Here is a 288,358-nt window from a genome sequence, read left to right on the forward strand (position 1 = left end):
TATTTTTAATATTTTAATTATTAATTATTTATAGCATATAGAGGTAAAATTGACTTTATCATATTGGCACTGTATCTTGCAAAATTGTTATTTCAGTTTTTAACTTGAGTAGATTATTAGTTTCTGGGGGTCACTGTTTATTAGACAATCATGACATCTCCGAAGAGAGTCATTTTTTCTTTCCAGTTCGTCTGTATGCGACTTCCTTGCCTTGCCTTCCTGTACTCTCCAGGAGGACCCCCAGTGCAGTGCTGAAGGGAGGTGTTCAGAAGGGGACATACTCGCCTTATTTTTCATCTTAGGAGGAAATTAGTCTTTCACCATTAAGAAGGATGGTAGCTGTGTGTGTAGGTCATTGTGGTGAACACTCCACGTGTACCTGGCCAAAATGTGCCCTTTGTGCTGGGTGGAATAGTCCCTAAGTGTCAGTTGGGTCAAGTAGGCGAAGATGCCCTTCTATTTGTGGTCCTCTGAGAATTTGTAATAAAAATCCATGTTGGTCTTTGTCAAATGCTTCCACTGCATCCGTTGAAAGGAACTGGTATATTTTCTTTTCTAATCTGTTGCTATGGTGAATGAGGATTGACCCATGCCCTATGATGGGCCAGCCTTGCATTTCTGTACTACACCCAGATGGTCTTATATATCATCTTGATAGTCCTGGAGTCTACTTGCTAGTACTCTGTTGAAGAGGTGAATGTGCCCAGGCAAACTGGGCTGTGGGAATATGGGTTTAGATTTTTCTTATAACATTGACTGGTTTGTGTGTCAAGATAATACCAATATTATAATATGAACAGGACATGTGTCCTCCTCTTATATTTTCTGGAACACATTGTATAGAAGTAGTCTTATTTTTTCTTTTAGTATTTGGTTGAACTCACCAGGGTAGCCAGCTACACCCAGAGTTACTCTGTGGGAGGTTTTGTAACCATGAATTCAATTTCTTTAACAGTTACCAGGCTGTTCAAATCACCATTGCATATTGGTTGAGTCGTGGTATTCTTGAAGTTTTCTTTGTTTTTGCTTTTCAGGGAACTGGTCCATTTAAGTTGTCTGACTTCTGAGTGTGGAGTGTCCATGTGTTCACTGAATGTATACTGATATATATTGATGGCCTTACTTTATTTATTTACATGTGATGCTAAGACTTGGACCCAGTGCCTCACACGTGCTGGGCAAGCACTGTACCACTGAGCCCCAGCCTCAGCCCCTGGCTGTGCTTTCATTGCCTGAAGGATTTGTACTGAGGTCCTTGATCTTGGCAATATGCCTCCTCTCTTTTTTCTTAGTCTTGCTGGAGACTTGTCCATTATATTGACTTTTTTTGAAGAATTCGTTTTTTGCTTCATTAATTTTCTCCATTGCTCTACCATTTTAAATTTTATCAATTTCTGTTTTTTTCATTTTCTTCTTTCTACTTGCTTTGGATTTAATTTGCTCTTATTTCTCAGATTGAAAGGTGAAATTTCTTCTTTCCTAATATTGGTCTTTAATGCTATGAAATTTCTCTCTATGCACTATTTTAGCTGATATGTGTGTTTTCTTTTTTATTCAACTGAAACTATTTTCTAATTTGCCTTATAAGATTTCCTCTTTGATCTACAGTTATTTATTATTGTATAATTTGATTTTGAAATATTTGGAGATTTCCAGATATCTTTTTACTATTGAGTTGTGGTTTAATTGATTTACAAAAAAAGATCACAAATATTGTCTTTGTGATCACAAATATTGTCTACATAAGTCTTTCATGTATACCTGACAAGAATGTGTATTCTGCTGTTGAGTGGAAAGTTCTAGAAATATCAGTTAGGTCAAATTTGTTGATAATGTCATTCAGACCTTCTATATACTTTCCTTTAAAAAAAAACTTAAATTGAAATCCAAATACCATAAGATGTACCCTCTCAATGCATACAATCCAGTAGCTATTAGCACATTGCCAGGTTGTGCGCAATGACTGACTGTAACACCCTGTGGCCTCAGCATGTGTTTTGAGTACAGAAGCAGAACTTGGTTACCCTTGACACAGTTTCCAGTTCTCTGCCTCTTCCCAGTTCTTAACTAGAATGAAGATACCTACCTCCTACAAGTCTCCCTCTGTCTTCCTCCGGCTGGTTGATCACAAATGTCCCAGGGAGCTCCACCCTTCCCATTGGCTCTGCTGGGGTGTGCGGCCCTCCTCTCTCTCTGAGATGTAACAAACTCCTTCTCCTTCTCCTTCTCTTTATCCCCCTGTAGCTCAAATTGACTTAATTCATTTTTTTCTTTTTTTTTTAACTAATTCTGTCATTATAACTACATAAAATAGATACAATGTTAGGCTACAAAAATATTTTTCCAATATTTCACTTTATTCTTTTTTTCCATTTTCCACATTTTTTGTGGGTGTTATATAACAGTTGTGCGTATGGTGGGATTTGGTACATATTGGTACATGCACACAACATGACAATGTAATTTGGCCAATATCATTTCCCAGTATTTCCCCTTTCCCTCTGTTCTTCCCTCTGCCAGTCCCTTTCCATGAGATCCCCAACCCATCCACCTTTTCCTTTTCCCTCTCTAGCTTGTACGTGTGACAGAAAACATATGACCCTTGACCTTCTGAATTTGGTTTATTTCGCTTAACATAATGTTCTGAAGTTTCATCTATTTTCCTATGAATTACATAATTTCATTTTTCACAACTCCATTGTGTATATACACCACATTATCTTTACCCATTCATCCATTGATAGACACCTAGGCTGGTTCCATAGCTTGGCTATTGTGAATTGTGCTGCTATAAACAGGGGTATGAATGTATCACTGTAGCATGGATTTAATTCTTCAGGATAGAGACCAAGGAATGGTATAGCTGGGTCATATGGGGTTCCATGTCTACTTGTTTGAGGAACCTCCATGGTGATTTCCATAGTGGTTGTACTAATTTACAGTCCTCCAACAATGTATAGGTCTAGTTTTTTCTCCACATCCTCTCCAACATTTATTATTGTTTGTATTCTTAATGGCTGCCATTCTGACTGGTGTGAGATGAAATCTCAGTGTAGTTTTTTGATTTGCATTTCCAAAATTGCTAATGATATTGAACATTTTTTTTCATATATTTGTTGGCTATTTGTATATCTTCTTTTGAGAAATGTTTATTTTGATTCATTTGCCCATTCATTAATTGGGTTATTTGGGTTTTTTTGTGTAAAGATTTTTGAGTTCTTTGTATATTGTAGATAGTAATCCTCTGCCAGAAGAGTTAACTAGCAAAGATTTTTCTCCCATTCTGTAGGTTCTTCTTCACATTCTTAATTGTTACCTTTGTTGTGCAGAAGTTTTAAAATTTGATATCATCCCATTTGTTAACTCTTGGCATTATTTCCTGAGCTTTAGGGATCCTATTGAGAAAGTCATTACCTGTACTATATGTTGGAGTGTTAACCCTATGTTTTCCTCCAAGAGTTGCATAGTATCTGGTTTAATTCCGATGTCTTTGATCCATTTTGAGTTGATTTTTGTGCAGGATAAGAGATAAGGATCAAGTCTCATTCTTCTACATATGGATAACCAGTTGTCCCAGCACCATTTGTTAAAAAGTCTATCTTTTCTCCATTGTATGTTTTGGGCACTTTGTCAAGGATCAGATTACTGCATCTGTGAGGGTTTGTCTCTGTGTCTTTCTACTCTGTGCCATTGGTCTGTGCGTCTGTTTTTATGCCACTACCATGCAGTTCTTGTCACTGTAGTTCTCCAGTATAATTTGAAGTCAGGTATTGTGGTGCCTCCAGCATTGCTTTTTTGGCTTAGAGTTGCTTTCACTATTCTGCATCTTTCATTCTTCCAAATGAATTTTAGGACTGTTTTTTTTTTCTAGGTCTGTGAAGAACATCATTGGTATTTTATGGGAATTTCATTGAATCTGTATACTGCTTTTTGTAGTATGTCATTCTAACAATATTAATTCTACCTATCCAAGAACATGGGGGCGTCTTTTCATCTTCTTATATCTTCTTCAGTTTTTTCTTCAATGTTCTATAGTTTTCATTTTAGAGGTCTTTCACCTCCTTGGTTAGATTTATTCCTAGGTTTTTTGTTTGTTTATTTTTTTTTTGAGGCTATTGTGAATGGAATAGTTTTCCTGAGTTCTTTCTCAGCATATTCATTGTTGGTATATAGGAAAGCTATTGATTTTTTTTCCAATTTTGCAAACTGATACTTTACCAGATTTGTTTATTAGGTCTAACAGTCTTATGGTGCTGCTTTTTGGATCTTCTAAGTATAGGATCAAATCATCTGCAAATGATAATTTGACTTCCTCTTTTCCTATTTTTGTCCCTTTTATTTCCTTCTCATGCCTAGTTACTCTGGCTAGAATTTATAGTACTATATTAAACAGGAGGGGTGAGACTGGACCTTTAAACTCTTATTCCAGATTTTAAAGGAAATGCTTTCTGCTTTTCCCCATTTACTACAGGTCTGGCTTTGGATATTTCCATATGTAGCCTTTATGACGTTGAGGTAGGTTTCTTCTAGCCCTAGTTTATTCAATGTTTTCACCATTAATGGGGTCTGAATTTTGTCAAAGGCTTTCTCTTCGACTATTGAGATAACTAAGTGATTTTTGCCCTTAATTCTATTTATGTAATGAATTAAATTTATTGATATATTTATTTTAAACCATATTGGCACCCCTGGGATAAACCCAACTTGGCCATGATATACAATTTTTTAATATGTTGTTGAATGTAATTCCTAACATTTTATTAAGGATTCTTGCATCTAAGTTCATCGGGGATATTGGTCTGTAGTTTTATTTCCTTGATGTGTCCTTATCTGGTGTTGACATAAGTGTGATACTGATTTCATGGAATGAATTAGGAAGTGTTCCATCACTTTCTATTTCAGGAATACTCTGAGGAACATTTGCATTAGTTATTCTTTAAAGTTCTGGTAGAATTCAGCTGAGAATCCATCTGGTCTTGAGCTTTTCTTTGTTGGAAGATTTTTTTTTTACCTTTATTTTATTTGTTTTTATATGGTGCTGAGGATCAAACCCAGCACTTCGCATGTGCTAGGTGAGCACTCTGCTGCTGAGCCACAGCCCCAGTCTCTGTTGGAAGAATTTTATTACTGCTTCTTCCTTGTTGGTTACTGGTCTCTTTAGGTTCTCTGTGTACTCTTCATTCCATTTTGGTGGTCGTATGTATCTAGAAAGGTATCTGTTCCTTCTAGGTTTTCCCATTTACTGAAGTATAAGTTTTCAAAATAATCCCTAACAATTCTCTGGATTTCTGTAACATCTGAGGTGATTTCTCCTTTTTCATCTCTAATTCTATTAATATGGGTGTTCTCTGTTTTACTTTTGGTTAGTTTGGCTTGTTAATCATTCCAAAGAACCAAATCTTCATTGATTCTTTGTGAGGTTTTTTAAATTCTCAATTTCATTAACGTTTGCTCCGATCTTAATTATTTCCTTGTTTCTACTGGTTTTGGAATTGGCTTTTTCTTCTTTTTCAAGGGCCTTGAGATACATGATTAGGTGGCTTATTTGGCATCTTTCTGATTTCCTTTTGCAGGCACTCATAACTGTAAACTTTCTTCTTAGAACTGCCTTCGTAGAGTCCCAGAGGTTCTGGTATCTTATGTCACTATTCTTATTTGATTCTAAGAATTTTAAAATTTATCTCCTGATTTCTTCTATCACCTGCTCCTCATTTGAAAGTGTTAATATAATTATTTATCCTTGACTTGTCTTCTGAGAATTAGGGTTTGCGGTTTGTCTATTTTTTTTCTTCTTGTTTCTTTCTCTCCTTTCACTAACAGCCAAATTCTCTTGTTCTCTCTCTCTCCTTTTACTTTGTTTTTCCTTTTTTCCTCTTCTTTTTATGAAGCCATAAGTTGCTACATCTCTTCTGAATTTTCTCTGTTCACATTTGAACATTCTGAACTCACTTCTACATTCTTATCACACTACCTTTCTCTTAATGAATTATATTTTTATCATCTTTTAGGACCATTTGAACTACTGATCCCACCATTCATGTTGCTGTAATTATTACTGCTGTGGATGACATTGTTGACATCTGCTGTTTATTTCAATACCAGATCTAGGTGACGGCTATTGTTTTTGCTGTTGGGAACTGCTCACACCACCATTCCTACTTTTGTGTTAGTTAGTGTTGTGGATGTCATTGTAGGCACCAGTAATTTATTCTAATGTTGTGTATTATTTGCATCAGTTGTTGGTATTGTATATTCTCCCCTTTTCTGTGAGGTGCTGGGAATCTACAGGGATATTACAGGTTCACAAGGAGATTCTACTGCCAAACTAAAAAGACATTGTACCTTGTTCTGTGCACTAACTAATGTCACTCAAACTTCAGCTATACTTTAATACAAAGGATAGAAGAGATATAAACTAAAACCAGGCCCCAAGGAGGAAGGGCTGGGGTGGGCCCTCAAGTTCACTCACAGACATCCACCCCTACAGCCAAAACAGAGAGAATTAACACAAAGGCTGTGGATGCCATGCCTTTCAGTGGGTCTCAATCTAGATCACTCTAGGACACTTTGACAAAGGAAGACTATGCCTCAAAAAGTCCCCCACACAACAGTGAAAGAGAAATCCAATTAAAATGTCTCATGTATGGGGCTGGGGTTGTGGCTCAGCAGTAGAGTGCTCACCTGGCGCCTGTAAGACCCAGGGTTCCATCCTTAGCACCACATAAAAATAAATAAATAAAACAAAGGTATTGTGTCCAACTACAACTAAAAAATAAATATCTTTTTAAAAAACTGTCTAATGTGGGCTGGGGATGTGGCTCAAGCAGTAGTGCACTCACCTGGCATGTGTGCGGCCCGGGTTCGATCCTCAGCACCACATACAAACATATTGTGTCTGCCAAAACTGAAAAATAAATATTAAAAAATTATCTCTCTCTCTCTCTCTCTCTCTCTCTCTCTCTCTTAAAAAAATGTCTAATGTACAGAACAAGGACAAAATTCTAAAAGCCTCAAGAAAAAATTTCAGGTCACATTTAGAGGCAATCCAATCAGAATTACTTCCAATTTCTAAGCACAAACTCTAAAACCAGGAGAGCTTGGAATTGTGTTTCCAAGTCCTGAAAAAAAAATATAACTATACCCAGCAAAGCTATCCTTCAAAATTGAAGATGAAATGAAATCCTCCCAAGATAAACAAACCAAAAAGAATTCAGGATGACTAAGATGGCATTACAGAACTTATTTAAAGAAATACTACACACAGAAAAAATTTAAAAAAAAACTCAGAGCTAACAAATGAACAAATCTCATCTGAATAGTAGCTAATCAAATGAGAAGGCTAAATTAAACATTAGAAACATATTAAAACGGCAGGAATTAGGGCTGGGGTTATGGCTCAGTGGTAGAGCACTCGCCTAACACATGCGAGGTGCTGGGTTCAATCCTCAGCACCATATTAAAAAAATAAATAAATAAAATAAAGGTATTGTGTCCAACTACAACTAAAAAATAAATATTGTTTTAATTACAGGCATTAATAAACATCTCTCTACAGTAACATTAAATATAAATGAACTTAACTCTCCAATTAAAAGGCATAGACTGGCAGAAGGGTTAAAAACAAGACTGAACTATATGTTGTTGGCAAGAGACTCACCTTACAGGCAATGGCAGGCACAGGCTGAAATTGAAAGGATGAAAATTGCTATACTATGTGAATGGATCCTGAAAACAAGCAGGAGTAGCTACTCTCTTATCCCACAAAGCAGACTTCAAGCCAAAATTAGAAGAGACAAAGAAGGTCACTGTGTACTGGCAAAGGGGACAATCCAACAAAAAGACATAATAGTATATATTTATGCCCCAAACATTGGTTCATCTAATTATATAAAAGAGACACTATTCAAAGCCTCAAAGTACAATATTATTGGGTGATTTCAACACAACTCTCTCACCAATAGGTAGATCATCTGGACATGCACTCAGTAAAGAATCTTTGTATCTAAAAAATATTATAAATCAAATGGACTTAACAGATATCTATAGAATACTTCATCTAACATCTGAATATATACTCTTCTCCGAGGTTTTGGGTGGCACCTCATATCCAAACCATAACACCACTAAATCTGAGAATCTCTTTCATTTTATGGCCTAGTGGGTTAGCACAGAACCCAACTTGAACACAGAATCTCAGTTTCTTCATCTGTAAAATGAACTTTGATATTAAGATTACATGAAATGATGTTTTTAAAAGCAGAATGGAACAAACAACACTCCATAATCCCAGTGTCCCAGAGTTCCTCTGCCAGGATCCACAGATAAATCTAAAATGATATCTCACTCTGGCTATCCCAACTACTTAGCTTCAAGTCCTGCTTTCTGTACATCCTTCATCCCATGGATTCCACTCAAGTATAGCAGCCATGGAAATTATTTTGACTATTATGCTAGTTTATTTGGGAGAGTTCTCTGAAAGAACTAGAAAACTAAACTGGAAGTAGATTTTTTTTTTTTGCCTCCAAGATTGAAAACTGGGAAGATGAAAAAACAGACAATACTTGATTAAAAAGAACTCAATTAATTGGTAAAATGTTTGACAGATGGGTAAGTTCTCAGCCTGTCTGAGGACCAAGTAGGTTATGGAAGGGACCCCTTAAGAGATAAGCCATCTTCTGCTTCTGAATGTGTCTTGGGTTGGATCTAGATGGTTAAGCCTAATAAGAGGAGGGGAAGTGCCCCCTTTGGTGCCTTATCCTTCAACTGTCTATCTCCATGAAAGCACGACAGCGAGTCCTAATCTTTTCAACTCTATCTTGAGATCTGAGCAGCCTTGGATAACTGCAAGGAAACTGGCTAAGGCAAGAAGGACACCAACTCTCACCGAGAACTACTATCTGAGGTTCTTTTCCAGAGCCTTAAAGACCTCATTTCATGTAATCTTGATAGCAAATTTCATTTTACAGATGAAGAAACTGAGACTTAGCTATGTTACCCATATGTGTTCAAGTTAGGTTCTGTGCCAGCCCACTAGGTCATAAAATGAAAGAGATTCTCAGATTTAGTGGTGTTATGATTTGGATATAAGGTGTCCCCCAAAAGTTCCTGTTATACAGAGGTGAAATGATTGGATTATAACATCTGTACCCTAATCAATCCATCCTGGTTTGATGGACTGACTGGGTGGGAACTGTAGGCATATGGGGCTGGCTGGAGGAGCTGGGTCACTGTGAGCTGTCCTGGAACAGTACATCTAGTGTCCTCTTCTCTCCACCCCCATCTCTTTTTGTCTGTAGCTCTCCTCCCCTGAGCTCTTCCCCCATAAAGTTCTGCCTCATCTTGGGCCCAGAGCAAAAGAGTCAGCCACCTGCGGACTGAGACCTTTGAAACTAAACAGCTCCAAATAAGTTTTCCTCCTCCAGGTTGTTCTTGTGGGGTATCTTGGACACAACGACTTAAAAGCTGACAAAAACAAGTGATAAGGCTGAAGCCAAGTAAGAATCCTGCCCCACACAACCATGCAGAGTGATGTATACTATACTGATGCAGTAGATAAATATAAGGACTTTCTCTGGAGTATTAAATATATAGTCAAGTACAATTTTCCAAAAGTTGAAGGCATAGCAAATGTGTAAATCCAGAATGAACACAGGTCAAACGTGATTCAATTCATTAATGAATAAACAAGTGAAGTGGTAAATCTGGACACAAATAACATGGGAGGAACTGGGTATTTGTTGGCAACAAAGGGAGAATGAGATTGCTTGATTGGGTGCAAGACTGGTTAATGTCTTACAGGCAATAAAACCAAAATATTTGAGGTTATCTTTTCTATCATACAGAAATCATTTGTATCTATACCAAACAAAAAATAAAACCCACAGGTTAATATGTAATTTCACATGGTCTGGGACCTTCAAACATTAGAGGGAAAAAAAAAAGAGTCAAGTGAAGACATATTTCCCTAGATAATTAAACACTCAACATTGGGTTTGCTGAGCACACCTTCATTGATAGCAAAGGGATATGGCTTCTCCTTTAATCTTGGTTCCACATTTTGCTTGTTTATTTTTCTTATCAGTATGGTAGGAAACCTACTGAAATAGTGTAGAGGCCCTAATGGGAGAGAAGGGCTTCCAGGTTTCATGGGCCTTGGGACATGGAGCTTATACATGTTAGGGTCTCACATTAAAAAAAGGAAGACAAAAATATTTTACTTCTGAAAATTTTGCAGAAATACATGAGTATGAGAACGCATGCTTCTGTCCTTCAAGGACGTTGCAAGGGGCCCTGCCTGAAAGGGTCCCTGATTATTTTTCAAAATATTCTGAAACCAAGCACCTTTAACTCCAAGATAAATAATGTATAGAAACCTAAATACTTATGAGTTGCTTGAATCATCTAATGTTTTGTATCACATTAGGATCATTCTGTTCTCCTTTCCATGTCATTCACCCGAGTGATTCGGTTGGATGAATTCTAATAGCCTCGCAAATTGTCTTTAAAATCTTATACCAGGACACATATGCAGGAGTTTTATTTTCACTAGCCAGGAGGCCTTTAAGGTCTGGCATAGGAGCATCATGCTCTGGTTTGCCAGGTCCAGCTTTGTCAGTGAGTGTGTCCTTGGCAGACTCTCCTAACCCGCTCACTAAAGAGGCATCTGTTCTATCTCCTGCCCCCACCCTGCACGGCAAGCTTTGCCTTAACCAAACTAGTTCTTCTGCCTTCTTTGATCCAAAGGTGGGACAGGGAAGTAAAAAAGGAAAAGAGAAAGGAGATTTCAGGGAAGTATTAAAGAATTTGTATAGTGAGAGCACTTCCTATGTAATGTGTGCACAGAGCTCTTAGAAGGGTCCCTGCACCATTAACATAGACCCACCTACCTGAGGCAGAAAACAAATGATCAAGTAACTCACCCACGTAGAACCAAGACCTGTATATTTCCATCCAGAGCAAAGTTATATTCAAAGGAACATAAAAGACTTTGTGTTTTTCTGTGTAGTTCCTATGAAAAACAGAAGAGTTTATATCTATTCTTACTAAAATCCTTTGGCCTCTTTTATTTGTTAATTCCCTTTGCATTTGGTCTCAAATGACAAAAATCCAACTCAGACACTTTCAAGCCAAAAAGGGTTCTACTGAAGTTATTGCAATAAGGGGTGTTTTACCTTCAGGCAAGACTGGATCCAGGGCCTTTAGTGATGGCATCTGATCTTTGAATGTGCTTCTCTCTCTACCTATTGGCTCTGCTTTCTCTGTGAGAGGCTTTGTTCTTTTGGCTATTTCTTCCATGCTCCTGGGAAAATTGCTTCTATTAGCTCTAGGCTTACTTGGTCTATACAATCAGAAATCCCAGAGTAAAGTAGATATCATTCTCTCCAAGAGTCCATATAGCATGTTTTAGGGAAGGCCAGTGCCCCCAGTGGTGGAGACCTCTTCCATGGCTGGGGAAGGTCATGCGGGAACTTAGTCTTTTCAGAAGTAAGAAGCATGCCACTGCCTGATGAAGGGGAAAGAGTGTCCATCAGAGTCCCTGCCCCCTGAACACTGCTGTCTCCCTCTGTAACCCATAACCTATCATTTGTGCCATTCAGAAACCACCACTTATGCCCTAGCCCCTCTGCCTCTGTTCCACCCAGAGCTCTCCCCTCTTCTTTGCTGATTCCCTCTTCCATGGCCTCCTTCTGATATAAATTTGCATGTCAATCATTTATATTATAATTTTATTTATTTATTTATTTGCTGATGCACTATGTTTTCCAATAATATTTTAATTTAAAGCCTAAGTGAGCAATTAAAGCATTCATTCCCAGCTTAAATTAATTTTAGCCTGGGCAAACAGAGAGAGGGCCTTCCCTGCAAACCACTGCCAGGGAATGTGTACTTTGCCCTCCCAATGCAGGCTCTTGTCACAAAGTCACTGAGGCCAAGACCTTCTGGTGCCACACAGTGATCATAAAGGCAGGAGAACAGCATCTGACTGCAGGTCGTACCAGAGAATTCCTTCCACCAACAGTCATAGGTTTCTTTTAGGCCTGAGACACACTGGCAGCTACTTCTCAAGGGGATTTATGAGGGCTCAGAATGATCTTTCCTTCTCTGATCACCCAAACCACATTACCAACCCACATTTCCACCGACGTCACCATATCTGAGCAATCCTCTTAAATGTTCTCGCACAAATTCTCTCTTTCTTAATATTTCCTCTGTCAGTCTCAGCTAAACAGTAGCCCCTCACCCTTGGTCATCCTTGACCACTTAGGGCCTCTTTTTACCTACTAAGTAAGTCTTCTGGACCGGGCTGCCCAACCAAAGAGGGGAGTTGTACTAGGTGGAGCAGCATCCCAGCGTTATGACAGAGGGATCAAGTGGCAGGGGACACTTGTCACCAGCACTAGGTCGAGGCTGAGCTCTGGCTTGGAACAGCAACCTTGAAATCACACTGCTGTGCCGACCTCTGGCTTTTAAATGCAATCTTCCCACAGGACATTTTCCTCAAGTTGTTTCTCGTCAACAAATGAGCTCACCCTCCCACACCTGCTCCTCACTCCAAAGCCCTGAAGTCTCCGGGTGAACACAACAGAAATGCACAGGTCTGGGGGGAGGAAGGCGTGGCGTGGTGAGGGAGGAGGGCGTGGCGGGGGGGAGGGCGTGGCATACCACTCCATTTCTCTCACCGTCTTTGGGAGTTGGTTGATGAGGTCGTGGACCTTATTCCTGGGAGGATGCCTTGCTAGTTCAGGATGCTGAACAGCACACAGCCCCAGGGCCCACGGTCCTCCTGTTGGTGACATGGTCCCCGTGGGCCGCTCCTCAGTGACAGCGTGCTGTTTCTTGGCTGAGAAGCACTTTGCTGTGGAACACTGCCTCCCTCTTGGTCCTCCTTTGGCACCAGGACCCTGTAGCTGGCGTCTAGGGGTGAGACTCGCCAATCTTCCAGTGAAAACCAGGCTTCTCTGATGCCTTAGAAACACTGTAGACCATAAGAGGAGCCCATTTGGAGGCCTGTTTGATGAGGGTCCGAAGTTTATGAGAGGAAACTTCTAGAATATCTTTCACCGTGTGCTCACGGAGATGTGAGGGCTGATTTGGGTGGGGCTGCAGGGCTGCTGATGGGCCTGCCTGCTGTGCCAAACTGCTGGCTTTTCTTGGCACCCTCTGCTTATAGGTCCCTGGGAGTAAGTTGGACTAAGGAGGAAAAGCCATGGATAACCTATCTGTGAGGCTATAGAGTAGGAGGTGTGCTCCCAGGGTCATGGTAGAGGTCAGCTCACAAGGAAAACAGCACGTGGTCTCCATGGCTGTGGGGACACCTGCAAGCCCACCATCTATCGGCAGAGAAGCACAGTGCCAAAGCCATGGGGTCGGGGGGGGGTGGGAGGTCATGGCCATATGGATTATGAGAAGACGTCCCAGGGCCGTAGAAGCCGTGGACACCGGCAGAGTCACCTGGCCAAGCTGCCTTCCGCCTAACCCTTTGGAAATGATTCAGAATGGGCAGTTCCTGGAATTCTATGACTGCAGCTGAGTCAAAGAGAGATCACTTCATTACTATTTTTGTGGCCCTGTTTTCCTGCATGTGTGATGTGGGAAAATATGAGAGTCACAGATAGGATAGAAATTAATTTATTCAATTGTCTGCAGGTTCCCCCCCCCCAGAAAAAAAAACCAACATAATTTTAAGCCTAAGAAACTCCTTGTTTGTAAACTTATTGTTTGTGAATGAGCCGAGCTTTGGACTCAGTGGTTGGTCCTATGATAGGGCCCTGGAAGTGGGGAAGCCAAGGCAGGCCTAGAAATGACACTATTGATTCCAAATTGCAAATACACTTTCAGTGGGAAAAAAGGCCCACCTTCTTCCTTCCCTGGGTGGCCCTTTTTTAAGCTGCTGTTCAGATGCCCAGTGAAATGCACAATTATGTGTATTTTGTGACTAATTGCTCCTGCCACTGGTGCAACAGCCACTTTTGGAAGCAGCTACTCCCTCCTGGGAGCAATTACACATGAAAACAGTTCTGCACGTGCAGCTAATTGTGGAAACAAAAGGAGGCTAGGGAGAAGAACTGGCTTATCAAGTCACAGTTCCAACTCCATGGCAAGTGCCAGCCCCAGGAGGCGGCGCAGAGGGATGGGGAGGGACGGGGAGGGACACCCTCTTGCATATAGGACAGCAGCACCCTGCCACAGGTAGTGCCTATTTAGAGGATTAAACTTTGGTTTTACTTAATTCAAAAAGAGCAACTCATCTCACTGCTCGTGTGCCTTTGGTTAAAGGGCATGGAGCCCCCTACTTAAGCAGTCCAACTTTCAGAAAATGCCGGATTCTAATAAAATTCTGCTTTGTTTTGGTTCTCATGCAGAACACGGATGCATCCATCTCTCTGGACCGGAACATGCTCAGGACAGAAGGTCTGCTGCAAATGACCTGGAGCCTGGCAACCAGGCGGATCCCCCCAAGCACCTGGAAGTGACAGGAGAATCATTTCATGAGAGCTGGGCACTAATAAGATTCACACTTAATGGATAAAATGGGCAACAAATACATTGTAAACATGTGATTTTTGAAGTTTTCTTAGTTTTTTTATAAATAAAATACTTTCATTACTGAAATGATAAAATATTTCTCAAAGTAAAAAAAATTACTTTAAAAAAAGTTTCATAAGAATAAAATCTCATGGCCACACCTTCTCCTCTTCCCTGTCACTCTCCCCTGCGGTGCCCAGCTCTGTACATCTCAAGGGGGTCACTCCTGAGGCTAGGGGCTGTCCTCCAGCCAGCTCTCTTCCATGCACCTGCAAGTGTGAGTCCATTCCTGGGTTGGTTTCTAGCTCTTTTCCTTTTCTACATGTTGCTTCAGGTCTCCCCGCCATCCTGAGTCAGGCTCTCTCCACGCGGCTTCAGACAGCCTCTGCAGAGCTCCCCCGATGGTCACCCCATGGCAGGTCTCAGTGGTCATCTTCCTTGCCTCAAGCTGTCACAGCCGCTCATTCTGTAGACACCATGCTCTTGGTCCCCAGCCTCTGTGACTCTCCTCTCATCTGCTGACCTCTTTACATCTGGATGCTGCTGGCCTGGTCTCTGGCTCCTTCCCTGCCTACTTCTAAGCACTCCCTTTGTGGTTTCTCTCAGTCTCTCCACTAAATGTCATGCATTTGCTGATGATGCTCAAATTTATCTTTCCAGAAATGTATATTTCCAGTCTGGGCTCATCATAACTTTTGTTTGGTGTGTTTTGGGGTTTTTTTGGTCATGTTTAACCTGAGTGGTGTTATGTGTGTATCTTTGCATAAGTGTTTCTGAGTGGTGAGCTCTTGGAGGTGGGAGTAAGAATGAGAAAGTTTTAGAATACCTAATACTGTAATCAAAGTGTTCTCAATTTAATTTGGGGGAGGCAGCACTGAGAAGTCATTTAACTTAGTAAATACAAATCTAAGCCCAGGATGGTAACCATGAAGTGCAGAAAAGGAGAATCTGGTTGGCAGAAGGTCTGCACCGTTGGTGGGGCCTCTCCCTCAGGCCAGACTACTGAGTACCACCGAGCAGACGCAGGCAAGGAGTGAGACACGGACTCTGACAATTGGGAACGTGGCCCTAGAAAGCTCCTCTCTGGAGGCAATGCGCATCTGCTGATCCTTTCCTGGGCTCCTTGTTCTCCGTCAGAATCAGTCTCTACTGAGTAATTTGGGATCTGTGTCCTGATGCGTACACATCATGCACGAGTCTTGCAGTCATTTCCAAGAATGTCTTCCCACAGCAATATTTCAGAAGGTAACATCAGCAACATCAGGGTTCTCTGAGCCTGACAGTCACTCAGCGCTTCAGGCTGTCTGTTTGCTCTTCAGTTATTCTCCAAGATAAGTGTATTCTACCCATGATGAGACCAAGGCTCAGCAGAGGCACCTTCCAAGCACCTGGAAGTGACAGGAGAGATCACAGTGCTCCAGAGTCAGGATGAGAAAGCAGCCTGAGTGAGGCTGAGTGCTGGGCCACAGCCCTGAGCCACCTCATGAATCAGATTCTGGTTCAATCCTTCAGCGAGTCAGTCCTTAGATGCCAATCAGTTGAGCCTCTGCGTTTTCTGTTGTTGTCTTTGCCTTTCTTCCTGTCCCCAGCCCCTGCAGCCCCGGCTACACTTTCTGCCACTCTTCTCTTGCCTGTCCCAGGAGCCGCATGTACGTGCTCTCAGACGACAGTCGCCTGCTGTGTCTCACTTCACTGGCTCATAAACAATGAGCGTCCTGACGTGGCCAGCTGTGGCCCAGCAGTGCTGGACACCAGTGTGGGAGCCAGGGGACATCCAGAAGGACCTCTGTCTCATCTCTGCCTTCCCAACTCCAAAGACAGACAGCAAGGAGGACCACGGTGCCCCCTGTGAAAGGCCTGGCTCCTCCTGCCCCGAGGTTTCTTCCCTTTCACCGCCTCTCATCCCTCACCAGGAAACCCCCATCCTAGAGAAAGAGGACGCCTTGGGGCTACTTCCATCTGTGTCTGCCCCAAACAAGGGAGAGCGCACAGAGATGAGACTATGGAAAATGTCATTAAATACCAACAAAAATAATGTCAAACACATGCCCCTCTTTGGAGGAAGACAAGTAACAGAAGAACTAAAATAGACTAGCATCAGCCAGCAGTGACGACCAGTGGTGGCCACATGTGTCGGTAAAGGAGCAAGTTTGGATCATTCTCAGAAGAGCCCAAGGAGCTGGGTGCTGTGATCCATAGCTCTCAGGTAAGTGGCTGGCGAATCAGGATCTTTCCTCACATGACCAACTTTAGATCATTTCCTTTTTGATGCCAGGGAGGTGAGGGGGGCACCAATTGCTGGGTGCTGCTGGGGATGGGTGGGCCCTGACCACCTCATGGAGAGGTGTCCCGAGAAAAAAAGAACCAGTGAGTCCAGGGAAACTGCCAGGCCAGGAACACACACCCTGGACAGTGAGTGACAAGGAATCAATTTTGGTCCCTTTATTCATTCTTTGTTCACTAGCCATTCATTTAGATAACTTTCCTAAGAGCTTTGTAAATATTGACCAACTTCATACACCAGACAACACTATGGGGCACATACCAATATTAGCCCCATTTTACAGGTAAGGGGTTGATAAACCAAAAGGTTAAATCCCAAGGGCACCAATATCCTGCAAAGCCCCTGCATAGGAGTTTGGTTATGGGGTGAGGTTACCCTAACTGATATAGTATCCCTATGTAGATATTTTCTATTCAGGTTCAAAGGACTAATTTTGCCAAGAAGTCTGCAAAGCCTAGAATAGAGACTTCAAAGACATTGGAAGTGAGGTTCAAAAGATGTCTCACGTTTTGATGTGGCTTACTTCAAGACATTTGTGACAAGGATGAGTCCATTTGGGTGTGTGGGGGGTAATATGTTGACTGCTAAGGGATTTCTTAAGATATCTGTGCAATTTTATCTACAAGATCTCTTATGAAATCACAGTCTTTTAAATAAAAGAGATGAGATGCTCTTCTCTCGGTCTTGGTGCCTGAGTGTTCTCTCCTGCTGCAGAGGGCAGGACTGAGCATCGAGCGGTGTCTGTCTCCAACATCAGCACCTTCAGCCGGCTCAGTGTGGGGGATTTAACTTGAACTTGGCATAATTGCTTTTCATAACAGTTCACAGACTGGGGCTGACCCCAAGCCTCTGACCCCAGCCTTAACTCTGGGCTTGGCACACAAAGCATGAGTGTCTGGGTAAGAACACGAGTGTATTTGCAGCTGCTGGCTAGAGTAAAAGGACTCTCAGTACACTTTAATTTGGCTACCATTTTCTAAAACTCACACACAGAGGAAATGATCCTGTAAATAATGTGATAAGTGATGTGTTTTTCTTTGATGCCATGATAGAATACTGCTAGATCCTGGAAAGTCCTAAGAGCAAGCACAGATCAGTGGACATTGGGCTTCCTCTCCTCCATTCATTTCTGTTCCCTTTGTTCCGTCCTGTGAGCGCCTCCTCATTAGAGTCTGGCTTTCCAATTCTGCAGTTCCACGTCTGACATTGACTTCACCTTTCCTTTGACAGGATCTGCTGCTTTATCTTTTCCCTTTTGGACTCTGCAAAGATCAAAATCTCATTTCTCAATGAAACGAAGACTCAGATACAAAGTAGAATTAGGATTAGCTTACATTGGCAAAGAAGAAAGAATATTACTGCATGAGCCAGAAAACTTAGTCCAGTACAAATCTGACTTTAAATCGTCATTTTGCATGCTCAAAACTACACCAAAGTCACTATGTTTTGAAGACTTAGTGACACAGGACCATGAACGGCATCGGGGCAGGCGAATGGAAGTAGTTACCAGGAGAATCTGTTATACTAACCAACAGGCTTGAACTCCTCCAGGGTAACTAGAGACTAAGCCCAGGCAGAAAGACTTAAGGTTCCATTTCATGTGGGCCTAACCCTGCAATTGCAATCAATTTTTTTTTAAGTAAACTTAGTAGTCTCTAAAAATAAACAGATTTGAGGAATTTTTTTTAACCCTTCAGATAGGTGAAACAAAAGTTTGCTAAAATATTATGAACACTCCTTCTTTGATATTTTCTGTTCTACATCTGTCATTTTCAAATGGTACTAAGTATCTTTTAGTGGTACCTACAAAGTATTTACACATGATATGATAAGAGATCTATAACTTGCTTAAAAATAGAGGGGCCAGAGGACTGGCGGGTAGGTGAAATGAGATCAGTCACAAACTGACCGTTGTTGAAGCTGGGCGGTAGATGTTTGGGAAGTTGTTATATGTATCTTTCATAAAAATTCTAAAACAAAACAAAGACATTGATCATACCCTACTAAATTTATTTCATAAATCCATTAATAGGCCAAGATCTAGTTTATAAAGTACCTTCTAGAAAATCTAGGAGTTGAGAAACTTGAAACTAGGTGAGGAGTACACATCAAACATCGAAGCTTAATATCTCCCTACTCCAAGCAAGGTCTGTTTCTTCTTTAAGGGTGGAGAAATGGGATGTTTGTTGAGTGTTTCTTCCCCCTCGAAGCACCATTGTATATCAGAAGTCCCTCTGACAAACTGAAATGGAAACAGGGTGATGGCACCGACTGAGGCTTGGGTCAGTTTCTCATTAACTGTGATTTCAGGCACTTGAGTTTGGGGCCCCAATAAGCCATCTGTGACCAACCCAGTCATGTGTGAAGCAAATTAGGAGGCCCTGTATGTGACCAAAGCCCCGAGGAGCCTAGCACAATCCTAGGTAGGACACGAGAGTTGCCTGGCTGCTGCAGGAGCCTGCCCTGGCTTATGAGGACCTCCAAGGTCACCCCTTCCTCTTCCTCTTTTCTACTAAGTTTTACTGATGTGGAAGTTCAGAGAGCCGTTTGGTGTACGGCCAGGTGTTAGATTGTTCCGCATCTCTGGTCACGAGTGCTGGGCCACTCCTGACTCAGCTGCTCCAAACTCTCCACCAGCTGCATCAAGGGATAGCTGAATACCGTGGGGGACCCTGGCATCTAAAAGCACACCCAGCCCATTTCTCACCCCCTTTGGTGTGTAGCTATGACCTCCACAAACAAACCCACTTGGTGAGAGTCTCCCTCGGAGCTGAAGCAGCTCTACCTCTAAAACAGAGGTTACTGGAGTCTCAGGCCCACGGTACTGACCAACTGGCCCACGCTTCTCCCTACCCAAGCGGGGCCATCCTCCCCACGACTCTTGCCCCCTTTGCCCACCCTGCCCACGAGTTCTCTAGTTTCCAAAAGCCAAAATTGCCTACTAGTGACCTTCGCTCCTCATCCCTGAGCCACACCACTGTCCAGTGCTCCGAGGCCCAAGGCTGTTTGCATTTGCAGAGCCTCTCACCTCGATGCAGACGTCTTACCTATCACCTCGATGCAGATGTCTTACCTCTCACCTCGGACTACTCTGGGGAGAGAATGCAAGGAAAAGATGGTGACACCATCCCAAGGAAGAGGTGTCTGGTGTCCATTTGAGTGGGCAAAAGGGAGGTGACCCCTGCATCCATCTAGACATGATTGAAATTTGGTGGACAGAGTGTCAGTTGTGCTCATCAGGCATGAGAAGCAAGGCAGGGATGTTTTAGAAAGCTGTATTTGATGGCAAGTAGCAGCCCCCTGGGATGTGACCTCCACATCAAGGTCACTGTTAAGAAGATAGGAAAGCTTCTAGGTGCAGGGATGGGTGGCCTGTTGCCTGTGACACAAGGTCCGGTCACATGTGCTCTCCAGCCCACAGTCAGTGGATTCATCCATTTGACTGGATTAACTGGGTGGGGATTGTGGGCTGTCAGGGTGTGGCTGAGGAGGGTCCCTGTGGGCATGTGTTTGGGGTTTATATTTTGTACCTGATGAGGAGAGTCCCTCTGCTTCCTGGTGGCCACAGCCTGAGCAGGTCCATCCACTGCACTCTCCCATCACCATGTGATGCCTTACCCCTCACCTCAGACGCAGAGCAATGGAGACAGACCAGGGACTGAGACCTCTGAAGCATGAGTGCCAAATAAACTTTTTCTTCCTCTAAAATTGTTTTTGTCGGGTCTTTTGGTCACAGCAGGAAAACGCTGATGGAAACAATGTCCAAGCCCAAGTCCTCCGAATCTCAAACAGACACACCGTGAAGCAGGACCAAAAGGCGCTCTCAGATCACGGTATGGCTTAGGATTGCAGGAGGGTACTCCTGGCCTATACAAATATAGACCACTTCCCGGGAGAAATGGAGACCCATCGTCATTGCTGTGGACTTTTCCACGGCTGCTGACAAGCTCGCTGCCAGTGACTTAAGGCAAAGACCGCTGGTGCCCGTCCTGACTCTTCAGTGTGCAGCAGGATGGCGGGAGTTCTCTTAGCCTACCATCCTGCCATTGGCCACCAGTTCCCCAAGACTCCTCTGTGGCAGATCCTCATGGAGCCTCACTTGCTGCAGAGGCTAAGAGAAGAACTGATTCTCTCACAGTGACTCAGCTTCAAGACTAGGAAACTTAGTCACACACACACACACAAAAAAAAAAAAAAAAAAAAATAGAAAAAAAATCAGCACTCAAGAAGCCGCTTCTCTGGCTTGGCCATGGCTGCTGCCACTGCTTCTCACAGAATGTACCCTCCCTGGGCTCTTTGGGGGTCAGGCCCTGTATCTGGGATCTCTAGCTACCAGAGGCAGCTGTCGGGGGGCCTCAGCTGGTCATGGCCATGCCCTTGGCTTCCCAAGCCCTGCTGTCAGTCTCCCATCACTACGGTGGACACTTGCTGAGCAGTGTTTCCAGGTGACCCCCGAGTCAGGGGTGCAGCTCTGCAGGGTTGGCATGGGGACTCCCTGCACAGCACAGACTTACACTACCTACTTCCGACGTCTGCCTCTGACTTCTTCTTTTCTGGAATGGGTTCACATTCCTGGAGAAACTGTACCCATGGAGGCTTAGAGTCAATATTTTTTAAAATTTAAAAAATTTCACACAGCTTCTAAACCAGGGAGGAAGTGGACCTTCTCAATAGAAAGCCATCTTGGCCGCCTGAGCAGTCTGACTTCATCAATGCACCCGGCCTGGCTCAGACATTCCCCCCAAGATTGGATCTCCAGTTTCACAGGGGCTCCCCCAAGTCCTTGTAGTTCTCGGGAGCTAGCTGCTCTGTAAGGGAGGCTGCTAGACCTCGCCCTCCACTGGGCACCACAGGCCTCTTGGCAGGAACTCTTGGTGAAGCTGTCCTGGAAGCTCAGTCCTGGGGGATATAGCCCAGTGGGTTGCTGGCACCTCAGAGCCAAGGCCCAGGACCCTCTCTCCCTGTTGCTAGGGTGGACACTCAGAGGGTGGAAAGCTAGCAAGAGCCTGTGATTTCAATGTGTCTCGAAAGTCCAACTTGTTGGGAACTTAACCCCCAGTTCACATGTTGATGGTATTTGGAGGCAGGGCCTTCGGGAGGTGCTTGGGATTGGATGAGATCATGAGGCTCCCCCCATGGCTTAGCAGTCTGTAAGAAGAGACCTGAGCTAGACGCTTGTTCTGTCTCCTTGGGGGATGCCCTCCACATGTCGTGATGGAGCAAGAAGGCCTCGCCAGGTGCTGAGCAGACATCAGCACAGTGCCTTTGGACTTGCAAGCCTGCAGAACTGGGAGCCAAACAAAATTCTATTATTTGCAAATTATCCACTTCTCAGGTGTTTTGTTATAGCAACAGGAAACAGACTAAAACAGAAGGACAAGAGGTTGGAACTTGTATTTTTGGGTTTCCTTTGCAGCTCATGACAGAGTTGAGACTTAAGAATCAGAGTCACATTATAACTTCTGAAGGCCTAGGTACTTATATTTTCATGAATTCCTTCTTCCATAGAAAAATACAGAAAATTATATTTTGCTATTGTATTGTATGGTTATCAAGACAAATAATGTTTCTTCAAACTAAAAGTTAATTGTTTTTCTTCTGATTTTAAAAGAAATCAAAACATTTTCAGACTCCTAAAAATAGGTTGGCTCCTAGCTGCTGTGTCTCCTGTGCTTAATGGCTGTTGACTCTATCAAGAAACGCCAGTCAGGACCTGCCCATGGGGGTGGAGGATGAGCATTATGAGAAGTGAATTCCAAGGGTGAGAGGATATTGAGGGGCTGAGGTGGAGAAGGTCTCTCACAGCGTTTTCTCCTGTCTGCTCGCTCACTGCCCAGCACTTTCTACTCACAGCCATGGTGACGTCTGGAGAGACGGGAACATGCGTGGGAAAGGAAGCTTCAGCCCCCACAAGTCACCGTGACGCTGTAGTAATAGAGGATCCTGGTTTCCAGTTTTAAGGGAAATTTATTTAAACACCCAATGAAAACACCGAGAATAGATTTTGTCCTCTACTACCAACCTTCCTACAGACGTCCCAGTGTTAGTCATCAGAAAGACCATTTTAAAAGATGCTCGCCAAGCTACCTTCAGAGTCCTGGGCTTCATCTGCATGATACGTTTTAGCTGTTGATCAACTGAGTGTCCAGCCCTAGGATCCACCAGGTCACAAACAGAAACCTGCCAGATGGAGGATGGCCCCCACGGCATTTTGCATTTGTCATTTTCGGATCTCACTGATAAGAGATGACTTATTCCAATATTCTTTGTCAGTGTGGCTCCAATCCACTTTCCCCCACCTTGTTCTACAGATGGTCAGAAGCTAAGATGGAATCCTGACATGCTTTCCAAAATGTTTTTAGCTCACTTTAACGTAACATGGAGACACCAAGCCCCACATTTAGTGTAGACTGTGTGTCCTCAAAAGAGGAAGGAGCATGGCAAAGCTAGAGGAAAGCTGCTCTCTGTACTATCAGAATGAAGTGCTCTGAGCTGGCATCCTGCGTCGCTGGTGGGCAAACTGTGACTATGAGCCCTCGTGGCCACCACCTTTTTTTGCTAGGAGGTGAGAATGGAGGTACCACAGACTTCACCTTTTTAAGTGGTTGCAGGGAACAGATGAATAATATTTGGAGAGGTAAAGGGTATGTGATCATGTGAGATTCATATTCTGCTGCAGGGGTATTTTGGGACCTGCACCAATTGTGTGGAATTCAAATTCCAGTTCACATAAATGAAGTTTAATTTGGAACACAACCCTGTCGATTCATTCATGGATTATCTGTGGATGCCTTCATGCTAAAAGGCAGAGTTGAGTTTTGCAATAGAGATGATATGGCACAAATAGCCTGAGATATTTACTGCCTGGTGTTTGACAGACAATGTTTGACCCCTGCCTTAGAACACAGGCATTCCTCCACAGGACCAGAGCCCTGAGTTTCTTTCAGCAATCCTGTTACAGGAACATTCATGACGATGTTGCCAGGTTACCTCTGTAGATCTTGGGCTATGTGCTAGATGCCTCCACCCAGTATCTCATTTAGTCCCCGTAACCAGATGAGGTAGACAATGCGGTCATTTTATAGACAGACAAATGAAGCTCAGGGAGGTCAACTAACTTGCACACAGAGTCACTCTTGACACATGCCCTCGCTGAGCTCCCAGCCCAGGACAGCCAGTGTCAAGGCTTGTCCCCTGCCCCATGGTGTCGTCAGACCCCCAAGCCTTCCTGGCATCTCGATGTGCCACCAGATCTTCCTTAGTCAGCTTGGGCTGCCACCACTTGTTGGGTGGCTCTAGCAATAGAACCGCATTTCTTCAGTTCTGGAGACTGTGAGCTCTCCTCCGCCCCTTCTTCCAAGGGCACTGATCCCATCCTAAGCTCCCCATGATCTACTTACAGCTTATGGCCCATCCTCAAATGCCATCACTGTAGGGGGTCCAGACGTCAACATTTGAATTTTACAGAAACACATTCAGTCCATTACATTACTATGCAAAACCAGGGATTCCTTTATTTGCCAAAATGTCCACCTTCTCCAGCTCACGCACAGTCGTTGGTCGCCCTCTCCAGCTCACGTGCACTTCTGGGCCACCCTCTCCAGCTCACACGGAGTTGTGAGCCACCCTCTTCAGCACAGGTGGACTTGTGAACCACCTTCTCCAGCTCACATGGACTTGTGGGCCGCCCTCTCCAGCTCATGTGGACCCGTGGGTCGCCCTCTCCAGCTCACGCAGAGTCATGGGCCACCTTCTCTAGCTCATATGGAGTTGTGGGCCACCCTCTCCAGCTCATGCAGAGTTGTGGGTCGCCTTCTCTAGCTCATGTGGAGTTGCGGGCCACCCTCTCCAGCTCACATGGAGTTGTGGATCGCTTTCTCTAGCTCATGTGGAGTTGTGGGCCACCCTCTCCAGCTCATGTGGAGTTGTGGGTCTGGTGTGCTTCTGCCTGCCCTGCTGTGTGTTGGGCCTGCCCTCTCTCAGGCTTTGGTGAGGTGGCTGGGGTGACTCTGCTCTCTGTGAAAATCTACTCTGCACTCTCTCAGGCCTGGTATACTTGGTTCTGTTTGATTTGGTTTCCTTAAATGCGATGACCTGAGCCACTCACGATGGCCCCAGGTTTTTGTTTTTTGTTTTTTAAAGAGAGAGAGAGAGGGCTGGGGATGTGGCTCAAGCGGTAGCGCGCTTGCCTAGCATGCGTGCGGCCCGGGTTCGATCCTCAGCACCACATACCAACAAAGATGTTGTGTCCGCCGAGAACTAAGAAAAAAATAAAATAAAAAAACGTTAAAATTCTCTCTCTCTCTCTCTCTGTCCCCCTCTCTCTCTCTTTAAAAAAAAAAAAAAAGAGAGAGAGAGAGAGAGAGAATTTTTTTTTAATATTTATTTTTTAGTTCTTGGCAGACACAACATCTTTGTTTGTATGTGGTGCTGAGGATCGAACCCAGGCAGCACGCATGCCAGGCGAGCGCACTACCGCTTGAGCCACATCCCCAGCCCCCCAGGTTTTTATTTTCACTTCCCAGTATCTGTTAGTGACTCACAGTTTCAAAGTTGTATCCCATCTTCTTGGGGCCCCAGAAGTAAAGCAGATCAATGCTTCCAGCTTCCAGTGACGTCCCAGCCTCATGCCTGGAGCATCATTGGCTCTAGCCAACCATCCACACAGGGCTCATGATGGTTTTCTGTGACATGTTTGAATAGGATTATAGAGTTCCAAATTTTCAGTTGTCATTCTGGGAAGAAGGGAACAGCACATGGTGTGTGTGTGTGTGTGTGTGTGTGTGTGTGTGTGTGTCCCTGCACCAGTGCATGTGTGTGTGTGTGTGTGTGTTTGTGTGTGTTCACGAGCGCCCCTGCATCAGGAAGAACTGCCCCGGGAGGCAGGGAAGACCAACATTCCTTTACAGGAACCAGAACTTCTAAACTTACCCCCAATGTGATCTCTCTGAACTGGAGTCGGCAGGATTTTTCGGCGACCTGACTCTACATCTATCTTTATGGTCAGGCCTTTACTTCCTGGGCATGAGGGCCATCTGAGTACTGTGAACCAAGCACACATCCTTAAAGGCCTCGTTTCTTTCAAAGGAATGGAAACAATATTTTGATTTAGATTCTGTGTCTGTCTTCTTAAGTATGTTTTCCCCAAACATATTTCTGCCACCCACATCGAGGAACCCATGTGATAACTGGTAACACATGTTCCTTAGTCCTCATTGGATAAAAAAAGAGAAAAATAATAAACGGGTACTAATGTGCATGGTTCTCACACAGAAGTCACCTGGGCTAGATTATTTTACAATTAATCTCTGGATTCATTGAGAACCATTTCTCACATTCCTTAGGAGACTGGAATTCCACAACAAAAGGGGATTTGCAGGTTGGGGTGTGGCTCAGGGTAGAGCACTTGCCTAGCAAGTATGAGGCACTGGGTTCAATTCTCAGCACCACATATAAATGAATAAAATAAAAATAAAAATAAAGCTCCATCAACATCTAAAAAATATTTTAAAAGGGGGGGTGACTAGGGTTACTTAGCTTATTAGAAACAATACAATTTTATCACAAAATGTCTCACAACAAAACCAACCCAGTCAAACTTGGTGCTGAGGTGCTCGGGGGCAAGCCAACAGCCCCAGAGAGCTCCAGGGCATCTCTGGACCTAGTCCAGGGACAGTGGGTGTAGGTGTCAGCAAGACCAGGTGACAACAAGCCCACAGATCTGACTAGGAGGTCAACCATTCTCAGCTCCAAGCAGGTCTTCCTAGGACACAGCCGGAGACCCAGCCACGCCTGGGTTACACGAGAGCCCCCATGCCACCTGGGCTGCGTCAGGGCAAAGCGGAACAAGAGAGATGGAAAGCTTTCCATCCACAGCAAAGGCACTGAGCAATGTGAGTCACTTCTTGTTACCTATAGTGACTAAAATTTTCTAGGATGAATAATATTGTCTGGTCTTGAACTTTCCATGCCTGCAGGATGTGTCCTGAGACATCTATGAGGGGAGAGAGCATGGAGGGCCATGGAGTGCAGGTTGTTCTTCTAAAGAACCCCTTCTGTCCTTTTGAGAACCACAGGACATTAGCAGGTGCAGTGCCCAGGTAGCCACTCAGGAGGCTGAGGCAGGAGGGTCACAAGGCAGGCCAGCCTGCACAATTTAGCAAAGCCCGGTCTCAAAATAATAAATAAAAAGGGTCAGGGGTATAGCTAAATGGTAGTGCATCCCTGGGTCCAATCTCCAGTGCCAAAATAATAATAATGATAAAAGAGCACAGAGGTGGTACAATATGAACTATAAGAAGACTCTGATGAGTTAAGGTGTGGATCGTAGCCCTTAGAGCAACCAGTTGTCAAATACAAACAGCTGTCTCTAAACAGTGGAGGAATCTAAATGTGATATTCAAACATGTGGTTAACTCAAGGCCGAAGGTGCAGAGAGGGAGGCAGTGCAAACAGGCAGGGAGATGATGGACATGCTAGAGAAGGGAGCAGGTGGGGGGACATCTGGGTGGGGGAGGACCCCCGCTCTCCAGGACTTGGTCAGCAGCACCTGCTGGGAACCTGTTAGAAATGCAGACTGTTCCTCCCCCCCCCCCCATCAGAGTCCAAAAGTAAGTTCCCCAGCTGATTCTTGCACAAAATTTGGGAAGCATTGTTGCAGAATATTCTCATTTTCCATGTTTTCTTTTTCCTGTAGTTTGTTGTGGATATGTCATATTAATAATACTGAGATCTGGGCAGAATTAGATCTTTTTAGTGTGATACATGTTTCTCTGAAAATGTGACTGAATGCGGTCCACACAGGATTTTCACTGGATCCAAGGGACAAAGTTTTCTAATCAAAAGTCACCCTGGGTTTGTAATGTTAATGAGGGTGATGGGAATGGGTCTCACAGTGAACCTCATTGGCGTTTCTGTTTCCCAACGGGAGGATGTCTTAAAAAATCTCTTCTGAATCCCTGGCTTTCACTTTCCACCGTTCACAACAACTTGCCTGTGACTACAAATGAAAAAGGGTCTCTGATTTATGCTTCTTCTGTTATAATGAAGCCACAGTTCACTGACTTTTACAATAGAATGTTTTAAGACCAAATATTTTATTTGGATGTATCTGGAAAGCTAAAATATTTCTATTGCAACTGTCTGTGAGAAAACATTCTAGGTATGAAACATCTGCTTTGGGTCATTTCTAGTGAAGACTAATATTTGCTCAGGACAGAGAGGCCAAGGCAGCACTGTGCAGCTCTTTGGTTTGTTATTATTATTTTTTGTTTGTTTTTGGTTGTGGGGACAGAACCCAGGGGTACTTTACCACTCAACTACTTTCCCAGCCCATTTTCTATGTTTTCATTTTGAGTCAGGGTCTTGCTGTGCTGAGACTGGCCTTAAACTTGGATCCTCCTGCCTCGGCCGCCTGAGTTGCTGGGATTACAGGCATGTACCCTGTACCCAACAGTGCTGTGCTGTTCCAGGTCAAGCTCCTGGTGGGCTGGGAGGAAGAATGTGCCCGTTAACTTGCCTCAAACATTTGGGAATATGCGTATCTGCAAATACATACAACTGACCTTGTCACTGTTTCCTCCTCCTTATTTTTGGAGACAGAGGGTGGGGAGAGTGTGGGTGAAGGTGGCTATAGTCATAGAAGCACCCTGTGAGCCCGGATCAAGTCTAGAGCCTGGGAAGAGGGAGGGAAAACAAGAGGAGCAGACCTCGAGTCTCGAGGGAGGGGCCTTACCACCAGTGCTGCTTCCAGAGGCTCCTCTGGCTCCAAGTGCCGGATGACCAAGATACGTGTCACACCTCCAGTCCCCACCTTTTGCATACCAAAGGATCAAAAAGTTAGTCTGTCTAACTTTCCTTCTATAAGATACTGAGTTCAAGGCCTCCTGACCCAACTCCTGGTCTCCAGCCTCAGCTGCAGGATGGGGAGCCCCTGGGGGCTCTAGAAGCTACTATGGCGTATCCCGTGTCTAGGCCTTCTGATTGAATTTTCCTTGGGTACGACTGGCACTAAGATGACTTGCATGCCCCCAGTGACCTGTGTTCAGTCAGGGGTCTCTGCCACAACCCTCAGGATGCCCCCCGCCCCTGATTCCTCCTCCCTCTCCCCAACGTTCCTGCCTCTGCTCCTTTGCAACTTGGATCCTTGTGCCCACAGCAAATGAACCTCCAGTGTCTTGGGTCTTAAAAATCTTTATGGGACACATTGTGCTCGCCAAAGTCTACAGGCGTAACTCAGAATGTGTACAGAGATACACGCAGCAGCATGAAGTCATGTGGGTGACCCTGACAGGTTCTCCCAGGGGGACCTCGAGGCTCCGAGCTCTGTCAGACGGGAGCAGGAGCTCTGAGTGACAGAGATCTGAGGTGCTGCCGCACAGGGGTGGCCTTCCAGAACTAGCAGAAAGGCTGCGCGGTGTCCTCACCACGAGGAGATGGCACACGTGGTGACACTCAACCTGAAGAGACCTCACGTGACATGTGAACTGTCACACGGTGCTCCGCTGACCCGTACAATGCTCATGTTCTTATGTACCAGCTGAAATTTATAAAATGTCTTTCAGAAGAGAGAGGAGACAGGACCAGACAGGCCCAGGAACAGCCACGTACAAACAGCTACAAGCCAAGGGGGAGGCCTCAGAGGAGTCCTTCCTCCAACTCCTTGACCTGAGACTCCTCACTCCACAACTCCGAGAAGGCACCCTGCTGTTGCTCAGGCTTGGTCCTTGACTTGGCGGTCCCAGCAGACCAGGACCCAGACACTGAGGCACGGCGCTCTCCCAGGGTGAGGCTGTTGCTGTGGGTTGTCTTTTGTACCTGAGAGGGCACTTGCATGGGCGGTAACACGCACAGCAGCACCAAGTTTAATGCCAGCGGGTCAAATGTTTAGACATTGATGTAAAATTTGATTAAATTCCTTTCATTTAAATTATAAACTCAGTATGGCTGAACCTTTGAAGCCACCTTAAGTAATAGACAAAAAATGATTTTAAAATATGATTTTAGACCAAGGAATGAGATAAGTGGGTCAAATGGTTATTCTAATTCCTCAATCTAGATGCAAAGAACCTAAAAACAGCATGCTACAATTACACAGCCACATCAATGGTTATAGCAGCTCAACTCACAATAGGCCAAGCTATGGAACCAACCTAGGTGCCCTTAACAGATGAATGGATAAAGAAAATGTGGTACATGTACACAGTGGAATATTATGGCATTTGCCAGTAAATGGATGGAGCTGGAGACTATCATGCTAACTGAAATAAGCCAATCCCAAAAAACCAAAGGCCAAATATTCTCTCTGATTTGTGGTTGCTAAGCCAAAATAGGAGAGGTTGGGGATGGGAATAATAGAAATAGATTGGACTGGAAAGGGGATAATGGAGGGAAGGGAGGGAGGAGAGGATTAGGAAAGACAGTAGAATTAACTGGTCATAACTTTCCAGCCTTGTGTTTGTATATGTGACCAGGGTAACTCCACATCATGTACGACCATAAGAGTGGGAACCTAACAGAATAAGTTATACTTTACGTATATTCTGCCAAAATACATTCTCCTGTCATGTGTAACTAAAAATAAAAAATATGATTTTATAAATATGATTATAATAGTTAACCATAAAGTATTCTAAATTTTAAATGTCATATATTGGGGCTGGAGATGTTGCTCTAGCGGTAGCGCGCTCGCCTGGCGTGTGTGCGGCCCGGGTTCGATCCTCAGCACCACCTACAAACAAAGATGTTGTGTCCGCCAAAAACCAAAAACTAAATATTTAAAAAATTCTCTCTCTCTCTCTCTCTCTCTCTCTCTTTAAAAAAATGTCATATATTGAATTTGCTTTATTCATCAAGGTTATTTTATACATTCCTAAAGAGCATGAATGAACTTATCTTTATTTCTTCCTGATGTTTCAGTCATATTAGTTTGATACCCCCTAGATAATAATTCTCACAAGATCTAAATTCACCACGTTCTGGATTCATGACCATTTTTAGTTGAAATGCAAATCCAGTTTTTTTCTTCTCAGGTACCTCAAGCAGAGGCCAAGGGGTACAGCACTGAGACCCTTCTCCGATTGTCCTATCTGTTGCTAGGATCCTTCGACTGTCCACATTCATTCCTCTCTGTGGATTTTTGTGTGCCTCCAGAACTCAGTATCTGCCTCCAGAAGTGAGGATTTTTAAGTCTCCAAGAGCCCAACTATATTACGCATGGTCCTTCACTGTGACAGTATCCTGGCCTGCCAGGCCCACAGACACATTGCTGTCCCTGTCCCTCTCCCTCTCTAGGCACAGACACACATATACACATATACATACATTCACACACATACACACACACACACACACACACAGAGTTATAAATTCTCCATAAGGAAGGTCTTTGTTTCTCCCACTTTGTATTTATTGGTCTTGTCTATTTTACAATTGTATTTATTCAGTTATTCACTTATTATCAGCAGAGACCCTTGACATTGTTTAAACAGGGTTTGCTGTGTATATCTGAGGTCCCCAACATGACACTATCGGACACACGTGGGTTCCACAGTGAAATAGATCAACACACATTCGCTCACTCTGGGACCCGAGCAGTGAAGTCCACTTGACCAAGCTCCCCAACACAGCCGTACCGACTGCCTTCATGTGAGCATGTGCATGTCCTTCCTGGTGCTTCTGACCGGTGGTGGGCCTCCAGGCTTTCATAACTGGGAGTGGAGTTCGTGTGCTCCACAGCCCCCTGTAGGGCATAGAGATCATCACTTTACAACACACTGATGAGCCCTCTTTATTGAATACTGCTATCACCCCCAGGACTGCCTCACCGTTCAGCCACTCCACACTCCATAAGCCAGGAGGACACACAGCCTTGCTCCTTTAATTAAGCTTCCTGTTATATACTGAGAGTCTTGGCCACACCTGCACAGGATCTTGTGTGGAGCAGATGACCAGAGAGGGACACTATGGCTACTCTGAACACCTCTGCAGAAGCCACCAGCAGACACAGGCCAGGCTCTGTGAGAGCAGCGTGAGCTGTGCTGTCCTGGGATGCATGCAGCAGAGCCACGCCCAGAGTTGGGGGGACCCCTCCTGCCAGTCCTAAGGATGACAATGACCTCCTTTGCTTATCTCACACCAGCCCCTGTGCCTTACTTTGTATTATATGTGCTATCTCATTTAATTTAACCCTCAAAACAACCTTTTGAAATAGGTATGATTATTTATCCTGCCGTAGCGAGATTAGATAATATCCAGCAAACAGCATGGCAGGCATTTTAACCCAAGAGCATCTAACTAAACGCTGAAGCACCGTTTTGTTTTGCTTACATAAATGTCGTCATCAGTAAAACATACCTTCTGACAGGTTCACTTACCATACAAGCCCGCTCTGGTTATCAAGAGGCAAATCACCAGCTTTCCAAAAGCCTTCCTTGTGCCTGGCCTTTCTTTGAACACCATCTTTGTGTCCTGAAGGATTACATGGCCATGGTTCATGTATTCCCACCACTGTGGGCCACTCCACTGTTTGAACTTAACCCAACTCCCTGCTGGTCTACTGCTGATGTGCACTCTGTAGATGATATGTCACCTGTGGACAGCACTGAAGGTCAGGAGGCCTTAGAGGCTCAGCCTGGGACACTGCAAACTCACGTCATCCTGATAGGTTCTTGGTATCGACCTGGCTATGGTGGTGCTCACGCAGACTGTAGCCTCCGTCCTGTGAGCATGGACTCTTTCCTTTTTCTTTCTTGGATGGGGGGTTTAGGGTGTGTCTGGCTTCTTTCATGTATCACAATGATTTTGAGATGCATTGTTGTCAAAGGTATCAAAATGTGTTTTCTTTTATTGCTGAATGCTATCACATTATATGGATATTCCATATCTACTAGTGGACATTTACTAATTTTACCAGTTTTTTGCTATTATAGATAAAGCTCCAAGAATATTTTTTTTCAAGTTTGTGTAGACATATGATTTTAAGACTCCTTGGTAAACACCTAGAACACCACCTGGGTCACATGCTAGGGATATGCTTAAATTTTTAAGAAACTTCCAAGTTGTTTCCCAAAAGATTGTACTATTTTGCATTTCCATTTTCAGTGTATGAGAGTTCCAGTTATAAAAAACAGAAATTCTAAAAATTTGATAAGGTTTAATTTTTAAAGTCAATTTCTTCCTTGTTGGCTCATAATTGTCGTGTACTGTTTAAGAATTATTTGCCTAATTCAAAGTCAACCATGATTCTTCTCCTGAGAGCTTCACACTGTTGGTACTTATACACAGAATAGGATCGATTCTGAGACAACTTTTTCAGAAACAGACATAAGGGTAGAGGTTCACTTTTTGCATAGATGTTAAAATTTCCCATCAATTAAAAAAAATAACTTTCTCCCATACCTGCACCCACCCTCACTACCTTGACCTCTGTACTGAAGAAGCTCAGGCCATGTCTGCAGGATCTATTCTGCTCCAGGGCCCTGCAGACCCATCCTTGCACCAATGTCAGGCACTGTGCTCTGACAGCCCACAGGCTCCAATTTTGTTGTTCTCCTAGATTGTCTTGATTATTTTTGGTCCTTTGCATTTGTATACAAATCTTGGAATGAGTTTTTCAGTCAGTGCTCTCTCTCACACAGAAGTGCTGTGTTTAAATTGTTTTCTTTTGAAAGAAAAGTACACCAATTGTGAGTCTGGAACTTGACGAATTTCCAGAGAAATCCCTGCAGTCAGCACCTGGATCAAGACTGGACTAATAGCAGCATCACAGGGCACCCTTAAAACAATCCATCCAAAAGATTGAGCCCTTTGGGCTTAAATGTGTGGGGATTGACCATACTATTGGAAATACCCACGGCTGTGTGCATCCTCATTGCTGGCCAAGAGCCCATCATGTGGACACAGCGTAATTCATTCATCCATTCCACTGCTGATGGGCATCTGGAAGGTTTCCAGGTTGGGGCCATTATGAATTGTGCAGCGAACGTTCTGTGGTCTTTGGGGGAAGGCGTGTTTTTTTTTACTTGGATGTACATTTAGGAGTGGAATTATGCGATCTTTAGGTTTGCATACAGGTAACTTTTAGTAGATACTGCTAACAGCAATCCAAAATAATCACATCATCTTATTTTTTTATGATTATACTATTTTACACTCCTAATAGCAGCGCTGAGTGTGGTGTTCTGGTTTTAACAAGATCTTATTTTTAGTTTTTGCTGTTCTGACAAATATGTGTGACACCTCATTGTATTGTACCTTTAAGTTTTACTTGTGGTGAGATACACATAAAATTTACTCTCTTAATTATTTTTAAGTGGACAGTTTGGAGAGTCCAGCCCATTAAGTCACATTATTTCGGTTCTTCACCACCACTCCTCATCTTTTCAAACGGAAACTGTGTGCATTAAGCAGTAACAGTTTCCCCTTGTTCCTGACCCCAGGTGCCACTTTGTTTCTATAGTGTCGACCACTCTGGGTACCTGGTGCAAGCAGAATCTCAAGGTTTCTGTCCATCTGTGACTGGCCATGTCACTCAGCACAAAATCCTCCAAGGTGATCAAGTCTCTGCATGAGTCAGAGCCTCCTTCCAGGACCAACTCACTTTCCAGGGCACGTATGCGCTGCGGCCGGGGTACCTGGGTTACTCTACCTATGGTGACCGTGAACAGTGCTGCTGTGGACATGGATGTACAATATTTGAGTTCTTGCCCTTGGTTCTTTCTCATATATGCCCAGAATAGGAATTTATGAATGGATATGGTAATTCTATTCTTAATTTTTTTCAGGAACCACCCTATTGGAAAGCAAGGGTTCCAATTTTCCCACATCATCAATAACACTTATTATCTTTTAAATAAGTCATTCTAATGGGTACAAGATTGATTGTCCTTTCCTTCACTGGCCTTGTAATCTCTTCTATAAAGAGAGTCTACTCAAGTCTTTGCCCACTTTACTTACAAGTGACTACTCTTTCATATTGGATTTTATTCGACACATTTTGCATTCTGAATGAATAGTTTATCAGATTTCTGTTTTGTGAAGATATTCCCTATTCTATGGGCTGTTTTTGTTTGGAAGAGTGAGTCTGTAGCTTATCTTCTCTTCATGATTTTGAAAATCAAAATTCAGTCCTTGCATTTCTTAGGGTTTAACAGTTTGATCTTTTCTGTCAGCCTCCTTTCTTTATGGTGCTGTACCCTCAACCTCCGACCCTGAGTGCTTACTGGCCGCGATGGTGACCTCGTGGTTATGCAATTAGACTCCACCTAGTGCCCATAGGTCACATCTGATAGCCAGGCTACGCTGCCTGAGAAGTCGTGGGCATTATTTCCCTGCCTATACTTTAAATCAGATGCACAATCTTCTTTTGTTATCCTTAGTGCACAGGGACAGGTACAGCTGGATGGAGCAACAGCCCAACCTTGCTATGTGGTTTGAAATATGCTGATACCATAAGGAATATCTTAGTAGATATAAGGAATATCTGCTATCCATGAAGAAGAATGGATTTTTTCAATAAGAATTAGGATACTGCAGTGGGTGGTGGTGTTGACCTTCTTCCAAGTATCAAAGTACGCTTTAAAACACCTAAACTACACTCTGAAAGTCATTTTTAAATGCAACACATCCATCAGTCAATTTATCCTCCGGGTTCTCTGCTCATCCATATATTTGAGGACCTAGAGACAATTTTCCCTAGAAGTGACAGCTGAGCATTTTGGAGAAAAGCAAAACATTTTAAAAGCTTTAATTTTAATACACTTTAAGGGCAACAGCTACTTAATTAAATGTTATTGTTTGTCTTCCTGGATGAAATGAAGAGAATTGAGATGCACTCTCTCTTTGGGAGTTTGAGGGAGGGCCTGCATTTCTCTCAGACATCAGATAACAGGCAGACCCATGTCTGCACAGGCTTTCCGCCCTTCCCCCTCACATTCCACAAAGATTTCTCAAATTCAAGTGTGACTTTCTTGATTGAAATGCTCCATATGTGATCCCCAAATCTCCTTTCTGCATGTGGTAAATCAGAGAAAATGAGTCAGACTTCTTGGGGGATTCTCTATCAGTCAGTATGACATTTAAGAAAGTACAAAAACCCTCAATGCCTCTGGGGGCACTATTTAATGTATTACTGTCACGGAATTAATGGAGCAATTTTCTCTGACGTGATCAATTTGGTCAATTAAAATAGCAATGCAATAAATAAAAAGAATTTCCTCAAGTGCTTAGGGACTTGTACTAGATAATTCAGAATTCTCAGGTTCTGAGCTGGGTGGACAGTTGGTGTTCTGGTGAGGGCAGGACCTGGTGACACTTGTAGGCTGATGATGGTAGCTTAACTGAACACGGGGTTTACTTCTCCAGTGCAGAGTCTGGGTGGGCATTGTAAGGCCAGCAAAGCCCCTGGAGCTAATGGGCCCTCTCTACCCTCCTGCTCCACACCACTCAGGACAGTTCCAAACTGCTGTCCTTCCCCAGTGCTGCAGCACATCCAGACAAGGGGGAGGACAGGTCAAGGGCAGGAGGCCTATACCTGAACCGTCCTTCACATCTGTATCTATCTAGATGTTAGGGGAAATATATCTTTCCACCAAGAAATTTCTGTTCTAGCTCACTAGACATCTAAGATGAGCACCCGAGCTGGAAGGGCATTTGCAGAATATTTTGAAGCAGATTTGTTATTCCCCCCAAAACTTATGATTGTGTTAGCAAAGAAGAAAAGTGCATGCCAGATAAGCTAACCAATGATGCCTATCACATTAGAAAAATTAAGTGCCATCTTTGATATTTTAAATCTTGCTTTTAGAAAAATGTTTAAGGGATAACTAAGTTTTCTTTTGATTATTTCTTAACTGATATTTCAATCAGGGCAACATATCCATTCAGTGGACTACTGCAGTCCTAAACATGACAAACAGGGGAAAAGGTTTTTACAAGCACTTCATAAAAAAATGTATCTACATGAGCAACAAACATGACACAGATGTTCCCTTTGTCACTGGGAGCATGTGAATTAAAGCCAAATGAAACACTGTCATATACCCAGCTAAATGTTTAAAATTAAAAGAGATGTGAGGGTTGGGGATGTGGCTCAAGCGGTAACGCGCTTGCCTGGCATGCGCAGGGCGCTGAGTTCGATCCTCAGCACCACATAAAAAATAAAGATGTTGTGTCCACTGAAAACTGAAAAATAAATATTTAAAAATTCTCTCTTTCTCTCTGAAAAAAAAAAGAGAGAGACGTGATACTGTTATGATTTGAATGTGAAGTATCCCCTGAAAGCTTATGCATGAGACAATGTAGGAATGTTCAGAGGTTAAATGAGTACATTCTAAGAGCTGAGACCTAATGGGTGGATTCAGTGTAAAATCGAAAAATCCAGAATTCTGGGTATTCCTTGTTCTTTATGGTAAAAATCGTAAACAAAACGATGAGTGAAAATGTACAAAAGATGACATTTATATTAGCTTGTGGGATTAAGGTGATTTTTCTCTGCATCCTAATTTTTCTTTCTCTTCTGCTTCTCCCCTCCCTCTTCCCTTCCTTCCACAGGGTCTCATGCTGTTGGCCAGGCTGGCCTCAAACTCATCTCTTTCCTCAGCCTCCTGGCTGGTTGGGATTACATGCATAAGCCACAGCACACCATTTCTAATTTTTTTTGATCATTGTGATACTACTTTCATGGTAAATCTGCTTTTCCAAAAATAAAGTGTGGAGGTGAAAATTTTAGGTAACCATGGCTTTACTTAGTTATGGTTTTTATAATTGAGTCATTACTCTGTATAGCTTTACACTCCAATATTTACCAAGTTGAGTACGTATGAACGACAACTTAACTTCTGGTTGGTGTTTTGCTAAGACATCAAATGATTTGTTTATGGGCTGAGATGGCTCAGTCACTGCTTGACTTGTACATTCAAGAATGAAGTTTTCCACAGATTGTTTAATCCAATAAGAATAAAGGAATTTTGGAAAGAATGCATAGTAGCTTACTCCAAATTTAAAATGCACATCATGGCACATCATTCTGGATATCTGTACCACCAACAGAGCCACAGCTTTTCTAGATTTCTGTCCAGACACTGCTATTATTGCTCTAGGGACCAGTTACCCAGAAAAAAAAGTAGAGAAAGATACAAGTTGGTAATTCCTCCCCTCCTTGCCATATCAGTATTCCTTTGGATTTAACCTACAGCATTACTCCTAAAAGTCAGTATTCTACCTCTTTTTGTATAAACTGAAGTCTTAATACTTTTTTGAAATGTATATGATAAGCAATAGGTAAATAGGACAGTAACAGATCATTTTATACAAATGAAAAATAAGGTGACATGCTAGTTCTAAAGAAAATAAGCACAGAATGAATGAGTTTACCATAGTCCGAAAAAAGACAGTAAATGGACTCTTAGAATATATAACCTAAGAATCTGAACTGTGAAATCCAGCTAATCTGTTACCTAGAATATATATTTCTATAGCTACTCAATTTCTATAGCTACTCAATTCTGGAAAAATAACACTATGTAGGAAAAGAAAGCTAATTAAAATGCATTTCTGTATCTTGAAATATATAAAAAAATGACAGGAATTCTAAATTTTTAAGGATGCTTTCCTCAATAGATGTGTTTTAGGATCTTTTGAGATAGGAATTTCCCAAAATTCAGTTAATCTAATCCTTTTACTATTTAAAGCCAATAATGTAATTATGAAATGCAATTATTTCCAACTCTGTGATAACAAAGTCTAGAAATAAAATCTTAACTTCTGAGTATATCAAAGAATAAAACTCAACTTCCACAAACTTCTTTAAGTCATCATCAGGTCTTCTTTTCTATCATTTTATCTTTTTTTTTTTTACTGTTTACATTTATTGGATTAGAACATACATAAATGAAGAGCATAAATCCTAAAGACACAGCCTGATGAGCAGATCCATGTTATTAGCACAGTGATGCCAACATTAACTTTCAGGCTAAGAAACAAGAATCAAAGCCATCAACAACCACCACAAAAGGCAAACACGAATGAATAAGTGTAACTAAGTCAGGTGGAAGCACCGGCGAAGAGGAAACACTTTTGACTCACATTTTACACCAAGCAGGTGTTCTGTATCTTCAGGATAACAGCAAATACACTGTCTCAATCTGACAGGTGCCTAACCTGGAATGTCTCTTACTGGACTGTTTTCCTCCCTGCAGTAGAACATTTCAAAGGATGCAGAAAATATTCAAAACCTCAGAACAAATTAGATTGTTTAGCAACGTTCTTTCCTTTCCAGAACTGCATCCCTATGATTCTACAAATTGTGGCCCTCCACAATGACTTTAAAGTCGAGAATCAACGCTTATGTCTCTTCTTCTTTCCCTTACTTGGCAGGTCGTTTTTGTACAAACTGAAGTCCGAGTAGTGGGACATCTAATTGTGGGACGTCAAGTCCTAAGTTACTAACGGCGGCAGGAGGGCGCACGCGGGGAGTCTAAGCCTAGTAAATACAGAGTTGGATGCTCTGACTCCTTTGCCCTTCTAACACAGAAGTCACGCAAGGCTGCCTCGCGGGCCCTTTCCTGGATAGCCTTCTTTCTATCTTCGTCACGTCGTCGACCACCAGTAACTTTCCCGGTTGCCAACCGTCTGCACGTTGACCACACCGTGCTTAGCAACAGTAAGTGGGCACCTGGGGCCAAGAATCCGCGGAACGCGAGGCCGCTGGTACCCAGAGGCCACGGCGCAGGCTCTGCACAGCTCAGCCAGGTTCCTGGGAGCCGCGCGCCACCGGGGACGCCTTAAGGCCACGGGGCAAAGGGTCCAGGCAAAGTGCGGCTCCTCGGGGACGCCTCGGGTGCGCGCGGACGACCAGCCACCAGCCGCTCCCACCACAAAGAGCGAGCGAGCGCCCCCCCCTCCGCCCACCGCATCCCGTCACCAGGGCAACGCCGCCACCCGACGCCGAGTCTCGGGGCTCCGCATCAGAGCCACCGCGCGCCCAGACCGGCGGGGACTCCGCCGCGTCCCCGGGGTGCGACGCCGTAGAAGCCACGGAGCCCCGGCGCCCCCGCCGCACGTGAGGCTCCGTGGCCCGCGATATCCCTCCGCGCCCCCGGCCCTCGCCCTCCGTGCCCGCTCCCCCTCCGGCCCCACCGCCCGCGCCCGGGGTCGCGCCGCGGAAGGATCGCACGCACGCGCGCCGCCGCGGCCGAAGCCGGAGCCGGAGCCGGGGACCCGGGGAGCCAGCGCCGCCGCCAGCGCCACGCAGCTCCGCCGCCGGTCGCGCAGCCGGGCCGGGCGGGTGGCCGGGCGCGCCGCGGGCCGCCCCTCGCCGCCGCGCCCGCGTCCCCGCCGCCCGGGAGGGGGCGGGCGGTCCTGCGCAGAGCCGCCTCCTCCCCGCCCCCGCCCCGCCTCCCGCGTCGCCGCCGCCGCCGCCGCTGCGCCTGCTGCCGCCGTCCCCGCTGCAGTGCGAAGGGCTGAAGATGGCCGGGTGGCAGAGCTACGTGGACAACCTGATGTGCGATGGCTGCTGCCAGGAGGCCGCCATTGTCGGCTACTGCGACGCCAAATACGTCTGGGCGGCCACGGCCGGGGGCGTCTTCCAGAGCATCACGGTGAGCCCCGCGGCGGGCCGGCGCGCTCCGGCCGAGCTGGCCGCGGGCGCGCGGGGCCGGGCCGGCAGGTGTGCGGCGCGCCCCGTGCAGGGCTCGGCCGAGGAGGCCGAGGCCGGGGACGCCCCGCGCCCCCCGCGCTGTCGGCGCCGGGATGGATGGGGGAGGGGGCACGGGCGGGGGCGGGAGCGCTATCCCCGGCCGGTGCCCAGGGCCCGGCGGCCTCGAGGTGGCCTCGCCTTCGCGGGCGCAGCGGGGGCGGGGGCCAGCCGGGGCGCGCGGGCCTGGGCAGGGGTCCCCGCGGGCCGCCCCTCGCTTGGCGCCCGGGCCCCGGTTCTCCAGGCGACTTGGCGTAGGCTCCCGGTGCCCAGGCCTCGGCGGCTGGCAACAAATGCCGCAGACCACGTAGGTGGGTCCGTGAATCTCGACTCGGCTCTGGCCCCGGGTTCCCTTTAATTCTCCAAGATGGCGAACTGCCATCGACTCTCCTCCCGAGCAGACCGTCGCTGCACCGTTATCCCGGTTACGCAACTGAGCCCTGGTGGCAGCGGCCGGGGGTTTCGGTGGCCGGAGGGGACGGGGCGGGGGCTGGTCTCCCGCGGGCCTCCCTCCCCAGCGGTGCGGCAGGGCTGACGCACAGCCCCGCCGCTGCTCGCCTGTCTCCCTGGACCTGCAGGTTCCGACTGGTGCCGCGGGTTCGGGATGCCTGCCCAGCCTCCCGCACCGCTCATTGTCTGCTGTTTCCGCCGAAGGCTCAGCATCGGGTCCGGCACGGGACATGCCCTTGATTTCTCAGCCCCACACTTGCCATCTAGGGCCAGAACCCAGGTCCCTTATTGGGGGTGCTAATTATTCTTTTGCTAAACGTGGCTTAAGAGCTGGCTGCAGCACTCAGTTCTCGGTACTGGCACTTTGGGAGTCTCCTGGGCCCGCACTGGACCGGGATCCTCGCGGGAATCGGCCTCTGGTAGCCAACTTTGCCTGCAGCCCGCTGGTCTTTGTGTGCGAGTTCCCGCTGCCTGGCGCGGGTTGCGGAGCTGCTGGGGTATGGCTGGGCCTGCTATGACTCTGCAGTTCTAGGGGGCGACGCCTCCCCGAGCCTGGAACGTTGGAGTGCACGTTTCTGCTTTCTGAGTCTGGTGGCTACCTCAGTTTCTCTCCCAGTCTCCCTCCATCTTTTCTTTTCTTCTGCCATCGCCTAATGCGGTGTTCTGGACAGAATCCTCTTTGCGTTTGCCCAGAAGGAAAACTGATTGCTGAGATGGGAGGGGAACGGAAGTTGGAGAGAAAAAGGAGTAGTGGCTAGAAAAATAGGAGGGAAATATGAATTTGGGAATGCACTGAGGTCTAGAGATGGAAGTTCTTACCATCAGGGGTATTTCAAGCTATTCCATGCAGGGAAGTGAACAGGTCTGCTAAGCTCAGGGTTTATTTCCGGAGATTTTCCAAGGAACTTGATGCAACATGACCGGAGTAACTGATCGAATGTGAGAGAGAAGCTGTTGTTCAAAGAGTTTGAAACTGAATTTTTACCATTATTACATAAGCACCTTAAAGCACCACCTGACTTGATACAGTTTATAAATAACTCTTTAAGATTGCAGTTTGTTTCATGTCAACTACCCATTATTTAAATTCTTCGCATAGATTGGTTTTTATTAGCAGACCACACTGAACTGCAAAAGAGAGCCAACTGATATAAAACATGTAATCCTGTGAGGCATTGTCTTGATTTTTACTTAGTGAAATGTGGCTGATTTGTAGTGGCAGTATAAACTAGCAGTCTTTCCTGTTAGATCAAGCCCTGACAGGAATTCACTACAACTTAATGTTTCTCCTTTTCTTTTTCTCTTTTGGGGGGACAGCCAGTAGAAATAGATATGATTGTAGGAAAAGACCGGGAAGGCTTCTTTACCAACGGTTTGACTCTTGGTGCAAAGAAGTGTTCAGTGATCAGAGATAGTCTATATGTCGATGGTGACTGCACAATGGACATCCGGACAAAGAGTCAAGGTGGCGAGCCAACATACAACGTCGCTGTCGGTAGAGCTGGTAGAGGTAAGCAAGGTGTTTTTGTGGTTAAAGATTGCATGCCTTATTACAACTTCATAAGCAGTTTCTTTAGCATTTTGAATGACAGTTAGTCCATAATGGCTGTTAAGGTGGTTTCTTGGACTGCCCAGCACTGAAGGGAATCACTGCTGTAGGTCTGCCCATGTCACAGCAGTGGCCCTTGCAGCGGAGCCACTGTCATCCTGACTTCCTTCTGAAAGGTAGTTTAGTATCAGCTCTTCATAAACTCAAAATGAAGAGTTTTCTCCAGCCGCTGGACAAATCAGATGATGGTCCTGTGCTGCGTGCAGTTGTTGAGCAGTTTCCATTGTTTGGCTTATTTTCGTCCCTGTGAGGCTTTACCTCTGAGTCATTTGTCCTTTTTTCGCTTGCTCATCATAAAGCAGCATGATTGACATTGGTTCTTTTTTTTTTTTTCCTTCTTTTTTTTTAAGGAACATTGCTTAGGAAGTGAGAAATAATTAGATGAGTTTTTTAGAATGAGTTGTCCTTTTCATTAAAATATATCCAGAGACTAAAGTGTGTCTGAGATTTACTGAAGAGTAGGAAACTACGTTTAGTTTATACTTGTCCAAAAATTCTGATATCTGCAGATAACTGCACTTAAAAAAAAAATCTTTCTTTTTCAAAAAAAGATTTTGAAATTGAGGTTTATTATGCCATATAATTGATTTGCAAGGACATTTAGATATTAACTTGTAGAAATATTTAAATAAACAGGACTCCCACAGCCTCAGTTGGCAGACTTAGCATGTCAGCATGTCACAGGTCAGAGCAACTCTTCCGTGCGAAGAGACTGGCACTGCACTGTAGTGTAATGCCCTGGTCCTGCCAGCTGCCTGTGATTGCCCTACAAGCTTCTCTTATTTTGGTGTGAGTTGATGTTTGAGTATTTATTTATAGGGAAATGAGATGACTTTGAAATAGTAGACATCTCTCAACATTAGCTGTCAATCAACCACGTGATTAGGAAACCCTAGATTTTCATACCACAGAACCACACTGACATCTAGTGGCAATGAGTGTGAACTGTGACATATACCTGCACACTATGGCATCATAAAAGAAGCTGGTATTAGTTAGAAATAGTCTATTTCAGGATTTAGACTCATTTAAAAACAAGACTAGCAGAGTGAGGATATCAGTATGCATAAAACTTAACTTCTGTTAATTTGGCCTCTTCTGAATGAAACTAAAAAGCTGTTTAAAATTTGTTTTTCATTTTCCTCTGGAAGTGATATGTCTATTCATATTTACAGTGTCACTTGTATGACTTAGTAGTTTCTACTTAGGAAACCTTAAATATGGGGAGAATTTGTGAATACATACCAAAGTTTTTTAAGTTTATATTTTTGGGGCATACATGTTTGTCATATCAACCAGAATTTTTGTCCTGAAGTGAAAGATAAATGGTCACTTTTTTTCCTTAACCAGTGTAAAGATAACTGTGTAGAATCAGGCTGCTGCAGATGGGGTTCCGTATTGCAGTACTAGTTACCATGTTCTGTTCTTGGTGTATCACTGATTGGAAAGTCCCCATCTGGAGACCTACTTGCCCTCAGTGCTTGACAGCTCATGGGAAACTAACTTAATGTCAACTTATTAATCAGGGATCTGTCTGCTAAAACTTATGTGACTTTCTTGATTAACACTTCTTTTGAAACACTTTTCTTCTTTCTCTTTCAGTCTTGGTCTTTGTAATGGGAAAAGAAGGGGTCCATGGAGGCGGATTGAATAAGAAGGCATACTCAATGGCAAAATACTTGAGAGACTCTGGGTTCTAGCTGCTAGGCAGACTGTTAAGTATTAGGGGAAATTGCTCTTAAACTTTCCTAGCGGTAAGCTTAAGTCTTAATTCTGGAAATTTTATTAGCAATGCAGGGTGATGGGGTATGAACCTGTGTCTCCTGTGTATCCCTCTGTTGGTGGGGAAAGGTGTCTTTCTTTCTGCCCGCCCCTCCTTAAGTAATGCTGTTCACTTTTGTTTTGTTTCCCTGTGTACTCCAGCCTTGGTTATAGTCATGGGAAAGGAAGGTGTCCACGGAGGCACACTTAACAAGAAAGCCTATGAGCTCGCTTTCTACCTGAGGAGGTCTGATATGTAAGCAGCCTCTCCCCATCTACCTAGCAGCTGTCTGCATCGCCACCCCAATTGTGGTCATCTGCTACCAGACTAGATAGATGGTAGCTAGTTTTCTTTACCTACTTTCTAATGTCATGGTTCCTGTTTGCCCAATGATCATTTGTCAGTTAACCACTGTATGTAACCAACCCCTACTGGCAACATAATTGCAGCACAATAATGATTTGCATGATACCTTGAAATTGGGGGGAGGGGCATGCCAAGTTGGGCATCACTTTGTCTCAGCAATTAATGGGATATTGATTACTAAAATAAGTTAATATTAAGCAAGGTGCCGGTTGTACAATCTCTAATTTGATCAATGTCTTTTCAGCACTTTGAGCTTTACTTGGCTCACTTAGTCTTCCTTTTGTAGCGCATGGTTGGGAGGAGAAAGTGCATGCATCTCTCCTTCACTCCTCTTTTCTCTTGCCCTCCCTTTGCACATAAGGGATTTGGTTTGCTTCCATCCTCTTTTATGCAGTGCCTGGTTTATTTAACCAATTAATATCCCCTTTGTTGACGAGCTGTTGAGAGCTGCAGTAGTTTGCTTTTAGTATTGTGGTTGCACTTGAGTAGACAAATCTCTTCACAGTGTCTGCAGGACATGTGCAGAGTGCAACTGCAAAACAAGAGCAAAAGGCACTCCTCCCACGACCTCACAGTAACCACACTGACATACCCCCAGGGACATTCCATCACCGCAATAGCTCACATTGTTGTTCCTGTCTTTTTCTTTGCACACCAGCTCTACTTGTTTTAGTAAAACTGTAAAAGGCTGCCATTATGGACATTAGGTCTCCCAACATAACCATCTGGAGTGTGTCCAGTTTGTTCTTCATAGGACCAATTTTTATTTGCAGCTTGAGTTTTTATATGAAGTTGCATTATTGTGGACTTGGCTGTCTTGTGATGAATTTTTTCATATGTATTCTGTGCCATACTATTGTTAAAATGAACTGTTGCTATTGTGAGATGGATTTTAACTGACCTATTAAGGGTTTCTTTCGAATGGCACTACTTTAGGGACATTCTAGTATTTGCTTCTATTGTTTGGGCCTTGTGGATAATGTACAGATTTAAAACAAATCTTGTTGCTGATTTGTCCATTTCTTTCCCTGCACTTTGTTACATCTGGGATACAGTCTAACTCATCTGATTTAATATGCATTTAAAAAAATGCCATAACTATTAAACACCTTGTTTACAGACAGATGAAATAAATTTATTCCAACCAAATACTCTAGACTCCTGTTATTTATGTAAATTGTCGGCTTACTGTTACAGTTGATTTTCAACATGATGGGAATAAAGAGAATAAGCCAGAGTCTGCTGCAAACATTAAATTAAGTACCTAGGCATTTCGTTGTAATAAGCTTCGATCTATTAAAAAATGGCTTTAGTCATTTTGGGCTGATGTCCTCATGCTGTGTGAGGAAAACTGACTTATCTGCTGGAAAACATTTTCCTCTATAGGTCTCCAGATGTGAAATCTAATAAGCAGTAAGAGGCTTCAGTACTGAAAAGGGTTGCAATATTGTGGACTCTGTTGAAATGTCATGTGACTTCACATGACATGTGCTGGCAGGATGGAAAATCTGCCAGCTGGGACTCTCCATCCTATGAGCAGAAGATGTTACTTTGACAGCATTTAAGAGAATTGGGATGCTTTTGCATTCTCTAGCTTTGGAGCAACATGTCTGACGACCATGGCAAAACAGTCTAAGCCTGGAGATTGTAAATTCCCTAAAATGTACTAAAGTTTAATGAAGATGTAAATTTTGGACTTTTTAGATAAATCACTACTACCATGTAATGTCAAGCAGAAACTTACAATGGTAGATGTTCAAAAGTTAGAGGATCTAAGTGAAACTGGGGAGCTTGTTACAGGGTCAGTTCTGGCTTCTAGGGATCTACCCTGGGAGATTCCATGCATCCACGAAGTAGTCACCAGATATCAAAGTCAGATCTGCATGCTGTCCTTGAGAGAGAAAGTATATTGGGAGAGGATAATCTCTTCTTTACTTAAAATAAAATACTGTACATAGGAAAGCTTTTTCTCTGACAAGTTGTCAGGCTTTAGTTCTAAATCTGTACATATGGGGTGTCAGGACTTGACTAGTTTGGTAATTAAACACACCCTAGTAGTTGTGAAATGATAAAAACCTGGTATCAGCTTATTGTTCTGTTAAGATTCCTGTTAAGAATAAAAGATGGTTGGGCAGATGAAAAATTGTGACTAGGTGTGGTGATTACATGGCCTGCAGTTTCAAAAGAAGAACACTTTTGGAAATATATACATGCAGACTTTGCTTCACACTTAGTGAGTTCAGCATGAGGAAATAGAGCTGTACACCTTAGTGTATCAGATGTCTCATCACATGGCATTACTTAGGACAAGTACACTTGGCAGCACCAGAGGTATGGGTTGGACACAGAATTTTGTGTCCCCAGGACAGAATGGTCATTGAGGAATGACACAAGAACATGGTCACCAGTGGATGCTGGGGGACAGGGAGCATAAAGTGTAATGTATAGCATCTGCTGACATAGTACTTATACTTATGAAGGTGGTAGATGCACACACGTTTCTGCCTGGGCTCAGTTTCCAGGTGACTATTTTGATTGCAATGTTTTCAATAACATTACTTTTATAATCAGAAAAAAATTAAATTTTATTTGCTCTCCTATTCAAAAAACTTAATCCATACACTGAAATTATAGAAGATTTCAAATAGATATTAAAAGAACAAGTAACAGTCCTAGCCAATGCTGTTAAGACACTGCACACATTTTTTTTTTTTTTACAACTAAAGTTAATTTGAAATTTCAAAAAAAAAATTGATCCAGAAAAACTTAAACCATGTCCTTCATCTGAATTTTGGGTTAATAACTAATAAAAGAATACCATATCTAATACAGAGTTACACACTATAGAACAGGTTTAAAAAGACCAGGGTCATACAGTTACGCCACATTCCAACCTCTGCTTAACCACCCTGGTAAATCTGTAGATGTCCTCCTTCTCAGGATAAGGTAATATCCAGACAGTACATACTGAATTCAACCTTTTACTTTTGAAAGTGAACACTTGGAGGTTATGGGTTTTGCGGATTATGAAAATTTCTTTAAATAAAAATAATTCAGAAAGTGAAATTTCTCCCTAGTGTTAAATTTGCTTAAAAATGCATATTTTTTAATAAAAGGCTTGTTATTTATATTGTATTTATTATTCTACAACATGATTTTATGTAGTTTCCCATGTTGGTAGGTATGTCTATTGCAAAGATGCACATAGTTTATATCATTGCCATAATATACACTTAATTTTTGGAATGATTTTTGGCTGTGGTTTTAGTGTTTTCATGGATTAACCTAAATGCTGGTAGCATCACACTATACAACGTTCTAAGTGATGTGTGTTGATTGGATCTCAGTCATTATCCCTTTAGTTTTACAGTACTGGGCATGTAAATAAGGCTAATGTGGTAAGTAGTAGCACAGCAGAACAAACATCTACTTATTCTTAAAGTGGAAAACATGTTTATTAACATTCAAATACCTCTCATACAAGGCTGTATAAAAATTCTTAGCGTCTTGATTATACAGAAGTCTATATTTTCTACATATAGTTACAGTGATATATAATATAATTTACTTTTTCATAATACATTGTTTCAATACATTAGTTCTGTTAAACATAAGCACTTATTTTCGAATTCAATACTTGAACAATCTCTCTGTACATAGTTTCGCAGGGCTAGTTAGCATAAGATGCTCTTTATTAAGAGGTATATGATCTGAGTTAATAGTTGCTTAAGTTTGGTATTTTTATGCAGCGTTTTCTTTTGCTTTGATCACAAAACCCTTAAGGATACTGAAATCCAGTAAGTAAAGTCCAGAGACATTACCTTCACTGTTGATTCAAATTTGTACATAACACTATAGTATTAAACCCTTAAAAAAAAAAACTTAAAATCTGCACTAGTTATAGACTTTCCTATCAGGATCAGACTACTTGGGAATAGGAAAGCAAAAAACAGCTTCAGAGTTTGTGGTGACAGAAGGAAAAATACTAAGTTACTTTGTTGCATCTCACTAATGATGGCGATCTGAAGGAACACCAAAATACACATTCCAACTCAACCTACTTGTAACTGTTTGTGGAGGTGAGAGTTGGCTTAGCTTGAGCTAGATGGCTGCAGGACTGACTTCATGTGTAAAGCACAAAACATTTGCATACTGTGATCTATGTCTTAACTGCAAGCTATATTGAGATTTTTTTTTAATGTTTTGGCTAAATTTCATCCCCAAAGAGCTCATTTGATGCCTGAGTGACAGCACCAGTCTGTTATTAGTGAAAGGAAGCACACTCCTGCAGATAAGTACCGATCAAAAGCCTGTTTCAGTAATCTGATTAAACTAGAACGCTAGAAAATAAGTTAATTCTACAGAAACCTCTAAAGGGAGCAAAAAATCAAATTACATACCTAAGTAAACATTTCAAGGGAAATAAATCAACCAGTCACCTCCAAAAGTCAGACCGTGTTGGCTATGTTGTAATCCCGGTCCCCATTGGCCTGCAGCTGGACCACAACACTGTGCTCGTTGATCTCGTTCTCTGCATCACTGCTGTCAGTATCTTCGTTGTCCTCGTCCTCATAGTCTGAAGACTCTGTCATGTTCTGATGAGAGTGGGATTCCGACAAAGCCCCAAATGACTGAGCACTGACAGAAGCCAAAGGTCTCAGCAAGGGCGTGTGCTCTGACACCTCGTTTTCCTCTTGACTGCTGTCTGTGTCAGAGTCTGAGTCACCTTGAGAAGGAACAACTTTCTGCTTGCAGACGGGACAGGTTTTTTTGGTTTTAGTGAGCCAAGGGTCTACACATTTGCAGTGGTAAGCTGTTGAAACAAAATGCATGTTTTCAGTTAGCATGCTGTGGCTGGGAACACTACTCCGTCCCCCGTCAGGTGTATTCAATGTTGTGATCTGTGCTCTTGTCTAGGGACAAGAAAAAGAGAATACCTTCAGGTGGACGAATAACTAGTGCAGAGCCTGCCTCGGGGTGCACTAACAACTGCGTCCCCGCCCTGCAACACTGAACCCAGCTATAAAACCCCTCTGTGTGCCAAGTTAAAGCAGTAATTACCCCTACCATGGGAACAGGGAAGGACTCTGAGCTTGTCTCCGTCTTCATAGTCATCCAAACAAATGGCACAGACGTCATACTCATCTCCTGGAACATAAATAGCATCAATTAAAATATGTAGAGAACTCTCAGCTCATCAGACTTTTCGAATGTTTAGTGTTCCTTAGTTATGTGCCCCCTGATTGATCTATCTTGGACGGCTTTTGCTTGGGTTTTTGTTTTGTTTTGTCAAAACTTGAAGGAGCTACTTAGCTATTCAATACTTCAAGGATCTGAAGTTTTAATATAAGCAGTTAACCTTGTACCTGAAATATGCAATTGAAAATGATGTCACATTTGTTTACCCTAATTATCTTCACAGAAACATCTTAATAAAAGTCATAATTATATTAGAAATTTAGATTCAAATGTCATTTTGAAATACTGTATGTTGAAGAACAAAATTTCATTGCTTAAATTTCTCAAAGTCTCTGGGGTCATTTATTTTTTTTGGCAGTGCAGGCACTAAACTCAGGGTCTCATGCATACTAGGCAAGAATCTTACCATTGAGCTACATACACACCTAGCTCTGGGTCATTTTTTCCCCCCAAATTCAAAAGAAAACATTAAAATGTATTCACATTAGTGAGTAAGAACAGTGAAGAGATACAAAACTTCAGACCCCCAGCATTCACCAGTTCTATGGTGTCTGGCACACGCTCAGCCCTGGATGTCCTGTCTTAAGCTGTAAAAAGACCTGAGCTGTCTTTCAGGGCTGTGAGGATGGAATGAGCAAAGGGTCAGCATGCAGTTGTTCAACAAGTGAGTTTTATTACTAATATCATTGCTATTTAATTGTCATACTGTTGAATTTATCACCTTTACATTCAGAAGTTTATTAATTCATAGCTCTTTTTAAAGTTCAAATTATAAATGTTTATAGAAAGTGGCAGTTTTTAACTTGGCTTTTCCAGTTAATACAGATTTAGACACCTCAGTGACTGATTTTAATTCAAGGTTCTCTGTTAAATGTACATAAAAACTTACAAATATCATCGGGAACAAGACACGGTCCAATTCTCTGCCTGTCTACACAGGGAAACAACCCGAGAGAATCTGGACAGCCTGGATGAATAAGATTCATAAAGGGGGTGATTGGTTCTTCCATGTCCTCTAGTCATTTAAAATGCCTCCGGGAGTAGTCCTAAGTGGAAAGCTTTAATGGACATCATTAATTCCTGTCTAGAATCCTGAGGTCAGTTACTATTGCATCACCTATCAAATACATCGCTGGCAAGCACTAGAGTGCCTCAGAACCTCACTAGAGCTGGTGAGGGCGCCTGTCTTCACCACCCACTCTGAGGGCCCCCAAGGGTCCCTGTGGTGGGTGCAGGCGTTTCGCTGACTCAGACTGGAATGCGGTAAGAATGAAGTCATGATTAATGTGCTCTTCACCTTGTGAAAAGGTCCTAAGAGGCTGAGGTAGGGAATCCCGGGAGGCCCACGTCAGAGGGAAAGGTTGGGCATCAGCCTGGATGCTGTGAGTGGTCAGTGAGAGGCAGTGGCACTGACTTTGCAGGTGGCTGTGGGGAGAGTCACAGCCAGGAAACGTGGGGGGCCTCAGGAGCTGGGAAGGGCGAGGAAATGGACATGCCCCAGGTCCCAGAGGAGGAGCTCCCTGAGGCCCCTAACAGCCTAAAGATGACAAACCTGTGTTGTTTGTACTGAGTCTATCATCTGTAACTGTGGGATATGCGCTGTAGTCACTGAACTTTCCTATCAGTCCTCTGAACCGCTCCAAGTGATGGAGTTACACTCATGGTCTATGTTTCTGGCCAAAGCAGGTGCTTTGAAGATGACAGGTGAAGACCAAAAGGTGTGGTTTGTGACCAAGGACCTGAATGTAGCCTAGTGCTCTGTAGAAAATCCACTGGTGGCCGCAGCTAGGGGCGCGGTGGCTGGTGCTCCCATCCTGGTCCTCCCATCCCGGTCCTGTTACTTATTAGTTACACATGACCTACTGAAAGACACTTATCTTTGTTTCAGTTTTGTCAGAGGCAAAGCAAAAATGCCATCACACTATGTCTCAGGGTAGCAGTGCAGCTGGAGAGAGATGCAGCACTCTGCCCCTGTCCCCAGGGATCAGCTAGCAATAAGCCGGTGGCAGTGGGCTGGGATCCTTTGTTGTACTACGGAGATTACATAAATTAGACATTCAGTAGCTCCTGAACCGGGCATGTGAAAGACTTCTAGTTGCACTAAAAGCTGGGTCAAGCGCCTTACGGACACTAGGCTGGTCACTCCTCCCACCCCTCGCCCTTAGCCACTTGTGATTAAATCAGAGATGGTGAGAGAACTAAAAGAATGGAAACAGGCATGTATCAATAAAACCCAAGAATGATGACAAAATCCAATTTTTGTTCCATTTAAAAGTCCTGGAAATGGAGAAGGGTTGCACGATTCAGAGATCTAGTTAGTGGGTTCACAAGAGGCTGCGGTCCAGCATCAAGTGATGGCTACATGGCTTTGTTGACATTTAAGTCAGACATGAATTCAGAACGCTTGTCTGTTCTATCAGAAACAGGCAGCAGACATTTAGAATTTCCTACCTGTCCTGGGAGTACAAGATAAAGAACTCGAGTGCACGGCTGAGTGCCATCCTGCCACCCCTGGCCTCACGGAGAGAGTTCTGTTGCTTAGCGCAAGCTTGTGGTCCAACTGGGAATGATCTTGTCCCCAAGGCTCTCTGGGCTGTCGTGAGGTTTGTGGTTTCCACAGCTGTCATCTCGTGGACTAGGGATGCTGCTAAACATCCTATAGGGTACTGAGCACCCTCCCCACTGCCCAGGCATAAAACAAACAAACCACCCAGGATCACCCCATCCAAATGTCATAGTACTGAGCTGACAGACCCTGATATCATCCCCTCTGGGCTAAGAAAATGTTGCTGATTCACCACTGGATGCAGGACATACAAGTCGGGAAGATCTGTGTCTCCTTATGTGAAGCAATAAGGAAATGTTTCTATCTGGAATGTCTCTGGCATCACTGTTATTTGACTAAAGTTCCTAAAAAATTTCCTGAAGGTACTTCTAGAGTGTCATCAATCTGGGATATCACATTATAACATACGGTGGACAGAACTTTGATTTCCCCTCCAATCTGTTTCTCCCTGGCTTTTCCTCTACATTTCAAGCCTCAAACTTTGGCTCCTCGGGTGCAGCAAAAGCCCGGGAGCATCAGAGCAGGGGGCACACAAAGACCTAGCAGCCAGGGGTGGCAGTGGGGGTAGGGGTGGAGTATCGGCTGGCATGCCCTTGAGGCCTGTCTCCCAGGGGCATGCATAGTCTGTTATGGAGTCCTGTGACCTGCAAAGTGCATCGGGAGTCTGTCCCCTTCTGTTTGGCTTACTCTAAGAGCCCCCTCCCTGTCTCCCCAGGTCGTTTTCTGCTGTTATGTCATTCTACAAACAGCCCCTCCTGTCACCACAGAGCTGTCCCTCCCACCTTGTTCCCACCAGTCTTTCTCTTCAGGCACAGGCACGGACTGTGACAAAAACATTTGCACTTAAAATCAGATGCAGAAAGAGGAATCACCATTTCTAAAGAGGACTCAAAACTCAGCAAGTCTGAAATGATCTAGTCACAGTGCAGATAAACTGATGCAGAACTTAACTGTTTAATTTTACAACAAGGGAGACCAGGCATTGAATCTACCAAGAGGAGGTTTCCCCAAATTAAACGATAAGAGAGACTGAATATTCAGGACTGAATAGCTGAGGTTTCATGAGAGAGACAGTTTAACACTTATTATCAACAGTATGGCCATGGATGGTGTGTCATTGGATTTATGAGCTTCAAAACAAAAATTATTGTCATTGAGAAAGGGCCTTGCTACTTGTTCATGCATCTGCCAGTGGAAAACAGCAGCTTTTTCTAGCAAATAAAAATAAATCGGTTTTATAGTCCCTTCTCCTCTGTACTACTTCCCAAGTAATCTGAACAAAATACAACAGGATAAAATATTTTTAAAGCCAAATTTTTTTTGAGAATTATTCCTGATTGTTTTCAAGCTCAGGAAAAAACAAAAACAAAACAAACAAAAATAAAACAAAAGAACAAATACTTACTTTTAAGCTTAGAATATAAAGGTAGTTAAATGTAGTTACAAAAAATTGTGTTAATTAGAATAAAGAAGTTTAAAAAAATCATAAAAATAAAGCACTTTCCCACTTTTACACCTTCTACTATAAAATGCTATGTTGACTTTTGCCAACCTCTGAAGTAAAAATCTTTCTATATTGTTGTCTTGAAAAATTTCAATATGTAAACTATCAAGAAAAATATCTAATTAACTTAAAATGTCAGGTAAATGAGATCTATATTTTATCATTTGTATTTCAGGGATCCACAGCTTCACAGGGGCTGGGGGAGGGGAACAGTTTCCAGAGAGTATGCCTCACATTCAGGAGAGGGACTTCGGGGAGCAGGGCTCCAGGTGCTAGGTAGCAGTGCAGCCACCAGCCCTAGGGGCACAGGTGGGGCAGTGCAGGCAGTGAGATCGGGAAACCACAGTTTCAATTAAAGAGCTTTTTTGAGAACAAAAATGAGTAATGAAGAGATTTATAAAGAAGCTGTTTCATAACAAAACATCTAAAAGCCTGTGTTATGTCACACGTGCTAGACACAGTAAGGCAGTGCACAGACAGTCTGAGTATCAATCAGCACAGACATTTCTGTATGAGCTGCACAATAAGATCACTAGGACAGGAGGCTGAGATGACCATGTCCCCAATGGGCACTGAGTCTTACAGACTGAATGACCGGGGAAACAGTTGAAAGTTGCTAGTTCTGAAGTTGTTGAGGATGAGATCACAGCTTACACCTAAGGAAGGTATAAATGTCAAAATCTTTTTAGTTCACTGGCAAATATTTCTAAAATATACCTAAAATAGAAATGTTTTAAGACAATGAAGCAGATGATCATTGGAAGAGTGTCTTTTATTCCTTCTTTCTTTTTTTTTTAAGTGGGGGGAGCATAGGATTTGATTATAATACAAATATCATAAATGTCCTAAAATTTATTCTAAGCCTAGAAGAGTTTTTTGAGGCTCTATGGTATGGTACCACATCTTCCCGGAGTGATAAATCCACAGAGGTGTTTTCTTCATGTTTTCAATTAGATGCAACAATAAGAGCACTGCAAGTGAAGGGGAGTGTTTTGTTTCTGGCACCTGTGTGTGCTCCAGACCATCAGCGTGCACTGGAGTATGTGTAACAATCACAGCTCTTTCATTTTACATGACAAGCATTATAACAACCCAAAACATCATAAAACAAAAATATAGGTACCTCAAACTTACTGTTGAAATTTCAAGTGTCGTGTTTACAGTTACATATTTTCCAAGTGCAATCTTTTGTATCATAAAAACGTGATGATTGGATTTCTATGACATTCACATTTTACAAGGGTCACTTTATTTGCATAGCACGGGCTGCTGCTGTCTCTGAGCTCCGTACACGGCAGCACTGTAGTGAGTGTTCTTCATGTTCTGATGTGAAGCCCCACATAGATGCACCTCATACAGATGCACCTCATACAGCAGTAATGCCATGTCTCCACAGAGATGGGACCGCCCGCGGAGAGGCCAGAACGCCTGTTGGGAAACCGTCAGACAGTCATCTTACTAACTGGGGAACAGGAATAAGACCGACAGCCTTGCAGGCCCTAAATAAGTCCATATGTCTGAAATCCAGGTCTACTTATAGATGAGCTTTGGTCAAATTTTATTTTGGGTAGTCTTTTTTAAAAAAAGCTTTTCACTGTATTTTAAACAGTCATTCCAGGGGCTGAGGCTATGGCTCAGGGCAGAGTGCAAACTTGCCTAGCATGTGTGAGGCACTGGGTTCGATCCTCAGCACCACATAAAAATAAATAAAGTATTGTGTTCATCTACAACTAAAGTAGTTTTAAAAAATAATCACTTTTTATTATTTTAATTGGTTCTAACTTGGTTTCATGGTTTATGCAGGAAAAAATACAGCTATAGCCAAAGTGTTTCTGAATAAAGGATCAAATAAATTCAAAGATCTGTCACCACCCTGAAGAGACAAAGTACATGAGATTTGAGAAAGGCAGAAAATGTACCAGAAGCACGGTGTGTGCAAGGACTGAGGGTTCACTCTTCTTGTTCCACTGCTGTTCCTCAGGTCACTGAGAAAGGGTTGGCATACTTCTAGAGCACACCTCAAGACACGCAGACTTGTATGTGCCCTGACATATTAGTGTGCTAGGATGCAGTATTTCTTTGCTTTTGCTTCACATAAAGGAGGTTAAATAAGAACTCTGCTCAGCTTCAGATACACCTAGGGCAAGGGACCTGCATTATTTTTGCATAAAGACAATTGCTTCTAGATGGTTCTGCCTGCTTGACTAGATCGGCCTAATATTCAGTACAAATGTCTATGTAGCAAAGGTGATTATAAGAAAAATCAAACAAATTTTTCTTTTAAAACAGTGTATACAAATTGATAAGAAAATACTAAGATCCTAATAAAAATGTGATCAAAGGGTGTTCAGTGTTTGGACCTTGAATGTTCCCAATGTTTAAGCCTTGTCCTCAGAGTGGCACCATCTGGAGGTGGTGAAACTTTTAAGAAGTGGGTAGGGTCTGCTGGGAGGTCTGAAGTGCTTAGGGGGCATACACTCAAGGGCCATTACAGGATACCAGTCAGTGTCTCTCTGTCTCTCTCTCTCTCTCTCTCTCTGGTTCCTGGCCACCACAAGGTGAGCAGTTTAGTCCATCACACTATGATGTGCTGCCGTGTTTCAAAGCCCAAACAATGTGACCAACTGACCATGGACTATAACCTCTGAAGCTGTGAGCCAAAATAAACCTTTCATCTTTTTAAATTGATTATCTGAGGCATTTTGTTATAGTAACAGAAAGCTAACAGAAGTTCTGACAGGTAATAAAAGCAGAAATATGAATGTTAAAGTAAAATGATTCTTAGATACTGCTAGAAGACTTGAACTTTCAGGAAATTAGTTTATCTAAAACATGTTATTTCCTTTTGACACAGTGAGTTGAGGAGGAGGAGGAGGATAAGCAGGGGTGGGAATGGGGGAAGGGTAAGAAAAGAGGAAACTGGAAGGATGAAAGCCAGGAGGCAGCTTATTTTACTTTGAAATGGTTGTTGCTGAAGGCGGAAAATGGGTAGGGCTGTATTTACAAGTCTAGTGTTTGGAATCAGGAATCTGAATTGCAGTCCTGCAATGTACCTTTACCTGACAGTGTACCCAAATCACAAATACTTTGACCTCGAGTCTCATTTTGTGACCTACAAAATGGTCACAGAAGTACTTTCCTACTTGTGTCACTAAGAACCGAGATCTCGAACGCTGAGTAGGCTGTTGATTTTTGCACTGTGTTGTTGATTTTACAAGACTCACAATGGAAAAGTGTTGAATTTGATTAAGTGCAATGTCCACCAGTCCACGTGAATCCCAGTTAACCCACTGGTACAAATTCCACTAACTTCTTGGGCTAGAGAAGGGCTGACCTGTGGCAAGGCCTGGTTCTGCTCAGCAGTACAGCCTCAGGCAGATGGTGAAGGTCGGAGTAGGCTATAGGTGTCCCAACCCCCTTTAGTCCATTACAGAGTGGACCTGGGATGGCCACTTGGAACCTGAAGTGACAACCAGTTCATCTTCAAGAAACTCAGGAGCATACTTGTCTCTAGGGATCCACAGTGGTGGGTCCTCCTTGTACAACCTGGATTCTCATGAAGTCATTCCTATGCAGCCATCTTGAAAGGCATTTCTTTAGAGAAATGGAGAATCACTCCTGTTCCTGACTTGCTTTATTAAGAGTAAACTGAGAACATTCTTCCCTTGAAACAGTTCCACAAAGCACCAGCTAGTGCTGGTTGGTCTGAACTCTGGTTTTCAATTCTTTGCTCTCTGAGGAAGGGGTCCATCTTTTCTCATTGTACCCTCATGCTCTGAATGGAGTGGGCTGACGTTAGTCCATCTGTTCCAGAGGGACAGGTGACGAAAAAGCAAGCTGCTCACTAGAACCCTGGGCACCTACTCTCCCGGCTTGTCTGTGGACCCCTGGCAGGGGGGACCCTTCCCACAGCAATCTGATGGCCAGGCCATGCAGCATAGTCTTTACCATGGCATCCTCTGGCCCCGTGCACCTCTGCCCTCACATCTTCCTACTCTCCTCCAGGCCAGATCCCTGTCACATGCCCGTAAGCTACTCCCTGACATGTCAAGCACACAGCCGCCACACACTGCCACAAGGCCTCTATAGGTGCCTCCTCTGCTACAATGTCCTGCCATGCTCCCTGTCCCCAGGCCCAGAGACTGTTCCCTCAAATCCTCAGATCTCTGTTCAGAGTGCCTCATGTCCGACCCAAGACAGGCCCCTCTCACCCACCACTCATCTTTTTTTTTTTTTTGTAACACTCACTACTATGTGACTTTGTTGTTATTTGTCTGCCCGCCCCCAATACGCTCTACAAAGGCTGGCATTTTCCTGTTTTATTTACTGCTGTTTCCCTAGCACCCAGAACAGTACCTGGCACACATTAAAATATTTGGTAAAAATATATTGAAGGAACACAATTACTAAACAGACTATTCCCAGAAAATCCTGATTCTGACTTCCAACCAGTAATCCATAGCAGAGGAGCTGATCATACAGATGTAGGTAAAGAAAGCCAAACTTTTTTTTATGAAGTGGATAAATTCCACATAGACCCTGCCTGATGGGCTGAGTTTGGCCTCACATTTCACCCCTAACTCCGTGTTGACGATGGAACTGCAGGCAGCAGATGCCAACTGGACACTTTGAAGCCAAGGAGCGGCCAGTATATGAAGGCATCCTGAAGAGGGTGGAGAGAGGAGATCGGACTGTCGTCCTCTGAGAGAACAATCCACCAGCCCCGTCCACAGGCACAGGGAGAGTAAGGGGCATAACAGAAGTAGTGGTCATTCCTAAGCTGTTTTATTGACATTAGTAAGATGCAACATGAAAAAAGGAGCAGGAAAGAAAGGGGAGAAGTTAAATATACAAGCAAACTGGCCTGCTATTTTTAACCAAAGCTGGTCAGTTAATTCTAAATATTAAAGAGTTGGCCAGTATTTTATGAGTGCCTGCCACACAGTGAGCCTCAAAAGTGTGCTGTTAGCCTAAGCAGTTAGGATCAAGCCTGGCAGAGGGATGATCAGGATGGTCAGGATGCTCCGCCCCAGACCCAGGTGGGAGATGGCCTCCAAGCAGGAAGCTTGGGTTGAGCTGCACAAGGAAATAATTCCACTGAAGCAGAAAAAGACTGATAATCTCTGGACCACAACCTACCTTTTTTATTTATTTTTGAATTTCGTAATTTGTTCTGATGAGTTCTCCATGACAACAGAGTACATTCTGATACAGCACACATGGAGCATAGCTTTCATGTCTTTTGACTGTATGCAACGCAGAGTTGCACCAGTAGCACCACAGTACAGAGGTACGTGACCTTGGGTAACGATGCCCACCCCATTCCCCTCTACCTTCTTCCTCTCTGGAAAGCAGAAGCTGTAGCGTGACTTTATACATACTTCATTGTTTCTTTCAGTGTGGCCGGCACAGGACATCTAACCAACGCTGACCATGTGGTCACTAACAGGAGTTACAAGATGGCCAGCCTATGAAAGTGACTGGTGATGATGCCAACTGGGGAGATGTCTTTATATAAAATGTAAAACAGACAAAGCAGCCAGCTGAGGCGCCTGTGGGGAACTAAGGCAGAAGGCAAAGCAAGGTCAGCAGTCAGAAGAGTCAATTCCAGTGGCCAGAACATGTGGGGACCTACACAACAACCTCAGATGTCCTTTTCTATAGAAGACAAGACATCCTGAAAATGCACCCTGGCCTGTGGGATTTCAAAGATCCTGTGGCTCCCAAGGTACAGGCCTTGGTTTTGTTCTACAATAATTTGCATTTAAAAAGCTATTTGCAGAGCTTTCTTCTCAGACCTAAGAGAGATGCTTATGGCAGGGATTATCAGAGGCAGATTAGATAGTTTGCACAAAGCCACATCTAATCAGTAGCAGAACAAGGTCCTGTGGTTCTGAATCCTGTGTCCATTCCACTCCACCACCCTCCAAGAACAGCTTGCCTTGTGAAAGTCAGCTGCTAATTCTGTGCTGTGGGGTCCACAGGGATTGCTCACATGCCTCTCTCCCTGCCCCCATAGACACATCTGTGACAGTGTGGTGATGTTGGAGGGGATCTAGGGACTGGTCACAGGAAAGAAGACGACTTGTGTCTGCAGTGGAGTTTTGGAGCTGGCTAGGTTGGGAGCAATATTTGCTCTCTTTAGTGTCTCTCCCCTCGCCCTTTCCCCCTCTCCCTCTCTCTCCCCCTCCTCTCTTTTTTAAATTAGAGAACATTTCAAACATACACAAAAATATAATCTACTATAAAACCATTTCATGTGCCATCACCAGGCTTAATTTCAATATCCCCTTGTTCTCAATAAATCTGCCTTCCTCCACTTTGTTTCCCTGAAGAAATTAAAAGCCAATGTATCTCTGAAACATAAAGACTTTAAAAAGCATAATCACCATGCTATTACCACACCTAACTAAATGAATGATAATTTCCTAACATCTAGTGTCCAAAGCAAACTAAAATCTCCCCAATGTCTCAATAATGTCTTAAGGGTTTGTTCCAGCCAGTGTCTAAGCAAGGCCTACGCACCGCACTGGACGGTGACTTGTCATTCTTTCTTGGTCTCGACAGTCCTGCCCCTTGCTGCCACTTCCTTGCTGAAGAAGTGGGGGCACCTATCCAGTCACTTGGCTGGTTCCAGAGACAGGGGCCTTTCAGTTGGCTGTGGTGCCACCTCAGTCACCCTGTTTAGACCTACGTCCTGCTGCCTCAAAGGGCACCACCAGGCAAGTCCACAGAAATCCAATGCCACTTTCCCAAGGCACTGTATTGCCATCTCCCCCAAATAACTGGTACCACAAATGGGAGAATGAAAAGTTGACACTGAGACTGATGCTGACTCCCTGGGGCGGTGTAGCATCTACACTGCAGGACTGCAGGGTGTCGCCTAGGCTCAAAACTCTGAGTCAGGGACCTTCCTGAAAGTGAGGGCTTTAAACAGGATGGAGGAGAGGAGTACCAGTTCAGGACTATCGCTGTCCTTGCATATGCAGAGCCTCTCAGACTTTCATCCTCCCAGTGTAGCCCCAAGTGGGGAGGGGTAAGAAACCAATCAACTTGAAAGTTTTTGGCAAAGAAATAACTGAAAATATTTTAAGTTCAAATGTGGAAATCATTTTTATTTATCCTTTTCATGTTATGAAACAGCAGTATCTTTTTCACAAATACAGCAGTGTTCATAATGTGTCTAGACTGCCATGTCTAAGGAAATCCACCCATTCAGTGACTGTTCTAGATTCTCCTGATCAGCCTGCAGTGGGACAGTCACAGGCCTGTGGGATCGGGGCTGTATACAGTTGAATCATGTGTGCAAATTAAAAATTATGTACCATCAGTGAGCACATCAGAAGGTCTGTGATTCTCTCAAAGTGTTAGTGAGGCTTAGTAATATTTTAGGATTAATGTAACTGAATTTAAATGAATTGTGACTGAGTCTAATTTGGAGCAATTCAGCAAATATTTGAGTTCCTGCTATGTGCCATACTAGGTATAAATGTTTTTTAGGAATTACAAATGATCCTATGGAAAGAAAAATATCTTCAATATGTAGAGTACTATTAAGAATTCACAGAAGGTACACTAGAGGAAGATGTTTTCTAAGCTATCAATTCAATATTCACAGAAACTTGGTCATGGTGTCTTTTGGTAAATTTTATACAACACTTGAAATATGGCAGTTACTTCTTGATTTATATCCACTCCTGCATCTCTACCATCTAGATAGAACAGTGCATCTAGACTCTGGTGTGGGTATATTATTTTGAAAATAATTTACCAGATCATAATCTACTGAGGTTTTGATCTGGAGAAAGAGAAAACCCAACTCCTGCCAACACCCCCCTCCCCTGTAAGCTATCTGTTCCACCTAAGGTTGGGGAAACAAAAAATCAGGAACTGGATACAGGTACCAGGAGAAGAACCTGCTCCATACCAGTCTTTAGTACCACAGGTGAACACTAGGTGAAGTTACCACAATTTATAGTGCCCAAGTAGAAACTGACAAACCCTTTCAAACAGGTTACATGTACCACCCCAAGGAAGATGCATACCTATCAGAGGTTTGAGAGGTTTCCAGACTCTTTAGCAGGGCTGACTGGAGAAAGTCCTCCTTATATGAAACTAGGTCACAAAGTCTGGGTGAGATGGCTGATTCTTCAAATGACCAAATCCCAATGATGAAAAAACAAGACTCACAAAGAAATAGCCATGATACATTAAAGGAACAAAAATGTGCAGAAACCGATCCTAATGAAACAGAGACATATGACTTTCCAGATAAAGAATTCAAAATTACAGTTGTAAGGAAACACAGTGAATTAAAAGAACACAAAAAACTAAAATTAGAAAAGGATGCATTAACAAAAAGGAAGATCAACAAGAGCCAGAACTATGAAGAAGGATCAAACAAATTCTAGAACTAAAGAATATAATAACTGAATTGAAAAATTAATGGAGGGATTGACAGAAGACGTGACCAGGAGAGTGTGTCAGTGCACCTGGACAAACAGTCAGAATCACTGAGGCAGAGGGGCACAAAGAACAGAGGAGAGGTAAGAGGATATGAGGGGTTTATGGGACACCATCAAACAGAAAAGCATATCAATTGGGACACACAGAAGGAGAAAAAGTAAAGTTGGGTGCAGAGAACCTATTTGAATAAATAATAACTGAAAAGTTCCCACATTGAAGGAGAGATATGGACATCCAAATGCAATACTCACAGAGAGCTCCAAAACAGGGGGGGAAAAAATCTAGAGATCTATGGCAAGACACATCATAATTAACTGTTAAAAAATGACAGAGAATCTTCAAAAAGCAAAAAGTAACAGCACATTCCTAACAGCTCCTATGAGAATTATCAGATGACTTTATCAGCAGAAACCTTTTAGGCTAGAAGAGAACAGGATGATATATTCAAAGTAACAATGGGGTGGGGACCCCAAGCAACCAAGAATACTATACCTGGCAAAACTGTCCTTCAAAAATAAGAAGAAATTAAGACTTTCATGGATAAGCAAAAGCTGAGGGAGTTTATCAGTACCAGACCTACCCTATAAGAAATACTGAAAAAATATTCCAGGTTGAATTGGAAGGATGATACATAGGAACAAAAAACCATAAGAAAATATAAAGATCCTTGGTAAAGATAAAACATACAATCAATTCTGTAACATCATAATGTAGGTGAGTAAAACACTTATAAATCTGGTATAAAAATACTTAAAAGCATAAAAATAATTGTGAATCTATTTTAATGAATACAAAATAAAAACAATTTGTGTCATCAATAACAAAATAGAAGGCAAACAGTGATATGAAATAGAATTTTTACCATTATTTAATTTATCAGTTTAACACAGATCAATAGAACTTTAAGATATTCTATGTAATTTATAAAGATAACCACAAAGAAATTCTGTGTAAAATACACATGAAAGGAAATGAGAGGGAACCAAAAACATGTCACTACAAAAAAAATAAAATTACGAACAACAAAAAGAAATATATCAGGAGAAGAAAAGTGAGAGAAAAATGCTTTTAGACAGGAAAAAAATTAATAGAATAATAAGCCTATATCAGAAATTACTTTAAATATAATTGTAGTAGATTGAAGGGATTAAAGTACAAGACTTGCTATGTATTAAAACTATGTCTAAGCATATGCATAACTTAAAACCAACAAGATATTCCATGCAAATGGCAAACTAAAGATACCACAAGTTCTTATATCAGACAAAATAGATTTTAAGGCAAAAACTGTAAAAATGGACAAAGGACATTATGTAATTATAAAATGATCAATTCACTAGTAAGATATAATAATGATAAATTCATACACACCTAACATGAGACACCCAAAAACATGAAGCAGATGCTGAAAGAACTGAAGGGGGAAATGGGCAATGACACAACAGTGGGAAGCTATGGCACCTCACTTTCAGTAAGAACAGAACAAGCAAAACATGGTGGAAACAGTGGATCTGAACACTAGAGACCAACTGAAAGTAACAAACATACAGAGCATTCCGCCCAATAGCAGCAAAAAAACCCACACAGTTTTCAAGTGCATATGGAACATTCTCCAAGATAAGAACACAAGTTAGTCCACAAAATAATCTTAACAAATTTAAGAAGACTGAATTCATACAAGTATATTCTCCTACAACCAAGGAGACACATTAAAAAAGAATTAACACCAATCCTTCCCAAACTCTTTGAAAGACTAAAAAGAGGAGATAACATTCCCAAACTCATTCTATAAAGTCAGTATTACCCTGACACAACAATACAAAAGAACTGCAGCCAGTATTCCTTATAAATATTGATGTAAAAATTCTCAACAAGATACTAGAAAATTGAATTCAACAGCACATCAAAAGGATTATACACCATGACCAAGTGGGACTTATTCCTGGAATTCAGAATGGTTCAACATACAAAAATCAATCTATGTAATACTCCATGGTAAGAAGATGAAGGGCAAACCCCACATAATCACCTCACTTGATGCAAATAAAATTCAACTCTATTTCATAATATAGGCTCCATAATCTAGGAAGAGAAGGAAACTACCTCAATATAATAAAAGCCCCAGATAAAAAGACCATACTTAGGGCTGGTCTGCTTCATGTTTTTGGGTGTGCTCAGTTGTAGAGCACTTGCCTAGCATGTCTGGGGCACTGGGTTTGATTCTTAGCACCACATATAAATAAATGAATAAAATTAAGGTCCATCAACAACTAAAAAATCTATAAATAAAAAAAGACTATAGTTAACATCATACTTAACAAAGACTGAACTCTATTCTTGTAAGATCATGAACAGGGGAAGAATGTCCATTGTCACCATTGCTCAACACAGCATTGGAAGGTCTAGCTAGAGCAATCAGACAAGAAAAATTAGAAGGACTCCAGATAGGAAAAGAAGTAATTCAACACAATCTCTATCAAAATTCCAAGAGGCTTTTTGTTTGTTTTCTGAAATAGAAAGGTCCATCCTAAAATTATTGTGGAGCTGAAAGGGATCCTAAATAGCTAAAAGAATAATGAAAGAGGACCACAAATTTATAGGATTCACAATTCTCAATTTCAAATATTATTACAAAGCTGGAATAATTAAAATGGAGTGACACTGACAAAAGGATAATCAGGTAGACCACAGGCATAAAGCTGACAGTCCAGAAATGGCCCATTCATCTAAGGCCAATTTGTTTTTGACAAGGTTGCTAAGCATGGTGGTACACACCTGTGATACCAGCTCCTTGGGAGGCTGAGGCAGGAGGATTGCCAGTCCAAGGCCTGCCAAATAGCCAGTCAACACAGGAAAAAATGTTCAGCATTAATCACAAGGGAATTGCAAAGAGAGTCATAAGGTACCTCTTCGCATCCACTATCAGCTGTGATGAAAACAAAAGCAACACTAAAGGTGTGGAGAAATCTGAGCCCTCGTGCACTGCTGCTGGGAATGTAACACAGTACAGTGACTGCAGGGACACCACGGAAGTTCCCCACAAAGTTCCACCACCACTCCTTGCACTATACCCAAAAGGATAGAAACCAGGATATAAACTGTTCACTGTACCATTATTAAAAATAGTCAAAAGGTAGAAACAGCCCAAGTGTCCACTAACAAATGGGTATAGAAATGAAATGTGGCAAAAACATACAATGGAATATTACTCAGCAGAAAAGGAAAGAAATTCTGATAGGTGACACAACATACATGATCCCTGAGAACATAAAGCTAAGTGAAGTAAGTCAGAAAAAAATGGCAAACCATTGTGGCTGGACTTATGTGAGTAAGTTCACAGACAGCAGAATGGGGGCTGCCATGGCTGGAGGAAACGGAGAGCTGCTGTTCAGTGGGTGTGGTGTTTCAACTTGGGAAGATAAAAAATTCTGGAGACAAATATGGCGATGGCTTCATAACAATGAGAATGTGTTTGCTAATACAACTGTAAACTTTAAATGGTTAAAATTACAAATGTATTTTACTACATTTAAAAATGAATACAATAGCCAGGCACAATACTGTACACCTTTAATCCCAGTAGCTCAGGAGGCTGAGGCAGGAAGATCTCGAGTTCAAAGCCAGCCTCAGCAAAAGTGAGGTGCTAAGCAACCAGTAAGACCCTGTCTCTAAATAAAATACAAAATAGGGCTGAGGATGTGGCTCAGTGGTCAAGTACCCCTGGGTTAAATTCCTGGTACCCAGAAAAAAAAAATGAATACAATAGCTTATATAGATGTTTGGAAGTAGGGTAGTTTTAACCTTACATGGAAATGCAGTGTCAAACATAGCTAAAAATTACTGTAGAGGTACAAGATGGGACCAGCTTTTAACTATACCTGCTGGAGTCGAGACAATGTGATACTGATGTCTGGATAAACAGTAAGACCAAGGGAAGTCCAGAAACAAAAAACAGTGTATTTTAAACAATTAGTTCTGGGACAATTAGATCTCTTTAAGTGAAAATAAAAAATTGGAGGGGAAAAAATGTAAATTGAACTCCAATTTTATACAATCAATTCCAGTGGATTAAAGACCCAACCATGAAAGGTAAAAGTACAAAGTTTTGAGCTGGGATTGTAGCACAGTGGAACAGTGCTTGCCTAGAGGGGCACTGGGTTCAACCCTCAGCATCACATAAAATAAAATAAAGGTCCATCAGCAACTTAAAAAAAAAAAAAAAAGGACGAAGCTTTCAGGAGATAGTACAAAATAATATGTAAATAATCTTGGGGTGGGAGAACAGTGCTTTTAAAAAGTGCAATGACACTACCAAAAAAGTCAAGAACTTGAAGCCTTGGAAAGCTGCAAGTCAGAAAAAGACAGTTAAAACACACAGGACAGTGGAAGGCTGATTCACCACGCATGCAACTCCAGAGTGGGTTCGAGCACGGGGACAGGGCGGGGCGGGAGGGGACAGAGGAGTCAAACAGATAGCACGAAAGGTATTCTATGGAGTGAAATGTCCAATCGGTAAATAATGTTAGCAGGCACCTACCTTGATGGCAAGTAGGGAGATGTAAATTAAAGCCACATGAGATCTCTTTATCAACCCACCAGAATGACTAAAATTTAAGTTGATCAGTACAGTAAACACAGGAAAAGATGTTCAGCATTAATCACTAGGGAATTGCTGGTAAACATGTGAGCAACAGGAACTTCTGAACAGTGTTGGTGGGAATATAAACCAGCACCATTCACCACCTTGGAAATGATTTGGCAATACCAAATGAAGTTGGAGATGGCACCCAACTAAGACCTACCTAATGTGCTTCTACATGCCCTAAAGAAATCCAAATGCTTATGGATCAGGATATATGGACAAGAATGTTCTCAAAATCACAGTCTATGATGGCTTTACACAGAGAGAAACTCAAGCGTCTATTAAGTGAAGGAGCGACACCTACATGCAATAAGTAGATTAATTTGACCAAAAACGTTAATAAATGAGATAATAAAAAATACAATTCAGAAATGGGCAAAAATTAAAGTGTTTGTTGGTTATATACACATATATGATAAAACTTGAGAGAAGCAAGGCAATGGACGTCATGAGACAGGACAGTGACTGCCTGCAGAGGGGAGGAAGGAATACCACCCAGAGCAGAACAGGAGAGATTCCACGGGCTGCACATGCTCTGTTTCTTGAAGTACATGTTTCCAGAAATACACTCTTATATCCCCTTCTGTCTACATACCATACTTCACATTTTAATAAGGAAGGAATGGTAAGAATGAACACTATTCAACAAACGCTGCTGGAGAAAAACTCAGCTATGCTGACTGGTTCATAGTCATAAACACTAAAACAAGGTCTGGCCTGGCCACTCTGGTCAAACTGCTCAGGCTCTCACTGACCTCTCTGTCAGGAGCACTGACACAGGTTTTCATTCTTTGCTCCCTGATAGATGTGTATCACTTGGTTTCTAATAAACCACACTCTTTTGATTTTTCTCCTAACTGTTCACTCCTCATCGCCACTGCTGATTTCTCCTCTTAAAGTTGGAGTTTCCCAGAATCTTCAATGTCATTCTCTCTGTACTCATGCTCTTGGTAATTGTAAGCAGCCTCATAATTAAATTCATCTCTATGCCAATACTTTCAGCTCAGTCCCCTCTCTTGAGCTCCACAATGACTCATACTGTCTAGGTGACATCAGAAATGCCACATATCCAAAAACCCATGTTCCCAACATCCCCAAGCCTGCTCTACCACATGTTAACCATCCCTATTTCTATTTAAGGGCCTTCCTCACTTGGAAGGTGCATTCTGCCTATTGCTCAGACCAAAAACCACAGGGTCATCCCAGTCTTCTCTCCAGCCAGTCCATTAACACACCCACTGGGCTGCATCTCCCGACACATCCAATAGCTGAAGGTTTCTTCTCCTCCCTTAGGTCTACCACTCTGATTCAAGCCACATGTATGTCAGACATGGGTTACTGCCCTAACTTCCCATCTGGTCTCTCTGCTTGTACCTTTGACCCTCTAAAAGTCTGTTCTTAACAAGCAGCAGAAAATCCTTTTAACATTTAATGTAGTTTCTATCTCTCTTGTTCAACATTCTACAATGGCTCCACATTTTACTCAGGAAAAGCCAACTCTGCCTATCTTTTTAACCCAGAGCAATCTTAACAACATCGTCTTCTTAAAAAAAAACCAAAAAAACAAAAAAACAATTTTTGTTTCTGGGTTTAAGAAATACAAAAATAAACAAATAAAATCAAGCTTTAAAAATTGATTCCTAAAACGAGTCTTTATTATATTCTGGCCTGAATAAATTTTAACTAATGCATCCTCTAAAATGATAGTTCACTACAGTTGCATACATGTATTTGTCAATATGTTTAACATGGTGTTCTTTTTTTTAATTAAATTCTTTATTTTTAAATAACATAATGGTAATTGTAAATATTAAAAAGAAATAATTTTTTTTTTACTTGGAAAAAAAAACTTTTGCAGAAATGTTTTAATGTCACCATCTGTTTTTTACCTTCATTCCCTACACTCTCACTGCTGAATAAAAAAAACAGAACATTTTTACTTGTTTAAGAAATTGAAAAGTCTAGGAAGTACTAGCCAAAAGGTTTAACAAGCATGTGCTTGTATCACGAAAGCAGAGAGAAGGGACACTACATTGGCCACAGAACAGAGCCACAACACCCTCCGCAGCTCTCAACACTGGCTATGTGTCACTAAAGTTCTACGCCTCCCAGACCTTCTGTTCCATCTACAGGGAAGGAATAATTAGATGAGATGATACTGATATAAAATATATAATGTAAAATGTAGAGCCCTAACAGCTACCTGTGTTTTTAGTTAATACCACACTACATAAACAGCACGTGGTGGAAAAGAGACAAAGAAGAGGAGCCAGCCACCCTGGTGCAGAGAAGTGCTCTATTCCCAACATGCTAAGAACTGGTAACACAAGGGTGATGAAAAGCACTATGCTCAGTTCACCACTGCTGTACATTCCCCATAGATGGTGCACCCTACCTATGTCACCAGGGTGCCACAGCAGAATCCATGTCCCACAAATGCCCCCCGGTTCTTACCTGTCTGCTCAGGGTCAGGTAGAGGCAGCAGGGACTCAGAAGGTGATAGCAGGGTGTGGTCATCATGTACTGTGCTGTGATTTAGAAGACAACAGGTTCACTCACCTTTCCTGAATTTGTGTACAGGAAGTTTCTTAAGTTGATCTTTACGTAGTCTATTTCTTCTAGCTCTATGTCTGTCCTGGACAAATTTTGTGATCTAAAGATAAAAGGGGGGAAAAATGAGTCAAATATTAAACATGCAATTAGAAAGGCTATTAAAATAACAATTTTTTAAGTTTCTGGATAGCTGCTACAAACCACTCAATTTATTTAAATCCTAATTACAATAATATTATAAAGCATTAAATTATAAGTGATTAGTTAATTTATATATTATCCTTTGAATTTTTTTATTTATTAAAACCATTTACAAAAATATAAATAACAGACTACATATTACAAAGACTTCAATGGGTCAAAAAGAATGAGAAGTTGAGATTCCTTTAAAGATACAAACTAATAAAATTTTCAAACACATACCTATTAGTTATCACACTTTTAGTTCTAGCAACATAATGGACATGATATTAAATACTTCTACTACACATTTTCAGAAATCTAAGACAAAATATACAAAACACTGTTAGGGTTTCAAGAATGAAAGGGAAGTCCACAGGACCAGAACCAAGTACAAAACACCACCCTATAAAGGAAAAAGGTGACAAGTCTGACTATATCAAAGTTAAGAACTTCTGTCCTCCAAAGAGAGTTAAAAGATAAAAGACTCCACAGACTGGGAAAAAAATGTTTCCTAATTTCACACATGATAAGGAATTTGTACCCAGTATATATAAAAAACTTTCAATACTCAATTTTTTAAGTCACCCACCTGAAAAAAAAATTGTAATTGCTACTGAACCACAGAAGGACACACACATGGCAAATGAGCACTTAAAGAGATCCCCAACATCATTAGTCAACAGGAAAATAAAAACCAGAAATGACAATTCAGTACTACTAACAGGCACACATACCACCCTCTAGCAGGTACGCTAGCAGGATAACCATACTCTAAAAGACCGACTATGCAAGTGTTGATATAAGGGGGAAAAACTGAACTCATTTATGTTGTGTAAATTATATCTTAATAAAGCTGTTAGAATTCTTTTAAAAATTAAACAAATCCACAAATTTGAACCAATGAACATATAACTCTGCATTCCAATGATATTTTTGTACATGGGTAGTATTTTGAAATTTAACCACAAAACTATGGTACAAAGCAGGTGTCTGAAAATAACCAAAGAATCTATAATATACAATGTTTTCTGAAGACAATTCAATTGAAGTAGAAATTAACAGGAAAAGAAGATAATAAAATATATGTATTTTAGAAGTTTAGAATTTTACTAAATAATTCAGAGTCCTAGAACAGATCATAACAGATAACTAAGTCTCTCGTGGGGCCTGTATCTTTGGTGTGCTCATTTACCACCTATATTATAAACATGAGAAATAAGACCACATACTATTAGACAGGGGGAGGTGAAGTAATTAACTCTCTGGAGAGAGAAACAACTTTCAACTGAGCCACAGAATTGAGCTGTCCTAAGCACTCAGATGGCCTTGCCAACATCCTGCTCCAGAACTGCAGAACAACCCTGGAGGATCTGAATGAGCACCTGCACCCCAATGAAAGGCTAGTCCCCAAGGAAGAAGGTGGAGCTGAGCAAAGTCTGTCCAATTTACTCTTCCCAGGTTCCACACAGATAGGGGACACTTCCTCTCCCCCAAGACAGAATGGGTAAAAGGGCAGAGGAAGACTAGAAGTTGTAGTAATTGAGCTCTGCCTCACATGGATGCAAATATCAAGAGAGGTAAAAAAATATAACAATAAACCTTTAAAATTTAAATCAAATGAGAATAAAATATTCCTTATCAAAAGTTATGGGATGCAACTAAAGCTATTATTAAATATAAAGTTATAACACATGCACATATTAGAAAGAAAATGTTAATAAGCATTCAGATGAATAGGCTAGAAAATGAATATAACTAAATTAAGTGGAAGAAAGAAGAGACTAATGATAAGAGCAGAATTGCAAGACAAAGATAAAAAATAAAGTAAATAATTTAGAATTTAAGTTCTACTAAAATTTTAGTTGCTTGATATCAGGGATTTTTAAGTATTTTGTTCACTACTGAATCGTAGATCCTAGAGCAGTGCCTAATTAAGTTTGGGTAAACACTTACTTAGTGATATCTACCTCTCTGAAAGACTACTAAAACAATAAACTTCTGTCAACACAGTGCCATGCACAGAGGCTCTGAAACAGAACTCATGCCACACAAGGTAGAATCTCTCTTAAAATTATGAGTCTATGAATATTATAAAGCATACTGTCCCACTGTATTTAAAAACAATTTCTTAGAAATGCAATTTGGTAAGGAGCAGAAAAATATCTGAACATCCATGTAACTAGATTTAGATGATTTTATAGGCAACCTTCACCAAAAAGCCAACCTCCACAAAAAAAGATGATCCAAATTATATATTTTTTAAAAACTTTCAGAAAAGAGAATAAAGAGAGCCTTAGTTTTACAGAGCTAGAATAATTCTGTTTATTTTTGTGTTTTTTTGAAATTATGGTGAAATACACATACTGCAGTGTCTTACCCACTTTTGTTGTTCACACTGCTGCTTTACCATCACCACCACCCACCCACACAACTCTCCACCCTGCAAAATGGAACCTCTGCCCATTGTGCGGTAACTTCCCATTCTTTCCTACCCCTGGTGCCCAGTACCTACTGCTTTCTGCTTCTATCAACTAGACCACCTCATTCAAGGGGAATCATGCAGTCCTTGTCTTCTTGTGACCCACTAACTAATAAGCATAATGCCTTCAAGTTTCACACACACTACTGCATGTGTCAGAATTCCCGTCCGTCATTGCTAATAGTTCACTGTATCCTTGCACTACATTTTGTTTATCTATTCATCTGTTAACAGACACTTAGGTTGCTTCCACCCTGGCTACTAACAAAGATGCTGCAATGAACATGGATGTACAAATCTATGCTCAAGTCCTTGCTCTCAATTCTTTTTGGATAACATACGCAGAAGTGTAATTCCAGATCATATGATCATTTTATGTTTAATTTCTGAAGAACTGCTATACCGTTTTCTTTAGGTATATGTTCCATCTTATAGTCCCACCAATACTACTTACAAGATTGTTTAAGTTTTGATTGTCTGCCTCCATAAAACTAAAGATTTTTCTTACCTGGATATTCAGATTGCCAATATTATGAAATTTTTGCATCTATGTCCAAATATAAGATTGATCTGTATCAGAAATCTACATAATCCAAGAATATAAAGAAAAACTTAACAACATAATCAAATAGAATTTATCCTCAGAATACCCAGATGTTTAAATTTTAAAAGTAGAATCACAACAGCCAACAAATGAACAGAGTAAAAGAGAAAAACAATGATCTCGTGATAGAGGAAAGATATATAATCCAATACCTGTTAAATAAGCAAATAAAAATCTGGTTTCTTTATTTTTAACACACTGTTTTTTTCCTGGTTTTACCAAAATAATATAGCAAAATGTTAAGTAGCAAACATTTATCCATTTCCTATTCCTGACTTTCCAGGGAAGTCTTCTAATGTAACTATTTCATAATGCTTATTTTAAGTTTTTAGTCTATAATCCTACTTCTACACCTAATTTACCAGTGGCATTTTTGTTTATTGTTTGATTTTCTAATTTTCTATACATCCTTGCTTTTACATTGAAAACCCAAGAAAATCAGCAAATTACCCAAACAGGAGAATCCAGCAAGTTTGTAAATATAAGACTAATATATAAAAATCAAAGATGTACAATGTTGAAATCTTGGTTTCTCATTACAGCACTCTGATAAAAGGAATTTTTCTTCTAGGAAAAAATGCTGATTTTAGGACTAGGACAAGAAAAACATAAGATGAGCCCAATACGTAGAAGGGAGAAGACCGGAGTAGAAGAAGGGAGGAAATGTGTGGCAGCAGGGACAAGAAAGGGGAGGACCACCATGCTATACAGTGCAGGTGTGAACATATCACAAGAGATTCAACCGCTATACATAACTATCATGTACCAATTAAAAATAAATTAATAAGCCAGGCGCAGTGGCACATGCCTGTAATGCCAGCAACTGAGAAGGCAGACGCCAGGAGAATCCTAAGTTCAAATCCAGCCTCAGCAACTTAGCAAAGCCCTGAGGAACTCAGGGATAAACTATTAAAAAGGCCTGGGGAGTGGCTTGGTGATTAAGCATTCCTGAGTTCAATCCCTGGTACAAATATTTTTTTTTTTTAATTAATGAAAGTAAGACCAATAGGTCAGGGGAAGGGAGAAGGAGAGGGAAGAGGGCAGTTCTGGGGACTGACATGGAATAACTTATGTCATGGGCATTCATGATAATGTTAAAGTGAACCCCACTGTCATATATGACTATGATGCACTAATAAAAAAAGAAGGTTTAAAAAACAAAAGGATGGGAGTCAAGTCAAAGGAATATAGAACTCAAACACATTTAACAAGAAAATAAGGTAGTACTAGATTATAACAAAGCATAAAATAAATATGTCTGGATGTATACTAATATAAATGATGGAATGAATGAACGAATGCTAAAAGGAAAAAAGTCTTCCTTACAGAAGTATGTCAAATAACATATCAGATACTTCCTCCTCCAAGAGGTGGTGCTCAATTCCTGCTCCCACCCTTACAGTAGGCTAGATGTGGTGCCTCATTTCTAAAGAAAGGGAGAGCAGAAGAAAAATATTGACTTTACAATGGAGAAACTTGGCAAATGCTACCTTATCCAACATAAAGGGTCACACTGTCAGGACTGTTACCTGGATATCGTGAACCCACTGACCCAGGGTTAAGATAACACCTGTGCTGAGACTCCTTTTGAAAAACTTAACCCAGTCTAATCACAGTCTTCAAAGACAATCAAGTACATGAAAAACAAGGACAAACTGAGAACTGCCAGTCAGAGGACACAGGGAGATGTGACAAACACTGTGTGGAACACCAGGCCGGGTCCTGGAACAGAAGCAGCACATTAGTGAAAACGCTGGTGGAATCCAAATAAAGGACAGAGCTGGTTAATAGAAATGTACCAACGTGAGTTTCTTAGTTTTGACAAATAATATAGAATATCAACAATGAGGGAAGCTAGATGAGCAATGTATAGAATTCTCTTGTTTGAAACTTTCTATAAACCTAACATTTCAAAATCAAAAGTTTATTTTAAAAACCTAATAATGTTCTTATATCCTAGTAATAACTAATTAGAAATGCAAATTCAAAAATATCTTTTGTAATAAGCAAAAAACCGTTTATGTAATAAGTCTAACAAAAGACAAAAGATTTACAGGAAAAAATGACTAAACTGATGGATGTGAAGGACCTAAATAAATGAAAAAATACCCCAATATCATAGGGAAATTAGACATTTCAAAGATGGCATTTGATCTCTAACTTAATCTATAACTTCAATATGATAATAAACTCACTGGATGTTAATATAAATATTCTTTATGAAAAATAAAAAAAATTAGAAGGGTAGTATTGCTTTATATTTTTGCGAATTTCTTTGACCATGTAGGAAGAGAATACAGAGAGATTTTCATCTGCTGTCTTCCTGTGCTGTGTCACCCCCTTGGCCTCTCAGAAGTTCCACTGCACACCCAGGGGGTGAGGAGGACACAGGCAGGGCATCCTGTGCAGCCCCCGGTGTGGGAGGATAGTGTGCAGACATACTTTTGGAGAAGCAATGTGCCCCCCCCCCCCCCCCCGCTTTCCTCCAGCCTCAGGCTTCCTTTACTTTTTAACACAACAGTTCTCAAATGTATGGAAGTGAAGAATCTGATCACGAACACCCGACACCCACTACCTAGGACATCTTGCTACACTTTACCACATCTGTTCCTCTATTGCCCCATCGGTATGTCCTAACTTAGTCCTCTTAATTTTTTACAATACATTTCAAAGTAAGTTGCAGACAACAGTATACTTCCCCCAGTACTACAGCATATACATCATTACTTAAGCGTTAAGTACTTTTTTTTTTTTACAGTTCCGTCATTTTCTTTTGAAAATTTACATACAATGAAATGCACAAGCTAAGGATTCAAGTGGGTGGATCCAGTCAAATGCCACCCATCTGTGCCACCCAAATCTCTATCAAGACACAGAACATGACCCTCCCCCTCTGAAAGTCCCTGGCACTCTCCTCAGCACACCCTCGCCCCATCCCTGCAGGCAGGTGCTGTTCTGATGTCTCCACTGGGTTCTCTCTGTTTTCCAGAACTGTGTACACAGGGTCTCATGTAGTAGGAGTTACTCTTTAGTGTAAGGCTTCTCTCATCCAACGCTATGTGCTTTAGATGTATTCATACCACATTTTACAATTATTAAGTTAGTTCACCTACCATGAATATGACTATCAAGATGAGACAAATGCCTACTATGATGAGGAAAGGGATTAAATAGTATTCCAGAGGAAGGCTGAATTCTGGAACCAGGATAATGTGGCCCCTGGAAGAAAGCAAAGAACAATCACTGATTATGAGGAAGCACTGTCAAATTATGAGGTTAAACAAAATCAAGTAAGAATATTTTTTAAAAGACACATAGAGATTATAATTTAATCCACTACACACATCTTCTATTTTCTTCTAGGACTGAACCCAGGGTGCTTTATCACTGGGCTACATCCCCCATCCTTATTATTTTTGAGACACAGTCTCACTGAGTTGCTGATAGTGGCCTCAAATTTGCAATCTCCTGCCTCAGCCTCCCAAATTGGTGATAAGCGTGTGCCATGGCACCTGGCTACATATCTCATTTTCTTTCTTCCTTTTGGTTAATTTTTTTTTTTAGTTGTAGATGGACACAATATCTTTATTTATTTTTTATGTGGTGCTGAGAATCGAAGTCAGTGCCTCATACATGAGAGGCTCTACCACTACTACAGTCCCACATCTCATTTTCTAATAAAGAATTCCCAATAATTTAAGAGATGTTTTTTATATCTACTTTCCATATTTTTCAAAATAATTTGCCTATATATTTAAAAGAAGGTTCTGGACTGGGTAAATAAAATCAGTCAATCAATGCTTCTATATCTGTCCTGGAGAGATATTAGAGATGTTACTTACTCAATCTCATTGCCCACGCAAAAGTAATATTTTATATGCATCATCAGCATAAAAATCAATGGTAGTACCTTAGGTAAGTCAACAAGAACCCCCACCTCAACCAAACTACTGCTTATCACTTCCTTCTGTAGAAAACAGAGACATTACTGCTTCCTCCAGACACATTTCCTTTGCACCTGTTGCCCTGGGTCCCACAGATACCGCCACTGTGTCTGTCATCTGTGAGAAAAGGAACTGACAAGAATCGCCATCTCCACTCTATTCTCCACTACTTAACTGAAAAAAAAAAAAAAAACATAGAAATGTGTATGCCATGGAAGTGGAAGGTAAGGGCTACTATGTACCTTACTCCCTTTGGTTATCAACCATGTTAATAGCTATTGTGACATTACTATTAGAAAAATGGGAGTTCATAACCCACTTGAATCAAATGTATGAAATATGATATATCAAGAGCTATGTAATGTTTTGAACAACTAATAAAAAAAAAAAGAAAAACTGTCAGGGACCCATGGAATAAAAATTGTGATGAGAATAACCACACTATTTGTTACATGAGCAATTTTTACATGGCATCAAACTTTGCATAAAAATCTCTTAGTCTAGGGAAGGGTCTGTGTGATGTCCAGCAACGCGACTAGTAGCTACTGCATGGGTCCACTGGCACCAGGCTAGGATGGTGCAAGCAATGCTACTGCACTACTCACTGCTGGGTGTTTTGTTTTTTAAGGTAATAAAGCCAGGTACTTATAATACAAGGGTTCAGGGTAAAATAATTCATGGTATAAAGGTAGATAAAAGCAGGTGGATTCCTTCCCCCATGATGGAAGAGGTACTTAGGATTCTACTGTTCTTAAGAAACAAATCATGAAAGCAAACTACTTCCATTTATGCTATTATTTATTACACTTACACTCAAGGAGTTCCATTGAACTTCATCAGAAACAAACAAATACCAAGAATTTTCCTCAAAAATTTAAGCACCTTCCCCAAATTGCCAAGATTGCTTGAATACAAGTGGGGTTTTGTTTTCTTTTTTCCTTTGTTTTTTTAACTTCAGTCACTTTCCACCAGAATGAGGATAACAAAGGATTTCACATGCTTTTTTTTTTTTTTTTTTGGTGGTAGCTTTAATCAGTCAGTGTTAAAGAGGTACACTGTAGCACGCCTGAGCTTATCTATTTGATAGTATCTCTTCCATCAGGAGGCCAGCTCTGTAAATAATGTCCCTGTTCTTGGTACAAACTCTCTGAGACTGCCATGAGCCAATGGTACCACTTCTAAGTACAAAGGGCCTTTCTATGACATGCTAATCCTCTGTAGCCTCCTCACTTCACCCTGCCTACATGCTATAAATTAACATCGCTGGGAATTGGAAACTAGTCTGCTGCCCAGCCTCAATTTAAGTGACTGTAGCTTCTTCATATTTTAGCAGTAGAACACTTACACCTCTTATATTCTGTTTTTTTTTCTTCTTTGTTTTTTACCTCCTAAGACACATGAGGTTTATACAAGATAAATAAACACTGTCCCATAAAACAAGCCCCAGGGTTGCTCAGAAATAAACGAGCTGCTAGGTATGAAATAAACTGAAAGAACAGTCCCAGTGAAAGAGAAATCAAACCACTTCAGTAGAGACTTCCTGTGTGCTTGTAACTATAAAAATGAAATCAAATGAAACCTGACATTCTACATACTTTATTAATGCTTGCCTGCTCTATTTCAAGTCATTTTAGTTTGCTGCAAAGGTACATCGTGATGATTTTAAATGGCCCATGATGATAAAGGGGGACTCCTTGAATCAAGAGCTGAATACACGTGCAGGACACTGCTTTTTTATCCCTTGAGGATGGCTAATGGTGGCGGTGAGGACACAGGGCAGAGGGCAACAACAGCACGTCCGTGCCCTGGCCCTGTTTGTTTCCTCCTGTACTCAGGTCACCCACAGTGGACCCTGCAGAGTCACCCTGTCCTGGTCCCAGACTAATCTGTGTTTGAAAAAGGAGGTATTAAAATAACTTTAGTAAGTACCTTAGCACCCGCCTCCACCCACTCCTGAGGATAGCATACCCCATGAGCTCTGCAGCTGATAGTCATTACTGAAGCTGAGTCCCAGGAGGCCCAGGAAATAAGGCCTTATTTTCCTCTCCATGTGTTCCCAGGCTCATTTCAAACCAGTGCTGCAGCCTAAGCTTCTTTTTTTTTTTTTTTTTAAAGAGAGAGTGAGAGAGGAGGGAGGGACAGAGAGAGAGAGAGAGAGAGAGAGAGAGAGAGAGAGAGAGAGAGAGAGAGAGAGAGAGAGAGAGAGAGAATTTTTAATATTTATTTTTTAGTTCTCGGCGGACACAACATCTTTGTTGGTATGTGGTGCTGAGGATCGAACCCGGGCCGCACGCATGCCAGGCGAGCGCGCTACCGCTTGAGCCACATCCCCAGCCCCAGCCTAAGCTTCTTAACAGTATCTCCCCACCGGGCTGTTCACAGGAGGCCTTGCCTTGTCTGTTCTGACACCCAAACACCTGCCACCCAAAACACCAAGCTGCAGTGGATTTACAAGTGCAACCCAGCTTAGGGCCTACAGACCAACATTCTAGGCAACAAGCCGTGCTCAGGTCGCACACCACCACTGCCTCAGCTGACTGCCATCTCTGCCATCAACCTGCTGCCCCTTTCAGACAAAGCCTGCGGCTGCCTCGCCCAACATCCTATATTCCCTACAGTTTAATTTCACCCACATTTACTGAATACTGACGATGACACAGTCTCTATGTCCAGGGATAGGGATGGGACAGAAAAAAAAGCACAATCTTGAAAAGACAGAAAGCTGAAGGCGGAGGGAAGTGCAAGTTCTTTCCTCCCACGCCACATTTTCAGAAGAGAAAGCGAGTCCATTAAGACTGCATGACCAATATGATTCTGCAACCTGTATACTCAGAAAAATGAGAAATTATATCCCATCTGATTCAAATGTATGATATGTCAAGGTAATTGTACTGTCATGTGTAACTAATTAAAACAAATTAAAAAAAAAAAGACTGTGACCTTCTGAGAGCCACCAAGTGACCCCCCATATCCTACAACTATGAACAATGACACTCCTTCCCCACCTGCAACACTGAAAACTGTATACCACCTAGTTATTTACCTTTGTAGGTACAAATTTACAAAATGCTTGTAGAGTTAAAGTTTTAAAAGACCAAAGTACACAAAGGACACCAGTTTGCAAAAATGTTCCCTATGAATAAATAAGTATTAATGTCATCAATTCGTTTTCTTATCAGATTGACAGTTAACTAAAAAGACCAATAACTATCTTTTGGGGAGGGCCATGTGACAGTTGTTACAGTGAAATTTTCAACAATTTATCCTTAGTAATGTGCAGGTACTTTTGCTAAAGAAGCACCTGTACAACTACACATAATGTATGGTCAAAAATCTCCCAGTACTCTGTTTAGTGCACGTTATTTACTTGTAGAAGGAACACCTATGAAGAATTTACTACATACTAGATTCTTCAAAGAATTTAAATGCTGTATATATAAATTCTATTATTGTTGTTCCCATGTTTAAAGAGGAGGGAAGCTAAGGCCAGAGATGATAAATTTTTGTTGAAGGCAACAGGTTAAGAAGTGATGGAAGTCAGGATGATAAGCCAGGCTTATCTCGTGGCTTTACAGGGTAAGTGAATTAATATTGATCTGAATAAAGGACTATTGGGCTGCTGTGGTTTTTTTAGCATAGTATTTATTTTTCAGTTATAGGTGTCCACCTATAACAATATCGTTATTTTATTTTATGTGGGGCTGAGGATAAACCTAGTGCCTCAGGCATGCTAGGTGAGTGATTTGCCTCTGGAACTCAAACCCAGTCCTGGACTGCTGTTTTTTTAACAGTAGTTAAAAGGCTGGAAAACTGCTAAAAAGAATAAAATGCAACACAACAGGAACTGATACATGCTTTCTTAATATGATAAAAAGAATCTTAAAGAATAAACAAGAATTCTCACAAAAGTGAGACACAAGAGGAAGATGGCCACTATCTCCACTATTATTTATGTGGTGCTGAAGTCATTACCAAGGCAATTGGATAAGAGAGAACAATCAGAAGTATAAAAATTACAAAGCAAAAGATAAAACTATTTCTATTTGTAATGGGAAACTTCACAACAATAAGAGAATCCAGTCCAATTGCATATAATTAAATCAACACATAAAAAGAGCTTTCATACGTACAAATAAAAAAACAAGTGCCAGATGTAAACAAAGAGAAGACCCTACTTATGATAGCAAACAATACAATACCTAGCCATAAATTTCACAAGAAATATGTTTCTCATATAGATTTTGGACTAAAAAAAAAAAAAACACCAAAAACAAACTCAGGATTACTAATTGAATAAATAGAAGGAAAGATATATCACATCCTTGAAAAAGGAAACTTAGCATCCTAAAAATGTCAATTTTCCCTAAATTAATTTATAAGTATAGTAATAATGATGAAAATATCAGTTTTTTCTAGATCTAGAAAAGTTGATTATTAAATTTCTTTGGGAGAAATTAGAACCTCCACATTTGGCTGGTGGGGTTATAAAATGGTGCAGGCCCTTTGGAAGAGTCTAGCAATTGCCCAAAATATCAGACATAAAGTTACTATGTAAACAGCAATTCCACTCTAAATATACACCCAAGAGAAATGGAAACACACATACATGTTATATGTAAATGCTCACATTATTCATAATAGCCAAAATATTTTGGAAACAAGCTAAATGTCCATCAACTAATAAATATAATGTGGCATATCCATATAAGGGAATATCATTCAGAAACAAACAAAAAAAGAAATAAAATACCAATTCATACAATGAAATGATGAACCTTGAAAACATCATGCTAAGTGATTACATTTTTAAAAACCAACTCATAAATAAAATGAAAATGTCAAAACAAAAAGTTTTTGAAGCGTATCACAAATTTCTAACATACTTAAACAAAGAAAATGACCAACAACCTAACAGGGAAAAAAATGGGTTAAAGAGTTAATAGAAAGAAAATGCAAATAGCTAAGCATAAGAAAAATATGCTTGAATTTGTTCATAATAAGAGAAATACACATTAACACTACAGCAAGATGCCATTTACTCTCCTATCAGATTAGCAAAAATTGAAAAATCTGACAACAAAATTTGTTGGTGAGGCTGTGGGAAAGCAGGTACTATCACACATTAACTGACACAACCCTTGTGAAAGGAATTAAGACAATAGCCAGGAAAGAGTACATACATTTAACCTCTGAACCGCAACACCACTTACAGGAATCTATTCCAGAAATATACCGACAAAAACAATAAAGGTCTTCTCTACAAGATTACTCACTAAAGTACCAGTACAACAGCAAAAGATGTGAACAATTCAAATGTCCAACAGCAGGGGACTGGTTAAGTGAACCAACACGGTCAAAGAATAGAGTTCTATGCAGCTGTAAGAAGGTGTGATGAGTATATGTCTACTCTGGTGTGATCTCCTGGGTACACTGTTAAGCCAAAAGCAGGAAGAGAAATTCAGTTCATCACTCAGAGCTGAAGATAAGGGAGAAAAGGTATATAATTTGCCTATGATTCTTTAATTTAGTGAATTAAATAATAAATGATTTTTTGGAAAAAAAATATGTTACAAATACAAGGCAAGAATCAGATCAAGATGACAAGAATAGAATACAACCTGGACTTCTTTGAATATACTTTATTTTTATTGTTTTGACTTTATACTTAACAATAAAAAATCGTGATTTGCAAGAGGAGGAGCACTCTCCATAATCTGAAAGGAATGAATCAAACAGACTTGTATTTCCAATTATAAACAACAACATAGAGAAGAGTACTCCACATCTTTACAGCAAATAATTTAACTTTAATATCTACTATGATATAATCTAAGCAGGGGAAGAATTGCTTTTAAAAATGTTGGCAATAAACTGGGCACAAAGGCGCACGCCTATAATCCCAGCAGCCTGGGAGGAATTAGGCAGGAGGATCGAGAGTTCAAAGCCATCCTCAGCAAAAGCAAGGTCCTAAGCAACTCGATGAGACCCTGTCTCTGAATAAAGTACAAAATAGGGCTGGGGATGTGGCTCAGTGGTCGAGTGCTCTTCAGTTCAATCCCTGGTACCCACACCAGGCAATAGTTGTTGGCAATAGTACTGATACTATTTTCCTAATTCTGTCTATATTGTATAATTAAAACTAATAATAATAATTATTGTTTGTGTCTTTAAACTTAGAAAAATAAAACAGATTTAAAATAAATGAAGTAAATTTTGAAGTCCTAAATTTAAATTAGAAGCAATAGTATCCCTTCAGGATTTATTGTATCTTTCAGAAACACATATATTCAGCACTGCAAAAAAGTACATCAATACATATAATTACATCTATGTATTAAATATTAAATATATTAATATATTTTCCCCTAGCTTTGTTGCAGGAAAACAAGAGAATGGATAAAAGGTTAGAAACACAGGTGGACAGACAGTTGGAAAGGGCACACAGGTATGTACAAGTCTAAAAAGCATTAAAATATAATATTTGCTTACGTTCAATACCCTGTATTTATCTAGATGTTTATTTAGATGTTTGCAATTTTCTAGTCAACTTGCAATGAACTGACAGGAAAAGATAAATCCACTGCAGTTACATTAACTTGTTCAATTACAGGTGTTGCCTCAAGTCCTATTTGGAATATTAAACTTTTAAAAATCCAAAAATTTTCCAATCCCTCAATATATTCCCTCCAAGAGATGGGATAAAAGGTCTTGTGGACTTGTCTCAACATAAAAAGAATATCAACTAAATAAAGCACAAATATTATGTATTGTATGGTTCCATTTTATGAGACATTATCATTAATTAACATGAGTAATCAAACAGAGGAAAACTAAAAAGCTTGTAATAGCTGTTGTTGAATAGCATCATGGGGAACTTTATTTCAAATATTTTCCACTTCTGAAGTTTTGCAGATTTTACCAGCATGTATGTATTACTTTTTAATGTAAAAGGTATGATTTTATAATCAGAAACAAAAAGACTCTTTAAGATACATGTGATGGCTAATCTGCATTTTCAACTTGATTGGATTAAGATATGCTGGAGATTAAGAGGCTTCTGGTGGTCTCAATGAGGGTGTTCCTAGGAATGAACTGGAGACCCTTCCTAAGTGTGGACATAACCATGCAATAGGTTGAGGCTTGGATGGAATACAAGTTGGAAGAATAAGGAAGCAGCAGCAGATGCAAGCTCTGTTCTTCTTGAGCAGGTTCTTGATTGCTGCTGCCATTGCCTAAGAACATCAGACACCAGCTCCTTCACTCTTCCAAAGAAGACTCTCCCAGTGACTCTCCAGGAAGATTCCGGGCCTTCAGGCCTGCACTGGGTTGGCATCAAGGATACCTGGTGTTCTGAGGCTCCAGCTTCTTGGACTGAGTAGCTAGCTACTTGTTCCCTCAGCTCTGCAGCTCACAAATGGCCACCTTAGAACCATCCAGCTTCTGGTGATCTAAGCCAATCTAATAAATCCCCTTTTATAATCATATAACATACATACATACACACACACACACACACACACACACACACATACATATATCTTGTTAGCAACACTGGTGCCAACATTACCAACTCTCTAGCATGAATATACTTTAATATATAATCATACACAGAACAGTACAAGTCAGTCTTAAAATCATGACTTAAAGAGAGAAAATTCAGCCAACAGAGTTCATACTAAAACATAATCTTGATTACAATGAACATTATATAATTCCACCCTAACATAAGGAAGAATTTAGCCAGGTGTGGTGGCACAGTCTATAATCCCAGAGACTTGGGAGGTTGGGGAAGGAGGATTGCAAGTTCAAGGCCAGCCTGTCACAAAATAAATAAAGCGCTGGGGGTATAGCTCAGTGGTAAAGTATCCCAGGTTCAATCACCAGCACCAGGAAAAATACACAGAGAAAGAGAGAGAAGAAAAAGAAGGAAGAGAAGAATTTGAAGTTTTATGATTATAATTATTTTTGATATTCACTACTTACCCTTTTTCATATGTGAATTCATCTTTCAGGGAATTGGCTGATGATTCACCAATAAATACAGATGGAATGTCAATTTTCTTTAACACATCAACTGTATATAAGAACAATAAAATGATTGGTAAAAACCCATTCTTAGTACACAATCAACTTAACTTTCCTCATAATAGCAGCAAATGAAACTGGAAACAATTATAACCAACTTAACTGTCTATATTTGATTTTCCACTCTGTAAATTTCTCCTCATTATCCAAGTGGTTTAGAAATATGGTACATTTACAATTAAAAAACAAGTATTTTGCTTCCTCACTTAATTCTATTAATAGCCCCAGAAGACTGACACATAATTTTTTGCGGGGAGGGGCATATCTGGGATTGAACTCAGGGGCTCTCCACCACTGAGCCACATCCTCAGCCCTATTCTGTATTTTATTTAGAGACAGGGTCTCACTGAGTTGCTTAGCGCCTCACTTTGAACTCATGATCCTCCTGCCTCAGCCTCCCAAGCTGCTGGGAGACACAATGTTTTATCTTTAATATTTCTATTTGATTTATTCCACTTTAGATATAACTCGAACTGATAGAGAAGAAACATGAGGAAGAAATAATTTAATTCCTAAGTAAAGAAGAGAAAAGTCTTCTTTTACATACCCATTTCCAGGAGAGGTACAAGGTGAGAGTAGGAATGCTCCACCACAGCCCCCAGCACCATACACCCTGGCTGTTCAGAGCCAAAGGCTGGCAGGCTGGACACAGAGTGAGGGATGCAAGGGCTGGGTGAGCCTCTACTTCCTCCTAAGTCGGGAGTTCACAGTAAATCTCTGTTTAGACTGGAATCTCAAGACATTTGATTCTTACAACTATGTTCAAAACCAAATGCCACCAAAAAAAAAAAAAAAAAAAAAAAAACCCAACAAGAATTTTGTCCAAAATTACCCATTACTCAGGAACAGAAAGAAAAACAATCTTACTGTTACCAACAGAAGAGACTGACTATTATTAGCTGTGAGTTAATTTAATGGACTTGGCCTTAGAGAAAGGCCATTTGTTTTCTTTTGCTATTCATTTTCAAAATAACTTTCTTCTAATTTTAAAAAACAATGCATATTCATTATCCACTTAAAAAGTGTGGGAGAAAACAAGAAAAACACAACCACAGCACTTCCCTCTTTGGTGCATATTTTACCAGAAGTAACCAACAGTTCTGAGTTATGACAAAAACATTTAATTATTTAACCACAACTAAGGTACAGAACGATCATCAGCTCCCCAAATTCCCTCAGCCCATTTTATAGTCAATTCTTTCCCCTGACTTCAGCAACCACTGACCTGTTTGTGTGTGTGTGTGTGTGTGTGTGTGTGTGTATGTGCTCATTATAAATTTTTAAAATCTTGGTATCCATCAGAGTACTTTTTCACTTCCCTATTATTTTACTCACACATACATATTCACTCCCACACACTCTTACCCTCCCCCACACACATACACACATACACATACACACACACACACAAGCACACTCAAGCATGTAATTCCAAGGAAGGCAGGAATCCAAATGGCTATCAAGGAATACTTAATCACTATTTTTATATCAACAGAAGAAATAAATTGCTTTATTAATGGTATATTTACAATTAAAAAACAAGTAGAAAAAAGTAAGAGCTTTCTTCCCACTCAGTGATACTCATCAGATAACCTGTCATATGTGAACATGCACCTACCTCATGGTTTTAAATAGCAGCAGAGGTACTATCCCAGGACCATCTATATTTTAGGAAAACATTTTCTATCTTGCTAGGAAATTTTTCTCTATCATATATCATTTATAAAGGTATATAGTTCCAAGTTTCAATTGTCAAGTAAAATAAATTTTACTCTACCATATATCAGTTCAAAATTTATTTTATTTGACAATTAAAACTTGGAATTATGTACCTTTATAAATGTTTTGTTCTTTCATGAAGATACTTTGACAAACTCAAATAGAAACTTTGGGCTTGTAAGTATCAACCTATAATGACTGAAAATAACACAACTTCTGAATTATGGTATCTAAAGAGATGTAGAGACTGTCATGTTAGGAGAAGACGAAGATGAAGAAAAAGAAAAGCGCCTTGGAGACCATAGCATTATTTATTCATTGATTCACTGAACATAGAAAATGTTCTAGTTCATCAAAAAAAAATTAAAAATCACTGATATTTTTCATATATAAAACAACTCTGTGAAACACATACTGCCAAAAGTGCTATCATATCATAGATCAACTGTAACCTGAATGGCCAGCTCCAACCCCTCCAGACTCCTGTATCTAGCTGTCTGTCTGGTGTCTCCACCTGATCAACTAACAGGTGTCTCAGACAAGAGCCCTGAGTGTCCCTTTTCCCTCAGTCACCTCTGTAAACAGCATGGCCTGTGTTTCTCAGGCTATCCTTGACCCTTCCCTGTCCTTGGCTCCAGACATCAAATTCTGTCAACTTCAAAACAGACCCAGAATTCTCCTGCTTCTCACAGTCTGACTGCCAGACACCTGCACTCTTCACCCGGCTGCTGCACGGGCTACCCCAAGGCTCTGCCTCTTGTGCTCCTGCCACCTGTCACTTCCAGTTTACTCTCCACAGCACAGCCAAAGCAATCCTTCTAAGTATGTTTAAACTCTGTTTAAAACCTACTGAGGGGCTGAGGATGTGGCTCAAGCGGTAGCACACTCGCCTGGCATACATGGGGCGCTGGGTTCGATCCTCAGCACAACATAAAAATAAAGATGTTATGTTCACCGAAAACTAAAAAATAAATATTAAAAAATTCTCTCTTTCTCTCTCTCTTTAAAAAAAAAAAAAAACAACCTACTGAGCATTGAGCATGACTACAAGTTTCAGCATGACACAACCTCTGGTTCCCATGTCACTGAAGGCCTCCGTCCCCCTTTCCCACTCTGCCACTGGAAACGCCTTGGGAAGCTCCAAGCATGTCTTGTTTCAGAGCCTTGCACAGGGGGCTCCCTCTTCCTAGAACACTCCTTAGAGATCTACAGGATGCAACCTCCCACTTTAGACTTATGCTCAAATCTCAGTGTCTTGTAAGAAGCCTCTGACACCCTGTCTAAAATAACCACCCTTCCTTCTCCCTGCCACTCATATCCCCTTACCTGAGAGATTTTTCTTCACAGAACTTATTACTACTTGACATAATAGCACTTCTATTTCATCACAATTTCATTTCTTCTATCCCACTCTAGAAGGCAATGATAATGATAACTAAATAAGCACTAAATGATGACTAAACCAGGTAACCTCACAGCAGATCAACAAGGTAACTATCATCACCATCCCCACTTCACAAATGAGAAAACCGAGACACAGAGATGTGGGATAATGTGTACACAAATACTAGGTCACAGAGCCATAGGTGGCTAAGCTGGATTCAACCCTGGCAGGCAGTTTCCCAAAGTACTCATAACATCTGCACTCTGCTGCCTCAATGAAAGGTACAAAGCAGAGCCTTGTATCTTTTGCTGCAGTTATAGTACGTAAAACAGTGCTTGATGCAAAGCAAACTATCAAAAAATATTTGTGGAAGGAAGAAAGCAAGATAAAAAGGAGAAAGAGCAAACCTAGAGCTACTGATAACCTGCCCTGGTTTCATAGCTGGGAACCCGCACAGCCTGCACTTGGACAGCTCCTCCTGGCTCTTCCCTCTCTGCATACCTTCTCTCACATGGTCTCCACAACCCAGGTCAGACAGAAACTACGAGGATCTGCACTTTTACAGATGGCAGTAATGGGTTCAGGAAGGCTGAGTGACTTTCCCAAGGGCACAGGCTGTCCAGCTACTGACTCCCCTGGAACAAATCCACGTCCTGGTCCTGAAGTTGATGTTCTTCCCACACATGCTGCCTCCTGAAGATAAAGAATGCTACCAGCTCATTGACTCAACCCATTTGCATGTGGATGATATAAAAGTGAGTGTATTTTTTGCATGATATGTAGCAAAAGGAGCTTTTACTAAAAACTTCCTTTTGTTTCCAGACATTAGAATCTTAACTCAGAAAAACACCAATACTCCTTGTAGGTAGGGACTAAGTCCTGAAAAGGAGTACAGTCGGGTTCCTTCTAATACATCCATGCTTTCTTTCCTCTACCAAGAAACAGCAAAGTTGAAAATGGTAACAATCTTCATAACACTTGTCTTTGGATATATGAAATGTTTAAACACCCCCCCCACACACACACATACAAACATAGAGAGAGTGAACAAAAAAAATCACAAAAAAGCAACCCAAGCAACAAAGAACCAAAATCCAGAGCAATTTTTGAAATACATTTGTTTGAAATAAATTAGTTGGAACATTTCCATGGCAACAGCAGGATGATATAGTTACCTGCTACTTTTAATATTTAGCACATCCTCCTTAGGAAATGACGATTGTAACCAAAAGGTTTTATGGTATTACAAACACAAAACAGTTTCTAAAGGGAACTGACACTTGCAGCTTGCACAATTTTTATTGAATATACGCCAAAAGAGCAAACAGGCCACAAATAATCAGTTGTTCAACCTAGAAAATATTGAGCCCTTGAGAAGATCTAGAGGGCTAACAAAAGCTGGGCTCAGGCCTTTAGCAAATACACAAAGAGTAGGTAACATGCTTAGAGTTATACAGCTAATTTGATCGAAGCTGGAATTTTAATCTGGCCAGAATATGTGTGTCACTTTTCCATAATGTACATAGATGGCAAAGTTACTGACCTATGATGTATCAACTGAGATGATATTTTTAAGGGAGGCGTCTAAAGGAGTGTGTCAAGTCTGCAGTACATTCTGTATAGTGAAGGAAACTCAACAGAGTGAAGATACAACCTACAGAATGGGAGAAAATATTTGCAAACTATACAACTGACAAATAGTTGATATCCCAAATATATAAAGAATATCAAAAATTTAACAACAAAACACATCCTAATTCTGAAAAATGGAAAATAGATCTAAATGCACATTTTTCAAAAGAAGACATAAAAATGGCCAACTCACACATGAAAAAGGCTCAACATGACTAATTACTGGGGAAAGGCAAATCAAAGTCACACGAGATATCAACTCACCCTAGTAACAGAGGCAAACACCAAACAAACTAAAGACAGCCCGTGCAGGCGAAGATGTGGAGAACAGGCACCTTGCACACTGCTGGAGGGAATGTACATTAGCACTGTCACTGTGGAAAACAGCATGGAGCTTCCTCGAAAAGTTAAGACAGGACTACCATCTGACCCAGCAGTCCCACTACTGGGCATCGGCCCAAAGGAAAAGAAATCGGCACCTTGAAGAGACATCTGCACCCCACATTCACTGCAGCTCTATTTGCAATAGGTACAACCTAAGCATCCATTAACTGAGGAATGGACAACATGGCACAAATGAAACCCTACCGTTTGTGGCAACATGGATGGAAGTGGAGTCACTGTGCTAAGTGACGCAACCCAGGCACAGAAGGATGGTATCCCGTGATCCCACTCACACGTACAATCCACAAAGTTCATCTCAGAACAGCTGGGCTATCAGAGAATGGGACAGTGTATGGGGAAAATGTGATCAAAGTACTGAGTTACTCAGGAGCAAGAAGCTCTGTGGTGCTCTTGTACAGAAAGGTGGCTGATTTTGAAAGTTTTCACTACAAAGAATGAATAAATGTTTGAGAAGACAAATGTTTAACCTATTAAATATATGCAACATACCTGTATTGGACATTATAAGGTATTCCATTGATATATACAAATTTTATGGTTTTGTGTATCAGTTAAAATAAATTTTATTTAGTAGAATCTGCAGTAGCAACAGTAGTCATTTGATAAGTAAACTCCCTTCATCTAGTAAGTCCTGTAACACAGTGGTTATTGATCTGTTCCTAAATGCTAGAAAAGCTTAGGATTCTTCATTTATTCTACAATCATAAAGATTAATTACCTAGAAGATTAAAATGATAATTTAAAATATAAAGAAATCAACTAAGGAGCTCATTAAATTTTAGATATTATAATTTTACCTCACCATGTTAGGGGTAAGAAGGACAATGACCAATGACACAACTAAAAAAAGCACTACATAAGAGATAAAAAGATGTGTGAGTCAAAAGAATATAAAACATGTACTGCTGAGAACACGGTTATTTAGAATCCTAAATGTTCTGATGCACCACCAGGTCATGGCTTTGTGGCCACACTTTGCTCCAAGTTCTACCTTGCACAGACAAATTGATGGAATTTAGTAGCAAGAGATATGAGAGCTATGTACTAAAAAGGGGAAAACAAAGATCTTCTAATCATGAATGTTGGCAGTGACATCTTAGTAGCAATTAGGTTTTGATAAAACCTACAGTGTTCTGTTTTACAGAAACTGTACTAAGTGAAGCCTGCAGCTTAAAAATCACCATCTGAATAAAGCCATTGTAACTAAAGTTGGCTCATTTTCCCTATAAGCCAAGGTCCACCAAGACTAAGAAAAGATATTCCCATTTCAAATGAAAAACATAAACATACAATGTAAAGTCAAGAATGACAACTAATAAGAAAGTACATTTATGGGGCTTTGAACTTCCACCAAATTAGGAGATACTTATAGTATCTGTGTATTCTAAAATTTAATGTTGTGAATCTACAAATAAATCACAAAAAATTTCCTATAGCATTCTTAATTCAGCATTTTAATCTCTATTTAAGGCTTCAGTTTTCATTCGGTTTTCAACAAAACACCAATAGATAAAAACTCAGGCTTAAAAAATTTTAACACATTTCAACAAGAACAAGTGAATTCCACTTCAATTGTGAATAAGATTATCTGAAGAGGGCCAGAACTGGGAATTATGATAGAGAAGAAACTTTGATGTTTAAACAAAAAATTAGAGAAGGAAAATCCAGTTACTTTTTAGCTTTGAATGCTCTGTCAAACAGGAGAGAAGAAAAGTGATACCTGTACTTACTGTCGTTGGATCCCATGCTAATGAGGTCATCAGAATCAACATTGTGGACTATCGCTGCTTTGTATCCTGCTCTTTGTGCATTTAACACCTGCAAATCAGAAAACACTGGTGTGATGAGGTGGAATGTCCCTCAACTTCAATAAATATTAATAAATCTATTATATATCTAGAATTAAATTATGTACATGTGTAGGAATAAATCTCAGGTGTTCTTGAAGATAACAGATGCTCCAATTGATATCCAAGGACTTCTTAAGGTATATTCCTGATGGTTGTAAGTGAAATCAGAAGCAAATAAAGGATAGGGATATAAGCTCAATTGCTAAATGGATCTGAAGCAATAAACATGTAGTTCTGAAAAAGAGACTGATGCTAGGGCCTTAGGTATCATCAGACTGTGGGCTTTCAAATCCTGTCTCCTCCACTTATTAGTAGAATAAACTCAGGGAAATTATGTTTGATTTCTTTTTTAATCTTCAGTTTACTAATCTTTAAGATTGGAATGGGGCTGGGGATGTGGCTCAAGCGGTACCACGCTTGCCTGGCATGCGTGGGTCACTGGGTTTGATCCTCAGTACCACATAAAAATAAAATAAAGATGTTGTGTCCACCGAAAACTAAAAATAAATATTAAAAAATTCTCTCTCTCACTCTCTATCTCTCTTTAGAAAAAAAAAAAGAAGAAAAAAATTGGAATGGCAATGTCTTTTTCATTCATAAAATAATACTTTAAAAATGCTTAATTACTACCACGCCTAACACATAGAAATGAGTCAAATAAAATCAATTTCTTACCATTAGCTTAATCATCAACAATATTACTTCAAATTCCTTTTGAAAGCATTGAAAAATTAACATTACCTCCAGTCTGAAGTTACTTACTGCTTCTATATAGCTATTAAATCTTTCTTAAAGCTATCTTCCAAAATAGTAACCTTTGCCCCTTAAGAATATCACTGCAGAATCTTCTTCTTCTTCTTCTTCTTCTTCTTCTTTGGATAAAGTATCCAAACATACTGTTACATTTCACTTGTAAAACAATAATCTGTTGCAAATAAAAATGAATCCACAGCTAAACTACTATTGTATGACCCTTAGGCTAGTGGTAAAAATTAAGGATCAGATCATTATGTCCATATTGGTTAAATAAACACTCATAAACACAAATGTATATATCTTAAGTACTTGAAATGCTTTTGGAGATTTTTTGAATACATGTTTTAAAACATAGTTGTATATAAAACTAGAACAAAACCATAAACACTTATGTATAATATAAAACTTAATGTATAGTTATTAAACACTTAATAGGAACTCTTGAAATATATCACTTTAAATGGTTGTTAGAGTAATGTGTCTCTCAAAATGTTTTCTGTGTACTTGTTTTTAAGAAACAGGCAAATTAATTTTTAAAAAGAACTTCCATGTCTAATATTAGTTCCACTTTAGTTATCAACATTAAAATTATTCAAAATTCTATTACGATTGAATAAAAACAAAATCTAAATCAAGTTCCAAGGAGTCAAGTTCCCAAGAGTAATAGGATGTGTCATTATTCTGACAGACCCGGGTTCTGAAGCATAGGCAAGAAATGAGGTCCTGTTCTCCGGCCCGCAGGCAAGTGGACTTCACAGAGGTAAAACTCTCTCCTGCAGTACCCTTGCCTTCTCTGGAACGACCCCACCAGTGCAAGTTGGATTTTTGAAAGAGAGCAGTGTGGACAAATCAGAATAATTTTATCCTATTCCTGAAAATAACTGAATCTCTATGAAATATGAATATCTCACGAAATTAATATTTTGCTCAGCTTTACAGCCTCCACAGCACCTATGAAGTAGCCTACAGAGGAGGAACTCACTATATAAATACCAGTTGAATAAGTCAATGAATAAATTTTTTGTTCAAATTGACAGCTCGCAATATAACATCACAAACCTAAGTGATAAAATTGGGCATAAAAAGATCTTTAAAAACTAAAATAATTAGTTTGTTGATGCAGGACTTACTCCTGTTAGGAATAACAGTCAGAAGACAATAAAACTGTCACAAGGAGTGTTGTATAGTCATGCAAGAGAATGTCAATAATCAAGAGCATAAGTTTACTATTTTCTGCAGATAAGTGCATGTTTTTTTAAGATGGATTTTATTATTCAATATAAATTGATAAAATGTCACTCCCCATAGCCTCTTCATTACCATATTCTAAAAAGAGAAAATTAAATCTCTTACAGATATTCTAATTGTTAACCCCTACTTATCATATATATTAACTTTACCATAGCAGTGAAGACTTCACTTAGCTTTTACTTGTGCCTGGTTGGGGTTCCTATGAGCTTTTCTGATGTTTTAATGACCGTTTTAACAATTTCCAAAAATCTAACCATGTAATTGAGGAGAAATGTTTCTTCCCACATTCAAAAGGGCCTTTTGCCACAAATAACAATTTGAGAAATAATTAGAACAATATCAAAAGCTAAAGTTTTAAATCTCCTTTTAGAGCCAACACATATAATAACTGAAATCACACAATTTAACTTTCTTTCCTCTGCCGAAGTACATACATGAGAGCAAAGGTGTACCATGTAAAGACACAGTGTGTGGTCTCAGGAACGACAGTAAAGAGCAACCCTGCAGTGCAATTCTGGAGTGTCCACTGAGTGTCCATACCAAGCAGGCAGAGCGTGTGCCAGGCAGAGCACAGGACCAGGTCAACAGACGGTGCGCTCTAGTTTCTAAGGGTTTGCTCAGACTTCTGTCTCTGCTTGGAGCAGCCTTTGTCTTCTGGACGCCTATCGGGCCTTCAGGGACCGGCACTTCTATGAAACCGCTGTCCCATTCCATGTGCCACATGCTGTGTCACCCACATTCATGGTCCCCCCACCCAGGAGTACTTATGCTCTGTTTTCAAGACCTCACACAGGGTCATGCATTGTATTTATGCATACCTGTACCATCCCCTATCCAAAACAGGTCTGCAGAAGGTCCTGCGAGTCTCCTGCAGAGGTCAGAGTATGAAGTCTCTGGTGAGAAGAGACAAAGCATCATCAATTCTGTACGATGCTTTCTCACTCCCAAATTATCAAGATCCACCAGGGCACGAGAATGGATGCCTAACATGCTGAATGTGTGACCAAGTCTCACCACGAGGTTCTTAAAACTATGCCAAGCAACCAAGGAGGAATGTCCCTTCTCACTCCAAAATGTAACTGTTTACATAAATACAATATAAAATCATATCACTAATGGAAAGAATTTTGTAAGCTTTAAATGTAAACTCCAAAATAAGAGAAGCATGTTCCAAAAATTTAACAAGCATGATTTTCCCAAGGTTTTTGTTGTTGTTGTTATTGATTTTTTAAAATAAAGAAATAAAACTAAATCAAGGAACACATTAACATATGGACCAACAGGCTTATGAATACAAACAAGGAAAATATATTCATGTTTAGGAACTATAAACTCATGTGTCACTCAAATTAAATTACATTTTCAACTAAGCAGCAGCTGGTATTTTTAAGAACACATGAAGCAGAAGTAAAACCTAAATCATTTAGTAATCATGTGCAAGGATTCACATTCATAAAATGCAATCTCAAACACATGGTGTCAGATGGAAGCAAAGAGCTCAAAGATTCATGAATAAAAAGCATGCATGGTGAACAAAAACCTAAGTCCAGAAGAGCCATCAAAACTGCACTAGAAAGCTCTCTGAACTGTACTGCCAATCTGCCTTTTAAAAGAGACTGATCAGAGTTATTAGTTCAACTGCAGTAAATTCACTGAATATTTTACATTTAATCAACAAATTAGATACAAATAAATTTTGAGGACCAGGTGGCCCCTAACCAAGAGCTTGACAGAAATAAGGGACTGTTGGCTTGTTATTACAAATAGCTAATATGTCAGAAGATAGCAGATTGCTAAAGGAAAAGTTGTCAATAAGACAGGTTCTAAAATAAAACCTGGAAATGTCATAAGAGTTCCTTTTATCTTTCGTTTGGACAAATTAATACTATTGACTCTAGTAGAAACATCTTATAAAAAAGAAAGAAATGACTGTGCTGTCACAATGATCATGAGCAGAGATCTTTTCAGGACACACAGGAATGAGGAGTTGGGGAAACCACTGACAGAACATATATACAGGCTCCAGAACAACTACCACAGGAGACCTGTATTTACTTACTGTCTCCAGTATTCAACACAAGCCTACAAGGCAGACAGTCTTTTCTGTATTTTAGAAACAAGGACAGACAGGTAAACAGAGCTACCCGAGGTCACACAGAGCTCAGATCTGAAGTACAGGTGCTTTGTTTTGGATCTTGAAGGTACTTCTAAGGTCCACGTTTTAAGGCTCTGATCTTTAGCTTGGCTGTATTAGTCATCTTTTCGTCACTGTGACCACAATATCCAACAAGAACAACTCAGAGGAGTGCCTGGTCAGACAACTCCACTGCAGAAACATCACAGCAGAAGGGTATGGTGGAGGAGAGCTGCTCAGCTCATGGTAACTGAGAAGCAGAGGAAGAGAAAAGATAAGCCCTTCCAGGGCTTGCACCCAGAGAGCTACTTCCTCCAACCAGGACCCACCTCCTCACAGTGTATTTACCTGTTAATGAATTAATCCATCAAATGGATCAACCCACTGATGAGGTCAGAGTCCTCAGGATCCAATCACTGCCTAAAAGCCCCACCTCTGAACCATGCTGCATTGGGGACCATTCTTTCAACACACAAGCTTGGGAATGGGGGTGGGGGGGACATTCCAGGTCCAACCACATATTGGCACTACTAGAAGAAAGCCTAAGGGCTGGGGCCTAAGAAGAGTTCTCAGGTCATTGGGGTAGGAGGTGTGCCCTCACAGAGAACGGTGGGTCTCTTTGTCCTCCTCTGCTCCCAGCCCCTGTGAGGGGAGCAGCTTGCTCTACTATGTGCTCCCACTACCCTCCACCTCCCCATCACAGGACCAAAGGTGGTGGGTCCAAGACGCTATGGCCACTCCCTGAAATCAGTGTTACTGTTGCTAATGAGGTGACACAGGAACAAAGGGACAGACTGGGAAGTTCCTTGAAGTCCACTCAGAAACTAGACTTGGGGTTTTCTCAAGGGAGACCCTTGAGTAAGGGGCTGAGGCGGCTAGAAGGATGTTGCTGGACACTCTGGTGGTGCTCAGCCTGCGGGAAAAGGGGGCTGAACCTGTGGGAACAGATGCGATAGGTGGGGTGACAGTGATGTGTGAAGAGTACCTATTTAGCCAACTGCTGACCCAGGGCTCAAGAATGCCCGTGGCCAAAGAGGAAAGCCAGAAAGAGCTTGTTTGGACAGGGAGGCACCAGAGACTGGCTGTAAACACACTCAATTTGAGTTTCCTGGGCAGAAAACTAAGAATGATCGGGATGTGAGAAAAAAATGTAGAGATATTCAGCAAAGTCATTCATTTATTCACTCAATAAATACTTAGAATGAATCTACTACCAGTTGATGAAAACAAAAAGTTATAAAACACAGTCCGTTCACATTTTCACCTTTCTTATAGTCTTCAGTCCCGCTACAAACTATGCACAAACTGAGCTGAGCATCCTTTATCGTTACCCTGGGAAGAGGCACTACAAATACACAGATCTGTCCACACATCAGGGCTATCAATCTGCAAGAATAGTAAAAATGCAACAGAAGTTGACTCCTTGATAGAAAAGAGCCCAATTACTATATCACATGGCACTCTGGATGTCTGTGTAAAGTAAGACACACAGAGAACATTTATTATTTGAAATGCAACTCTGTACTTCCAAGTTCTAAAACTTTTGATTACAGAAGCTCTTCTCTTGCATGGAAAAAAATTTCTAATGTTTGAACACTGAAAAAACAAGCTCAAAGGTATCATCTCAGACAGGCAGACCGAAAGGTGACTGCCCTTAACACTGCTCATGCATCTCCCATGGATACCCAGTGTTTCAGAGAACAACTGGCTTCAGGTGGTGGCAGAAGGTGTTTTTGATAAAAGAACAGTTGTGGGGCTGGACTTATAGCTCAGTGGCAGAGCACTTGCCTAGCATGTGAGAGGCACTGGGTTCTATCCTCAGCACCATATAAAATAAATAAATAAAATAAAGGTATTAGATCCATCTACAATTTAAAAATAATTTTAAAAAATCTTTAAAAAAAAGAATTGTTGCTTTAAATGTGATCTATTTGTGTGTGTGTGTGTGTGTGTGTGTGTGTGTGTGTGTGAGAGAGAGAGAGAGAGAGAGAGAGAGATGCTGGGGATTGAACCCATGACCTTGTGCATGTGAGGCAAGCACTCTACCAACTGAGCTATATCCCCAGCCCAAATGTGATCTAATTTTAATAACACTAACTTAAGTTATTTTAACTGGGAAGTGAGAAGAGAATATACTGAAATATGTCAGATTATGAGTAATTCATGAAATAAAAATATACATGGCATATGTATGTATAAATTTCAATCACAAGTCATTATTTTTTTAGTAAAAAAGTAATAAAGTGAAGTACAGAGAATAAGTAAATATTGAGGAAATTCAACTCCCCTGGCTTAAGTATAAATATAAAAATACATCTGTCTTACAATGTATTCTAAGTGCTTAACCACTAGCAAGATAAAGATTATTTTAGTGTTGCTCCCAATCTACTTTCCTGGCCAAATATGAACTTGAATTCATATTTTAAATTGTTATTTAAATTTTTTTTTTTTTTGTTAGCAGTGTCATCTACAAAAAAACCCTATAGATAATGCTATTTGCTGGTAAGAGACCAAACACTTTCTCCTTAGCAATGGCACCAAGATGAGGTTCACTCTGGCCACCACTCTTCAACATGGTCCTTAAGCTCCAAACCCACCCAGTAAGATGTGAGGAGGACGGACGAGGAGATGGGGAGAGCAAAGGGTGGGGAGGAAGGAAGGGAGAAAGGTGGGGAAGGGAGTGCCCAGTGTGGATGAAGAGACAAGGAAGAAGAAATATTTGCAAACTGACATACTTGTCTATTTAGATGACTCTACAAAAAGGTTACTAGAAGAAATAACTCAATTTGGAATTCTATATCCAGTAAAACTCTCCTTCAAGAATGAAGGTTAAAATGGGCCAAGGAGCTAAACAGATACTTCTCAGAAGAAGACCTACATTCAATCAACAAATACATGAAAAAAATGTTCAACATCTCTAGCAAATAGAAAAATGTAAATCAAAACTAAGATTTCATCTCACTCCAGTCAGAATGGCAGTTGTCAAGACAATAAATGTTGGCAAGGATGTGGGGGGGGGGGGAGGCACACTCATTCATTGCTGGTGGGAATGCAAATTGGTACAACTACTCTGGAAAGTAGTATGGGGAGGGGGATATGGGGGCAGGAAAGATGGCGGAATGTGATAGACATCATTACCTTAGGTATGTATGACTATACATATGGTGCGACACTACATCGTGTATAACCATAGAAATGTAAAGCTGTGCAGCAATTGTGTGCAATGAATCAAAATGCATCCTTCTGTCATATATATGTAACTAAAATTTAAAAAATAATAATAATGAGGGTAAAATTTGCCTGTAATCCCAATGACTCAGGAAGCTGAGGCAAGAAGATCTCAAGTTCCAAGCCAGCCTAGCAACTTAGCAAGACCCTGTCTCAACATAAAAAACAAAAAGGGATGGGGATGCGGCTCAGTGTAGAGCAAGCATCCTAGTTTCAGTCCCTGGTACCACAACCAACAAACACACAATGACAAAAAAAAAAAAAAAAAATAGAAGGTAAAACTAAAACACTGACAGATAACAAAACAAACTGAGGCAATCTGTCAATAACCCCGTAACAGCTGAAATAGATAGTGAGAAAACAATAACTTGAATCTACACAGAACAAAGCATTATTAAATGTGAAAATAGAATAAAGACAATTTGATTTGTAACTCTTCTTTTCCTGTTTTATTTACTTATTCATTCATCCAGCCTTTTTCATTATCATCCTAATCAAATGCCAGAGATTAGCAGAATGGACTGATCCATATCCATATCCATACACTAGCAAAGAACAATCCAAAGTAAAATTAGGGGAAAAGATCCCATAGCAGCAAAAGGAATATAAAACATCTAAGAATAAATCTAATGAAAGAAGGATACAGCTTGTATATTGAAAATTGCATAACACTGTAATAAATTGAAAATTAAAAAGTGATACTGAAATTTGCATGAAAATTCTAGAGACCAATCTTGAGAAAGAACAAAGTTAGATGATTCACACTTCCCAATTTCAAAACCTACTAAACAAAGCTAGGATAATTAAGACAGTGTGACAAAGTATAACAACAGACATATAATATAGCTCAGTGGAATACAACTGAAATTAAGAAAAACATAATATTTCACATGCAAGATTCCAACAAAAAAAAAATGTTTAACTTGCATCTACCATGACAAAACAATCAGATAAACCCAATTGGTCATTATACAATACAGCTGTCCTGGATTATCCCAAAATATCAATGTCACAAAAGACAAACAGAGAATGGGGAAACGCTTGCTTCTAGGCATGAGCACAGTCGCTGATGTGGATTTTCTTTTTCTTTATAAACAACTAGAAAACTAGACAAAATTTATGAAACAACTGCTTTCAAACACTGAGCCACCAGTACTGTGCTCCTGTGCTGATGGTGCTCTCTGAGGCCATGAAACAAGGTGATTTCCACAATGGTCCTGGCTTTCTGCCTGGATCAGAACATTGCAGTCTCACTGAGTTTTTGAGCACAAAGACCCGAGTTCAAGGAAGTTCACATGGATTAAATATGAATTTTCAGCCTAGAGTACCACTGAAGGATCTTATGCAGAGAAATTACTTTAAATATTTGCATGGGGTCCTGTTGGGTCTTTGGCTGAATACAAAGATGGGCATGAGACTATGAGCCCGGACAAATAATCCCACCAGGGAAAGAACAATTACTGGGGATTTTAGGATGAATAATTCCTAGGGCTCTGTCATGAGAAATTCAAGTTCTGACTAACCAGAGTAGACAGACCTCCCTGGACATCCAGAACATTCAGAGGACACACGGAAGAATCACACCTATTAGTAGAGAACAGTAGCTAAAATAGTAGTCCCAGAATAAAGGCTACTCTGGATCAACTTAATAAATATTTAAAACAAGCCTCAGAAGGACCAACTTCATCTGGAATAAAATGCCAACCAAAATAAAAATAAATGATCTTTAAAGAAAGTCAACAAAACCCACACAAACAACGTAACACAATGTCCAGCAAACAATCAAAATTACTGGACATACAAAGAAGTAGGACAACATCGTGACCCATAAACAGGAGAAAAATTGTCGTTAGAAACAAATCCAAAAATGACTTGGAAATGGAATTAGACGACAATGACTTTTAAATAGCTATTATAATTTATAACTTACAAACTAAAAAATTATATTCAAAGATCTGAAGGAAATATGGACAATGCTCAGAGAAATGGAAGATACACCCAAATAATTTAAAAGACTCAAATGAAACTTCCAGAGAAAAAATATTACAATATGAAAATTTACTTGGTGGATTTAACAGAAGATTAGCTGTTATAGAAGAAAAGCTCAGTTAATCTGAAGATAAAGCAACAGAAATTACTAAACTGAAACACAAAATAGAAGAGGGAAGAAAAAATATCAAGAGAGTTGCAGATTAAAAGATGATAGCTAAACTCCTGATTGGGTACTAAAATGATTTAAAAAAAAAAAAAGAGCTACATGAAATATTTTCAAGACGGAAAGTTTAGATTTGTGCTACTAAAATTACCAGATAACAATATTTGTCGGTAGTAAGTTTCCTCAGTGTATTCACTATGGTGGGTAAGTAGGAGAATGCTGCATTAGCATACAGCAAGACACAATATATGGGGATTAATTTAAAATAGTTTAGAACGAAAAGCACTTGGGAGTTGTTAACCATGGCTTGTTTTCAGCAGGATACCTATGTCTTCACCTTTTTTTTATAAACCACAAGTTTTGTCTTAGGGCATTATTTTTTTAACACCCAGCCTAGTGCTTTGACAACCTGAATCACTTTAATCAGGCTAGTTTCAAAAAATAAACTTTAAATAGAATAATTTGCATCTATCATGATTCATTGATAAAATGACATAATTATTAAGTAATTTCATGATGACTCAAAAAGATCAGACACACACCAAAAAAATGCTGCTGTACTTAAAGATAAATGAAAACCACAATATGAAAAAACTCAATTGTGATTTACATTTTTAGAGTATTACTTTAAAAATTAATAGATGATTTCTTTCATATTTCTTGATAAAATATTAATTACTAAAAAACCAAGCTTGTTTCTACTCTGAAAAGCAGAGATCTAATAAAATTAAAAGCATTTTGAATGTCAAACTTGATGTTCCCTAAAGAAAGGAACAATCTTGCTTATTGTATCTATCTCAATTCTAGAAGAGTATTGCTCACAAATAGTGTTTAAAATAAACTGTAACTAACATAACTGTTTATGCTGCCCTATCCAACAAGATAAAACTCACAAAAAAGTTTTTTTTAATCTGTTTTTTAGTTCCCCTTAAAAAAAAAAAATCACAAAAATTTTTACTTTAGTCATTGTGAAAAAAAAAAAATATTCCTAATATATGCTGCAATTTTCCCAGCTTTCTCAAGTTAAAGGGCACCAAGTCTGATCTGACCTTTTCCAGTAACTCAAGGTCATCGTGAATAGGTGTAAATGTACTGTAGTTGCCTTTTGTCCTCAATGCTAAGTGTCAAACATTACTTCCTCTTTCTCTTTGGGTTTACAATCAGTAACAGTCAGATATCACTGCCTCTGTCCACACTTAAAAGTATTTTCTGCAGTAGAGAAATAACTAAACCTAACAAGAATTTCTTTTCTTCTTAAGACATTAAGTGCACAAAAATTCTGAGAAACAGTATCAGAGTACATGGTTTTGATGCTGCAGCTTTGTGACATTTACCATGGAGACACACAGGCATGTTCCCTTTTTTACCTGAGGTTCTGTTCTGGAGAACTGACCTTTGGTAAGTGGCATATTGCTCCCATACAAGTTTGTTCAAGCTAAGTTGAATTTATTTAAAGCATTAGAAAATATTTTTGGTTGGGTCAGCAAAATCTTCTGTGTTATATGAAAAGCTACATTTATTTGTTTCAAGAACACCAGAAAACAGAAGCCAGAATGCTTGGAACTTCAAAAATCAAAGATTTTACATGTTCCAGTGGTATCATTTAAAAAAATCAATCTGTACTATTTTTAATGTTGTTTTTTTGTTTGTTTATTTCCTGTACTAGGGATTGAACCTAGGGGTGCTCTACATCTGAGTTGCATCCCCAACCCTTTTTCATCTTTTATTTTGAGGCAGGGCCTTGCTAAATTGCCCAGGATGGCCTCAAACTTGCAATCCTCCTTTCTCAGCCTCCTAGGTAGCTGGGATCACAGGCGTGTACCACCACACCCAGCTCCAATTTGTACTGAGAGATAAGATTTCATACTAATTATAAATAAAAGCAATTTTGAATTTATAACTGCTTGGGCAAAAGCATACTTTGATGTCCTGGCCAGCTTTCACTACTACAAAGAAAAAACTTAGTCCAAATCACTACAGTAAAATCATTTAGTGGACCCACATGAAATTTATCTTTTAAATAAAAAGGAATTTAATATACTAAAGTATTTTAGGTAGTATAGGTAAGTTTCTTAAAGCTATTGTAGGGCTGTGGCTATGTGCTGTATACATACCCATGCATGGATAAAAATAAACTTCTAACCATGGGTTGTAGTAAAAAAGTTTGGCACCCAACCATACAGACAGTCCCCAGTGTTCCGTAGGTTGACTGCAATCAGAAGAGAATGGTCTTCCACATACTGCAACAATCATATTACATAACACCCTTACCAAATCAAAGCCATTATCTTATGGTCTTTGAATGTGACTGTTTCCAATGAAGTTTAATATTGTGTCTGGCACACACACTTAGTAGTTAAGATAATAAAATTAGTTAATTTAGTAAAGTTAAATTAAAATAAAACAATCCTTTTTTTCCTGGTGATATTAAGCAAACGCTGAATAACCCTTATATGCATCTACTTCTACTGTTTGCTATTAGCTTGCAATAAAAAGAAAACCTTTACTTTGTAAGTGAAAAACTTTAAAATGAATCTCTAACCTGCTTAAATATTTCATTGTTTTTATTGCAATTTAAGCCTTAAAAGGGTGTTCAAAAAATATTTTCTAGTTCCTAAGTATACTAAAGTATATATTAAAAAGAAGAATACCATCTGAGTTTTGGATACTGACAGGATTCATATTCCAATCAAATCTTAATTATTTCACAATCTAACACAGCAGAAGCTCCATTTCAACCCACTTACTATTGAAAATAAAAGCAATTTTTAATTTATAACTGCTTGGGCAAAAGCATACTTTAATGATAACTAGGCAACCAAAGGATAACTCTGCACTTAACTCTCTGCCTACTTGGAACTGATAATAGGACTCACCCTCCACTTGGAGAATTACAACAGGATCCTGATGCCCAGCGCCACCCAGTGCCAAGCCTGTGCACTCCCTCCCCTACCTGTGCACCGGATTGGTGCCTCCTGCAAGCACTATAAAAACAGGAGCTCTGCTCCCAGGAGGCCCCAGTGAGAAAACACAACCAGGGGATTCCAGGCCAGAATCACGAGTGGGAGGAAAATAGTATTACAGAGCAAAAGGAAAGAATCTACAGTAGAGAAGAAGAAAATACAGAGGACTGCTGGGTTTTCTCTGGACTTTTTAAAGAATCTTTGCCATCAGGAACTTTTCCAAACACAAGACGAAAAATGAGTAGCTATAATAAGCAATCACTGTGTGGTAAATTTAGTATTGCTTAATTTAAAATGCTTGACGTCAATGTTAAAATAGTTTGAATAGAAAGTTCTCTTATTATTTTGAAAAATGGTAAGTCTGTTGGTTTCAAAATCTAGTATTCAGCCTTAATTGGATCCAGTTGTAGCCCTTCCTTTTTGCCGCCCTAATTCTACAAGGAGCCACTTGAACAGACTATAAGCCCAGACTCCTCCAACCAGAGTGTAGGGCAACAGCACAGGCTGCCCTGTCCTCCCACCTTCCAACTCAAGTTTAATTTCTTGTGGCACCTTGCTACATTATGAAAATCAAATAGTGATACTGCTTTAACATGGTCTGTGTGTGTGTGTGTGTGTGTATAATAAAACCTAAAAATAATCACTTGATAATAATGTCCAATGAAGATTAAATTGATACATTAGAAGGTAACAGTTTCTCTTAAGCTCATTATGCAGATATTCATTTTATTATTATTTAAACTGCACATACTTTATGATACTTTTATTGTGCAGACTACTTTACAAAACTCAAAAAGGTAATAAGTCAAAACAAAAAAAGGAACATGGTATAATACTGGGTGGTTCGGAAGTCTGGCTCCTCTGACCGCATGTTGGCCTTGGCCAGTGGCAGCAAGGTGGCAGTGTTGGCCATGCCCTTTACTGCCTATTTTACACCTAAGGACAAGCTCTGGGAGTGCAGGGCTGGCATCCAGGCCTTTGAACCCTAATGGGCAGGCACCTTTCCAACAGCACTCCTCAGGCACACACCTTCACTACGTTTTTAAAAACATTCTGAAGTAAATCAACAAAAAAGGTTAAAAATCACTTTGTAGGAATATTTAGAAACTACTTATTACATAACTGCAGTTTGATTTCTATTCAAAACAATAATCCAGAAAATGCATATGATAATTTTTTAATTCTCATGAAACACCTGGACCTTGAGAAAAATGGTGTAAATGGATACACAGATTTAGAAATATTTCCAAGGGCACTTCAAGAAATGAACACAAAACCAACAGAGAATTCCAATAATGCTGTTTTTTTCCCTATTCTGTTTAACTTACATTTAAAGCCCTGATGGTGGATCAAAATACTTCATTTTGCACATATTAAATGCCAGTGTATTAGACACTGGAACCACAGATCTCACCATGATCTTTTCCTTCAGAGAGCTGACAGAGACTAACATGGGATTAAGCAAAATGCAGAAGTAATCAATTCTACCTTGGAAGGAATCAGGAAGGATTTCAGACAGAAGATAATTCCTCTTAGATTTCTTCTTCAGAATGATTCAAGTCACTTTCCTAATTGAGACTTAATATACCTTTAATTTATTTATCAAAGAGCCAATAATGTTTCTAACCTCAAATGCCCACTCTTACCAAAAACTAACATTTCCAAACAATTATATTTTGTAACAGCAAAGAACAGCACTGTACAAAACAACAACAACAACAAAAAGCATTGCTTTGCCTGTCCTCTAAAAAGCTGAACTTTTTAGAGGACACAGTTTTTGTCAGTGAATGTGTTTTCAGAATCAATGGTTGACATGTCATCAGGAGTTCTCTTACTGCCCTTTTGAATATTTCACATATCCAAACACTAAATCTGAGTTCTACTGCACCTCATCTCTTCTCAGGGCACAAGAGACTGAAAGATTCAGATTGCTTCTCTCAATAGAAGCAGAGGTTTAGGCAGTGCTCTTTATCTGGAATGTGATTTCCACCCTCCAGAAATTGTTCACTGCTCCTCTGCAGTCTCAGTGGCTGCCTCTGCATCACAACATTTGGACTGATCTGTATGAAGAAAATGAGCCATTGCCTTTATTAAAGCACATAAATTCTACTTCATCATTAACTTTTAAAGAAGAAAAAATAAAGTATAACTTTCTTTAATGCCAGCACAACATTCACCTTAAAAGCAAAACAACCCAGTGGCTTGGGAGGCTGAGGCAGAAGGATCACGAGTTCAAGGGCAATGTCAGCAACTTAACAAGGCTCTAAGCAACTCAGTGTGACCCTGTCTCTAAATAAAATACAAAAAAGGGGGCTAAGGATGTGGCTCAGTAGTTAAGTGTCCCTGGGTTCAATCCTGAGACCCCCCCAAAAAAAGAAAAAAAACATGTAAAGAGCTGTAGAAAATAGTTCCGGAGTGTCCAATACCACTGATCAGCAGGACTGTCTCCATCTACTTTCACCCCTGCTTCTTTCTTCTTCTCTGTCTGCAATGTAAGGGGTTCCCTTCTCCTAGGAAAACTCTGGAAGATAGAGCCAATTCCCATTCATCTGAGGTAATTTAGATATCACTTTGGATAGGAGAAAGACCACAAAATAATCTTGCAACTACCATCCACTGCAGTACTGCAGACAGTGCTGCATCAAGCTTTCCCGCAGCTCAGTCTACTGAGCTACCTACAGAACAAGCAAAGAAGTAATTTTCTATTTGCTTCAGCCAGGACATCCATACAGAAGTGTAGATGGACATGCATGAACCGCTACTGATCATCAACAAAGAGAAATTTATTGGCAGTTCTGAAGAAGTCCTACACATTCTCATAAGTGATTAGATTTCATAACATACCTAATATAAAACTATAAATATAATAATCAATTTGGAAGCTCAGAAAATGCAATCAGAGATTTCTGATCAAGGAGTATGGCCAAAAAAGCTAATACTTATTCATCACTAACCACACTAGAAAGGAAACTGTCTTTGGGATGAGAGTACAGTTGCTTCTCCAGGGACCAAGGTGACTATATCCTTACCAACCCAGAACACCTTGAGAAGAGATCCATAATTACTCTTGCAAATTTATAAAACTTATACCTTGACTGATCACTATGCACTGTGATACAAAATGTATATATAAGTATAATTAAAACATGAACTCTAATCACCTTAAGCTCACAAAATAAGAAAATATATAAAATAACATGAAGATAAGATCAACAAAGGAGGCATCTGCAAAGTGGAAGCTGGCAATCTCAGCTGGAATAATGCTCAGCCAGTGATAGGACAGACAGCCAAGAAGGCATCCAAACATGTAAGCAACCTGACAGTCAAATATGAGGGTGGCAACAGTTGCCCTAGACAGAGAAACAACCTGTGTGAAGGCACAGGGGTGAGGTCAGCACAGCACAGCAGTGGACAGACCTCAGGCAGGCAGTGTAAAGAGAGGAGCTAGAATAAGGCTCAGGTTGTGAAAGTCCACCAGATTCCTGATTAGGAATGCACTAGAGGAACAGGAGAGCTAACCAGCCTACCTCTTCACTCTGGACTTGTGCTTTCACCTCAAAAATGAGTATCTGTGACTTTATTCCCCTAACTTTCAAAGGGAAACACAACCATCTCACCTAAAAAGGAAAGTCACAATAGCAACAAAGTAGCCTAGCTTCTTGTCACAAAAGACTCCAGAGTCAGAAAATACACAGCACAATGGAGAGAGAGAGAGAGAGAGAGAGAGAGAGAGAGAGAGAAACCTCAGACTCATGAGAATTAGTATTAAAATACATTTTAAAATACATTTAATTTTCTATGAGCAAAAAGTTAACAGAATGTTACAATAATATTTCATTTGGCTGGAAGAAATGTGCAATTAATAGTTTGGTTCTGAATCAAATCTCATAATGATTTAAAATCAAACTACACAAACAACTTTGAAGGCAGGAAAATCTAGACTTGATTTCAAACACTATTTTTCATTTAAAGGCAATCGAGAGTCCAGATCTGGAATTAATGTACAATAGATACAATACTTGTCATTTACAAACTGATGTACATTTCAAACCCCTTTTCAGTCATTATTTGACTCCTCTAGTGAGTTTCTTATGGAGGCACCACTTCTTGATGAGAGAGACAAACACCATGCACATCAGGGCTCGGGCAGCCTTCCCTTCTGAACAGAGCATTGTCTATGCCAAGCTATGGAATGTGTGAGGTTGACAGGAGCTCTGAGCAGGCTAGTACAGTCACATCAGGACCTGTTCTATACAGGCCTCTAAGTGGCTTCTGCCCAGGCCAAACCAAAAATACAGCTCCACACACTACCACCTTCAGAGCAGCCCTGGTGGCACTGAGGGTACATACTACTGTGAGAGGCCAAGAATTTGGACTGAGCTCCCACACAAGCCCAGCAGACAAAAACAACTCAGAGGTAATTACAATACTGAGCGCTGGGGCTGCAGGAGGCTTGCAGATGATGAACTAAGCTACGACCAATTGGCCTTCTGTCTTCCACAAATGCTGAGGGATTGTGCTGGTGGAGTTCTAAGATCAGCTCTGGTTCTGGGGGAGTCTGGTTCACAAATGTATTTTGTGTTGCTTTTTTTTTTTTCACTTCACACTGATTTGTTTTTCTTTGCTCAGAAAACTCTACTCGACATAATCAATGGCCTAAGGAATTCCTTCTGTCATGAAGGAAGTTCTATAGAGAACTTAGTTTCCCTATCTGAAACCCAGCTTTACCTACTTCAGGGAGACAAAACATGGTACAAGGACAGCATTGACTTGTTACAAGAGAAACCTCACTGTCAGGGTCACCAAAGAAGAAAACAGGTGCTAGACTGATACTGGAAGGGCAAGGCCCAAAACTGCAGGAAGAAGTTCCATTCCTACATTAGATGAAGTTAGACTCACTACTAGATGCCCAACAAACACCTAAAAATTCTTAGAAGCACTAGGAGTGATTTATGTCTAGTCAGCTTGCTCCTAAATCTGTGAGTTACAAAACTTAAGGTGCCTCTCTTTCTGCACTCATTTCTATAACACTGGAGGGTGAGCTGTGCAGAAAGTATGGAAGACTGAGGAGAGCCTGCCCCAACTCTCTGCCTTTACCACCTCCTTCTCATTTTCCTTATAGGCCTTGTTTCTTTTTTAATCTGGACAACTTTGTGTACTACCTTAAATCTTTTCTGAAACAAGGAATACTTAAATTAGCTAAACAAACAAATTTTTAAAAGAAAATAGTACCTTTATATCAAAATTACAATCAAGTCTTCTAATTAGCACGATGAAAGCGCCAGATGAATTGTCCTTTAGTGGTGGAGGTGCTATGGGCTCACAAGCATTCTCTGGTTTTGAGTTGATCAGAAAACCCTGAAAGAGAATTGCAACAGAGTCATCTTTCTTGTCCCACTCAAGGATGCAAGCACTCACCTCTGCAGACTCCACTGCTTATGGGCCTGCTCTGCACAGGGTGGATATTACTGGCAGTTATGACTGCTCCCAGTCCCAGAACATTTAAAGGAGTATTTGTTTTTGTAAACATGGAGTGTTTTAAAATAAACTGTCTTAGTACGAGAGTTAAAAACAAACAAACAAAAAAAAATTACACATAAGAAAATCACCCAGGGGCTGGGGTTGTGGCTCAGCAGTAGAGCGCTCGCCTAGCATGTGCGAGGCCCTGGATTCAATCCTCAGCACCACATAAATATGAATAAAATAAAGGTATTGTGTCCAACTACAACTAAAAAAATTAAAATATTAAAGAAAAAAAATGAAAATCACCCAGCAACAACCACTATTTTCCAACATATGACATTTCTAAATCAAACAAATCCTTTTTTAAAGTTAGCTTCCAATTTCCATTAATGATATCAAACAAGGAAAATGCACAATAAAATTTCTAGAAACGTATTCTATAGAAACACTAGCCTGAGTCTATAAAGGTATATGTAGGAAGATGTTCATTCCAAATTGTTTTAGTAGAAAAAGCTGGAAATCATGCACATCACAATGCAGCTATCTAAAAAATTATAGTATACTCATCTAATAGAAAAATAATATAGCCATTGAAAACTGAGGAAAATCTATACATAATAAACTGAAAAGATGTCTGCAAGATAATTATGAATTTAAAAAGAAAACAGCAGGTTGCTTTCCTAGAAATGCAGGATGATCTGACATCACAAAATGGAATATAAAATGTTATAAATTAATAGATTAAAATAGAAAAACCAAATGATTATCTCAACAGGTATAAAAATGAGTAAACACATAAAAAGATGATCAAATTCATTAAATTCATTTATAAGAATAAATTAGCAATGACAGCTATGACATGATGACTTAACCCTAGTTCTTCATGGTCAGGGCGCAGTGACCATGCCTGTAATCCAGCGGCTCAGGAGGCTGAGGCTGGAGGATCGTGAGTTCAAAGCCAGCCTCAGTAACTAAGCAAGGCCCGAAGCAACTTAGTGAGACACTGCCTGTAAATAAAATATTTTAATATTTTCAAAAGGGCTGGGGATGTGACTCAGTGGTTAAGAGCCCCTGGTTCAATCCCCAATACCAAAAAAAAAAAAAAGTTCTACATGGTGTTTGAGCTGATCATATCAACTAATTCTCTGGATTTGTCAATTTCTCCTGCCCTAAGTTGCACTGTTTGGCTTGTCACAGGCAAAGCTTCTGTACATATTTCAGGAACAAAATGCATATGTCAGCCAGGCCAGGTGGCACACACCTGTAATCCCAGCAACTCAAGAGGCTGAGACAAGACGGTCACGAGTTCAAAGCCAGCCTCAGCAATGGCGAGGCACTATGCAACTTAGTGAGACCTTGTCTCTAAATAAAATACAAAATAGGGTTGGGGATGTGGCTCAGTAGTTGAGTGCCCCCAACCCCTGGTACCAAAAAAAAAGCATATGTCCTCCATTTATTCATAGAATAGCTCCTCTTCTTGATCCCATCAAGCACTTGATTTTGCTTCTTCAGGAAACAGAACTGCAGACATCCTTCTAACAATGAATATTTGTTTTACTTTTGTTATACTTATTTTCTGCTTTCTTTTCTGTCTTTCTGCACACACTAACTCAAATTACATAATATAGTAAATCTTTTTCAACATACCTATAATAGCAACTGAACTCAATCTATATATAACTTAGAAGCCATGAAGCCAGATGTGGTACCATGTACCTATAATACCAGATACTCAGGGGGTGGAGGCAGAACCACTTGAGCCCAGGAATTCAAGGCCAGCCTGAGCAACACAGCAAAACCCTTTCCCCCTGACACTGCAAAAAGGAAAAAAAAAAAAAAAAAGGACTATGGCCAAATTTCCCATGGTAGGTGATAATAACACCTTCATAAATGCCACCTAGCAACAGCAAAGTGAAAGATATCCCAGTTTCACAGCTGGTGAACTGTAGGGTACTAAAATGCACCTTAGAACCAGTGAAATAGGATACAGACACATGAGAAGATTCTGAGAGTAGAAATGGAAAAGAATGTTTACTTTTCAATCATTTTGAATCTATTGTTAAATCTATTTTGACAAGCATGTATTATCTTAAAACTAAAGAACATTAATAAAAACAAACACACGAGCTAAAAATTCTGAAAATAATGATTTTACCTTAAATTGACTTAAGTCTTGAAAAAAACAGGTCTTAGAGTATTAAATATTATCTTTCTTATTGATTATACTAAAATAAATAACTTCCTAAAATATTCCTATCCTCCCCTCGGATGTAAGTCATTAAAATCAAGTTTACATTTACTTTCTTTCATCCACAAAGTCTATCAGGCAGCATGAGAAACTTGGCCAATTAGAATATTGCAGCTGTAGCCAGGTGCACATGCTGTGTCACCCAGAGCCAAGCCCCATCATCATCGTTAAGAGGACTTTGCTCTGCAGTAAGAGTCCTTGTCACCTCTAGCATCAGCAGAGCACATTATGCTAATATGTAATCACCCTAAGAAAAATTGTCAGTGCCCAGGAGACTCCATGCCCAGCTTTCTTCTCTTGGCTGCTATGACCCTCTGGTGACACACAGGTGCTGGATGGCAGCAGTGTGTGCATACAAAAAGTGGAATCACAGACTTTGAAACTCGATCACAGGGTACCAATCTTTATAAAAACACTGCCAAGCAGTTATCCAAAGTGGTTTGGGTTACCAAGTTTTAACTGCAATAGTCAAATAACTTAAACATAAAAATCATACTAACGTAATCTTGTTTTAATGCTTCAGAATATATTTAGTTTAGGGTAAATGTAATGTAAATAATTACTTTTGTTGACAAGTTAAAATGGTTAAGAAGTCATAAAGAGATAAGTCAAGAGATTTTCTAAAAGATGTTTCAGGCTGAACAGAGCCTCTGGATTCAGCACCAGTGAAGATGTTGGGAATGCCAAGAAGGAAACTGGCAGCAGGCCCCTGAGTGTACCTCTTGCAGTAAGAGTGTAAAGCACAAATGGGAGGAGGCAAGAAAGGTGGTAAGGTGTCTGTGGGTACCTGAGAGAGAGCACAGTGACGGCCAATAGCAGGGGGCTGTGGATCACCTCACGCTGGCTGAGTCAGGGCCCTCCGCTCCGTATCAACACCTCGCTCTAGAGTACACCTGTGCAGCAACTATGAGGTGACTGCTACTATCATCCTTCCATGCACAGACAAGGAGACTTCTCAAAACAGTGATGGAATAAGCCAAAGTCTTATAAAGTAGCCATGCAACCTCAGAGCTCAAGCCCCAGACCTACGCTCTTGGCCACTCTGGGACACAGTCTCAAGGCCCTCCCCCACCAAAAAAAGAAAAAGCACACACTGAATGAAGAACAAAATGGGCAACAAGGAATGGCTTTTATAAAGATAAACCAAGAGGTTATGAACCTTGATTCCAAAATTTTATATAAATACTTTAAGTCACAGTGATGTCAGTGGAACCTGTCATATATGTTTTATATTCAAACAGAGACCAAAAAGTTTCAAGTGATCAATCACACTTTGTAATCAGCTGTCTTTCCTAATGTGAGACAAATGAATTTATTTATATCAGCTTTCTGGAATGTTAAAAGTCCCCACTGTCTTTTTACTAATTCTTCATTTATTTTTTAGATCATTCTTCCAAAATCTACAGGTAACTTTCATATATGCAGAACATTTAACTTTTTTTCCCTAGGCAGCTGGAGATCCATTTTTTTCTTATGCATTAAAACGTCCCTTCAGGGCTAGGTGTATCATTCAGTGGTAGAGCACATGCTTTGAATGCAGGGTTTGATTCCTTAAAGAAAAGGAAAAGATTTAAAAAAAAAAAATTTACTCAGATAATATTAAATTCCTTTAAATAAACTCCTTTTCTTCTGAACACACTAGTCTCATTTTATGAGGTTAATGGATAAGAAAGAGTTCCTGACCAAGAAATTTAGGTGTTGGAAGCCATGTATAAACTACGAGTTTGTTTGAGCCAACATAAGACAGGCAGGCTACGTTATGGGAACTACTGGGTGAAATCCCCCAGCTCGAGAAAGCCAGAATGTGCTGGTGCCTAGGTTCAAACGCAGATGCCTGGAGATAGGCGTAACCTGCCCCAAACAACATGTTTGCCCCATCTTTACCCTGTCTTCCTCAAGAAGCCTGCCACACTGAAACCTTTTAATGTATTTCCCCTTAAATAAAGGATTGGGGCCTTTTTTCCTTGTTCAGTTCCAGTTCCTAACAGGGCTGGAAGACCCACCAGGCGAGCCACTTTTAAAACTATAATCTGCCTATTGTCTTTTGTTCTTTATTATTTTTCTGATCTTTTTATCTTCCCAGTCAGTTCACACCTCCAAAAAAGAATCTGCTCTACCAGGGTGCTGGTAACACTGGCATTTAAGGGTTAACAGATTATTAGTTTTTAATTATTTTTATTAGATTTTTAAAAAGCACAAACTGCGTGTGATACAACGGCAGAGAATGAGGCAATTCTAACTACAAAGGCAATCATCGAAAAAGTGGCACAGGACTTGTTCCTAACACTTCATATTTCAGTTTGGTAACAAAAACTATTTAAGAGATAATACTCAGTTGATCTGGCCAATGCAAGTGACAGGAACCTCACACTTAAACCTGCTCTAGACGTTCTGTGTCAGTGCATGCATGCATCACAAAACTGACTTCAGTTTCTGGCAAACAATCACAGTTGTTTCAACAAATTTGACCAATGTTTCTACTATGCTACAATTCTCCCATCTTTTAGGACTGAAGGGAAAAACATTAGTGTATTATTTATTCCAAGCTCCATGCCCACTTGCAAATTTGATAGCCATATCTCCCATGTCTTTCTGCACATCACCGAGGAAAGCACTAAATAAGATGGAAATTTGAAGGTATACAATAATTTTAAAATTAAATTTTAACTGAATTAAAAGAAAAGATTTAGAAAAATCCTTTCACAAATACGACATTACATTTATGCTGTCTCAATATTACATCTCACTTTTTACACTCAGCTAGGATTCTCCCCAATAACTTCTTTGGGTTATATGTTCTACTTAATGAATTATAGTTTAAATTTTAATGAAAACGATTATAAAATATCATTTTTAAAAGCCATTAATAAACCAAGCATGGTGGTACATGCCTATAGTCCCAGCTACTCGGGAGGCTGAAGTAGGAGGATTGCAAGATCAAGACCAGCCTCAGCAATTTAGAGAGGCCCTGAGCAAGTTAGCAAAACCCTGGCACACAATAAAAAACAGAAAGGGCTGGAGGTTTTAGTTCAGTGGTAAAAAGCCCATGGGTTCAACCCCCAGTGCCCTCCCGTCGAAAAAACAGCTCATTAATACTACAAAAGTATTAAAAGAAGCAGGCCTCATCAGCCTGAAACAACAAAAGAAAATAAAACACAACCTAGCAAAATCTGCAGGACACAACTAAAATGTTACCTTGGGGAAACTTTTAGCAAGACTTCAAATCAGACTTCATTAACTTTTGTCTAAAGAAACCAGGAAAAAAAAGGTCAAATTAAGCCTAAAATTAAAGTGAAGTGATAAATGACAGCCACTCTCTTCACACCAGTCCTTTGGATGTACATTATTGTGGACAAGTAGATGGCTTTAAAGGGTTGGGGAACTCGCCAGAGACAGAATGGGCATGGGAAGCCCAGCTGCTCCAGCCCAGGAGGAGCGCCTCACCTTGGCAAGGCAGCGCAACACCAGGGCCAGCCCAGATCCCACCCTCCCAGCCCATCCCTAACTCTGGCACTGTGCTCACAGTCACTGCTCCTCAGTAAAAGCACACATCTCATTTAAATTATTAGCATTCTCTTCTACCTTCCTATCACCTCCCATGATATCTGCATGTGACAGCAAGTGGTGTGAAAGTCTGAGTAGGACTTACAGGAAATTCAGGTGACCTAAGAAAGCTGGCTAGCAAACACACTCGAGGTGCAGAACACACAACAGCTGCACACTCCCAACTCAGGCTCAGCAAACACCTCCAGCCTGACTTTAGAAAAGAAGTTTAGGCTCTGAGATGATAACTCTCCCAAGAACACTCAGCTGGTGAATGGTGATACTGTCAAACCCTGAGCAAAACAGAATGATGTTCCTCTTGTCCAAAACTTGTCTTTCAAATTTAACTTAAATAAAAAAAAGAAAATGAAGTAAGATCAGTGAGACTGAAGATTTTCCTTTAATATTAGTTGCTACATGAAGCCAATGATGAAGATGATATCTGGGCTAAACAAACCCATTTGGAAAAGAAAAAAGTTCAAGCCACTTAAAATAAATTGCAAAGTACCAGTGGAAATTTGTAGCATAAAATTAAAGATAGTTTTATATGTACAGAACCAGTGAATATAATTTTTACTTTATTTCAATACTTTTACCCAATCAACAGATAGTACTATAATTATTTATTAACTTTAGGAAAAAAATTCCTTGTTTTATAAAGGATTCATTTTCAGATTTCATGACAAAGAAAATTCTCTTAGAATCTACTGTATGCCAAAGACCACAAGTAACATGTCTGTTGCAAAAGTTCAACTTGGCAGAGAAAAGAGCAGTCGGATGAAAGCTGTGCATTGAGTGAAGCAGTGACCCACAGTCCTTAGCCGCTCAGTTTCTCTCCCTGCATGCCACCTCACTCCTGGCAGCCCTGCTGCTCAAGGCTGCTGACCTGCTCAGCTCTCACAAGACATAAAATAAGATGAGCAAGGAGAACAAAGGAAGCTGCTTTATCTCCAACCTACCTCTTACTGTCAGAAAACAAAATATAACCTGAAGATTTGGGGTTTTATCCTCAACTTTCTCCACAGAGGCCGTGAAGTCCAGCAGAAAACAGACAACATAACAGAGACTAAACACAGCAGAGGCCAAGCTCTCAGGCCCTAAATGTGATTTTCATGCTTATCAAATAACACTAATGAATACATTAGATAGCAAATATATATTTAGAGATTTGGGTCATTTCCTACTTCATAACTTACTCCAAACAGGACAACCTGTTTGGATTAATTTCAGTTTTATTTCCTCTTTTTACTTAAATATTCACTTATTAAAGTATTTATTAATCTTCTACTATAAGACAGGCAGTGCAGGACGCAGCCTAATGGCGTGAGGTAAAGACAGAGATCATGTTCTCAAAAAATCTGCAATTCATGCCAGACACTGTCCAGTCATCCCTTTGGATCATGAGGAGTTGGTTCCAGGACCCCCTAAAGGTACTAAAATCTACAGACGGTCCAGTTTCTTATATAAATGGCATGGTATTTGCACAGAACCCATATGGCTTCCTGGTACTTTAAACCATCCCTAAATGTCTTGTAGCATCTAAGACAATGTGCTTACTCTGTAAATAGTTGTCATTTGTATCATTTAGGGAATAACAACAAGAAAAAAGTACATGCATGTTCAATATGGATGCAATTTTTAAAAAATGGTTTTGACCCGCAGTTCCTTGAAACCATAAATGCTGAGCCCACTGGTACCGAGGGCCAACAGCAGCAGGCATATGCAACATAAAGAACCTGCTTTTGTGAGAACCCCCAGGGTAACCTTTCCCTTCCTGGCTCTCCATTCACCAACTTACTAATTTGTAAATATTGAATATTGGTAAAATTGTTCTAATAGGAACATGAGAAAATGACCCAAGTTGGTGATCATTTTGAATGCACATCCTTCCAGTGTTTGATACAGTTGAAATTCAATTTTTTTAGATGAATCAGATTTAAAGACAGAAATCTCCTTTGTATTGAAGCAGTATCACTACAACAGCGGAGGTTTATAAAAGAATATCTTGTTTCAAAGGATTAGGGGAGCCCATTCATTTGAAGCATTTTCATCATTAGGTAAACCATGACATGCAGATTACTGGAAAGAAGAGGAATTTATGCTACAGCTTCATGATGCTTGGGCAGCAGGTACACCTAGCCAGACACCAAGAGCCTACGTGCTTATATGAAACTCAGGTGCAATGCATAGGGTTCTCTATAACATGTCTCAATATTTGATAGGTCAATTTAAAAAAACCATGTAAGATGTTATAATTTGGCCAGAGTGAGCTTTTAATTAATGATTTAAAAATCATGAAGAGATATTCTACTTTCACAACTTCCATAACTAATTTTCGCCATAACTGGTCGAAATTGTTTTAAAAATAACCATTTATGGTCTCTGAAAGTTGTCCTAGGGCATACAGCAAATAAAGAAACATTTAATCATAAAATAATAGGAAACCTTCATGACACTGAGTTTGACAATGATCTTGGTAATTATAATAAAATTATAAGCAACAAAAACAAAAAATAGAGAAGATGGACTTCATGAAAATTAAAAGATTTAGAGAACTAAAGGACACTTTAACAGAGTAAAAAGGAAACCCACAGACTAGGAGTAATAATTTGCAATCACATCTTTGATAAGGGATTGCTACTCTTAAAATGGAAAGAACTCCTATAAATCAACAACAAAAAGCCTGATTAAAAAGTGAACATAGGACTTGAACAGATATTTCTCCAAAGACATACAAATGGCCAAAAAGCACATGAAAAGGTACTCAACATCACTAATCTCTGGGAAATACAAATCAAAACCACGATGAGATACCACTCTATACCCATTAAGATGGATGCATTAAAAAACAGAGAAAAATAACAAATGTTAGCAAGGATATAAAGAAATAGGAACCCATGAATATTGTTGGTAGGAAGGTTAAATGGTGTAGCCTCCACGCAAAACAGTATAGGACTAACTCAAAAAAAAAAAAAAAAAAAAAGCAGCAGCTGTGTTTAGAGATCTCGTGAGCATGGAATAGGGTGAGAGCAAGGAAATTTTTCTTCTTGATTTTTCAAGGAAACAGAGAAAATACTTTAAGACCTCAGAGTGGAGAAGGATTATTAAAAACACAGAAAATGAAGACTATCAAAAAGGTGTCTGCATCAAAATTCCAGTTTGGGCATAACAAAAGGCAATCTAAGCACAGAGTGGAAAACTCCTGAAACTCACAGCCAAAGGACCGAAGGGCTCTAGTCTGGATTTCTATAAATCAGTATTTTAACAACTGACAAGCCAATCCAAAAGTAAGTTAAAAAGAAGAATTTGAACAAGAAGAAACTGCTTGATCAATAATCCTATAGAAAGATGCTTCATCTCACTGGTAATCCTGGAAATACCAAGTCAGAACAAGCTGCCATCTCACATCCACCATGTTAGGAAAAAGTCACTTCTGACAACACCAAGTCTTGGCAAGGACATAGCAAAACAGCAATACTTGAATTCAGTTTCCTTCAGTGAAGGAAGGAAGGGGGAAGCCACAACTCCAAACTCCAAGACCTCCTAGAATGTTTGATGTGGACTCTTGGCGATGAGCTCCCTGTGAGGGTCTCACTCAAAAAGGGGACCACACCATACAATTTCTCTTCGTCAGCTCTCTTCTCATTTCTGAGACTTTGGGGAAAATACTGATGCCCTTTTGATCTGAGGCACAACCACAGGTGGCAGCAAAAAAAAAAAAAAAAATCACAGAAATAGAAATGCTCCACAGTCCCAGCTGCTGTTCTGAAAGAGAGCTACTGTCTTCAGAAACACCAGCTCAGGAGCAGTTTGTTCCTACACTGTGAAAGGCTTCACACAGGCCCAAAGGGTTTCGGAGGCTGGTAGAAGCCCTGGGCCAGACTAATTTGGCCCAATGAGAGGGGGAGCTGGAACAGCACCTAGGAGTGTCTGCATAGGATGCTGACACAGTTCTATGTACACCTGCTGTGATTTGTAAGATGTCAAGTCCCTGGCAAAAGGAATTGGAGAAGAGAATGAAGATGAAGGGTTTTCAAACACGGCTCTAATACAAGAAAGTACGAGCCTCCAAAACAGAATTCTCAAAAATGTAAGATTCTCCCAGAGACTTATTTTTATCCATATACCAAAACCTGCTGCCTCTCTGCAGCTCCTTTATATTCACATGGATTAAAGCACTTCAGCCTGGAAATAGAAAACACAGTTTTCTGACAATTTTTTTAAAGAGTAGCAGTCACGTCCTCATATGGGCCTTAACCAAATAGACCAGTAATATTATAAACTAGTTAAGAATCCGATTCACTTGCTTTTTAAAAATTCTAACCTAGCCTACTAAAAAATAGAATTCTAAAAATCTAGAAGGTAAAGGGTAAGAATAAAACTAATAACCGCCTTCTTACTAATCTGACTACTAGAGAGAGAACTAATAAGAATTGAGGGTAGTTAGGGGGAAATTAAAATTTTATACTTATACTAGTGACACTATTTAATATATTTAAAATATTATTTTACCAAGAAAAAGAACTAGTATTTTCCAAAAATAACTATTTTATAGCTCAGAATAAGCTGTCCAAATAAATTATAAACTGATTGATTTCATTAATGACATACGTTGCAAAGTCTAATAAAAAGTTATCTAGAAAAGATATTTTTATATAAGAAACTAAAATATAAAACTGAAAACAGCCCTTTTCTAACTAAAAATATAAAATATTTTTTTAAACTAAAGGTCTATAACACTGGCATGCCATATCTTAATCCATGAAAAGATTCACATTTTTGCATTGAAGCTCAAATTAGCTAAAAATGTCCTTGGCTTTCTGATTCTCTTGCATCATTTTTTAAAAAAAATACAGGGTAGAAAAAAAGAGAAAATATGGGGGAAGACAGAGAGGGTCTCTGAATATTATTAGCTTAATGTTGGAACATGTACGAATGAATTGCAAACACAGAAATCAATTGATATGAGCTATTATGACCAATGCTTATGTCTTCTAGATTATTCTGATGGAATCCAGTGACATAAAGACCTACAGAACATGGAATACTAAGACCAACAGTAATTACCCCATCTAAACTCTCTGGGAAAAGTTTAAAAGGTCTCTCTCTCTCTCTCTCTCTCTCTCTTTTTTTTTTTTTTTTTTTTTTTTAGAGAAATGTGGTTTAATGGTACAGGTCAGCGCACTCCAGCACCAGTGGAGTTGAAGCAGCAGGGACCTGTGGGTGATCCCACAGAGCCTCACACAGCAAAGAGGATGAGGAAGGTGACCATCAAACAGAAGAGCCCCATGGCCTCAGACAGGGCAAAGCCAGAATGGCATAGGAGAAGAGCTGTTGCTTGAGAGACGGGTTCCTGGCATAGCCAATGATCAAGCTGCCAAACACAGTTCCAATGCCAGCCCCTGATCCGGCTACACCAACTGTGGCAGCCCCGGCACCAATGAACTTGGCTGCTGTGTCAATGTCCCGGGAGACAACACTGGTCTGGAACTCCCGTCTGGCCACCTGGAGTGGGGAGCTGCTGCTGCAGGAAGGCTGTTTAGATGAGTTCTCTAGTCTACTCAGGAAGGATGCAGACACAGGCCTGATCATACCCCTGGTACTAAAGCGCATCAGAGCCAGAGAAATGAGCAGTGCCCTGGTGGTCTGCATTTTTTTAGTCTCTCTGCTTTAGCCCTTGGTCCCAGTGCTCAGCACCCTACCCACGTGTCCTGGGGACTCACCTGTCTCTTAATAACCTCAATGCATTTTTAAATTAACTTGGTTATGTTTTTAACTTATTGGTTTTACAGACATTATGCCATAGTGAGCCACCCCACTTTGGTATCATCAAGTGCTCCTTGTAAACAATGAGTAGGTTGGTGTTTTTCATCCTGATTCTGAGCAATGGCAAAGCCAATCGTGCAACCACAGATGCTTTCCATAAGAATTCAATGATTTGGGCTGGAGTTAAGGCTCAGAAGTAGAGTGCTCGCCTGGCATGTGGAAGGCCATATAAAAATAAAAAATTAAATAAAGATATTGTGTCCAACAAAAAAAATAAATATTTTTTAAAAAAGAATTCAATGATTTATTTGAACATCATCTCTTTACTGTTCCCATATTTCACTTCTGGGTTTACCCTACATTGTCACAGTGCAAAAAATCAGATACTTAATGTTCTTTTTTCTTAGGCAATAAATAAACAAAATTATTTGTTTACATTTCAAACTATTTCTGAAATGTAAACTGACTTGACAGTAACACAGAAATAGAGGAGCACCAAGAAGACTATGGTTATCAAGAATTAATGAAACTCTTTTAAAACAAATTCACTAAGCAAAAAGGCTTTTCAGTGAGAAGGACAGTCCGAAATAAAGGCTGCCAGCTCACATCGTTAGTAATCAGAGAAATGCAAATTGAGACAAGTTTATACTTTTTGCCCATCAGATTGGCAAAAGTCAAGACACCGATAATTATCAGTGATGGCAAGAGTACAGAGATGGATGTTCTCAGACACTGTTAATTGAAAAGAATCAGAACAGCCTTTAGAAAAGTAGTTTGATAGTATCTATGAAAACTTTAAATGTATGTGCCCATTCTTCTTTCAGACCTCTATTCTACAGAAATAACTGGACTTCAGACAAGGAACCAATGTATCTGTTAATAGGAAACGACTAATAAACCACAATCATTCATAAGATAGAATACCATACAGTGCTTAACAGGAACTTGCCAGATTTACAGGTGCTGCTTGATAAGCTAAGAGGTACAAGGATTAAATTGCAGTGCAATGAAGCCGGCCATAAATTACTTGAGTGTCTTCTCTCAGTATGGCAGCCAGGAAGATTTTAGGTTTAACCTTGGGAACTATCTGTGGCTCTCCCATGCCATATATTGCCCAAGGCTCATGACCTTTACCTCCACTCTACTAGGAAGATCCCTCAAATTAACTCCGGAGATGAGCATAACCCATTGGGAACTGGACAGTTGACCTTCGACCTTTTTTGGTGAAGAACATTCTAAGGAAGGCCTTTGATGTTCCCCAATAGAAATAAAGTAAGCTCAGGCTCCATTTTGTCTTTTTAGTATATAAGCTCAATCCCATATGATTAGCTTGCCCGTCCTTGCCCCCGCTTTTTGAAATTATTTTCTGTGTCCTGTGGATTCTTTCTCCACCTATTTTTCTTAGCTTTTATTTCACAGCCAGCCCATTCCACCAGGGGAAACCTCATTCCCATCACCTGCTTAGGACACAGGCAGGATTGCAGAATAGCTATTATAATAAATATCTGTCATTAATGGTTCCCCAAATATTCTGAACCCCTCTCCTGACACCCTGATTCTCACCTTCCCTAAGTAGTATAAACAAACATAAACAAACCAAAAAAGAATACCATATTTCTCAGCCTTCCCCAAAGGTAGGTATTTCTCCAAAGTATGTGGCTAGTAATTACATGGCCTAGAGTTTGTCAATTAGAAAAATCCAGGTATTACATTTGGAAGTGATCATGTGAGAAAACAGTCAGGCAAAGGTTATTTTTTTTTTGGTTAGCTTAATGACAGCAGAGGCATAATGTTTGGGGATAAAATTGAAGAAGTTTTCTGATGAGAGAAAAGGTGGTAGGATAGTCCAGTGGCTACAGGATCCTTTGTGAAGCCAGTTCTACAAGGTGGTTGTCAGAGTATTCCTGAAACTGTCTGGAAACTGTTTTCCAGGCTGTGATTCTCTAAACATCATTACCCTTTATAAATCATTTTCTGGATAAAACTAGCTAAAATGGATTATATTACAAGAATTAAGAAAGCTTTTATATACACAAAGGATAACCATTTTTTTATCTTTATATGTTCAAAAAATTATGAACAAAAAATACCTGAAAAGCATCACATATTCAGAGAGATCTGAAGGTCCATAAGTCACTGATAAAATCTACTGCCAACAGGGAAATGCAACTGGTGTACACAGGTGGAAAGCATAACAGAAGGCTCTTCCATTTCTTTTGTATACTTTTTTTTACAATAAGATATCATTATATAATGTCAGGTATCTCTTCTTAATTTAAAATCTTAAAAAAAAAAAAAAAAGCTAGAAGCCAATATGCCCAGCAAGGCACTGGGTTTGATCCTCAGCTCCACATAAAAATAAATAAATAAAATAAAAGTATTGTGTCCAACTACAACTAAAAACAACAAAAAAAATTTTTAGACATGCATGCCATAAATGAAGCAATTCTATATTTTAAAATGTACACTATAGAAATTAGTGAATGAATACACAAGGATGAAAACATTCGTTGTCAGTAACAAATGAATAACCCAAATATCTACTATGAAAAATTAAACAAAGTTCAAATCCACTGTATTTAATGATAAAACCATTAAGCCATTAATAATAATAATAATAAATAATATAATGGAATACCTTTACTTGTCAGAATAAAAAAAAAATGACCTCGGCATACAAATTAAGGGAAGAAAGCAGGTTATAAAGTAGCAAGTTTCTAGTGGTGTTGGATAATATTGTGCAAGCATTGATGTAAATACATGAACACACACATACATCTACATATACATATACACAGAAAATATCCTAGAAAACAGATCTGAGATATTATATACTAAATGGTAACAGTGGTAGTGCTGACTACTACAACCACAGGAGAGCTTCACTTTCTTCCTCATGCCTTTCTTGATGTGTGTGCACTGGGACTGAATGCCAGGCCTCTCGCATACCTTGTGAACAGCTTTTTCTCTTTACAAACAACCACTCACGGTTTTTATGACGTTTTGATTCTTTAATGAAAGAACAACAGAAATATCCTTATTAGATACCTTGTGCCTTTATGACATTACTGTTTTCTTACCTTTAAGCCTTCAGCTGGAAGTCTATAACCAAATCTTGCTGGAAGATCATCAAATGTCTGAGATGCATTTTCCAAATTATACTAAATATAAAATTAAAAATAATGAGGTTAAAGCCAATTTATACGTAACATTAAAAAGTTTATGATAAAGTGTAATTTCCACAATTCTCATTATTGCTGCTTATCACAATAAAATCAAATGTGACAATGTGCATCTACTAAAACAGCAAAGAATATATACAACTTAAATACGACTGTTAAAATCTGATTCTGACTTCATACATTATTATCAAACAGCAACAATGACCCTGTCACATTAAACAAGCTACAGTTTTCTGAGCTTTTCTCATTGATAATTCCCTAGCAAGGAATTTTCTAGACAGAACACTTTTCAGCAAGAGAGCTCCATTTTATTTTTCTGTTATAAGGGTCTGATTGAACAAAAGACTCTATCTATGAAAGATGACTCTTCCCCAGTGAAAGAAGGGGAAATTATACTTTTAAGGACTTGTTGATTTTGATGTAAACTGAACATTTTTATCCAATGAGTGGAACAGTGGAAGGATGGAACGCAATGAAATGTACACACTGAAAAGCTGAAAGTACTCAGGCTTCTTCAAAACTTGCCCCTTCCATACAGATATTCAGTACTGTACAATATATACCAATATAATAAATATTATCGGTAAACGCAATATTTATCGATCATCCACTAACAAACAAAACTGTTCTTTTAGAAGACCATAGTAATGATACAATTGTGAGATGAAATACTCATAGTAAAGGTTTGCTTGGTCCTCCCATCCTTCTGTTATGGTCAGAGTTATGAAACACTCTTGCTTTATTTCAAGAAATTTTGTTTTGAAACTTTGTTTCAAAAGTTGCTTATTCACTCTGCATATTTAGTTTCCTCTTCCTTATTTCTGCTATTCTCAGTATTTACTGTAGAGTGAACATCACTGAAGGAGGAAGCAGACTCATCTCACAATGACATCACTCCTGCTGTCTTCTGAAAGCATTATTATTTCACCAGCATCTCTCTCCTTCCCCAGTACTAAAAGTAAAGCACCTTTTGTTTTACTAGCCTTGTTCCCGGTAAGAACACTTCTTTAAAACAATGTGATCTTGTTACCACCCACTGGGTGCACTCTGCTGTTCAGCATACTGACCTCACAACCATCAAGGAGCCAACCCTCTGACAAATGGAACCACAAGGCAGACTGGGGTGGACCAAAATCCAGTAGTTGGACTCCATGAAACAAAGAGTAAAATGCGATGGATACAACTTCTCAGTAAGAACATGGACGAAACTCAAAGGTAACAAGCCACTTGTGGCCTCTGGGCCTCAAGATATTTGGTGTCGATCTGGTCATCGCTAGACTCGGCTAGCTCTGCCAAGTCTAAACTTCCATTTTCCTATATGGAAATTCACATAATCAATAACATCACATTTCTTCAGGGGTCAAAGGAAAGAGAAACAATGAGATTAGAGACAAAACAGTCATCTAAAAGAAGCAAGGAGCAAATGCTATTAAAAGAAAATACAATAGCAGTAAATCCCCAAGGCTCTTAATCAGTTCAGACATTTACTCAAGCCCTCTTGTGTAATGAGCAGGCACCAGGAGCACAGAGCTTACTTAGTGAGCCACAGTCTGCCTCCCAGGTACTCAGATCTCGGGGCTTATGCAATAGTCAGCAAAGCACCAGAGAGGCATTTCCATTGCCCCTCAGAACTTTCAACTAGTTCACAAGCATGTTGACAGCCAAGAGGGAAACTTCAATGGACAAAAAGAAAAGGAAAATCAAGGAACTGGGCAGACAAACAGCACAAATCAACTGACACCTCTACAAAAGCAGCACCCAGTTCTGGTCCAGATGGAACTAGAATCAACATGCAGTTCAACTACTCAGCTAGGTACTGGTCAACTAAGACTTCAGGGATGCTCAGACTCAGCTGAAAGGAAGACCTAGCATCTCTACCTCCTACCTCACTCCTCGCCTTGCCTCTCAGTGCCTGCTATTCTAGCCAGCTCTCTTTCCAGTGATCTCTGCAGCATGCCCCTCAGTGCCAGCAGAGACAGATGCTCGAGGTGCCCCTGCTGGATGACATCACATAGCATATCCCACGCCTGCATGCCTGAGGCACGGGAAACAAGCCAGCAAGGAGGACTGATGCCCCTCTGTACTGTGCCTTTTTTTTCTGTCTCTATATGAATACCCACAGCTCCAGTAGTCTCATACCTTCTTGAGGATGAGAGTGAAGGACAATCAGAATAATTACAATGAAGATAATAAATGACATACAAGACATTTACCAGGTGTGGATACCACTCTAGTAGTTAACGCATTTAATTATCATTAACACTCCAGTTTTTTAAAAAGAAAATGGAGGCATCTACATTGGCAAAGTAATTCGATCAAAGTCACACAGCTGGTTGGAGTCATGGAGCAGTCCACTAAAAATCATTTAACTACCAGAGAGCTGGAGCACAAGATAAGAACCCATCTCAGACACAAAGAAAGAAAGGAAGGAGTGACAGGCACCAAACGCAACAGACGGACAAAAAGGAAGACCTCAAAGATGAGAAGGGAGACAAGAAAAACTCCATTCCCTGATCAGTCCATAAATCCCCTAACTCATTTCAAAAAGCATTCCAACAATATTCCAAGGCCTTTGGGGACCAGTTTAGAGGAGAGATTTGAATAACAATGGACTCAGTCCTTAAAGATTCTATTTCTACTCGACCTACACAAGCCACCTACACTCCACCTCTACTCCACCTACTCCAGACTACACCAGCAGAAGGAAAAAAAACTAATCCACCAGTTCTCTGGTAAAGAAAGTGACAGGGACTGAGGATCTCACATGGTCCACACTAAAGCTGCTCTGCCTTCGAAAACCAGCCTGGCTCACCCAAGTTCTACAAAGATCCTGGAATTTTCCGGAAGTGCTTTTTATATGCAGAAGCACAGCTGAGGACCACACCAAGCTTTAGTCAGCAACAATTCTGGTCCTTCTATCCCTTATCCAGTATCATTACAGTATCAAGAAAGTAAAAACAATAAATCCTTAGCAAAGACCTGGTGTATAGGACCATCTACCCACCACCCCCAACCCCACAGAGTTAATTCTTCTTTCCCTACCTTCACAAAATGAGAAATAGGAAATACAAGTACTTCCCATACAGAAGAGAGTAAGACGTGGCTGAGAGAACGACCAAGGTCTAGAGAGCAATCACTCTTTTTCTCTAAACACTTCTCCATTCACCATCAAAGAAAGGAGCCCTCTGCTGCTCTTCTGACTCGTTAAGGCTAACCTTAAATTGAAATTTTCTGTGTCTTGTAGTATTTCTTAAAATATCATTATCGCTACAGATGCTATTGACACCTCACAGTCATTAAATATGCTAGGTACCAAGAAAAACAGCAAGATTCTACCTGAATACACAAGCACGCAGGCAGGTATGCACAGGCACCTACCACACACACACATCAGGAGCGGTAGCACCTATCAGGTGATGTGCATGAGGTCTCACATCAGGTGTTAAACAATACAAAATGAAGACATGCCCCATTTTCAAGTACCTGTCCTTTGGGCAAGTCTGTAGGTACATATCTTCATAATATTCTGTCATTCAAGACTTTCATAAAGCCTTTCTTTAAGGAATGCTCAGACATGAATAAATTTTCCTGTACTTACAGCTAAAATGTCCGCCTCTACAGGCAGCAGGTTTAAGAAGGCAAAGAGCTGGACGGTCAAGAGGGTGTAGACTTGTGTAGCCGACAGCATGAGCATCCCTATGGAGAGCAGCATCGTGTCAAATCACCTGGAAGACAAGGACACAAACAACCATCAGAGTTGGTGCCTGTTCCATGAGAACAGTCATATGCCACTGAATTCCTAATGTTCAAAAATATCCACTCTAGTTACAAACGTGTTAGCTGACATTAAAATGAAAACACATTCCAGAAGCATAAGAATCCATATCATAAGCTTATCCATAAGCATAACCAGCACCTGCATGACTCACGGTGTGTCATACACAAAGCAAACTTCCTCCCACAGTGCAGGGTCTACTAACCCAATTTTAAGAAAAACTAAATTTCAATCCAAATTATGGTTTAAAACACACATAAGAAAAATTCTAGCCAGTGCAATCAGGCAAGAGAATAAAATAAAAGTGTAAAAAATAGGAAAGAAAGAAGTCAAAATTATCACTGCTTGCAGAAAATATGATCCTATACTTAGAAGATGCAAAAGCAATCCACCAAAAGACTGCTAATGCTAATAAACAAATTTGGTGAAGTAGCAGGTTAGGAAATCAACATACAAAAAGCTTTCCTACATACCAACAATGAATCTGCTAAGGAAGAAATCAGGAAAACTATTCCACTAACAATAGCCTTGAAAGAAAGAAAGAAAAAACTAGGAATAAATCTAACCAAGGAGGTGAAAGACCATTACAATGATAACTATAGAACACTGAAAAAAGAAACTGAAGACACAGAAGAAGGAAACCCTACCCCCACCCCATGTTCATGGATAGGCAGAATTAATATTATTAAAATGGCCATGCTACCAAAAACAATATAGAGATTCAATGCAACATCCATCAAAGTACCGAAGACATTCTTCACAGTACTAGAAAAAAACAGTCCTAAAATTCACTTGGAAGAATAAAAGACCCAGAAAAGCCAAAGCAATTCTAAGTCAAAAAAGAATGCTAGAGATACCACAATTCCTGCCTTTAAATTATACTGCAAAGCATTAGTAACAAAACTGCATGGTACTGGCATAAAAACAGTAAAAACAGACCAATGGCACAGAATAGAAAGACACAGAGACAAAACCACACAGATGCAATAATCTGATCCTTGACAAAGTGCCCAAAACATACAATGGAGAAAAGATAAGACCTTTTAACAAATGGTGCTGGGACAACTGGTTATCCATATGTAGAAGAATGAGACTTAATCCTTATCTCTTACCCTGCACAAAAATCAACTCAAAATGGATCAAAGACATCGGAATCAGACCAGAAATTATGCAACTCCTAGAAGTAAATGTATGAGCAACACTCCGATATATAGGCACATGCAATGACTTTCTCAATAGGCCCCACAAAGCTCAGGAAATAATACTAAGAATTAATAAGGAGGATGGCATCAAATTAAAAAGCTTCTGCACAGCAAAAGAAATTATTAGAAATATGAAGACAGAACCCACAGAATGGGAGAAAATCTTCACTACCCACTCTTCTGACAGAAAATTAATATCTAAAATATACAAAGAACTAAAAAAATCTTATCACCAAAAACCCCAATTAATAAATGGGCAGATGAATTAAGTAGGCACTTCTCAAAAGAAGAAATACAAATGGTCAACAGTCAGAATGGCAGTCATCAGATATACAAACAATAATAAATGCTGGAAAGGATGTAGAGGAAAAGGACGAGCTTTATACTCTTGGTAGGATTATAAATTAGTACAACCACTATGTAAATCAGCATGGAGTTTCCTCAAAAGATTAGGCATGGAACCCCCATATGACCCAGCCATAGCACTTCTCAATTTTTATCTTAATGAATTAAAGTCATCACACTACAGAGACATGTATACCCTCATTTATAGCAGCACAATTGACAACAGCCAAACTATGGAACCAGGCTAGGTGTCCATCAATGGATGAATGGATCAAGAAAAGGTGGTATATATACACAATGAAGTCTTATTCAACCATAAAGAAAAATAAAATTATGTCATTAGCAGGAAAATAGATGGAACTTAAAACCAATATGTTAAGAAAAATAAGCCAAACTCAGAAGGTCAAGTATGCTATGTTTTCTCTCATATGTGGAATCTAGAGAGGAAAAAGGAAAAGAAAGATGGGGCAGATCTCATGAAAATCAAAGGGAGATCAGTAAGGGAAGGGGAGTGGGGGGAGTGATACTGGCCAAATTATATTTTATGCATGTATAAAATATATTTGTAATAACAAATTCCGTCACTATGTACAATTATAATGCACCAATTTAAAAATGTGTAAAGAGAGGGAAAAAACAGAGAACATTTGTCTTTATTTTTTTAATTTGGGGGGCTGGGGATGCAGCTCAGTGGTAGAGCATTTGCCTATAATGTGTGACTGATCCCCAGTACCACAGAGAAATAAATAAATAAACTAGATTAAACTTTTTTTAGAAAACAACTGATGAAATTTTAAATGTTCTACAATTTTTAGGAATTTTAGTCTCGGCTCAAGGCAAATTTACTTTTTATTTACTCCTGTATGTTGTAACCACATTAAAGAATACAAAAAAAATCTGCTTATTATAAAGTATATATTGAATATCTCAAATCCAATATCCAATATCTTCAAAACTGGAAACTTTGAACAGCAACATGCTCAGAGTGTTTCAGATTTTGGAGCATTTCCAATTTCTGATTTTCAACTGGTAAAGTCGATGCAAATACTCTAAAATCCAAAAACTCCTAAGTCTGAAACACCTCTGGGTTCCAGCACTTTGGATCAGGGGTACCCAACCGTAACAGCCTCTGTTCTTTCCCTCCTAACACTCTGCCCCACAAATCCAAATGGCAACAGTGCAGCTACATTCTCCCCCTCCCCCCACCCCGCCCAATCACACCCAGGTCCCCACCTGGGTCCCTTTCTATCCTACAGCAAAAAGATAAGGTGAAAGGGCTACATGCTGGCCAAGTGAATGTCAAACCCTCACTGGCCTCAATTGATGCACAGCATACTTTCAAAAAAGTGAGGTAAAAACCTGTAAAAATGAGAGGCTTTCTCATGGATTATTTCATTAAATGCCCCCAACTCATGACATCAATACTGATGATGATTATTGTTGACAACTGCTGTGGGTTTAGCAGCAACCAGACAGACTCAATTTCTAAAGTTTTACTCACATACTGGAAGGGAAATACCTGAGAATGATTTTCAAGCTATCATCTTACAAAGCCATTAAAATCACAGATGAAAAAAAGATGAAAACATATTCAAGTATTGTTCCACAGAGACAGAAAAGAGATTCGTGGCTGACGGGGGAAGAGGAGAGGGGTTTGAGGGAGGTGGGAACAGAAACTAGTTACCACTATAGGCCTGAGAGTCCAGCCTTAGAAACACCTATTTGCAAGATTTTCCTTTGGCTGGCATTTATGAATTTAGGTTTTTAGATGGTTCCCACCATTTTCAATTAATAAGAGTTTAATGTAATTAAATTTTGCAGACAATGTGTTTCAGGCTGAACACCTGCTTTCCTTCTGGAGTCTGGACTCCTGGCACTCATTAGGCAGAGGGTATACACATCCACAGTCCACAGGATAAACCCCAGCACTAAGATCCTAACCAGCTGCCTCGGTGGACACCTCACATGTGTGCCACACTTAGTGCTAAGGACTGGTCACCCCTTGGTTCTTCTAGACCTTGCCCCCTGTGTCTTCTCCCTTTACTGATTCTGCTGTAATAAATTACAGCCAGGAGGACACATGGGCTAGTCCTATAGATCCCTGGAGTGAAGCACTGATATGGGCAATTTCTGGCCAGAAATCATAGAAACAGACAAATCCTCACAAAACAAGGAATGATTGCCATTAAATTTTACTAAGAAGAAAAAACATGTACCCTGTTGACTGGTGCCCTATTTGGGAAAATGAATCTGAATAAGAACTATGACTTTCCTTCTAAAGTTCCAGAATTTCCAGGAACCTCTGAGGTTAAGAGAGGGAGCAGAATCTGGAGAGAAAATAATTCTAAAGACAACAGACACAGGACCAATAACTACCAAAGCAGCAAACACCTGTCACTCCCCATGTGGCACGTGAGGCATGTCTTAAGTTGGCTGATACCCACAACTCCAAAGGCTCCATCTCAGATGAGGAAAATGCATACACTGATTTTGCCCAAGATAAACAACAAACAGTCGCAGAGCCAGAATTCACACCTCACAGTTGTCTCTCAAGTGCACATCCTAGGCCCACCTAACAGCAAAACACCAGGGCCAATGCCCCAGCCTGCAGCCACTCAAGACTCTTCCAGCAAGGGCCACAGCACAACAGTCACAGGATGTCTCCTTCCTCGACACTGCACATACATGAGTGTGAGAGAGAGAATGTGTGTGTGTAACAATATGCAGTGTGCTTTGGTTATACTTTTTGGCTTACTATCTTCTTAAAATTAATATTCTGGAATTTGGATTTTACAGTCTACTTACAAAACTAATTCTTGTTTATTGTAGGAAATGTGGAAAAAGTAAAAACACCAGTCTTCATATAAGGAAGAACCAACGACTACACTTTGATGCATGTGTGATTCTCCAGACTTCAGCTGTGAGTACATTCAGATATATATTTAGCTGAACATATTCTCTTGCTGGGGAGACATGGTACATATTCTCTTGCTAACTACATTCTCTTCACTTACTGCATTGTATTTTCCTAATTCATTAACCAAATTTGAAGAAGCTTTAAATTTTAAACCTTGTACCACAACATCCCGTCAAGGACCACTCCAGACAGCTGTCCATGAGACCCTCTGAGCTTCCATTCCTTTTGAACACTATATTTTCCTTACCTTATTTCATATATTGGGTTTCCATATGTGATGAGTTGATACAAAATGAGAATTACGGATTGGAAACAGGATGCATGATAGCTACATTCCTTATGAATGTTCCATAGTGGACAGAATGGGGAACCCTGTTGTTGGATGTTTCATTTAACTATTATAAATTCCATAATAAATATTCTTTTAGTAAATACAACAACAAATATTCAATCAACAAAGATATGTTCAACATCTCTAGCAATTAGAGAAATGTAAATTAAAACTACGCTAACATTTCATCTCACTCTAGTCAGAATGGAAATTATGAAGAATTCAAGCAAGGGTGGGGATTGTGGCTCAGTAGACCATATGTCTAGCATGTATGAAGCACTAGGTTTGATCCTCAGCACCACATAAAAATAAATACATAGAGGTATTGTGTCCATCTACAACTAAAAAGATACTTTTTTAAAAAAGAATGAAATTAGGGCATTTACAGATAAATGGATGGAGCTGGAGATATCATGCTAAGCAAAATAAGCCAATTCCAAAGAACCAAAGACCGAAAGTTTCTCTGATATGCAGATGCTAATTCACAATAAAGAGGGTGGGACTAGGGAAGAATAGAGATACTCTGGATTAGACAAAAGGAAGTGAAGGGAGGGGAAGGGGAATAGAGATAGGAAGGATAGTAGAACGAATCAGGTATTATTATCCTATGTGTATATGTGATAACAAACGGTGTGATTCTATATCATATACAACCAGAAGAATCAGAAGTTATACTCAATTTATTTATGATGTGTCAAAATGCATTCTACATTCTAATTAGAACAAATTTTAAAAATTCTTCTAGTTAAAGAACCTATGGGTACACCCTTAGGTTTTGTTTAGTTGTTTGTTTTTATTAAAGCCATAGAATCGGCTGATACTATAATAAATGCACTAAGAAATATGGGATCTAGGGGCTGGGGTTGTGGCTCAGTGGTATAACACTCGTCTAGCACAGGTGAGGCACTGGGTTTGATCCTCACCACCACATAAAGATAAATAAAGATATTGTGTCCATCTACAACTAAAAAATATTTTACAAAAAATAGAAAAAAAAAAAGAAAAAGAAATACAGGATCTAGTCAGACACAGTGGCACACACCTGTAATCCCAGAAACTTGGGAGGCTGAGGCAAGAGGATCACAAGTACAAGGCCAGCCTGGGCAACTTAGTGAGACCCTATCACAAAAATACATAAAAAGAAATAATATCAGATAGATCAGGGTCTATGTACCAGCATTGTTACATACAATAGTAATACAGTATAATTTGAAGGCAAAATGTTTTAATTACATAAACTGTTTCATCTTTAAAAGGAGAATAGGGCCTAAAAGATGCTCTGTAGAATAAATACAGTTATACACAGAAAGGGCTTACCGTGACAGTGAAGTATAGAAGGGAAAGACTTTAGATAGCAGATGACCCAGGAAATCCAGGAGAAGAACTAGAGCTGACAGGCAGACACGCTGCAGGAACATGGAGCTCAAGAGGGTGCTTCCAAAGACCAAGCCTACCTGTTAACTCTCAGCATGCCTTTCTTAGGAACAGCTCACACAAGGCCGTTACCTGCTCTGGACTAACAACTTGTTATTCTCAGTGTTACTCTTCATTTTCAGGGCTGAAGAATGTGTGCTCAGACTCCTCCACCATTAAAAACACACACACACACACACACATTACCCTGATCCAGACATGCACAATAGAGGCTCAAAAATCTTACACAATCCAACTGTCAATCAAAAGCTAAGAATGAGCAAAATTCTCCAAAAATATCCCTCCCACCTTAATAAAATTGGGCTTACAAAGACAGCAGCTGTCATTCTCCTTTCTCTGAGAGTGTTTTCTTATCTTCTTTCTCTTCCAATAAACATTGGTATACTTTTACCAAGTTCTGTGTCTTGGTTGAAATTCTCTTTTGAGAGAACACAATGCAATCTCCAGAAACACAGTGAGTGGGATGAATATAATTTGGGGAATTTTTGCTTAATATTTGTGGAACTTTGGTGTACATGTAAACAGGCAGTGATAAACAGTCTCATGCTCCACATCAGGCAGAGATTTAGGATCATCAAAAAATAGATAACTGAAGAATATAATTTTCACTTTAAGATAAAAGTGAACATCAAAAAGAAAAAAGAATATGTAAATGTAAGAGGCGGAGAGAGAAAGCAGAACAAAAAGAAATATTAATTTCACAAAAGTCAAGAGAAAAAAGAAACTTTGTAATAAATACAGGGAGAAGGAGGCAACTGGTCAACAGGCCAATGTCAGAGAAGAGGCGGGCAGGGCTAAGGTGTCCTCAAGAGCCTGAGACATGTAAGGAGTCTGTCTGTGCGTTCTACCAGTCCCCATTGCTCAATCCAACCTCTGTCCCCAGGATGCAGCCTGGTGGCTCTGTATCTTCATTCATGTGTCATCCAGAAACTAAATACTTTGGGGGGAGGTGGCAGGGGGGCCTGCAAATCCTATGAAATTATATGCTCAATTCTACGTATGTATAAATATATGTGGTTTCCATGAAAAATGTCTGTGGTGGTTAGCACATTCTTTTTTTTTTTTTTTTTTTAGAGAGAGAGAGAATCTTTTTTTTAGATGAACACAACACAATGCCTTTATTTTTATGTGGAGCTCAGAATCAAACCCGGGTCCCGCCTGCGCTAAGCCAGCGCTCTACCGCTGAACCACAATCTCAGACCCAGCACATTCTTCTAAAAAAAAAAAAAAAAACAACTCTTATTGTTGCTTTCTTTTTGGATTTTAGCTTAATTTTTTCCTTCTCCAAGAAACTTTCTGAGGATAAAGTTGAACAAGCTAAAATCTTTGACACCTTTCCCAGCACTCAGCCTACCAATTTAGTACAAACGCAGATCTACACACTTATCTGGCCTGTCATAATCCCACACCTCTGGCGAGTATGAAAGCTTTACTGGGATGAAGGTAAGAGTTCTCAAAAAAGATGCCTTTGATGTTGGTATGCTACTACCAGGCAACATTAATTACTGGAAAATGATTTCCTGATTGGTGAAAAGCATTTAAACTGGGAAGACCAGGGGTAAACCGTAATAGCTTACTACAAATCAAAGCACCTCTGAGCCCTGTGTGGTGTGTCCTTGAAACTGAGCAAGACCTGCAGGAAGTGGAAGCTGCTCTGAGCTATCAAGAAGCAGCTCCTTTCAGCACCTGTGAGTGTTCCTCTGGGGAGGTGATGCTGCCTACAGCCTGAGATCATGGTTTGCCATCCTGCACACACTGGGTGGGCAAGAAAGCACTCCTTGGAGGATGTAAGGCTTCCCGATGCAGATGTACTTCAGGTTGGCATGCTATGCTCCCATCTATACGGTCCAAAAGCGCTCAGGCATCTGGTGCCAGGGCATGGTGTACCTGTCACCGAGATCTGAGTGTCACTCAGAGTACGGGTTACCTCCACTGACACAGAGTGTGTGCTGTGCCCTTCTTCTCCAATACAAGTCTTCCTGGTCTCTCCTCATTGAATTATTTAACTGTTGCAATCTATACAATAAAAAATATTTATGTATTTTTGGTTGTGACTCTCATCATTCCCAAACAGAACATACTTACCCTGAGGATATTCTTTAAAATAAACTTAGGACACACAGAAAACCTAGCAAAATACCGCTGGTTACAAATGCCTACTTCTTTCTTCCCTCCCTCCTTCTCCTTTCCCTTCGCTCTGTCCTTGCCCTCCCTTCTCTACCTCCCCCTCTCACATTACCAAGGACAGAACATAGCTCTATATTCATCCTGAGTATTGAATAAGCCTACAATGAGAAAAAAAAATTATGCTTCTTCAAAGAAATGAAATTAAAAGAATATGCAAGAAATCTTCCAGAACTACCAACAGATTTCTAGATTCACTCATCACCACTATCCTTAATCACATTTTACATATTATTTGATAAAATTACATTAACTTTTTAAAATTTTTTCTTTTTAGTTACTACATGACAGTATTTTTTGACATATCATACATACATGGAGTATAACTTTCCATTCTTGTGGTTGTACATGATGTGGAGTTTCACTGGTCATGTATTTGTGTATTCATATATGAACATAGTAAAGTTATGTCTGATTCATTCAATGTCTTTCCTACTCCCATCCTCCTTCCCTTCCCTTCATTCCCCTTTGTCTAATCAATGAACTTCTATTGTGCCTTCCAGCACACCCCGCTTGTTGGTTGTTAGCATCTGCATATCAGAGAGAACATTCGACCTTTAATTTTTTGAGATATGCTTATCTCACTTAGCACGATAGTCTCCAGATCCATCCATTTACCAGCAAAAGTCATAAAGTCATTCTATTTTATGGCTGAATAGTATTCCATTGTGTATATATGCCACAATTTCTTTATCCATTCATCTGTTGAAGGGCACCTAGGTTGGTTCCATAGCTTAGCTATTGTGAATTGAGCTGCTACAAACATTGATGTGGCTGCATCACTGTAGTATGATATTAAATCTTTTGAATATAGAACAAGGAGTGGGACAGCTGGGTCAAATGGTGGTTCCATTCCAAGTTTTCTAAGACTCTCATACTGCTTTCCAAAGTGGTTGCACCAATTTGCAGTCCCACCAGCAATGTATGAGAGTGCCTTTTTCCCCACATCCTTGCCAATATTTATTGTTACTTCTACTCTTAATAATCGCCATTCTGATTGGAATAAAATGGAATCTTAGTGTAGTTTTAATCTCCATTTCTCTAATTGCTTGAGATTTGACCAACTGTACTTCTTTGGTGAAGTATTTGTTCACTTCCTTTGCCCATTTATTGATGGGTTATGGGGGGGGGGTGTTTGTTTTTGAGGGTTTTTTGGTGTTAAGCCCTTTGAGTTCTTTATATATCCCGGAAATTAATACGATGAGGTACAAGTGGCAAAGATTTTCTCCCATTCTGTAGGCTCTTTCTTCATGTTCTTGATTATTTCATTTACTGTGAAGAAGCTTTTTAGTTTGATTCCATCCCAGTTATGGATTCTTGATTTTACTTCTTATGCTTTAGTAATCTTGTTGAGGAAGTCTGTTCCTAAGCTGACATGATGGAAAGTTGGGCCTACATTTTCTTCAAGTTAGGCACAGTGTGATGCCTAGGTCCTTGATCTATATTTGAGTTGAATTTTGTACAGGGTGAGATAAGGGCTAAATTCATTCTGCTACATATGAATTTCCACTTTTTCCAGCATCATTTGGTGAAGTAGCTATCTTTTCTCCAGTGTACATTTTTGGCCCCTTTGTCTAATATGAGATAACTGTATTTATTTGGATTTATCTCTGTGTCTTCTATTCTGTTCCACTGGCCTTCATGTCTGTTTTGGTGCTATGCCATTTCTGTTGCTATAACTCTAAGACATAATTTAAAGTCTGGCAATTGTGATGCCTCCTATTTCACTTTTCTCACTAAAGATTGCTTTGGCTATTCTGGGCCTCTTATTTTTCCAAATGAATTTCATGACTGCTTTTCTATTTCTATGAAGAACGTCATTCAAACTTTATAGGAATTGCATTAAACCTGTATAGTGCTTTTGATGATATAGTCATTCTAACAATATTAATTTTGCCTATCCAGGAGCATGGGAGGTCTTTCCATTTTCTAACATCTTCTTTAATTTCTTTTTTTAATATTTGGTAGTCTTTATTGAAGAGGTCTTTCATCTCTTTTGTTAGATTGGTTCCCAAATATTTATTTTTGAGGTTGTTATAAATGGGACAGTTTTCCTACTTCTTCCTTCAACTGATTAATCATTGATGTATAGGAACACAATTGATTTATGGTTGTTAATTATATATCCTGCTACTTTGCCGAATTCATATATGAGTTCTAGAAGCTTTCTGGTGAAATTTTTTGAGTCTTCTAAATATAGAATCATGTTGGGGCTGAGGTTATGGTTCAGTGGTAGAGCGTTTGCCTAGCATGTGTGAGGCACTGGGTTCAATTCTCAGCACCACATGTAAATTAATAAAATAAAGACACACTGACCACTAAAAAATATAAAATAATTAAAAATACAAAAATTAAAAATCATGTTGTCGCCAAATAGGGATAGTTTGAGTTCTTCTTTTCCTATTTGTTTACCTTTAATTTATTTCTTTTGCCTAACTGCTCTGGTTAGTTTCAAGAACTATGTTGAATAGAAATGGTGAGAGAGGGTATCCCTCTCTTGTTCCAGTTTTTAGAGGGAATGCTTTAAATTTTTCTCCATTTAGAATGATGATGGCCTTAGATTTAGCATAGATAGCTTTTACAATGTTGAGGTGTGTTAGTAGGAACATAGTTTTTCTAATGTTTTGAACATGAATGGATGCTATATTTTGTCAATGCTTTTTCTATATCTACTAACATAATTGCATCACCACCATCCTTAATCACATATAATTCTATATACTTTTGATAGGATTACACAAATTTTTAACAGACATTTAATCTGAAATTATCTTTCTGATCAAGAATTTCCTGAATAAGTCTCCTGTGAATCAGGAAATAAGAAAAAGAATCAAAAAATGAGATAGCATCAAATTAAAAAGCTTCTGCACAGCAAAAGAAACATGGAGGGTAGAGACAATCTACAAAAGGTAAGAAAACTTTTGCTAGCTGCTCTTCCAACAGAGAATTAACAACCAGAATATACAAAGAACTCAGAAAACTCAACATTAAAAAAAAAATCAAGGGGCCAGGGTTGTAACTCAGTGGTAGAGCACTTGCCTAGCAAGCGTGAGGCATTGGGTTTGATCCCCAGCACTACATGAAAATAAATAAATAAAATAAAGGTGTTGTGTCCATCAACAACTTAAAAAAAAATCAAATAACCCAATCAATAAATGTACAAATGAAATGGATATTTCCCCCAAAGAAGTAGTACAAATGGCCAAACACAATATAAAAATAAGTGTTCAACATCTTTAACTATCAAGGAAAAGCAAATCAAAACTACACCAAAATTTCATCTCACTCAGATTAGAATGACTACTATCAAGAATACATAAAAAATATTGGTGGGGAGGCAGAAGGAGGAGGAACTCTTACACACTGTTGGTGTAAATGTAAACTAGTAGTCACTATGGAAATCACAGGTGACTGCACATCCTTATTAACACGTTCTTAGCTTTTTTTTAAAATATGTATATTTAGTTGTCAATGGACTTTTACTTTATTTATTTATTTATTTGTTTGTTTATTTATTTATTTATATGCAGTGCTGAGAATCAAACCCAGTGTCTTACACATGCTAGGCAAGTGCTCTATAATTGAACTACAACCCCAGCCCTCTTTGCTATATCTGAAAGAGCCATCCTAGTGGGAGTAACATAATATCGCACTGGGGTTCCGATTTGTATTTTCCTAATGATTACTGATAATAAGCATCATTGCATGTGCCTTCTGGCCATGGGTAAGTCTTCTCCGGTGAAAGTCTATTCGGGTCCTCTGCTCATGTTTTATCCAGATTGTTTCTGTTACTGTTGTTGAATCACAGGTCTTCTTGATATATTCTGCATATCAATCCCTTATCTAACATGTGACTGCAAGATATCTCCTCCATTCTGTGGACTGTCTTTTCCCTCTGTAGATTCTGTCTTTTAATATACAAGAGTTTTAATTTTCATAAAATCAAATTTATCTATTTCTCTTTTTGTTACCTTTGATGACATATCCAAGAAATTACTGCCAAATCTAATGTCGTAAAGCTCTCTCTGTTTTCTTTAAGAATTTTATATATTACTTCTTACATTTAGGTCTTTAATACATCTTGAATTAATTTCGTATATGGTGTAAGAAGGTAGAGGTCCAATGTTATTCTCTTTGCATGTGGATATCCTGACTTCTCAATGCCACTCATCAAAAGGGCTGTATAAAACTCCACCCAATGACTGGTCTTGGCACCTTTGCCAAAAATCATTTAACCATATATGTAGGACTTAACTTCTGTGATCGCTTTTCCATTCCATTGGTCTACAGTGTCTGTCTTTATGTCAGTCTCACAATATTTTAATTACTATATATCTTTGCAGTAAGTTTTTAAAACAGGAATTATGAGAAGACCACCTTTGTTCTTTTCAATATTGTCTTGCCTATTTGGGAATTCTTGGGATTCAGCATGAAAATTAAGTTAGATTTTTCTATTTCTTTTTTAAAAATCATTGGGATTTTGATAGGAATTGCTACAATGAATCCATAAATAACATCAATGTTTCGGGTAGCACTGAAATCTTAACTTTACTGTCTACCAATCCATGAACATGGGATGTCTACCCATTTATTTGTCTATTTTAATTTCTTTCTGAAAAGATTTTTTTATTTTCACTGTAAGGGTCTTGTCCCTCCTTTGTTGAATTCATCACTAAGTATTTCATTCTTTTTTGTTATTATTGGAAATGGAGTTGTTTTCTTAATTTCTTTCTTTAATTCTTCATTGTTACTATGTAAGGAGGCAGGTGATTTTTGTATGTTGCTTGTATTCTGCAACTTCACTAAGTTATTTTCTTTGTTCTAACAGTTTTCTTTTTTCTTTTGTGGAATCTTAAAGGTTTTCAACATATAAGATCATATCATCTGCTAATTTTACTAATTAGAAAGCTAATTTTACTTCTTCTTTCCAATGTGGATGTCTTTATTTCTTTTTTTTTTTTTTAAGAGAGAGTGAGAGAGGGGAGAGAGAGAGAGAGAGAGAGAGAGAGAGAGAGAGAGAGAGAGAGAGAATTTTTAATATAGTTCTCGGTGGACACAACATCTTTTGTTGGTATGTGGTGCTGAGGATCGAACCTGGGCCGCACGCATGCCAGGGAGCGCGCTACCGCTTGAGCCACATCCCCAGCCCGGATGTCTTTATTTCTTACCTACTTGCTCTGCATATGATTTCAGTACAATGACAAACAGAAGCAGCAAAAGTGGGCATCTTGCCTTGTTCTTAATCCTGGAAGACATGCTTTCAGTCCTTCACCAACAATTATGTTACACGTGGGACTTTCCATATACCCTTTATTATGCTGAGGTAGTTTCCTTCTACTTTCAGTTTGCTGACTGTTTTTTTTTTTTTTTTTTTTTTTAATCATGAAAAGGGGTTAAATTTTGTCAATGTTTTTCTGCATCAATTGAAATGATCATGTTTTCCCCATTCATTCTGTTAATATGGTATATTACATTAATTACTTTTCTCATTTTGAATCATCCCTTAGACATTCCAGGAATAAGTCGTACTTGGTCAGGATGCACCATCATTTAATGTGCTACTGAATTCAGTCTGCTTGTATTTTGTTGAGGATTTCTGCATCAATAGTCATAAGATACTGATCAATAAGTGTGGAGTTGTTGTTTTTTTTTTTTCTTGTTGTTTTTGTTTGTAGTATCCATCTGATTTAGTATCCCGGTAATTTGTGCTCTTTGGAATGAGTTAGAAAATATTCTCTCCTCTTCAATTTTTAGAAAAGTTTGAAAAGGATTGGTACTGTTAAAATATTTGGTAAAATTCATGCCTGAAGCTATATGAACCTGAACATTTCTTTCTTGAAAAGTTTTTGACTACTGATTGAATCTCCTTACTATAGGTCTGTTTAGATTTTCTATTTCTCCATGACTCAGTCTTAGCAGATTGCATGTTTCTATGACTCTGTCCACTTCGTTAAGATTATTCAGTTTCTTGGCATACAACTGTGCATCATGTTCTTTCAATCTTTAAAATCAGTAATTATGTCTCCTCTTTCACTTCTGATTTTAGTTAAGTCATATTAAATTTAGCCTAGGGCTTTCTCTGTACACATTTTAAGTTTGGTCTAAGGTTTCTCTGTTCATAGTACAAAGTTACTTAACTTGACATGCAAACAGACCGTAACCCACTGTTGTAACAAGTCTTGGCCGACCACAAGCAGCCAACTATTCAAACCATCTTCAAATAAGGCAGATACGAGCTACAACCAACTGGCCTGTTTCTGTACCTCACTTCTGTTTTCTGTATGTCGCTCTCTTTCTCCACTGTAAACAACCTGCTCATGTGTTGGTGTGGGGACACTGAACCATTTGGGGTCGACAGCTATCTCATTCTACAATCACAAATAAGCCCAGTAAGATTTGCAAAACTAGATGTGTTGTAATTGTCTAGTAACAGTCTTATCTCTTTTTTTCTCAATCAATGCAGCTAAAGATTTGTTAATTTTGTTGTTCCTTTCACCAGAAACCAACTCTTAGCTTCATTTTTGAGAACCTGGGCTTCCTGCCTGGCACATGCGATTATCTGCATGGCTTTGGAGCACAAATGATGGTTACTCATCTAATTCTGGACTGGTAACTGTAAAACTTCAAAACTGCTTTAGTAAAAATTTACCAAGCCTCACAATAAATCCTAACTTCACTTTTAAATCTGGAGGGATAGTACAAGATTCATCTATATAAAATTACATTTTAAAACTTCATTTTAAGAATGGGAGAGCCATTTATAAGTGTTTAGTTAGGATGAACATTCCTCTCAGAAAATCCTTTCATAAATAACATTTAGCCCTGGTGATGCAACAGTCTGATTTCGACTGCCTTAGGGCCAGTGAACACTCATGGAACAGCCACCCAGTCCATGAGAAAGCCTCCCACCAGGCGGCAGCCCACTGGCTCTCAAGCTACGTGCCTGAGCAGCATAAGCTGCAAAAACTGGGTCAAAACATCCCACTACTGAATAACTGTGATCTTTTCTTAATTTACAAAAAATGTTAATGATAATGGATTCTACTTGTCTCTCTCAGACAAATAAGAACCAAAAGAATGTATATTGTACCAAGCATTGCCAAAATTTAAAAAGTGAACAGTTAACTACTTTTGTGAAAAATCCAAATGTTGACAAAATATTATGTACCACAAAATTTTCTCCAGAATAATGTTTTTAATTCACACAAAATCTGAACATATATCAATAACTTCATAGCATCCCTTATAAAGCTCTGTGATTTCCAGGAGTTCTGACAACTAGAACTACTAACATATACTATAGTTTAATTCCCATAATAATAAAGCTTTTAAGGAGAATGGTTCAGATTTTCATGAGTAAAAATATTAAATTAGAAAACAAAATAAAAAATAAAACTAGGTTTAACTTTTTTTTTTTTTTTGGTACTGGGGATTGAACTCAGGGGCACTTGACCACCAAGCCACATCTCAGCCCTATTTTGTGTTTTATTTAGAGACAGGGTCTCACTGAATTGTTTAGTGCCTCACTAAATTGCTGAGGCTGGCTTTGAACTCTCGCTATCCTCCTGCCTCAGCCCCCACCCACAGCTGCTGGGATTACAGGTGTGCACTACTGCGCCCAGCCACAAGTTTAACCTTTTTAAGAAAATAATAAATGCCAATTTTTTTTTTGCAAGAAAACAAAAGGTTGTCCACTTACTTCCTCTAACATGAAATCATCCAAACTAAAACCAAGCTTCAGCTAAGTTTTTACGATTCCCATCAACCAAACAAAAACTTTCTGTGATGACTGTTTTTACAATTTGATTTTTTTAATAAGTCAGCAAGAACAAAATTTTAACTTTTAAAGATTAAGAAATAAGTTTCCTCAAAAAACCTAATTCTTTCCAACCTCAGGGTCTTTAATACTAACTGTTCCCAAGTATAATGTGTACTCAAATTGCCTTTTCCCCCATGGAAACAATACTTTACTATACCAAAATACCAATCATAATAGAATCAGAGGTATTTTTACTGCTGTTAGACACTCATGTCCTGTTTTTCCCAAAAATGCACCTTTGTCCTTACGCAGGCACAAGCAAAAGTTATCTTTTTAATATTAAAAATCACTATATTACTAAGCATCATCCATGACAGTGGCATTAACAAACTGTGGCACATGCATGTAATGGACTTCTCTACAGAAATGAAAATGAGTAAGAGCTACATCACCAACACGGATTCATTTCACAAAAATAAAGCTGAGCAAAGAAGCCAGCAACAAAGATGTTAACATTCAGATCCTACTCAAAGTTCTTTAAAAGTCAAAACAAATTATTTGCAGTTAAGAGGTAAAAACATGGAAGGAAGGAAGCAATCCTAGAAATCAAGCAGCCGCCAGAAGGGTCAGCAAGGAGTATGGTGGGAAGAGGTGCTGGAGATGCAGGCAGGACTCTGTATCTCCCCTGGACTGTGGTGAGGTGTGCGCTGGCCTTGCTGCTGTTCTTCAAACCACACACACATCTTAGGCACACTCTTCATCTTGATATCTAGCCATTTTAAAAAAGAAAAAATAAGCATGCTCCAACTTGACACTCAAAATGGGGTTTTGTTGCTTTGTTTTTCTCACTGCACAACAATAGCCTGAAAAACTGCTGGACATCACACACATTAAGAGTATCAAATACTAAAAACCAGACAGCCAGCCACCCCAGAGTTACCGCTTCTTCTCACCTAGGCATATGAGATGGGACTTGACCATTTCTTCTTCATATTGCCAACATGTACTCCAGGTAATTCTAATCACCAAGGAAGTTTGGAAAATATATATTTCACTCCAGTGAATCACACACTACCAGAGGCCTGAGATGAAAATATTCCCAGCCACTCCCTGGGAGATTTAGACAGAAAGTCTATAATCTGATTTTGTGAAGTGTCACCTAGTGATCCTTATGATTAAGTCAAATCTGGAAAACACTCTTCACCACCACAGACAGGCAAGTGGCTCGATCACACCATTGTGCTTAAACCTCTTGCCAACCAATGCACAATGGTAGAGGGTCAAATCTGAGCAGAAAGGAAAAAAAGAAATAGGAATGCTAACAAAAAAACACTTCATGATCCTCTCTAATTTCCCTGCTGTCACCAGAGCCAAAGGCTGCCAATCCCGGCAATAAGCCACATGCAAACAAGAAAGAGACAATTAACAATGAAACTACTTTCTCGGATATCCTAAGCACCATTTAGGGAAACACGGTAAAAATTCTGGTTGTCTTGGTCATCAGAATTCATGCCCCGTGTACTTGAAAGCATCAATCTCCTAAAGCAGAACGCTTTATTTTTATTTATTTATTTTTTAGTTATAGATGGACACAATACCTTTATTTTGTTTCTATATGGTGCTGAGGATTGAACCCTGTGCCTCAAGCATGCTAGGTGAGCACTCTACCACTGAGCCATAAGCACACTAAAGGGATCATTAAAATCAAAACCCCTGCCCCTTTATTTTTATTTTTATGATGCCTCACATGAATGTCACCCACACCATTGCAGCCAATACTGATAGAACACTTAATTTTATGCCAGCCACTCATATAACATGAGTGTTTTTCCTTCTAATCCTTGGGGGAAAAAAAGCTTTAAAATAAAAAAGAAACAATGTAGGAAGAAAGTAACTTGTACTGTTGTTCCCTCTTCCCTCTTCCCTCTTCCAGGGACTCAAAGTTCTCTGCACAAATACCACAGTCATACTGAACAAGTTAACCTCTTCCCTTGCTTCCCATCTCCATTCCCACTCTTTTTTCTTTAATTTATATACAAAAAGCTGAGCATGTGATGACCCACAGACAGTCTGGGTGTATAAGTGTAAAATCTGCCCTGTGTTAATGGCGGAGGGCATAGGGCACCATCACCTCTGATTACAACCACCGTGTCTTCACACATCAGCACACAGCTCTGTCCCTGACCTCCTTCTGTATGTACTCCACTCTCCCCTGGCACCTAGTGCAGCCCGTCCACATGCCTGCCACACCTCACTCCTCACAGAACCTCCTCTGCTTTTTTAACCTTTCATAATACTTACCACTTTCTATCATTTTTTTATTATTTTATTATTTAATGTCCCCCTTTACCACAAAAGAATATATTCCTCAGAGAGACAAATCTTTATTTTATGTGTATACAAACAGTGGCAAGCATGTGTTATGTACTTAATGTTTGTAGGATGAATTTATACTCAGACTCTCTTGATATATCAGCTTCTACATAACCTCTGAATGTAGCCATATGTTAACTAAGCTAAAATAAAATTTAAGACTGTAACATTAAAAATGTTTTATACAGGATTAGGGATAGAGCTCAGAGACAGAGCATTTGTCTAGCTTGTACAAGGCTCTGGGTTGGTCCCATTATGGCCAAAGAAATCAAAAACTGTTGCCATTAAAGATAGGTACAGTGGTATACGCATGTAGTCCCAGCTACTAAGGACGCTAAGGCAGGAGGACCATTTGAGTCCAGGAGTTGGAGGCCAGCCTAGACACCAACATAGTAAGATATCAACTCAAAAAGAAAAAAAACCTACTGTAAAACAAAATAATCTGTTAATACATGTAAACTCTGAATGGTGGGATTCTATGTAAACTCTGCATGGGGGACTCTATGCTTTTTATTATCTTCTTTATACTTATTTGTGTGCTTCAGAATTTAAAAAAAACTTTCTTTTTTTTTTTTTAAGCTTAGAAGTATTATTGTTGTAGCATTACCATCAATTGCAGCCACTGTAGCAGCAATAGTTCGAACAATTGTAATCAGAAGAATGTAAGGCAAACATTATAAAACTATTTTTCTCGGGGCTCCTAGTTAAGGCTTTTCATTTGCATGATAGGCATTCTATAAAATATATTATTAAAAATTGATTAACACTTTTGATACAATACTTTTAAGAGATCTGTTAACATTTAAAAAAAATTTTAGTTACAGATGGACACAACACCTTTATTTTATTTATATGTTTTCATGTAGTGCTAAGGATTGAACCCAGTGCCTCACACACGCTAGGCAAGTGCTGTACGGCTGAGCCATACCCCCGCCCATACATATTTTTTTAAAAGATGATTTTGGCTCATTTCTTATTATTTTCTTAATAACAGATTTTATTTGATAGCCTTCTCTAAGTTTGAGTATCAATATCCTGACCAAACCAAAATCTTCATGAATGGGTACTCTGTTTAATGTTAATCTTTTTCTCATGCTCTTCCTCCCTGCTCTGTTTTCACTTGCTCTCCTTATATCAAAGAAGACATTTGGCATTTGTTTTTTAGGGATTGGCTAGCTTCACTTAGCATAATCTGCTCTAATGCCATCCATTTCCCTGCAAATTCCATGATTTTATCATTTTGTAGTGCTGAGTAATACTCCATTGTGTATAAATGCCACATTTTTAATCCATTCATCTATTGAAGGGCATCTAAGATGGTTCCACAGTCTAGCTAAAAAAAAAAAAAAAAAAAAAAAAAAAAAAAAAAAAACTTTCTAAAGTCTAGTTCATTTTACATAACATACACTAAACAAAATACAAAATAAAATACACAGAAATCTTAACTCCATTGCACCTATTCAAATTTATAAATATGCACTGCTTTTACACAATATAGAAAACCATTTACTAAAATGAACACGTAACAAAGCTCTTAACTCCCAAGTCTATTCACAATTTAGAAGAGATGAAATTATTTCTTCTGAAGAGCAATACGCAATCAAAAAAGAATGAAAAGGGGACAGATCTTGGGGAAAGAATAAACAAATCTAAGCCGAGGCTTTCTCTCTATAAGCATTCAGCTACATCAAAATACCCTCACCTCACACTGCAGGCCCCATGGTTACCATTATGGCCATAAAGGCCACACGTGCAGCTACCTGGGGTCAAGGCATGTGCATCTGGTGGAACTACACCAAAGAGAGGTGACAGCTTAAGTAACTGTGACACTCCCCACAACAAGGAGCACTCTGCTGAGGCCACAAGGAGCAACCAAATCAATACCAGAATCTAAGGTTTTACATCTCTCTCCTGGGACCTCTCCAGATATCAATTCTGTTCCACAAAGAGTTTGATCATGAGACAAACCATAAGCACACTAAAGGGATCATTAATATCAATAATTATTAAACTGTGACAGGATAGTGAAACATAAAGATAAGAAGAAATGTAGAGGGGGCAGGAGAGAGGGATTCCAGAAGGGCATGTGGAAACCTCTGTGAGTGATGGTCATGTCATCAGCTTAATAACTATAATGGTTTCATAGCTATGTAAATGTCAGAGCTCATCAAGTTATATACTGCAAATATGCAAAGCTTATTGGGTGTCTATCACAATCAATATAGCTGTTCCTAATTTTTTTAAGAAAAAGAATTATTAAACTATGATTGAGGGCAATACCAAACAGGGCACACCTGGAAGAGAGGTCCTCCCTGAGGCTGGAATTAGTCCTGGAGCAAGTGCGTTTCAGCACACTGGATAACAGAGACTATCCCTTAGTGGGCTGGATGGGAGCTAGTCCAAGGTTGCCAGGCCTGCAGAACAACCCTGTGGGGTGCAGGCAAGCTGAAGCTAGAGGCGGGGCATACAGAAGTGGTCAGGGAATTGTTGTGGGAGCAGGCCTGAAACATGCAGTGTTCCTGGCTATAGGTAAGCCAGGCTGGGGTGTGCACCAAGAGGCAGTCAAGGCGCTGCAGTCATGAGGCTCGGAGTCCAAAGGGTTCACATCTAAAGGGCTATGGCAAAGCGGCCACCAGGACTGAGCTGTGAGGTTGCTAGGGCCTGTGCATTCTGAGCACATGACTAAGACACAGCACCACCAAAGACTCCATCTGCCAAAAGACCAGGTAGCAGGAGCAAGAAAAAGCCAGACCCACCTTCCTCCTGTGGCATCTGATAAAGTTGAGCATCATGTTCTTTGTGAAGAAAAAATGTTTAAAGTCTATCATCAAAGCGCAGGTACTGAAGGGTGAGTTTGGAGCAGAAAAACAATGAATAACTGGCTCGACTGTCATTCTCACAGTTAGGTGAGCAGGCAGCCTCTCGCCTAACAACAGGGAAGAAGGGAAGGTAAGTCCACGGCCATTAGGGTGTCATCAAAGAGTAGCGTCTAAAACAGCAACTATGGTCTCCTGGTAGGGTCATTTAGTCTTAAATCACACAAAGTTCTGTTCTAGTCTAGGCTATTATCCATGCAGTTTTTAAAATAAAAATATCTTCAATTACACAACAATTGATTGTTAGCCTGCTATTTTCTAGAAGATATCCAAAGTCCACAGCCCTTTCCTGCATTTCGAAGCTAACAATGACACACTGATTCCTTCCCACATCACATTTTCCCAAATCCTCTTCTGCCTCCCTCTTCCATTTTTAAGGATCCCTGTGATTATACTGGGACCACTGGTAATACAGGATAATCACCCCTCCCCTCAAGGTACTTAGCTTAATCATCTTTGCGAAGTTCTTTCTGCCATAGAAGGTAACTATTCACAAGTTTCAGGTATTATGTGATAGGCATCTTTGGAAAGAATCATTATTCTGTCTACCGTAGTCATTGTCCCCTTTCTCATAAAAATTTCTATTTATTTATATCATTTGAAATCAAGGACTACTGTTTTAGTCAATGGGTTATCACCTACTCTAGGAATTGTTATTCTGATGCCCAGTGGTCTCCAAATTGTCCTGCAGAGGTGCATTCAAGCTGCCTTCTATATTCCCATCACTCTTGAACACTTTGTTTTCTGTCACAAGATTTTCCAGTCCCATCTTGTACATATCCTGCCCCAGACCTGAAAATCACCCAAGGAAAAAACTCTTTTGTTTGTAGGAACCTTCCAATAAAGTACTTGGGCTTACAGAGCAAAAGGCAACAATTTAGTAACTCCAGGAGACAGAAGTGAAGGGTGGGTCTTTATACTGTTTTGTACTGCTTTTGCTTTTCTACAACTTTGTAGTTATTTTTTAAAAAACATTATTTTAATTATAAAATGTTTTCAGAAGTTTAAAATAACATATTCAAGCCTTGCCTAAATATCAGTACTACAGGTGAATGAAAATGTAGCAGATACAAAATGCACTGTGGTTTCTCTCAGAATCTGACAAACTGAATTTAGCTTTTAAATTTAATTGCTAAGACTAAGGAGAACTGGAAAGGAAGAGGCAAACACTGATTACTCATTATTTTACATTCATGGACAGCCCACACATGTTCATCCTTGCATGCTGCAGCTCAGCCCTGCCTCACTTCCAGCTCCCCTTCCCAGGTACCATCCAGCTAACCCATGACGGTCAGTTCACCAACACACTGGGCATGTGACCCTGTGCAGGTGCCTTATTGGGCTGGCGATTTCCTGAAGTCTGACCCTTTCTCTCTGTCACTCACATCATTCACCGCAGCTCCACTTGCCCAGCCTAACCACAGCAGCATTTGTTCTTGCATATTGACACCATCTGTATCTCACTATATCATGATTTACACACTATTTTGCTTCAAGTTATGTCAAACATTTTCTCGTTATTAAAATTCTTCACAAACAATGTGTTAAGAGCTACTTCACATTGCATTACATGGCTGAATCATGATTGTGTCAAACTAGTCCCTTATTAAGCAATATTAAATTGACTCCAACTAATACAGTTACAAAAAGTTCTAGGATAAATATGAATCTCTTGGGCTGGGATTGTGGCTCAGTGGTAGAGCGCTCACCTAGCACGGGCAGGACCTGGGTTCGATCCTCAGCACCACATAAAAATAAAGGCACTGTGTTGTGTCCATCTACACCTAAAAAAAATAAATATTTTTTTAAAAAATATGAATCTCTTTTCACATTTCTAATTATCTTCTTAGGAGAGATTCCAAGAGGTGAGATTGCTACAAAGTAATGTGAGGACTTTGATCTTACCCAATTGCTTTCCAGAAGGAATATTCCCATTTAGACTTCCAGATAAATGTGCTGCTCATCCCATTATCCTTTTCTCATTCCTGTTATTGTTAGTAAAATTATAAATAAAGACAGCTAATATTTACTGCATATCTACTTAATATACACTATTTCTTTTACTCTTCACAATTTTATGAAGTAGGTCCCACTGTCCTTCCATAAAGATGGGAAACCAAGACCTACATCAGAAACATCTAGGACTTCAACAATATCTGACATGTTAAGCTCAACTAGTATTTGCTCTTACTCTTAAATAACCTGCCTTACAATACTTACCTCTTACTTACTTACACTGGAGACAGGATTCCAAAAACGACCTGTATCATGAGATCCCATCCTTCCCAGGTCATCCAAGTATAATATAAATCTGCATTTTTTTAAAATATTTTTTTTAGTTGTAGTTGGAAACAATACTTTTATTTCACTTATTTATTCTTATGTGGTGCTAAAGATCGAACCCAGAGTCTCACAAGTACGAGGCGAGCGCTCTACCACTGAGCCACAACCCCAGCCCCTTTTTTTAAATTTTTTTAAATATTTATAAATCTGCATTTCTTATTTATGAGGTTGAAATTGTTTGCCTGTCTATCAATAATGATATTTTAGGGTTAAACAGCTGAAAACTTATTTCAAGGAAAACTAAAAACAGTAAATTAATGTATATTAATGTTCATTTATATGTTCAAATCAGCTTCCATTCCAATTTTATCTTTTTTATTCATGGATCTCTGAACCAGACTGTGATAAAAATGGTTTATCCCTAAGGCTTTCACCACAACATCAGAATTAAATCACAAAAAGTAAGAAGTTTTTAAATGAAGTACGTGCTAACACTTCCTCCAAGTTTAAGAAAACGGCAAGTCCCTCTTCTTTTATAATGGCCAAGCATATGGAACAAGATGCCAAAAATGAAACAGTGCAAGATCTAAAATCACCTCCAGCCCTGTCCTAGAATCACCTCAAGCCTTCGTCTAGGATTGCTTCCAGCCGTTCTATGACCCCCTTCCAGCCCTGGTCTAGGACCACCTCCAGCCCTGTTCTAGGATTCCCTCCAGCTCTGGTCTAGGATTCCCTCCAGCCCTGTTCTAGGATCACCACCACCACCACCACCCAGCCTTGTTCTGGGACTACCTCCAGCCCTGGTCTAGGATCCACCTCCAGCCCTGTTCTGGGACTACCTCCAGCCTTAGTCCAGGATCCACTTCCAGCCCTGTCTAGGATAATCTCCAGCCCTGTTCTAGGATCCCCTCCAACCCGGGTCTAGGATAATCTCCAGCCCTATTCTACGACCAAATCCAGCCCTGGTCTAGGATCCCCTCCATCCCTGTTCTAGGACCCTGTCCAGCCCTGTCTAGGATCCATCTCCAGCCCTGTTCTAGGACCACTTCCAGCCCTGGTCTAGGATCCCCTCCAGTCCTGGTCTAGAATCCACCTCCAGCCCTGGTCTACAATCCACCTCCAGCCTTGTTCTGAAAGGATGTCCCACAACTCTTCACACTATATATTTCAATCAACCTAGTGATCCACTTTTCATTGTCTCAATACCTACATGACCTTGTTTGCATAGTAAAAAAAGTAGAAGACCACTACAAGCAATTAATATTATACACAAAATCACCTGTGCCCTTATACATCACTGACAAACAATTCAAACATTAAACTAATAAAAATTCCTCGTGTAACAGCATTCAAAAGAATAAACACAGGAATAAAGTTAACAAAAAGACTTGTACACAGAAAACTACAATGCACAAAAACATGAAAAACTTAGTATTGTTAAGATAGCAGTAGTGCCCAAAAATTGCCTATCAAAATTCCAATGATCTTTACTGCAGAAAGAGAAAAGTCAATCCTCAAATTCATATGGAAATACAAAGAACTGTAAATAAACACAAACAATATTTAAAATAAAGAACACTGCCAGAGGACTCATGTTTCTGAATTTCAAAATTTCATTACTGCAAAGCTACAATATTCTAAACAGAATAGGACTGTTTAGACTATTTAGAACTGAGGGTCTAGAAATAAACTCAGATTATCTATGGACACCTGATTTTCAATAAAGGTGACAAGACCAGTGAAAGTCTCTTCAATAGTAGCACCAGGACAACTGGATATTCACATGCAAGAAATGAAGACACTGCCCTAACTCACACCACATGCAAAAATCAGCATAAAATGGATCAGGGACCAAACCTACAGACAAAAGAACACTCCTGGAATAAAACACAAGGGTAAAACTTCATGACCTTGGATTTAGGAAAGGATTCTTAGCTATAACTCCAAAACCACAAGCAAAAAAGAAAGAAACAAACAAACAAACAAACAAACAGAATAGACTTCATCAAAATTTAAAACTTCTGGGCTGGGGCTGGGGCTCAGCCACTAGTGCACTTGCCTGGCATGTGTGAGGCACTGGGTTCGGTTCTCAGTATCTCATATAAATAAAGAAAATAAAGGTCTATCAACAACTAAAAAAAAAAAAATTAAATTTAAAACTTTTATGCACCAAGAGCCATTACCAAGACATCAAAAAGGCAATTTACAAAATGAAATGAAAACCTTACATCACACATCTGTTCTAGTATCCAAAGTACATAAAACAATGATAACTCAAAAAGGACAAGCCATACAATGTTAACAAGGGGCAAAGAACTTGAATAGACTTTTCTCCAAAGAAAATGCACAAAAGGCCAACAAGTCCTTGAAAAGACAGACAACATGGTTAGTCCTCAGGGAAATGAAAATCAAAACCACAGAGAGGCCTCTTCAAGAATACCACTAATAATAACCTTTAAAAAAACAGAAAGTAACAAGTGTTGGCAAAGATGTGGAGAAACTGGAACCCTCAGAAACTGCCAGTGAGAATATAAAGGGGTTTCTAGCCACCATGAAAGGCAGTGTGGCAGGTTCTCAAAACCTTGAGCAACACTACTAAAAACCCAGCAATCCCACTCTTGGTGGAGTCCCAACAGAAGTGAAAAGAGGTACTGAAACAAATCCTTATACTCAGAGGCTCACAGCCACACCATTCATAACAGCCAGAGATGGAACAACCCCCGGTGTCCATCCCAACAGAAGGGAAAACTGACTGTGGTATCCAAACACAATGGAATAGTGCTCGGGTGATGGAAAGAACTGAGCGAGTTATGACCCTGAGACATGCCAGGGAGGACCCACGTGAGCTGAGACATGGGTGACCCTGAGACAAGCTGGTGAGTAAAAGAAACTAGGCATTAAAAGTCATGTATCAGCCAGTGTGGTGGCACACACCTATAATCCCAGCAGCTCGGGAGGCTGAGATAGGAGCATTGAGAGTTCAAAGCCGGCCTCAGCAAAAGCAAGGTGCTAAGCAACTCAGTGAGACCCTGTCTCTAAATAAAATACAAAATAGGGCTGGGAATGTGGCTCAGTGGCCAAGTGCCCAAGTTCAACCCATGGTACCCATGTGTGTGTATATAGATAGATAGATAGATAGATAGACAGACAGACATATAATTTCCTCTTTACTAGGTAGAGGAAAAAACAAGCCATAGTATGTGTATATATATATATATATATATATCATGCATCATAGGCATCCATTTAAATGAACTGCCCAGGAAAAGGAAACCCACAGAAACACAAAGCAGATGGGTGGCTCTGGCTAAGGCATCAGAGAAAGAAGAGTAACTACCTAACTGGTGACAGGCTTCATTTTGGAGTGATAAAAATGTGTTGAAAGTACACAGAAGTGGTGCTTTAAAATGGTAAATTTATGTTACATGAATTTCAATTCAAAAAAATCCACATACACACACAAAAAAAACAATCCACATTCATAATCATGTTGGACAAAAGTATAAATTACAAACAGTTCTTACTTTTGGAGGTCAAACATGTAAATCACAAGAAGAGTAATTAGAATATTCCTCAACATTTACTGAAGTGTTTTATATCTAAGCAAAGAAGTTCAGTCCCTACGCTGTGTCTCATGGCCTCATTCGGAAATACTCATGAACCAGTCCCTCAGTGGGATTATTTCAATCCCTCTACAAAGTTTAACTGGGCATCTTCACCATTAGAAACTGAACACAAACAGTCTTCAACAAAACTCTAACTCCTTAGAAATTACTCAAAACCAAATTCTTATATCTGAGCAGAAGTTCTCTTATATCAACAAGCAAAATACCATAAAAGTTCAGTTGTCTTTTTAGTTTACACTAATATAACTATAACACTTACATGTTTTAATGTCTGAATGTTTCACGAATATTGATACCCTAAAGCCACAAAATAACAATGTTCCTCAGTCTTTAGTTAAAAGATTGATTTGGGGGCTGGGGTTGTGGCTCAGTGGTAGAGCACTTACCTAGCATGCACGAGGCCCTGGATTCGATCCTCAATACCACATAAAAATAAATAAATAAACAAAATAAAGGTATTGTGTCTAACCAAAATAAATATTAAAAAAAAAAGATTTGCTCAAGAGAGTCAACCTTGTTGAAAGAACCAGCAATAACATAAATTTCTTCACAGATCACCTAAGTGATAGATAAATGCCTGATCTCATTAATCCCTGAATAAAAATCCTCAAGAGACTAAAGAGCTTTCAGAATAGCTCAGGAGCTCACAATAAACTGGATCCTGTCTGTCCCTGGCCATCCACTCCTCCAGTCCATCCTACCCCAAACCCCACGGACTCTCTCTTCTCCCAGTTTCTCCTTCTGTGCCTTCTCTTTGCCACCACTAGGTAACAAAACTAATTTAAACCGTTCATCACTCCACTGTTCCTTAAGCTCCTTGAAGTTAGAGACTACACATTTTGATTCTGTCTACCTAGCACATAGCACAGTAACCAGAGGCAAGTGACTACTGTACTAAGTAAAGATGAAACCATGATCATAACTAATAAGATCCACTATTAAGGTCTAAAATACTATGGCTTGTTTTTTCCTCTACCTAGTAAAGAGGAAATTATATGTCTATTTATATCTATCTATCTATCTATACACACCCACACACATATACACACATATACATGTATACATAGATGGATAGATACACATATATAGACAGATGCTCACACACACACTACATATATATATATAGTAGGCTGTAATCTAAAAACTACAGTCTTATAAACAAATAGAATCAAACATAACAAGTTTTGTGGGCACCTTTTAAACAACTAGTTCATTAACTAAAAAGTATAAATTTAGCTTTACCCTTACTCAGCAGAAGGCCGTAACTGGCTCTATTTTATCCCTATTAGTGAAGTGAAACATAATACAACATGCATTTCATAAGAAATCTTAAAAGCAGATTTTTTAAAAACTGGAAAATTCCAATCACCTCATTTACAGATGAGGAAATGAACTGAGAGGTGAAGTTATTTGAGCAAAGTCACCCAGTTTATTAGTGGGCAAGCTGATTAACACCCAGATCCCCTACTGTTGATGCTTCTGGCTATGCTATTATAACTTTATTTCCATTCCAAGCTCAAAGACAAGCTAGTAAAGCAATCCATAGCACCTTCTCTCTGCCCCAACCCCTCAACCCAGTGAGTACGCTGGCTGGTGAGAACTGCTGCAGTTAGAGGCTCCTTCCAGACCCAGCCCCTGCCTGAGCATAGCCACCTCCCCCGTTATAAACCTACAATGTGTACCTTCATCTGCTGAGCACTAAAGGCTCTCTAAATTCAAAGGCTTTGCTATTAATCAGTTCAGGGGGACAAAGAGGAGATAACAAAAATAAACCAGGAGACAGCAGAACAATTCAATGTATTTATGCCTGGCAGTATACAAAATCAGCCCTTCCACTGGGAAGAAGGGCAAGGGGAAACAAGCATGAGTGAGGAAGACATGGCCCTTCCTTCACAGTGCTCTACAAGAGTAGTTTCAATTTGGTATCAAACTCATCATCTGCTTGAAAAGTTTGATTTATAAATACATAATACAAGACAAATCTAACTATGAAGATGCACTGTATTCCTCCCACTAGAAGATAAATATCACTAGGGCAACAATTTTTGTCTCCTCAGTTCACTGATGTACTCTAAGTGCCTAGAACAGTGCTTGACATGGAAGTACTTAATAAATATTTGCTGGATGAAAGAATGCTATAGAAAAGCTCAAATGTTAGGATCCAAGAACTGCTTCCAACTGTGGTGTCACAGAACACAGAAACCTTTCCTTGTCCCCTTGTACTCAAAACCATAACTTTTCATTTGCCAGCTATTAAGGCCTAACATGACAGAAAGTTAAAAATAATTCAGAGATGCATAGAATTTACTGCTTAATTTAACATCTCGCCCTATCCAACTTCACCAAACCCCAGAAAATCTGTCAAGAAAAGAAGCATACAGGCCCTTATACTAGTTGGTCCTGAGTCTGTTTTCAAGTATAAAAGGCCCTCCAGATGTTTTGCTTTCTTTCTTAGAACAGGTCCTAGGATTCTGTTTTTCCCCTTTCTTAATATAAAGATGATAGGGGTGCAGTGGGGCACACCTGTAATTCCAGAGATTCAGAGGCTGAGGCAGGAGGATCCAAGTTCCAGGACAGCCTTAGGAAATCAGCAGGGCCCTCAGCAACTTATCGAGACCCTGTCTCAAAATAAAAAGGGCTGGGGATGTGGCTCAGTAGTTAAGCACCCTGGGTTCAATCCCTTGTACCAAAAAGAAAATAGTGATGATAACAGTAACATCTCAATTACTCTCTACCATTTTTCATTTATTAATCTAGTTTTCAAAACAACTTTCAAAATTGGTATCATCATCATCATCATCATCATTTTATAGAATGACTGACACAAGGGTCTATTCACAGAATCTTTCTTCTTCCCAAAAGTAAATCTGGACATGTTAAAACAAGAGAACATTCAACACAGATTTATAAATGCCTGGCAGTATACAAAAATCACAGTACCTTTCCAAATTTTTAGTGTGGGGGCTGGGGGTGTAGCTCAGTGGTAGAGCACTCAGCCAGCTCAAGGCCCTGGGCTCCATCCTCAGCTCCGCAACATAAAAAAAATAAAAAAATTTATTGGTGTGAGAACCACTAGCCTCCAATTTACTGTTTCTCTTGTGAAACAATAAGTGGGAGCTTTACAGTTTTACAGTTTCTCCTTCCCCAATACTTCCCCTCGTATTCCCCCAAGACACAAAACAAAATATGGTACAGGGGAAACAATGTGTGTCCTCACTAAGTGAGGAATTGCAGCTCAAAAGAAATCCAGGCACACCAGTGACCCCAAGGGAATGGCTTCACCAGGGCATTGCCTCCCAGGGTCAGCACAGGGTTTCTTCCCTTCAATGAACAATCAGAGCTTCTAGTTTTCACCTTCCCTTTCCAAATGTCTGAACAACTCCTCAGCTCCAAAACAACATTCCCTGTCATTTTCTCTCCTCCCAAATGCCCTTCCACCAAAACCTGTTCTTCATCACAATAGCCTTATTTCTGTTATCAGCAGTACTATTTTTCCAAAAGTTTATCTGAGGCCCATACTTGTGTCGGTTCCTAAGGTCACTGTCAAGTGTTTTTGAATCTTCTGCTCTTCATTACAATCATCACATTTTGCCTACACTGCTGTAACTAGACTCCATGGAATTCCTACCTAAAAATTATATATTAAAAAAAAATCACATACAAAGTCTTCAGTCTGACACTTGAGGAGCTCCAGGATCTGCATCCCTCTCTTGACCACCCAGGTCCCTAAACACACAATCATGGACTCTCCCTTCCAACCTCCACAGCTCTGCTGGGGCAGTGTCCTAGTGTGGAACTACAATTCTTCTCCCATCCTCTTCCAATCACCAGCCATCTTTCAAATGGCCACATCCTCAACAAAAGGAAAGGCTGAGGCATCTCATTTACTGAAGGCAGACTGTCTACTGCTTTGCAAACTCTCCCACTTCCCAGACACTGGACCAGGAGTTATGGAAAATGGGTTTACCCAAAGTCATCTAAGTTAAAAACCTATAGCAGCCCAAAAGCATCCTGTATTTTTTAAATGAAATATGAGAGGGGCAGGCTTTAGATAGTCAGGATACCTAAGTTCAACTTCCAGCTCTTCCACCAACTACCTATATGAGCTCAGCAAGTTATGTATCTGAGATGCCTTAGTTTCCCCATATAAAAAGGGGATAATCCTAATATCTACCACAGTGAAGACTGTGAGAATTATGCTGAATAACACAAAGTACTAAGAAATGTACTTGGCCAGAAGCAAACAATCTTATTATTCTGTTGTTACTTATATGCTGACATATAAACTTTGACAATATCAGTCTTATGCTCTCATTGTTCGCAAATCAATGAAATGTAAAAACTTACATATGCTCAATAAATATCTGCACAATATATGATTTTTTACCCATGATTCACCACCATGCTTTTTTAAAAGGAATTCACTTTTCTACTAATTCTGTTTCCTCTTCTGAGAAACTAACAATGCTTACCAACTTTCTTCCCCTTTCTATGTCATGTGAAACTACCATATGTAATGCCATATGGCAGTAACATGTCAAAGAGTGCAAAACACTATTCTTCTTCAAACTCATTTTGTCTTCTGCTAAAAATTAATTCAGAGATCTTTAAGTGCCCAAAATCATACCTTTTATTTAAAAGCCAACCATTTTTAGGTACACCAACATGAAGTAAGCATACTAAATATTTGACTAAGCCACTTCATTTTATAAAAATTTATGGCAGCAACCACAAAACATAAAATGCCTTGCTATCCAACTCAACTGAGATTTAAACCTCTCCCTTCAGTCTTAAGTTCTACCCTCACTTTACTAAAATCTGTGTCTGAAAAACTGATATGTTACTCTGGGATATAGAGTAGAAAACATCAAGGGAAGAGAGCTGAATGTTAGCATCAATTCAGGCCCCACTAAAATGCTGAGAGAAATAACAAGGACAAATAAGAACCTGACTTGAAGCCTTCAGAATTAAATTTCCCAAGCCAAAGTTTTACCCACCTTATTTACATTATACATGGAGACAAGACACCAAACTAGCTAACTTCAGAGAAAAAGGTTTAAAATATATTTAAATATTATACACACACACACACACACACACACACACAACAGTTGTTGTTCCTTACATAGAGAAATAACTGTACTTCTATCCAAAAAAAAAAAAAAACTTAGAGGCGTAACTATGCAACAGACACATTTTATTTCATTTAATCCTCACAACAACTCTTTCCTTGTTTATTGATGTCACAGAATTAGTAAGTGGTAGAGCTGTACCCTGCCTGACTCACAAATTGTAAATCCTTTATTATGAAATATTTGTTTTTGCCATAATATGATAATATGCCTTATATTTACACCTTCATCTTGACACAAGCGTTTTTTAAAAGTCTGAAACAAAAGCTTCATTAATTAATATTTACTCTTACTCCCTAAAATGTCCTCTGGCAGTTGGCAGTTTTTCTTTTTCTTTTTTTTTAGTGCCCACATTAATGCACTAAGTTGACTCCAAAATCCATTAATAAATCCCTACTGACCAGAATTCAGCGCTGCACACTTAACTTCTGCTTAACCTATCAAAATCCAGTTGCATTACTTTGAAAAGGCGCTATCTCCTCAACCCATTAAAACCTGTTCTTAAAACAGATAAGACCCTGAAAGCCCTTCCTTAAATTTTGAATCGACCTGCTTCTCTTTGGAGGCACACCACCTTACTCATCTGCACTGAATAAAATTAAAAAAAAAATGCGGATGTTCCTCTTGGAGAATAACACAGCACTGTTGAAAAGGAATGCATTAGCTTCACTGTTCCTGCTACATCACTGACGAAAGGGACAGCCAGGCAGGTTTGGGGCAACCGTAGGATTTCAGCAGCTGCCCACGGTGCTGAAACTGAGGATGACACCATAGTTTTGGAAATGTACCACTGCTAGATGAGGACAAAATAGAGGAATCTACCAAAAGCAGCCAGAGAACATGTCGCGTCTGCTCCCAAAGTTGCACGACTGCCTCTGCTACACCTCGTCCGGCTGCCCGTCGGGGGCAGAGCTCTCGCCTGAGCAGGTCAACTCAGCAGCGTCCTGGCGGCCGTGCAGCCTGGCTCCAGCGGGGTCACCTCCGGCCCGCAGGCTGGGCACTTAAGGAAGGAACAGGGGGGTGAGTGAGAAAGGAAGGAAGTGACTGCCTTTTTTCTTTTTTAATTTTTTTCCAAAGACTAAAGAGGCCTCGCAACTAAAGTCCGGAGATTCGCCGAGGACTTTGCGGCAAAGTGCTGGACCAGAGACGCTTCCGAGCACCGGCCAGGCTCTGCCGCCCCCGAAGGCCACCTAAAAACCGCGGAGGACGCCGACGCTTCGGACGCCGGCGGGGTGCGGCTCCGAGGGCGTGGCGCGGCTGCTCCGCTGCGGAGAGCCGGTGCCTCCGCGGCCGGCCGCGAGCGGCGGCGCAGACCCAGCAGCCGCCGCTGAGCCCGCGCGGGGCGCGACCCGCGAGGCCCTGGGGACAGCGCAGCGCGGCGCCCCGAGCTCCACGGTCTTACCTGGAAGCCGGGCCGCGGGACAGCTCGCGAGCCGCGTCGCTGAGGAAGAAGTCCTACCCAGACTTCATAACTGAACGCCGCCCGGCCCCTCAGCCCCGCGGAGGCGCGGGCACGGCACCACCCGGCGAGGCGGAAGTCCCGCCCCGCGTGCCCCATTGGCCCGCGCCCGGGGGCGTGGAGCCGCCATTGGGCAGCAGCGCTGCCTTTTGAGGCTCCTCCCCACCCTCGCGCCATCCAGTCGCGCTGCTAGTCCCGGCCGCGCTGGGAGGATGCCCAGTTCGCGAGTCTCGTTCTCCGCCGCGTGATTGCTGTCCCTGGAAGGGAAGGCAGGGAAGAGCAGGGTGCGGTGGCCTTCTGGGCAACCCGAGTGCAGCTGCAGGAGCCTCTCCTGACCGCGGGGTGCTGACCTGCAGGGGACCGGCCGCGGTGGGCGGGCCTGGGCGCTCCCGCTGACGGACCGCCAGGCGGACCTGGTCTGGCGCCGACCCGCCTTCCCTGCGGCCCGGGAGGCCAGGGCGAGGTCGCGTCCCTGCACCGCGCCCGGGCCGGGGGCGGACGGGCGAGACCCAAGGCCTGCTGGTAGGGGCGACCCGCCAGTCCTAGCGCTAGCCGGCGGACTGGCCCCGAGCTGCGTGACCTCGGCATCTGGTAGCCACGCGCCGTCGAGCTCTGCGACCCGGCTGCCGCTGGGTTCGCCGTTCCGAACCTGGCGGCCTCTTGCTGAGCCGGAAGGCCCGGCCCGCTGCTTTTGAGTGAGCCTCGGCGGGTCCGGGCTGCACTGTTAGAGCGTGGGTGCTGCATCCGCTTGGCCTCGAAGCACTCAGTCGCCTTTAGCAGGCTCTGCAGATCCTCAGCACGGGGGTTTTAAAAGGAGACAAGGGTGGAGGTCAGTGCATACCACTGGGTGCAGCTGACCGCTTCAGGATGCCTGCGAAGGTAGGACACTGGAATCGGGAAAGCCCAGCTGTTCTCTAAAATTGCAAAATAAAGACCACCAAAATGACTTTGATCTTCTGCGTCACCTATGTATCCTTAAACCTTCATCGATTTAAGAAGATAATCAACACCTAAATTTATGTAATTCTCTCTTTTAAAAAGACGTAAATAAAAGTCAGCATCAGAAATATTACTGCGAAAGCTACTGTAATTCGTATAAAATGCCTAAAATATCTCCAAAACATTTTTCATTAAATCATCTAAAATTGGATTCTATATTAAATCACAGATTTCTTGCATGACATTGAAAAACAGTTAACATGGGTTAAAAAGCACAGAGAAGAGCTCTGTTAATTTCTTAGACACCTTGAATACAGAACATTTTATTGTGGCTTCAATCTTTTCTTCAAATTATAATTGGCATAGTTGTTTCAGTTGTAAACAAGATCCTGTTTTGTTTGTACTGCATTTAGGCAGACTTAATTTTGAGACACCTTGTAGAAACAGATATTCTCCCATTTGTGTTGAGTAGAAGCAGATTGGAAGAAGATAGACTGGGAAAATGCACTAATTTTTAAAAATGTGGATGAGGCAATATGAGTGACCTAAATGTGGACTAGGCAGTTAAGATTGGCATAGATCTTGATTATGGCTTTCAAAACATGAAGAGTTGATAGGGCACATGATTCAAACACACCATTAATTATCTCCTTATGAAAACAAATAAAAGGAAATAAGCTTTCAAGCTTTGTGACTGACAGTCTTTTGTTAGTTTGTTTTTGGCAATGCTGGGTTGAACCCAGGGCCTCCCATCAGCTAGACAAGTACTCAAGCACTGAATTACACCTTCCACCCCAACAGTTTGTGTTTTCTTGTCTCTTCCTATAAAGTACAGATAGCACGTAAACAGTTGTAGAACTGCCTACTTTCAAAATATTGTAAGATAGCAACCACAAAAAAAAAAACTAAATGTCAATTATTTGTCTAAAATAACTTAGAAGTATTGAACCCTGTGACAAAGAAAAGACCACGGACTCCAATTTTAAATCAAATTAAAGTAAGCTTGTATTTGTGTACACAAAAGGGGGCCAGTGACTGTCTCACCTCAAATCCCAGGCCAGAGAACAGCACCCATCTCTCAGGAACAAGGTTTTATAGCACAAAAAGTTGCAAAGGGGAGTGTTTTGAGAACTTACAGATAACAGGATTTTGACAAGCACAATATAAAGGCTTATAGTAGGTTAATGATCTACATGGCTTAACAGTTAAAGGTAGGGAATAAATTTAGATCCCAACATCAGAATTTATGAGACACCACTGAGGTTTCAGAGAGGGTTGTTCTCTGCTCAGGAGGAGCCAGGCATGGGTGAGTTCAAAGCACAGGCAGGAATTCCAAACAAGTTTAGAAATCGAAGTAATTTATAGTAGAACAGAAATTAACTTCTCATGACTTTGTGATGAGATGGATCCCAATCTTAAAATGGATTTAGACTGGGTTCATCAAGAAGTAGTTTTCCCTAAATACTGAAAAGAATGTGGACAGTCTTTTTAAGTTCTGAAAACAATCAGAAACATTAAATGGTTATACAAAAAATAAAATTATTGCAGTGATAGTGGGGACAGTGATGTCCTCTCGGGGGATACCACATCCACACACATTCATATGGGTGCCATGCTTCCACCTTCCAGGTCAGCTCCTGCCCCATCAGCATCTCCCAGGTAGTCAAGCAGACAGATTGGATCTCACTGTATCTGGTGGGTGCTGTTCCTGCTGCTCAATTGATTTTTGTCCCAGAGGTACTGACTACAGATTGGCTATTTCCTGTACCTATGGCCTCTGAAACCTACTAGGAGGTATTCTTTGTAAAAACTGTGAAGTGATTTCTGGGTTATTGAATTTGAAAGGGATCTTTGTAGTACCACCCATGTGCTGGGGAAGGTGCTGAACATGGGTTGTAAGAAGACTTCTTTGGTTTAGGGAAAATGGTTGGGCTCAGTCCTACACTGCTTGCTCAGGGAAGAAGAGTGAACTAGGAAGGAGAATTCAATGCATAAAATTAAATATTGCCCCAATAGTTTTAAAGGTAAGGGCTAAGGAATTTAGAGAAAGGGTAGCTGCATGAAATAATTGAGAAAGGTTGCCTGGGAAAAAATAGTCTTGGTACTGGGTGAGAAGAGCAGATGAAACGTAGCAACAAAAGCTCAGAGCAGCTGAGTGGTCCAGGCATGAGGTCAGGCCACAGGCATGCAGCCAAATGAGGGACTGAGGGCTGAGGGCAGAGCACTGACAGGACAGTGTGGGGTCGGGCCTCCCTGCCTGACCAGGCTCTTCTTGGTTTGGTGGACTTTAGAAAGACAGTGAAGATATCACTTGGTAGTTAAGAACACAGTAGCTAATTTGAGACAAGTCTAGTCACCCCACTGTGGGCGAGGTAGGAAATCTGGATGACAGATTGCCTCAGAAAGACTGGAGTGAAATAAATGCGGAAGTTCTGTCCAGATGAGGGAAGGACAGTCATTAGGTCCCTATCTTCACAGGAGACTCTCCATCAAGTCATGCCTAAGGAATGGCAGGGATACAGTGAGGAACAAAATAGTCTCCTCATCCTGATGGAACCTCTCAGGAACACCACATTCACACACAATCACAAGCCCTAATGGCACTGTTGCCACCACGAGTCTTAGCAAGGCTGCCCAGATTGAGGTGTAAGGGCACTAAGGCACAGGCCAGGCAGGAATGCTGGACGGACCTTTCCTGCAGAGGGAACCATGTGGGAAGGCCCTCCAGCAGGAAGCTCCTAGATGAGCTAACACATGAAACACACTTGAAGCTCATGGACTGTGTGGGTTGGGATTTGACTGTGGTCATCCTGGGAAACAACAGACACAGTTGTACATGTTTTATGTGTCTTATGGCTCATTAAATTCTTAAACCACACAAAAAAAATATTACTATGATAAAGAATAGAGTCCATCTGTGTTTGAAGTACACAAATTTGAGAAAGTACCAAATAGAACTTCTAAAAATGGCTTCAGGAAATTTTCATCTAAAGATTAGAAAAGACTCCCATTTCTTGCCAATTCCAAATGAATGGACAGATTCATTTTTTTAGTATGTTAAGTGAAAAGTTCAGAACAATGAAATAAGTTTGTTTTCAACAAAGTTTATCTTCGAAGAGTTGATAAATATCAAACAAAGTTTGTTAAAGTTTGTTAAAAATTAAAAAACTAAATAAACTCATAGTTTTACATGACATGAGATGATTCCCTCACATCTAAGGTGACTGACATAGGAGTTCAACCTTTTCTTTCTTATTTGTGGTATGGAGAGGCAGTCTTCCTTGATTTGCTGACAAGAATTTTCTAAAATAAGCAGACGTAAATTTAGGTGACACAGGCTGGGGATGTGGCTCAAGCGGTAGTGCGCTCACCTGGCATGAGTGCGGCCCGGGTTCGATCCTCAGCACCACATACAAAGATGTTGTGTCTACCGAAAACTAAAAAAATAAATAAATAAATATTAAAAAATTCTCTCTCTCAAAAACAGTTAAAAAAAATTCAGGTGATACAATGTAGTGTAAGGAGTGGAAAATGCATAGGAAGGTGAACTGATAAAATCATTTGGGGAAACAGTTCAGCCTTGCATAGAAAAGCTGAAAGGAAAATTTTCTATATACAGCAAGTCACTCCAGGATAGATACCCTAAGGAAATACAAAACAAATTCAACTGTACACACATACTTAAATGTAAAGACAATAAAAAAAAAACAGAAAGTCTTAAACAGAAAGAAAAAGATAAAATATAACAGAATGACAGTTTGTTTATTAATAACAAAAAAAGAAACTAGAATTCAATGAGATCATATCTTAAAATACTAAAATAAAAATGATTGCAATTGTCAATTTAGAATTGTATGCCTAGTAAAACATTTAAAAGTGAGGGCAAAATAAAGATTTTCAGAGGAAATCAGCATTTACCACTAACAGACTTGTACTGAAAGAATTTACAAAGGCTGTCTTCAAGAAAATGAAAGTCAAACCCAGAAGGAAAAGAGTGGGGTAGAGGGGGTGAGATGCAAAAAAAGTATAGAGAGCATAGAAACAGTACAATTTCCAAACCAAGAGACATGAAAAAAGAGAGCCAAGAAAATATAATTACTTACCCATCATTATGTACAACTATAATACACAAATTTTTTAAATGTGGAAAAATGTAATTAAGAAAAATCAGGGAATGAATGATGGAAAGGAGCAAATAGAAGGCATTATAAGTGGAAAATTCAAAATATGACGGGAAGAGGTGACATCAGCAAGATGGCAGAAGAGGAGCTTCCTGCTGTGGTCCCTCTAGCCAAGCACCCATTCTGAAAACCCCACACACAATACCTCGTGTGAGAGTCCAAGAGTCTAGCAGGAAGTCCTAATATGCTGCTAGAGCAAAACAATCCTGGGAAAGATGCACTGACCAGGGTGAGAACAGCTTCCTTTCGCCCAGCTCATCCCTCCTCATATCAGGCTTAGCTCAGGGCCAAAACAAACTCCTGGGTCTGCAGTTTCTCCCACAGGGAAGAGGAGAGCTCAGAGAGTGAGCACCTGACTCCCCTAGCCATGTGAGACACTGCCTAAGAAGCCCACAGCCTTTAGAAACCAAGTAACAAAATAATAATAGTAAACCTTTACCTGTCAATAATGACCTGGAACGGAAATGGATTTAATTCTTCAATCAGAAGACATAGAGCAACTGAATGGGTTTTTTAAAAAGCCAGCTATATGCTACCTAGAAGAGACTAGTTACCAAGTGTGATGGCTCATGCCTATAATCCCAGCTATTGAGGAGATTGAGACAGTAGAATTGCAAGTTCAGAGCCAGCCTGGGCAACTTAGTGAAACCATGTCACAAAATAAAATAGGTCTGGGGATATGGCTCAGTAGTAGAAAGTTGCCTAGCATGTGCAAGACCCTGAGTTCGATCCCCAAGTAGCACACGAGCACACACACACACAAATACACACACACAACACACACACACACAAAAGAGCCTCTAGTGAGCTTTCAGGACATATTCAAATTGAAAATATTCCACACAAAAGAAGAGCAAACATTAACTATCATACTATATCAAATAGTAAGAGACAAGTAAAATCATTAGGTGATTCTAAAAAGAGTCAATAACAATTGTGAATTTATTTAAACCCCACACTGGAGCACCTAAATATATGAGGCAAATATTAATTGATCTAAAGGGAGGAAAAAGGTGGCAATACAATAATAGTAGGAGACTCCAACACGCCGACACCAACAGTAAATGCAAGGATAGCTCATTACTTGCAGATTAATAAATGTGATACAACACACAGAGCAAAGGAAGAAAATTACATGATCGGCTCAACAAATGCAGTAAAAAAATGTGTGATAAAATTCAACATCATTTTGTGATTAAAAACTCTCAACAAATTAGGTAGGTCGGTGCAATAAAAACCACACACACACCCACTCTCACCTCTTCTATCAACACACAGTATAAAATCCTAGTCAGAAAAACAAGGGAAGAAAAAAATAATACAAGGAGTCTGTTATAGCTTGAGTCTGAAATGTTCCCCAAGGGGTGCTCAAGGGTCTATGGTTTGGTTCCCCATCAAGCCTGTTCAGAGGTGGATCTTTTGAAAGGTAATTGGATCACATGGTTCTGATATTACGCATGGATTAGTCCATTGCTGGGTTCGAGATTGAATGGACCACTGGAAGTGGGGGAAACTGTCAGAAGGAGGGTCTAGGGGGAGGAGGCGGGTCACTGGGAGTGAGCCCACAGTTCTGAAACTAAAAACCAATTAAATGAAAAGGCAACTAGAAGAATAGGAAAAAATATTGGCAAATCATATATCTGATAAGGAATTAATATCCAAATATACAAGGAATAAATGTCAATACAAAGAAATAATGAATTTAATGAATAAACCCACACAAATAACTTGATTAAAATGGGCAAAAAATCTGAAGAGACATTTTTCTAAAGAAGGCTTAGAAATGGGCAACAGAATAATGCAAAATTATTCAGCATCAATAATCATCAAGGAAATGATAATCAAAACCACAATTAGGTATCACCTCATACCTATTAGAATGGCTATAATCAAAAATTCTAAAAATTCTGTAAAGGTTGTGGGGGAAAGGAAACCCTTTTGTTAGTGGGAAAACAGTGTAGAGATTCCTCAAAAAGTTAAAAAGAGAAATGCCCTGCAATCTGGCACTTTCACTCTGGGTCTCGATATGTATTGAAAAGGAAAAAAAAAAAAAAAACACAACTTTTTTTTGAGGTGGGTTCCTGACCATGTTGCCCAGGCTGGTCTTGAACTTCCAAATCTCCACCTCGGCCTCTCAAGTAGCTGAGATTATAGGTGCCACCACACCTAGCACACGCAAGGGAAATGGAATTGGTCTCTTAAGACACATGCACACTCCCACTCCCACGGCAGCATTATCACAGTAGCCAAGATATGGAATCAACCTAAGTGTCCCTGGACACATGAACGGATGAAAAAAAGGTAGTTGAATACTGAACAATAACGTATTACATCCTTGAAATCTGCTAAGAAAGTAGGTCTTAAGTTCATTTTTACCATACAATAAAGGTCACTTTGGGAGGTGACATATGTTAATTAGCTCAACTGTGGTAATCATTTCACAATGTACACATATATCAAACATCGTGTTGTGTACCTTAAATGCATACAACTTTAAATTCATACTTGTCATTTGTATTTCAGTAAGACTGAAATAAAGAGATGAAAGAAATACATCAATAATCTCTAAAAAGGTTCATGTGTATTAATCTGTTTGTGCTGGTATAACAAAAACTGGAGATGGGGAGGAATGAAAAGAGAGGTTTCCTTCGCTCACAGCTGGGAGGTCCAGGAACATCATCACATGCTTCTGCCTGGCTCTAGTGAGGACCTTGCATCCGATGGCATCACTGTGGTGGGACCGCAAGTGAGAGTGGTCAAGGGGCAAGACAGGACACCAGAAACCTGGAAGAGTCAACTCTAAATCTCCCAGAACCAATGTGGCCCCACCAGAACATTAGTGCCCCTCACCACTCAACCATCTCCCAAGAAGCCTCTTCTCCAAGTGTCTACCATTGCTCACATTACCACACAGAGGACCCAGCCTCCAACACAGGACCTTAGGGGACAAACCACAGCAATGGAGCAGGCCTGCCAGTGAAAGGGCAGATGGCCTTCTATGACATTTTTAAGAGACACAGTACCACAATGTAAAGGCCACCCAAAGGCTATTGGTAAAAAGAGAGGGAAATGTATTCAAAGGAGGTAACCACAAGCACGCTGGTATTTCCATGGGGTGAGGGGGAAACAGACCTGAGGCCAGAGCATTATTACCAGTATACACCACTATTAAATGATGATGAGGCTGGGGCTGGGGCTCAATGGCAGAGCACTTGCCTAGCATGTGCGAGGCACTGGGTTCTATCCTCGGCACCACATAAAAATGAACAAATAAAAAATAAAGGTACAAAAATATGTTATATCTGTTTAAAAAAATGATGATGAAAGGAAAACTTTGCAAATAGGTTACGACAATCTTGAACCAATGTGCATGCAGAAATGGAGCTGCCATCTATTTAAAACAAAAATGGACAATCTTATAAGGAAACCTCAGCAAACCTACACTCATAATAGAATTCTATATACAAGTTTCAGCAACTGATAAATCTAGCATACAACATTGTAATATAGTGTTTGGACAGCACACAGAGTACATAGGAAGCTCTGCATTCTTTTTCAGTCATATATGGAATTTTTCCCAAAATGGCATTCTATCATATCATACGGCAAGCCTCCCCACCCCTTTCACCTTCTTACTTGGAGTATTCCAGATTGGACCCAGGACCTTGTGCATGTGAGGTAAAGTGCTCTGCTACTGACCTACATCCTCAGTCCAAAAAGGCAAACTGTAACATATGCCAAAGAACTGGTTGCATATATCCCATGTTCTATGACCAGAATAGGATATTAAGTTTTGGCTATGGAAAGTATATGTTTTAAAAAATTAAGATAATACTATGATCAACTTTAGATAATAAATATGAATAAATATCAAATGGACAATTTTCTAAAGAAAGAAAATTATTTTTCCAGTCCCAGAGACTGAAAGTCCAGGGGTACTTTACCACTGAGTTACATCCCAACGGCCCTCCCCCTTTAGTTAAGACAGTGTTGCACTCAGTTGCTCAGTCTGGTCTCAACCTTGCCATCATCTAGGAAGTACAGACCTGCACCACTGTGTCTGGCTAGAAAAATGTTTTGTTTTGTTTTGTTTTGGGGTACCAGGAATTGAACCCAGGGGTGCTTAACCACTGGGCCACATCCCCAGACCTTTTTATTTTTCATTTTGAGACAAAATCTCACTAAGTTGCAGAGGGCCTTGTTGAGTTGGTGAGGCTGAACTTGAACTAGTGATTCTTCTATCTCAGCCTCCTGAGTCACTGGGGATTACAGGCTTGGACTAATGCACCCCACTAAAAAAAGTGGGTTTTTCCCCCATAGCTTTATTGAGGTAAAATTGAAGTACAATAAAATGCACATATTTGAAGTATGTAATTTGATCAGTTTTGACATGTATGTAACCAATACGATCAACATAAAAAGCATTTCCATTACTATTTTAAAATTTGAAATGATGCAGACTGTGTTCCTTGAATGATTATTACATTAGAAATCAATCACCTTATTGTGCTCTATATGTATAATATGAAATGAATTGCATTTCTGACATCATGTATAACAAATTAGAATAAATGAATAATTTAATTTAAAAAAAAGAAATTTATCACCTTAAGATATAGAACCAGACCCCCACATATCAATTACTTCAAAATTAAATGGCACACTTAGAAATATCTCATAGGTCAAGGAAGAAGGCAAAAGAAAAGTAAATAAAAGTGCTTCGAACTAAATAATAATAAAAGCTTAAAATATCAGGATCTCTGGGATGAAACAGTACTCAGATGAACAATTATAACTTGTATTAGAAAGAGGTCAGTTTTTCTTTTCCTTGCCAATAACGCTTTCACAAACATAGTGAACATTCCTAAGACCTGCCAGACGTTCTGTAAGAAATGTGGAGAACACCAACCCCATAAAGTGACACAGTACACGAAGGGCAAGGATTCTCTGTATGCACAGGGAAAGTGGGAGTATGACAGGAAATAGAGTGGCTATGGTGGACAGACTAAGCCAATTTTCAGGAAAAAGGCTAAAACTAGAAAGAAGATTGTGCTGAGGCTTGAGTGTGTTGAGCCAAACTGCAGATCTAAGAGAATGCTGGCTATTAAGAGACGCAAGCATTTTGAACTGGGAGGAGATAAGAAGAGAAAGGGCCAAGTGATCCAGTTCTTAACTTCATTGTTTGTTTTGTTATGAAGATAATAAAATGTTGAGGTTATCTTTGCTTTAAAAAAAAAAGAAAGAGACCAGAATTGCAACAAAATTCTTTTCTTTTATTTTTAAAATATTTTTTAGTTGTAGTTGGACACCATACCTTTATTTTATTTATTTATTTTTATATGGAGCTGAGGTAGAACTCAGCACCTCGAACATGGTAGGAGAGCGCTCTACTGCTGAGCCACAGCCATAGCCCCATAAAATTATTTGCAAATATATAGTTTCCTACTGCCTATGAAATAGAGAAGAAATAATACAGCTAAGATTTGATTAAAAAAAACAAGTCTAATCAAGAAAAAAGCAAGAACACAAAAATTAATATCAATGGAAAGGGAGCTATCAAAATAACCCTATAGAAGCTAAAAGTATATTAAGGTACTATTACAGTTCCATGTCAACATATGTGATAACTTACATAACATGGTCTATATTAGAGAAAGATCTATGTGCTGCTGTGAAGTGTGTTCAGTCATTGATGGATGAAATATTCTATATATGTCAGTTAAGTCTAAATTATCAATTGTATCTTTTACTTCTACAGCTTCTTTATTTAGTTTTTGTTCCGAGGATCTATCCAGTGCTGACAGAGTCATGTTAAATTTACCCAGTATTATTGTGTTGTTGTCTATTTGATTCTTGAAATTGATAAGGGTTTGTTTGATGTACATAGATGCTCCATTGTTTGGGTATAAATATTTATGATTTTATGTCTTGTTGATGTATAATTCCATTAAGCTGTATGAAATCTCCTTCTTTGTCCCTTCTGACTAACTTTGGCTTGAAGTCCACTTTATCTGGTATGAGGATAGAAACCCCTGCTTGTTTATGCAATCCATGTGAGTGATGCTTTTTTCCCATTCTTTCACCTTCAGTCTGTGGATGTCTTTGCCTATGAGGTGAGTATCTTGGAGACAGCGTATTATTGGGTCTTGTTTTTTAATCCAATCTGCTAGTTGGTGTCTTTTAATTGATGAGTTTAGGCCATTAACATTCAAGGTTATTTTTGAGATATGATTTATATTCCCGGTCATCTTGGTTTATTTCTGGTTTTTAATTTGAATTAGTTCCTCCTTTTATTGACTAATCCTTTAGTGTAGTTCCTCCCTTTGCTGGTTTTCACTTTTTTTTTTTTTTCCTGGGTTGAGAAATCAGCTGAGATCCACATTTGTTCCCCTCTATACATAATCTGATATTTTTCTCTTACTGCCTGTAAAATTCTATCCTTATTATAATGTGCCTTGGTGTGGATCTGTTGTAATTTTGTACATTGGGGTCTTGTATTTGATTTTCCATTTCATTCTTTAGATCTGAATATTTTTCTGATATTATTTCATTGAAAGTATTGTTCATTCATTTGGTTTGTATCTCCACACCTTCATCTAGCCTGATAAATCTTAAATTTGGTCTATCATGTTATTCCATAATTCTTGGAATTTCTATTCATGGTTTCTTATCATCTTCTCTCTGTGATTGACTCTATTTTCAAGATTATATATTGTGTTTTCATTGCCTGAGGTTCTGTCTTCCAAGTGATCTAGTCTGTTTATGATGCTTTCCATTGAATTTTTAATTTAGTTTATTGTTTCCTTTATTTTGCTTTTTTTCCCCCAGAATCTCTGCCTCTTTATTGAAGTGATCTTTCACTTCCTGTATTTTCTCTCTGATTTCATTCCTTATGCTGTCCTTTAGTTTGCATGTCAGTTTAACTATGTGCATTCTAAACTCCTTCTCTGACAATTCTTCCACTGTGGTGTCAATGGATTCTGTCACTGGAGTATCTCGGTTGGCTTAGGGTGATTTGTTCCCTTACTTTTTCATGTTGTTTGTGTGTCTACCCATCTAACAGTATGGCTCTGAGGCAGTAGAGTTTCTATTCTGTGGACTTACAGTGTCCCTGAAGTTTTCTAGTACCTCACATTATGGTCAAAATTAAACAGAAAAATAATTTTTAAAATTCTAAAATTTTAAAATAAAAAGTTAAAGAATTCTTTCCATTGGAGTTCAAAAGATTCTCAGTTTCTCTTCTCCTGAAAAAGTGGCGTTTTTTTTTTTTTTTTTTTTTTTTTTTGTCTGTTTTTTGGTACCGGGGAATGAACTCAGGGGCACTCAACCACTGAGCCCATCCCCAGCCCTATTTTATTTAGAGATGGGGTCTCACTGAGTTGCTTAGTGTCTCATTGCTGAGACTGACTTTGAACTTGTGATCCTCCTGCCTCAGTCTCCCAAGCCACTAGGATTACAGGCATGCGCCATGGCGCCCAGCAGAAAAAGTGTTTTTTAACTTAAATACATGAAAAAATGTAGGAAATCTGATGAGGCTAAGGAATTTGAAACACTAGTCATAAATCTGCACCTTTCCTCCAAAATTCTCAACTCTGGAAGGTTTTTAAATTTTATTCATTTATTTAATTTTTATTAGTTCATTCTAAATACACATAACCGTGACTGTATTTGGAGTGTGACATGATTTGTTCTGTTGTCTCCCCTCTTCTTTCCCTCCCCTCCTCCACTCCCTTTTCTACACTGATCTGAATCGTGCATTCCTCATGAAAGTAGGATCCATTATTCTATGTGCATGTGACATGTTTCACATGCACATAGAATAATTTGGCCTACTTCAGTCCCCAGTTCTTCCCCTTTCTTTCCACTCCTCCCTCCTCCTGGATTCCCTTCCTCTGCTGTTCTCCCTTCTATGTTTGTAAGATCTACTTTTCAACTCCAGAAGTTTCTAAAGATGAGTTCACCAAACCACTAAGGGACAGATAATCCAATGTTTATTAGCTATTTCACATATTCAAAAGGGAAAGATATCCAACTAATTCCATAAGGGCAATATGACCTTATACCAAAACTAAATGAAAACAGTACAAGTAAGAAAAATTAGAGGCCAATCTCACTTTAAATATATAGAAACCTTGAATAAAATATTGGGAAAACAAAATTAGGAAAGCTTAAAAAAATACACTATGATAAAATTGTATTTATTCCTTGGATGTAAGATAATATAAAATGCATTAATTTGATTCACTATATTTACTAATATGATTCATATTTTAAATGTGAAAAGCTGAGCCAGGCATGATGGTGCACATCTAGAATCCCAGCAACTCAAGAGGCCGAGGCAGGAAGATTGCAAGTTCAAGGCCAGCCTCAGCAATTTAGCAAGACCCTTAGCAGGTTAATAAGACCTTCCCTTAAAAAAAAAAAAAAAGAAAAGAAAAGAAAAGAAAAAGAAAAATGCCGCAAACTGCCCGGCCCCGGGCCGGCTGAGTCCCGCTCCCCTGCTGCCGAGCACTGCCTGCGGCACCCCTGCTGAGCGATTCCCTGCTGAGCTGTCAGTGCACGCGGGCTTGCAATCTTGCAGCCCGGTTGGGCACAAAAACACAAGCCAGTCAAACTGAGACAAAGTTTTATTTAGAGAGAGGCCGTGTGCGTCCCCTAACAGGTGGGTCCGCCACGTGTGTTCTACCTGAGGGGGGGGGGTTTCCCCTTCCCCCGGAACACCCTCCTACCATCCTTTCCCAACCAATGGGAACTCTCCCATTACAAGAGTGACATGAGTAACCTGAGTCCTGAAAATGGGCCCAGCTAGACAGCATGAGTCCAATTACCATATGAATGTGAATTGCTGGCTGGCAGTCATAAAATCCAAAGGTGCCTGTATCAATATTTTTGCTGTGGCTCCTAACAGAAAAAAAGGCTGGAAATGTAACTCAGTGGAAAAGCACCCCTGGCTTCAATCACCAGTACAAAAGAAAGAGTGAAAAACTGAAATAATTTTAATGGGTGCTAAAAAAGCATTTGAGAGAGGGGCCTATATTGTACAAGACTGTCAGAGAAACCTCTATAAAACTGACATCCGCTAAGACCTGAGCAATGAGGATACTGAGTTGGGAAGCCGGAGGAGGTGGCTCTGAGAGAGTAAGGTCAAAAAAGAAAATCTACTCGAAGGATCTGGAAATGTTTAGGGTTAGAAAGATGCTCTCTGCATAGTTTTGTGAAATAGGGAACCAGGGGCTCTAAGTGACCACCTTAATCATCACCCTCCTCCTGGCATACCTCTCCAACTTCTTCACCCTACTGAGGGTGGGATTCCAGGGAGGGAGCCTTCAATGCTCACCACGTAACAGGAGCCCACCCCTGGAGCAGGGTGCAGTGATAGCTGTCCCAAAGACCAAAATGAAGAAATTGGGATGATGCTTCCAAAAGAAGATAAAATAAGTGTTCAAGAAGCATAAACAGCATGTTCAAAGGCCCTGAGCCTTTAAAGGTGCTAAGTGTGTAAAAATCCACTAATGTAGGTTTTAAAAACCATGGTGAAAGTTCAGGTTGAATCCTAAGGGGAATTAGGAATTTCAGGCAGAGCAGTGACATCATGAGATTAGCATTTTAAGGGAGTTACCCTTACAACTGTGTAGAAAATAGAGTGAAGAAAGACACAAGTGAAAATAAGGAGACATTAGGAGATCATAGCAATAATTCAAGAAGAAAATAATGACCAAAGTGGTGGAATAACAGTGGACAGAAATGGTTGGATACTTGGGAGTTCACATTACGAGTTTGTTGGTGGGTGTGGAGGATGAGGGGGCAGAGAAGAATCAGGGTGACTCACAAGTTTCTGGACTGAGCAAGGAAGTAATTTGTGGTGCCTTTTATGATTTGGCGAAAACTGAGCAATGAAGGCAGAGAAAAATTTGGAGAGGAAAAAACACAACACCACTTTTGCGCATGTGAAGATTAAGCTACCCAGCCTGACAACACCCCTGGAACCCAACCACTCAGGAGGCTGAGGCAGCAGGATCCCAAGTTCAAGTCCAACTTGGGCAATTTAGCAAGATCTGGTCTAGAATTTTAAAAACTGAAAAAGGCCAGGGACGTAGTTCAGCATGTGAGGCCCTGGATTCAGTCCCCAGTGTCAAAAAACAAACAAAAAATATTAAGATATCCAAATGGAGTGGTCCAGGAAGTAACTGGATATAATGAGTTGCAAGGAACTGTTCCAACAGGAGATATAAATTAATGATTTTTATTGTAAAACTAGCATTAAACAGGAATGTATGAGATCATATATAGTCAGCCTTCTTTGCAACATTTTAATGAAACCATTACATTAAACTAAATACATCAGAGCTAACCTTTACAGTAAATCAAGCACGTAGCCACCTACAGTTATGGCCTTGAGAGTCACAGGACCTTCATAATGGTATCTGAAACTCCTACATGAATTCTTTTCTCTGGATTGAGAAAGAAGGCAGATAAGCAGAGATTTCAGCTACCTGACAAATGCTTTCACCCTTGCAGACCTCAAGGGCAAAGAATATATTTGGAGCAGAGAAGGGAATTCCACAGAATGTGTAGCACTGGACAGAAGGAAGGGAACACAGAGCATCTGAGCTGGCACCGTACTCTGCTATGGGGATCTGGTGAGCATGGAAGTGTTTTCTCTGAAATTTAGACACAAGAGACAGGTAAGATAGCAGCATGTGACAGCAGAAGGGAAGAAGCTACCAAGCACAATGTGTTTGATTTTACTAAATGGGATACAGAACTAAAGATAGAATTTAATTTACATGTTCTTTATTGATAAAAAATATTCCAATTAATGCGATGATTTGTATTTCAATTAGCCTACTATTCTATTTCAGTTGACAATAAACTGTATTTTCCAATTGCTGTTTTCCCCAATACTGCTTGTTTTCCTGAATATGTGCTCCTCTCCTGTGCAATGCTGGCTGTGTTGCTCTGTTTCAAGCCTGAGCTTATTCTAGCCATCAGCTGCACAATTCCACTTCCTTGAAAGTCTTTGCCTCTGGTGATGAGCTCCAAGTCTGGAAGTTCTTCCGGCTTCTGTCCTAATTGCAGTTTAGTCTTATCAATCTTAACAATTTAATGAAATGCATTTGCCCCTAGTTTGTTTCATTCCCAAATAAAGACGTGAGGGAATTGCTTAATTACATTTGCAATGTGTTCAGACCATCACATTAAAAACACTAAGTATGCTAGATAGTAGGAGTACTAACGACATGATGAAAACATGCGCTGATTGAGAACTGCCAGAGCTGATTGTTGTTTTGAGCTTTTCTTGTGTTGACTCAGTCTTCCTTTTCTGTTTTACCTCCAGCTACTGTTTTATGATAATTCCAATTTTTACCCACTGGTCTCTTCATGTTCAATGCGAAATGAAACTTTTAACTAGGCAAAGTTTATTCTCAAACCTTCTTCATTTTTCTTTTCAACATTGCTTGTTCCCACATCTAATTATCTCTGTGATGCAGTGGCCTCAACCGCTCAACATTTTAAAGCTTTCTCTGCTTCCGTCACTAAAAACAATGGCAACAGCAACAACGCTCTACTAAAGAACCTCTATACCCTTAAGATAATCTGAAGTCCTGCTGTTGTGTTTATTTTGGATTTTTTTTGCTCTTTTCTGTTTCTTTCTTTCTTTCTTTTTCTTTTCTTTTCTTTTCTTTTTTTTTTTTTTCCTTTTTACCAGGGATTGAATTCAGGAATGCTCCACAACTGAGTCACTTCCCCAGCCTTTTTTATTTTGAGACAGGATCTCACTAAGTTACTTAGGGCCTTGTTAAATTGGTGAGGCTGGCCTTGAACTTGTGATCCTCCTGCCTCAGCCTTCTGAGTCACTGGGATTCTAGGTGTGCATCACCATGCCCAGCTACACTATTTTTGTATGCAAGAAAAAATATGGCTCAAAGAAATGAAATAACCATTCAAACTCACAGGGCTAGTGAGAAATGTAACAGATCTCTGGAGCTCTGGAACTGGGATTTAAATACAAGTCTGTAGACATCAGATCTGGGCTCTGAACCAAAGGGATAAACAAGTAGCCACTGTACCATGAGAGAGCCAGCTCCAGGGTAGAGCCAGATAATTCTCTCCTTTGTGATCTGGGCAAGTAGCAGTTTCTCACTCCTCCTTTATCACATTCCATCCCTGAGCGACTGCTCTGATTCAATTGTGCCATCGTCAATCCCACCCTCCCTCCCCAACACCCAGCATTTCCTGATCTTTCGTTGCCCTGCTCTGCTTCCAGATCACTGCCATTTAGAAGATTTTTTAGTAAATAATGAGAGAGTATTATTAGCTCTGATGTGGTGGTCAAGAAGTCTTTCCATTTTTTCTACTAAAAAACTTATTTTTATTCTCAAAATACTGGCCTATTTCAATAGCAGGTGCTGTCTGATGGTTTTCTAGGAAGGGCTTTTCCAGGCAGCAAGATCTACCTGGAAGCAGAAGTGAGCTCTGAACATTGTCTCCCTCTCCCACCCCCAGTAAAGGCCACCCGTTCTTACCTGGAGAAATGTGAAGCAAGCTTTGTGTTCTAAATAAATCCCCTTTTAATTTGCTAAAAATTATTTTAGTAGATAAATGTGACTTTAAAAATTTTAAACTGTAAGCTGAAGGTCGTTCATTTTTCTTGTAGTCATGTACAATTGAAAATGCTTATTGACATCAATTAGTCATATCTCAGGTTTATTTGTATCATTGTCAAAAAAAATTCCTTAATTCACTACAAGGATGCAAGACTGAATCATCTACTGTTTGCAATTCTATGTTCAGCAGAATTTGAAAAAGAATATCCTCTGGCTTTTCTTTGTATCAAATTGGGAGGCAGCTGGGTCAAAATCCCTCTTTAAAATCGCTTGTTTAAAAATTTCCAAGGAGGGGCTGCGGTTGTGGCTCAGTGGTACAGCGCTCACCCAGCATGCATGAGGCACTAGGTTCCATCCTCAGCACCATATAAATGTAAAATAAAGATATTGTGTCCACCTAAAACTTAAGAATAAATATTTTTTTTAAAAAAATCTCCAAGGAGCATTTATTCCTTGTGATTCAAAGTATGGCCCAAGGGGGTTGTTAGAATTGAAAACCTCAGATCACACTATAGAACTACTCAATTGGGTCCAGATTAAGAGGATCATCAGGTGATTCAAATGCACATTTTGATGGATGAGACGAACAGAACTCAATGACATATTTTAAAAGTTGCCATAATAGCCAGATACGGTGCCACACACCTGTACTCTCAGCTAACCTGGAAGCCGAGGCATGAGAATCTCAAGTTTGAGTCCAGCCTGAGTAACTTAGTAACACCCTGTCTCAAAATAAAAATAAAAAAGGGCTGGGGATGTGGCTTAGTGGTAGAGCACCCTGGGTCCTATCCTTGGCACAGAAAAACAGATGCTATCGATTCTCTCTCGAAACATTGCCACCAACTTCTTAAAATCTAAGGCATATATTAAAAGTTCCCTTTGGGAGAGCTGACACTTTTAATGGAAAAAGATGTTTCTACAGGAAATATTACTGTACAGGACTCTCAACCATTCAGCATTCTTGATGACATTATTCACTACGTGACATAAAATTTTTGTTTTTATTCTGTTTACCATATGACATGTTATGCTGTGTCCTAGCAAATGTCATTATTTCAGAGCTTTGTTAAAGGAACCTAAAGTGAAGGCTAAACTATTGCAGGGAAAAAGAAACAGAAACAGAATCAAGTAAGTGACAGAAATGGCCCAGAAAGATGGCATTGAGGAGGCCAATGACGATACCTGAAAAAACTGCCCAAAGATCAACAAGCCTGAAAAGCAGGGTCACAGAAGCCCCTGCTAGCCATCTCTCCAAATTGAAAGATAATCTCTCCAAATCCAAAGACGACCTGTCAGTGGAAGAGGAATGCTGGGTTGAACATCTTGCTTCCTGAAGACTTAGTAAGGTGGTGATATGTAGGAAGTAGAGTTCTTTTTCAAGAAGTTCGTGGAGGTCGGATTCGTCACAGGGGCAAGCTTTATCAAGACGCTGGGAGGGCAACACCCTTGATGTCTCAGGGCTCTATCCTTCCCCAGCCACTAGTCAGGTATGCTGACAGAAGGTGAATTGAAGCCTGGCATGGGAACTTCCCATCCCGCGGCTCCTAGATCAAAAGTAGACCAGGACTGTGAAGTCGCCTGTGTTGGGCTCCAGAAGAAAGCAACCATGGCCAAGCAGGAGGAATCACAGCAGCAGACAGGCTGTCCCCGGCCACCGGGATGCTGAGTTCCTCCTACAAAGAAGTCTATTAATGCTTCCTGATGGAAAAGAGCATCTTTCTCCATTCCAACCAATACAACTGCAGGATACCAAAAAACAAGTTCTGGAAAATGTGAGATGTTTTCGACCAGAAGTCTGAAAACTGAACAAATGGAATTGCATTAAAAAAAAATCAAGAAACTCATTTTATTCCTTGAAATCTAGGTGAGATCAGAGGATTAAAATACTAGTCACTGATTGGAGCACAATTGTTTCTTTTTAAATTTCATCTAGATCTTGTAAAATTATTTTCCTCTTTCTCCCTTGGCATGTGTCATCTTCCTATGTATTTATTCTCCCTTCATTTAATCTAATTCTAATTCTATTTTTTTAAATAAAGTTGAACTTGTCAATGTTTCCCTTTATGAATTTGGGATTGTTTTGTTGTTGTTGGAAAGGTCTTTTTCACGTTGGGTGATAAAAAATCTATAATAAGAAGACTAATGCTTTCAGGATTCTATTTTTGTATATAAATCTTTGATTCATTTTGAATTTCTCCTAGTGTAAAGTAAAAAGTATTTTTTTCAGTGACTACCTGACTAATCCAACACTTAACTTTGTAAATTAATCAGATGTTCCCTCAAACAGACATATTTATGATTAATCCAATTGCTGTTGACGTTAAATCTAATTTACTCATTTTTAACTGTAAAAAACAAGGTATCAGACAAGTATAGTTAACAGTACCAGCTATCTCTTGCTTGTTGAAGAAAAATCCTAGAAACAATGGATTTTGCATTCTAGGTATTTTATAAAACCAACCCTCTGTTGATTGTCTGATCATCTACAAAAACTTCTGAGTTGTAATTTTAACTTTACACTTATCTGTCTACTTAATTTAAATCGAACTTTTTAAGTAGTGTGAACCAAAAGGTATTTGGATCCATCTCTCTTTTAAATTTTAATTTATGAGCAATCATTTATCTATATGCCAGTTCTGATACCATGCATATGATGCATGGACATAAGAACATACGTAGACCCAACACAATACACAAGTGTACACACATACATAAAGCAGACAGGTAACAGAGATCTTGTAGCTATTTGTAGGTAGATCTTCACAGGTAGGAGGCAATGCTCAAATGTTTACTAAAGCCTCTTTTGGATTTAAACTGTTAGAAATTAAAATAGAGCTTATCAGACTTTCAAATTACGCTTTAAATACAGAGGCCTGTGCAGTTGGAAATGCTAGGTGTAAAGTCTGATGGCCATGGGGGACACTGAGATCAAAAGTTCAGGTGGCTACTTGCCCTCAATGGCTATCAGATTTATTCTCAACATCACCATGTCTATGTCCTTTTTTAGGATTTTGTAAAAAAGAGATTCTCCAATGTATTTGAGAGCCAACCCTTGAAAATTTGGCATCTAAACAAAGACAGAATATAAAAACCTCTACATTTAGATAAAATAAGACTGACCAGGAAAAAATTATTTTAATTTAAGCACTCAGGATCAAATGTGGTTTCACCATAAAACCATGAACTCCAAAATGTAGAATTTTTAAAAGCAGGAGCTCTAAAAAAAAAAAAAAAAAAAAAAAAAAAAAAAAAAAAAAAAAGATGACGCGTTGTAATTAGTAAAGGAGCATGCAGAACACCTTTATCAGATCAGAGTGCACGCTGGGGTCAGATTAGAGTCAGTTCAGAGAGAGCCCTGAAATCCTTAGATAAAGATTTTCAAGGTACAGAAGACTTGAATCCATGAGATCATTCCATCTTCCCTCCCTGTGCTGTAGTGTTTAGGGAGGAACTTCTTAAGAAAGCAGCATGTTAGACTGCTAAGAAGAGATAAGATAACCAGCCATTTAAGTTCCACAAGTGGCCTGTATTTAAAAGTGACACTTTTTTTCCCCTTTGTTCTCAACTGGTTCTCTGAAAGCCTTGTAAATCTTGAAAGTTTTGCATGCTCTGTAGGCCTTGGAGAGAGAGTCTGGCAGAAACTAAGAAGTAAGGGAAGCTGCTGTTTTGAGCAAAACCTCATGTACAGGGCATTCTAACCATGTTTCATTTCCCCAGTTGTCCTTTTGGGTCCTCACACTCACAGGACCATGATTTCATATTATGCTCCTCAATTTGAAGAGGGAGGCAAGCCTGTTATTGCTCTGGGTGACATCTCTACCTCAGAAAATAAGTAATTTGGATTCCTGAACTAGGACAGATGAGGCATAGTTTTACTCTAAGTTGAGACAGATTTTCTTCTCTTTTTCTGGCCAGATGAGGGGAGTACAGGAGATGTGTCCTGTGAGAGCCTAGAGAAGGGAGTCTAATTTCAAAGCTGGGGGAGCTCTATCTTGGGAATCTCTCATAATGGGTCCCTGTTTAAGGGGCAGACAGTGTGGACAGAATTGGGGTAGAAGCATTTCTGAAGAGAGAGAGGTTGCGGGGCTCAGGCTTGAGAGATTAATGGGGCACTCTTTCCCAAAGACCTCAGGTCAGACTGAGGTTTCATCTCTGGATCAAGATTCACTGGGTGAGGGTGCCCTCCACATTGGGACAAGTCAATCCGAAACAGAGACAAACAGTGACAGTGGTCGATATTTGGTACCCTGCTGGGTGTCGGGGTCAGACTTAGGATGTGAGACCTTCCTGCAGCACCGGGGTGTGGCCCCAGCCCACTGCCTTTGTTTGTCTCAAGCCTTCCTCTGTCCCATGCACAATTTTTTTCCCACAAAAAAGAAACTGAAGCAAGTAGGGTGAAGGGGGATCCAGCCCACTTTTTATCAACATTGTTTGGGGACTGCATTTCTACTGCAGTGAACAGGTAGTTTGCTAAGGAATGTGACTTATCCTGTCCACAGAGGCCAGGCAGGGCTGCACGTACATTGCTTCTTGGAAAACAAAGCAAGTGGGGGTCAGCACAGTGAACCCATTTGATAGAATTATTATGCACCACACTTAGCTTTTATGATGTCACAGATGCCCGCATGAGTTGTCGTTGTTTAATGCTATTTGATTTTTGTAAAATACCTTTCTTTTGGCATCACCTGTGTGTTTAGTAGAGGTCCTTTTATCTGTGTCAATTAGGGGCTTTCTTAGTAAAGTCAGGACTTTTATGTGCCACATTACATCTTTTTTAGACCAATAAGAGGGATAAATATTGGGGCTAGGTGATCATACAAGCACTTACAAAAACAGATCAAGCCTCCACTACAGAAGGTTGGGAAGATTTGCAGGTCTCAATTTGACTCAAAGCTTGTGACTCTGACAGTCTCCTTTGATAGCTACAAGTCACTCCTGTCTGTGAAACCTTCCCTGATGGCCTCCAGCTTCACTTGTTTTTGCTGGGGGCTCATTTGCTATTTGGGGGGCAGTACATGAAAAAGAGGGCTGGGGGGGTCAAGGCCTGATCTAGAAGGCGTAGGGAGCGGGCAGTCAGTGAATTAATTATAGAGTAGAGCAAGGGTGGTATAATGAGGGTCTTGAGCAAAGGAGAACGAAAGCTTGGAGGTAAGGAACCTCAGGCCATTGGCCATTTTGTTGGAGGAAATTGTCTTAAGTCTTAGAGGTTTTGGGAATCAAACATTCCAAATTTGGGCCATTGATGCAGGTTGTTTAATTTATATTGCAGCCAGATCTGAGTACTCAGCCCAATGATGCATTTAATTTTAAGGTCGGTTTGGAAGTGGAGGGTCTTAAAATTATTTATGAGACAACCTAAGGGGGAGTAGCCCCCATGTTGGAGAGGATTGGCAGAGTGGTGGTTGAGATCAAAGTGTCGCTTGATGTCTCCCGTTGTTGCTGAGAGCTTGGTCCTTGCCCCCAATACCAATCTAATAATGAGGACATGGTTTTAAGAAAAAGGAAAAAGATGGTTTATTGTTTTGCTAGCAAAGGAGAAACACAGGGGACTCCTGTTCCAAAGGCTGTGATTCTGCCCATCTGCAGGAATAGGGGACTTTTATAGAGGTGATTTAGAGAAAAATGAGATTAGGGAGAGATCAGGGAGGAGAAGATCAGGGAAAAGAAGGACCAGGGAGGAAAAGGATGGGAAAAAAGAAAAAAAAATATGTAAGTTTCAAAGCCACAAGGGATATAGTCAAAGCATCAAGTGAATGAGAGGGCTTCTCCTCCTGCAATTCCCAATGGTGGAGGATCCCCAAGGTCCAGATGGCAGAGCACTCTGTGAGAGACTGGAAGGGACCTTACCTCTCCCAAGAATGAGCAGGCCATGATGCATGAAGGAAAAAAAATGGCAAAAAGCAGCCTCTAATCTGGAGGACTCAGAGACAGGGAAGGACTGGAGAGGAGAGGGGCAGAAGGAGGGAGTCCCCAACACCAGAAAAGGACCCAATACAGGTCTTTGCCATCCATGTGGCAATAAGGCAGCAGAAACCCAGCCCAAGAGTGGGGTTGGTTTCAGGTCACATACTGGCCACTGTTTAGCTGATGTGGACCTGGAAAGTGTGAAGGGCTTCCTCTATAAGGTGGAAGGAAAAGAAAAATAAGAGGAAATATGAAAGCATGGCCGAGGTTTGTTAGGATGAAGGGGGTGAAGAGCCGCGAACCCCATCCTAGGGGTTGGCACCAAATGAAAGAAAAAGGAACAGTGACAGACTCCATGGGTCAGCGATGCTGCACTGACAGCGAAGGGGCACATTCTCAAGAGGAAAATGGCAACTGGTCACAACAGGGGTCTGAGTGTTGTAGGGTTCAGGGAGACTCAGCAGCAGCAGAATGTGTCGACAGTGGCAGTCAGGGCAGTTGTAGACATGGGAGACTGTGAAGGTCCAAGCCCCTCATTCTCCTTTTCTCCACGGGACTTGGCAGTTTCCATGTCCTTCACAGTGAACAGGCTAACTGGCAGTTGTCGCATGACAACAGTGTCTGAGTGCTGTTAAGAATAAAAGGGGTAAAAATAAAAGAAAATATCTGGGCCCAGTGGCACAAGCCTGGAATCCCAGAGGCTCCAGAGGCTGAGGCTGGGGGGATCCCAAGTTCAAGGCCAACCAGGCCAAATTACCAAGACCCTGTCTCAAAATAAAATTTTTAAAAAAGGCTGGTGAAATAGCTCAGGGGTAGAGTGCTTGCCTGGCATGGTGCAATCCTGGATTCAATCCCCAGTACCCAGTCCCCTGGCCACAATATTAATAGAAATGCAAGATGATGACTATTCTAGGTCAGGAGGTACTTCAGAAAGAATGCAAGATTAATGTGTATGAAAAAAAGGGAACAGATATCACAGCATTAAACCAGATGAATCAACAAAGGACCTCAGAAGAGTCTAAGTCCCAGTAAATTGCTTCCTCTACAAACTTGAGTAATGGTGCTTAAATGTTTTCACTCACTTCGTGAGAGGGTTTTAAACATTTCCCACCAACACCAAGTGGGGTTGGAGGAGATGACAATAGTAAGCCATTCTAAGTAACAGAAAGGCCAGAACTTAGGGAAATGTCGCGCCACCGTGTTGCTGTGAGCAGATTCCAGGGACGGGCAGGGAAAGCTGCGGTTGCCTACACATCCATCTCCTGGTGCAAATGGGTATTTCCAGACCCTGTGGCAGGATTACAAAGACGCCAGAAAACAAGCACACAGAGTCGCTATGGAAACCAGATGCTTCTGCTTGAGTTATTTACAGAGAACTTCCAGGGTCGCCAACTGTGGGGTGCTTCTCTCTCTGGTGCATCTCAGCCACGGGGTTGTTTTTAAGGGCTCTTCATTCTGCTATAGTTGAGTAAGTAGGAAGTCAAGAGTCAGGGTGGTGACCACATCTCCAAGGTGTCATTCTGTGTGTGCTTTTGTTTTACACATGGGAAGCTTGTTCACACTTGCCTCAGCCATTGTCAAGGGTGCTGATTTCTGTAATAGGGGAACCAGGTGTCAGTTTTCTCCTGTGGCAAAGAAGCACTTCCTGCAACACAGAGGTGGCCTCTGCCTGGGATGCACTGTGACACTCTTGGATCTCCACATTCTCTCACCTTTGACAGGGACAACCATCAATTTGGTCCTTAATTGTGAGTTGGAATTTTCCCAACTATTTAGCAGGATCTTTGAAATCAAGTGGGATTTTTTTTAAGGTAATTGCATGATGAGGATTTTCATAGCTTTTGAAGGATCTTTTGAACCATTTGATGTTTCAGCAGATGAAACGGTGGAAGCTATCAAGCTGATGATAAAGGTATGTACTTTGTCCCAAGCCACTAAAATGTATATTAACTATGATTGTGCAGTATAGTTTAAAATGTACATAGATAGAGATACTATCCAGCATATTTTCAGTAAACAAGGAGCTAAAAACTATTTGAAAACCTCACTATCTGTAAGATACAGTTTTAAGAATATGGCAATTTTGGGTATGTTGGATGAGGAAGCAAACTGAGTCAGTAACTTTTCAGGAAAAAAGGTTGTTCATGGCCCACATATCTGATAGCATTTCTTTATTAAAAGACAACAACATGACACTACCTTTAGGCCATGAAAGTGGAAAATGCCAGTCATCTGATAGACGTTTTGTTTGGTAAGCAAGCAAATAAAAAGAATCAAAGGGTTCTGGAAGCAGAGGACTTCAGCCAACTGTGAGCTGTGACTTCATTTGTGTTCAGAGTAAGCCAAGCTCAGAGAGGCTATCTCACCAAGGATCATAGCGCCAGAATAAGAAACTATTTGAATGCAGTATCTTCCTTACATATTTTTTTTATAAATATTTACACTAAAATAAAATATTAAGTAAAATATTTAGTTTCTGATCATCAAATATTTAACTTGGAGACGGTCATTCCCAATGGCAGGGAAGCATTTGTTGAGCTGAGTTACATGATACATGGTTGATTTCCACAACCGGGATTTTCTAACCTGGGGGATCTTAACCATATGTGTCATGGATTCCTTTGGAAGTTAGGTGACACCTACGAAGTCTTTCTCAGAATATCTGTAAATACATAAGGTAAAATACATACGGATAAAAAAGGAAGCCTGTTATATTGAAGTAAAATTTTCAAATGATAAAAATCAAATTTGTGATGTAGAGGCATGGTGTAGAGAGTTTGCTTTATTATCCACTAACAGGTTCCAGCAGTGCATTTAACAACCATTACCCTTGCAAAGCAGTGACCAGTATGAATGACATTTTGAAATATCTGCCACACCAGTAATGTGACATGAAAATGAAAGTATGTGTGGCTTTTTGTGTTTGTGTGTGCTGGGTATGGAACCTAGGACCTTGTGCATGCTAGGCAGACACTCTACCACTATGTCCCCAGCTCCATATTAGTGACTTTTTATTCTGATAAAGTCACAGATACAGCTGACAAGTGCTACTTTAGTTTGTTGCTGTCGAGCATAATTTAAGGAAATTTTTAATTTCATTTAGAGTTCACGAAATGAAGACATAGTTTTATCCCATCCAAATTCTGTTTGTAAACTTCTTGGCGTGGTCTAGAGATACTTCTTCCCTTTGTCCCCAATTATATTGCTCAGTGGAGAAATGTTTTTGAGAAAGAGAGAGAAAGAGTGAGAGCTAGAGAGAAAGGGGGGCGGGGAGAGATTACCTTTCCGGTCTACTAACTTAGAGATCTACTCTCCTCATAATATGCTGTTATCTTGAAGGATTATTTCCACATTCCTCTCTCAGAAGATGAACAAGGCAGGCGGTACCTGGAGCTGATGTATGCAGGAGCTGCTTTAAGGAACAGCTGGAGTCTTGCTGATGTTGGAATATCTTTCTGTTCGACTCTCAAATGCTTCCTTAAGGTACCATGAACCAAATAACATTTGTGCAAGATGCCTGTCTCACTTTGTATTAAGTTGTGGATAATCCTGCCACAGTAAGTTGGTAACTAACTTAGAGGGTTTTTTTCCCTGCCTCCTCTCTGCCGTTGGCATAGCTAGTCCTAGGCAGGCTTTGTGTGCAGGGGAGTGACCTGGAGACCAGGCAGTTGCCCTTGTCTGCTCCCCACCCCCCACCTCCTTTGCTGCCTGTAAACATGAGCTCATCACAATCCAACATCAGAACAAGGCCCAGGGCAGATCTAGAATACTGGATCGGGTCCCTTCATGGGCCACGATTATTAGGGGCAGAGGAGTGAAGAGGAAGAAATTTGCAGGACAAGAGTGGCAGGGCAGTTTCCTCACCCATATCTAGCCAAAGTAGTCATTGGGTTAGGTATGCTTCAGTGGAAGTAGCCTTTTCCACTTAGTGTCCTTAATTAATAACACTGAATGTGCATGACTAGGCACTCACGAGCCCTGGAGGACTTTACAGAACCTATAATTATAAATATACAAAATTATGTGCCTAGATATTTCAGGGGGTCCTTAACTTACAACAATTTTTAAAGGAACAAGTCATCCAAAGAATTCAAGAGGGCTGCTCTAGGGTAGAAGCATTATTCTATCCTCTTTCTTTACTCTACATGAAGACAGGAACCTCAAGGAGTTAGTAAAGTATTCATTTCCCACCAAACAGGGCAATTCTTTTCTCATATTTATATTTAAAAGGTTTTCATGGTAGTAGAGAGTTAACTCGATATGTGTTTCAGGGAGTAACTAAAAGGGTGTTTAAAAGGAATGTTCTCCAACATTAAATAGTGAAGACAAGTCACAAAACACATACTGATTCTGCTTGTATGAACAAAATGTGGCTGAAAGCTGGGTCCTTGTCCCCATTTCCAACCCAGTAACAAAGACAAGGTTTTGAGGAAATGGAAAGAGAAGTTTTATTGCTTTACTAGCAAAGGAGAAACAAGGGACTTCCGTCTCAGAGCCTGTGATTCTGCCCATCATGGGAGCTAGGGGTTCGGGGTTACAGAGGTGACTCAGAGGAATCCCTTTTCCCTAGATTAGGGAGGAGAGATTAGGAAGGACACCAGAGAAGAGAGATGGGCAGGAGGAAGGAGGGAGGGAGGAGATGGACAGGGAGAAGGTCAAGAAGAAAAGATGGGAAGAGGATGTCAGGAAGGAGAAGTTTGGGATGAAAACACATGTCAGTTTTAGAGCTACAAGGGACAGAGTCAAACCATAAGTGGACCACTGTTACAAAACCCATGTTTATATATGTTTTGATGTTCTATGAGCATTGTCACGTATTATTTTCCAGCTATGTTTCTTTGTGGACATGAGTTCTACCTTCTGAGAATCCGAAAGCTAGGGTCTCCTGATTTATTTTGGCATAACTTAGAAATACGATGATGCAAACCCCAAACTGAAGTTCAAAGACTTGTTGGGTATGCAGTTTTTCTATTTTGAAAGGTATGGTTGGTATTGTGCACTTGAAGTAAACCCAAGACATTTAGTTTTTTTAAAATTATTATTTTATTATGCTTATATTCTTGTGTGGATTGCTAAATTTGCTTAGGTGATAAGAGGGAAAGACATTAGGTAAATCTGCAGGCGATCTGACCTTCACTACATTTGAAATATAGTTATTTTCCAGTTTGCCTGCATGTCACACTTTGGTCAAAGTAGGTACATTTGGAGTAGGAGTGAATGGGGACTCAGTCAAGACTGGTGTGAAGAGAATGTTGCATCGACTCCTACGGAAGCCACAAAACCCATTCTGTGCCTGTGTCTCCACATTCTGTTTACACAGGCTGGGTCCTGACAACCGTGGCTACTGCTGCTCCTATAGAACTTGGCATTGAGGGCTGGGGTCGTGGCTCAGTGGCAGAGCACTGGCCTTGTGTGTGTGAGGCACTGGGTTCAATCCTCAGCCTAGTAAAATAAATAAATACAGATATTGTGTCCACTCTGCAACTAAAGAAATATTAAGACAAAAAACCATGGCATTGGGCACTGCAAGAGCCTAGGTTTTCCTGGCACGCAGAGGTGCTTCTGCGCTGGCCCCTTTCATTCTGACCCATATTGCCCTGGAAATCACTGCTGCGGCTTTCTTCCCTCCTGTCACCCAGGGCCCAGAACAGTCCCTGGCACCTGGTGGTGCTGTGTCATGTCATGTGTACTGAATGAGTGAGTTCATGAGAATTTGAGAGGCAGAGCATGAAAGCTAATTAGGAAGGTCTGGTTGCAGCCCAGCTTCTTGCTTCACAGCAAGGTTTTGAGGTGCTTTTCAGGGATTGGATCCCCACCTTTCTGTGGCTTTCCCCTCCCCCTCTACTCTTGAGGCAAAGCACTTCCTAGTATCTGGCATCTATCCCTGTCTGCATCGTGCTCCTAGTTACAAGCAACAGAAACAAACCCCAGATGATTTAAGCCTAAAATAAACATATTAAAGAGCTTTTGCGTGATTCACAATCTTGCAGGGAAGATTACCAGGATCAGAGGTTACTCAACCAGAAACAATATCTAAGTCACATCCCAGAACTACTCCAGGAAGGCCAGACTGCAGCTGCCATGAACCTTTGAAGATGGTGCTGGAGTTGCTGTCAGCCCTGTGGCCAGGCCAGCAAGGCTTCAGGGCTGCCATTCCCCGAGTCAGCTGCTTCCTTGCCTTCTGGGCTCTTAGGTCCAAGGAGTGGGTAAGCAGGTCGGACTCGGCCTGTCTCCTCGCACACCCAAGCCGACTGCAAAGGGGCGGCCATCTGCGTCTCGAAGAGCTGAGATGAGCCCAGCCTTCCTAAGACACCCTAAGTCTCCTTCAGACTCCTTCTGGTTTCCCTGGCTTCCTTCTGTAACCAGACTTCCCCCAACAAAGTGTCCTAATCCCTTCTGATATCCCTGGAATGTTGTGAGAAGCTGTTTTTGTGAGACTGAGTTAACTCGTGGAGTACAGACCTGACTGCCAGGCAAGTTGGAAACGTGTGTGCTATCTTGATAGATGGAAAACTGATTAAAAATGATACACATTTTAGCTTTCAAAAGACACTGTGAATATATAAACACCAAAGTCCAGGAGAAGCATGGAGTTTTATATTTTGAATTCAGTTTTATACACAAGAACATGTATAAATGTGATTCTTCAAAATGTACAGTTTATCAATGAGAATACATTTATAATAAACAGCTTTTTCTTTTGGGATGGGGGCGTGCTGGGGATGGACCCAAGGCCTTGAGCATGCTAGGCAAGCTCTTTTGCCATCGAGCTACACCCCCAGCTAAATGGTTGCCGCAAACTGCCCGGCCCCGGGCCGGCTGAGTCCCGCTCCTGCTGCCGAGCACTGCCTGCGGCACCCCTGCTGAGCGATTCCCTGCTGAGCTGTCAGTGCACGCGGGCTTGCAATCTTGCAACCCGGTTGGGCACAAAAACACAAGCCAGTCAAACTGAGACAAAGTTTTATTTAGAGAGAGGCCGTGTGCGTCCCCTAACAGGTGGGTCCGCCACGTGTGTGTTCTACCTGAGCCGGGCGGTTTCCCCTTCCCCCGGAACACCCTCCTACCATCCTTTCCCAACCAATGGGAACTCTCCCATTACAAGAGTGACATGAGTAACCTGAGTCCTGAAAATGGGCCCAGCTAGACAGCATGAGTCCAATTACCATATGAATGTGAATTGCTGGCTGGCAGTCATAAAATCCAAAGGTGCCTGTATCAATATTTTTGCTGTGGCTCCTAACATCTGCCCCCTTCTGTTTAAATAAACAACAGGCAAATGTGGCTAGGGACCGTGCCTGTTAGGTATGTCCAATTCATATATGGTTCTTACCCGTCATGGGAAAACTGACCTTATTGCGTCAGTCTCCTGGCTTAGGTTGATACCACTGTAACCGAATCATACCCGTCACTGACTACCGGTCCAGTATATAGCCATACCTGTGTAATAGGCCTATGCACCAGTGGGGGGGTGAGGTTCTTGCCTCACCTCTGTTGGCCCCCAAATTTAACCTTGGTGCCAGTGGGGGGGTGAGGTTCTTGCCTCACCTCTGTTGGCCCCCAAATTTAGACCATCACTAGCAGAAGGGAGAAAGACGCAGAATTGCCACGACACCAAGCCAATTGACGGCTCCTATGGAAACACTGGTGACACATCGACTAAGATATTTAGCACTACCAGTTCGCTGTATCAACAAATAGAACACAATGCATACAGGTGATACATAGTCCAGGCAAGTTGTGTAAGCAGTTCAAAGTGGAGGAGTCTATCAATATGTCCATTTCCTCCCAAAGTAAATTAAGTCCTTGATTGAGCAGTTCAAATTGGAGGAGTCTATCAATATGTCCATTTCCTCCCAAAGTAAATTAAGTCCTTGATTGAGCAGTCTTATTGAGTTATTTTGATTGATGTATGAATTTATACAGTTTATAGTGATAGCTATCATAAAAGTTGTAGTTTGGTTTTAGTCTTCACCGGCACTGGGATGGAGATGAGAATTATGGCCATGTTGCTAAAGAGACATTATCCTGAACAGAATTATGAAATATAATGAAAAGGAAAGGTGAAAGTAAACAAACATATCTGTTAACCACCTTTAAAAACAAAATTTAATAACAGCTGTTTACCTAAAGTAAATTAAACCATATAAGTCATGTGACTAAAAATTTTTTTTTTTAATACTTGTATCTATATATACATGAGCGCTCCTTATAAATGAAATATGGACATACACACATACAGACATACAACACAAAACAGCAGACATAACATAGAACATATAAGACAATAGTAAATAAAGGCCTTGTAGCTATAGCTAGGTGAAATCTCCATTGTAATGTTTAAAAACTTTACAGTTAAAAAAAATAAATAAATAAAACAGTCAAAAAAATAAAACTGATCAGAAAAACATTAACCTAGGTTTGTATGAGCTTAAAAAATAAGGTAAAATAAAATAAAATAGAACTTTATGATGTGGGAAAAATGCAAATAATAAAATAGATATTGAAAAAGGCACTGTGGTAAATCACTGTCGCAGATGCAAGAATAGCTAGGCTGGAACTCTGGATATCAGCTGTTATGGATTTGAGTCAAATCATCTTCTTTTTCTGTAGAAATTGTTTTAGTTAATCTCTCTGGAATCCAAATTGGTTGCTGTTCCTCCTGTGGAAAAACACAGACGGAGCCCCGACTCCAGACTATTACTGGGTCCGGACCTTTCCATTGTCCTGTTAGAATATCTTTCCAAAGTACCTTAGGCTTATGTACATTTTTCGGATACATATGTCTTTCCGCAGCACTAAGTCCTGATGAATCCAAATTTAGAAAGTTTAGAGTAAAAAGGGTTATTTTAAGTTTATCTTTGGGGGATATATACCCCTTACTAATTTTTTCCCTTTGCTTTAATAAGTACATTTTTATAGTTTGATGAGCTCTTTCAACTATGCCTTGTCTCTGTGGGTTGTATGGGATTCCTGTTATATGAGTAATGCCAAATGATGAGCAAAATTGTTTAAAAGACTTGGAGATGTAACTAGGACCGTTATCGGTTTTTAACTGTTTAGGAACACCCACAGTGGTAAAATTTTGTAAGCAATGAGCTATAACATCTTTAGTTTTTTCTCCGGGATGAAGGGAGCCCATCAAAAATCCAGAAGAAGTATCAACTGTAACATGTAAATATTTTAATTTTCCAAATTCTGGCAAGTGTGTGACGTCCATCTGCCAAATATGGTTAGGTATTAGTCCTTTAGGATTGACTCTAAGATTAACTTGTGGCAAAAATGTTACACAATTTTGACATTGTTTTATTATATGTCTGGCTTGTTCTTTAGTTATTTTAAAACGTTTTTGTAAAGTATTAGCATTGACATGGAACCTTTTATGAAAATTTATAGCTTCTTCTATTGTGGAGAAAATATGTATGTCATGTGTAGATTTATCTGCTAGTTCATTACCCAAACTAAGGGCTCCAGGCAATCCTGTATGTGCTCTGATATGTCCTATAAAGAATGGATCCTTTCTATCCCAGATTAGACTTTGTATAGCAGAAAACAAAGAGAAAACAGTAGAGGAAGGAGAAATCCTACCAGCATCTTCAAGAGATACGATAGCATTAACTACATACTGACTATCAGAAAATAAATTAAATGTAGAATCTTTGAATATCATAAAAGCTTGCAATACTGCATTGAGCTCTACCTTTTGAGCTGATTGTTTGGGTACTAAAAATGTAAAAGTTTGATCAGGAGTAACTACTGCTGCTGTACCATTGTTTGACCCATCAGTGAATATATTTGGAGCATTTATGATAGGGGTTTTTCTTGTCATTTTTGGAAAAACTATAGGATGCTTAGACCAAAAAGACAACAAAGGATTAGATGGCAAGTGATTATCAAATGGAACACTAGATTTACATATGATTATTGCCCAAGTATTTAACTCATTAGCTAACTCATCAATTTGATTCATAGTATATGGAGTAATAATTTTATTGGGAGAAATCCCAAATATTCCTTTTGCTGCCTTTATTTTTTTGAGTATTAATTGCCTTACAGCCTCAGGATATCTAGTAAGAATAGTATTAGGAGAATAAGATAAATGTATCCATAATAATGGACCTTCTTGCCAAAATACCCCTGTAGGAATATTTTTTGTCGGTAGTACAATAAATAATAAAGGCAAACTTATATCAATTCTATCCAAATGCATATTTTCCATATATGTTTCAATGATTTTTAATGCCTTTCTAGCTTCAGGCGTTAACATGCGGGGTGAATTTGGATCTGATGGACCTTTTAAAATATCAAATAAAGGTCCTAATTCTCCTGTTGGTATGCCTAGATAAGGCCTTATCCAATTTATATCTCCCAATAACTTTTGAAAGTCATTAAGTGATTTGAGTTGATCTACTCGTATTTGAATTTTTGGTGGACGGACCATGGTTGAGGATAATAGAACTCCTAAATAATTAATTGGAAGATTTAATTGTATTTTATCTATTGCTATCTCTAGATTATAATTTTTTAATAAATTTGTAAGCGTGGCATAACATTCTAGCAATGTGTTTTTATCTTTATGTGCCATTAACATATCATCTATATAGTGAAATATCTGTAGTTCAGGGTTTTGATTTCTAAGTGGCTGGATTGCTTTATCAATATAAATTTGGCACAAAGTTGGGCTGTTAGCTATCCCTTGAGGGAGTACTTTCCATTCATATCTCTGATCAGGACCTTCATGATTCAGTGCAGGGATAGTAAATGCAAAATGTGGACTATCCTCGGGGTGAATTGGAATTGAGAAGAAACAATCTTTAATATCTATAGCTAGAACATGCCATGTTTTTGGTAAAGCAGACAGTTGGGGAATCCCTGATTGAGCAGGTCCCATAATAACCATCTCATTATTAATGGCTTTTAAATCTTGTAATAATCTCCATTTACCAGATTTCTTTTTAATAACAAAAATGGGAGTATTATGGGGAGATACGGAAGGTTGTATATGTCCTTCCGTTAATTGCTGTTTGACCAGATCATGGGTTACTTGTATCTTTTTTTTAGTTAGGGGCCACTGAGGAACCCACACTGGTCTTTCTGATTTCCAAGTAATTTTGATTGTCTCAGTGGCCCTTTTTGAAAACCCAATCCATGTTTATCTATCTCTTGATCTACTTGAATTGGTGCTGTTATATCTTGTTCTTGATCTCTTAATCTCTTTTCTTTTTTAAAGCCTTGTTTTGCCCTAGTAGTGGGCGTGTTAGGATTGACGTTATTTGTTAATGTCAATCCTAATTGATCTAGGACGTCTCGTCCCCATAAATTTATGGGGAGATGGTCCAATACATAGGGCTGTATAGTTCCTTCATATCCTTCAGGATCCCTCCAATCTAATACCATTGCATTTCTATGGGGATTAGTTGCCACTCCTAGGCCTCTAAGCGTTTGGGTCACTTGCTGTAATGGCCAATGTTTAGGCCATTCCTGGCGAGATATGATGCTGAGGTCAGCGCCTGTGTCCAGCAGTCCATTAAAATCATGCCCTTGAATATTTAATTTTAGCATAGGGCGAGAATCTAAATTTAAAGATAGCATAGCCCAATCTACACCTGTGGAGCCTAATCCCTTGGAACCTCTTTCTACATTACAACTGGAAAATTTATCATGTAGGCTTGGTATTATTAATAACTGTGCTATTCTATCTCCTGATGAAATTACTGATATACCTCTTGGAGAACTAGCTATGATTTTTATTTCACCCTCATAATCGGGATCAATTACCCCAGGACTTATCATAAGTCCTTTAAGTGTAGAAGAACTGCGTCCTAATAATAAGCCTACTGTTCCCTGGGGAAGAGGTCCTTTTACTCCTGTGGGAATGATTTGAACTCCCATCTCTGGAGTTAATACTGCTCTGGCAGAGGCACAGATGTCCAACCTTGCGCTCCCTCTAGTCTGTCTGATGAGGGATCTGATGGATAATGCGTCCTGGGCACCACCTTGATGGTGCTGCTGGGTTCCTCCATTGCCCCGTATATTTGTGGTTTTGGGCCCCGGGGCATTGGGCCCTCCAATTCGTTTTTTGACAACGGGGCCTGATGCCTTTCTCCACGATATCGTGGGTAGACACTTGGTCTTTGTCCATTTTTTGATAACGGAATACCCTCTATGGTGGTTTGAGAATGGCATTCATTAGCCCAATGTCTCCCTCTATGGCATCGTGGGCAAATACCTGGGATTCTACTCTTTTGATACCTAGCTTTGTTAAACCCTCCTCCTATGGGGCAATTTCTTTTAAAATGCCCTTCTTGATTGCAATTATAGCATGTTTTTGGCTTGGTACTTAAAGCCTGTTTTACTTCAGCTGCCATGACTTGTCCTTGTTCATTAATGTCTCTACATAATTTAATATATGTGTTTAAATCTTCCTGTTTCCACGGTCTAATGACCTCTTTGCAGCAACGATTTGCTTGATCGTAAGCCAGCTGTTTTATAAATGGCATTGCCTGTTCTGTATTTTCAAATGTCTCAGAGGCTGCTTCAATAAGTCTAGCTACAAAGTCAGCGTAGGGCTCATTAACTCCTTGTATTATCTTAGATAGTTGACCTTGAAAATCCCCTTGTCCCTTTAAAGTTTTCCATGCCTTAATTGCATTTATAGCGACCTGAGCGTATACGCCAGGATCATATCTGAGCTGTTGCATTTGCCCTTGAAACTCCTCTTTCCCCAGTAACATTTTTTGGTCTCGTTCAGGGTAACCTGCTTCTGCATTTCGCCTAGCTGTCTCCTTGCAAAATTCCTCATTGGCAATTTTCCATAATAAATACTGTCCTCTATTTAGCACAGAATTACACACGTTAGCCCAATCTGCTGGTGTTAAGTTCCAGCCGGTAATAGATTCGACCATACTGACTGTGAAGGGAGCGGCCGGGCCGTAGGCTGCTACAGCTTCCTTTAATTGCTTTATTATTTTGAAATCTAAGGCACGGTAAACTCGTTCTCTTTCTTCTCCCTGCTCAACTACAGGGCATGCTAGTTTTTGGGGTCCCGCCTCAGGATTCCGTTCATCATCTATGGAGGCAGGTAAAGCTGTTGGTTGAATTATGCCCTCTGGTGGTGGAACGGAGTTAGTAGCAGCCTCCCTATCTGACGACCGTTTTTTCCCTGAGCTTGCCTTGTTCAAATTTTCTTCTATCTGACTAGCTTGAGAGACCTTTTGTTTTGCTTGACTTAATATGTTTTCTGCCATGGCCTGGACCTCTAACAATTTACTTAACAGTTTTTCGGTTTGTTTTTTACTAGATTCTAATCTACTATAAAGGTAACGTAACCCAATAAGATAGGATAGAAGAAAGCCAAAACAGAATGAAACAGAAACGGAGAGGAGGAAAATGATTATGTCAATTTTCTCTCTCTCAGGGCCGAATAACTTCAAACCTTGAGTTAACCATTTATCCCAACTCGTCTGAAAAAATTGTAAGGCTAGAGAGCCTGAAATAAGAGCAGAATAAATCAAAACAGAAATACCCATTCTGTCGCCTTTCCTTAGGGGCGAGCGATATTACTCACCTTTAAGTTTTGGGCGTTCCCAGTACAGGGCCACCAAAATGCCGCAAACTGCCCGGCCCCGGGCCGGCTGAGTCCCGCTCCTGCTGCCGAGCACTGCCTGCGGCACCCCTGCTGAGCGATTCCCTGCTGAGCTGTCAGTGCACGCGGGCTTGCAATCTTGCAACCCGGTTGGGCACAAAAACACAAGCCAGTCAAACTGAGACAAAGTTTTATTTAGAGAGAGGCCGTGTGCGTCCCCTAACAGGTGGGTCCGCCACGTGTGTGTTCTACCTGAGCCGGGCGGTTTCCCCTTCCCCCGGAACACCCTCCTACCATCCTTTCCCAACCAATGGGAACTCTCCCATTACAAGAGTGACATGAGTAACCTGAGTCCTGAAAATGGGCCCAGCTAGACAGCATGAGTCCAATTACCATATGAATGTGAATTGCTGGCTGGCAGTCATAAAATCCAAAGGTGCCTGTATCAATATTTTTGCTGTGGCTCCTAACAAATGGTTATTTTTTTCTAAGAGAAACCATCACAAAAAGTATAGAAAGAATTTGGAAAAGAAAGATATTTCAGTTTCAAATCAGAGTCCCGTCCTGTCCAGGATGACTACCACACAAGAGGAATTTATGAAGACATCTGACCAGAATTCATTCAGTTCAACAAAACAAATACCATTTCCCCTTTTGGTTCACTCCGGAACAGTTGGGGCAAGTTTCCGCTGTCTTGGTGCTGCCACTCCAAAATAGCAAACATAAAAAAGGAGAACTTGACACAAAATTACAGCAGTGTTCAAAACTAGACTCAACTTCTGTTTTCTTTCAGCCAGTGTTTCTAAAACCCTTCCTATTTTATTGTTCATGTATGTGTCTGTATTTGCAGTGAGTTTGCTTTGTTCTTTGAAGTGGGGAAGAATGTCCATCCTATTTCAGGTATTTGTTTTTATTGGAAAGACATCATGCATGCCTCTCCTTGGTGTCTTGGTTGGTGTGTGGAGGGAAAGACCTGATTTTGTGTTTGCACCTCGTGATCTGGCATTGTTTATGCACTAAGTTCTGACCAGCACCCTGACTCAGTGTACTCAGCGAGATAGAGAGATGCCACTTCCTATGGGGTAAGATGCTATAGTCAGCATCCCTGACTCCCTATTCATACAACCAATATGCAGAAGTACCCAACTAGTGGGCCTCATTCAAATTCAAACTGAGTTTTCCCACAAAAGCAGAGTTGTAAAGAAGAATGAAATTATGGTGTTCGCTGGAAAATGGATGGAACTGGAGAACATCATGCTAAGTGAAATAAGACAGAACTAGAAATTCAAGAGGTGAATGTTTTATCTCATATGCAGAAGGTAGAACAAAATAAGGAAGAAAGAAAAAAGAAAAAGTGTGCATGGTGGGGCAGGGGATCCCAGGAAAATAGAAAAAAGCCAGGCACGGTGATGCACACATATAGTTCCCGCATTTGGGAGGATGAGACAGGAGAATTGGGCATTTGAGGCTAGTCTTAGCAACTTAGTGAGGTCCTAAGCAACCTAGCAAGATCCTATCTCAAAAAAATAAAAAAGGGCTGGGGTTGTGGTTCAGTGGTTAAGCAGTAAAGTGATTAAGTGGGTTCAATCCTCAGTACCAAAAAAAAAAAAAAAAAGAAAGAAAATAGGAGATCAGTGAAGAGTAGAAGAAGGCAATGGTGGGAGATGGGGGCACGAATCTGATTGAAACTTCCCATGTACGTATATGAATATATCACAGTGAATCTCACCTTCAGGTATAGTCATAATGCACTGATTTTAAAAAACTATAAATAAAAAAGCAAAGTTTTTAAAATAGAAGATTACATGTAGAGTTTAAATAATGCAAATATCATTTAAATAGATGCATTATGAATGAAATAGGTCTGGGATGTCATTTGACATTTATTATTTACTTGTGTAGTCAAAGGTCCCTATATGCTCCTCCCCCTAAAAACTGACTCTCTGTAGGTGTTAATTGGGGCCTTGGGACCTGACAGCATTTGATTCCTTGCACTTTTGGTTTTCACCTCTGTCAATGCTGGTACCTACAGGCTAGAGACAGGTTAGAAAGGCTTATCTTTTTTTTTTTTTTTTGTCAGTAGAATTGAAATAGTTTTATTTGTAAAAAAAAAAAAATGCTTTGTTCTATTTCACTCTGGAAAACATGGCATTTATAGTCAAAAGGCTTTCAGCAAATATTCACAATGCATATCCCATGAGAGGAGGAAGATATCTGGATGTGAATGAAAGGCAGAGGGCTGGGCATGACGGTACACACCTATAATCCACAGTGACTCAACAGGCTGAGGCAGGAGGATAGCAAGATTGAGGCCAGCCTCAGTAATTCAGCAAGGTCCCAAGCAACTCAGAAAGACCCTGTCTCAAAATAAAAAACAAAAGGAGTGCCCCTGGGTTCAGGTTTAATCCCCAGTACAAAAAAAAAAAAAAAAAAGGGCAAGCAAAAGACAGAATTTGTAATTTACAAATGAGTTGGGAAAGATCTCTGTTTTTCACAGGTTCAAATTAGGAATTGTTGGGGCTGGGGATGTGGCTCAAGCGGTAGCGCGCTTGCCTAGCATGCGTGCGGCCCGGGTTCGATCCTCAGCACCACATACAAAAAACAAAGATGTTGTGTCCGCCGAGAACTAAAAAATAAATATTAAAATCCCCCCCCCCGCCTCTCTCTTTCTCTCTCTCTCTCTCCTCTCTCTTAAAAAAAAAAAAAACAAATTAGGAATTGTAAAACCTTAGTAAATAGTTACCAAGACCAGGAAGTTTACAAAAATTCCAGCTGATGGTACCAGAGGAGAGTGGAACTCAAAACAAATATTCACAGTCCTGGAATTGTGAGTGCTTCTTTTTTTGGGGGGATGGGAGGTGGGGAGGGTTACCAGAAATTGAACTCAAGGACACCTAACCACTGAGTCACATCCCTAGCCCCTCCATCATCATCATCATCATCATCATCATCATCATTTTTATTATTATTATTTTGTATTTTATTTAGAGACAGGGTTTTACTAAGTTTCCCACGGCCTGGCCAAGTTGCTAAGGCTGGCCTTGAAATTGCAATCCTCCTGCCTCAGCCTACCAAGCCTCTGAGATAACAGGCATGCATGCACCACTGCACCCGGCCTTCTATTTATTTATTTATTTTGATTAATATATGACATCGGAATGCATTACAATTCATATTACACATATACAGCACATTTTTTCGTATCTCTGGTTGTATACAAGGTATATTCACACCAATTTTTGTCTTCATACATGTACTTTGGATAATGATGACCATCACTTTGTACCATCATTTCTAACCCCATGCCCCCTCCCTTTCCCTCCCACCCCTCTGCCCTATCTAGAGGATGGTTTTGGAGAAGATAATGCTGTGAAGTTTGCCCATCCCCCAAAAAACAAATGCCAAATGTTTTCTCTGATATTAGGAGGCTGATTCACAGTGGGGCAGGGAGGGGAACATGGGAGGAATAGAGGGGCTTATCTACCATGTGAACATGGTATCATTCACGTGCTGTGAAGCTTCTCTTTGCCTCGTTTATGTGGCCTCATGTAGTAGCAAGTTAACTGGGGAGAGTAACTCAGGCCTCCTCTATTTTGTTTGCACGTTATTCTATTCATTTGCTTTTCATTCTAAATATAAATTAGTACCCAGCCAGAGGAATAAAGATAAATCAGAGGAATCTCTAAAGAAATAAGGGAAAGGCTTGTGTTGTGCCTCAATGGTAGAGAGCCTGCCCAGCCTGTGCGAGGCCTTGGGCTCAATCCCCAGCACCACAAGAAGAGAAGAAAAGGACGGAGATGACATAGATATCATCTCCCCTCTTTTGCACTTAGCACTTTTCTGTTCAGCTTTGCAGGGATTTCTGCCTAACGCAGATCCAGCCTTGCACAACCGAAGGAAAGCATGGGCCTGGTGAAAGGGGAGGGCGAATATGGTTCTCTCTATGGGTACTGAGCAGTTTTCTGTGAAACCATCCTGCAGAGTGTCCACACAGCTCAGCTTGTGGGGCTGGCATCAGGTGAGGCAAAGAAGGTAGAGCCTGCCCCTGTGCTGGAGTCACTGAGATGTGCCCTAGATCCAGACACTGCAGACCTGACAGCAAGCCACTCCTCAGGACTTTCTCAGAGCTCCGCATGTAGATTTATATGATGGCACTGTGTACCTGGAGGGAGGGAATGAAATTAGTATATAAGAAAGTGGTGTCCAGAAGGGCCCCTTTCTTATATACTAATTTCATTAGGGACTGGAGGGCAGTTTTGATGGAAGGAAGAGGGTAAGGAAGCAGAAGGGCAAGATGCCAGGGCTGGCTGGAGTGCCCAGGAGGAGCCGGGTGCCCAGCTTCAGGAGAGCCCTGATGGGGCCCTCAGTGGCACACCCAGGCCACCGCAGGCCACGGAAGAGTCACTGTCTTCCCCAGTCCGCAAAGAGGAAGCGAGGCCAGTTTCACTTTCTGTTACAGAGTGGAAACGTGGAGATCCTCCCCCTCCCCCGATTGCTGTGTTCCTAGTTTTAGTTTGTCCTGACTGATTGTGGCCAACTGAGGACTGAGACTCCACCAGCTTCCCATATCAACTCTGCTTCAGATGTCTCAGTGCCACTCGGTTTCCTAGTTGGATTGTAAAAGAAAAGGAACAAAGGACACTTAAAAAAACAAACAAAAAAACCCTGTATTCAGTATTTCCCTTTTTAAACATAAAATTAAATATACATGGTTATTGTATTTTTAATGAGTCAAGCTGCATAGACAGACCATGGAGAGTATGTAACAGTAAGAAAAACTTCCCTGCCCACTCTTCAGAGTTAGCCTCTCAGAAAGGGCTTTTTAAGATTGACCCGGGGCTTAGAATCCACGGTCTTTCTAAATTAAAGTGCAGCACTGTGGAGGGTGTTTCCAAACTAACACCTGGGTAACCACAGCAAGAACATAGGTTGTCAGCCTTCCTTTCGTGGATCTGGGTCTGTAGATAAAGGACAAAAGATCTCAGAGCCCGCAGTGTCTCCTCCACCTTGCTCAAAGCAGGGGGACTCGCTAATGTGGACACAGAGGGCAAGACCAAGACCAGAGGTCAGAGTGCAAAGCTGATCCTGTCCCCCACCCCCCCCCACCCCCGCACACCCAGTAGAGGGAGCCTGAGGCCCTCGAGGACCCTCCGAGGGGTTGGTCCCTTGTGCCAACCTCCAAACAGTGCATCTCCTCCTTTTCTCTCCCTTCAGGAAGAAGACAAGCCCACACTGTACGTGTTCAATGCTGTGACCCAAGAGACGATGCCAATAATGGAGAGTGTTTCCCTTCTTGGTAAAACAGTGTCTGACCTAAGGACCGAGGTGACTCTGAGATGTGGCCTCCCTGTGAGCGTCTACTGTCTGCGGACCCCCGCTGGCCTGGAGATGTATGATCGCAACACCCTCCGGGACTACCAGACCCATCTTGGTATGGCCTCGGCGGTGGGTATGCTGCCACTCAGCAAGGGGTGCTTTGATCCCAGCCAGATTTTGGACTTTTTCAAAAGAAAATGGAAATCTGGATTTTAAAATGCAGTATATTGATTTCATTTACTTATTGGTTTTAAAATAGTTGATAGTTACATAGTTTTAAAATGTCAGCAGTATAGAAGGTTGTGGCATCTCTGCATCTCCCAGCCCCTGCAGGCAACCATTGTGGCCATGAAGACTGAGAATCAAAAGCATTTCTAAATTGAGTCACAGCAAATGGAGGAGTTGCTTCTAATCAGAATCCTCTGCCAGAATAACATGGATATAAGATATCAACACTTTGTGCCCTTGTCTGTAGACTAAGAAATAAGGAAGGTCTCAAAGTCCTGCCAACTCTTGTTCTTTTTTTCTTTTTAAAAAATTTTTTTAGTTCTATATGGACACAATGTCTTTATTTTGTTTGTTTATTTTTATGTGGTGCTGAAGATCGAACTCAGTACCTCATGTGCCAGGCAAAGCTCTACCACTGAGCTACAGCTCCAGACCCAACTCTTGTTCTTGAAGCAGGATTTGTTGATATTCTCAGGTTAGAAGAGCAAAACTCAAACCACTTTAATACTGTTTCTCTTTGAAAGTATATTTCAAGCATATACAAAAGTAAATCAAGTACATTTTCTTTCCCCCTTTTTAATGCAAGTAGCAGCCTATACTGTACACTGTTCTGAATATCTCTGTGTGCAATCTCATTCTACAATGTTACCAGTTACATAAAAACCAGCTTTGTAACATGGGAATGCCAGGATTCAGGGTGGAAAGCTGCCTTTCTTTAGCAGACGGGCATTTGCCCCTGATAGACAGCTTCCAACTGCTCTTTCAATACTGTAATCCAGGTCACGCATGGTACACCAGACGTCAATGAGAAAACCTCAGATCTGACAAGCCTTCAGATTTGCTTTAATCCTATTAGAAAATGATGTGAACTTAGGTCATCACTTGAGGTGAGGGAGTCCTTGCTGAAAGGGGTACAGCTGCAGGAAGGGCGAAGCTGTAAGACTGCTTCTCCCTACTATACACCGAGCTTTCTAGGGGAGTTCAAGTTAAGGGGTTTGGCTTTTAAAAACTGCTAAATTTGTACTCATTGGTGCTTCTCCTGACTGTTGTATTGTCTTAGCATTATTCCTTCATGCAGTTTCAAATTGAGGCTCTCAGAACTTTGCTGTCAATTATTGTCCCCATTTTTGATCAGAGCAAGTAAAGTTGTAGGGTCTGTCCCCAGAGTGCTCCTCTATAGAGCACATGCCGGCTGTGCACGATGGCTGGAGACTGAGCCCTCCCTTGGATATGCTGAGGGATACATGAGGCAGGACACACTGATACTTGTTCTCAAGCAACTGTAATCTGGTTATTTAATGAAACATCAAAAGACAAAACAAAACTAGTATAAAGTCTGGATGATTGTTCTTTGGTCCTATATGGCTCAGATTATGCTGTGTCATTTTAGAGAATTCAGAAACGACTTCACAGATTTTTTTTAAAAAATTAACTTTTCTGGAAGTGTTCGGAGGACAACACACCAACCCTTAAAACGAGCCTCTGAGGAAAGAGCTTGAGGAGGAGGGTTTCAGAGACCAGGCTCAGGGTCAGCACCCTCTGATGGTCTGCTTTAGCTATCACGGCTACAGGGGGCCCTGGAGGACAGGCCAGGGGCAAGGGGCACGCCCTACACCTCTGCTTAAAGCATAACCCGTGCTCCTCCAACAGCCAGCACACCTGGCTTTAACCAGAGGGCGAAGGACCCTTAGCTTCTGTTCCAGATTTTCCCTTGTCCAGTCAATGAGTCATCCCCTCTGCTCTCAGGAGTTGACCCTTGACCCTTTTTCCAAAAGCAGTGGAAAATCCAGGTTTTGAAGAAGCAGTCAAGTCGTTGTTGAAAATCAAAGATGTAAATGGCCAAGCAGTCGCTGGACACCCTGGCTCGCGCAGGAATACGCGAAGCTCGGGCTGCACTCCTAGCCTCGCGGTGGAAATGGGGCAAGCGGGATACTCAATCCTCAGCCACATAGTGGGGGCTGAAGCGTCCTCTGGTAGTGAGTGGCGTGGACTACAGAGGGAATGAGGAGAAACTGCAGCAGGGTGGTGCACTGACCAGCAGTTTTAATGGTCCCGGTATTAAGTGAGTCCACCAGCAATGGGCGAGACAACCAGAGTAACAAGAAGAAGAAGAAACAGAGTCATGCTGGACCCATATTTAAGAAAAGGGAAGGGGCGGGGGGGGGGGGGCGGCAAGAGAAGAATAGAGTTACTTTGAATTAGGCAGAGTGGGATTAAAGAGGGGCTGTTGAGTTAGGAAGGATAGTATAATGAATCAAATATTATTACCCTATTACATATATGATTGCATGACCAGTGTGATTCTACATCATGCACAATCAGCAGAATAATAAGTTATACTCCATATATGTATGATGTGTCAAAATGCATTATATTCTCATGTATAACTATTTTGAACAAATATAAAATAAATAAAGGAATATGTTTTCTCATGCAAAAAAAAAAAAAGGGGGAAGGACCCCGCTAAGGATGGGGGTGGGGAAACTAAGGCAGGGAGCTGAGCTGGGTCCCAAGGTTTGGTAGGAGGAAATTCACAGAGGCTGCAAGTACGCCTGAGTCTTCCCATTCTCCTCCGCGACAACCAGGGAGCCAGGCCTGAGTGGTAGCAGATGTTGGGGTAGGTGTCCTGCCCACAAGGTGGGGTCAAGCCCTTGGAGAGATCAAGTACAGAGAGGGACGTAGCAGGGAAGCAGACCTCAGAGGAGAGGGAAATGAGCCATGGAAAGCTGTCTGAGTCGGGAGAACCAAGACTCTGTACTGGAACAGGGGGTGGGCTAGAGGCTACTGGCAGGAGGCTGGTGAAGGCCAGGCTGTCAGGAGGCTGGTGAAGGCCAGACAACTCTAAGAAAAGGCTTCTGGTTCGGTTCAAAGGTCATGGGTGAGCTCAGCGCATTTTAATAAAGTAGGTGGTGACAGAAGGATTTTGGACTGAAGAAGGGGATAAAGGGCTTTTTTAGTGATAGAACATTTAATAACTGACTTACCAAGAATTTATCAAGCTAAAGGGCTGGGGTTGTGGCTCAGTGGTAGAGTGCTTGACTAGCACATGGGAGGTCCTGGGTTTGATCCCCAGTACCACATAAAAATAAATAAATAAAGGTATTGTATCCAACTACAACTAAAAAATGAATATTAAATAAAATTTATCAAGCTAAGCATATCCAAATATTTGTGATTTGAAATTTAGTGGCACAACACAGGTCCAATACCCACACCATTTTTTGCATTAACTGTATGGTACAGGTATTCCCTTTGGCCTTGCTCCCAACTCTTAGGTCTCTGCCAGGCTTTTGTTTACCTCTTGCTTACCTGCTTGTTACTCGCTATACATACATACATACATACACACACACACACACACAAACACACACACACACACACACACACACACATATATATATATATATACATATATATATACATATGCTCAAAACTGGCATGAATCCTTTCTGGAACAAGGTGTACCTACCTAAACAAATGAGTAAGTGGAGGATGAATAAATGAATGAAAACCATTTCTTTAGGAATGATGCCAGTCAGTTCTTTTTTACTGTAAATGGCTCATGGTATGTGTTCATGGACAGCCTGAGCATGTTACACATGAGAAACTCTTCCTGGAGCTGAGATCTGAGCTGGTTCAGGGTACCTCTGCCAGTCCTAAGTCCAGGGAGACCTTCTGTGCCCCTTAAAACCCTTTATTGATAAGAAAAATGAGGCTCAGGGAGGTACATGACCTGATCAAGGCCATACTGCCAATAAACAGTGATCATACTCCATCCAATTGGGTTCTCCCCAATAATCTGGACTGCCAAACCAGAACACCTTTATTGATGCCCTTTAAGGTCAAAGTAATGATTTGCATATTCTGGGAGAAAAAGCCCAAATCAGTCAGGCAGATATTGACCATTGGAGCACAAGTAAGGAACCCAGGAACTTGGGGGACAGGGACCAACAGGGAGCCTTGGGGACAACTGCCTAAATAGGCCCTGCTGTTCCCATCTGCTTTCCAGGGTGGTCCTGGGCAGTGTGGACAGGTGTGCAAGTAGACACCAAGCAGGTGCAGGTTTGGAAAGCTCTATAACCTCTGTGGGTCCCTCAAAAAAATAAGAATAGAGAATTAGAAGGCTAATGCAGAAAGGGGCCCCAAGCTTAAGTCTCATCACCTTTACTCATTTCTGTGACAGGTATGGGTAGTGTCATCTGGAGCAGCATAAAATTTTTCAAGTAAATTTCTATTTTCCAACAGAATTCTTAAGCTTATGAAGAAATTCAATATGTGACAAAAAAAGAGCATTAAAGACCAACTGGGGGGGCTGGGGATGTGGCTCAAGCGGTAGCGCTCCTGGCAAGCGTGCGGCCCGGGTTCAATCCTCAGCACCACATACAAACAAAGATGTTGTGTCCGCCAAAAAACTAAAAAATAAATACTAAAAATTCTCTCTCTCTCTCTCTCTCTCTCTCTCTCTCTCTCTCTCTCCTCTCTCACTCTCTCTTAAAAAAAAAAAAAAAGACCAACTTGGATGAAAAGATTAGCCAGTAAATGGTGCTTACTAAACTTGTTTAGAAATTCTTTGGATATTCAAAAGTTGAGCATTAAAAGAAAACACTTTGATTGTTACCTTTGATCTTTGAAAAATTAGGGCTGCTTTATTGCAAGGAACTGATTTGATATAATAATAATAATTCTAACAGACAGGAAATTAAAGTAGAATAAAATATAGGTCTTGACAGAGGTGCCCTACTGATATTAAGGAGGATTGAGCTAGGGATGGTGGAGACCCTGAACCTAGGGACGGATGGATGGGCTGGGAAAAACCCAGCTGCACACACCTAGAGAGGGCAGTGGTGGGGGCCTGGAGTAGGCAAGTAAGTGTGTCTGGCAGTTGGTAAGTGCAAGCCATTTATCAGTGGAGACAAAAGATGAAAGGTGCCATACAGCAGGGCTGGATTGTTGCAGATCAAGGCCACGTGCTTGCCAAAGTCATGTTAGTACAGAAGCAGGAGTGAGTAGGTGCAGCCTGTCAGCAGAGAGGGGAGAAGACACACAGAGACATGGAGAGTATAAGGGAGAGAATCCTGGGTCCTTGGAGAGGAGAGGGAGCAGCCCACCGTGAGCAAATCTTGGTTGTTCATGCACATGAGGGACTTCTTGTAACCCCAGGGCACAATTAAAACAGACTGGATGAGACCTGGTGCTTGGGCTCACAGTTCTCCACTGGCCTTTGTCAACTGGGTATTCTAAAGCTTCTGCAACATATGTTCAATGATAGAGAGTTTCCAAGCATATATGGGAGCCAGAGGAAGAGCCCCTTAACCTATCTGGACAAGTAAGGAGAGGGTATAGTTAATGAAGCTCTTACCTAAGAGTCCAACAAAGCCAGTTTGCTTAGTTTCCTTTTCCAAAACCACCAGCTTCAGTTTACATGGTAACGTATATCTCAGCCCTGGATCAACGTCCACAAGACTGCTTTAAGAGGGCTGCAGGAAACTACAGCATTATATGCCCTGGCTCCAGAGATGAGAAAACAGGAGTGCACTCAAGCTGAGTGGCTCTTCCAAAACCCAAAGCCTAAGCTAAAAATACCAGCCTGGCTCTTTATCCCAAGGTTACTTTCCAGTGTGTGTCCAGCTCCTGCCTCTGTTGGAGGAGAGCTATCATTAGAAGTTTTAAGCAATGCCGAACCACAAGGACATACTCAAGCTGTGACCCGCCTCTCTGTGTCCACAGGCACAACGCTACGTTTGGACGTCTGGGATGGATGGAAGGAGTTTCTCATGGGCTGCCTCCTTGGGCAGAAACTCAAAGTCCAACGCTATTTATCCAGAGAAGGACCAGTGCTCAAGTACGAGAGAGGAGGCACATGCGAAATTAATTTAAGTAACTTTTCACTAAACTTCCGTCAGACCGTGAGCTGCTGTTTCCTCTACACCTGGGATGCTGCTCCAGGCGGGTTCCACTGCACACAATATTACACGTGAGGCATTAGCTGGCAGCCCTTGGTGATGGGTTGCAGTGATTAGAAATACTAATGAAACAGGTGACGTCAGTTTGATTTGGATATCGGACTTCTAAATGTCACTTTAAAACCTGAGACGATAAGTATCTTGCCATTCACTTTAGTTATCCTACAAAAACACTTTCCAATCAATTGGCCGAGAACGTGATCCGCCCCTTCCTAAGCTCACTTGTAATTTTTTAAAGTGCATTTCATACAAGCAGCCAGCATTTGGCCACACACAAACTGTACCTGGGCGGTGAAGAGGGAGGCTCGGGAGCCCTCCCAGGTATCACTGCAGCCAGCAGCTGCCCAACTGCACAAGCCCCAGTAACCCTGAGGTCCGCGTTCCTCCGCGTTTAGAACAGCGTCCCCTAGTGGGAGTTCAGCCCTGCTTATAAAAGCGCAGGCATTGTCAGGAGCTCTGAGGGCTTGGTGAGGGGACAGATGGGAATAGCAGCTTTCACCGTCTGATGAAATATTGAAGTATTTTACATCCATTTCAAATTTAGGATGGTGATGAGTCTCTTGTTTCATGTTCTGAATCCAAAGAAATGTCTGTTTCACCTTGATGCCTTTAACATAGCATATTTACTAAGTACACTCTTTGATGTGAGCACTGTTGCATGATTTTGTCCTTAGGTCAATATATGAGGTAAGTATTTGTTGTCTTGTACAACAGAAAGGAAACTGAGGTTATGAAATGTCCCCAATGTCACGCTGCTGTCAAGGAAGGGCACAGCAGTATCTTGGATCCTGACAATTCACCTCCAGTCTTCGTGTGCTCAACCATCTCCCCTGAACTTAATATTCAAAGTCCGAGAGATGAGAATGTACATGATCAAGATGAAAAGCTCCTTTAACTCCTCCACCCAATCAACAGGTATTTGTTGAGCACTTGCTATGTACTAAGAGCCTAGGAATACAGCAATAAACAAGGCTGTCTTCAGCAAGGTTAACATCTAGTAGGGGAAACAGAAAATAAGCAACCAGTTGCTGGAGAAGCAAAATGAAAAAAATGCTTGGGAGTCCAACTCCAGTGCCCACGTGCCTGGGAGCCAACCCTGTTCCTTCACGATCAGCTCCATAAACACGGGGAGCATCCTAAACATCACATACCTCAGCCTCCTGAGAAGTGGCAACAATAATAGTATCCACCCAGAGAACAGCTTTAGAGATGAAGTGACTCTGTGGTCATAAGGACTCGAAGAGTGCTGCAGGCCTGGTCAGAAGCCTTGAGGGTCAGGCTTCGCGGCTGTCACCGCCCGTGTGCTATAGGCTGTAAGCAAGCCTCAGTGCAGCCTGGCTGAAGAGCATGTGGGTGGACAACTTGCTCCACTAGGGATCAGCGAGGCAGCTTGAAAGGGGAGGTCCTGGGTGAGACCTGGAGGACCAGCACCCAGGGGGGTGGCAGGTAGGAGAGAAGACGAGGATCCAAAATAGGTGTCAAAGCCGAGCAGCAAGAGGGCAAGTTCATGGAACTGAACACCTTTCCTCGTGGTGGACAGCAGATTGAGAGGGAGTTGGTGGCTGGTGGCTGGAAAGGTGAGAGACCAGTCCACACAGTCCTATGGAGGAATGGAAAGGGTTTGGACATGGTCTCTCGGGGATGGGAAGGCTCTGAAGGGAGGGAAGGGGCAGGATGGGCTTGGCATTTAAGATCCCAGCCCCACCTGCCGTCTGTGGAACAGAAGTAGATGGTCAGGAGAAGGTGGCTGCGGAGCCAGGCCTGTGGTAGGATAGGGGGAGCTAAGGACTGACTGAGGGTAGGTGTGGGAGGCAGAATCAGCCCCTGCGAGAATAACAGACTAGGTGTGGGAAGAAAGGAGAGGAAAGGCAAAGAAACTCTGAAGCCCCCGCTCCTGGCTTCAATGATGGGGTGAACGAAGAGCTGCTGGCTGGCCAGGAGGGGAACCTCAGAAGAAGAGCAAACTTGGGAAAGAAGATGAGGAATTCAGTCACTGACACAGTGAGCTTGAAGGGCTTATTTGGACTCATCAATCAAACTGTAGATGTCTGAAGGCAAGATGTGGCCCAGGGACCTGGTGTCACCAAGGCAAGGATGATTGCCCAGCCACCCAGAGGTCCCAGGGGGGCTTTCACAGCTCATTCAGGAGCAGGCTCCTCATCCCAGATGGGTCAACTTCAGAGAGGCTGCCTTGCCACGATGACTTTCAAAGTTCAAGTGTGAAGCTGATGTGTGCATAAGTGCCAGCACCTTAACTCCATTTAGTTATAACCTAACTGACCCCTGTGCTCTGGGCAGAGTGTGTTCCCCATCCAGGAAAACACATGGGAAGCTGCACACACAGCAAAAGGCAGAGGCTGGTGTGCAAGTAGAGACAGGGCCACCTGCCTCCATCTTTACAAGGGGTTCAGTTTCCCTGCCCTCGTGTGTCCTGGACGAGGCTGGGCCCACTCGAGGTTTGCCTCCCTCACTCATGCCTCTGAACCGCCTTCACCAATCCCCAGCTCATGCCTTGGGAATGTTGGAAGGACCAGGGTGGCACAGTATAGTGGAGATGACAGAGGACAGCAACCAGGAGTCCAGGCAGGGTGGGGGCCATAGGAGGCAGGGCTGTGGCTCAGGAGAGTAGCAAAGAATTGAAAAGACAGAACACATTACTGTCCAAATAGCAAGACAAATACACTGAGCTCTCAGATGTCTAAAATGCGTTGAATTGCTTCCAGTAACTTCCTTTTTACTATAAAGCTTCACAGTTGTCCTAAGCATTTGATTTTTACATTGACATCCACTCCAAGGGAACCAGTTAGAATCATTTACCTGCTGGTGGGAGAAAAGTGGGTATCAGCAGGCCTGTGAATCCAACCAGGTGCTACTATAAGCCTTTCTTAAAACAGCGTCAAGGTCAACGTTAGGAAGAAGTGAGCACTTCAGCAGAATGTCTTGTGAGTGCCAGGTGACCCTGCTTTACTGACCCTTCCCCCACTTGCTTCCCTCCTCCAGGTATCAGCGGAGGGTCGCCCTGTACATTGCAGCCTTCTATGGCTATGCCGAGCTCACTGAGTGGGCCCTGAAGCAGGGTGCGCGGCCCCACGAGGCAGTGGGTGCCCACCCCTATCGAGCATGGTGCCACGAAGCCCTCCACGCAGATGTCTCCAAGTGCCCCATTCATGCAGCTGCAGAAGCAGGCCAACTGCTGGTTCTGAAGACCTTTGTCCACTGCAGTGTCCTGTGCCTGGAATGCAAAGACCCAGCAGGACAAACCCCCCTGGCCATCGCGTCCAAACACAGGCATAAAGACTGTGTGTTGTATCTGCTGAATAAAATGTGGTCCACGGTCTCGTTTCTGAAGATTTCTGTCCCAATGAGGATTTATATTAAGATAAAACAATGGATCCTCAGAGCTCAGAGTCACAGCCTTCGCAGGAGCCAGCTGTGCAGAGCCGGCGTCCGTGGGGCGAAAGTTGGAGATATTGTGATGGTGGATGGTTTCACCCAACCCAAAATGACCTCCAAGAGCTGGCATAAGGCTGGGAACCAGGACTCACAAGGCAACTCCAGCAAGCTACCGCCTCTCAGAGGACATGCTACAAGCAGGAAGCCTGGGGACTCTGTGGCAGTTCCACAAAGGGATGCGGGAGATGGGCCCCTAGTGTTGCCTCCACTGGTCGATGCGGATGCATTCTCTGAGTTGCAGAGACATCAACAGCAAAGTCAGATTAAAATTACCTCCACAGCTTGGAGGAAAGAAGGGCGCATGAAAAATGCCTACCTCCCCCAAGTGCCCCTCCCCCCCTTTTCAAGAGCGGGGTGCTCGCTCCCCTGTTACTCCACAGCACGCAGTGAGGACGTTTTACTGAAGTCCTGCTTCGCATCTTTCCAGCAGCACAGTGGGAGGACTCCCAGGGAGAACGCCATCTACTGCTTGGCTGTGGCCAGGTAACGTTTCCTCTGTGAACACACAAGGGCAGGCCTTTGATAAGGCAGGTATAGTGCAGAGGACGTTGGTAAAGCCTCCTGTGCCACATGCAGTACTAACATAAATCGCTTCAATGCAGCCATACCCAGCCCCAGGTCCTCATCTTAGCCTGTGTCTAGGACACGGTGAACTGAAGTCACCGCCTAGTCCAATGTGTGAATGCATCTCCGTGCACGAGTGGGTTCTTTGTCTTGCAAAATTGAAGAATGAAATGCACAGACATAAGAGAGCACAGTATGCTTTATCAGAGCAATAGAAAGAAAGAAGAGCTTCAGAGAGACAGAGGGATCCCAAGACAGGGCTGCCAATGTGTGCCTGTTGTCTTGGGGGTTTTATGGGCTTGATCTATCCCTATAGGTGATGGGTGAGATATAGGATTTGGAAAGGGTCCAATTGACACTCTTTATTTTGTCTTCTTCAACAAATCTGTGGAGAGTAGTTTCAAACTTTTATTGACATAAGGTGGGGATGAGGGGTTTTAGGCACAACAGAAAGTGCTTTAGAGGAGCTTTTGTGGTTGGCCATTGCCAGGAGTAGGGGTAGGGGTAACTAAGCAGGAGCTTTGTGGTTGAGGCTGTCAGGGGCAAATGATGGGTGTGCTCCAGACCCGACATCTCCTTTCCTTCTCCTCTGAGACCCCATCTTGGCTGCCTAGGGGTAGCCCATCTTGCTGCCCCACAATCTGTAAATGCTTTCCTCCTCAACCATTCAAGAGTCAAAGAGACACACGAAAAGCAAGGTGTCTCAGGGCACAGTGGCACTTTCCTGTCATCCCAGCAACTTGGGAGGCAGAGGCAGGGGGCTTGGCAACTTAGGGAAACCCTGTCTCAAAGTAAGAAATTACAAAGGGCCAGGAATGTAGCTCAGTGGAAGAGCAGTGCTGGGTTTAATCCCTAGAACCCAAAGAAAAAGATCATAGTATCACTTAGATCAGTTGCTGGTGCTTATTTCTTTTTTGAAGCTGATGAGAAATTGTTAGTTATTGTTGAGGAAAATAAATAAACTTGAAATATAGGATGGAGACATCAAAGGTGTCATGAAAGACTAGATGATAATGAAAGTGGAAGAAAGGAACTATTTAAAAACAAATTGAACCACGAAAAGTTGAGTTGAGGGCAGGAGATATAGTTCCATGGTGGAGTGCTTACACCTAGCATGCAGAGGCCTGGTTCAATCCCCAGGGAAGGAAGTAAGGAAGGAAGAAAGGAAGGAAGGAAGGAAGGAAGGAAGGAAGGAAGGAAGGAAGGAAGGAAGGGAGGGAGGGAGGGAGGGAAGGAGGGAGGAGGGGAAAATTTGGGTCATTAGAGTTCACTGAAAACAGAAGTCTTAGATTAGATCTTTGGTCCTACCTATTACTTATGAGGTATTATTGGATGCAGATATTAGAGAAGTATAGGTTTATGGCTTTTCCCCTTAATCAATGCAATGAGAAGGAAATGGAAGAGAAAGGCCAGTGCGCCTTTCGGAGTTGGTCTTGTCGGTCCGCTGGCCTTCCTTCAGCTAGGTGTTGCCACCTAGTGGTGAGAGTTACTTGGGCTGGAAAATGCACAAGATCCAACCTGTTGAGGTTGACAGTAAAAGAAGACTTAATCAACAGCTTCAGTTTGTGAGATATCTCTGCCATCTAAAATCCTAGAAAACTACGAGGAAATTAATTAATACAAAAAAATCATATAGCCTGTCTTAAAATCAAGATGTAAAACACAAGAAAAGAAAAATGGATTTATTGCATGTTGAAATGAGTTTATTTTGCAAACATTCAGTAAGTGTTTATATGGCCTGGTGCAGGGTAGGCATAACAGAAACATGTACGAGTATGTTTTTTCTTCGTTTCTGTGGTGCTGAGGATCACAACCGGGGCCTTGTGCATGCAAGGCAAGCACTCCACCACAGAGCTACCTCCTCGGCCCCAGAAGTATGTGCTTTTGAGGCAAGTGTGTATAGGTTCAGCTGAGAGAGTCTGCCAGGGTGTACTGTGCAGAGTGTTTCCTGAGGGAGGAGGACGTTGAGTAATAAAATAGACCATAAAGTGCACAAGGAACACTGATCTCCCAGGTATGGCTTGTTGAATTTTTATTTAATTTTTATTTTTATTTCATACTGGGGATTGAGCTCAGGGGCACTCAACATTGAGCCACATCCCCAGCCCTATTTTGTATTTTATTTAGACAGGGTCTCACTGAGTTGCTTAGTGCCTCGCCTTTGCTGAGGCTGGCTTTGAACTCACAATCCTCTTGTCTCAGCCTCCCCAGCCACTGGGATTACAGGCTTCTGCCACCACTCCTGATGGCTTGTTGAAGTTTTACATTTGCACGTGTCCATGTAACCCCCTCCCCAGACAAGATGTAAGTTATTTCCAGCATTCTGAAAATTTCCTTCATGCCCCTTTTCCCGTCAATAATCCCTCTCAGATATTTAAAGACATTTGAATAAAAGTTGATTTCTCCATGTTTATAAATGTACATATATGCTGTTTAATTGAATCCAATTAAGGGAATATTCTTTTTTCTATCTTTACACACATTAGTGTGAATACTTCTTCAAGTCTGGAGACACTGTAGTTTAGTGGAAAGCAATCAGGCTAATTACATCCAATGAGCATAAGCTCTTTCAAGGAAGATTTTGTTTCCTTTTGTGTAAAAAAGTTTGGAAAATATAATAATTCCTCCCAGATAGAGCCATTATTTTGATCTCTATGATTGACAATTAGTTTAGTCTGTTCTTGAACTTCATATGAAGTTCATCATATGGTATGATTTTTAGGTCTTTTTTTGCATACCAGTATTGCCTGTGAAATTCATTACTATTTGTGAATATGATTTTTTTCGTATTTTAATGTAATATTCCATTTCTATGTGGTATTCCACATCCTAATTTATTTATTTATTCATTTTCTTATTGATGGGCATTTGGCTTATTTCTAATTTGGAGGCTATTTTGAATAAATATATAGTATTTTACCTTGTATATGAGCTTTGGAAGACATTAGTTTTTGTTTCTCTGGAATGGAATTGCTGGGTCATAGGGTAAGTTGATGTTGAGCTTTAGCAAACACTTCCAAAGAGCTTTCCAAAGAGGTTATACCAGTATGCTGGGGGTTTGATAGATTTACCTCATGAGTATTGGAGTTATCACAGGGAGGCAATGCAAGGTCAAGAAAGAGATTTCTCGGAAAACACCTACTAAGAAAGGGCTTCATGCTGGGCACAGTGGCACATGCCTGTAATCCCAGCAGCTCAGGAGGCTGAGGCAGGAAGATGGCAGCCTCTGCAACTTAGCAAGGCCCTAAGAAACTTTTGTTTAACTTTGTCTCAAAATAAAAAATAAAAAAGGCCGGGGATGGGGCTCAATGGTTAAGCATCATGGGTTCAATCCCTGGTACCCCTCCCTCCCACGAAAGAAAGAAAGAAAGAAAGAAAGAAAGAAAGAAAGAAAGAAAGAAAGAAAGAAAGAAAGAAAAGGGTTCAGCACAAGGGAGTCCTGGGAGTGGTGGCCAGCCTCGCAAGCCTCGCTGTGCCTGGCGGTCACTCCAGCATATGCTCTTTCCCTTTCTCTTTTTCCAACCCTTTTCTTTTCCCTTTAACCATGCTCTACCTCCCCATCCATGTCTATGTCTACCTGAAGCCCCTAGTCGAGCTGGGAAGCCCGGTAGTATAAATGACCAGTCCAGATCTTGTGCCCAAAAGACACACACATGAGGACTGGACATGCACACTTTGAAGGCTACACACACTCTCATGAAGCTACCATCATGGCCAGAAGATGGGGAAGAACCTAATGTAGTCCTTCATGGTACTGACCAGAGAGTTGGTCAGGCTAGCATTCCCGATTGTCTGGGAAGGTCAGTCAGGACCTCAGACAACTTATCTGGTCTCAGGCGAAAGTGCTGAACCATGCACTCTTTGGGAATTCTCCATTCAGGTTCATGAAAATATTCTTCTTAGGATTAAACCAAAGATGGTATCACTGTAGTTAGCACCGACCAAGTGCTCCTGGGAGTTTGGGTTGGTGTGTGCTTATGGCTGGTACCCACGGTATTGACCAAGGCCAGAAGATCACACAGTCTTATTCCTTTATCTAAAGGACAGTGTAGGCTTCACATGCATCAAGGGACACCTCTGAGCTCTAATGTCACTAAACCCTCCTCATTGCTGGTCAGCTGATTCCAGTGAGGTTCCTGGGACTTGGAAGCCCTGTTTAGTGAAGAGTCCAAGGCAGGGGGTTGGGATGGAGTGGCAGAAGGGAGGGTGATGGGAATGGGAAAGACAGTGGGATGACAGGGGATTGGTCCGAAAGGTTGAGTTGGAATGGACCAAGAATGGACAGTAACCCCAGACACCGACTCTGAGGGCTCCTGTGCTCCAAAGAAAAGGAGAGCTGTTTTCTTTAGTTTTTTGTAAAAAGGCAAGTCTTACATCTTTTGTTCACGTTTTGGGATCTCCAGCACACAGAGGCATAGAGGAATTACCCAGTAAACAATTTTTCAACGAATGCAGAAAAGCCAGGGTTCAAACGCTAGGGAGAGAATCTGATGTGCTCTGACCAAGGCGGAGCTGGGGTATGTGTCAGAATGAGGGAGAGGGCGCATCAGCTTCAGTCAAGTAGGCTATGGGGAAAGGCTAAGGAGCCTGGGGGTTGCCTCAGGGTTTTGTGGACAGGCTAGATGGGTTAATCCACTTCAGAGGGCCCAGGGAGATGCAGCCATCAAACAAAATGGAAAGCAGAACAAAAACGTTGAGACAGGCAGACACAAACCTTGTTCAAATGTTTAAAACCCTGGGATGTCTATGCAAAGTTCCTCCCAACAAGCTGAGTGACAGCCCTTAAAAATTCTGCAGGAAAAAAAGAAAAAGAAAGAAAAGTCTGCAGGATTTTGCCAGACCAAAGGGTTGATGGTGGAGGAAAAGGATCCCTGTAGAAGCGATGACACCGTCAAAGGTGTTGCTTTGTCAAAGGTCAAGAAATTTAATTTTCAGGAAAGAAAGTGGATTGGCAAAACGCACCTGGAGGGTTGCAGAGAAGTTGGCTGAGAGGAGACTCCAGGTGGACATCCACACTGAGCAGCGTCCTTGTGCCAGGCGGACAGTTTGCTTCTCAGTCTCCTCTCCATGGGGAGGTGTTGGGTGGGAAGGTCTCAGAAGCTCTTTTTCATAAGGTAATTCACAGAGTTTGTGAGTCCAGTAGAGAGATGTAGGAGGCCACTGGAAAAGTGTGGGCCGACTGTGCAGGGTGGGACTGGCCGAGACAGACTGTGCAGGGAGCGGTGGAGACCGATGCTGAGGAAGAGGAGACGGGCCGTGGGAGAGAAGCTGATGGGGCATGGCCTATGAAGTCTGGTCACTGATGGTATCGCAGTGGCGAAGGAGGAAGTGAGTTTGGTTTCTGGTTTTGGGGATGGCAAGGATGACAGAATCAGTGTGTTAGAGCAAGGGTACTGTGAAGCAGACAAACTTAGGAAGGAGATAAAAGACTGTTCAATTGGAAATCTCTACAGGATAAATACTTTTTATTTGCTAATTGGAGATTTATAACTTTTAAGAAAGGCCAAGATTGAGGAGTCACACATATGGGAATTGCAGCAAGGAGTAAATGAGGCTTCCTAGGGTGAGGGTGTAAAGAGAGGAGGACCACAGGCAGAACCTTGAAGAACCCCTACATTTTAGGAATGTAAAAGTCTTCCGCTGTAAATCAAATTTGCCTCCTACAAAGTAGGTAATCATATTCAGACTTACAGTGTTTTTATTAGGTATCTAGCCAGAGAGTAAATATCATAAAATATTAAGTTTCATTGCATTTCAGTTAGATTATCAAAAAAACTAACATCACTGTAAAAAAATACCCTAAAGTGTATTGGGTGGGGGTTGGAGAAGTGGTCAAGCGACTGGCGAGATACAGGGATGACTAGGAATGACGAGCAGCTTGTCTCCACCCGGAGAATCCTACCCGACATGAAGGGCTTTCTGCTTTCAGTTGAGGTTTCTAAATTTCTAGTATTGACTGGAAAACATAATTTCCACAGATCACAAGGAGCTGGTTTTAGACGGATTCTTATTTCTGTTTCACATTGTACCCATGTGGTAAGATAAACTAGCCACAGCTGCACATTGATCTGAAGACTGAACCTCCTGGAGAATGATGTCTTGTTCTTTTGCAGTGCCTTTAAGGAGAAACGATGGCTTCAGCAGCTAGGAATAGCAAGAGCCCTTGCCAAAAAGAGCATTTCCCACCTGACCACCCACAGAGGCCTGGCAGCCGATGAGAACCCTCCAGAAATGTTGCTTTAAAAATTCAGGACGACCTTAGCTTGGGCAAAGACCTATTCCTGCAGAACTCCAGTTCTAACATTAACATTCCTAAGCTGTCATCTCTCCAACAACCCAGTGCACCTCCACAGCTCTCCGGCCACACGATTTCCAAAAGGACACCAAATGCCAAGTGCCATGATCTCTTAGACTCCACTATCCCAGGAGAAAAGGTAGGGCACTGTTTTTTTATAGAGAGTCAGAGAAAGAATCTACATGAACGTGAAAACAGTACTTGTCTACAGGGTGTGGTAACGGCAGAGATGAGAACCAAGGATAAAACTTAGGATTTTTACTTGTTATCTGTTTCAATGTTTTTAGATTTTTAAGTCACATAAATGTAGAACATAAAACAGAGTAAATAAATTTTTAAAATTCTACATAAGGAAGTCCTTAGGAGAGTTACAGATACCATCTAGGTTTAGCATAGTGGTCCAGACATCTTTTTAACTTCTATTAAAACATTGTTTCCTATTTTTTAACAGGTACTAACTGCCTTTTTTTAAAAAAATTGTAGATAGACACGGTACCTTTATTTATTTATTTTTATATGGTGCTGAGGATTGAACCCAGTGCCTCTCATATGCTAGACAAGCACTCTACCACCGAGCCACAAACCCAGCCCCTAATTTTTTAAATTGAGGAAAAGTTAACATACAATGACTTGTGTGTCTTGTAAATATAAGATTCAGTGGATTTAACAAACATACCTTTGTGGGAAGGTTCTCCCACAGAGAATTTCTTCAACCTCCAGAGTCAGGACCAGAACCGAATTCTGACTCTGTCTCCAGAGGTAAAGATTTCCAGACCATTCCAACCATATGGTTCCTCCCTTATCTTTCTGGATGACCTGACTGTCCCTGATATTTTGAGACTCATTTATACTGTTGCAGGCATTAGAAGTCCATTTCTTATCTCTAAGTTGCCCTATTGTATGGATGTGCCACAATGTATCCATTCAACTATTTGGACATTTGAATTGTCTCCAGTTTTGTGATATTAAGAATAAAGCTCTTGGAACATTATTGTAAAAGTCTTTTTCTGGGTATGTTTTCCTTTCTTTGGGGTAAATACCCAGGAATGGACCTGTTGGATGATGGGGTGAGGGTTTAATGTTATAAGACACTGCCTGGGCATTTTCCCCAAGCGTCCTAGGACTTGGCACCCCACCAGCAATACACCAGCATCCTGGAGCCTCACACACTTCACCTGCACCTGCTCTCATCAACGCCTTTCCTCTTGAATCATTCTAGTGGGGTTGAAACCGCACAACATTATGGGTTTAATTTGCATTTCCCTGATATCTCAATGTCAAATGCCTTTTAATATGCTTATTTGCCGCAGTCTGGCTGGGCACAAATCACCAAGCCACCACAAAGCACTTGTATATTCAAACAGGAAACTTTATTGCCTGAACTGCAACAGCACTCCACGCACACTCCCGGGAAACTCTCCCGAACGCCACCCACGCGGCCCCCAGGAACACCACACACACACCGGAACTACCTTCACCAGAACTTCCCCAACCAACTTGAACTCCCCAGGAAATCCCCGAGTGAGAACTCGGGCAGCGGGCGCCCGAGGTGGACAGCAGGGGTCTATATACAATTGAATCAATCCAGCATCATCTTAATGGCTCGCCTCTCAACCATTACTTCTGGCAAAATGCCAGGGGCCATTCCGACTCGACTGTGGCTCTCAACACTTATTGGCCATTTTATATCTTTTTTTAATGAAATAAATTCAGTTTTTGCCCGTTTAAAAATTGGGTTATTTTTTACTTATTGGATTTCTCTCTCTCTCTCTCTCTCTCTCTCTCTCTCTCTCTCTCTCTCTCTCACACACACACACACACACACACACACACACACAAATATTAAGTTGTAGATGGACACAACACCTTTATTTTATTTCTTTTTATGTAGTACTAAGCATCGAACCCAGTGCTTCTCATGTATGAGGCAAGTGCTCTACCACTGAGCCCACTGAGCCATAACCCCAACCCAACCCATACTTTTTTGTTTTTTTGAAAATGTGTGTGTACTTATGAAACACATTCTTAATAAGATACACACACACACACACACACACACACACACACACATATATATGTATATATAAATTTTGAGACAGGGTTTTGTTAAGTTGCTTAGGGTCTCACTAAGTTTCTGAGACTGGTCTCAAACTTGTGATCCTCCTACCTCAGCCTTCTGAGTTTCTGGGATTACAGGTGTGTACCACCCCTGACTTAGTGGCTCATGTTTTTTTTTTTTTGTTTGTTTGTTTCTTCTCTAAAAGTTCTTTGCCTGCCCCAAAGTCATGAAGATATTCTCTATGTTGTCTTCTAGAAGCTTGATGGTTTCATCTTTTATGTTAAAGTTCACATCTATCTCAAATTGTTATGTGTGAGATAAGCAATAAGATCAGGATTCATTTTTTTCCACAAATTTCTTAAGCTCTAGTACCAGCTATTGAAAAGAATTTCCTTCCCCTATTGAATTGCTTTGGCTCCTCTGTTGAAAACCAATGAGCAGCATGCATATGGATTTATTTCCAGACTCTATTCTGTCTCACTGATCTATCTCCTTATCCTTACACTAATACCATACTGTCTTAATTACCAGTGCCCAGCCTTGAAATCAGGTATGAATCCTCTGTTTTTTTTTTCTTCTTTTTCAAGTTTGTTTTCACTCTTCTCTGTACTTTGCAATCCCATGTAAATTTTAAAGTGAATCTGCCATTCTGTATTTTGATACAGTAAAAACGATATCGTTACAATATTAGTTCTCACAACCTGTGATTTACTTCTCTATCCGTGACACATGTCACTGCTATAGTTAGGGTCTGGAACGTCTGCCACATGTCGAGTTTGGTGCTGTGTGATGGCTGGCACCTTGAAGAGGCGAGCCCTCAGGAGAGGTCTTTAGGTCTTTGGGTGTATGCCTTGAAGAGGACAGTGGAGCTCAGCCTCTTCCTCTTTCTCTGGTTTGCTTCCCAACCATGAGGTGAATGATTCTTTCCACCATGCCCTCCCTGCATGATATGCTGCATCATTGCAGGCTTTTAGGCACTGGGACCCATAGGTTTGGGACTGGAATTCCAAAACTGTGAGGCAAAATAAACCTTTCCTCTGCATAAGTTGGCTAAGCTCAGGGTTTTGTTATAATGACAGAAAGCTGACTAACATAGCCCCAATTTATTTCAGTCTTCTTTAATTTCCCCCACCAATGTTTTATAAATTTTAGTGTAGAGGTCTTTTAAGGCTTCTGTTGAATTTTTTTCCTAAGTATTTCATGTTTTTGATGCTATTTGGAGTTTTTTTTTTTTTTTTTTTTTTTGGGTGGTGGTGGTGGTGGTACCGGGGATTAACTCAGGGACACTTGGCCACTGAGCCACATTCCCAGCCCTATTTTGTATTTTATTTAGGGACAGGGTCTCACTAAGTTGCTTAGCGCCTTGCTTTTGCTGAGGCTGGTTTTGAACACAATCCTCCTGTCTCCGCCTTTCAAGATGCTGGGATTATAGGTGTGTGCCACTGTGCCCGGCTGGTAATATTTTAAGATATATTCTGGTACAATAATGAAAAACACCCCAAATCTAAAAGCTCATTTTCTCTCTCTCTCTCTCTCTCTCTCTCTCTCTCTCTCTCTCTCTCTCTCTCTCTCTCTCACACACACACACACACACACACACACACACATACACACTTACTTCTGAATTCCTAGTTGGATATTATGCAACTGGGGCAAAAGCAGATACAAAGCTGATGTTAATGAGATGATGTAAGGGAGTATGTTAAAGAGATGATGTAAGGGAGTGTGTTAAAAAAATGATGTAAGGGAGTGTGTGTAAACTTCTTTATTATAAAGAAAGTAAGAGCAGATAGTGCCAGGATGGGGGCACTGCAGAGTTTCCACGGAGTTGATAGCATTCTAGTTCTTGCTCTAGAATATTAAGTGTTTGAAAAAACTCAACAAGGAATATTGTCTTACCTGACCCATTTACAATATGCATTTATAATACAAATTTTCAAAGTAAACTGAAATAATGAAGAAAATACCAGAGGTTAACTCATGCATTTGGTGCCAACTGCGGACTCATGAGGTAGCAGCTTGGGAGGAAGGATGGTCACTGCACTTCCGTCCCTGTGATGTGTGCGGACTTCAACTGGGATTTTTTTGCAGTGGTCACAATATTTTATGTCTTATCAAAACACAGGCAAGGAAATGTGTTGTGCAAAGAGTCTGGTGTGGAATTCCTAAAAAGAAAGGAAGACAGGAAGGTCTGAGGGGGAAATGAAAGTGAAGGGAGAGGGAAGATGAGGCGAAGCACTGGGGAATGATGAGTCTGAAGCCCAGCTTTCTGCCAGAATCAATGGGAAAATACTGTGTGTCTGATCTCTTTCCATATTAGCCCTGGAAGAGACAGCATGAACCGAAAGAAAGCATGGCCACACCTGTCCTGTGGTGCAACTGTCAAGCATCATTAACGTGCACAGGATACCCAATGACACTTACTCTGATCTTGATGAAATTAGGGTTAACTGCCCCTTCTCTGTGCTTCCCGGCAACTGTATTCATCCCACAAGTGTCACCACTTATCACACTGCTGAAATCACGTTTCTGTCTCCTTCACTTTACTGTCTTTATCTTCTAGAGGGCAAGGACATTGTTTTATTCATCTCAAGTTCCGGAGGCATAGTATATGCGTGAATCAATGCATATCTGAATTAGGTGAGTGGATTTTAAGATGGGCTTACGAGGAATTCTCAATTATTTGTGTACATAAACCTGCTCCTATAAAATACAGGCATTTCCGTTTACAAGTCTTTCAATTGCTTAATTCTAATTTATTGTTGCATTTGATCATCAAAATAAGTCTCTCAATGTAAATTTATTAGTTTATGGGAGCACTATCACAGCCCTGCATGGCAAAGAAAGGCAATCTTTAAAATACCCATTTTACAGATGGAGAGGCTAAAACATTAAAACAAATTGCTGTTTGTCAGTCACAGTGGCACGTACCTGCAGTGCCCGCTACTTGTGAGGCTGAGGCAGGATGGTGACAAGTTCAAAGCCAGCCTGGGCAAGATAGCATGACCCTGTCTCAAAATAAAATTAAAGGCTGAGAGTGTAGCTCAGTGGCAGAATGCTTGCCTAATTCAGTCCCCACATTCCTAGTTATGAAAGGTGTATGCAAAGTGCCTCTCTCTCTTCCTCCCCTTTCCCTTCTCTCACTCACCTCCCCCCCCCCACCAAGGGGAGGAAAGGTGGAAAGTCATGTTCCTAGCCATTAGCAATTCTATAGTTTCCTATATGTGAACTATAGCAGGTGAGAAGAGAGAATGGGAAAAGGGACCAAATTCTTATGCATTCTCAAAACATAAAAATAATGGAATTGCTGAGAATACGGCAAGCATTCCTATTTCCATCATTATTATCCTAATTTTAGCATCACTCATAAACCTCATTACATGGGCTGGAATGTAGCTCAGTAGTAAAGCAGGTATACCGCACGTGTGAAGCACTGGGTTCATCCCAGCACCACAAAAAAAAAAAAACAATAAAAAAGGCAGCTTCAGCGTTTGGCTGCTGTGTAGAAGGTCATGTCTTGGAGCCAGGCAAGTGAGGGGTCTGACCATCTCCTTCCATCTCTGTCGCTGATCTGCTCACATATCTCTGGAGTTTTGCTTTATAACTAGTGATAAGGAGATGTGGCTACTGAGAGCGTTAAATGAGATATATAAGATGTACAAAACCCTGCAAAGAAATAACTCCATAAATGTTTCTGTTGCTTGATTTGTCTGTTGGTTTCCTTATCTCTAATGAAAATAATAATGGGCCTACTATACAGGTTTCTTATGAACCATAAATCAGTTAATAAATGTAAAGGCATGCTGGGCATAGTGGTGCAAGCCTGTAATCCCAGCAACTCCAGAGGTTGAGATGGGGGGATTGCAAGTTCAAGGCCAGCCTCCGCACCTTAGCAGATCCCATCTCAAAAACAAAAAGGGCTGGGGAAAGTAGCTTAATGGTATAGCATCCCTGCGTTCCACCCCAGGAAGGTGGTGGGGGGTGGTGGTAAGAACATTCCTGATACAGGGCTTAACAAATTAGCTATTGATATTGTAAACGTATTGTATTGTAAACGTGACGGGGGCGGGGGTGTCGGATTTTACAGTTTCCATTTCCCCGTACAGCCTAGAGTCCTGCGCTAGGCTTTGCCTCTAGACTCCTCTAGTCGGACACCTCCACCCGCAATCCCAGAATACGCCGCAGGGGGCGCTCGAGTCTAGGACCGTCGTAGACCGGAACCCAAAACTTAGGATGCTTCCGGGCCGGACCCTCTTCGCTCTGGACACGGGAGCCGGAAGTGGCGCGGAAGACCAGGGCGCTGCTGGGTGAAAAAGGGTGTGCAGCGAAGATGCTGCTGGACTTGTCGGAGGAGCATAAGGAGCACCTGGCCTTCCTGCCGCAGGTGGACAGCGCGGGTAAGGGTGTGGCGACGGCGAGGTGCGGGGAGAAGGCCGGGCGCTGGGCGCTCACGGCCTGCCGACTTCCGTTTCAGTGGTGGTGGAGTTCGGGCGGATCGCGGTGGAGTTCCTGAGGCGAGGGACCAACCCCAAGGTCTACGAGGGCGCCGCCAGTAAGCGGGGCGGGCGGGAGCCTCCGTGACTGGGGCGGGCCGCGGGGTAGGGGGTGAGGGTGGGCGGGATGCGGGGTGCCCGGTGAGGGTGGGCGGGGCGCGGGCTGCGGGCCGGAGTTCCGAGAGTCGTTTCCTCGGCTCCAGGGGAGCGCAGTGTCGCCCGCCCCTCGGAATCGCTGGGCGTTGGGGGTCCCCAGCTGCGGCGCTGACGTTCCTGGCCGGCCGGGCAGCGAGCGGGTGCGGCTCGGGGCTCGGTCCCCGCGGGCCAGCCCTCTGGGCCAGCGGCTGTGCGCTTGCGCGTGCTGGACCTGCACTGGGCTGGAAGTCCGGAAGGCGTCCGGCCGGCAGAGGAGAAAGCCAGAGGCCGAGTTAAAATACTTATTTTTAGGTAGGAATTTGAACAATAAGAACGTCGCACGGTGATTGATTTATTCTTTTTCCTTTTTTTTTTTTTAAGGGAAGCTCAACGTTAGCAGCGACGCTGTCCAGCATGGTGTGGAAGGGTTGACCTACCTGCTCACCGAGAGCTCCAAGCTCATGGTGAGGGCGCCTGCGGCATCCAGTGTTGCCCAGACCATAGGCCGAGGACGGACCCTATGAGGAGGAGAAGGAAGGAAATGATCTACTTTCCTTGCACATCAGCAGTATCTGACTTGACGGAGAATAGGAGGCAATATTGGGCATCTTAGTTCTTTTTGTATTTTAAAAAAGTATTTTTTATGTGACACTAACTCAGATCTTGGAATAGTAAATAATGATTATCTTCATCTATAAAGAATGTTATAGACAAGTGAATTAGGGGATATCAAATATATCTTTTGTGTATAACAAGTATTTTATCATTTACCTGACAAAACTAGATTTTGATGTTCTGTTAAATTCAATTCATTTGTAGATTTCTGAAGTGGATTTCCAAGACTCTGTTTTTGTTCTGGGATTCTCTGAAGAACTGAACAAATTGTTGCTTCAGCTTTACCTGGACAACAGAAAAGAGATCAGGACTATTCTGGGTGAATTGGCACCCAGCCTTCCCAGTTACCACAGCCTTGAGTGGCGACTAGATGTACAGGTGTGTGTGTGTGTGTGTGTGTTTTTAAAAACCTGACATAGAATAAGAATTATTTAAAGATTGTATTCTTTACCATGTCAACCAAACTCTGATTTGAAACTGGTTTTTTAATCAGTGTTCATTTTCAGACCATTTCACAAATAGTTCATTTTCTTTTGTTAACGTGTTCAATTTAACTTAATTTGATTACTTTAGCAAAGCAAATGGTTAGCAGACATTTTAGGTGGTATTAACTTTTTAAAAACATTTCTCCTTAAATATAACACATATATAAGAAATACATAAGTAAGCGTACAGCATAATGAATTAGGTCATGGGGAAATTCCCATGAAATGGACATGAGCATCACCAGTATCCTAGAAGGATTCTCCTTGCCTCCTCCTAATTATTGCTTCTTCTGTCCTTTTCAAAGGTAACCAGCATCCTTATTTCTAACACACAGAGTTTACTCATTTTTTCTCTTTCCACGTTTGGAATGATTTGTTAAATACTCTTTGGTCTCTAGCTTTTGCACAAAATTATTTTTATGAAACTTATCTTTCACTTGTTTTAAAGCCACATAGTTAAATAAAAGGAAAGGCTAGGCACAGTGGCACATGCCTGTAGTCCCAGCTCCTCTCAGGGGTAAGCTAAGAGGATCACTTGAGCCAAGGAGTTTGAGACCAATCAGAGCAACATAGTGAGACCTCATCTCAAACAAATTTATCAATTAGTTAATTAATTTTCAAACTATTGCATGTAGCCCTTTATTATGCAGTAAAAGATAAGTTAGTAGATGTTTGTTGAATATGATCCATTGGCTGATAACAGCTATGCTAAATGTTTTGGGACACTAAAAGGTATAAGAGATTTAAGTAGTTATAAAGTAGGTCCTGAAGGGGAAAAAAGAATATAATTACATAAATAAAGATACCAACTGAGTGTTTAAAAAAATCTTTATTTATTTTATTTATTTATTTGCATAGTTCAGTGTGTACTGGCATTATCTAGAAAGTTTTAACCAAAAAAAAAAAAAAAAGATACAAATATCTGGTATACTGTTCTGGTTCTTAAACTTGGTGCACATTAGAATAACCTGGGGAGCTTTAAAAAATTTATAATGTCTATGTTCTACCCCTAGTGATTCTGATTTATTGGTGTGAGGTTTGGCTTGGACATGAGAATTTTTAAAAGCTTCCCTTTCACCCAAATAATACTAAGTACTGTTTGTGAACAGCTGTTAGAATAGACTCTTCATGATTTGAATTAAGGTAAAGTGATCAAATAGATTAGAAATTCAGTTGGAGTTTAGACTTAACATCACAGACAATAAATAGGAAGCCCTTGTAGATTCTTGGATAAGAGAGTAACATTTAGAAAAAAGAAGAAAACCACAAGCTCTAAAAAAAGAAAAATAAAGTCACATTTAAGAAAATTAATCTGGTATCTTGGGCAGACCAGAATGAAAGTGGGGGTTAGAAGTAGGAAGAACTTGGGGCTTTATGTATTTTTCCCTCTCTATGAAATACCTTCCCCCTCCCTTGCCATTACTTCTGATTGTATTCCTTATCCTTTTACATATCAGGTTACATCAGGGCTCAGTCCACTGTGGCCTGTGGGTCAGATCTGACTTGCTGCCTATTTGTCAAGTTTTATTGGAACATAATCATGCTTATTTGCTAACATATTGTCGATGGCTGCTTTTGAGTACAAGGTAGAGTTGAATTAGTTGTGCTGGAAGTTGTGCGGTTCTGCAAAGCCTACAGTATTTATTATTTGGTTCTTTACAGAAATACGTGGTTTGCTGGCTTTTGCTTAAAATGATTCCTCCCTCTGAGAGAAGTTCCCTGTGCTGCTAGTTACAGTTTAATCTTGGTGGCATTTGTGTTTTCCTTTTCACGCGCCTGTGTTTCCATTTTGGAAAGCCATTTCACTCCTATAGTACCCGTTTTATACAGCACACAGTGAGCCGTTAACCTGGGATAGCAAGGAGCATGCATGTCTTGTATATGCTCTTTTTCAAAGTCTCAGCATTTCCTGTATTTCTACATTCTTCTAAATCAGAAGAGAACTCTGACACATTCCTGCCACCACTTTGCCTCCTGCCTGCATTAGCACCTGTGCTGAGCCTTCATCCCTGTTATAGTTGAGGAAGTGCCCATGTGCCAGCTGTGGACAGCCTCTTCCCTGTATGCCTCAGTCCATAGCAGATGAAGAGATAGGTGTAGAACTTGCATACAAGACTTGTTCCAGACCACAAATGAGAGTGATTTCTCTGAAAGCTGAACTGAATCTCATTGGTTACTCATGGTTGCTAGAAAGAAGAGCTGGTCACTCCATTTTCCTATATATCTAAAAAGAACAAAATTTTTAAAATTAAAAAAAAAATGCTGGTGGTTAAAGGGAGAATAGTTTCAGAGAGGAACAACCATATCACAATACAATGTCACTGGAAGTAAGAGTAGCATTTTACACTGGGGACCATTAGGGGTTGAGAAGATGAAAAGCTTAGGATTTGGACAGAAAAAAGCTGTACATGTCATGCTGTATTTTGAGGTTTTTTCGGTTGGGATAGTGTGGCTGGCTTAGAGAGGTTGCTCTCTTGTCATCAGCATCCTTAGTATATGTAGATAACCACAGAAAAGACCATTTTTATCATTTGATGCTACCATATGTCCATTCAGTTATCAAACCATTCCTTGGATTTCTGGAGCATGCCAGGCCTTGTAGACATAGTGCTGTGGTTTGGCTCTGTGTATTACCCAGGGCTGTGTATTAAAGACTTGCTCATCCTGTGGTGCTGATGGAAGGTGATGGAAACTTGAAGAGATGGAGTTTGATGGAAGGAAGTTAGGCAGTTGGCGGTATACCCTTGAGGAGATGTTGGGACTCTAGCTCCTTCCCAATTCTCTTTTGTTTCTCTGCCTCCATGAGGTAAACAGTTCTGCCTACCAGGTGCTCCCACCATGAGCCACAGGCCCATAAAAAACAGAACCAATTAAAGGTGAACTCAGACCTCCGGAAGCAAAACCCTTGAGCCAAAATAAACCTTTTCTCCTGATAAGTTGATTATCTCAGATATTTTGTCACAGTAACAGAAAGTTGATAAATATGTGTAGCAATGAAGAAATATACTTGTTTTTAAGTCATCACAATTTCATAAAAGAAGACCAAAAAGCAAACTAAAATCCAGCATGATAAGTAGCCATGATCACAGGATATGGTATAAACCAGACTGCATGCTCCTTGACAGCAGATACTGTGTGCCCAGCTCTGTACCTGGCACATAAAAGTTTCATCAATGTGTTTAAACCTGTATGTTTAGATCTTTCGAATAACCAGGTGGAGATATGGGGGTGGTCATGCTTAGGTGGTCTATCAGTAATTTATCTTGTACATAATTATGACTCTTGCGTGGGTGTTCTCTGGCTTTTAGGACTTTTTAAGGCCTCAGTAGCCCATGGAGTCTTTTTGGGCTTTATTGATTTACTTTAAAAAAAAAAATATTTATTTTTTTAATTGTAGATGGACACAGTACCTTTATTTTATTTATTTTATGTGGTGCTGAGTATCGAACCCAGGGCCTTGCCCATGCTAGGCGAGCACTCTACTGCTCAGCCCCAGCCCCAGCCCCTGCCCCTATTGATTTACTTTGATTTTCCATTATGAAGACATTTTTAGAAGTTAGAAATTATGAAATCGAGTTTTCTAAAATTAAATTGGAGGGTTCATTTGCCTAGTGAAGTGACTTTGAGTTGCTGCATGAACATGAGGATGAGTGCAGGTTAACGTTGAGGAGATACTGAGGGACCTGCCACACGTGGTGAAATAAACTTAAAGCTGAAAAAGCTATTCAGGACCAGTGGAGTCCCTGAGCTCATTAGATGAAACTGTTAGAAGGGGTTCTTACTGGAGTGGATTTTGCTGTTTGGGGGAAGAAAGCATGACAGATCACACCAGTCAAATGGGTAGGAAATGAATAACAGGACGTGCTGCCTTTCATCTGGGAGTAATTCACTTGTCTCATGGAGACTGGTGGTGAATGGAGAGTCACCATCTAATTATTGTGTGATTGTTCATGGGAAACAAAGTAATCATTATAGTTTAGCTTCTTGTAGGAGCATTTCCCCAGACTTCGTAAATTATCAGCACAATTGATGCCCTTGTTAATAGCGTATGTACATTGAATGCATCTGGGACTGATGCGGAAGAATGTTGCTTTGGGGGCTAGTTCATTCATAGTTGCATCAAAGCATCCTTTTCCTGTCCTGCTCACATATTATAGCACTTGCTCTGCGGCAAGTAGAGGGCTAAATTCTTGTAACAACTTTAAGTGAAACATGACCTATGTATCCTGTTACCTACCTTTTTTTTTTTTTTTTTTATACCCTCTTCAGGGCCTTGAGATGTAGTTCTTCAGACTAAACATTTTTTCCCCTAAGTTGAATCGACATACAACATTTTAGTTTAAATTTACTGTTATTGTTATGTTCACAGGAAGGACAGAATTTCATCCCCATTAAAAAATAAATTCATATCAGTGGACCATGTGGGCTTCTGTTCTTTATCCTGTAGTATTAAATGTCATTTAACTTCTTTCTGAGGAAAAAATGAGGCCTAATTATGTCTTGCGTGTTTGTTAGGATGTTAAACTAATTTCTGTAATTTTTCTTTTTTGTCTCAGGGATTGAACCCAGGGACACCTAACCATTCAGCCATATCCCCAGCTCTTTTTATTTTATTTTGACACGGAATCTCACTAAGTTGCTTAGGGCCTTACTATGTTGCTGAGGGTGGCTTTGAACTTGCTGTTCTCCTGCCTCAGCCTCCAGAGCCACTGAGATCATATGCATGTACCACTGTGCCTGGCCTTTTCTAAAATTTTTAAAGAATGGTATGCTTAAATGTAAAGGAAAGGAAGGACATAGATTCTCATCTGTCAAGGAATTTAGATAATCATTTCTAAAAAAAAAAAAAAAATGATGGATAAATTGATTTTAAATCTTTCAACAAAAAAATGTATTAATTACACACTTAAATACATCTGTCAATACAGATGCAGGAGGAAAAAACAAAACAAAAAAAACCCACAAAAATAAACAGTGTACATTTGAATGAATAAGTAGTATTTTCAGTCACAGTTTGCATATCGTATCTATAATTTTCTGTAGTAGGAAATGATATTAAGAGATATTTCACTTTATTAAATACTATTTTTTGTTCAAGGACTAGTTTGTCCAAAAGGATTGGCCTGTTTCCAAATTATCTTGGAAACAAAGTCATTAATTGCAAAATTTTTAAAACATTAAAATTGCAGTCTTGGATAAGTATCTCACCTAGAATTATTTAGAAGAAGTTATTAGAATATTCTGTTATTATTAAATTAATCCCAAAATCTCAAGTTTAGATTTGTTCTGAGAAGTCTCTTCAAGTGGACTTCCTGTCCTTCTGATATGACTATAATAATTTTTGACAGCTTTCTGTGTAGTAAGATATTTTAAGGCTCATCGTACAACTCCTGTCCCTTGAGGCAGCTCCTGCTGTGAAGTAGTCCTTGATTCTTTACTGGAGGAGGGTCTTTGGAGAACTCTGTTACACTGGGGTTGAGTGCCATCCCTTCAAGTTTATCATTGTTTATAGTTTTGTGTTTTTTATCTTTGAAAATATGTCAATAGTGCTTATTTGTTACACTTTAGAACATATTACACAAAAGGTTGTAAGATACCCAGTTTAAAGAATAATAATGAAACAAATACATGTTTACCCATCACCTAACTTAGCAAGTAGAATAAAATCAGTACTTTTGAGTCATCTGGGCCCTTCCCAGTTTTAACCCGTATTTCCCCAGCCACCTAGAGGAAAATCATAATCCTGAGTTTTTTGTTACTCTTCTTTATAGTTTTTTAAAATATTTTTTTGTCTCTAAATTGTATATTTTTAAATATTTCATATATTCAGTGACATTTTTAAATTAAACAAATTTTTTTTGTAGTTGTAGATAGACAGCATGCCTTTATTTTGTTTGTTTTATGGTGCTAAGGATTGAATCTAGTGCTTCACACATGCTAGTACTTTATGTTGCTGTAGTTAATTTCTTTTCACTGCCATTTAGTGAACAGTTCATTGTGTGTGAATATTCTCAGTTTCTCCATTCTATTGAGATGTTTCTGATTTTTTGAAATGTCTTGTTTTGGGCTCTTGAAAACAATGTATGAATAAAATGTATATGTGTAAGAGTTGAAGGTGTCTGCCTAGGAGTAGAATTGCTGATAATGCATATTGTTTTCAAAGTGATCTCTCACCCCACTCACTAGAATGAGCAAGAGTTTTTCGTTACCATTGTTTGCAGTGCTTGATATGGTTAGGTTTTCAGTTTTTACAGTCTGATGAATGTAAAATTGTATTTCATGAGGTTTTTTTTTTTAACCATTTTCCTGATGTATGATAAAGGTGAACATATTTTTCTATGTTTACCTGTCTTTTGTGAAAATGCTTATTCATATCTTCATTTTTTTCAGAAAAAAATTCATTTTTCTCTTGGATTTTGTTTTTTTTCTTACTATATCAGAGGAGTTTGACATACATTCTGGATACTAACCTTTTTTTTTAATTATAGACATGTTGCCAATTTTTTCAAGTTCTCTTTGAAGAAAATTTATTAAATTCACTAAATTCATTGGTTTTGTCTTTATGATCTGAACATTTTGTATGACATTTAAGAAATTTTTCTGTACCACAGGGTTTCATCTATATTTTCATTCTTTCTCTCCAAAAGTTTTAAAAGTTTACTTTTCATTTTGAAGTCTGTGATCATCTTAAATTTGATTTTGGTGTATAATGTGAGGTAATTATAAATATTTCATATTCTGCATGTCTATTAAATAGTATTGTGCTCTTATTCTGTTTACCATCAAGCTTGCAAGCAGAAGTCTCAGGCAACAGATTAAACCAGCAGTGACTATAAAACTACACCTAAATCAGAATGGAGACCACAACACCAAAGTTCTGCAGACAGACCCAGCCACCCTACTTCATTTAGTTCAGCAACTGGAACAAGCCTTGGAGGAGATGAAAACAAACCACTGTAGGAGAGTAGTTCGCAACATCAAGTAGTACCAAGTGTTAAGGTCCTAATGCCTTTGACTCATTTGTGAATGGATGACATTCAGGAATTACTTTTCAGAATTAATTTTTATTAATTGGTGTTGATAAATGTATCTAGATTCCATGAAATTTCTTTTCCTATTCCAGGATATTGAGGTCATGATCAGAAGCTAAAGTCAAGTTCCTTTCCTGGTGCTAAATGTGGTCAGCTTCTTGACAGATTGAAATGTAATTTTGTATTTTAAATGTGTAAATAGGATTGAATCAACTAGAAATGAATCTATACTGTTCATATCTTCTGTATATATGAGTAATACCCTGTTTTTTGGTACTTTTTTTGTCTGCTTAACTGTTATTTTCTTCCTTATTGATCAATTTTGAGAATAAAATTTACAGCTACTTCCTTTCCTATTCAGAGTATTTCTAAATAGTACAATATTTCTGACTTTTAAAAGCACCTCATGATGTTACTAGCCACAGAATAATGTAAAGTGAGTATGAGTTTTTTTAATTATATGCCCATGTTGTTATAGGAAGTTCATGCATTTTTCTTTGTATGTAAAGATAAATAGTTTTTACCATATTGCTGAAGTTTGGCTTATGGTTAATTGCCTTAAGTAGTACTCAATTTTGTGTGATTATTAATAGTATTTTCACAAGGATTAATTTTTCCCATATACCCAAAGTAACTAAGAAATACACTGTCATATACATTTATAAATAACAAGAATAATATAATCAATACTTGTCACTTTTTATCATTTCGTTTGATAAACTATACATCGGGGGATGGAAGACCCTCTTCATTACATTATAAGCAAATATCCTTCCTACCATACAAGTTTGATTTGTGTTTCGTTGTTTTTAAAGAGGTGAATGAAAGGTACTGATCTGAAAAACTCAGATGCTGATTTTTGACATCAGCCTGAGACAGTACAGAGACACAGTGGGATGCTGAGAAAGAAGAGTTTTATAGAAGGGTAGAAATGGGGTTTAGTCTTCCCTGTATGTCCAAGGCCTCATTCCCATAGAGCGCTGCAGGAAGGCCTTCTGAACCATCAGTCTCTGAGCTACACTCAAGGGTGAAAAACTTTTTAAGATCTGAGTGATGTCCTGTTTCTCTCTCAGTAGAGAGTCTTACCAGGGAACAAAGAACGGTGTCAGAAAAGCACACTTGAAATTGCCACAGGGTCCCCTGCAGGCATCTGGACCACTCTTTTCCATTAAGTATGTGTTCTGCATTTACAAAACAAAGATATTATCTGCATGTTAATTAGGAAAGTATAATCAGAAATCATTTTTACTTATAATGACAATTCAATTAATGGAAGTCTCATTACCACCTCACAAAGGGAACTTTATTTATCATATAAATTAGTGGCATGATATCGGGTTTAAAAACAACATGTTGGGCTGGGGATGTTGCTCAAATGGTAGAGCACCTGCCCAGCATGCATGATGCCCTGGCTCCCATCCCCAGTGCTCCAAAAAAAAAAAAAAGGGCAACATGTCTGCCAAGGTTCTAGTAGGTCCGTGTGACTTGTCTGTCCACAGTTGATGGAAGGTAAGCAAGACTGGCCCTGACAAGACTGAGTGACCCTGTGTCTTCTCAGAGCAGCCTTTCCTTTACCTCTTTGTCCACTATCCTCATACTAGTCAGAACAGGAAAGGGTGTGCTGATCTTTTCATGTGAGTCAGACTCCTGACCACTTTTCTCGGTACTCCATTGTTTCTGTCATGTTCTGCCTCCTCCATCTTCTGGGGCAAGGGTGAACTGGGGACTCTTTCTCTGCCTTTTAGATTCTGAGGCTCCCTTTTAGTGCAGGCCATCAAATGAGTTGCTTCAATTTCTTGTGAAAACCTTCCACATCCTTCTGGACTCCCTTGCTTTCTTTGTTTTATAGCATGTTTGATAATTTTTGTGGCTTGTATGTGAACATGCTTTTCTGCAGATGCAGTCACTGTTCTCTCCAATAATCCAATATGACCCAAGTTTCTTGACTCTTGAATAATGTGCCTTTACATCTATAACTAAACTTTTATTAAAGCTTTTTGGATTGTGAGTATGCTGATTTTTTTGAAGATTGGCTGATGCACATTTAGATTTAAGAGTCATATCCTTCAGGCTGGGTACATAACTCAGTGGCATTAGTGTCAGAGTTCTTGCCTAGCATACACAAAGGCCCTGGGTTCAGTTCCCAGTACTGGGAGCGGGGAGGGGAGTCATATCCTTCGTGTCTCAAAGCCAAAATACGAACATCCGGTAGCAGAACTGTGAGCACTTACCAATATACTTCATTCATGAAGTCTCCTTAAGCATTTCACAAAATTTCAATACACTTAAAGATGTTTCCAAGTTTGGAAATTTAAAGCAGCAAATGAAAAAGTTGATGGAATTGCCATTTAAAAAAAAATAATGTACTTTCTTTGAGATCTGAAAAATGGGAGTAGCAAAAGTTCCTTGAACTACTGAATGCAGAGGAATCCGTATGTTGGAGCCTTTAAAATCTGCCACAGCGTGTAGCCTTTAAGGGTGTCATTGATGCATTATTGGCTCCCATCCTCTACCATAGTAGCAGGCTTTCAAAAGTACACAACAAATGTTTACTGTTACTGAGATAGTTGTGTAGACTATTAATATAGTATCCCAATTATTTTGAAGAATCCTGTTATACTCGGTAAGAGAACTGGGAGAAGCTGGGTGTGGTGGCATATGACTGACGCAGGAGAAAGGGAAGTCTGGGGTCAGCCTGGACAACGTAGCAAGATCCTGTCTCAAAATAGACTTTACAAGGGCTGGAGATAAAACTCAGTGCTTGCCTAATGTGCCAGGCCCTGAGTTCAATTCCCAGTACCATAAAAAAGAAAACGGAGGGAAAACATTGACGGTTTTTTTTCTGGGTGATAAAATTATAGGCATTCATTTTTATGTCTATAATTAGAGTTTGAATGACTTTCATAATATTTAGGAAATATTAAGTTTAAAGGAGAAAATATTAGGATTTAAATATAATATTTGTATCCAAGATTTTAATTTTTTAGAAAATATTTTTATGGTTGTAGATGGATAGGATGCCCTTAGTTTATTTGTTTAATTTTTTTATGGTGCTAAGGATTGAACCCAGTGCCTCACACATGCTAGGCAAGTGCTCTGCCAGTGAGTCACACAGCTCTAGCCTGTCAGATTTTTAATTCTTGAAATGTTACACATGTAGCTCTCCAGAAAAAGCTGTGCATGACTGCTTGATCCCTGGAGGATACAAGTGAGGAGGCGAGGATTTTGTGAGCAGACCTTGTAGAGTCCCTCTTTTCTGCAACTCCTCCCTGCCCGCCATTTTGGTAAAAGAAGCATGGGAATCTCAAGAGTAAGCCATTTCTCTTTTTCTAGTTTTGGATGTAAATTTACTTCTAAATAGTTTTAACTGTGTTGATTTTAATCACCAAAGGAAAACATAAAACACTACTTTGTGATTTTTTCACAGGCCTTATGTTCAGGAAGTTCTGGCAGTTGCAATGTTAAAGTTATCCTCCTATAATTTACTCTTCTCTACTTATTTTTAAAAATAGGTATCCGATTAAGTCCCTCCTTAATAGACTTTTCTTAACCCTTAGAGTTCCCACAATCATAGGTTGTGCGCATGTCTTTTCCTCCACAAGCTGCAGAAAATACTTTGGTGGGAAGGTCATCATCCTGCAGTCCCTCTAACTCAACTGTGTTCCCTTTGAAACCACCATATGTTCAAGCTTAAATACTTTTCTTAGACCAAAACAAATGAGCCCAACTCCATCATTGGTGTGGTTAGTTCAGTGAGCTTTACAAATTTTTAAAGCAATGTTTTAATTAGAAAAGTAGAGTAAGCCCATTTTTCAGCTTTGCAAAGCATTATACTGTAGAGATGAAAAAAGTGATAGCTGGGCACACAACTTGGGAGGCTGAGGCAGGAGGATTGCAAGTTCAAGGCCAGGTGCAGCAACTTAGGAAGACTGTCTTAGAGAAATTAAGAACAAAAAGGGCTGGGATGTAGGTCAGTGGTAGAGCACCCCTGGGTTCAATCCCCAGGGGCCGCACGTTTGTTATTTTGTATTTACACACAAAATAACTGACTTGAAGAAGTCAGTTCCTAAGCTGAGAGTGGGAGTGGGACCTACATTTTCCTCTAGTAGGCACCGGTCCTACACAGGCCATAAAAAAAAAAAAAAAAAAAAAAAACTTTATGGCACTAATTAGACCAGCAACCCTGTGCCTACTAGAGGAAAATGTAGGTCTCACTCCCACTCTCAGCTTAAGAACTGACTTCTTCAACAAAACTAAAGCATAAGAAGTAAAATTGAGAATCAATAAATGGGATGGTAACAAACTATTAAGTTTCTTCATAGCAAAGGAAACAATTAAGAACATGAAGTGAGAGCCTACAGAATGGGAGAAAATCTTTGCCACCTGCACCTCAGATAGAGCACTAACCTCCAGGATCTATAAGAACTCAAAAAACTTAACACACACACACACACACAAAATAAATAAATAAATAAATAAAGTAAAAATAACCCAATCAATAAATGGGCAAAGGAACTGAATAGAAACTTCACAGAAGAAGAAATACAAATGCTCAAACAAATATATGAAAAAACATTCAACATCTCTAGCAACTAGAGAAATGCAGATTAAAACTACACAAAGATTCCATCTCACTCCAGTCAGAATGTCAGTTATCAAGAAAAGAAGTAACAATAAATGTTGGCAAGGATGTGGGGGGAAAGGTACACTCATACATTGCTGGTGGAACTGCAAATTTATGCAACCACTCTGGAAAGCAGTGTGGAGAGCCCTCAGAAAACTTGGGATGGAAGCTGTCCCACTTCGTAGTATATACTCAAAGGTCTTAATACCATCATAGTATTGTGATGCACCCACATTGATGGTTATAGCAGCTCAATTCACAATAGCTAAGCTATGGAACCAACCTAGGTGCCCTTCAACAGATGAATGGATGAAGAAAATGTGGTATATTTACTCAGCCATAAAAAATAATGACTTTTTATGAATTTTGCTGGTAAATGGGTGGGACTGGAGACTACCATGCTAAGTGAAATAAGCCAGTCCCCAAAACCAAAGATTGAATGTTCTCTCTGATATGCAGAGGCTAACACACAATAAGGGTGGGGGGGGAGGAAACAATAGAAGTTCACTGGGAGAATGAAGGGAAGGGGGCAGGAATGGGAATGGGAAAAACAGCAGAATGAATTGGACATCACTTTGCTATGTTCATATATGAACACACGACCAGTGAAACTGCATATCATGTACAACCAACCATAAGAACAGTCATACTCCATGTATGTGTCATGTATCAAAATACACTCTCCTGTCATGTACATTTAAAACAACGGAAATAATAAAAAATACCAGTGGAGATTCAATCGTCTGTAGGATTTTTGTTCCCACTCATAGTTGGCTCTCCCCTGTGCATCTCAGTTTACAAATAATTTCCCTTTTTCTTTTGAAAGAGTAAACTCTAAAAGCCAGATGTTGAAAAAAATAACTTGATGACACTAAAATATATATTTCATGATCTGATCACTGAATCTTAATGGCTCTTTGATTTATGTTTTTTAAACATTTTTTTTTAATTTTTTAGTCATAGGTGGACACAATATTTTATTTTTACATGGTGCTGAGAATCAAACCCAGTGCCCCACGCATGCTAGGCAAGCGCACTACCTCTGAGCCACAACCCCAGCCCTGGTTTATGTTTTGATAGATCCTCTTTGCCCAGGAACTCCAATAACTCAGGTTTGCCTGATAACCATGAGTCCACAAGATTCTGCAAATCATAATGTAAAAATATAGGAAAAGTAATCCTTTTTTTTCTTTTATAAAGGAGCTTAAAGTAAAAGAAACATCAGGAGTACAAATATATATATATATATATATATATATATATATATATATATATATATATATATACACACACACATACATACACACACACTCTAAAACTTTCATTCAGATTCTTCTAAACCCAAACAACTTCTTATAGGATGAATCTTTAAGATTTCTGTGTAAATTGCATTAACATTAGGAATGTTACTAATTGCATGGCCATTGTAGTGGGAACATGCTCTTATTGTGCCTAAGCTGAATAAATGGGCACTCCCCAGCTGCAGAGGACTGCTCTTTGCAGAACAGCCTGCCCAGTCATCAACTAAAAAGGAGAGAACACAGACAAATGGATTTCTGCCTTTTCTCACCAACAGTATGAGGTCTTTTACCTCTTATTCTTCATTTTTTACTCTTTCTTACACCAAGATGTTATCTACCTACTTATCTATGGCTTTATTTTGATAGAAAAACAAGAAACAATTTGACACCTTTTCTACTTTCTTAAAAACATGATACAGATTCAGTTTTGTTAAATGTTGATTAAGTGCTTAGAGTGATCCATGTTGTGTGTCTAACAAAGGACAAAGTCCTAATCTTAAGAGTTTTGTATACCTCAGGCCAGTCCATCCCCTGAAATAGTTTAATCCATAAACTCATGAGGCTGCAGAAAAGAATCTCTGGGGCTATTCTGAAGAGGGGCTCTCTGGTCTGGCTGCTGGCAGTGCTTTCCTTCATCCTCTGGAAGGTGACAGTGTGATGTGCCACTCTGGCTGGAGCTGAGATCACTGCCGAGAAGCAGGGGATGCCTGGATGTGGCTGGGATGGCGGAGATGATCCTTATACCTTCTCCATCAAATGGGGTTCCCTGAGGTAACCAGAGGTGTGATGGGAAAAGCAAATTGAGTTCTTTTTTACCTGCATGCCAATGTTGTGATTGTCAGACATCCAGTCACAAGTGGATGCCTGTGGTTTTAAAGGAATGTGCTTAGTTCACAGAACGAAAAGCCTTCTCAGTTAACTCAGAGACTGAAAGCACAGATTAAAATTCAGAGAATGAGGGGGAAAGTCCAGGGAAGTCTAGGTGGTTAGGATATGATTTCCTGGCACAGTCTGAAAACCGTATGTCTTTATTCCAAACAAATAAAAAATTCTTACAAGGCTCAAATGAATAAGTGCTGCAATATAATTGCTAAAAGAAGAGCCCAAGAAAGGCTGCAATTTTTCAAATACCTGAAAAAAAATAGCAGAAGGAAAAAATGTATCCAAAAGGCAACAATGATACATCCTGTGGTATGAGCAGTGTAATTAAAAACGTTTTTATGTTCAGGCTCTCAAGGATGTAAGTATGGGGTATTCTTTTCTGTGCTTTTTTTCTTCCAGTCTTTGTTGTTTTAATACATATCAAATTGCATGCCTTGCTTAGGTCCTTAGAACAATTTATTTTCATGCCAAACCTCTCATGAAATCTCCTTCCACCCTTTTTAAAAAATTATTCTATTGAGATGTAAGTTTTACGAACATAAAACTCACTCTTTCATAGTGTGCAATTTATTGGTTTCTAATATGTTCACAAAGCTGTGCAGCCATTGCAGCTGTCATCATTCACAGAAGAAACCTGTCTTCATTAGCAGCATCTCTAGCCCCTGATGACCTCGAATCTGCTCACTGTGGATATTCCTCTTTGGACATTTCCTATAAGTGGAATTATGTAATATGTTCTGCCTCTGGCTTCTTTAAACTTAGCGTAATGTTAAGATTTATCCACATTGTAGCATGTATCAGTATGCCATTTTAACAACTGAAAAATATCCCATTGTTTGGATAGTCTAGTTTTTAAAAAAATAGTATTTGATTCTTATTTCTGGTCTGTGAAATTAATTACCACATGAACTTTGTGTTCATAAAAGAACTTTGAGTTACTGGGTGTGTGACTCAGTGGTAGAACACTTGCCTGGAGTGCATGAGGACTTGGATTCAATCTCCAGCGACACACACACACACACACACACACACATACACACAACTGGTAACAGATTTAGTAATGTATTTTCTACAATGATGACTTTTTAGAATTCTCTTCCCAGATGCAAATTGTCTTCTTTAGCAAGTTATTAGAAGATTTAGTCTCCACTGTACCACATTTCATTTTTAGCCTTACTCAAAAAAGTTATACTTGGGAAGTTTCTCAAAAGTTATACTTATCTGATAAACTGTTGAAGCAGCTTAGCTGAAATCAACCCTAAAGAAAATCAGATTATGGGCCTGGGGTTTTGGCTTAGCGGTAGAGTGCTCACCTAGCACAGATGAGGCACTGGGTTTGATCCTCAGCACCACATAAAAATAAATAAAAATAAAGGTGTTATACCTGCCTACAACTAAAAAAAAAAAAAAAAAAAAGGAAAATCAGATTGCAGTGGAAGGGAGGTTGGACATGATCAATGCATAAAATATGCATGTATGGAATGTCACAGTGAAACCATTAATTTGTACAATTAATATGTTAATAAAAATAAATTGGATTATTATTCTTTCTGTTTTAATTTTAAAATTTCTTACTAAAATAAGACATGTTCTGTGGGCATTTTACAGATTCAGAAAAAAAATAGGAAAACAACTAGCGATTTATGACTTTGCATATTTATTTTGTATGTTTTTCAAATTAGAAAGTAAAAAATCTGTACCAGGCATGGTGGTGCACACCTGTAATCCCAGCGGCTCAGGAAGCTGTGACAGGAGGTTCATGAATTCAAAGCCAGTTTCAGCATCAATGAGGTGCTAAGCAACTCAGTAAGACCCTGTCTCTAAATAAAATACACAACAGGGCTTGGGAATGTGGCTCAGTGTTCGAGTGTCCCTGAGTTCCATCCCTAGTACCAAAAAAAAAAAAAAGTAAAAATTGTCTAATTTTAAAATTTTTGGTAGAATAGAGAAAAGGTCATTTACTTTTGCTTACGTTCACTCCTCAGAATAATTTTGAAATAGCTCCACTTGGAGAGCCCCAGGATGCTGTTCTCCAGATGATGTAGCTGCTATAGCCATTGCCTTTGGGGGCTCTTTAGCAGCTGGAGGAAATGGAAAGGGACATCAATTCAGTCAGGTGTGTGCACTGGAGAAAAGCTACAGCCAATAGGGAGGTCTGCATTTTTGATGAGTAATTCTCACTAGGAGCATCAGCATAGGAAGGTGTTGCTTTTCATGATTGTTTTTGCTGTTTTGGTCATTGCACTTCTGTTTACATTTGGATAATAATAATTTCTTCCCAGTTGGACATAATTTGGTGGGACTCTCAGACAAAGGAACATGCTCTACATTATCCACACTTAGCCCCTGTCTGTCCTGGGACTCTGAAGCCCCAGGATTGAAGAGGATGGTTGATGCATGTTCATTTTAGTGGCAGGTTTGCAAGATGCTTGATGGTCTGTTCCATGGCCTTCAGAAGTGGCTTCTGTTCTTCTCTTTAGGGACCTGGTCTTAGGACTGTCCCTTGATTCTGCAGGGGCCTAATTCATGCCTTGTGAATCTTCTCTGCTGAAGTTAAGGCCTAAATGACCTTAAATGCTAGCAAGTATAACAATACAATGAAATTAACTTTGTAAAATTGCATACTTTATTTCACATACAAAAAATTGTGACAGCTCTGCAAATTATCATGTATCTGGAAGTTAGGCAGCTACCATAGAATGAGCATGTAGATTAAAAGCAATTGCTGAGCTTCATGAATTGGAATATGCTGACATAGAAGTACAGTTCTCTTCCCAGAAACCACAGCAATGCTCAAATGAAAATGGAGTCTTATGGGAAGGAAGAAGAGCAGAATTAGATGTCTGCTGTACCCATACAGTGTCTTGGGCCAGCTGCAGAATCTGTTCACAAAAACTATAGTAGTTTTGTAGTACTATATTATATACTATGAAGTACATGATACTCTACAAGGGACATAGATATGGTTCTCTATAACTTCTCACTAAAAATAACTGCGTGATTATATTCATCACAGAACTGTTTAGTGAGAAAGAATTTGAAAACACAACTTGATCTGCATCCCTCTAATGCAGGTTGTCTGGTGTAGCTCTTGTCTAATGTCCCCAGTAAATGATGTTTTCTTGCCTCGTTTTGAAAGACAGAAAGTCCTAGGTCCTCCAGAGAGTTGATGTGTAGATTTCTACCCTCCCAGCTGAGTCACCAGCCAGGAATATTGTGTGCTTGACTTTTGTATCATTTTAGTTGTGAAAGCAATAGACTTTACATTTTCTTTTTAAAATGTTGAATTATAACATTAGTTATGCCTTTTCTAATTACACATGCCAAAAGACCACACGTGTACACATTCCCCTAATACCCCCCCACCTCCCTTGCTCTATTTATCCCTAGGGATAGCAACTCTCTCTAGTTGAAAACTCACTGTTCTAGAGCTTGCTCTCACCAAATACCCTTTTGATTATAATTTGGCTTTGCATAAAAAGTTTCCCATGGACAGAAAATGTCTAACCAGAAAATGAATTTGGGGCCTGCTTCTAGTTATGGCTCCCACTGCAAGTTAATTAATTGGTATTCATCATCCCTTAGGGTCCCATTAGGTCTGTGTATGCCAACATTTAAGTTTCTGAGTTAATAAAGCTGAAGACCACATTGCAGAACAAGGCCTCTGCCCTAAATCTTGCTAAGATTAATGCTACTTAGGCTTAATGGCCAATTATTCTTAAAGCTGCCCTTGTTAGTCTCTTTTTCATCAAATTGTACTGATTAAGTCCCTTTGTAAACAGAGGCATAGGGGCTGGGGTTATGGCTCAGTGATGGAGCACTCACCTAGCTCATGTGAGGCCCTGGGTTCGATCCTCAGCACCACATAAAAATAAATAAATAAAGGTATTGTGTCCAACTACAACTAAAAAATAAATATTAAAAAGAGGCATAAGTTAGCACAGATAAAATTTCCTTTACCTGTCTGGTGCCCAAATCCTCTGTGTACATATCAGGCAAGATGGCACACAGCCCTAGAAATAGTGAGCAATAGTGTCATCTGAGGAATGCTCGAAGTTCCTTCAGGGAGAAGTGCTTATGGTAAGGAAGACCCACATAACTGCATGTGAGCTTTGAATAAATATTTGCCCCAAAATCTCTGGAATCATCTATAAATGGAGGGAATATTTGACTTTTTTCTTCTTTTGCAATACGTACTTACTGAATTCACCTTTGGGGCTGCAATATCTGTTTGCATGCCTCAATGAAGAACCTTCTAGTGATGCAAACATCAGGGGCCAAGCCTTTGTAGAGATGGAGCTGTTTTGTTTTTAACTACAGGAGGCCTCAGACTTATACAAAAATAGATAAGAAGCCAGGCACAGTGGCACACATCTATAATTCCAGCTACTTGGGAGGCTGAAGCAGGAGGATTGCAAGTTCAAGGCTAGCTTGGGCAACTTAGCGAAACCCTGTCTCAAAAATAAAAATGAAAAAAAAAAAAAAACCAAAAAACCCTGAGAGCATGACTTAGTGTGGAGTGTTTGCCTACCATGCAAAAGACCCTGGGTTCAATTTAACACTGGGAAAAAAAAATGTAGACCAGTATCATGACCACTCGGGTCCATTACTTGATTTTAGTGACATTCAGCGTATGGCTAGTTTTGTTTCCTCACAGTCTCCCTCACTTTGCTCTATGCCCTGCCCTTATTAATTTTGAATCAAGTCCCAAATATCATTTCTGAGATGGAAGTTTTTGAGTTGAGGCATGAACTGACTGGGACTGGTAATGTGAAAGCAGTCTGTGGTTAGGAGACGGTTTCTCAGATTACAGTTCCCTTGCAGTAAGTAATGTCTTTGCTAAGTGTAGAATTAGGTGCGTTACCCATCTCAGTACAGTTTCACTTATTCTTTTGGGCATGTGAAATGGGCTTGTTCATGGGAAGTCAAAACTGAGTCTGAGGATTCAAGGAAAGGAGTGCAGGACAGGTCCTCACTTGAGCCTTCCAGAACAGCCTGGGTTTGACTCTGTGTCACCATGCTGAGCGAAGGCCCTATTCTAAGATTGCAGCATCCACACTTGAGTCAAAACCACCCTTTCCTGGATGGAAAGGTAAAGTCATTCACTAGGAGCAGACAGACATTCCCATCGCCATTTGGATATGTGGACAGTGGTGAATGGTGGATGTTGAAAAGTCAAGACATGGCCTGAGGGAATCTGGGAACCTGGGTTCCAGTTGGGAGAAACAGGATCAGGTGGCCCTTGAAGCAGAGGAAGGAGAACTGGCTCTGTCCTGTGTGACTGCCTGGGAGTGAGGCAGAGAGAATCCAGGATCTGGCCTGAACCTTCTGATGGAAACCACTTCTAGTAAGAATTGTGTTTTGTGTTGTTTTCCTTCTTTTATCTCTGACCCTGCAACAAAATCATGTATAAGTTGTAGTCTGGTTTCACCAGTCAGGGTGTGAAATGGGATACAAGGGTGGTAGAATGCATGCTTAGCATGTGCAAGGGCCTGGGTTCAAACCCTAGCATTGAAACAAACAAAAACAAAGAGGTTGAATACACACATGAGATAAGTCATCTCATGGAGAGCAGTGGCGACCTGCTCTGAGAAGGTGGTCCTGAGGTTGCGTCACCGCGTTTGCTCAGTGGGGCCCTACCAGGAGCGACTCCGTGATCAGGATGATCCTGTGCGACAGGCAATGTTCCCCAGGGTTCTGAAGAGTTATTTGGGAGGAAAACCTGGTAAAAGACTGGACTGGTTGTTGGACCATTGGTGTAATAAAAGCAAAAGAAATGTGCTCTCATGAAAATCTCTACGACCCACGAGTCCCGAGCCCACCAAGTTAAAACAGTACTAACGTGAAGCAGACGTGTTTGAGTGGGCAGAATTTCTAGAAAAATCTATAAGAAATTGCTAGGGTTTCCTTTGAACTGGAAGTAGGGAGGGTAGGCAAGATGTTTGCTTTTCACTTCATATCTTTCTACAAATGAAAAGAAGTTTACAAAGTACTAAGCCAGACACAGTGGCACAAGCCTGTGATCACCTAGACTTGGGGAGCTGAGGCAGGAGGATCATGAGTTCAAGGCCCGTCTCTGCAACTTAGTGAGGCCCTAAGCAATTTAGCAAGACCTTCTTTCAAGGGCTGGGGATGTGGCTCAAGCGGTAGCGTGCTCGCCTGGTATGCGTGTGGCCTGGGTTCGATCCTCAGCATCACATACAAACAAAGATGTTGTGTCCGCCGAGAACTAAAAAATAAATATTAAAAAAAATTCTTTCTCTCTCTCTCTCTCTCTCTCTCTCTCACTCTCTTAAAAAAAAAAAAAAAACTCCCATGTTCCTGCTGATGGGCAGAATCACAGCCTTTAAAAAAAAAAAAAGACCTTATTTCAAAATAAAAAGGTCTGGGAATGCAGCTCAGTGGTAAAGTGCCCTGGTTCAATCCCAAGTACCAAAAATATTAACGCAAAGTATATGTACTACTTATATAACAAATTACTTAAAATATATATGCACATAGGTATGTAATGCTAGCATATGCTGGCTAATCTGAGTTTATGCTACATTAGAAATTAAATAGTAGATAAAGTGGAGTATTTTAAATATCCCAGAGTGGTTTACATATGTCAAGATCTTTCTAAAATTTTCTTCTAAAATTTTCCTATTTTTTCCCATAATTTTAAAAGACTATCTCTTTTATTGAGCTATAAGCTGTGAGACAATTTTAATATTCTCCCAGGTCTTCATCATAAAGATTGATTCCTTGCACATAACACAGGAGAAGGATTCCTGATTGCACACACAGAAACCTGACCCTAAGGGCAGGTTCTCTGATCACAACTCTATTTTTTTTTAAATTTAAAAAGCTCCTCAGGTGCCAGGCATGGTGGCACACACCTGTAATCCCAGCTACTTGGGAGGCTGAGGCAGGAACATCACCAGTTTGAAGCCAGCCCCAGCAACTTAGTGACACCCTGTCTCAATAAAAAATTAAAAGGACTTGGGATGTAGCTCAGTGGTAGAATGCCTCTGGGTTCAATTCCCAGTGCCCAAAATAAGAAAAACTCCTCAAACCGGGTTTGGTGGCAGATGCTTGTAATCCCAGCAACTCAGGAGTCCAAGGCAGAATGATTGCAAGTTTGAGGCCAGACTCAGCACTTTATCGAGGCTCTAAGCAATTGGGAGACTCTGTCTCAAAACAAAAAATAAAAAGGGCTAGGGATGTGGCTCAGTGGTTAAGTGTCCCTGGGTTCAGTCCCTGGTACCCAAAACAAAAATACCACTCAGGTGCTTATGATGCATGGGCAGAATTGAGGTCAAGCATTACAGGAAGCACTGGGTACAGGGAACACCCGTGAATGGCGCCACTAGCCTATGCAAGGTGAGTCGATACTGGTCGATGGGCCTATCCCAGAGAGTCCCCACAGAAAGCAAATAGCACAACCAAACATACATTGAGACTTGCCAAGGAAGCATGAACACATATTTAATTTAAAATAAGCTTGTTTTGAATTGATTTTCCATTTAATTCTAGTCCGTCTCCTAAGTCTTTACTCCATTCCAACGATTTGGAATTTCGTGAAAACACAATCCCAGCACAAAAAAAGGGAAGGGAGGCAAGAGTAGAGGTGGAGTGTTTGGAGTGGATTTTAGGTGTGTTTGGAGTGGATTTTAGGTGTGTTTGGAGTGGATTTTAGGACTTTTTTTAGATTTGGGATTAATTTGCTCCAAAGGTTCAGGAAAATATTTGAACAGAGTTAACATGAGATGTATGTGAAAAAGGTGGGTGGCCTCTGGGTCTGTTGCTCACCTCTGGGAGTTAGGACAGGTGTGTGTCTTGGTGTCTTGTTGCCTCACCAGGAAAACAGAAAAAAAAAAAAAATTGGGCGTGGATGTTCTCCCCTCTTGACATGGAAGAAAACCATGGCTACAGGGGCCAGGTCAGAAATGGAACGGGAATCAGCCTTTCATGGTGGACTAAGACAGGGGCTCAGCTTGCAGGCAAGGAGGGCTTCAAGGTGTGCTGGATCTCCTGACCTTGTACACAGAATTGTGTGTGCATCTTTTTATTGGAGTGATGATCCAAGGCTTTCATCAGATTCCCAACTCATTGGAATGGAGTAAAAACTGCTTTTTTTTTTTTTTTAAGGAGTCTGGATGCAGGAGTGGCATGTATAAAGATCATTTACACTGGTGAGATGGAAAGAGGGCTGTGTTGGTCTAGTCATGCATCTGAAGGGTGCAGACTCAGGAAGGAGCTAAGAATATCTCAAGGTCATGCTGTCAGCTGATCCATACCACAGAGACAGCCTATAAAGGAAACATCTCCAACCAACCCAGGGACAAGGAGAAGCTGATTCCCAGAGTTACCACGTTCTTAGATTCAAATGTACAGTTTCCATCAAAAAAGTCACAAGGCGTACAAAGAAACTGTGAAGTGCAGCCCATTCAGAGGAATCAAACACGCCAAAAAAATCATCCTTTAAAAAGGCCTGATAATGCATCACATAGCCAAGATTTTAAAACAATCATCCTAAAAATGCTCCAAGAACTAAAAAAAGATGTGAAAGTCAAGATAATGATGTATGAATAAAATAGAAATATCAATAAACTAATAAAGAACACTTTTTAAAAATTCTGGAGCTGCAAAGTACAATGACTGAAATAAGAAATTCACTAGATGTATCCAAAGGCATATGTAAACAGATAGAAGAAAAACTTGAAAGGATAGTGGAAATTATCAAGTATGAGGGACAGGAAAAAAAAAAAGATTGGAGAAAAATATAAGTGAATAGTCTAAGGGCCCCATATGAGACCATCAAGTGGATCAGAGTAGCCACTGTATAGAAGTTCCACAATCAAGAGATGCTAGCAGAGAGAACATTTGAAGTAATGGCCAAAAACTCTCTAAGTATTTAGAAAATATAAATTCATGGAAAAAATTACACAGGATGTTAGAAAATTCTCAGAGACACATGAAAACATAAGACACCATAATTTATGGGACAGAGAAAGCTGTTCTAAGGAGGAAATTTACAGTGATTAAAAACTCACATTACAAAATAAGAAACAAATCAACAACCTTACTTTGCAACTTACAAAGTTGCAAAAATTTTAAAGAATAAACTAAACGTAAAGCTGTAACAATAAAGATTAAAGCGGAGAGAAAGAAATAAAATAGAGGATAGAAAAATAATAGAGAAATATTAGAGAAACCAAAAGTTGTTTCTTCAAAAATATCAACAAATTGACAACTCTTTGAATAGACAATGGATTAAGAAAGAAAACCTAAATGATTAAAATTAGAAATGAAAATGACAATATTACTACCAATTCTACAGAAATTAAAAGGATTATCAGAGAATACTACAAGCAGTTGTACTCCAACAAATTGGGTAACCTAGATGACATGGACAAATTTCTTTAAAATGCAGCCTATCAAGACTAAGACACATACACACACACACACACACACATACACACACACACAATCTGAATAAACCTATTGCATGTAAGGAGATTGAATCTGTTATCAAATAAAAATCTCCCACCAAAGAAAAGCCTTGGACTTGACGGTTTCACCAGTGACTTCTACCAAACATTTAAGGAACTAACATCAACCCTTTTCAGACTAAAGAAAAGGAGGGAATGTTCCCTAATGCATTCAATGAAGCCAGCATCACCCTGATACTAAAGACAAAGACAGCACAAGAAAACTTTTTTAGACCAGTGTTCCTTATGAACATTGATGTAAAATAGCTTCAACCAAATACTAGGAAACTGACTCCAGCAGCGATTCCACTACGTCAGTTGCAGGGCTGTGGATGTAGTCCCATGGTAGAGCATATACTCTGCATGTTCAGGTGCCTGGTTTCAATCCCCAGCTTTAATAAAAACTTTAAAAATCAGTTACATTTATATGAACTAATGATGAACAACCTAAGAAGTAAATTAAAAGAATAATTCAATTGGGCTGGGGATGTGGCTCAAGCGGTAGCGCGCTCGCCTGGCATGCGTGCGGCCCGGGTTCGATCCTCAGCACCACATACCAACAAAGATGTTGTGTCCGCCGAGAACTAAGAAATAAACAAATAAATATTAAAAAAAAATTCTCTCTCTCTCTCTCTCTCTCTCTCTCTCTCTCTCTCCTCTCCCACTCTCTCTTTAAAAAAAAAAAAGAATAATTCAATTTACAAGGGAATGAAAAATACTAAAATATTTAGGAACTAAGGAGATAAACAGTATGAACACTGAAAACTCCAAAACTCTTCTGAGAGAAAATAAAGATGACATGAATAGATGAAAAGGTAGCCCATGTTCATGGACTGGAAGACCTAATATTGTTAAAAAGCCAATACTATCCTAATTGATCTACAGATTTAGTGCAGTTCCCATCAAAACTGTAATGAGTTTTTTTGCAAAAAAAAATTAAATATATATATATAAAATCTCTATCCATGTGGGATCTTGGGGAATGCTAAGCAGCAAAACAATCCTGGAAAAGAACAAAGCTGAAGCCATACTTCCTGATTTCAAACCTTACTACATGAAGCAACAGCAGTTAAGACAGTGTGTTAATGACATCGAGACAGACACATAACGAGTACAATAGAAGAGAGTCCAGAAATAGGCCTTTCAATATTTGGTCAAGTGAATTTTTTATAATTTTCTTTTTTTCTGTATTAGATACACTTTTTTGATTTTATTTTAATTGTCAATGGATCTTTATTTTATTTATTTTTAAGCAGTGCTGAGAATTGAACCCTGTGCCTCATACATGCTAGGCAAGCGCTCTACTACTGAGCTACAGCCCCAGCCTGGTAAAATGAATTTTGATAAGGGAACCAGAATTATTCAGTGCAAAGATGTTCTTTTAAACAAATAGTGCAGGAAACTGGATGTAAACATCAAGTTGGACCTTCCCTAACATCATGACAAGACCCTTCCCTGACACCATGACAAGACCCTTCCACAACACCATAACAAAATCTAACTCAAGGCTGGTGAGGTTGTGCACACCTGTAATCCCAGCAACTGGAGAGGCTAAGGCAGGAGGATTGCAAGTTGGATACCAACCTTGGCAACTTAGTGAGGCCCTAAGCAATTTAGTGAGACCCTGTATCAAAATAAAAAATGAAAAGGGCTGGGGATGTGGCTCAGTGGGTAGGTCCCCTGGGTTCAATCTTTATACCAAAAAAAAAAAAAAAAGTAACTCAAAATGCATCTATGCCCTAAATGTAACATCTAAAATTGTGAAGCTCTTAGGGCAAAATATCACAACACTAGAATTTGCAATGATTTCTTGTGGCACCAAAGGCATAAATAACTGAAGAAAACATAGACAAGGCAATCCACAAAATGGGAGAATACATTTGCAAGGCATAGATTTGGTGAGAGATTAATATGCAGAAAAACAGAACTCCTAAAACTCAATAACAAAAATGCCAACAACCCAGTCAAAAGTAAGCAAAGGGCGTGGGTAGACATTTCTATAAAGAAGATATACAAATGGCCAATAGGCACATGAAAAGATGCTCAGCATCGCTACTCATTAGAGAAACCCACATCAAAACTGCAGTGTGATACCAGCTGACACCTGATGATGGCCACTTCCAGTTCAGTAGGGAATAAGTGAGTGTGAGGGTGCGGAGCAATCAGAAGCTTCATGCACCTTGGTGGGGATGTATGGTGACGTGACTGCTGTGGAAGACAGTGTGGTAGCACCTCAAAAAATTACAATGTATTACTGTGTGATCCAGCAACACTACTTCTGGGGATATATCCCCCCAAATTGAAAGCAGGTTCTCAAAAAGGTATTTGTACACCCACAATCATAGCAGCATTATTTGCAGTAGCTAAAGGTGGAAACAACCTAGTATCCCTTGATGAACGAGTGAATATAAGCAGAATGTGGTATACACTTACAACGGATATCATTCAGTATCCATTCAATATAAATTTACTCATGCTACAGCATGGCTGAGCCTGGAGGATATTACAATAAGTGGCAATATCATACCAGTCACAATACTGTATGATCCCACTAACAGGAGGTCCTTAGAGTAGTCAGAATCAGAGTGGCAGAAAGTAGACTCATGGTTGCCAGGTGCTGGAAAGAGCGGGCAGTGGAGAATGTTTACTGGGAATATAGTTTCAATTTGAGATCTAGAGATGGACAGGTGGTGGTTGCACAACAATATACATGTGCTGAATGCCATTGATTATACACTTTAAAAGGATTCAGATAGTAATTTTTTTACATGCATTTTACCATAAAAACTATTGAAAAAAATTAAGGCCCCCCGATGAGATAGCAGAAGACTCTGAGACCTGCTGGGTTGGCTAGGGAAGCAGAGGTGGACCCTGGCACCCTGTGGCCAGTGAATGAGTGACAGTGGTCTCCTGCTCCTACCACCTGATTCCTCTGCTTCCTCCCTCCCTTCATCTGGTCTGTTTTCCTAAGAATTCTGCTTCTCTGAGATGTAAACTTCCAAGTTTGATGTGAGGGTTATGGAGCAGGATGGGGGGTATCAAAGTAGATATGAGAAGGTGGGACACTAAGGAAGGCCTTTTGACTTTCTCAAGGTCACACTGACTTTTGAAAGTGATCTATGGGGCCTGAGGACTTTGCAGTTTCAGTGAGGGTGCATTGAGCTAAAGGAATAAGCAATTTTTAATGATTTGTTTGGGTTGGTGGTCCAGTTGCCAGTTGATGGCACAGTTTAGAGAGAGGATTTTCTTTATCATTCCTTAATTAACTAATTTTCATAACAAACTTAGCCTTGGTGTTTTTTCCAAAATGAGGACAGTGTTGCTTATTTTATGAATGATGATACAACATCTGAGAGGGAAACAGGAATGCTCACAAATTAGAAAAATTTGAATATTCACAGGTTATTGCTATTCTGTTTCTAAACCTGCATGTAAGTGAGACCTTCCAAATACATGAAATGTTATGCCTGTATTTCAAACTGAGAATAGTTTCTTTTGCTCTCTACTTCCCAAACCTAATCAGGGAATTGAAGTCTTTCAATTTACTTGATCATTGTGTTGGAATTGTCAACCTTGCCCTTCACCTCTAGGGCACCAGGGGGCGCACATCTTGAGTCTCACTTTCCTTGGGACACAAATCCAGTTTTCTCCTGTGCAGAGTTTTTCCCAGCACATTGACCATGCTGGGAGGAACGATTTAACTCTTGACCATCCTGGTAACTATTGGCTTTCTTCATGGCTGTGTTGCTTCAACATACCCATCAGAGACAGGAGGTAATGATTGCCAGGGAGGCAGGCCCACTATCAGGGTGCACATTTAAACAGTGAGTCCTTGTGAATAGTCTTTGTGAACAGTTCCTGATCTTTCATTGTTTTTAGATTAAAGACAGCCCAAAGTTCTATTCATTGCCCTAGCCTTAAAAGCTTATAACATGAGATAGTGGAAGTGAAACAGCTTTCTAAGGGGGAAAGATATCCCCTATAAATGCCCCATAGAGAACTCCAGCTCTACCCCTAGTAAGTAGTTGGTAAATCATCAACAATCCAGAAGCACATTTTGTAACAGAGGAAAGTTAAATATTTGATTCTTGTGCGTGTGGTTCTCCCATTTTCTTTCTTAGGATTTCTCTGTTGAGCTCCCTTTATGAAAATGTTCACATTCTAACCTGTAAATCTTGTAGCCTTCTCCTAAGGTTCACATTCAGAACCACACAAGCAGCTATCGCCCCTTTATAGAAATATTGTAACTATTTAGAAATATAGAAATTGAATTTAAAAATAAAATGCAAATTTTTGTTTGGTTACTATGAAAAATCAGGTCTCACAATCAATGAATAAATGGTTCTAAAAGGAAATAGAAAAGCATAAACATAAAGATAACTTTTCCCCCCAAATAAGAATATTTATTTTCCTTTGAAAAGTATTTATTTTTCCTTTTGTAGTTTTTCTTAATCACAGTATATATACAATAGTTTTCAAATTTGTTGGATTGTTTTTAGCTTTTGTGTGTGTGTGTGTGTGTGTTGTTTGTTTGTTTCTTCTTTGACTACTATGGTTAGATTAGTTAAAGGGATAAGTAGACTTCCCAGCACTCGAATGGTAATTCGTAAATTCAACACAGAGCTCTTGCTGCATAGAGATCTTGGTTCAACATTTTATCAACATTTTCTTTGTAAGAAAACTTGGAACCCAGATTCTTAGGAAGACAATGTTATATAAGTGTTGATGACACTCCATAGCTAACCACCCCCTCCCCCCCAAAAAAATCCAGAACAAATACAGAATTTGTACTTCCCTGTTTTATAGAAGGTAAAACTTCCTCAGAGAAGTTAAATAATTGGTAGATTTAAAAATTCAAGATATGCATCATAGCTAGGCATGGTGGCACGAGCTGTAATCCCAGCAATTTGGGAAGTTGAGGAGGACCCCAATTCCAAAGCCAGACTCAGCAATTTAGTGAGACCTGAAGCAACTTAGCAAGACCCTGTCTCAAAATAAAAAGTGAAAAGGGCTGGGGGTGTGGCTCATTGGTAAAGCCTGGTACCAGAGAGAGAGAGAGAGAGAAGAGGAGGAGGAGGAGGAGGAGGAGGAGGGAAGAGAAGAAAAGAAAACAAGAAGTGGGATCATAAGTCACAAGGTAGGAGTCCTCCAGGGAAAATTCAGAACAAGATAATGTGGAAATTACAAATAGAGGACTGAACATGAAGAAAGCCACAATACTGGGAACTCTGACTTAGAAATCGCTAACATTCTGTGTTTTCTTTTACCCCTGCCCTCATTTTCCTTATCAAGTTCTTCAGTCATTTTCAATTTTATAATGGAAAACAGAATCCTGCCTTCCTCCCATTTAAGGGTCTGAAGGATGAACTTTCCAGGCCCGGGTTAGAACCCCTGGCTCTGTGTGGGCCAGCCTGGTCTGTGGGAGGCGCAGACTTAGGGGGGCAACTGTGGGAGGGAGAGTGGTGGACGACTGTGGGAGGGCCAGTGGTGGGCGACTGCGCAAGGCCTCAGGGCAGTGCTGGTCCCAGTTCTGCTGGGGTCCCCAGCAGAGCCTGCTCCAGGCCGCACAGAAGTGCCTGGGCTGCGGGCGACCGATGGCGGGGTGCAGGGGGCAGGGGGGAGAGGACTGGGCCTGCGACAGGGAGCTGGGCAGAGAGGCCAGGCAGCAGCCCACCACTTCCCCCATGCTGGCCTGAGCCATTTGAAGCATGCGTCGCCTCAACTGGGACAATAAAGACGGAGTTTGGGTGAAGGATGTGTGACAAGAGTTCTTTTTTTTTTTTCCCCAGAGTTCCCGTGAGACGGGTAATGTGTCCAGGGCACCTGGTATAGAGGGGGGTATGTCTTGCACGACAGCATGGACACCCAGTCATTCAGAGTTCATTTTTAACCACCTTAATTTTGAGATTCCCTTTAAACAACCCAAAATGTAGATGTCAAATGGGCAATTTAATGTATGAGTCTGAGCCAGGCAGGTGGTGGGCACCTGTAACTTCAGTTACTTGGGAGGCTGAGGCCAAGGCCAGAGGATCACAAATTTGACAACAATAAGAATAAAATAGATAAATCCCTAGCCATGCTAAATGAAGAGAAAACTAAAATTACTAAAATACATGATGAAGGAAATATCATAGTGAACATGTCTGAAATACTGAAGATAATTAGAAACTATTTTGAAAATTTATACTCCGTCAAAATAGAAAATATCAAAGACATCGACAAACTTCTAGAGACATAAGACCTACCCAGACTGAATGAGGAGATCATACATGATTTAAACAGATCGATTTCAACTAATGAAACAGAAAACACCATCAAAAACGTATCAACCAAGAAAAGCCTAGGACCAGATAGATTCTCAGCCGAGTTCTACAAGACCTTCTTAAAATAAGGATCGATATCAATACTCCTTAAAGTATTCCGTGAAATAGAAAAGGAGAGAACCCTTCCAAACTCATTATTTGAAGTTAGTATCAGCCTAATACCCAAACCAGACAAGACACATCAAGAAAAGTTCAGACCAATATCCCTGATGAATACGGATGCAAAAATTCTCAATAAAATTCTTGTAAATAGCATACAAAAACATATTAAAAAGATAGTACACCACGATCAAGTTGGGTTCATCTCAGGGATGCAGAGTTGATTCAACATATGGAAACCAGTAAATGTAATTCATCATATCAATAAAATCAAATAATCACATGATCATCTCAATAGATGAAGAAAAGGCATTTGACAAAATACAGCACAACTTCATATTCAAAACACTAGAAAAAATAGATATAGTAAGAACATACCTCAACATAGTAAGTGCTAAACCCCAAACCAGCATCATTCTAAATGAAGAGAAATTGAAAGCATTCCTTCTAAAAACTGGAACAAGACAGGGATGCCCTCTTTCACCATTTTGTTTAATATTGTCCTTGACACTCTAACCAGAGCAATCAGACAGATGAAAGAAATTAAAGGGATACAAATAGGTAAAGAAGAACTCAAACTATCACTATTTGAGGATGACATGATTCTATATCTAGAAGATCTAAAAAATTCTACCAGAAAACTTCTAGAACTAATAAATGAATTCAGCAAAGTAGTAAGATGCAAAATCAATACACATAAATCAAATGCATTCCTATACCTCAACAATGAATCCACTGAAAGAGAAATTAGGAAAACTACCCCATTTATAACAGCCTAAAAAATGGGAATCAACTTAACAAAAGAGATGAAAGACCTCTACAATGAAAACTACAGAACACTAAAGAAAGAGGTTGAAGAAGACCTTAGAAGATGGAAAGATCTCCCATGCTCCTGGATAGGCAGAATTAATATTATCAAAATGGCCATACTACCAAAAGGATGATACAGATTTAATGCAATTCCTATTAAAATCCCAATGACTTTCTACATAGAAATAGAAAAAGCAGTCATGCAATTCATCTGGAAAAAATAAGAGACCCAGATTAGCTAAAGCAATCCTTAACAAGAAGAGTGAAGCAGGAAGCATCACAATACCAGACCTTAAACTATACTACAAAGCTATAGTAACAAAAAATGGCATGGTATTGGCACCAAAATAAACTTGTAGACCAATAGTACAGAATAGAGGAAACAGAGACCAACCCATATAAATACAATTGTCTCATGTTAGACAAATATACCAAAAACATATATTGGAGAAAAGATAGCCTCTTCAACAAATGGTGCTAGGAAAACTAGAAATCCATATGCAACAAAATGAAATTAAGCCCGTATCTCTCACCATGCACAAAACTCAGAGTGGATCAAGGACCTAGGAATTAAACCAGAGACCCTGTGCCTAATAGAAGACAAAGTAGGCCCAAGTCATCATCATGTTGGATTAGGCCCTGACTTCCTTAATAAGACTGCTATAGCAAAAGAAGTAAAATTAATATATAAACTACAAAGCTTCTTCTCAGCAAAAGAAACAATCAGTGAGGTTAATAGAGAGCATACAGAATGGGAGCAAATTTTTACCACACACACATCAGATAGAGCATTAATCTCCAGGATAAAAAAAAAATCTTAACACCAAAAAAAACAAAACAAAACAAAAAAAATTAACCCAATCAGTAAATGGGCCAAAGAACTGAACAGACACTTCTCAGAAGATGATATACAGTCAATCAATGAATATATGAGAAAATGTTAGACATCTCTAGCAATTAGAGAAATGTAAATCAAAACTACTCTAAGATTTCATCTCATTCCAGTAAGAATGAATAGCAGTTATTAAGAATACAAGCAATGGGGCTGGAGATGTGGCTCAAGCAGTAGCGCGCTCGCCTGGCATGCATGCGGCCTGGGTTAGATCCTCAGCACCACATACAAACAAAGATGTTGTGTCTGCAGAAAACTAAAATAAATAAATATTAAAAAAAAGAATACAAGCAATAATAAGTGTTACCAAGGATGTGGGGAAAAAGGTACACTCATACATTGCTGGTGGGACTGCAAATTACTGCAACCACTATGGAAAGCAGTATGAAGATTCCTTGGAAATCTGGGAATGGAACCATCATTTGACCCAGCTATCCTACTGCTCGGTTTATACCCAAAGGACTTAAAAACAGCATACCACAGGGATGAAGCCACATCAATTATTACAGCAGCACAATTCACAATATCTAAATTTTGGAACCAAATTAGATGCCCTTCAGTAGAAAAAATGGATAAAGAAAATGTGATATATATATTCAATGGAATATTACTCAGCTTTAAAGAAGAATGTAACTATGGCATTTGCCAGTAAATGGATGGAGTTGGAGAATATCATGCTAAGGGAAATAAGCCAACCCCCCAAAAAGTGAAGGCTGGATGTTTTCTCTGATATATGGATGCTAATTCACAACGGGGTAGGGGATGGGGACTAGGGAAGAATAGAGTTACCTTAGATAAGGTAGAGGGGAATTCAGGGAGGGGTGGGGATGGGATGTGAGGATAGAAAGGATAGTAGAACTAAACAGACATTATTCCTTTATGTATATATATGACTGTATGACCAATATGATTCTACAACATGTACAATCAGAAAAATGAGAAATTATACCCCATCTATGTTTATCAAAGTGCATAAATGCATTCTACTATCATGTATAACTAATTAAAACAAAAAAGTAGGCTACTTTGAAACAGGGAAAAAATACACACAGAGGCTAGGAATGTTTGGAGAAGAAAATAGAAAGAAGAAAACTATGATAAAATAAAACACGAGGTTATAACTTTCTGTGGAGATTATAAATAATCTTACTTACAAAATCTATATTGAACACCTGTTATGTACTGGCAGATGTTGTAAGTACTGAAGCTAGAGCATACTTTACGTATCTTAGAAGATCATAACTGTCAGGAAGAAATTAAGGAAGCTAATTAGGATCAGGATTGTGAGGGGGTAGCTAGCTTGTGGTTTCACACAGGGAAGTCAAGGAGTCTCGCTGGGAAGGTGAGATAAGCAGACTTCAGAAAGAAATGAGGTACCTGGGGGAGGAGCAGCCCAGGCAGATATACCTGTCAGGCCAACAGAGCTCCCAGTCCAGGGCCCCCAGTCCAGGAGAGAGCATTGCACCAGATACCAGCGAGGCCCTATGACCCTGGGCCTCCATGTTTAAGGGATCAGATGGTTATGGAGGAAGCCATCAAAGAAGAGGAAGAACAGCCCAAATGGTAGGTAGGAGTATTGGAAATGTGGTGCCACTGAAGCCCAGAGAGGAAGATTTCAGGAAGAAAAGACTTTGATGCTGAGAAGGTGGCAAAGTGAAGACCAGAGGGATTCCTAGAGTCGGCCTCAGGTGGCTGGGCGAAACCAGAGGCAGTGAGTGAGCTCAGTGGAAGGCCCACTTGTGAGTCTGAGGACAGAAGTTCACAGAGAACGGAATCTGGTAGTCATTTCACACCCAGGAGCTGGGGCAGGCTGTTCTAGTAAGGTGGCACTCAGTGCCTGTCTCACAGAATGAGCACCTCTTCTGGTTTTCTTGGGTAACTTCTGTGGCACTCAGTATCTGGCTCGACCAGGCCATGGTCATTCACTCCGACCGCACCACCAGACACACCCCTGAGCTCGTCTTCACCAAAGCCTAGAGCAGATTCCCAAGCCCTTTGGACAAGCCCCATCTTTTTGTGTAATCTCTCCACACGAACCACAGGGTCGCAGAGGCTATGACTGAGCTGGCTGTAATCAGCACGGTCCTCTCTTCAGGTTACACAGTCATTTCTTCTAAAAGTGATGTCGCTATCAACCCTAAGGAGGGATGGAGAGGCTGTCAGGCAGCTGCAGGGCGTGTGAGGCAGGTGAACTGGGTGCAGGAGCCTCCCACTCCTGTGCAGGGCCCCCAGTCCAGGAGATGTTGACACGTGGTAGGTCCAGAGGGTGTGTGACACTTGTGACAACTCCTGCTTGTCAGGGTGGAGGATTCCTCATTATGGCTTCCCAACTGGTTCCATAGGCTTTTGACTATGACATCAAGATTGTGTCAGCCCGATGCTTCTCCTCCCACCTCCCCATCCCTCTGCCTCCCAGCCATTCTCATAATTGAGTCAACACAACCAACTTGGATGGAGCTAATCAGCTGGGGAGTGGAATCACTTGGTCCTCTTGGATTAAGAGGAGAGACTGTCGGTGAACTTGGGCTCATGTCCAGGCCCTGCCCTTCCCTAGGTATGGCAGGTTGCTAAACAGCTCTACGCTCCATTTCTCCCTTTGTTGGAGGGGAGTTGATCTCTAGATAAGCAATGTTATCCAAACCGTTTTACAGATGAGGAGGCTGCAGCACAGACCGAGGGCCAGTCTGTCCTAAGTCACAGCTGGCGAGTGGCAAGCCAGGGTTTGACCCCAGGGGATGAGGCTCACCCAGAGTATGTGGCTGCGATGGTGTGCCTCACCTGGTGGCCACCTGACCAAGAAGGGCCTAGTAAAAAGACGCCCTGGGCAGAACAGATTCTTTCCCTCCAGGGAATTTATTCTGAGAAGCACAGGAGTAAGCCACCATTTGGAAACATGCACCAGAACTGAAAATCCAGTCAGGTTGTGGCTCCTGGGTGCTGAGTCATCTATGGACTGAATTCACAAGGAAGAACAGGAGAGAAAATAGGGCAGTTGCACCTCGAAGAAACCGAGGGGAAGGGGCCTCTGAGGGAGAGACTAGCCTCCCTGCTCTAGCCCCAGCCCCAGCCCCAGAAGGCCCCCTGTCCTTAGTTGTCTAGGTCTACCATGTGTCCTTCCAAAGAAAGGGGAAAAAAAAAAAGATTCAGCTGTCATTTCCACCACAAAAACCACAATAGAAAATATTTACCTGACCTAGCTTGAATGGTGTTCTGTTCCTTGTGAAACAATGACAAAATAAACAACCATAATAGAACACGGACAAAGGATTTGAAGAGACATTTCTTCACCGAAGAGGCACAAATAACCACAGGTTACTAAAAGATGTTCAGTGTCTCTAATCATCAGGTTACAGTGAAATGTGACCCACACCTGGAGGCCAGGGCTGCAGCTCCTGGTTGAGCATTTGTCTAGCATGCGCAAGGCCTGGGTCCATCTCCAGCCCTGCAACAACAACACAGAATAAATAGCCTCACATGGTTAGGACGGCTACTATTAAAAAAGAGAGCGATGAGGTTGTGCAGAGATTGGAATCCTGTTGATGGAAAGGTCAAGGGGCTTTGGAAGGTCAGCAGCTACAGATTATGAAGATTCATCAGAAACCTAAAAGCTGAGCTAGAGTAGGGTCTAGCAATCCCACTTTGGGGTAAACATGCAGAAGACCTGAAACCAGAACCTTGAAGAGGCGTTTGCACCCCATGTTCCCTGCACACCACCCACAGCAGCCAGGATGTGGACTCCACACAAGGTCCACTGACAGCTGCTTGGGAAACAGAGCGGCACACACAACAATGGGTGCCTCGGGCGCAGCCGCGAGAGCCGGGCAAGGAAACCAGCCAGTCCCAGGGAGACGGGCACTCAGGGAGGCGCCTCGAGTAGTTTGACTCCTACTGGAAGTAGAGCAGGGCCTGCCAGGCTAGACAGAGGATGAGGGCAGTTACTCACTTGGCCTCACGGTTCAGCTTGGCCCAGGGCAGAGTCCTGAGCTGATTGCACAGCAGGGTGAGCAGCGCACTTAGGAGCTCATGATGACGATGGCCGGGCATGGTGGCGCCCACCTGTGATCCCAGTGACTGGGAAGGCTGAGGTAGGGGGATCCCATGTTCGTTCAATGCCAGCCTCGGCTGCTGAGTGAGATGCTGCCTCAAAAGAAGCAATGTGGGGTGGGGCTGAGGGGACTGGGCGCTCCAGGTTCAGCTCTCTGCTACCAAAAATGGTGAAGATGCTAAATTTTATGTTTACATATTTTATCACAATTCAAAAGTCACAAGCAAATAAAGCCAACCAACTAACAAAACAAATAGGACGAGAGAGAGAGAGAGAGAGAGAGAGAGAGAGAGAGAGAGAGAACGTCTCACAAACTCTGCCAGCCTTTTGAAGACACAGTGATTCTGTATCATTGAGAGCACGGGAGAGCCAGGAGGGTCAGGTGAGAAGGACACGGATGAAGTCCCGACAGGTCGGTAGAGCGTCCCTCCGCACACCAGGCAGAAATGTCCAGACGTGGGCTGCGCTGTAGGTCTGAGGCTGGCTGGCAGTACCCATGAAGGCGCTAGAAGACAGCAGGTCACCTGTGCGGCAGGCCTGGTTGGGCAGAACAGGGCAGAGGTGAGGACAGAGGAGGCATGGGGTGATGGCCGCAACTCTGGTTAGGACAGTGGACTTGCGGTAGCCATGACCAGGAAGGAAAGCTGGATCCTGCAGGCAGCAGAGACCCTGCATGGGTAGTGGGCTCGTGAGGCGTGGGGATGTGCAGAGATACTCATCGCAGCTAGTTGACGCCTGAAGGTGTGAAGGGAGCTGAGAACCCACTTTGCTTCCCGCCCAGCCTTTCCCCGGGTGGCTCTGAGTCCTCTGTGAAATGTTTCCCTGTGGTAGTTACCGTGCATAGGAAGGTGCCAGAGCTCCAGAGACCGCTGGGGGAAGGGAATTAACTTAGGTCTTTCTAAACGCATGGGACTGTCCTGCCCTTTTTTCATGAAACATCTATTGATTTCCTGAGGATTAATACATTGGAGGATTGTTCTCTGGTTTATGCAAATATGTCTTGAACAAAAGTAGAACTTAGAAGAAACCGGTTAGAAGGTCGATAGATCTGTGGGTATACAGCACGTTCCTTTGTTGCCAGTCAGGTCATGGACGCTGCCAGAAGACTGGGCCTGACCTGGGAACCGAGGACACCAACCCCTGTGCCTGGACAGTGGCGGTGGAGGCTGCTAGGGGTTGGATCCAAGACAGCTTGCTCTCTTGGCTTCTCTCTGTGCTGCCTGTGCCAGTAAAGCCTTGGCCCTGTCCCTCCCAGCTCTTTCTTACCCTCTGCGTTGGCTTCTTGTCCTTGCTTTTCCATTCGCATAACTAATGCACACAACACAGAGTTCCTGCAATTTTAAAGACAGCTGGCCAGCACATCTTGGATGCTGATGTCAGGAAACATCTGGAAGAGGGCTAAAGTTTCTGCAGGCCCAACTGAGAACAATAGAAACACATCAATATGGAAAATTCAGTATAGGGGGGCTTGAGTAAATAAAAATGGCTGCCAGGACAAATTTTAAAAGCCTTAGGCCAAACCCTATTGTATTTTGGGCATTAATACCACTAAGCAATTGGGTGGAAGGCCAGCTAAAACTGAAACTTTGCTACTTTCTTTTGGGTATCACTGTGGCTGTCCTGTGCTTAAAAGGTTTCCAAAGTTTCCTCTTAGTTAACCAAGATGCTCTTTACTGAAAAAATCATGAAATATTTATTTATTTTGTAATAACATTCAATTGATCTCCTTCCTTCCTCCTTGTTCTCCCTCTCAAAATATAAAGATATAAAATAGTTATTCATTTATTTTTAGCAGAAGAATAGTCAAAGTTTCAAGACCAGCCTCAGCAACTTAGTGAGGCCCTAAACAACTTAGTGAGATCCTGTCTTAAAATTAAAAAAAAAAAAAAAAAGAAAAGAAAAGAAAAGAAAAGCAGCTGGGGTTGTAAATCAGGGGTAGAGTGCTTGCCTAGCATGTGTAAGGGACAAGGGACTGGGTTCAATTCTCAGCACCACATTTAAATAAATAAAATAGTGTTCACTAACAACTAAAAAACTATTAAAATTTAAAAAGGGCTGGGGATATGGCTTAGTGGTTAAGCACTCCTAGGTTCAATCTCTGGTACCAAAAAATGAAAAGAGATAGAAGGGAAATGGGCCATCACTGGTGACCCAAAAGAGATCTTTTTTTAAAAAAAATAGTTTTTTTTTTTTCTAAAGAGAGAGTGAGAGAGGAGAGAGAGAGAGAATTTTTAATATTTATTTTTTAGTTCTCAGCGGACACAACATCTTTGTTGGTATGTGGTGCTGAGGATGAAACCCGGGCCACACGCATGCCAGGCGAGTGCGCTACCGCTTGAGCCACATCCCCAGCCCTAAAAAGAGATCTTTTATACAAATATTTCTGCTGTCTCTGAGAAGGCAGTGAGATCAGAGCTACTAAGCTTCACAAATATTTTGACGGAAATATTTAAATGTAACATGGCATAATGGTTAAAAGAATTGGTTTTAGAGTTTGAATTCTGTCCCTTCCTTTTAATATACCTTGGGTAAATTATTTGGTATAATCTACACTGCAAAACTGTAATAGTTATTTCTGCCTCTGTGGACTGTCACGGGGAGTGAGCAGCTGAGTTCCAGGGCTGAGGGAGAGGCCTGACTGCGCTAGCTATGGCATCACTGTGTTGTGTTGGTAATAAGGGTCAAGAAGAAATCCCTGCTACGCTCTGTCTCCCAATCCAACTCCAAAATGGAGCGTTTGATTGCAATTCCCTGTCCTGGAGGAGGGCTTAGACTGAGGATTCCCCCAAGAGTTCTAAAATTCTCCCTCCTGTTGCATTTTACTTTGTAGAAACTGAAAATGGGATCTTTTCTCACGTATGGCACCATGATCATGGTCTCATCCTGCTTTCAGTGTTGAGATTTCTGCTCTTGACCCCTGCTCTTTAATTCCAGGCACGAGGTCTGCTTTTCCCTCTGAGAACTTGCTGGGTTCTCCTGTCTCCTCAGCTCTGGGGTTCACTGCCTTGGTCTGCCTTTCCATGTGGTGCAGGCAGCCTGGCACCCGGCAGTCTGGTGTGCATGGCCTTCGATTTGGGAAATCTGTGGAGTCACTGCTCCTGTTCGTCCCTCTGGACCCCCTGTTTGTTGGCATCCTGCACCTTCTGGACTAGTTCTCTGCTTGTCTTTTCTTTCCTGTTGTCTTTTTTGTTAGCTTTTAGCTTTATTTTCTTGAAGCCTTCTCAACTTTCCATCTAAACCTCTGTTAAGTTTTCAAAATCTGTTTTTATATTTTAACTTTCTAAGAGTTCCCTTTTGTTCTGTGGTGATTTTTATAGCATCCTGTTCTTAAAATATCTTTCCATTTCTCTGAGGATATTACTAGTATTTTTTTTTTTTTATGCATCTATCTTCCTGCAGGGTCTCTGTTTTCTTTCCAGTTGTCTTCTGGTTTCTTTTGTTTCTCTTTGTGTGTCTGTCTCTGCCTTCCTTGGCCGGGCATCTTTCAGATGTCTGATGGTTCTGGTCCCCACTGGTCTCTTAGAGCTGATGGGAAGCTCTCCCTGGATGCGGTCTGCCATCTTGTCTTTAGAGTGATCTTCCCAGACTATCAATATGGGCTTGGGGCAGGGAGTGTGCCACTATCTTCAGGCTGATTTTCTTGGTCTGAATAAGTTCTCTAGGGAGGAAAAACCTATTCTCCTTCTTAGAGGGGTTAGTTAGCCCTGGCTACCAGTATTCTAGAGGCCAGATGTAAACTGAGGACACAGCACTTCATCATATAAGCCTTTTCTCCAGATCCATCTGCTTTCAGCCTTAGTAGTGCCTAATACTCCTAGTTCTACCTTAGAGACCTTTATTGGACCTTCTGCAGAAGAAAACCTCACTCCCTTTGCTTGAAAAGGAGCTACTAGGCCACCGGGGAGCAGGCACTCAGTTGCTCCTGATTTTCCCCTTTGCTGGTTTCCATGTAACTCCTTCACCTTGTTTAGAGAGGTACAATGGTCCTATTTTTCAAGTTCTAAAGTTTTGTGCTATCATTGTTTCCTCTCCCTTTTAATTTTTCAAAATCACTTTATTTTAATGAGGTTTAGAGATAAACACATTTGTTCAATCAGCCATCTTTGGTATTTTTAAAAAAGATCTTCTTTTCTTTTTTCTTTTTTTTTTAGTTTTCGGTGGACACAACATCTTTATTTTATTTTTATGTGGTGTTGAGGATCTAACCCAGCGCCCCGCACATGCCAGGCAAGGGCACTACCACTTGAGCCATATCCCCAGCCCAAAAGGTATTCTTTTTTTTTTTTTTTTTTAATCAATCACTGGATATTTTTTAAGAGAGAATTTTAATATTTATTTTTTTAGTTTTCGGCGGACACAACATCTTTGTTTGTATGTGGTGCTGAGGATCGAACCTGGGCCACATGCATGCCAGGCGAGTGCGCTACCGCTTGAGCCACATCCCCAGCCCCCAAAAGATATTATTAATGTAATGATTTACTGTGAAAAATTAGACTTTTTGTTCCAGAAACCCAAACCAAAGAACTCTGAAGAGATTAACTAATGTATCTTAGTATAGCTGTATAAATGCTTTCATTAATTTCTAACTGTTTTTTAATGTTTGGCCGTCATGACTGCTGGGTGGTAAGTGCTTCTGTTTGCTGGCCACCCCTCTGGGTTGTTCTCACCAGACGGTGCCAGACGGCACCGGGGCTCCTACTCTCCACGCTCCTGCAGAACACCTCAGGCTTGCCAACAGTCCCTGGCCTCCTCTTTTCAGCCCAAGTCCTGGTGGCTTTCAAGAGAGCAGACCCTGAGAGACTGAAATCCCTGTGATGACAAAACATTCACACTCAGTATCTCTTTGGAAGGGGACTTTCCAGCTCCCTTCATGTGGGTAGATTTGGATTGGCGGAGGCAGGGTGAGGAGCAGCAAGATGGGTAAGGAGTTAGGTGCACGGTATTAGGAGCAGCGTGCACAGGTTGACCTTGATTTTAGGATTCTCACAGCGGAGACTTCCCAACAGCAATTTCAAGGTGGGCAACTCAGTGGGCCTGACCTGTGAGGGTCTGTGGCTTGTCTCACTGCAAATAAAAGCAATAGCCCTTGCCATCTCAGAAATGCCAGAGTCACCTGGCAGGTGAGCCATTGTCAAAAACAGAGTTCCAGGGCTGGGATGCTACTCCGTGGTAGAGCACTTGCCCTGGCTGATGCCCTGGGTTCCATCCCCAACACCAAAAAAAAAAAAAAAAAAAGGAAAATTAAAGTTCCTTAAACTGATTTTGGACTTTCTTTGTCAAAGGAAGATTGATACTGCTTGTTATTTCATGGATGGAAAAATCCATCAGCTAATCACAATGTTTGATACTATTTTTTTTAATTTGGTACTAGAGATTGAATCTGGAGCACTTTGCCATTGGGCTACATCCCCAGCCCTATTTAATTTTTATTTTGAGACAGGGTCTTGCTAAGTTGCTGAGGTTGGTCTCAAAACTTGCAATCCTCCTGCCTCAGCTTCCTTAGTCTCTGGGATTACAGGCGTGTGCCACTGCAACCAGCTCTATTTTTTTATTTCAAGAGCAAAATCAAGGAACACTACTTCTGAAGAACCAAAGACCCACGTTAACAGTTATTTCTTAGTGTCTGTTTGCTAGATGCCTTACATACATGGTCTCACTTAATCTCCCCAGATCATCTGCAGTCATCCCTATAATCATTTGGCATGAGAAAAGGCGAGGCTCTCTGAGGCTGAGTGACTTATCTCAGGTCACAAGGTTGGTGACAACTGAAGAAGAATTTAAAAGCAGGATTTTTAGAATTTTTCTCCAAAGTCCTGGCTCTCCGCATAGAGCCAGCCTGCCATGCCAAGACAACGCCAGTGCCCCCGTGGGCTGTTTGTACAGTGTTCGTCTTTGAATGTAGGACTATTTCACACATGCCAAGAGGAAAAACACATGTTGATTCTTGCTGACGCATGGCAAACTAGTCTATTCTGTCACACGAGCATCTACAATTACACGACAGAGATCATCGTCCCAGCGACTTGCCTCCGGTCTCAGCACACAGACACACACAGAGCACAGAAGAGGTCAGCTGAGGTGCTTTGTGCCTGGACTCTCACTCCGTCTAAACTCCCTGCCCAGGAGGACCTGCACGGGGTGGAAGTCCTGTGCACAGGCCTGGTGTTGTGCTTACCTGACATTGTCACCATTGAAGGAGGCTCCCCTTTGTTGACTGCCTGGTGTGTGCCAGGTACTGTTTGTTTTTTAAATTTATTTCTTTTGAATAGTCTATACATGTCAAGAATTATGAAGGGTAACTAAAGTTAGAACCCTCTATCCCTGTCTCCAGCCCTGGATTCCCTTCCCAGTGTTTTGTATGGTTAACAATTTTGTTTAACTACTACAGAGGTACCAGGAACTTTATTTTTTATTATTTTTTTAAAAAAATTTTAGTTGTTGGTGGATTTTTATTTCATTCACTTACTTATATGCGGTGTTGAGAATCGAACCCAGTGCCTCACACATGTGAGCTACAACCACTGAGGCACAACCCCAGCCCAGGGACTTTAAATATGTTATATCATTTAAGTCTCCTGATTATTGCTGCATTTTAACTAAATTTAATTAAAAATTTTTTGGTCTTTTCTTGGGGAAGAAATGGAGACTAGTACATGTGCCCAGTCTGCATTTTTATTCCAGTTTTATAATCCATTTTACAGGTTCCCAAACTGAGCTCAGTAGCTGCTCAAATAGCTACTTATCAGTGGAGCCTGTATTCGTTCCCTGACTTTGTATTTAGTGGGGTAGACTGTGAGGGTGCCACCTGGGCCTGGAGCAAGGTCCGCCCTCTCAGCCTAGTGGAAAGGTTCTGAAGAGCCACAGGATAAGCTGCGACGAGCTGGGGGTTCTGTCGAAGCAGGCAGCATGAACCCAACTCTGAGAGCTCAGGAAGGTGCTTGAAAAAGTGGAGTCCAGGCCCAGAAGTCAAGAGGATGAGTGAGCCAGGAGAAGGGGGCAGGCGGAGGGGGGAGAGGGAATTCCTCCCTGGGAAGTGTGGGGAGCTTCTTGGGTGGCTGGAGCTGCAGTGGCAGAGTGCCCAGAGGTGATCTGGGGGCATCGTGTGTGGGGGGAGCAACTGGAACATGAGGTGTTTTTGTTTTGTTTGTTTGTTTCAAGCAATGGGTGAAAAGTCAGGTTCAGTGGCTCACACTAATAATGCCAGCTATTTGAGGCAGGAGGATGCCAAGTTGGAGGTCAGCCTGCTTATCTTAACAGGACCCTGCCTCAAAATAAAAAGGGATGAGGGTGTAGCTCAGGGCAGAATGTCCCTGGGTTCAATCCCTAGTTCTGGAAAAAAAAAAAAAGACAAGAGACAGAAAGAGAAATGGGTAAAGAAAATAAATCAATGAGGAGGTTTAGGGAGGTCTTCAGTGGCTCCCGTTCCACTTCACGCCGTCTCTCTAGGGCACTGACAGCTGACAGCCCAGCCCACCCACCATCTGCCTTAAGTGCTGCCCTGTGCTGCCTTCCCCTGGTCCTCCTGCCTCTCGTTCTGTAGTTCCTTGCCCAGCCTTTGGCTCCTGTGTGCCCCCGTCCTGTCCAAGTGAGGCAAGGCAGTCCTGGGAAGCCGGCACTGCACTGTGGGCTGTGAGACCCCTGGAAACACACCACTACAGAAACGAGCACTTCACCAGTGAGGGCTGGATTCATACCATTGATCTCTTACAGCCATGTGACCTTGGGCCAACTCTCTGACCTCTCAGAGCTGAAGGGACAGGGACACTCAGGAAGTTAGTTTTCAATGAAGCCAAAGGAAGAGAGATAAGAAACAGGGCCTTCTGAATCTCCCATCTCAGCATCTCAATCCCTGGATGCAGAGCTGCTGGAGCTTAGGTCTCACTATTCCTGGCTTGTCAGGTGTTAATTCCCTGGTACGCTGGGCACAGTGACACACTCATGTTATCGAAGTGACATGGGATGACACTGAGGCAGGAGAATTGCAAATTTGAGGCCAGTCTCAGCAGCTAAGTAAGACCCTTAGCAACTTAGTGAGACCCTGCTTCAAAATAGATAGACAGACAGATAGATAGATAAATAAATAAATAAATGGATGGACTGGGGATGTAGCTTAGTGGTAAAGTGCCCCTGGGTTCAGTCCCCAGTACAAACAAAACAGACAAAAAGACCAACCGTGGCTTATTTAGACTAGAAGTAAGATATTTCAATTAAAACAAGTCTCAAATTTAAATTGTATGCCAAAAGTTGGAATGCATTAAATTAAAGAAAATGTTTACCAGGTGGAATCTGTATGTGGAAGAAGGATGAATGGAAACTGTATGAACCGTGTCCAGGTTTCAGGCTTCAATAACCCGTTGACCATCGTGGCATTTCCCAAGAGAGGAAATGTTGGATGAATATAGGTCATGGGTGAGGGTGGGAAGGTGCACTCAAGTTTAGAAGTGTCTATGGGAACACCACTAGGACACTTAAGTGGTGTCAGGCTGAGATGAACTCTGTAGGTACACATTCGTCTTCGTCAGCATATGGAAGGCAGAAAAGGCCGTGGCATGGATGCCAAGCCAGGACCCTGATTTCGCCAACTGATTAGGAAGACCCAGGGCCGCTTGCATCTGCAGTGGTCTCTTCTGTCAGTGTATTTTTGGGAAAAAGACATTTTAGCAGAAGTGAAATTGCTCCTGTAGTGGATGTCAGGCTACTGTGGGACTGTGCCCTCTACATTTAAGTCTTAAGAGTATTCAGGTAGCGGGCTGGGGATGTGGCTCAAGCGGTAGTGCGCTCGCCTGGCATGCGTGCGGCCCGGGTTCGATCCTCCAGCACCACATACAAACAAAGATGTTGTGTCCGCCAATAACTAAAAAATAAATAAATATTAAAAAAAAAAGAGTATTCAGGTAGCCATTGAGAACGGAGGTGGCAGTAGCGTCAGGTTGGACCCCATCTTTCAGGTTGCTCCATCCCTGACTTGTGCAGATTCCCACTAATGAGGGTTGCACATTCCCAGGCCCACCATTTTACCTGCTCTTTGCTCCCTTTCTCTTTTTCCTTTTCGTGGTGTTGGCGATCATACGCGGGCCCTTCTCATGCATGCAAGGCACACGGCACCCTACTACTGAGCTATGCTCCCAGCCCCTATTCTGTCTTTCAGTCAGTGATATGTGACAGAAAGGGCAGGTGCCTTGAAAACATGCAGACCTGCTTTAGGATTACAGCTAGCTGTGGCCCTGGGCAGATTGCTCAATCTAATTTTTTTTTTTTTTTTTCCTGGGCTGACAATATCTCCCAGGCAAGCTTGCTGTTAGGACTGGAAGCGGAATACAGAAACCTGCACAAGCTGGAGCAGTGGTGCAGACTGTGACCTCAGCACCTTGGGAGGCTAAGGCAAGAGGATCACAGGTTCAAGGCCAACCTGGGTAACTTAGTAAGACATTGTTTGAAAATAAGAACTATAAAGGGTTGAGGAAGTAGTTCAATGGTAAAGCACCCCTGGATTCAGTCCCCAGTTCAAAAAACTAAAGGACATTTTACATGTCTTTTGCCAGCAAGAAGTTTACTACAAGATTTGGGCCCCTGAATCTCCAAAATAGAAGGTAAAATAAACTTTTTCCTTATAAATTTGTCCAGCCTTAGATACTTCTTTAGAGCTATGAAAAATGGACAATTGCAGCTGTGTATAATCAACAGGTCATCTACTCTAATGGATTTTCTTTTCTCTTTTTTTCTGCAAAAGAACACAGTCTGATTTGTTCAAGATTATGCAGACCTTTATGAGAATGAGATGCACTTTCAGATTGCTGCAGTGATAGGAGATGACTAGGAGTACTTTTTAAAACCAGAAATGCTAAAATCCTTAAATTGTCTGGAAATATTTATATCAAATTTTATTGATGAAGGATCAATGCTGAGATTTTTGGGTTCTTCCCTTCTCTTTTTGGAGGCCCAGGATTTCTGTTCTGGAACATAAATAGATCTTTATCTTAAGCAAAGGTTGGCAGAGACACATCTTTCTTCTTTTTCTTTTTTTCTCCCCATTAGTTCTGGGGATTGAACCCAGGGGTGCTTAACCACTGAGCCACATCCCCATCCCTTTCTCTTGTTTATTTTGAGCCAGTCTCTCTGAGTTGCTTAGGGTCTAGTTAAGTTTTGTGGCTGGTCTTGAACTTGCCATTTTCCCGCCTCAGCCTCCCAAGTCTCTGGGATTCCAGGTGTGCACCGCACCTGGCATCTCTCCTTTCACTTTAAACATTGATTGTGTCTTCATTTCCTCTGGTGTTAGACTCCTCTCAGAGGAGTTGGATTTGGATATCAAGACTGCCCAGTTTTCTACCAAGATCTCCTACGGAAACCCTATAGTATCTGAAAAGGACTTCCACAGGGACATCTTGGATCCTGATATCACCTAGCCCCACTCCTGTGTCTCTAATTAAGTGCTGGCCATTTCCCCTCAACACACCACTGCTCTTCACACCAGCCACTGGTGACACCCATGGTTTCTCTGACTCCCCCCTGCCCTTCTCTCTCTGTGCCATTATTCTTCTGGTGACACAAGCTCTAAATTATGGGAGGATAGGTGGCTGAACCCATGAACAAGGCCCTGGTTGCTTCAGCCTTTCTGTTCATCCCCGCCTTTCTCCTCACCTCCTCCAGACCAGCTGCCCTTGGGTTACGAGATGGCTCTGGGGGCTGAGGCATCACCCTGGCCCACCTGTGCGGATGGAGCAGACAGTGTCTCCTCCTGTCTGTCTGAAGGTATGGAGAAAGCCTTCCAGATGTCACCTGGCACACTCCCCCTCACACCTCCATGCTCCCAGCTGGACCACATGCTCATCTAAAGTCAATTACTGGCAAGAATTTGCGGTTATCATGATTGATGAAGAATCATCTGGATGTACCCCTGAGCCAGGGAGAAAGGAATCTTCTCTAAAATAAGGAGACCAAAATAAAATTGGAGTTCTACTAGCAAGAAAGAAGGCAAAGCTGGGTGTGGGGTGCACATCTGTAATCCCATCAATTCAGGAGGCTGAAGCAGGAGGATGGCAACTTGAACACCAGCCTCAGCAATTTAGTGAGGCCCCAAACAAACTGGCAAGACCCTGTATCAAAATAAAGAATAAAAAGGGCTGGGGATGTAGCTCAGCGATGAAGTACAGCTGGGTTAAATCCCCAGGACCAAAAAATAAGATGAATAAATAAATTAAACTAAACAAACAAACAAACAAAAAAAAAAACAGAAAGAAAATAATTTTCCTTCCTGCTACCCTGGACAGAGGCCTTGTATCCACCTCCAGTAAAGTACAAGAGCTTCCTGACTGACCTCCTCAAATTCCTTCCCTCACAGCCCAAGCCCACCTTCCTTGATGTTGCCAGATTCAGCTTCCAGAAATACTGCCTTGCCATAGAGTCCTTTTGTTTAAAAATGATTCTTTCTAATCTTTATTGGTTCAATATTCTTTCTAATCTTTATTGGTTCTAACCTTCAGAAAAACAGACTTACCAATAGAATTTTCAAAGAATAGAATGTCAGAAGGAGAAAGCCATTGGAGTTTGGAATGTCGAAAGCCAACACCAGGAAAACTGTGGTGCTGGGGTCCATCCCAGGCTGCGCACGTGTGCGGATGAACCGCTTGTCCCAGGCCAGTGTCCTGCCCTGAGCTGCCAGTGCCCAGGAACACTCAGCTTGCAGCTGGAAAACGTGGGCACGGGATTTCCGCAGATGGCACCAGACACAGACATGTTCCTTCAACATCAATCCTCAGGCTAAGCGACTTTCCAGGGGGTGTGAGCAGATTTTAAGAATCATTTTCCAGATCTTCACGTTGCTCTCTCTGAAAACTAGTCGTTTTTTCACCTTCCATTTCGGACGCCAGGGCCTGAGGGGCAGCGACGGGAGGCGCCGCCGGCCGCAGCGAGCGGGCAGGGGTCGGCCGGGCAGGGATCGGCGGGGCAGGGGTCGCCGCCCCGGCCGAGGGAGCCCCGCTCAGCCGAAGAGGGCGCGACGCCGGCCGTCAGCGCTCCCGAGGGGAGGTCCGGAGCCCTGGGGCTGCCGCTCCCGGGACAGCTGGCGCCCAGGCCAGACAGTGCACTCGGGGCCCCACCTGCGGGGCGCCGACGGCGGAGAGAGGGCGCTGGCCCCGGGCGCTGGGCCTGGCCGCTTCCTGACCAGCTGCGGCGCTCCCACCCCGGGGACCCGGGAGAAGATCCGCCCAATCCGCTCAGGTTGTGTAGACAGCAAGGAATGGTGTAGACAACAAGGAACCGCGTAATGGAAACCTGCTCGCACCACCCTACATCAGGGAGTATTATCCCAGGAATAGTCAATCTCTTCTTAAGACACATTTTCGCTCCTGTTAACTCTAAATAAAATCCTAGCTACCAGATGTTTGGTGTTTAGCCGCTCATTCTCTTTCATTATGCACTTAGGAAAAGTTAAGAATAAAAGCACTAAAAACATGCGTGGTTTTCTGATTTTTATATATGATTTTACGTATGAGTTTTATTGAATGTTCCTCAAAATTCAGTCTCAGAACAAGATACACACCCACACTTACCACAGGACTGCCAGAATGTCTTTCATTCCTTGTTTCATAAAGAGCTTAAAATTTCAGCCACATTTTATTGTATTATTGCAAATTTAATAATGAGAAATTGCATTTTAAAATTGTCTTCTACATTTTTCATAGATGCATTTATTTCATTAGCTCTGCATCCTGGTCCATTGCTTTCAGTAATCTGTCTCACAAGTCGTGTTTCATAATTCCTTGGTGATTTCGTTTTATTCCTCAAATTGCATTTTGACATTTATTTGAATTATTTTAATTAATCTTAGGCTTTTCCCACAGACTGTGTTTAGTTGAGTAGCCCTCATTTGACAATGATGAGGGCTGCCTTTTCCAATTTCTTTGTATGGAAAATATTTCCCATAAATATTGAATTGTTGAACAAGCTAAATATGCAGCTTTGAGCTTCTGACCAAAATGTTATTTCAAATGTGTTAAGCGGGGTACAATGACTCACACCTGTAATCCCAGCAACTTGGCAGGTTGAGGCAGGGGGATTGCAAGTTTGAGGCCAGCAGGAGGACTGCCAGTTTGAGGCCAGCCTCAACAACTTAGCAAGACCCTAGAATTTAGCAAAACCCTGTCTGAAAAAAATAAAAGGGAATGGGGATGTGGCTCAATAACAAAGGGCCACTGGGTTTGGTCCCCAGTATATTCCTCCCCCAAATGACCCCCAAATTAAAAAAAGAAAAAGCATTTTTTTAAAAAATAGTGTACTGGCAAAAGCATATTGAAAGGAATGTTTTTTATTATGCCAGTTCTTACATATTAGAGTAAACATGACACTTTTATTTGAAAGAGAATATAGCAATATAATCTTTTGACAAATCTTAGTAGAAATTTTTAGTGAATTTCCCAAATTTGTCGAAGTGAATGATTAGGTACTAATCCTTTTGCAAGTTAGATTGCTCCTATTAGACAACTTCCCATAGAATTGAAGGAATCCTTAATTTGAGTTGTTAAATGTATTGTTAAAGCAGATATTGAGTGACATATTACAAAATTATTTGTTACAAAATGATAAATAATAATAATAATAAATAAGATCAGTTGCGCCCAAATAGTTAAGATTGCATTTACAAAAAGCTTCTTTCATTCCTATTCTTTTTGGGGGTGGGGAACTGGGGATTGAAGTCAGGGGCACCTGGCCACTGGGCCACATCCCCAGCCCTATTTTGTATTTTATTTAGAAACAGTCTCAAAAAAAAAAAAAAAAGAAAAAAAAAAAGAAACAGTCTCACTGAGTTGCTCAGCACCTCACCATTGCTGAGGCTGGCTTTGAACTCGGGATCTTCCTGCTTCAGCCTTCCCAGCTGCTGGGATTACCTGAGTGCGCCACAGCTCCCAGCCTTATTCTATTACTTATATGAAAATTTCTCAGTGGTAACAAATATAAATATGAAGAGTAATAATAAAGTAGATGCTGTTAATTGAGACATATGAACTAATTGAAAATAGGTACATTCGTCTTATTAAGAATTGTGCTTCACTAGCACAGTGGTGCATAAGCATAGTTCTAGTAACTCAGGAGGCTGGGACAGGAGGATTGCAAGTTCAAGGTCAGCCTCAGCAACTTAGTGAGAGCCCATCTCAAAATAAAAACCTTAAAAAATAAAAATAAAAATAGCTAGGGATGTAACTCAGTGGTAACCCCCCCCCCCTTAGATCACCAGTACCAAAAAACAAAAATGAAAAAAAAAGGATATATACTACTAATAAAAATTTTCTTTTTATGGTTAATAGTTATTCATGTCAATGTTTCATATGTGTGTTTTATTTTGGTAAATTTTACACTAATAATTACAATAATAAAGAAGTCTTGACATTTTAGAGGCCACTTTCCCCACTGTCCTCTCCTTTGGGTTCCGGTGAGCCTGCTCTCCCACCTCCCCTGCCGGGGGAGGGTGGTGAAATTGTCCTAGCTGTGCTGTGTGAACAGAGGCACGTGGTCCCCCCAGGCGGCCCCATGCCAGGCCCCCTTCCTCCTGTTCTCTCCTTTACCAGCTAGCTCTGCAGTCAGAATGAAGCTCTTGAAGAAGGAAGGGCAGGCGCCAGAAGGGGCCAGCCACTAGCCATTTCAGTGATGGCGGAGTTGTGGGATGAAAGAGCCTGGCTTAGGACTCCCGGGTGCAGGGAACACTCCGCTCCTCGGGTACCTTACCCAGGACTGTGTTCACAAATAACCTTTGACCGTGTTGGGCCTTAAGAGACTTGGAGCTATGTTATTACAGCTCAGCCTAACAAAATACACGAGATATGTGGAAGCTTAAAAAGTCCATCTCAAAGCAGTAGAGATGGGCCTGGGGAGGGCGGAGGAGGGGCTGATGGCACCAGCCCAGGAACTGTGGTGGACAATGACTAGCAGCACTTTCACGGCAGCCACTAGACAAAGATTTAGACAGTCCCAGCATAAAGAAATGATGATGTTTGAGGCCCGGGTGTGCCATTCTCCTGACAGATGTTTCACATGGCACGCAGCTATTGGCACATCATATCCAACCCATACTTAAGTCCAATTACTATGTCTCAATTAAAATTTTAAAAAATATGTTACAAGAGCAGGAAATAAATTTAGAAACTTTTTTTATTGCTGAGAAGTATAACAAAATGAATGAGGCCTTTAAGTATAAAAATATAATATTTAGGCTAAAAGTGTGTGGGAGAGGTAGAACAGAAACATGAGCTTAAGGAGAGAAGGGAAGAATGTAAAGTTTTTGACTACTAAGCTAAGAGCTTGACCCAGCATATGTTTGTGGTGCACATCCACAAGCCCAGCAATGTGGGAGGCTGAGACAGGAGGATCCCAGGGTTGAAACCAGCTTCAGCAACTTAGTGAGGCCCTCAGAAACTTAGAGAGACTCTGTCTTAAAAAAAATAATAATAAAAGATCTATCAGCATGCTACAGAGATGCAGCCTCAATGTTTATAGCAGCTCAATAGCTAAAATGTGGAAACAGCCTAGATGCCTTTCAATAGATGAATGGATAAAAAACTATGGTATGTATACATAATGGAATACTACTTAGCCTTAAAGAAGAATGAAATTATGGCATTTACAGGTAAATTGGCGGAATTAGAGACTATCATACTAAGCGAAGTAAGCCAATCCCCCCAAATCAAAGGCCAAATGTTTTCTCTGATAAGCGGATGCTCATCCATAATGGGCAGGGGACAAGGGAAGAAGGGAGGAACTTTAGATTGAGCAGAGGGGAGGGAGGGGAAGAAGAGGAGGGGAGGGAGGGGAAGAAGAGGAGGGGAGGGAGGGGAAGAAGAGTTCATGGTTTCAAAAGAATTCTTATGGGGGTATGTCAGGGGATAAAGATTTTTTTTAGAGGATCTTCAAACCTCTGAAGAGGCCTCTTAAGAACCTGTAAAGACCAAAACCAAACCTCATTTGAAAGGTTCATGGACTCTCTGGCCTGGAAGAAGGAGCAAGAGCTTTTCTAGTGTGCTTTTGAGGCCCACTGTCCAGGTCACCTTAGGGGGTTCAAACCCAAGAACAGGCTTGGGTGTCAGGAGCCTGCAGGTGTGCTGCCCGGCTAGGTGTCTACCCACTTCTCGTGACACAGGAGGAGAGCTGTTTGATTTTTCCTTTCAAACCTTTCCTTCTTGGTTGTCCTGAAGACTCATGAGTTAAACATTTGTTAAGTACTGTGCAATGTCTGGCTGAAAGTACAAAGTCTTACTGGCTACTGTTGGAGGGGTGAAAGGGTCCACAGAGAGCCCAGCAGCTCAGGACCCTGGGGTCCGAGAAGCTCCTCCTTTACAGAGCCGCCATAAGTGAGCTGAAAGGCTGTCCTAAGGGGTCACACCAGGCTTCAAAGGCTTCAATCCCACTCTTCCCCCAGATTCTGTAGGTTTGGGAAAAGAGTGATTGAGACGCCCCTCAAAGTTTGGGAATTGTGTTCGGAGATTCTCCTCTGTTGGCTTCAAATATCTGCTCTGAGCTTCCTTGCCGCAGTCTGGCTGGGCACAATTCAGGAGCCACTTGTCAAAAGAAAGTAACTTTATTTTTAGAACCACACACACCAAACAAAACAGCTCCTCAGGAAAAACCCTCAGAGCCCAACTGCCACCACCGGCTTCCCACAAACCTCTCTCACAAACACAAGCCTCACCACCTCCCACCATCCTCCTGCTCTTGAGGCCGATTGGCTGGGTCGTGTGGGCGGAGCCAAAGAAGTCCCCCAATGAGCAGCTCCGTGGTCTGAAAGGGCAGGGAAACAGCCCAATGAGTATCACCGCAGAGGAGCCAATCAGCTAGATGTTGCTGGGGCCGCTGTCAGCCAATCATCAGCCATCAGCTGGAAGTTTGCTGGCAGCTGGGAGTTTGCTGGGGCCCCTTTGGCTGTGGCTCTCAACACTTCCTGATGATGTATAATGTACGTGCAGAAATGTACATATCCTGAGCACAGTGAGGTGAATTCTCACAGGCCAAACACACCACGGAACTAGTACCCGGACAAAGAGGCAGTTCTTTCCAGTGTCTACAGACAAGCCTGCCCAGGGCCTTCCTGTAGCCCCTGCTCCTGCCAGGAGCGATCATTGTCTAGACTTCAAGCCACACAGATTGGGTTTTCCTGTTTTTGTAATTTGCATAAATGTAATTGTACAGTATAGACTCAAGGGTCGCTCTTATTTATTTATTTATTTATTGGCATTAAGGATTGAACCCAGGGGCACTTTGCCATTGAGTTACATCCCCAGCCCTTTTTATTTTTTATCCTGAGACAGGGTCTTGCTTGCTTAGAGCATGGCTAAATTGTTGAGGTTGGTCTTGAACTTGCAATCCTCCTGTCTCAGCTTCCCAAATCACTGGCATTATAGGTGTTGGGTGTGTGGGAGACTCCCCACAGAAGTTAAGTTTCCATCTTGCGAGAACATCACAGAATCCCTTACCCCTCTCCCTCCTCTCCGAAGGGCACTAAATTCAAAAGTTTTCTGGACAATCCCCTGGGGACACAATGGCAGATCATCTTCCTGAGTCACCCTGCCAATCAGTACCTACCACATGGCATACGCAACCCTTCTTAAGGCCAAGCTTGAAAGCTCACACTCTCTGCCCTCTTCCTCTTCTTTCTCTCCACTCTGCTCTCTGCCCCTCTCCTCTCTGCCCTCCTCCTCTCCTCTCTCTGTTCTCTGCCTCTCCTTTTCTTCCCCTTCGGGAAACCCCCCAATAAATCTCTTGGTTGAATCTCTGACTCTGGTGAGTCACTTGCCTTTCAATATTCATGCCTGGCTCAATCTACTCTTGAATGGTATTCCCAATTTGGAGCTTTTTAAAAAAATCTGTGAATGTGAAAATTCCATGTCTTTGGGTGAATGTACCAAAATATTTCTTTGGGGTTTATACCTAGGAGTAGAAGTTCATGGCTTTAAATAATGTATTATTATTAAGTAAAATTGCCTTTTAAATTGGTTACCTTTGACATTTAATAATAGCTTTTAGAATGTTCCATAGGTTTCTTAACATTCTGAGTGTATTACATAACCTGGAGGGTGTTAATTAACATCTAATCAGAACAAGGAAGGAATGAGGGAGCAGGAGACAGAATTTTTCCCCAGGAAAAATTCACAGTCTTTGCTAAGGCCTGAGCCAATGATCAGATCAGGAAGACATTGACTAAGAGGTGGCCAGGTCCCCAGGAGCTGGGATCCTGGAACACCATAGCAAGTGTCTTGGTCTGTTTCCTGTTGCCATAATAGGATACCTGAGACTGCTTGGATTACAAAGTAAAGAGGTTTATTTAGACTCATGGTTTGGGAGGCTGGCAGGTCTAAGAACATGGCACTGACATCTGCTCAGCTTCTGTTGAGGGTGTGATGCTGTTTGTACTCACAGTGGAAAGCGAACGGGAAGTGCGGCCTGCAGAGAAAGCAGACTGTGAGGGTGGACTTGGTTTCTAATGGCCTGCCATTGCTGTAACTAAACCACTCCCATGGAAACTCACTGTCTCAAGAAAAGCAGAAACCCATTCACTAGGGTTCCAGTCACAGGACCAAATACCTCTACCAGTTCCCACCTCTCATGGCTACGTTGAGGAGTCAAGCCTCAATGTGAATTCTTATTTAATCACAAACCACCTTTAAGTAATGCTTTAAGGTTCCCCAATAATATTCTGAAGGACCTAAAGCTATTTAGTTGCATGACTATATCCTAGGGAAAGAGAATACTCAGATATTTCAGGGACATGTTCTGAGTTGACATTAACATCTGGAGACCTGACCATTATCATGCCCCTCCTCACTGTTAGAGTATATCGAAGGCTGATAAATAAAGTTCTGGCTGAAGTCTGACCCACTGTGGACCCTTAAATGGCTGTTTTTCCAGTCTTTGAATATATATTTGAGATTGATGCTCTTGGTGTTTGGACTGATTTCCACATTGGGTCCTTGACCTTGGAGGAGTGGGATCAGAGCTATCATAGTAAAAAACACCAAGTAGAAGATCTGAGACTATACCCTGCCAAACTGCCCGGCTCTAGAGAATGGCAATCAAGACCCATATTGCAGCCTGAGAGTGGGGTGAGAGTGGGGATTGGCAGAGGTTGGTACTGCCATTAGAGATCTAAAGGGTGCAGAAGAGTGGCGGTACCTGTTGTATCTCTGTTGAATTCACCAATCTGGATCCCAGAAAATGATCACAGATACCTCAGACTCAAACAAGGAGCAACCATGATTGCAGTTACCAGGATCCCAGCCACTTTTTCTTTGCTAGAGATTAGCAAGGCCTCAGGGTACAAGGTATGAGGCCAGCGATTTGGCAATTGAGTTATTTTCCACTCCAATTAGAAAAAAGGGATCAGAAACAGTTTGCATTCAAGTGAAAGGAGTACTATTTAGAATTTTGCCTGAGGGCCATGTTAACTTTTTCACCCTCTTAGAGATGGTTCAGATGTGGATCTGGGCCCTGGGGACAGCAGAGGACCTCAAATTGATCTATCACACCAGTGACACTGTGCTGGTTTGTCAGGATGAGTAAGCCATGACTCTTACTCTGAAGGCTTTGGTGAGGGACATGGATATCAAAGTGGAGGAGACAAACCCTCTGAAGGGCCTGGGACCTACCAGTAAATTTCTGTAGAATGTATGAGTTTTCAGTGACCAGGGGTGTTTGGGGGGAGCCTCCCCAGAGTAAGAGAGCATGCTGCATCCTATACCTCTACTGCAAGAAAAGAAGTGCAGAGGGCCTCTGGTAATGGAGGCAGCACACTCTGTACCGAGCCTCGGATTGCAGCCGGTCTCCAGTGACTCTCCAGTGACACGGGAGGTTGCTCTCTGAGTGAGGCCCAGAGGGGGAAAGGGCTCTACAGTGACCACAGGTTCTGATGCAGGCAGTCTTGCTACTGGACCACTGCCAGAGCCTGTAGTGTTGGAGATGACTTAGGGCAAGCCTCAGTAGGAGAAGGGCAGGCCCTAAACTTTTAGAGCAGGCCCGTGCCATCTCGCAGCAGAGAGACATTTAAAGACAGCTCGGGGTGCTCTACCAGGTTCTAGGAGTCACCCAAGGATGTGCATTCAGAATTGCCCAGTATGAGCTGGGTGCTTTGGCTCCATCATTTTAAACTGGCCAAGTTCAAGAACAGTCCTCGGCAGGTGGAAGCGGTTCATCTGGGATTAGCCAGAGCAGGACAAGGAGGCACTCTCACCTCATCCACATGGACGCAAAGGCTCCCTTTGCTCTCTGCAGGACCCCAGCCAGTTGGAGAGGGAGAAAGCACAAGCATGGTCATGGATTGGCTGACCCAGTACATGGGTGCAAGTCAAAAGTGGATAGTGATCAGCAAGGAGGAGAGGAGAGAGGAACGAGAGGGGCCTCCGGAAAATGAGAAAATAACTGGGTGCCGTGGTGAGACCTGTAGTCCCAGCTACTTGGGAGGCTAATGTGAAAGGTTATTTGAACTAGGAATTTGAGGTCAGCCTGGGCAATATAGGGAGACCTTGTCTCAAAAAAAAAGAAAAGAAAAATATGATAAAAGAAAAGAGGTTGAAGAGATAGCCATTGACCTGGAAACCAACAGGTGTGAAGCAGCGGTGTGTGGGTGGGAGCACAAGGTGTGAAGGCCACCCCCCCAGAAACCATGGACAAGGCGTGGGTAGTGTGGACAGTGGAGGTGGCTGAGGCAGAGCTGTAGCAGGCGTGCTGTGCAGGTGAGGTCCTGGCTTCAGGGAGCAGTGCTACCTTCTATAGGGACCTTGCTGCGAGGCCATGCCATTGATGTGAGGAAGGATGGGTCCCAAACAAAGGGCTAGAAGCAAGTCAGCCTCACTCTGGACTCTTGCAACAGGACACAGCAGGGGTACCAGTGCACTATGGCCTACGAAGGCCACCTAGGTACTTGAGACTCCCGTGTCCAGGGACCAGCAGGCTCAAAGAACCATCGCCCCCTGGCTGGGAGGTGCTGCGGCCACTCTGTCCCAGGGAGGCAGGGAGGAGTGTGGTGGCCAGGATCCCCCACCCCCAGCCCTCTGGTCTCCTTCTCCGGGTCAGTGTCACTCTGAAGGCACGTTGGCGGCACCCCAGTCTGCTGTGATCCCGGGTCCCGGAGCTTGGGAGTGAAGACTTGAGCTGTGTCCCAGACTGCCTGTTGGCATCTGCAGAAGTGACACCATTGGATGTGGAGGGTCAGAGTGACCTGTAGAGGAAGGAGATGAAGGCTTCGGCTTCAACAGCTGTGGTGGTGACAGGGATTAAGGTCTGCTCACCGACTTCTCTCTCCTTGTTTCCCTTCAGGAGGTGAACCCCACGACGGGAACCTGGGGAACTGCATTCCTAAAGTGGACCAGTGTGTGGAGTGTGTGGAGGCCAGGTGGGTGACTGGTTAGGGCCACTCAGTGGAGAATCTGCTGTGGGGACTGCAGTGAACGGACAGACTGTGACATTAAAACAAAATTTAGTAGCACCTTATGATCATCTGGGATGGTGGCTTCAGTGGGATATGCTCATATGTACACGTGACGGGATTTCCTTCCCTCTTCCCTTCCCAGCCCATCCTCTACTGTTCTCCCTTCTGTTTTCACAAGATCTGTGTTTTTACTTTCCTTTCCCCCTCCTTTTGCTCTCTAGATTTCTCATATGAGAGAGAGCATCCAACCCATGACTGTCTTGAGTTTGGCTTATTTCACTTAACCTGATGATCTCCAATTCCACCTGTTTTCCTGCAAATGACAAAATTTCATTATTTATGGCATTAAAACTCCATTGTGCATACAAGCCACATTTCCTTTATCCATCTGTCCATTGTCTATTTACCTGTGAACATATAGTGCTGGGCACCCCAGGGCTGTGTCTCCTCCCCTGCTGATGGCTCCCTCCACCAAGTGCTAGAGTCCAGCCAGGCTGCATCCTGGGGCATCTCCACTAGTCAGTCAGTGATGGCCTGGAGCCCCCAGGGGCCTGCCTCAGAGCTGTGCCTCAGAGGCTTTTCCTGCCTGGTGCCCTTCCTGTGGTCTGACCTGCTTTTCTTCCTTCTCCTTTTAACCCCTATGGGAATTAACCCACTGTGGCTAGCTGTTTTTTGTTTGTTTTCATGTCTTGCTCTTCTCAGGCTTGGTGTCTGCTTCCTGGTGAACCTGAACTGACCCCCAAGGACTTATGATTTTCTCCAGTTTTTTTCTTTCATGAATAGTTTACTCACTGAAGATTGAACAGATACCTACCTTATTAATATGGTATAAATATGGATGTTGATTATTGTAATTAAACTGTCCTGGGGGCTGGTTACAGAGTGGTTTAGCTTTGTCTAGAACTTGTAGCAGAGAAGCAGAGATCTACCTCTCGGTTTTCAGAAGGCCAAGACCACCTTCAGAGTTTTTCCGGGTTAATTTAGTTTCCTTTCTTTCACTTCTCAATGGATGCTAGTAACCAGGACTCTGTCTCTTTAAGTCACAGAATCATAAGTTCAAATGAAGAGGCATTTTCAGAAGAATGAAGATTTCTGGTTTAAGTGAGGCCATGAGTTCAGATGCTTGTGTGAGAGCAGAAAGGCAGAGAACTCTTGTTCTCAGACTGACGCCCACTGCTCCCAGGCTGCAAATCAATGCGACTGGTGCAGGAATAACCTTGGCTGGGATGTTCCTTGATGGGATTTTGCAGTCACCAAGAAGGTTCCCATGCAAGGAAAACATCTATATGTGAGGTTCTTCTTATTACTTTTCCCATGAGAACCAAACTCCTGGGAGGGTGAGATGGAAGAGACTGAGCAGAACCCTTGTCTCTGCCCCAAGGCTGTTGGTGATGCAGGTGAAGGGCCAGGCCTCTCCACACCACCCCGTGCTCTGGAGGCTGCACAGTCATCAGATGGCCAAGCTGCCCAGAGTCAAAGGCAGGATTCATCAGCAAAGATGCCGTTTGCCACCAGATCATGCTGATTTTTCCAGCCAAGCGACTGAGACTTCTTGGCAGTTTCATTGGGGGTGTTCAAACACTGACACAAAAAGCCCTGAAACCCAAGTGACACTTTCTCAGAGAGGAGTGTCCGAGGGAGCTCTTACGGAGGAGCCAACAAAGCTATTGCCCCAGAATCAACAGAGAATTTATTGGAAGCGCCTTCCTCTATTGGTGGCTACTTATTTTGTTCTGAGAATGAGCTCCATCACTTCTAATTTGACCTGGGCCGTGATTTGAAGCTGTGAATGTCAGCACTTGGGCACCTCGATGTACCCATCCTAGGGCCGGTGGAAGTGACAGATTTCTCACCTGAGAATGTGTTTGCAATATTAGACAAAGAACTTCATCTTCCCTGTTGAAAGGTACAAGTCACCCTGTCTAACTGAAAAGAGGTAGTCTTTTATATTTACAAGAGAAATGGATGATTAAAAAACTAGGGGCCTTTATCCTTGAAAGCCATTAAGCAGCTTACTTTTGGGGTTCCATGTCAGCTCAGCAGACTTTGAATCACTGTCACCTCTAATGCTGAACTCCAGGTGCAACCTGAGCCAGGGCAGAGCCTCTACCTCCACTCTCATCAACAGCAGTTATAGAAGTTTCCTCCTGGATACAGAGGTACAAGACTGGTCCCAGCTCTCAGGAGGCTGTCACAGGATGGCCACTAGAGCCTAGGAGTTTGAGGCCAGACAGGGAGACAGAAAAAAAAAATTTAAGTAAGTTGGTGGGTATATCAGGGATCTTCTCAGTTTTTCTCTGCCTTTTTTTTTTTTAATGTTTTAATTCTTTTCAGATTCTTTTCCTTCCTATAAAACAGGAAATAAT

At 41.0% G+C, this 288,358-nt stretch overlaps 5 protein-coding genes and 1 pseudogene across 9 annotated transcripts; 4 read left to right on the forward strand and 2 right to left on the reverse strand.

The window, feature by feature from the left end:
• Positions 1-40,206: 40,206 nt before the first annotated feature.
• On the forward strand, positions 40,207-45,840 carry Pfn2 (profilin 2). Its single transcript, XM_026379874.2, has 3 exons — positions 40,207-40,407; positions 42,270-42,462; positions 44,164-45,840. The coding sequence occupies exons 1-3, from the start codon at positions 40,276-40,278 to the stop codon at positions 44,259-44,261; spliced, it is 423 nt and encodes a 140-aa protein (XP_026235659.2). The 5' UTR covers positions 40,207-40,275; the 3' UTR covers positions 44,262-45,840.
• Positions 45,841-47,289: 1,449 nt separating this feature from the next.
• On the reverse strand, positions 47,290-162,351 carry Rnf13 (ring finger protein 13). Of its 4 annotated transcripts, XM_026379871.2 has the most exons (11): positions 162,233-162,351; positions 161,653-161,830; positions 128,192-128,318; positions 124,492-124,572; positions 109,624-109,749; positions 91,785-91,872; positions 84,813-84,903; positions 75,999-76,104; positions 69,626-69,719; positions 49,757-49,837; positions 47,290-49,502 (listed from the first exon to the last, which is right to left on the reverse strand). In XM_026379871.2, exons 3-11 carry the CDS (start codon positions 128,303-128,305, stop codon positions 49,138-49,140), a joined length of 1,146 nt encoding a protein of 381 aa, XP_026235656.1. In that variant the 5' UTR covers positions 128,306-128,318; positions 161,653-161,830; positions 162,233-162,351; the 3' UTR covers positions 47,290-49,137. The 4 variants fall into 4 exon arrangements, with proteins under 4 accessions (XP_026235656.1, XP_026235654.1, XP_026235657.1 ...); XM_026379869.2 differs by lacking the exon at positions 161,653-161,830; XM_026379872.2 differs by lacking the exons at positions 84,813-84,903; positions 161,653-161,830 and having other exon boundaries at positions 91,775-91,872.
• Positions 120,917-121,297, reverse strand: LOC113175570 (ATP synthase F(0) complex subunit C1, mitochondrial). The gene has a single exon (XM_026379875.2). The coding sequence runs from the start codon at positions 121,295-121,297 to the stop codon at positions 120,917-120,919; it is 381 nt and encodes a 126-aa protein (XP_026235660.2).
• Positions 162,352-164,530: 2,179 nt separating the features above from the next.
• On the forward strand, positions 164,531-172,605 carry LOC113175563 (large ribosomal subunit protein eL42-like; annotated as a pseudogene).
• Positions 172,606-187,743: 15,138 nt separating this feature from the next.
• On the forward strand, positions 187,744-221,270 carry Ankub1 (ankyrin repeat and ubiquitin domain containing 1). Of its 2 annotated transcripts, XM_026379876.2 has the most exons (6): positions 187,744-187,833; positions 189,261-189,404; positions 204,718-204,934; positions 210,775-210,889; positions 214,011-214,946; positions 221,141-221,270. In XM_026379876.2, exons 1-6 carry the CDS (start codon positions 187,744-187,746, stop codon positions 221,268-221,270), a joined length of 1,632 nt encoding a protein of 543 aa, XP_026235661.1. The 2 variants fall into 2 exon arrangements, with proteins under 2 accessions (XP_026235661.1, XP_026235662.1); XM_026379877.1 differs by lacking the exons at positions 187,744-187,833; positions 189,261-189,404 and having other exon boundaries at positions 204,840-204,852.
• Positions 221,271-227,649: 6,379 nt separating this feature from the next.
• Positions 227,650-238,067, forward strand: Commd2 (COMM domain containing 2). Its single transcript, XM_077793960.1, has 5 exons — positions 227,650-227,778; positions 227,856-227,933; positions 228,391-228,473; positions 228,829-229,002; positions 235,897-238,067. The coding sequence occupies exons 1-5, from the start codon at positions 227,712-227,714 to the stop codon at positions 236,092-236,094; spliced, it is 600 nt and encodes a 199-aa protein (XP_077650086.1). The 5' UTR covers positions 227,650-227,711; the 3' UTR covers positions 236,095-238,067.
• Positions 238,068-288,358: the final 50,291 nt, after the last annotated feature.

The sequence above is a fragment of the Urocitellus parryii genome, chromosome 2, assembly GCF_045843805.1.
Source record: "Urocitellus parryii isolate mUroPar1 chromosome 2, mUroPar1.hap1, whole genome shotgun sequence".
Taxonomy (NCBI): domain Eukaryota; kingdom Metazoa; phylum Chordata; class Mammalia; order Rodentia; family Sciuridae; genus Urocitellus; species Urocitellus parryii.

Coding starts and splice junctions, on each gene's coding strand:
- Pfn2 (XM_026379874.2), top strand. CDS start 40,276: ATGGCCGGGTGGCAGAGCTACGTGGACAACCTGATGTGCGATGGCTGC. Junction 40,408..42,269: donor GCGTCTTCCAGAGCATCACG/GTGAGCCCCGCG, acceptor TTGGGGGGACAG/CCAGTAGAAATAGATATGAT. Junction 42,463..44,163: donor TGTCGGTAGAGCTGGTAGAG/GTAAGCAAGGTG, acceptor TTTCTCTTTCAG/TCTTGGTCTTTGTAATGGGA.
- LOC113175570 (XM_026379875.2), bottom strand. CDS start 121,297: ATGCAGACCACCAGGGCACTGCTCATTTCTCTGGCTCTGATGCGCTTT.
- Rnf13 (XM_026379869.2), bottom strand. CDS start 128,305: ATGCTGCTCTCCATAGGGATGCTCATGCTGTCGGCTACACAAGTCTAC. Junction 109,750..124,491: donor TTCCAGCTGAAGGCTTAAAG/GTAAGAAAACAG, acceptor ATTCTCTTTCAG/GGTTTTCTGATCAACTCAAA. Junction 76,105..84,812: donor GAATTCACATATGAAAAAGG/GTAAGTAGTGAA, acceptor GCTTTCTTCCAG/GGGCCACATTATCCTGGTTC.
- Ankub1 (XM_026379876.2), top strand. CDS start 187,744: ATGAGGATTTTCATAGCTTTTGAAGGATCTTTTGAACCATTTGATGTT. Junction 204,935..210,774: donor GGACTACCAGACCCATCTTG/GTATGGCCTCGG, acceptor CTGTGTCCACAG/GCACAACGCTACGTTTGGAC. Junction 214,947..221,140: donor TACTGCTTGGCTGTGGCCAG/GTAACGTTTCCT, acceptor GTTCTTTTGCAG/TGCCTTTAAGGAGAAACGAT.
- Commd2 (XM_077793960.1), top strand. CDS start 227,712: ATGCTGCTGGACTTGTCGGAGGAGCATAAGGAGCACCTGGCCTTCCTG. Junction 227,779..227,855: donor GCCGCAGGTGGACAGCGCGG/GTAAGGGTGTGG, acceptor CTTCCGTTTCAG/TGGTGGTGGAGTTCGGGCGG. Junction 228,474..228,828: donor CCGAGAGCTCCAAGCTCATG/GTGAGGGCGCCT, acceptor ATTCATTTGTAG/ATTTCTGAAGTGGATTTCCA.